General features: G+C 50.5%; 3 protein-coding genes and 1 long non-coding RNA gene across 14 annotated transcripts; 2 read left to right on the top strand and 2 right to left on the bottom strand.

Annotated features, from left to right (window-relative positions):
* Positions 1 to 19,457: 19,457 nt before the first annotated feature.
* Positions 19,458 to 53,139, bottom strand: CNPY1 (canopy FGF signaling regulator 1). Its single transcript, XM_010955587.2, has 4 exons — positions 53,041 to 53,139; positions 25,512 to 25,715; positions 23,642 to 23,738; positions 19,458 to 19,495 (listed from the first exon to the last, which is right to left on the bottom strand). The coding sequence occupies exons 1-4, from the start codon at positions 53,137 to 53,139 to the stop codon at positions 19,458 to 19,460; spliced, it is 438 nt and encodes a 145-aa protein (XP_010953889.2).
* Positions 53,140 to 99,152: 46,013 nt separating this feature from the next.
* Positions 99,153 to 202,557, top strand: RBM33 (RNA binding motif protein 33). 10 transcript variants are annotated; one of them, XM_074366675.1, is made up of 19 exons: positions 99,154 to 99,673; positions 110,061 to 110,139; positions 113,893 to 113,941; positions 117,106 to 117,182; positions 119,365 to 119,677; positions 122,880 to 123,026; positions 133,910 to 134,081; positions 139,310 to 139,518; positions 142,759 to 143,047; positions 148,658 to 148,716; positions 165,305 to 165,437; positions 165,829 to 166,172; positions 167,421 to 167,711; positions 169,019 to 169,306; positions 172,449 to 173,057; positions 185,736 to 185,942; positions 188,304 to 188,492; positions 195,886 to 195,974; positions 196,316 to 202,557. In XM_074366675.1, the coding sequence occupies exons 1-19, from the start codon at positions 99,631 to 99,633 to the stop codon at positions 196,362 to 196,364; spliced, it is 3,636 nt and encodes a 1,211-aa protein (XP_074222776.1). In that variant the 5' UTR covers positions 99,154 to 99,630; the 3' UTR covers positions 196,365 to 202,557. The 10 variants fall into 10 exon arrangements, with proteins under 10 accessions (XP_074222781.1, XP_074222776.1, XP_074222775.1 ...); XM_074366674.1 differs by having other exon boundaries at positions 185,733 to 185,942; XM_074366673.1 differs by having other exon boundaries at positions 99,155 to 99,673; positions 172,449 to 173,084.
* An 11,051-nt stretch (positions 202,558 to 213,608) lies between these two features.
* SHH (sonic hedgehog signaling molecule) lies at positions 213,609 to 225,879 on the bottom strand. The gene is made up of 3 exons (XM_074366670.1): positions 225,264 to 225,879; positions 219,873 to 220,134; positions 213,609 to 217,260 (listed from the first exon to the last, which is right to left on the bottom strand). The coding sequence occupies exons 1-3, from the start codon at positions 225,570 to 225,572 to the stop codon at positions 216,407 to 216,409; spliced, it is 1,425 nt and encodes a 474-aa protein (XP_074222771.1). The 5' UTR covers positions 225,573 to 225,879; the 3' UTR covers positions 213,609 to 216,406.
* On the top strand, positions 216,973 to 218,851 carry LOC141578097 (uncharacterized). 2 transcript variants are annotated; one of them, XR_012507976.1, is made up of 3 exons: positions 216,973 to 217,103; positions 217,205 to 217,299; positions 218,451 to 218,851. It is a non-coding gene; the product is annotated as an uncharacterized LOC141578097 (long non-coding RNA). The 2 variants fall into 2 exon arrangements; XR_012507975.1 differs by lacking the exon at positions 216,973 to 217,103 and having other exon boundaries at positions 217,163 to 217,299.
* Positions 225,880 to 283,834: the final 57,955 nt, after the last annotated feature.

Genomic DNA, 283,834 nt, shown 5'->3' with positions numbered 1-283,834 from the left:
CCACCGCATTGGCAACGACAGACTGGAGATTTATTCTCCAGCAGTCATCACACTTTAAAGCGGGTCATCGGGCAGGCGGAGGTGTGGCTACTCCAAAGGAGTGACCCCGGTGATGGTCGCCTGGCACCGGCGTGTGAGGACAGGCGTGGATAGGACTGGGGAGGCAACAGGTCACACCCTAAACATTGTGCGTGTGGAATCTGTGACGGCTCAGAGGGGAAGACTTTCTCTAGTTTGCACAAAGGCATCAGTGGCAGCCCTGGTGGAAAAGGCTGGGAGACCATGGGAAAAGAAGAGGTAAAGGAGGAACAGCTGCCAGGACTTGACTGCCAGCATCTTATGTTAATTTAAACATAAGACGAACGAAAGTCACCGTAACAGAACCTCGCCTAGGTCTCTTGATAGTTAGGGTTATTTTCCAGCAAATATTCGCTCCCCTCTCCCTCCCTCCCCTTGCATGCAGTGCACGCCCACCGCTTAGATGTTGAGCTTTGGGCAATGAAATAAATGTTGGCAGAGTACTGGCTTCCTTCAGCCGCGGGTCTCCAGGTAGCCTGGAGTCCAGGTGAACCCCCGCGATGCAGACCTGGAACCGCCCCGCAGCACAGCCACCCAGCTGAGCCCACCCCCCGTCAGCTGAACAGCAGTTGACTCGTGGGCCCGGGAGCCTCTGGGTTCTGCAGACCTCCGTGGTGCTGTGTTCCTGTGCTACACTGGGAACAGCCAAAGGAAACAGCCTCTTTCAAACTGCTTCCCTGCCCACGTCTGAGATTTGGGGGCTGACTTCTGGAGGGCTTTCATTGATCACCCCATCCCGGTTTCTATTTTAAATTCCATGCCAGGCTTACGCCCGATTCTGGTTTAAATTCTAGGCCCTGGGAGGTGTTTACAACCGGATCGTCAGATCACCTGCGCAGCTCGTCTCTGTTGCCCAGCACAGAACCCACCCCTGCTGCACCGCATGCTCTTTGCAGGGCGGCCAAGGCAGACGTGACCTCTCAGAACAGCCGTCCGGATGTGACTGAGGCTGAACGCGGCAATGACTCCCATGTCCTAAGGCTGAGCCCCGGGGGAGCCCGCTCTACAAGGCCCTTTTGTGTTTGGGTGGTGAGACTTCTTTTTGACCCTTGTTATCTGCCCCAGCCTCATGATGAGCTTTGCTAATGATGTTCCCTGAGACAAGATCAAAAGAATCCCTGAAGCTGCGCACCCAGTTTAGGACACCCCCCCCCCACATCCTGGGCACCCCTGAAGGGCCGGGCGGGCTCCAGGGCCCCGGGGAGTCATCTGGGGCCATCACTGTGACTGCGTCACAGCCCAGCATCTCCCCAGCCCCCCGCTGCCTCCTCCCTTCCCGGAAGCCGGAGCAAGCCCCTGCTGCTCGGCGCCGCCTGGGGGGCCCCACCCCGTGACAGCCTTTGAGGACAGTTTGGGTTTTCCGACTCTTCAGTCAGGCCTTTCTCGAATACAAGAATAATATCTCTCAGAAACAGTTGAAATATCCTAGAGAGGCAGAGAAAGTCCTGGAGTTTTCATAAGACCCGACAGCCGTCTGCCCAGCATGTGAAATGGGCGGCTGCAGGGAGGGCAGCCGGAGGCTCCCATGAGCGGCGAGCGGAGAAGCAGCCCCTCACAGGCCTTTGCTGAGGGTCTAGCTGGGGCAGCCCATGTGTGCACACGTGTGGCTGCGCACGCCCACACGTGTGTGTGTGAGTCTGCTCGGGTGAGTGTGCAGCCTGTGTGTGTGTACAGCCCACGTGATGCGTGCATGTACGTGGGCATGCCCATGAGTCTGTGTGTGCGCGCTCACGTGTGGCTGTACGTGACTGTGGGTGCACACCCGAGGGCGTGTTGTGAGTGTGCGGGCAGCTCCCTGCTTCTAGGACCAGAACCAGGGCTGGATGACCGTGGGCCAGCAGGGCCGGGGTGGGGGTGTTAGGACTGACAACTGGACCCAGGCATCCAAGGCAGCACCCAGGACACACTTGCCAGGCTGGTGCCCCAGGCCTGCTCCCAGCCGAGCCCACGGGGTCTCCAGCTCTGGGGAAGGAGAGAAGAAATCAAAGCTGGATACGATTCTGAAAAATGGAAGAGGGTCACTGATGTTTCCTCCTATGCAAACTCGAACTGTCTTTCTTGGTCGGGTTGACTCCCACCAGCAGCAGGAGAGCTTTTTTAAACATCCGAGAGTGAGGGCCACAGAAGGATGGTCACCATTCTTTACCGTCTGCTCACTGAGAATGTCCACAAAGGGAAACACGGCGACAAACTAAGTAATGCTTTAAAGTGCATTGATCACGGCAGCATCTCATAAATCGTTACAAACACGAGACCCTTCCTTTATCCAACCTGTTGGCATCACTTGACGTACAATGGTTTACAGCTGTGCTGGTTAGGCTGCCTTCAGTCACAAGGAACAGAAAAACGGTAAGACAGCCTGGCTTAGACAAGTCCCAAAGTCGAGCAGCAGGATGGCTTCAGGTAAGGTCTGACCAAGGCTCACCTGTACCACTAGGACCGTTCACCTTTGTCTCTCTGCCTTCCAAGGTGTTAGCTCCGTGCTAAGGCTTTCTCTCTGCACGGGTACAAGCTGGCTTCTGGCCAAAAGGGGGGCCTCAAGCTTCCTGGTTCACACCTAGAGAAGGGATCTCCACACCTGGGTCCCACCCTTTGAGAGAGAGAGGATCCTTCCCAGAGGCTCCCAGTGAACATTTCTTCATGCCTCACTGGCTCAAATTGGGTCGTGGGCTTTTCCTGAGCCAAGGACCAGGTGACATGGTGACTGGCTCACCAAATCAGGGCCCTCCCCATAGCTGGGGGTGGGCCAGCTCCTTCCAGGAGGCACTCGTGGAAAACCAGTGTCCTGGTGGGGGAGGCCTGCAGGGTGGGGATGCAGGATGGGGCCCAGCGGAGGCAGGGGGCCCGGGCAGGCTCTGTAAACAGACACAGTCCGGGCCCTTCCAGGCCCCTCCCTTCCCTCTTTCCATCCCAACCCTGGCTCCGACCTGCCGGTTCAGTGCTGGATTAGAGCTTGTTGGCTATTCCTCTCAGGACATGTTAGTGTCCTAATAACTCCTCTGGGGTTTCTGGTCTCCACTGTCCCCGCTCTGCTGTCCCACCCACCACATCCACTGCGAGCCCCACGGAGGGTCAGGACACGCCTTTTCTCCCCAAAGCAGGATGCCTCCTGCTATGAGACATGCCACAGGGTGCACTGGGGCTCCGTTGGCTCCATGCTGGTCTGTGGTGACTTTCAGGGTCTCCTGTGTCTGCTGGTCCAGCCACTGGCCCGTGGGGTCACTCCCCTTGTCACTGGTTCCCTAGGAACCCGTTTCCACCTCGGGAGAGCAAGGCCCCTTTGCCCTCTGGGCTCCAGGTCGTCACAGCCAACACCTGCCTTTAGGCACAGGTGTAGTGGAAACCGGCCAACCTGTGAGGGTCATCTGACCAGAGCTCCTCCCTCGGTGATCCACTGGGTGTCCCTTGGCCTTAGGAAGCCAGCAGTTATTTTAGCTTCCTGTGCAGCCAGCCATCCTTTACAAGCAACACATCCGGGCTCTTCTGAACTCCTCTCCCACCTGGGGTCTGATGCTTCCCCTGGGGGCCGGCCCACCCTCTCTGGAAGCCCCTTCCCCGCCTCACTCGCTCATAGCCCACCCCTCCCTGGGTTGTCTGTCTTCTAAGGTCACAATTACTCCAAGAAGTTCAGAGAACTCAGACCTGATCCGTTGGCCTCCAGCCCCCACCCGGGGGCCCCACCGCCTGCTGTGGGAGGGGCCTTCCCGGATGCCCCCTGCTTCAACCCTTCAGGTTGTTGGAACCCTGAACAAGGGGTCAAGGAGCGGGTTCTTCTGAGGCTGTCGGTCACACGCTGGGTCCTTTGACCCAAAGACACTGGCTCCTGGGGTTCCGGGCCTGCGGGCGGGGATATGGCTCAGGTGCCCCCGTCACCGAGGCACAGGGAGGGCTGGGAGTTTTCACCACTTAGCAAAAGGTGCTGGGTGACCTCAGCAAAATTAATTTCTTGGCTGTCGCTGGCAATTCCCAGGGGATGTGTTCACACATCAGAGACAACTGAGAGCACAATTGCCTGTAATTTGACCACCTGAACAGAAGCAGCAGGAGGAGAGGGAGACCCGGGGCTCCGGGAGGGTTCACTGTGCGGTGGCGAGCACATTCCCCCACCCGCTGCCTCTGTGGAGGTCAAGGTCAGGCTCTGGGTCTGAATCTGGAGTCTGCCACTGCCCAGCACGTGAGCCTGGGTCGTCTGTCTCTGCCTGGCTTTCCCCATCCACGCTGCTTTCTTTACTCTGTCATTGGACAGCTGACTGCATGCCCAGGCCGGACACCTGGACGCCCTGTTTGCCTCCCCTCCTGAGGATCATCTGCCCCGAGAGCCAGGTCTGTCCCCCGAGTTGAGGACAGGCAGCAATAGCCCCGCTGCACCCATGGACTCCTGCGCCAGCTCGTGAGAACTCACACTCCATTTCCTCCCCAGGCCTCCTCATCCTTCTGGCATGGGTCAGTGATTCCCAGCCGTGCCAGGTAAAAGGGCCTCTTCAACGTTCAAAGACTTTAGATCCATAACCCGATGGTAGTTACAGTTTTAGTACTTTCTGAGAAAACACAGACAAGAAAAAACTGCTGTCGGTTCCGTGGGGCTTCTAAATGACATTTTGTCAGTCACATCAGCACCCACATGTATTTGAGGTGTAATTTATATCTGTGTACATTATATCTGTGTGCATATATATGTACACATACACACACACACATGCACACACACACATATATACATATAAAGCAAAGTGCTACCACAAAGAAGCCCCCAAACACAGTGTGTTCTGCAAAGAACACAAAGTTAAGTCTTCCCTCATGACACGCCTCTGCAGTGAACAAGACCTGGAGGATGGGGCCGCTCTGTCCCCAGGGAGCGTTTGGAAACCCATGCCCGCCCCTCCCCAGTACTGTGCATGCGAGCTTCCCGTGGGGGTGAAGATGTCCCAGTGAGCGCCGGCCAACGTGGTCGCCACTCGCCCGTGTGGCTGCTGGACGTTTACAACATGGCCAGTGCAACTGAGGACCTGAATTTTAACCCATGTAAGGAACTGCTCCTGGGGCTGATGTGCTGGGCAGCGTGGCTCTGCTCCCGCCTGGGGGCTTCTCTCCATCTGCCTGGTCCAGGCTCTGGGTTTCCTCCCAGTGTGGCCCCTGTGCAGCTGGGAGTAGGGGACAGTGCAGCCTAGAAGTGAGCAGTCTCTCCACTCACACCCCCTTAGAGGGTTTAGCCTCAAGCCCCTCCTCAATGCACAAGCCAGGAAACGGCCTGGCCCAGCAGCCGCCCCAGCGGTAAAGGTGAAGCCATGGAATCGGGGGGGGGAGTTCTGGTGGACGGTGTCGGTCTGGGCTGGGCTGCACACCCCTGATACATGTGATTTAGTCTGTAGAACTGATTGACGAAGTAAAGATTTGTAGGTCCCTCTCAGTAACTGCAGTCCCCAGGGCTCTATGGTCAGAGGGTGGGACCACTGACCTGGCTCAGCCCCCAGTGCAAGTCCTTCGTCCTCCACAAGATGTAGCCAACCCCAGCCCTGTGCCTGGAGTAGGGACAATGCTCTCTGTCCCTGCCTTCCCATCACTGACCTTTCTCTGCTCCCCTCGGACTGGACTCCCTGACCCTTGGGGTCCAGCTGCTTTGCTGCAGCCCCAACCCAGACTCAGAACAGTGGCGAGATGTTCCCATCCGCCGGGCCTTTCACTGTCAGAGGACTTTGATGATTCTCACTGCATTTCATCCCCTCTGCAGCCCTGAGAGGGACAACGGGCACCCCCATTTCCCTGGGAAGGAAACAGAGCGGAGGGGTGCCCGAAGCAGCCCGGCCCCCAGCCCCTGCAGCACAGGGCCCCAGGCGGGGATGGGAGGAGCTGCGGGATGGCAGGCTCCTGGGGTCCAGCAACGCTGGTCCTGGGGAGGGAGGACGTGTGTGTGCACGTTCCTGCGTGGGATGCTGCCCAGGCCTCCGGCCCAGACCAGCGCTTCCCTGAGCTACGTGCCCCTGTCTCTTTCTCTGGTTTTTGTCCCGCTGCCAGGGAGCACCCAACTGCAGGGATCCTGGCAGGGTGACTGTGCATATGGAAGTGGGGGCACAGATTCTAGCGGGGCCAGCGAGGCCTGGGAGGGGGACTGCAGGCATCCCTAGGGACAGTCAGCACCGCCCTGCTGGACCAAGAAGCTGGGCATTGAAGGTGACGCTGAAGGTGGCAGAGGGGCCCTGACTTGAGTGGACCACATCCAGGAGCTGTGGTGAGAGAGGATGCTCTGGAGGCTTGTCTGCAGCACACAGGGACAGATTGGAGGGAGGTGGCCTCTGAGAGGCCAGGAGAGAAGGGCTGGGGGTCTGCACTGGGCATTAAGGCTTCGGTGTGGAATCCCAAGAAACAAGGCTGCAGAGGCAGACGGGCAGAGCGGAGCCTGGTGGCTGGTGGGACAGGCTTGCTTGTGCTCAGACCGCGACTGTCCTCCTCGGGAGGGGAGAGCGAGGCCTCACACAGGCGCCCCTGCTGCTCCTTGCACATGGCAGGGCCTGTGGTGACCGGACAGCGTTCTGCTGCTGTGAGTCACTGGCTGTTCTCATGGGCAATTCCCATCACAACCCGGGTCAGCCACCAGGAAGCCGGGAAGGAGGCTCCTTGGAACAGAGGCGTCAGTCTGGGAGCAGCCCCCCCCCCGGGGTCCCAGCCCCTGGCCCGCCCCTCACCCCCGGGGGTTGTCCTGAGCACCACTGACCAGGACTTCATGGTTCAGGAGCCACCAGAAGGCAAAGGGCGAAGGGGCCACTCCCAGGCCCCGGGCTCAGGGGCCGCCCGGCCTGCACGCCCGGCTGCCTTCTCTGTGTCTGCGTCCTGAAAGGTGGGAAGAGCTGGGGCCCAGGAAGAAAGGGGGCGCGCCCCAGGGAGTGATGGGGCATCTGCTCTCACCACAGCGGCTCTTTTAAATTTCTAATCAGGACCCGGAACCAGGACATGCCCTGCCCCTGCCCGCAGGGCCCAGTGGGGACCGTGGGTCTACAAAACGTGTGCGGGAAGTCAGGGGAAAGGCTCAGACTTCGGGGGCCTGAGCTGTTCCGAGAAGGAAGCATGTCAGAAAGTGCTAATGTGGAGGACAGACACGGCCCCCGGGCCAGGCCTGGGCCTCGCCCCGGTGCTGGGATTGCTCCAGGACTGTTTCTCTTCTGTCTTGCGTTAAGGAGTTGTTTTTCATTTGCTTACAGTTGTTTGCTAATTTTTAGCAACACAGGTCACTGAGGAGCAAAGAGCTGTTTCCCCACCACACTCCCCTCCCCCGACGGTTCCCAGAGACGGCAGCCCGCAGGGAGGGCGGCCTGAACACCTGGACTGGGGCTGGGTGTCCAGAAGCGGCTTCCTTTCCCTCTGCGAGTCCCGGGCTGCTCCTTCTGGCCCCTCCTCCAGGAAGGAGGTGAAGCTGAGGCTTGGAACGGGCTGATCCCAGGCCGTCCAGCGCTGCCCATCCCTTCGACGGTTGCCATGGCTGGCCTCAGGCATCCTCCGCGGGCTGCAGGAAACACGGCTGTGCGCCGAGATACCGCAGGACAGAAAGGGATAACGCGGAAGAAGGAAATTTTTTTTAATGTGCAAACAGTCTAGAGGACCCACAGAAACAAAAGAAAAAAGACGACCCAACAAAGGCTAGGAGAGCAGAAGGGGAGTTGGTAACAAGAAGGAGCTGATAGGATGAGAGAGGAGGGGGTGGAAGGGGAGTGGCGTGGCTGGTTAGCATCCGAGCAAGAGAGCAAGGATGAGGGCGAGGAAAGGCCATGTGAGGCTTTGGGGGCTCTGGGGACGTGGGTGTGAGCGCTGGAGGGAAGGCAGGGGTGCGCAGACAGAAACATGACTGAAGCAAGCAGACAGGACAGGGCAGAGTGGGGAGAGCGAGCTGCAGGGTTAAGGACCGCAAACAACCACGACAAGTACTTCTGTGCATCATCACGGAGAGCGGCGGCCGGAACCCCACAGGCCCGCGGAGCAATCACAGGGCCTGAGCAGCCATCCAGCGCCCTGAGAGGGTGGAAGCTGACCGCCGAGGCCGAGGGCTCCTGGGTCCCTCCGTTGCAGGCTCTTTCCAATCACCTGCCTCTTGTTTACACGTATTTATTTGTGTTGCGATATAATTGGCATGGAACATTGTATTCGTCTCAATGTACAATGTAATGATTCAACATTTGTCTGCACTGCAAAATGATGTGATGTACAGCTGATGACCATAGTTAACAGCACCATACTGCATGTGAGAAAGTTGCTAAAAGAGCAAGTCTTAAAAATGCTCATCACAAGGAAAAAAATGTGGTAACAAAGGGAGGTGACGGATTTACTAAACTTATTGTGGTGATCACTTCATAACACATTCAGCCTGCTTTTCAAATATGCAGTCACACTTGAATACTGGGATCCAGAAACTTAGAAGAAACAGGAATAACGCTGAGAGAGAGGGAAGGGTCAACAGTGAAGAGAAAAAGACATGGGACAGGAAACAAGAAAGGGCAGAACTCAGGCTGTGAGAGAAGCTGAATGGGGACAGATGCAGGGAGGACGGGGCAGGTGCAGGGTGGTTGGGGCCAAATGTAGGAAGGATGGGGCCAGTTGCAGGGAGGATGTGGGCAGGAGCAGGGAGGACGGGGCAGATGCTGGGAGGACGGAGGCAGGTGCAGGGAGGATGGGGTCAGATGCAGGAAGGACGGGGACAGCTGGAGGCAGACTAGGAGCCATCTTGTTTCATGAAGCCCAGGGCACCTGGAACAGGAGTTGGGGAGGAGATGGTAGATTTGGGGTGGGAGCAGGATGGTGAATGCCAGGGGAATGTGGGGGAGGAAGACAGCCTCCTGAGAGCTCGCCGGGACACTCAGAGCGTCTTGGGTAAAGAGGGATGACTGTGCATCGATGAGTCCCTCTGCCGTCATGGAATGTAAGAACAAGTGACAGGAAGGGAAAATTCAGGGGAATTTTGGTTCATGAAAGGGGAGTAATAGTCCAATTGCCCGCCTTTTCACTTAGACTTAGTTAGGTGAAGAAATAAGCACGTGCTGTCCCGTTCTTTTTGGTGTATGTTACTAAAAATGTCTGAGATTAGCCTATTCGGGGAGCCCACGTCCCCCAGAGCGCTTTATTTTTGTAAAGAATTCTGGCAACACAGGACCCGAGGAGGGGTCCAAAATAAGACAAGAGGAGTTTGCAGTTGACTTACCTGTGAATATTTTTTAAAAATCTAAGCACGTTTCATAGCGCCCTAACCCAAAGCAGCACTCGGGGCTGGAGTCCGAGGTGTTTGGGGCGGATGAAGCGCATCTTCTAACCCCCCTGGTGCAGCAAGGCTGGTGATGGCGCTCGGGTATTGTATTAGCCGTAAAGCTTTTCCTGTTTCCTAAAACGCCTTGGAGAACTTCTGTAGCTTCACTAGTAGTCGTACATGTAGTTGATTATCTTTTTGAAAGCATTTTAAGATGAAATCCCAGGTGAGTATTCCTTTAAGACGGGAGGCAAAGGAGGGAAGAAGTTGGGCTAGACCGACTGGAGCCCGAGTGGGGCTCTGCCCTGCCGCCCGCCCGCCGTGTGGCCCTGACCAGGGGCCTCTCTGCGTCTCATTTGTGCTCTAAGCGGGATTGCTTGTTTCTGCTGACTTTAGGGCAGGAAGGGGCTCTTCACCTGGGTTCCGTGAGTTTGGGCGGGAAAACCCGCCCTTGCTCTCCTAATGCATCTCTCGCTGGAGCTTACCAGCTCTTTCCATTGTGAAATAGACGTAGTGATGCTGCAGCGGGATTCCGTGCCCGTGACACTGCTGCCGATTTAGACCACAGGTATTTTTGTACCATGTTACAGTCGCTGCAGATAACATCACTTCTTCTCTGGGACGGGACCTGCTGCTGGACGCTGTTAAGTTTACAAATCAGTAAAGAAGCACACACCACGATTAAAACGCATTGTATAACTGTCTTAGTCTAACTGGTTTCCCGGAGCTCTCGTGTGCTTCATTTCACGCATCTAAATACCTCTGTGTAAGGAGAGCAGGCTCACAGCCTTCCCGCGGCTGCCAAAAGGCTCCATGGCGTTAAAAAGAGGTTAAGAAGCCCTGCCTAGAGGGATGTTGGGGGTGGGGGGTGAACACTTGCTGAAGGACCAGCGAGCGGCTCTGTAAGGCAAAGAGGGGGACAGGCAAGTTCAGAGAACAGTGCCACTGTTGCAAAGACGAACTCCGTGAAACGGCTCTGAGGAGCTGAAGCCTGGCCTGAGGTGGCTCCCTAACCCGTCTGTGTTCGGAGCAGCCAGTCCCTGCAGGACGGTGTCTGGGCGGCTCCCCCCGCGTCTGGCCGTGCTGGCGCACGTGGGCTCCGCGCTGGCCACCGGCACCCGGCCGCGTCTGGCCTCAGTGAGCTGAACGCCCCGCCAGCCTCCGAGGGCCGCGCGAGGTGGCGTGGCCCCGGCGGCGCTCAGCCCCCACCGCCCGCACAGCGTGCCCTGGGCTGCTTCCTTCTGCCCGTCACTGAGCGCAGTTCCCCGGCATGGACGTTACGAGAAACGCCGTCTGTGGACAAGCCCGCGGCGCTGCCCCCGAAGCCCTGCTCTTGGTAAAGCGGACCCCCGCTGCTGGCTGTGCGCGCGGGGCTGCCGGGGGCTCCTGCGGGCCTCCCCGCGTCAGAGCGCGGGGCGCCCGTGGGAGCGGCACTGGTCCTGCTGTCGGGACGCGTTGGCCTCTGACCCTGGTTACAAGTGTCTCTCCAGGCCCTGGTTTCTTCATCTGCAAGAGGAGACATAACTCTATTTCTGAACCAGGTTATCACAGGGGTGACATCAAATGGTGCCCGTGGAAGGGACCTTTAAACTGTAAAGGGCTGTGCCCACGTTCACCACCAGCACTGCCATTACTAGAGCAACGGAGTGTTCATGGGCCAGATTGGGGCCAGGATATGGCAGGGCTCCACCCACCTGTGGGTGACCGGCCCACGGCCCACAGCCCACGGCCCAGGGCTCGGGAAATGTGCCAGGTGGCGGGGGGTGTTGGTCCCAGTTCTGTTGTCCTTGGACTAAGACAAAGGAATTTGCCAAATGGGGCAGAACGTTCCTGGGCACCAAATCGCCCCCAGAGGACAGGTGCTGTTCTAGACTCAGAGCGTCGTGGGTAATCGGACCTAAGGCTCCCTAAGACCTCCCCAGAGGGCAAGGACCTTGCCCAGACTGGCAGGAGAGACGCCTGGCCCACGAGGGCCACCCTGGGACCTGGGGCTGATTCACACGCACCTGTCCCCAGCACTCCTGCTTCTAGAAATTCATCCACAGGGAATTTTCCTAAATTTGCTTAAGACTCAGCTACCAAAACTCACCTTCGCCTTGTTCACAATAATTTGAAAAAATTGAAAATAGTCTAAATAACTAACACAGGAGATTAAATAAATGTGACGTGTACACATCATGAGGCAAATCCTTGGCAGCCACTGGGTCTGTGTCATAGAACGAGACTGAGCACCATGGAAAGGACCTCACAGCACATGGAGGGAAAAGGCTGGTCCAGGACAGGGGAAGACAGGTGGAAATTTATATGCACACACACGTGGGTGTGCAAGGCTCACATGCATGCATAAATAATTAGCTGGGTGATGGAGTTGAGAAAATTTTTCTTTTCTTTATTTTTACATCTATGTTTTCTAAATGCATGTGTTTCTTTTTATAAATAAGGAAAAAAGCAGAGATTTTGTGGTCTTCATTTTGTTGGGGGGAGAGGAAATTAGGTTTGTTTGTCTGTTTTTAGAGGCATTACGGGGGATTGAACCCAGGACCTCGTGCGTGCTAAGCGTGGGCTTTAGCACTTGAGCTAACCTTTTCCCCTTTCACTTTGTTTTGTGTGGTTTTAAAGAAGGGAACCTAAGCTAAAGAGGCAGAAATGCCCTTCTCTGCAGTTTCCCTGGTCAGGGGCAGGCTGAAGCGGCCCCCCCCCCACCTAGGCCCCCCTGTTCTGATCTAGGCGGCATCTCCCGAGCGTTCAGAGGACTGAGGGCTCCCACGCGTGTTCTCCTGTGGTCCCGTGGCCCCTGCTCACCTGCCGCCTCCAGAAAGAGACAGTAGGGGGCAGGGGGCACTTAGTGGTCTTGAACGTGGTCTCCCAAGGAGAACAGGGAGAGAGACAGCAGCGTCTACTCAGGGGGCTGGAGACCAAGGAGGTGGGGCCAGCAGGGAGAGCAGCAGAGCCCGCCTGGGGGTCCGCGCGGGGAGCTCCGGGTGCAGGCCCGCCTGGCTGGGCAGGGCCCCCGCTTCCTGGCCGGTCAGCGGGAGGCTCTCCCCTGGCCGGGCTGCTGGAGCACAGGCCGGTCTGGGCACACCATCAAGTGTAGTGTAAAAGCTCTGAAGGGGTCACAGAGCACCCGGCTCCTCTGTAAGAACCTAGAGTAGCAACTAGAGATCAAGTGCTTTCTACTCCACTGAAAGTTACCAAAACTGGATAAAATCATTTTACAATCTGAGCTTCTGTGTAGCCTGACACACAAGTAATGCCAGTGTCCCTAGTCCTATAGGTGACTGGAGTTCTACGAAAGCCAGTTGGCAGGTCGCCCTGGATGTCTGGCCCTGGCGTGGCCCCGGGGTGCACAGTGGGGGTCGATGCGCCCCCCCCCCCCCAGCATTCCTGCCAGTCCTCCTGCAAAACCAAGCACTGATTGGGACCAGGCCATTCTCTGTCCCTCGGGTGAGGATCACGTCCACCTGCGGTCACTCCTCCATGAGGTGTCCACGAGAGGGGAAGGGCAAGGACACTCCAGACTCAGTGAGGGGCTCCAACCATCCTCCTCGGGGCATCTGCTTCTCCACTCTCAGAACAGGAGACTCTGGGAGTCCCCACCGTCCCCTCACCTCATCAGACTCCTCTCACTGCTCCAAAGGCCACTGACCAGAGAACGCATATTCCAAATCCGAAAGCTGTGGTTGGCAGTATTTCATTCCTTCACTGCCTCCAGCCAGGTCTTTTCCGTCCCTGAACCCACTGCTGATCTCAAAGTGAGCGGTCACAGGGAAAAGGAGGGAGGAAGACGGGGGCCCAGCCCTCGGCCAGCGCGAGGAGGCACCAGCTTTCACTCCAAAGACCCCGGCAAGGCCTCGCTCCACGCCTCCCCTTCCCGCGCCGAGTTCCCGTTAGGTGGGGCTGCGCACTGTCCCGGCACAGAGGGCGCCGCACCACGGTCACCGCCCTTTCCCCACGTCCCTCCCGGCACCCACCACGGGGCCTCGCCACACGCAGGGCCCACTGGACCACAAGGGGGAAGAGCAGGGCAAAGACGCGTGCGGAGAGGAGGTGCGTCTCAGCTCTGCGGGGCTTAACCAGGGGAGGGGACGGTCACTCAGAAGGGATCCAAGTCAGGGCAGGATGCCAGGTGTCCGGCTGACGTGGCCGCCCCAGGCCCGAGGGGCTGCCTTAGGTCCCAGGGGACTTGGAGGAGGGGTGCAGGTCTGGGCCTGTCGCCCACTCAGATCTGACTGTAAAACTCCATTTCCATGGCCAGACTAAGAGAAGGGCCGCGAGCTGTGTGGGCTCCTGAGTTCAGACCAAGGAGAAGGGACTGGAGGGGAGAAGTCAGCTCCCCGCACTGCCCATCGGGGCAGCGGCTGGCCAGCCGGCCGAGGTGTCTGCTCCTCTGGGGTCCATGACTAGCACAGCCGGGCTGAAGGGCCGGGCTCTTCAGGACAGGGACATGGGACACTGCCACAAAGGGGCTGCCCGCCCGCCCCCACCCCCGCCAGGGCACCCCCTCAGTGCCAGTGCCGGGGGTGGGGGGTGCTGCACAGGCCAGCGGGGGTGGGGGCGTGGGTCACGGGACGGCCCTCCCCGGAGGGGATTGGGGTCTCTGGTCCCACTGCCTCGGCCCTGAGCAATGGGACGGCCGTGCGGGCCCTCAGCTTCGCGTCAGTGCAGGAGGGAAAACTTCCACCCCCGGGCCTGCGTCACAGGAGCTCCAGGAACTGAGGCCCTGCTGGAAGCGAGACTCAGACATCGCCTAGAAGGAAAAGGAAAAAGGATTCCTCCTAAAAAAGAACAGAGGATTCCTTTCTTAAGGCGGGATGGATCACACCCACTCGTCTGGACAAGCAGCAGCTTTTCCTCGGCTTTGTTTGAACACAGCCACTGCTCCAGATCGCTTCTCTCTCCTCTCTTCCTCTGTCTCTCTCTGGAAGGACTGGGCAGCAGCACCAGCAGGGGGACACGAGTGGCTGAGCCTTCTGTGGTCTGACAAGAAAGAATCACAACGCACCTGCAGGCACACGGGGCCTCAGCCCGTGCATGAACACCCTTGGGGTTTTCACTCTCAGAACTGGTCCAGGTTTTGGTGCCCACAAAGCGCACAAAATGTGGCTAATTTGCACCCCCTCCTGTTCACCGTTTGGGGGTACTGCTTAAAAAAAATCACTCAAGTGGCCCTTTAATCTTAGGGCATTAATATTTAATCACGGCTTTGATTGCGTATAACGGCAGCTCGAGGGTGTATTTTCACCTGAAGGTCTAATAATTTAATAACACTTACTGAAGCTGCATTTGCATTAGCTTTCGCTCTGTTCTAATACCATGTTGCTTTAAATAGGGTCCATTTTTAATGGGGACCAAACAGTCTATTTTTTGGTTCCTTGCTTTCTTCTACAAACCACAGGGCACGGAGGTGTTTAATCAAGGCCCTGTGATGAAGGACAACAAAGCCATAAAGGTCATTTCCATCAGACAATGAAGATCACCTGATTGAAATCTCCTCTCTCCGTGGACAGTGGTGTCACCTCCAGGATTATCGTCACCTTTTATCGGCTGGTATCAGAGGATATGCAGCAGAGACATCCCCACTTGCTCAGAAAGCAGCTTTGAGGCAAACCCTTAATAAAAAATGTTAGGAGTACATTCTAGCTCGTCTGGTGCCAATCTCTCTATTCATAAAGTTTGAAACTGGTATTAATATTTTAACTTATCACTTATGGAATCTATCCGAGCCTCAGCCGTGCCTAATTAGCTGACACTCGGATTCCAACGTTCCATTATGCACCTTGCATCCCTTAGACATCAGTTTATTAACAAGCCCCAGACGAGAAGGAAGTTACTAGAAGCGTTCTCTGCTCTAAGAGAAGGCACCTGCGCCTCCGAGCTGCCCCACAGACCAGCCAAGCCCGCCGTCCCAGAACTTTGCCTGCACTGTGGCCCGTCGGAACACGGCCCCAACCTGCCTCCGTGACCGCGCGCCTCACGTGCTGGCCTTCTGCTCTGTGCCATTGTGCTTTGGGGGGTGCAGTTTTGACCCACGGTTCCTTGAAATCTGTGTTCCGTAATACCGAGCCATATTATAATAAGGCTCTAACACACTTCCCCCTTAATCTCATAGCTTTTCTGTTTTCCAGGAACTTCTTAACAGATTGACTACGTTTCAAAGAGTTTGCTCTCATGGGGTAGGATATTTTCTATGTGTGTTATTATAATGTAGGGGATTTTTTTTCTTTCTTTCTTGAAAATCAAGATGCGAGCATAGGAATGATTTTTTTTTTTTCTTTAAGGAATTAAAGAAATTTCCAGGCACTTCTCCTCTGCGATCTCTCTGGAGCAGTCCAAGCTTCAGCTGACGTCCCTGAGTCCCGAGTTCATCTGAATCTACGTACGCAGGTCTGCAGGCTGCATCTGTGTGGCTGTGTCCCCATCCACCCGCCATCGTGAGTCCCCTGAGCCTCTGGAAGGGCAGAGGGCCGTGTCTGGCGCTCAGACCCTGCTTCCACAAGCCGTCCTCAGGACGCAAACTTGACTTTTCAGGTGCTGGTCCTACAGACACATAAGCTAACACTGTATTAACTTTAGCCGCCACCTCCTTTGAGCAGGGCAGGTCCTGAACACAAAGAGTGCATCCTTCCCCATCAGCACACACACGTTCAGGGCAAGGGCAGCAGGCGTGACTCCCCGAGAAAGCCAGGCCATTTCCGGCCTCTCCTCCCAGGAATTTCAAGGGCAATGGGTTTGTAGGACTTTCATATTTCAGTTTCATTCACTGCATTTGACCTTTTGTGTATTTAGTTCCTTGCCTCCAAAAGCAAATAATTTGAGGAATTTAAGAAACTTATAAAGGGGAATTAAGTTATAGGCAGAAAATCACACTGAAAGCACACTTGTCTCTAACGGGTGCATTTCTCACTGTGACTCTGTCACATCGTTAACTGCACTTTGGTGTAAAACCGTGAGTGGGCTCCAAGACCGAAGCTTAGCGCACAGATCTGCGTCAGATTTTTAAACGGGTTGCACAAACACACCAAAGAGAGCCTTCTTCTCATGTTCCATTACAACCTGACTTTTAAGACTGATATAGAGTTGAAAATGTTTTCTTTTGATAATGCTGTTATATATATGAATTCATATCAACCCAAGCAGAGAAACAGGTATTTAAAAAATAACCAGCGATCGACTCTTTTTTTTAGGGCTTGTCTTAGTGAATCACATATTGGTCTCCCCATTTGTGGCTTTGCTCTATTCCACTCTCTACTCCTCAGTGAAATGGATCCACTGGCCTCGACTTATTCTAAGCAAACAGTAATCCACATCACAGAGTTTAAGCTGTTCATCTCTGCCAACTGGTCTTTTCTTTACAAGAATAACTTCACAGAAGTCTTCCATGGAGACCCAAAGAAAGCATCTCATAAATGTACAATGCGAAAGCATCCACCTCAAGCATGTCTTCTCTCCCTACTATTTTAATAAGTATTACAAACTGCCCCCACAACATACCCCTCTCCCTTTTTCCTCCAGGAATTTCTTCTGACCCAGAATTAGTTTGCTTTTCATGGCCTCTAAGAAACTTTTCTGTCACACCCTAGGCGTCGTTTTGTTTCTGTTTCTTTTTTTCTGGCTTTTTGCTTCTGTTTTGTTTTTGGTCAACAGAAGTCCCTAAAAGGCAGGAATGTGGCTGGAGGGATGGTCAAGTGAACAGCTATCCGCTCATCACTGTTCATCAGCAAGACCAGCACAGCCCAACCGCGACCCGGGGGGAACCCTAAGAGTCACCATGAGAAATGCAGACTTGTGTCTGGGACTCAAACATAGTTTTAATCAGCAACTCAGCACGCTACAAACATTTACATCAGCTTAACAAGTCTGATCTGGAAAGAAAAAATATGTAAGTCATAAGATATCAAAAATCTTCTAAGATACAAGATTATTTTTACTGGAAAATAAGAAAAAACTGAAAAGCTGTATTGAGCAAAACCTTAAGATATTCACCATCAGAGGCAAGGTGCATGGTTCTCTCCAGTTAAACATCCATCAGGGAAAGTAAGGCCAACCTCCCAAGCTCATTTAGGTCGGAAACAGCAACCCAAATTCTCCTAAACGCCACGACTACCATGAGTACTGTCTACGCGTGAGACTGTGTAAGGACTACCAGCGAGTGTGAAAAGACTGCAGGGAGCGTCCTCCACGACAGACGCTTCGGCTTTAGTGGGACCTTGTGCCAGCGTCTCCACCGTGTTCCCGTCAAGAAAGAGTTTAGTGCCTTTACCAAGGAAGCCTAAGTTAGGGAAATGTTTATGAGTCCCTAGTTGAAATGCTTAATTAGTCTCAAATAGGTAAGTTTATATAAAGACACAGGGACTCTGTTTTAAATCTCAATTCTTCCCTCCTGAACAAATGATGCTAATTGTTCTCAAGTTCTGTTTCCACTTTGTATCAGTCACACCCAGGGCAGGCTCACTGGGTTACAACGTGTAGGCTCTGTGCTCAACCAACGGCAGGGACGTCCAAAGTCACAGACCCTTCCAGTTTTCCCAAATAAGTGACATTGACTTAAAAATCTGACTTTTTGCAGATACACACTACTATATAAACAATAAACAAGGTCCTACTGTGGAGCACAGGGAGCTACATTCAATATCTGGCAGCAACCTATACTGAAAAAGAATATGAAAACGAATATATGTATGTACATGTCTGACTGAAATACTATGCTGCACACCAGAAATTGATACAACATTGTAAACTGACTAGACTTCAATTTTTAAAATATCTGACTTTTGGGGGAGGAGACAGCTCAGTGGTAGAGTGCCTGCCTAGCACACACAAAGTTCTGGGTTCTGGCCCCAGTGCCTCCACTTAAAAAATAAGTAAATAAATAAACCTAGTTACCTCTTCCCCTAAAAAATTTAAAAAAAAAGCTGTCTTCTCTAAAAAAAAATTAAAATAAAGGTATCCGACTTTTAGTAAGAGCTGAGGTGGCAGAGGGAGAAAAACGGAAACCTCTTTTTAAAAATTTTGGCAAATTTGTCTAAACTTCAGAATCGTCTCCTGCGGAGGAGTCAGCTGAGCAGTTAAACAGTGTGCTTTCTGGGCAGCCATGTAACTTATGGCAAATAGTTTTTGCTTTTGGGGGGCAGAACGTCACCCTACTTAGTAAATTCTCAGAGACAACAATGAGAATTTCTTCTTTAAAACAAGTGTAGAATATGCCCTGACATTTTAAATAATTAAAGTCAGATGCCAATGAACGTAAATTTAACAGAGACAATTAAACATCTGACAGTGAGATCATGACTCCACTCGTCAGTAACACGGTCCAAAGGTAACTTCCCAGAAGGCCCCACCTCTCCTCCTGCCTCCACACCTACAACAACACCCACACAGAGAACGAGAGGTTGGTGAGTGGTAACATCTACACGCCAGATGTGAGCTGAAAGTCTTTTAAAACAAAGGCACAACAGTAGAGTTTGCAGCAAAACAAAAAATAGCCAGTAGTGGCTTCCTTTAAGATTAAAGACTAAGAAATCAGCCTTCTACATCATGTGAATTCAGAAGCTACACGTAAGAAAGGCCAAAAGAGTTCTTGTTCACTATAAAAGTGTTCCCTACTTTTGGTGCATTTAAATTGTAGAAATTAGGACATTTTTACACTTAAGGTTTCTAGAAACTTAAATTTCATTCCTGATATGAAGTGAGGTCATTTCTTTAAGTGATAGCCACAGAAAACCTGGAATCTGTGGCAATACATTTCCTTAATTTCATGACCATGCAAGTATTGATGAAATCCAATCCAGTTCCTAACAAACAGAACACGATCCACGTGCGTGAAACAGACAGTACATGCTATCAGACCCTTATTTCATTTATGACATCTCTTCACTTTTCCCCTGTTACTAGAATCAAATGCTTCATGGCCGAGCTGTTTGTATCAAAATCTGCAAAGGCAATCTGTTTTATGCACTCCTCAGCTTCACCTATAGAAAGAACTGGGCTTGTTACAATGCCGAACAATAGATTTTTCAATAAATTATCAAACGTGAGACGATGTAGTAGAAACAAGAGACACAAAATTTCTTCTCAGGAAGAAACATGAAGACATAAAGGCAGACATTGACCTTTGGGCTGTGGCTTGACTCCTTTCTGCCCAGCAGCCCCGTCCTTCCTAGAGTTCAGTATGATTAGCAGAAGTTTTGCACAGACCTGGAAAGAAAAAGCATTGCATGGCATCACCATTACATTGAACACCAGCCCGTAAGTCATTTGTTTTCTGCAAAAGCACATCTCTGTGGAAGCACATTTTTAAAACTTTGTTATTATGGATGTTTCCAAATACACACAAAGGTAGAAAGAAGGACGTAATCTACTCCCCTGTAGACAGTCAGACGCTGCTACTGTTGCCCCATTTCCCGCAGTTTTTCCTGGAGTCATTTGAAACAAAGCCCAGGGACTGTGTCGCCTGCCGGTGGCAGGGGCACACTGGGCACTTAACCCGAGGGGCAGAGGTGATGACGCTTCGATGCGTCCTGCACGTCCAGCTGGCAGCCGTTCACGCCAGCTCCCCTTAGACTGGGCGATGGATTATTTTAGCTGCAGAACTTATTTAAAATTATTACCATGCTAGCCTTTGTATTATTTTATATTATTAGCCTTGAAGGTAAATGTGTTGAATATTAGCGTTTAACACCCTCATCAGTGCTTGGAAGTCTGTACAAAAAGGTAAAAATGCTTTTATTTTAAACGTAGGCTAAACGTGTCTGGATACCTGAGACCTTATTCCACGTGTGGCACTCAAAGTGGTCACGTGACAAACTCACCAGTCTGATGCTTTTCAATGTTCAGATTTGATATCAAAGCAGAAGTGATATGTATATAAAACACATTTATGTATTTGTATCTACACACCCACACACTCTATCTAGTGAATACGCCCACCAGCCCGAGGGCCCATCCATCTGCAACCCAGGGGCACACGTGCTGCCCTGAGCAGGGCAGGGCTACCTTTTAAACCGCAGCCTCCAGCCTACCGAGATCTTAGAACATCACTTTTCACTTCAGGACAAGTGATAATCCGGAGAAGCCCGGGTCAGATGCCACAAAGCATCCCAGCAGGAAGGTCTAGTGAACTCACGTTTATTTTCGGCCCAGGAAAAAAAAAGAGAGGCATGGAAGACGTAAGCCACGGCCGCGGTGCCTGCCCCGCACCCCCGGACAGGTTGTTTGATGCCTTCGATCCTGCCCAGTGAGCAGGACTGCAGCAGCGTCCACGGGTCCCTCTGCAATCCCATCCCCTTTCACTGAGCTGTTTTTCATTCGTCGAGAAGATGATATGTTTATGAAAATCTCACTAAAGTGTTATTCCTAAATCCAAACACAGTCGTCTTAAATTTAATCTACGATATGTCTCCTCCATTTATTTGTGTGTAGGGGAGGGGTGAACCTTAGAATCTTGACATTTTACAGAATCACATGTGTGTCAACTAATTAGGTGGGGGGGTCCTTTCACAAAGTACACAAATCGCCATGATGTACACTTTCCACATCTTACAATTTTCTGTGTCAGTTGAACCTCTAACGCTGACACGTGTACAAGTCTGTGGGTGTGCCCTCATCTACTCCCAGGCAATTATTAAAAATAAAGTGAAAGGTCTACATTAAATAAAAAAACGCAAAATTCTCACACACACACCCCAAGTGAGTATAAGGTATGGAAAGGGACTAGCCGTTCAATCAAACCTCTAGTATTAGAAACAATCTATTTTTGAAAACAGCATTTATCTCCCTAAAAGCAATCCGGACATTTTAGGAGCTCTCAGTGTGGCGTCCTGTAGGTCGTATACACTTGGTGAGGAGTTACCAGTTAATGTAGTTCCATAACCTCCAATACACACACACACACACACACACACACACACACACACACACACAGAGTCATTTCTTTAAAGCACCATTTAAATTGTGCAGATTGATCACAGCAAACCTGGGGTACAGCAGCACAAGATAAAGCATTGCCTTTACAAAACGAGGATGAACGTCACGCCACTGCAACAGACGTACTGCACTTGTGTTTTAGATTATGTTTAAAAGCACCTGGGGGGAGGGTACAGCTCAGTGGTAGAGTGTGTGCCTAGCGTGCATGAGGTCCTGGGTTCAATCCCTAGTGCCTCTATTTTTTAAAAAAACCTAATTACCTCCTTGCCTCGCCCAAAAGAAATTAAAAAAAAAAAAACACCTGGAGTTTTTCTACAATATAAGAGTCTCACCTTTCACAAACTATCTGCAACCAGTATGTTCAAACACGCGACCTCTTTGCTGCTGCGGTCATCAGCTGGAGTTATTCTCATCGCCGTGATGCCTTAGCTTTTTCTGGCGATAATTTTTAAGTTTGAAAACCTCTCTACTTGTTCTGTGGTTTTAACTTCTTTCAATAGCAGGGGGCTTTGGGCGGGCAGGGAGTCTGGTCTCTTCTTAGGGTTAACGCAGTCTCAGTCTTTAATTTATAAATGGCTTAGAACATGCATAAATATGTTCCAGAGAGAAATGGCCCCTGAAAAACCTCACTCCACGTGGATCTGCGGCAGCCGTGTGGCTGTTTGCTCTCTGGAGTAGTTACCTTGTATTCTCCATAGCTCTGGGGCACTGACAGTTATGTTTACAGTATCAGCTTTTTTAAAAATGCTATTAAGAATGATTGGATCATGTTATTTTGCACTAGTCATACCACACATCTTAGATTTATGCTTTATGCTTGTATAGTTTAGGATAATATTCATTTTTATTTATTTCCAATTCAAAATATGCAGAAGGAACGAAAAGAGATCGTAAATATTACTGAAATTAAGTCAAATTGCTGCACTTGGGAACAGAATCTTTCCCCAGAATCTTTTATTTGGGGCAGCTCAAAGACCAGCGTAAAGAAAAGGTGAAACGTGCTCAAGCCCTTCTGTAATATCCGAGCAGGGGCTCATGACTTGTATTTGCCATAGACGATGATGACGAACCCAAACCCTTAATGGGGGAAAAAATAGGAAAACAAGTATTTCCAATATCATTCATCACATTTTTGCTTGTATCTTAGCCCACACATACCTCTCCGCATTGCTTGAAAAACTTCAAAAACAATTTCTTTGGGAAATTGTGACTATTCCCTTATTTACGTGAATTTCACAAATTGCGACAGCCCTTACCAAATCGATGGCAAAGACTCTCCAACTCCTGAGCAAGTCATTTCACTGTAATTGTCTTCAAACTCCCAGCCAAGCCGGATTTTAAACAGAAAATAACCCCACTATCTACCCAGAGTAAGAAACCTTAGCCATGTTAACAGGAATGCATTACTTTCGTGTTCAGTAACTTTTGATGATGAATATGTATCTACCCATGTGCAGTAACTTGTTTTAAGGGCTTCAGCCCTGAATCCGACCCTGCGGACACAGGCATATTATACTTTATTATAAACAATTGCTGAAAGCTAAACGGCTCAAGCTTCCACAACTGCACGATAGTGCTTCCCCCAGATTTAAATCACTGTCTTCTGATATCTCACCCATTTTCCCAGAGGGATCTGAAAAGAGTGTACAGCTTATAGTACATTCTTGTAAATGTATTTTCAAAGCATCACAGTGGTACAGACTAGAGGGTGTGTGTTCAGCTGAACCGAGGGGCGAGCCAGGCGGGCCTGGGTTCCCCTCTGTGCACAGGAAGCAAAGTTCAGGCGATGGTTCCCACCTGCCGATTGTGTGGACGCGCGTGTGTGTTTCAGAACAGGAATCCAGGATTATTTTCCACCCTCTACCGGAAACAATTTTTTTAAGAAGCAGATATTCTGGGAGAGGAACTTGAGAAAAAAATTCAGCACCCCTCCCAAATAAACAAACAGAAAAACGCCTGGAACTTCATGCTCAGTAAAGATCCCACCTGATGCCGGTACAGGCACCAGACACGTCATAAAGAGATTCTCTTCCCTGGTCCAGGACGGGGAGCTCAGCTTTAAAAGTTTACAAAGAGAAAGTGCTTTGGATGCGTGCAATTCTGACCAAGTACGTGCTCCTTCCAGATTGGAAGTCAAGCACTTCTGAATTCACTTAAAACGACAAGGACAAGAAATGCAACCAGCAAGGCCACCGAGCCCAGAGCCCGGAGCCCAGAGCCTGGGAGCCCCGAGCCCTGCGGCTGGTTTGTTTGCTTTCCCCCACATGGTGTCTTTTCTGATTCAGTGGAGACCCCTCGCTCACTCACAGGGAGACAGAGAGGATCGGTTTGGAAAAAAAAAAAAGATGCTGCAATACAGAGTGAGAGAGAGAGAGGGGTGGGCCAGGGAGAGGGCACGTGTTCCATCAGACACAGTACCTGATTTTCCACTGCACAGCTTGTCAGCGAGGTGGTGCACCTCCTGGGCGATAAGGGAGAGTATTTCATCCTCATACTCTTCTATTATAGCTTCACACTGTGGAAACAGAAGAACAGCATATGGGGATAGATATGCACTCGAAGGACAGCTTGTTAGGAAGGACTTGTCACAATTTTATTAGCTAAAAATATAAAATCATGTTACCAAAGTGGCCCGTTTTTCTTAGCCCTTTGATTTAAGACGTCATTGCATGGGATGAACCCTCTTCCCAGAATGCTAATTGCATGGCTTTCCTGAGACTTAGCGAACTGATTAGTCGTGTTGAAAGGCGAGGGTGAGGAAGGAAAATGGCTCTTTGTATCTGTTTCTCATCCTCAGACTGGGACAGAACACAAGCAACAGGAGGGACGGAACTCCTGTTTCTGGAGCTGAAAAGTCTTCGTTTTGGGGTTTCTTTTCTTTTCTTTTTTTTTTAGAAATGTTAAAAAACATAGCTCCTTGAAATGATCAAACCACTTCCCACTAGATTTAACATAATAATCCATTTTGTGGTTTTAAAACAGGGTCTGAAGTGTGAAAATCATTAAGCTTTCTCATCAATCAAAACAAATGCATCTTCAGTTTCACTCTGGATAACAGGCTTGACAGCTACTCAGGAAAGTTTCTTTTCATACCATTTAGAGATTCATCCAGAATTTCACTTCGCTTCCCCTCCCACCCCCCAAATCTGACATTTCAGAGAAGAGGAAGCTCAGATTTGTCCATGCATCTGAAAATCTTAAATTCTGACCGGAGAAGGTGCCTGCAGTGGAGAACCACAAGGTTACACTCGTAGGAACTGTGACGCTACCGAAATGCGTTCATCCGAGACTCATGACTCGTTTTCCGAGTTCATTAAATGAGACTCGAAAAAAATTTTAAAGGCATTTAAAAGTGTTTAAATTCCACTATAATACGTTCATGTGAGACCTGTGAAATGCAAGCACACTCACTCGTTGCAACTCCCCTTCCGCAGAACTCTCAGCCTGAATCACCGCCTTTACTTTTTAGTTACAATGAAATCTTCAAAAGTCAGATGAGGTCCTTATTTCAGGGTTTTGGCCCGGCTGACATTTTGATCAATGTGAGCACTAAGGACATTTCTTAAAAAGGCTTTCCCATTACTTTGTCTGATTCAACAGCATTGAGTAAAGTGAAATCTATTGCCAAAGATTTTGCCAGGCACATCCTAGCAAGTCCGCGGTCAGCATTCTTGTAAAATGGACATTGTGATGCGAGGAAATGTGGCGTAAGGCCAACCGCCACACCTAAGCCTTTGCCTAAGGTTAGTTTGTGTTAAAATACTTGAATTAACTCAGGGGAAAATAATTCTCTCTTCTGTGAGGCTTCAGGAGGAAAAAAGATGATGTGCATCACTCTCCCTCCATCATTTGGCTCTAAATATTTGAAAATGACATTCATTTTAATTCGGATTTTAACCTCGGAACCACAGCCCCTGATTCCTTATGTGGGAACCTGTAAGAGACCTGCTTTGGCAAGGGGACCGACTGAGTCCCCGTCCTGAGCGTCCACAGGAGCCAGGCAACATGCAAAAGGTGCCTCCAAGTCACTGGGATTTGGGATGCACTTTCTGGGGAAACCATTTCAGCGTCTCCACTGAGATGAACTATCACAGCTCTTAGGTGTCTCAAAAGGCAAGTCACTCAGCGTGGGGTTAACACTGAAAAAGCAGCGGGACCACAAAGCAGATGCATCTAATTTTAATGTGCTTGTCTCCAAAGGCAACGAAACCCGAAAACAGACAGCCAAACCAGAGCCCCAGAATCTATGTGCCCTAGAGCCCAGGATTCCTCCAAGAAGAGTGCTTACCGCGAATTTCAAAGGTCTGTAAGCATCTGAATAAAAATAGAATTTTTTAAATTCTTTGTATATGTCGTCCTCCTTCCTGGGAGCAAATCTCTTGAAAGTCTTCTCCTTGGTCACGGGGTCGTCTTCAAGCTTGTAGTCATTCATCCGCTCACACACTTTGTCCAGGAGGTCTGTGAGAAATGCCTCCGACTGGGCTAAGGGAATCTGTTGAGAAAAAGAGGAGAAAAAAGGGGGAGAAAACGCCTTAATGTTAGTATTATTTTAAAAAGGCCTTCCACTGAAAGCACGTGGGAGCACCCCCACCCCGTGCAAACAGTATTCCTGCCCCGATACAGTATGTAGACAGTTAAATTATTTACCTAACTTGAGAGGTTAGCTTAAACTCTGGCTTTCAAAAAGCGCCTGGGGTTTGAACGTAGACAGAAGAAAAACTTACATTCAAACTAGAAACTATACTTGCCATAAGTTTGAAAAGTCACTGAATATGCAGAATAATTCATTAGGGCCAGAAAATTGCTGTTATGATCTATTTTCGTGCGAGAGACAGACAGACAGACAGACAGACAGACAGACAGACAGAGCCAGGGGGAGCGCCCGGGTCTGGTGTCAGAACTCTCCTCCAGCGCAGCGCAAGTTGGGCGAAGCCACGAGTTTTGCGCCCCGCGCGCCGTGGGCCCCTCCGCGGCGGCTGCAGGCCCGTAGGGCAGGAGCAGGGACAGAGCATGGACAGGGACAGGGCAGGGGCAGGGAAAAGCCAGGCTTACGGAACATCCCGGCTTACGGAACATCCCGGCTCGCGGGCGCGGCTGCGCCGTCTTTGGAACAGCTGGTGCCCGTCTCCGCGCGCCCCTCTCCCTCCGGAATCCAGCGAGGATTCAGAGGACCCTGTGGCCACCACCTCCGCCCCGCGCGGGGGTCAAAGAGCACCCCTCGCCCTTGGTAACCAGGACAAAAACTCGGGGGCCGTCTAGACAGGTCAAGGTGCAGGATGCGGCGTCCCCGCGGCTCCTTCCGGAAGGGGGCGGGGACCCGCCAAGGGCGCCGAGGACGCGCCGCGGCCCCGGCCTTTGCGGGCTTTCTCCCTCTCCACCCTCTGCTGATCAAAGTAGGAAGTTTGCATGACAACCATGGTGAAAGGGGCTGAATCACAAATGAACTCGATTTCTGCGATGTTGATCTCTCCAGCCTCCATTGTCCCCTTTCAGACGCAGTGTGAACCCTTCCGGTGCCAGCGGCCGCGCGGCATTCACATGCGCGCTCCGGGCGCACAAAGGCCTCCGCGCCGCCCTCCCCGCCATCTGGCCGCGGGTCCGCGCCCGCCGCGGTTCCCAGAGCCCGGGGTGCGGCGCGCCTCTGCGCCGTAAGCCTGCTTCCAGCAGAAACCCGCTCGAGCATCGCCACCGTCACCCCCCAGTCTCAGTAAGGAATCAACTTGGGGGGTGGGGTGGGGGGTGCGGAGAGCAAAAGGAAAACACCACTAATTAACTTTCAGCCCCCCCTCCCCCGCCACGTGCGCCGTGATAATATCCCGCCTTCTCCCCCAAAACTTGACTTGAGCTGGATTACGAACTGCTTTCAAGGCCCACGCATTCAACTTTGTGGTTTAATAGTTAATTAAGCTGGAATGTACCACAGCATTATGTATTCGCTAAAATATCGGGTTTTTTTAAACGCGAGGGTTTTAATTTTTTAAAATGTCTAAATGCCTAAAGTGAGTGGCTTAAAGCGCACACTCCAAACACAAGCTGTGCTTCATTCTCACCTTTAATTGTGCCACTTAAGCATCGTTGTAAAACCAAACCAAAAAAAAAAAAAAAAAAGGTTAACAAACTGAAAATCTGTTTTATCAACTTTCAGAAACTAACGATTAAATCTGTATTGGGACTGAAAAGCTAGAAAACAGAGGTAAATTCTTAAATTACAGCTCATCAAGCAGATCGTTAACAGGACGATTGTGGCTTTTTCCTGCCACACAAGCACCTTAGTATATTTCCTTATCTGATCCATGTAAGTTCACTCATAATACCTTCTGGATGTCAGCAAAGCGGCATTTTACCTCAAAGTGAAGAGCTGGCTCTTGCATTTAAAAAATCTAACTGTAATCAAGAATCCATTCTCTCCCCCCTTCCCTGACCCCCTCCTTCCCCAGTCGCACCGCACACACTGAGGGGGAGGAGGTGTCACAGGAGGGAGAGGCTCTGGCGGCGGGAGGGCGCGCTTGGAGCCCAGGACGCAGCCCCAGTGCACCCCAGCCTCTCGCGCTGAGCTGAGGCCGCTCTGGAAACTGGTTCCTCAAGGCTGACCTCACATCCTGAGCTGCGTGCAAAGATTTCTGAATATATAAGATCTGAGCAAGTCAGGGTGCGAATGTGTGAGACCTTTCACAGCTGACTTTCAAGAGCCATCTTATGTGTTTCCTGGGCTGGTGCGTTTTGAAAACAGCCCTCACATGTAACGTTCCGCCAGACGGGGTGCTTTTTCTTGTTTTGAAAGTGGGACATTACACGTTCGAATAGAGTCGTTTTGTACCATTTTAATGCAAGTACGTTATATCTAGGGATCAACACGTGAATTTTGCTGGTTGTATACACCTTGGAAGGCTAAGAGGCTTTTTGGTGTAATTCGCTGGCTCTTTTGAGTAAGCATTCTTTAATAGAAAGAGTAGAAAATGTTGCTGGCAGAATGCTCAGAAAAATGCCGTTTACAGTCTTCACTGAAAACAAGAAAAGAAGACACCCAACATGAGGCTATTAGTGTTTGTTTTAAAGAAAAAAAAATTAAAAACTGATTTAAAATCCCAATCTAAGCATCCGATTTGGGTAGAAAATTTCAAAGAAAATGATGCTTGCGCACTGCAGCTCTTCCCACATTTACTAAAATGCACACTGTCAGAGCTTAAAATGATTCCGCGTAGCTGAACCACCTTCAGTAAATTTAAAGACTGTTCATGGAATAATTGAGCCCTTTTCTCCCCTCAGAGTGTTTTGATTAGAAGAGTGCAATAAGTATTGGGGCAAGTGGAATAAAACGAAGTCTTTCTTTCTATACTACAAAGATTTTGAATAGTACTTGTCAACAAAGCAACTCCTGTTGTAATCTTAGGGGAGCACTGCCTCCACTCTGGAAGGAGGGTCTCCGAGATACTAACCTCATTAAAATATGAATGAAAAGGCCGCCATCGCTGTATCAGGAGAAAACTGACCCACTAACGCGGTTTTCTTATCAGCCATTACTTTTACACACGGACTCATTTGGTATAAGTTATAAATACAAAAACGATCTGTTACAATTTCGCCGCTATCTTGAAGCACGTTCATCACAGTAAATCCTGACTCTTTCCCACTTTGAAACCTAGCTACAACTCTGAACCGTGCTCAGTATACATAGCGTCTTCCCCCCACCCCTTTGGGGCTCTTCTGACCGTGTGTTTGTTATGTGAGCAATGAAATGCGGGCGGGAGGAAGTACTGGCATCCCAGCTTGAAAATGGGAAAGAGAATTTGAAAGTTTTGGCTTTGTTTTCTCGAGAAAACTGGAGTTAGGGATTTATTCCAGACCGCTATGGCAACACTTTAATAACAGTCAATTACAGGGTGCTTCTCATGTTCCTTCATTACTGTGTCTCTGTTAATCTTGTAACAAATTTCTTGCTTGATAGCTATCACAATCAGGCAGGAACACAATTATGTTACAGTGCACAGTTGGACATGGAGACTGTCCTTGTGGCATATCTGTCTTTTTCACAACAGTCTGGCGATCTCAAATAAATCTCACTTATCTTCACTGTTACTTTGGAACCTCCCTCAGATGTGAAACCAGTATTCAGCCTGTTTGGTGGCTGATAAATCGTTTCACATTGTTGCGAAGATTTTCTTTCTAGAGGTTTAGTTAATGTAAAAATTGTAATAGCGTTACAGCAAATATTTCATCTCGTTTAATCACTAACTTTTCATCCATAAAAAAATTGAAATCACTTCTGATATTAGTTAAAAGTCAATATTTAGAAGTGAAAATTCAAACCTCCTTTGCTCTAGGCTATAGCAGGGAAAGCATGAATCCAGAAACTCTAGTAAGTTGATGAGATATGTAATTAGCTTTTATGTTAATTGACTGCTATGAGTTTGTTGCATGACACTTCTTCATATAATATGCAAATAGCATTGACTGTTTAGTTTTATTAGATAATATAATTAGAAATCTAAAGAAGCTCATTTCAGTGAGGAAGAATACAGGCTGATACATTTTCCAGTGTTCTGTGTATCAGAAAAAATGAATCCCATCTGGGCTTAATCAATAAGAGATTTTCAGTAGCCTTTGTTCAGACAGCCAAAGCCAGCCAACATACAACAGAATTAATATTAGTTTTTCCAGTCACATAAATTCAATGTTAAAACAGGTGAATTTGCCCAATCAATAAAACCTTGCGGGCAAAAATACAAAGATTCCAGCACAATTTACCATAAATGACACAGTAAATTTACGAAAATAACATCGAAATTTTGCCTCCTTTAATTTGAATAATGGGAAAAAGTCATCCTTATCATTTGAAATGAAGCATTTTGTGTTTCCTATTCTTATTCATGGGCACATTATGTCAACAGAAAGTATGTGCTCAGGTTGTGAGAAAAATAAAAATAATAAAAATTAGAACAATGTGATTGGGGGGAATTTCCCCCAGGATTCAAAACTGTTAAAATTTCAATCATAGTTTTTTTATTCTGGAACCTGTTTTCAACTTAACTGTATAGAAAAGGTAAAAGTGCAGAAAAATTGCATAATGGGTCACCATTAATGAACTCCAAATTGGGGTCATCTAACTCAATTTGACTTTTTTTCCTAAAGTTAAAACAACACTTTATTTTCATTATTAAGTACAAAATTGGCATTTGCATTTGATTTCTCATTTTAAAAACTATTCTATTAGTCTTAAAAATAGTTTTCAAACATTTTAGGGGAACTGGAAAGAAATACAGCTCTCCATGTGAAAAATGTTACAATTTTTCAACCTTTGTTAAAAATCACTCTAAGGGAGGATTTAGGACGCCCTTTTCACGCCGCTTCTGAGCTTTGACCTCTGCTGGCTTACCCCGGAAGGATTTTGCAGATTAAAAAAAAAGTGATAGAAAGAAGTGACAGTGCTTAAAAGGGCAGAGGCAGGGGGACTGCGGCACTGATAGGGCTGATGTGCGTTTGTTCGTTCAGCAAATATCTATTGAACTCCATCTCCCTGTCGGACAAACACACCTCTCTAATTCAGATTTTTTAAGGAGACTTCTGTGATTCTGAATAACAATTAAAAGAAATACTTGAAAAAGCCTGTGTGCCTGGAAGAGGTCCAGTAAATATTAGTTGATGTTACTATTGACTCCTGGCCTGTCAGCTGAGCGGAAGGTCACATTAATGCAAAATCTGCGTCCTTATTCACAGGCTTTCGCCCCCCTCCCAAAACTGCGTCTTTCATCATCTTGTTACTGAAAACGTAATGGTTATCTATTTCTAACCACCTCTGCGAAACACTTCCCCAGAATAGCAAAGGTGGAAAGTCCCACTTCGGGGATCTGTTGTGGCGTTCCCCAGCTTCGCCATCTGTATACTTGTGGGCAAATGGTGCGGTTTCCTTAGAACACGTTAGAGGTCTCGGAGGAAAAGGACAAAGAATGGGAAAAGTTGAGAAACTCGGGGTGTCCCATCTCCACCACTGCGGAAACCTGCACGCACGCACTGGTTCCCGCTGGCAGAGGAAGCGCTCTCCATCTTTAAAAACATTTTTAAGTAGGAAAAGTAACACCTTGACTTGTTTTATTTTTAATCCAAAAGCGACAAAAGGTTAGAATAAAAAGTAAGGCTGCTGCCTACCCCAGACCCGAAAGCTCAGTTCTCCTTCATCCAGAAACATTCTAAGGGCACCTCTGTGTGTGTTTGCATGAATGTGGGTGTGGTGAGTGTGTGTGTGCATGTGTCCCTCTGCAAGTGTATATATACATGGGTGCGTATGTGTCCGTGTGTGCGTCTGTGAGCATCCCTCCTTCTCTTTTCCTAAAGCAAATCTCTATTTTATTTATTTAAATTTTATTTTAAAGGTTCTGAAACAATCCCTTTTTATTATTTTTTTAAAAAATTTGGAGGTGGGTAATTAAGTTTGTTTATTTATTTATTTATTTATTTATTTATTTATTTATTGAAATGGAGGTCCTGGGGATTGAACCCAGGACCTCGTGCATGCTAAGCACGCGCCCTACCACTGAGCTCTACCCTCCCTGGCTTCCTTGGTTTTTTTGCACAAGATCAGAGCACAGCACACACTGTCGGGTGCACTGTCTTTCTCACTTGGGGACAAGAGGGCTTGGTCACATCAAGGAGACTGAGGACTGTCTACTGACTGTCACTGGATGAAGGCACACTTACAATGGAGGCATCAAAACTTACATCCACTGTCACGGGAGAAGGTTTCAAAGATGCCCGCATCCCGAGGGCAGGTTTAAAAGAGGAGCTCCCGGCCATCATGAGCTATGGCAGAAGCTCTCAGAATATTTGTTAAAATTTAGTTTGGGGATACATCTTACGTTGTTCTGCCCTGAAGCAGTACTCTGAGAGGGACAGGGTGAGTGTTTTTCGTCCCCTTTCCCAGGGGAGGAGCCAGGCCCTGGAGACTTCCTGCCATGACCGTCACGTGGCAGGGCCACCTCTCCACGCTCTCCAGCTTCTGGAGCTGAGGACCCAGCGAGGCAGGCACGACAGCCAGGAAGAGCCTGTGGCCCTGCTGTAAAGCCCCCACTTGTCAGATGGGGAGGCTGAGGCACAGACAGGCCTTGCCTGGGTGTCACGGGGCAGGGCCAGAGTTGGTACCTAGCTGCTCAGTCTGCTTGTCCGTGGACATGTGGCTGTCCTCCACCAAGTGACTGGGTAGGGCCACAATTCCTAGGTAGAGGCCCTAACCCCCAGGAGCTCAGAACATGACCTTATTTGGTGATGTGGCCTTTAAAGAGGTGATTAAAGTGAAATGAGGTCACTAGGGTGGGCTCTGATCCCAGAGGACTGGCGTCCTTATAAGAAGAGGTCAGGACACAGACCTGCAAGAGGGATGACCATGCAGGGACACAGGGAGAAGACGGTGTCCACACACCAAGGAGAGAGGTCTGTGGCCCCAGGAGGAAGCAGCCTTCCCACTCCTTGCAGTGGGAGTTCCAGCCTCAGGGACCGGGGGACAGTGGGTTTCTGTTGTGAATCCACCTGGTCCGTGGGACGAACACAGTCCGAGCCTGAGCCCTAACATGGTCCCAGAGCACGAAGCCCCCGCCTGAAGCCTCCTCGCAGGCTGCCACCAAGCGCATCAAGCTGAATATGTCCAGAGAGGAGGCCAGGGGCTGCTGGAGGGCTGACACCCTGAGGGGACACGGAGCAGCGCGCGATCATGCTGGTCTGCAGCCGTGCACGTGTGCGAGGATCCCGTCTGAGCCCGGCATTCTGCCCCAGGCCCCCCAGACGCCTCCACGCTGGTCTGGCACCACCCACAACCTGCTGTGGGCTGGGCCAGACGCTGGCCTCCTGGCTCTTCCAGAGTCCTTGCCCGCGAACCTGGAAGGAAAACAACACCTATTCTCAGGTGCCCGACCAGGTCAAGTAAGGGATAGGAAAAGCCTCCAGGAGTTTGACGTGACAAATTAACGTACAGAGTGAGGACGACTTTCCCCCGGTGGGCGCCGACGGCTTTCGCTTGTCAGTGCCTTTAAAGGGATATGGATCTAAGGAGCACAGGCAGATTCCCATGATCTCCTTGCCGATGAGACGCAGGGCAGTCCGGTGACTTCGAGGCTGGGTTCCTCGGGAAATTAGCCCGGGGACCACTCTCCTTCGCTTCCCATCTTCTCAGCATCCCAGAGCTGCCGGCTCAGGCATCTAGGCGCGAGGTACTCAAAGTGTGGTCCCTGGACCGGCAGCCGTGGCACCCCAGGGCCCTGGCCAGCTCCCAGGACCTGCTGCGTCAGACTCCCTTCTCCCGAGGCCCTCAGGCAGCCGCGTGCTCAGGACAGAGCGGTGCTGCCTAGCATCCCTCTGATGGCGGTCATGGTGGTGGTGGTGAGTGCGTAACACCTGCGCTGACTTTTCTGTTTGCTGCTTCTGTGCTCTGCCTGGAAAGAGCAGAGACTGGAGGGAGGGCCGTTCAGGACACAGAGACATCGATGAAAAGGCCGGGCCTCAGAAACACATCGGGGATGACCTCCTGGAAAAGACGCCTCCATCCTCAGACCCAGCGGCACCCCTGGGAGAGCCTTGCGCCCCCATGACCTTGATGAGCGCCGAGCTCCGTGAGACGGCAGATTACGAAGGAGCAGACACAGTTCCAAGACAGAGATCTTTCATCCACATGCAGAGAAGCGGAGAGGAGCCCAGGGGGGCAGCGGGGGCACCGCAGCCGGTCCTGGGCGCCTGTCTTGAGAGAGAGCACTGTCACTGTGTCACAAGGCTGGACGTCTCCCGAAATGCTCTGTGGCTCTCTCTCCCTGGCGTTACTCTTCTCTTGTGCATGCATGTCTGACTTTCCCTCTGGCCCCAAGCCCCACGCCAGGGGTGGGTGCTGCCCGAGGGGTGACTTGTGGGGACCCTCCATCGCCGGGGAAAGCTCTGTGGGCTGGAAGCCCGCGTGAGTGCACATCCCTTCTGGCCCCGGCCCTGCGGGCCACGGGTACTTGCGTTAGAAACTGTAGGGAGAGAAAGGGGCAGTGTGTCCACTGATGCCCCGAGCTGGGGTCACCCCAGGCAGGCAGTATGGAACTGGCTCGAACACGACATTTCAGGTGCTGCATCTCCCACTGGGTCAGAAGTTTCTTTGTCTCAGAAACACTCAGTTTTGACCCAGTCAGTCCTGGGAGGTGACCAGACGTGTGACGGCCTGGGGCGGGTCACTCGTAAACTCTTGGAGCGTGTGGGGAGCCACCACTCCGCAGGGCCAGAGGAAAGGTCACCTGTCTTTGCTTTGCTGACGATTTGAGGGCCCAGGTGTACAGTCGCTCTCCCAGCCTCACGAGAACGGGCCCAAGTGTGGCCCAATCCAGACCCCGCCCAACCTCCGGCTGCAGGTGGACGGAGAGTCTGTTCACAAGTCAGCCTTGTTCCCGTCAGAGAAAACGTCTTTGTTTTGTTCTGTTTTCCTCATGGAGGGCCACGCGCGACGGTGAGTCTCCCTAAGTCAGCTGCTCACAAACTGAGCGTTCAGCGAGCGCTGTCTCCCCCCGGCAGCGGGGCTCCGACGCTAGAGGGGGTCCCCTCACCGTGTTGGCGTCCCGACCGCAGGCTCTGTCCTGTCCCGCCTTCGTCCACGGGGGACTGGGACTGAGGCCGCCTCGTGCGCCCCCCGGACGCCCTGCCCCATCACAGGCCTTTCTGGGGGCACCGGCCTCACAAGCAGCCCAGGCTGGGGCGCAAAGACCCGTGAGAATCTGTGCCTCGCGGCTCCCTCACTTCGGACGTTTAGGGGATGGCCCACGTTCAACACATGAACCGCGCCAAGTTGAAGGTGGACCGTGGGGGAACAACAGTTCAGATTTATCACGTCGGCAGGAAGCCCCATCACAGCATCACAGCCTGGAGGCGGTCCTCAGCGCCACTGGGCAGCGACCGCTGGCCTCTCCTTTGTCCTTCACAGCACGTGCTGCCCCTGTGCCCCCCGCCAGTGTCCCTTAAAAGGAGACAGACGTGAGAGCATTTGTTCCATTTGAGCCAAGTTACTTTTTCACTATTTAAAAATTAACCATCCCAAGAGGTAACATTAAATCTCTTCGTTCCTGATTCTCTGTACAGTTGGAGAAACATTGTCTTTCTGCTGGATAACACCCAGATCTTGGGGGAGGGTTACACTTCTAAGTCAGGGGTGAGAAATACTCCACCTAAAGCTCCTGAAGGGAAGGAATCCCGGCCCGCCACTCTTCCAGGGTCTTCCAGGAGCCTGGGCTGAGGATGGAGGGAAGCTTTCAGGGACGTGGCTGCTGGGCTCTGTGATCGCAGAGGCCATGAGCATCCGCTGAACCCCGGGCACTGAGCACAGGGCTGGGGGACGGATGTAAGTGAGAGCAAATGGACTGTTTCAAGGGCGAGGTCCCGTCCCGCACAGGAGGACGGTGCACGGAGAGAGCCACGCCCAGCGAGCCCAGCACAGGTCACCGCCCTGCGGTGGGAACAGTCACGTGCCTGCAGTTTCCCAAGCGCACGCGTGTGCCAGCTACTGAGTTAGCTGTGAGGAGACAGCAGCAAACAAAATTAAGGTGGTCCCTGCCCTCTCAGGACCTGTGGTCTGGGCCCCCACCTGAAATCACACAGGGGGCAGGTTGACCTTGGGGGCCCCCCAGGCCATCACCTGTTTTGTGTACAGGAGCCAACGCTGGTTTTTACATTTACAAGTGGCTGGAAAAATCCAAAGAAGAAGAGTATTTTGTGATGCATGAAAACAACGTGAAATTCAAATTTCAGTGTCTACAATACCAGTTGTCTGTCTCTTTCCAGAAGACCCTTGCCCAGCCCCACTCTGGCGAGCAGCCCCCCCATCATCGCCCAGGTGGTCTCCTGACTGCGCTTCCATCCTCAGATGCCACCTGGGCCCCGCCTGCCCACGTGAAGTGGTCCAGGCTCTGTGTCTCCCCCCCCACCCCCCGCCCCCCCCAGCATGCATCTCCCCCCCACCCCCCGCCCCCCCAGCATGCATCTCCCCTTCTCTGGATGCCAACAGCACTTCTCTCCTGGAGGCCGTGATAGGAGTGCTAGATGTGTTTGGCACGCACACGTGCACACACACATGAACGCACAGACAGCTGCATCGTCCCCAGGAGGTAGAGCTGCCTCTGCCCAGGCCCTGTCTTTACCACCGGCCTGCACGCAGTGAATCGCATTTATTGTTGACGGTGGAACGTCACACACGTGACTTGTCCAGCCTCCCACACCCTGCTGGGGTGGGGACTGTTATCTCGTGTTGCAGGCCAGGAAACCGAGGCCTTGAGAAATTCACACAGTGATTTATGGGGCCCAGGATGGGACATTTGCCCCAGGCCCGCATCTCCCCACCGGAACCACGCGGCTGGCTCCACGGTGGACACGCAGCAGCTGCCTGTGCTCCCAGCCTGCTGCCTCTTACAGGAAAATCCCCTGCTCTCCACCCAGGAGGCCCCCGGGGCTCCCGTCCCTGTCTTGTCCACCCATCGAGGTTGGGGGCTCCATGCCACTTTGCCAGATGCAGGCCCCACAAGTAGCTCTCTTGCCCAAGGTCACAGAACTAGTATCCACGTGAAGCCAGAGATAATCACGTCCACTTGATGCTGAAGCCCTTCCCTGAGTGTAGGGGTCAGAGGGAGTGACCCCGGCCCTGCCCTCGTGGCGTTGCCTGGGTGCCTGCGTGTCTACCTGCCGTGCGTGGCCCTGGGCAGCCCACTGGCCTCCTCTAGCACCAAGGAGTCACCCCCAAGCCACCGTGTCTAGAACAATTAGTGTCACAGAGCGCAACCTCTCACCTAGTCTCACCTTCTCAAAGACAATCAGTGAGTTGCTTTCCCTTCAAAGTTTCCAAGGGCAGAATCGTTCAAAACCACCAGACTCCAAGCTGCAGCACGTGAACGCCAGCTCCCTCCCGAGGACTGCGGGGCGCCCACGGCCAGTCCTGGCTCCTTTTGTCCCAGGGAAACAGCGACAATCCTCTAAATGCATCCTCTTTATCCCTCCGCTCCTCCCTGGTTTGTGGATTCAAACAATTCTTGTTCGGCGGAATAAGGAGCAATGAACAGGCTGGGGATTTATTAAGGATAAGTCATGCCAGGCGGTCCTGACAGCTTGTTTGGAGTGCAACAGAATCACAAAGTGCATTATATACTTAGACTTCGTGCTCTGTCTAATACCAGGCTTGTGAGATGACTCTTGCCGAACAGTCTGTGCCAGCCTGGGTGAGAACGGTCTCATGTACTGGGAAAAAAAGCGAAGCTCAGAGCCGTGGGGTGTCCAGCTGCAAACCCAGGTGGGGGCCGGAGGTGAGCCTCATTTCTCGAGGGCCACGGAGGTCGGTGCTGGGGTTCGTTTCCCTAACACCTTTACTATTGATCTGGACGGAGAGGGCACTGCCAGCCACCCTGCGACGTGTGGCAGGAAGCACCAGCCCCGCCAGGCCGGCCCTTGGCCCTCCCAACCTGCGGCCTTGAAGAGGCTGCAGAGCCCACCCCACCCCCACCCCCCCCCACCGTCCAGCACCCCCATCGCCTGACGCCCAGCAGGGGGGCAAGCTGGGAAGACAAGCCCACTCAGCCTCAGGGACTCAGGAAGACAGCCGGGAGGCCCCAGGGTGGCCAGGCCGGCGGGGTGTTGTGTTGATAACCCCAGTACCAGCAAACGCAGCCGGATTTGGCATCAGGGACTTCGCAGGTGTGAGCAGTTAAGACGAGGTCCTATTCAGTTAGGCTGGGTCCTACTCAACATGACCCGCGTCCTTGCAGGGCTTGGAAGAGACACACAGACACCCAGAGCGGGGGAGACCACGTGCTGACGGAGGCAGAGGTCAGGGTGGGGGGAGCATCTCCCAGCTAGAGACGCCGGGGACCGCCAGCCCCCACAGGAGCTGGGAGAGACAGGGATCCACTTCTCTGAGGCCCCAAGGAAGAACCAACCGCCAACAACACCTTGGTTTTGGACCGCTGGCCTCCTGAACATGAGGGAATCACTCCGCTTGAAGTGCCTGGTTGGTGGTTCTTTGTATGGCCGAGCGAATCTGGTTTAGAAACGAAGGACTGAGGAGTGAGTCCAGTGGCCCAGACCCCTCGGGGCAGGAGGTGCAGCTGCGAGCGGAGGCGCTGGGGAGGCCGGCTCCCACCCGGGGAGCAGGCTCATTTCCCTGCAGGACGTGAGTGGCAGAAGCGGGCGTCTGCATCCTCTTCAGGGCCCGCGGGAGCGGGAGCAGGCGCTAGCTGGTCCCGTGAGCTCCCGGCTTCTTCCATCAGGCCTTTTGTGTGTATTGATCAATGGAAACGCATGCGTGGCCAGCATTTGGTTAATTAACCTTAATTCCGTGCTAAGCTACTGTAATCTTTCATTCTCTCCCATCACTTCATACCCTCTGATAATTATTATTTTTATCTGTTCAGGGGTATTGAATCATCTGTTTTACTCCTCTCCCCGAGGATAGCATAGCATGTCATCTTCCGGTACGCCCCTAGTGCTAACGTCGCTGTTCTCTCGTGCGGCCAGAACATCTGGTCAGTCAGGACACACTGCCCCCACCCGTGTTGTGCACAGTGCCCAGCAGCCCCAGCAGAGGCCGGGAGGGGGCCGGGAGGAGGCGCGGGCGCCGGCGGTGCGCGAGGCCGCTCCAGGCGAGCCGGACCGAGGTTAACAGGTGACAAGTCCTCTTTTTTCTTGACATTGCATCATTTTCCCAGGGTCTTCACAAAATAGGGGAAATAGTCCCCAAAAGCCTCACAGATCCAAGAGAGAAGTGACACATCTATCGAGCGAACGTTTACTCTTCATTTCACAGATGTTGAGAACACCCTACGAGCACAACATTGTGCTATGTGGTGTAGGGACTGGGGGCACAAGGTAAGAGGTGGGCTTCGGGAGAGAGATGCAGTCATTCAGAGATGACTAGAATAAAAGGTAGGATCTCACAAATGCTCTAACAAAGCTACAAAAATATTTTGGATGTTCAGACCATGCAAGGGAATGTCTGTATTTCAGTTTCTGACAAATTTATCCCTGTGAAAACCTGACAGGTGTCATTCTAATTTGATGGGGAGGGGAGTATGGTTTGTTTAATGAATGGCGCTAGCGCGTGTGACTTGCTTTCAGCTGGGAGAGAAGAAATCCAGGCCTGTACCTCACACCATATCCAAAAACCTTGTTCCATACAGATTCAATGTTTAAACACAAAAGCACAAACTACTGGAAGAAAATTTTAAAAAACTATTAGTATGACAAAGGGAAGAGGCATTCTTAAACAAGATGAGACTCCCAGAGCCATCATGGGAAGAGGCTGTCTGTGCGGCAAAGGTTGCAAAGCTGCAGACAAATCCTAACCAGGAACACGCGTGGGCAGCTTGCCAGGCAGACAAGTGCTCCCGTCCCTGCATGATGACTTGGGAAATCATAACGCAAAAGACAGACAACCCAACAGAAGATGGGCAGAAGACCTCAATAGACATTTCTCCAATGAAGACACATGGATGACCAACAGGTACATGGAAAGATGCTCAACATCACTAATTATCAGGGAAACGCAAATCAAAACTGCAATGAGGTATCACCTCACACCAGTCAGAATGGCCATCATCAAAAAGTCCACAAATGATAAATGCTGGAGAGGCTGCAGAGAAAAGGGAACCCTTCTACATTGCTGGTGGGAATGCAGTTTGGTGCAGACACCATGGAAAACAGTATGGAGATTCCTCAGAAAACTGAAAATAGACTAACCCTATGATACAGTAATCCTACTCCTGGGCTACTACTCCAGAGAAAGCTCTAATTTGAAAAGATACATGCACCCCAATGTTCATAGCAGCACTATTTACAATAGCCAGGACATGGAAGCAACCTAAATGTCTATCTACAGATGACTGTATTTCTATATATACATACACACACACACAGTGGAATATTACTCAGCCATAAAAAGAATGAAATAATGCCATTTGCAGCAACATGGGTGGAACTAGAGATTCTCATACTAAGATAGAGAAAAAAGACAAATATCATATGATACGACTTGTATGTGGAATCTAAAAAAATGATACAAATGAACTATTTATAAACTGGAAATAGACTCACAGACATAGAAAACAAACTGTGGTTACCAATGGGGAAAGGGATGGAAGGGATAAGTTAGGAGTTTGGGATTAACAGATACTAACTACTATATACAAAATAGATAAACAACAAGGTCCTACTGTACAGCCCAGGGAACTGTATTCTATAGCTCTGTAATAACCTATAATGGAAAGGAATCTGAAAAAGAGTACGTATGTATAACTGAATCTCTTTGCTGTACACCTGAAACATTGTAAGTCAACTGTAATTCGATTAAAAAGGAAAGAGAAAAAAGAGAAAGAAAAAAGAAGGAAAGGGGGGAAAAAAAAGACAAACAACCCAACAAAAAGTATAAGCATCTCGATGCCCAGGAACTCTAAGCGAGCCACGTGCTTGTGAAAACACGCGTCACCTCCCTAGGCAGCCGTGAAGGGAAGCGAAGATGAGGACGAAATGCCGGCTCCGTATCAGACGACCAGAAATGAAACAGAGATATTATCCGATGCCGACAAAAAGGCCAGAAAGCACCATGCATCACCAGCAGGAACGTGAAACGTGACAACCTTTGGGGAAAGTAATCTGGCGACTTTGGCTCAAGGGCAGAAGTACACACTCTTTGAGTCCCAAAATTTACCAAAAAAATTTTTATGGAGCACTATTTGATTACAGTGAAGCTCAGTTACAAGAATATTTAGTCCAAACTTGATTATTGCTGAAATGCCGTAATATAGAGCTTACGTATAAAATGCTATAATGTACAGTTTATAGGTAATGCTGTTACTATACAAAAATTCAAGATGAAAATGTGTTTTCTATAAAAGTTCATTTTTTGGTTGTTAAAAGTGCATTAGCAAGTAAATTATATACAATGAAAAAAAAAGAAGTGCATAGTCTTTGACCCCTGCCCTCTGGAGAGTCTGTCCTCGGGCGCATGTCGTCAAGGAGGCTGGTCGCAATGTGACCACAAACTGGGAACAGCCCAGCGTCCACGTAGGACGGTGGCCTCGTGGACTAGGGCTGGGTCTCTGTCCAGTGACCTGACGTATTTCTGTTAAGTGAGTGTCTTGGCTCAGGCAATCACAACAAAACGCCACAAATTGGGTGGATTAAACAATAGAGGTTTACTTCTCACAGTTCTGGAGGCTGGGCGTCCGAGATCAAGGAGGCGCTGATTCGGTTCCTGGGGAGGCCCCTCCTCCCGGGTTGCAGACAGCCACCTCCTCTCTGTGACCTCACGTGGCGGAGAAAGACCACACTTCGGTTCTCTTTCTTTTCTTCAAAGGACACCAGTCCCATCGGGGGAGGCCCCACCCTATGACCTCATTAACCTGAAGCACCTCTTCAAAGAGGTCCCCGTCTCCATCACGGCCACACAGGGCAGCCGGGCTTCAACAAGTGAGTTGGTGCGCGCGGGAGGGAAGGGGGCAACAATTCAGTCTACAGCCTGAGGAAAGCATTTAAAATTAGTGTTTAAATTTATTTAACATTCCCACACTCCTTGGAGGAACATATATAGCACAATTTATTATGATTTTCAAATGGCAAAAAGACGAAAACTAAAAACCATCCGACGTGTACGTCGTGCGAGTCTGGGTGAGTGTGGGGGCGCTGAGGACGGTGTGGTCTTATCCTGGGTCCTCAGACGGGGAGGAAAGCCAGCGGGGCCGGGGGGGCAGGGGAATTACAAGTTTTTTCCTGTGTATCTCAAGTTAAAATTACCATGTTACTTCCGTAATTTAAGATTTTTAATGAAAAAAATTGGAAGCCCAAAGAAGAGTCATCAGACATGAGTGTCTTCCAGTCGGGTTTGTGTACGTACCACCTGGAAACTGCTCAAAGCCCGTCGGGGCTCCCGGCTCCTTCCCTGATCGTTTAGGGGTCCCTAGGGGCCCCCGGCGACCCAGCCTCTGGGTGGCATCGCCTGAGCCCTCTGTCAGGAGCTTGGCTCTCTCCCTGGGACGCGGGTCAGCCGCAGAGCTGCCTGGCGGAGCAGCCGACCCTGCTGGTGGCACCCGGCAGCCCCCTGAAGCGTTAGACGCGACTCTGAGGGCTACATTTGCACGTGGAGCTCTCCAGACGGACCAGCCTCCGACGAGCCAGGTGGCCGGAGAGGCCTCCTTTCCGCTGGTGTTCCCAGATGGCTCAGGACACAGCCGTGAGAGGAGCCCGAGAGCCTAACTACTTTTTCACGTGACTTAAACAAGGGGCAGGGGAATGAGGCCTCTCGAGACAAATTTTGAAATCTCTCAGTCAGGGCTTGGCCCACCCCAGCCCTCCCGTCCCTCCTCTCAGTTCATTTTCTCAAGAGGAGGGCCCCTGAGGGGCCTCTTCAGTCCCAAGTCACTTTTCCTTCTGTCCCATGCTGAGCTCTGCGGGGGGCCCGGGGGCTGTCCCCACCGTGGAGGTCACATGGAGTGGGGAGAAGGCATGCTCCAGCCCAGCACTTGAAAGCCGTGGATCAGGGCGCCCCACGCCCCCAGCAGGTGACTTTAGTTGCGGGAGGGCTTCATCCAGAGTCAAGCCTGAAGATGAAGTGGTCTCCAGGCCCTTCCACAGGGCACCACGTTCCCAGAGCATCGCCATCTCTGTCTCTGAAAGTGTGTCTCCGTTGTTAGAGAGCTGGTTACACACAGAGGTTCTGCACCCATCACGGAGACAGCTGCCCGAGCAGAGAACACCGGGCTTCGGAGCCCAGGGGCCCACCGGGCGGAGAGCATGCTGGGAGGAGGGCCCAGGGAGACGGGAGCCTGCGGCCGGTCGCTGGACCACGCTCTCCGGGAGGCTCTGGGAGAGCTCTCCCTCCAGACCGCGCTGTCCTTGGCTCGTTGCTGCTTTGCTCCTGGTTCTGCCTCCATCTCCCCTCTGTGTGTCTCTCTGTGTCCGCTGACCTTCTTGGAAGGACTGCAGTCACGGGATCGGGGCCCATCTTAACCTCATCTTAACTAAGACTATGTACGAAGATCTCATTTCCAAGGAGATCCAATTCTGAGGCTCTGGGTGGACGTGAAATCGGGGCGCGTGGTGCTGCGCAACCCAGTGCACGGCCTCGCCAGCTGTGGGTGTGGCTTTTTCATGCACCCTAACTCCTTTACATCCTGCTGCTGGGCCACTCTCGCCCCCCTGGATCTGAGCGCGGGCGAGGTCCAACACCGTCCACCAAGGTTTTCAGCCGTGAGACGGCGGCACAGCTCCAGGGGGGCCGTTCCTTGGAGACTTACAGCCACCACTTCTCCATCACCGGAATTCCCGATCTGAGTGAAAAAAATTCCTGACCTCCACAGAACAGGGCTTCTCAACGGTAGGGCTCCTGACATTTAAGACGAGATAGCCCATTGTGGTGGGGGCTGTCCTGCGCTTACAGTGTCCCTGGGCTCCACCCACGGACGCCAGGAACACCCCTTCCCCGTGTTGGGAAAACCAGAACTGTCTCTAGACATCGTCTAAGGTCTTCTCCCCTCTCCCCCCGCGGAGAAGCACGGAGCCAGGCTCCCTGGTAGAAATCTCTGCCCAGTAGTTCTGACGGGAAAAGGCCCTGCCCGCCGGCCTGGCTGCCTGGTCTTGCTCGTGGCCGTGTCCAGGCCGCCGCCTCTGGGCAGCACGTCGCGGCATCCTCGCCGACAAGCCCCGCCCAGCCCCCGGCCTCGCCCCGCGGGCGCACCGCCGTCCTACCGGCCGGCCTGCGTGGAGAGCGAGCGATGCTGCCAAGTGGGTGACCGCTGACACTCCGTGAGCCGGCTTCTTGTTGTAGGTGGACTCTTTAAAAGAAAAACGTTGGGTCACGCTGTGCCAAAATTCTTGACAATCAATCTTCTCTGCCTTCCACGTTGAATGTTTATTTTTTTAAATCGAAATTCAAGGAGTGTTGTCCACATTCGGCCCTAGCCTCTGTTGCTTAATATTAAGGTAAAGTAAAGAATTTCCTCCCGTCCGAGCTGTGTGAACTTGGCACGTGGGTGATTAGACTAGTCATGACACTGGGGTCTGGGAGGTTCAGATAACATTTAACAGTGTCCGGACGGCACAAGAGGCCGTCAGATCCCGGACTGAGGACTGGCCGCACGCACAGCCGGGTCCGGGAGCGCCGTCCACCTTCGCTGGCTGCTCCTGATTCTTCCCAGGCTGCTGAATCCCGCCTGTCTCGTCCTCTCCCCCAGGGGCTGGGATCCAGGCCCTGCATTCCGAGACGGGATCCCTCCTGATTTGTCTGTTTCTTCAGAGCTCCTCCGCCGAGGCTTTGGGAACTCCAGCTGCTTTCAGAGCCTCACCGTCCGGCGGGCAGGCAGCAACAGGAACTCCCAGGGAAAGCGCGGGGCCGAGAGGGTGACGGCTAGAGGGACGGAGCTCCAGGGAGATGCCTCGTCAGCAGGGAAAGGGGGCTGACCTTATTAGTTCCTTGGAGAGCTGAGCCTTGAGCCTCTGAACGCTGTCAGCCAGGGGTGTCTGGGAGCAGCAGGCAGACCTGCGGGGGCCCGCCCCCGTTCCCCGTGAACCACCCGACTCCCTCACGTGTCATGTGCTCAAGTGTGAGGACCAAGGCAGCTTGGATCTCAGGTGACCGCTCTGGCAAGTAGAACAGAACGTGTGTCAACACCTGTTCAAAATAATAAACAGGAGTTTACTCAGATCAACGTCTGGTAGGACATTCCATCACCAAAAGTGATACTGAAATTTAGGGAGGAGAAAAGAGATTGGTTCTGGAAGTTCCGCTTGCTTTTCTTTAGTAGCTGATCTGTATGTAACAAAGAAAGTTCCATCCGCTCTGCCGGCTTCTCCACGGACGGCCTGGGGCTGCTTCTTCCTCTGGGTCATTGTCTTTCCAAATGGCTCTCAGACCATTTGGGGACCAGGACACCTCCGTGTCATTGCTTTATTTTATGTCACCAACCATCTCCTCCTCAGTTAACTACACCAGTGTCTCCCTTATCACTCAACAAAACCAAAAATGTCTCCAGTGGGTACCCATCCAAGCCTACTTACGTACGGCTCAGACAGCAGGTCTTCTCCAGGGACCTTCTGCCCTGTTGGAGGAGCTAAGACTAAACCGCACAGAGACAACACACCGCGGTGCCTTGGGAACGGGCATAACCGCGTGCAGGCAACTGCAAAACTGGGTTTCCAAAACTGTCTGCCCCAAAGGCGCTAAAGCCCGGACAGCAGGTGCCTGTGACTCTCTTCCTCAGCTCCCGGCCCACCCACAGCCTGAGAGAGGGACAGGCCAGGACTGGGCAGTTCAGAACCTGACGTGTTTTCGGTTGGCAAGCAAATGGAACTGCTCTGTGTTCAACATGGGACATGCCCATCAGAGAGAGAAGGGGAAAACAGGGAAGTTTGCGCCATTTCCAAAAAAATTCTCTAAGCAAAGTTAATACTTGTTCCTTTCATTTTCAAGTCCATGCCCAAGTAAGAGGGTGTTGGGGCTGCAGAGCACCCAGGTAACGGTGGGGGAGAGGTGCCCCTTGGATGAGACCCCAGAGAAGGCCCAGCGGACCTCACCACGTCAGGACGTCCTTTAGGACACACGGGACACCCGCTTTCCACAATTCCCCTTGTCCGGTTTGAAACCCCTGGAGCGGCAGAAGTTGACATCAAGCCTGGATTCCGCTCACCCACAATGTCAAGCATCGTGAACATCTGAGCGCCTTTAACTGGAGAAGCAGTCTCTGGGATTAAAGTGACTTTCTTATTTAGGAGAGAAAAACGTGTGGTGCGTAGGTGCCTGCTCCTGGTGGCAAAGCCTGTCCTTGGCGCCTCAGTCTCACAGGACAAACTTTCAGCAGCTGGGTTCTCCCCTCACTGTTTCAACACCCACCGAGAGGATTAAAAGTAATCCCTCTCCCTTTTAATTTCACGTCGCCCCCCCCCCGCCCCACGTCCCCTGGGGACAGCCTGAATGCTTAACCCCCGTGGCCTGGCGGGGAGGGCGGGTTACCCCTTGCTGAGGCGCTGGCCTGGACGGGAAGCCCTGGGGGAAAGGGCCCCCTGCTGGCCCCGCCGGGAAGGGCAACGAGCACCGCGGACTGGCTGGCCTGACACGTGGTCTGAGCGGGTGCCGCCCCGACACTGCCAGCGCCAAGGGGGGGTTCTTTCCACACCAACAGGCGGTTCCCCGGTTCTCCCTGGACACCAGTGGGGGGTCCTAGGAGTCAATCCAGTTCTGATACTGACTCCCCGGGGTTCCTGCAGACCCCACAGGGGACGGGGACTGCCCCCATTGCGATGCCAGTCGCAGGTCCAGGTTATCACCTGCGCTTCTGACTGATGGCTAGAGCTCAGGGCTCCCATGACCCCTCTTCCCACACCCTTCAGGTGTGATAATTTGCTGGAACAACTCACAGAACTCAGGGAAGCAGTTTCTTCCCCACAACCTGTTTATTGTAAAGGATACACCTCAGGAACAGCTAGGTGAGGGGATGCTCACAGTTGTGGGCCCTCTGTGGGCGCAGCACCCTCCCAGCACCCACACTGTTCCCGAGCCCGGAAGCTCCCTGGACCCCTTCATCTGGGGGTTGCTATGGAGATTCTATTATCTAGACATGGCTGGTTAAACCCGTGGCCATTGGTGACTGACGCAGTCTAGCCCTCTCCCCTCCCTAAGGTCGGGGTGGGCCTGTCAAGGCCAGAGCCACCTTATCAGCATAAACTCAGGTCTGATTGAAAGATGCTCCCCTCAGCCCCTAACCGGGGCCATTACAAGGATTTCAAAGCTCTGTCCCAGGAACTGGGGACAAAGACCAAATATATTTCTCATTGCTACTGCATGCGGTGTTCACAGTGGATTCTTCCGTGGTCTCTGGGTCAGAACGCTACCTCCGTCAGGGTCAGAACTCCTTCTCTAGTCTACACCACACTCGGCACGGGCTGAATGTGCACCTGGTGTGCTGACTCAGGGTGGCCACGGCTCATTCCAGGACACAGCTCCTGAGCTGCCGCAGCCACGAGCCAGGAGCCAGGCTGCTGGGGCCACCATTGGCCAGGAAGACATCAGTGGTGCCCATGGTGCCCATGGTGCCCTGGTACCTCGGCCTATAGAAGGTACAGACCACCAAACCCGACGCTGTTCCTGCCATACGTCTGGCCCCAGAGGAGACATTCTGGTTGTTCCACATAGGGAGCCAGGAATTCTCGTGGCGTTGCTTGGGTACTAATGATCTTCCCAAATGCAATATCTTTAGGCCACTGTTTCATGCTGAGAACAGCCACCTGCTACGGTGGCTTTCAATTTTTTGGACATGACCCACTTTTCATGTTGCAACTCATTACACAAAGTGTCACAGGACAATAGTTCCCTTTTCTATAAGATGTACTCTGATTTTTACGTATATTTTTCCAAGCTGGTTTCACCCCACTCTACTGATTTACGGCCCCCTAGTGGGCAGCAGCTTGCAGTCTGAAAATCACTGAATTCCCCTCTGCCTCCTAGCTGGCCTAGCACAACAGCCCACCCCTCTCATCTTGTTAGCAAACAGGGTCCTATGTACAGTTGTGCAGGTTGTGTACTGCATGGTTCCAGGAGGCCACAGTCGCCCGATGTGCGTTACGTAACAGGATGTGGTGGCTCTATCGATAAATTGACTTATCTCAAATTACAGGAATACTAATTTGTCAAAACTGTCACTGACATTCTCTAAGTCTCATCTTCTGTGCTTCTGACATGAAGGTAATTAAAGTGGCCCTATTTACCCCCCAAAATTGTTAAAAGCACTTAACAAAAAAGCATCAGAGCCTGGTCTAAACCAGACAGAGGTCTCATCCTCATAGTTACTGGCTGACGGTACTTTCTCCACGGGAACTTGAAGGTGTGCCGGGAACTTGGCGTGTCTCACACTCAGTCGAGGCAAAGAATCCTTTGGGCTCTTCGTTTTTGCTTACTGCTCATCCACTTAACAAGTGTGCCCTGCGTGCCTGCCAGGGGTGTGCTGACCCCACAGCCAGCGAGCAGAGTTCGGAGCTCCCACATGTACAAGTGAGCCCCGGACCCTGCTTCTAGACGCTGGGTCTCCGTCACAAGGACAGAAATTCACTCGTACCCTCATTCGTGGAGGTCTGGCTTTCGTAACTTGTAGAAGAGGAGGATGAATACTTGCTTAAAAAGCAAACATAAAATAACCGCCTCCAAATCGCGCTGCTGTGCTGTGTTACTGCGATTTATCAAAACTGCCGTTAACCCAGTTTGGTAAAAATAAAGCAGCAACCTCGGTGCTGAAATGGGGCTGCCTTTCGCCGCACAGACGTGGCTGTGTAACAGCGCGGGGGAAGTGTCAGCGGAGGGAGTGGCCCCTCACCTGCCACCTGTCACCAGCACCCGGCGGCCTCTGCAGAGCCCCTCCCATCGCCCGCTGCGGAGAGGACCCGCAGCAGGCAGGACTGCGAGCGCTCGGGCTCACGGAACGCCGCCGAGCAAGGCCGTGCTGAGCCGAACTTCTTCCTGGGGAAAGTGGAGACGGCGCTGAGAGCCTTGCAGGGGGAGAATGTAGCCACCAAAGCCACGTAGATCCCTGGGGCTCGCGGTCTTCAGGCATCGTGTGTCACTGAGTCCCACGACCTCCATCACCTCGTTTTGTAGGCTGCCCTCAAAACGAGTAACGCAGCAGGCCTCCAGCCACCGTGAGGAGGGCGACAATGGGGCAAATGGGACTTTTCTCATCACCCCCACACCACGCGGCCCTCCCCTCTGCCCCCCCAGGTCGGGGAGCCCGAGTTCCGCAGTCCACTGAGTCTGTGAGCACTTGACATGGGCCCTGCTCGATCATGACTCTGAGAAAACGGGGGTCCTCTCCCCGAGGGTTCCGCTACCCACCCATGCCTGGTGGAGAGCCGAGGGGCTCCCTGTCCTTCCGGGGGGAGGAAGGATGCCAGGGGACAGTTTGCCTACAGGGGCCTTACAGCGACTGAGGCTGACTGAGGCTTTCGCGGGGAGGTTCTCAAAACCCGGGAGGGAGGGGGCAGCGTTGGAGGAAGGGCAGACAGTCGGGTGTCTTCTCTTGGGGTGGCTGGAGCCTAGTTCCACCGGGGACATTCCAGAAGCCGGGCAGTGCACACCTCAGAGGCTCCCCCACCCAGGAGGGTTAGAACCCCTTCCCGGGACAGCCCCCCCGGTCCCTGCCCTTCCTGCTCATCGGAGAAAACTGTCAGAGGGGGCAGGTCTCCCAAAGTCAGGGGCGCCCCAGGAAACGGCGTGGCTGCACCTGCTACAGCTTCCCCCCACAACCTGAACCTCGACCTCAACCCTGACCCCCACCCCCCCAACTCTGAGCCCAACCCTGACCCCCACCCCCCAACTCTGAGCCCAACCCTGACCCCACCCCACCCCACCCCAACTCTGAGCCCAGCCCTGACCCCCACCCCACCCTGCCCTCCAAGGGCCAGCCCCCTGCCGTTCCCCTCTCCCAGCACCCGGCAGGTGGCCAAGTGGAAGGCCACGTCTGGGAGTCTGTGGTCCAGGGAGCCACCCCAGGGGCAGGCACCCCTGCTTGTGAGTGTGTGAGCCGGGAGCGAAGACAGAACAAGGGCTCAAAGCAAGGCCGGCTCGGAGCCGGAGGGGATGAGATGGCACAGCTGAGCCACAGCAAAGTGGGCCCCGCAGGTGGCCAGGGCCCCGCAGGCCCAACCTGACCCCTACAGCCTGGGCGTGGCCTGGGCCTGACCCCTGCAGCCTGGGCGTGGCCTGAGGACAGCACTTCCAGGGGCTCCGAGCCCCCAGGCAGGGCTCAGCCAGACTTCTGGACCAGTGGCCTGGGCTTCGTTGCTGGGATGCACTTGGGAAGAGTCATGGAACGGAACAGGACGGCCCCGGCCCTCGGGCTGCGCCAGGGATCGGGGCAGCGGAGCCAGCACGCTACTTGGAGGACACGCGGCCCCGCCTTGTCCTCCGAGCCCACGTCAGCGGGGCCCAGAGCGCGCTGGGCAGTGGCCGTCTGCAGCCACCGCACGGGGCTCCCCGGCCATCCTCTGTGCAACGTCCTCTGTGCAACAGCGGTCCCCTCAACCTTCTCACCAAGCAAGACATGGCCCTAGCAGCTGGCCCACACATCCCTCCTTCCACGCTGCCCTTCCCAGAGTGGCCCCAGCGCCAGGCAGGACACACACGAATGGCCCACACCAACACCAGCCGCTTTATGTGTTAATTGTCCACACTGTACTTGAAAGATCAACTCAGGCCACTGCCCCTCAGAACGCGGACTCTTGGGGCACCCCCACCCTCCACCTGAGGCTCTCCTCGGACCCTTAGCTCGGAGGGCACAACCTGAGCGTCAGTGTCTCCCTCCATCCTTGGAGAAAAAGAACAGAAAAGGAAAGGAAAAGCAGGGGAGGGCCGGAGACGGACGCGTCGCCCTTGGCCAGCTTGTCAGGGACCCCGGGGCGGCTGGCACCTGAAGCCCCGCCGGCCCTGTCCCTTCTCTGCATGACCTGCCAGGCGCTTCTTTTGTGCTTTTTCTGTGCTTCTCAAACACCAAGCTGAGCACACGCACGCTGCGCGCTCACAGCAGAAGGACAGAGATGCCGCCACATCAGCACCACCGGCGAGAGCGCCTGGCCGGCGTCCAGGACGCAGCTGGGGCCCCAGCTTCACGCCGCGAGGCTCCTGCGTTTCAGGTTTGGCCAAGCAGCCCGCTGGCCGAGGGAGACCACCACGGGGGTCTGGAGCAGAAGAGCACTTTCTGAGAGGGAGGAAGCTCGGCGCCCAGTGGTTTTGGGGAAGACCCCTGGGCTCTGCGAAACACGGGAGCCACTGGGATCACTGGCCTCGAGGTGGCCAGAGCCAGGAAACCCAACCTCCACCCCCACCCCAAAGCCATGCAGGTCCAAAGCCCAGGGCCTTAAGGGCCAGCTTCTCCGGGCACCGCGGACCCTCCCACGTGTCTGTGACGAGAGTCCAGCTCCGGGGCCGGGGAGAAGGCTCCCGGGAGGCTGCTTTCCCCACGACCGCTGGGCGGCAGCTCCAAGCAGAGCGTGGTACAGGACGGCCCAGCTCACAGTGGCCGGGACTTTGAGGTGACCCTGGTCTAACTAATGAACACAGCAGAACGATGGCTCTCAAACTGCTCCGCAGACCCAGTGTTTGTGGCAACACTTTAAATGTGATTTCAACTCGACTGTCTCAGGGTGGAATGTCCTGGAAGGCAATGGGGGGCGGGCTGGCCTGTTTTCAGATAAATGTGAGTCCAGGTCAGGGGGCTCAGGGCACTTTGGCGTGGACCCTGGGGAAAGACCACCAAGGATGCAGCGGGAGAGCATGGAGGATGGAGGGCCCACGTGGCGCCTTCCAAGCCCCCGCAGGGCCCTCCTGGCAGGACCACGGGACAGCGCTCACCTGCAGTCAGGTGGCTGTCATGGCTGGTTCTCGACAAAGGACTGCCAGCCTCCCCCGTCTTACCTCAGGGACCCACGTCCCCATCCCTGTCCCTGTGCTCCTTCCTGACCCTCCAGGGTCTCCTGACCACTCTATTCTGCCCTTGTACCTTTTAGAGAAAGATCTCCTCCTCTCCCCTGGCCCAGCTGCACCAACAATGGGTCAACGTACCCCACATTTTAACCTCTTCCAATAGTAACACTCCATCTATTTTTGAAGCTGCTTTGGCCCTGGACACACACACCTTCCCTGGTCCTCCCTGACCGGGACAATCCTCTGTGGCTGGTGTCAGGGGCCAGGGCTGCCCCTTCCCTGCGAGTGCTGTGACCACAAGGGACCCAGGGCTACCTGGCCGCAGGGAGGAGGCCTGCGATGGAGCCAGCGTGGCTGTGCAGAAATCTGAAGTATCCCAGTCCTTCCAGTGAAATCCCCGGGTTAGCAGACTTGCCTGTGAAATTACGGGAGATGCGCTGACATGGGGAGGAATGTCCTGCGCTTCTTGGGGGGGGTCTCCTAACTCAGGCAGATGAAAACATCCCACTCAGGCCTTCCTCAGAGGCGCGTTCCACACCGTGCGACCCCCCAGGGGGCTTGCCCTGCTCTATTCCCATCTCTTTGATGGGCACACGACTCCAGAAAGAGGTGGAAAAAGCAGACAGCTCACCTCGGTCGTTTGCTCTAAAACAGGGTAGGGCTCTAGGCCGAACCAGCAAAAAATCCAAATCCAATTTCTGTGTCGCTGAGTGAGCTGGAAGAGATCCTGGAGCACCTTCTCCAAGTAGAGTTCGCTTACAACGACACTGAAATGGACTCGCTGCTCTGAGCACTGACCACCTGAGCGCTGGGTTGGGGGAGGAGGCAGTGGCCCGTGTGTGCAGTGGCCCCAGCCCATTTCTCCTGGCTTCTCAGACACCCAGCCCTGCCATCAGATGCTTCGGGCCAGGCCTCTCTGGGTTGCCTCTGTGGAGGAAGCACATCCTTCCTTCCCCTCGGACAAGCGTCTGTCCCGGAGTCTTGCATCCTGGCCCCCAGCTAGGAACCTCTGCAGGCCGTGGAGGCAGCGGGTGGGGAGCCTGGGGGAGGGTGCTCAGCCTTTGAGGTGTCTAGGCAGCCCCCACAGCGGCTCTGGGTCCCCTGCTGGCCTCACCCATGGAAGTGCTATTTTTATCCTGATGAACAACAGTGCAGAAATGTCTTCTGACTTGACAAGACACAAAATTTAGGTGCTGGGAGAGAGACTTCAATTTCAAGCTTAAAGATTACTTTGGGTCCCCCAGGACTCAGAAGCAATTTAGAGCTGATACCCTGAACAAGAGAAAGGTTAGAAGATTAAGACCAACTGCTGTTTGGATAAATGGCTGGTAATTGCCCATATCCGCAATTATACACTGGCACATAATTTCTTTTCCGCTACCTTTCTCCTCTCCTGCGTCCCATCAGGATTCACTCGGAAGGAGCCCACCTTGGTCTTCTTCTGCCGAGCCTTGGTGACGTCATACTCCACCTCGTCCATCAGGGCCCTGCATGCTAAACAAGACACAGAACGCCCGTTATCCCTGGGAGGGGAGCGAAGCTCCCCCGAGACGCTCTCCAGCTGGAGTGTCAGCAAGTCCGCGTCCCCCGGGACCTGGAAAGGGCTCTTGTCCCCTGGCTGCTTCCTTACGGGCAGAAATGTGCAGTTTTCCAAGAAGGCCAACCTGAGACTAGCTTTCTTTGTACATCCTTTTATGTTTTGTTTTTTTTAAACACATACACTTTACTTTTTCGTTTAAAACATGCTTTTTAAAAAGAATAAGGAGACCCACACTCCGAGCCTATCAGAGACCCCCGAGCTCCACTGGGCTGTATTAGTTACACCCGAGGAGCCTCTGCAAATGGGAAAGGTTTGTCCGAAACTGGGCCCTGCTCCCAGAGACCCATTTCTGCTGGATTCAGGATCTCAGGGAGCCTCTGACACTTACGGACCATACACCTGATTTCCCCTTCTTCCCAGGTAGGGCTGCCCGACTGAGAATTCTCAGCAAGTAAAAGTAAATGAAGTGATGCCTCCAATAACAGCCTCGTATGCTCTACAGGAAAGTGATTTTCTTTTTACGTTTGAATTTTTTTTATTGAGTTATAGTGAGTTTACAATGTTGTGTCAATTTCTGGTGTACAGCACAATGCTTCAGTCATACATGAATATATATATATTCATTTTCATATTCTTTTTCACCATGAGCTACAAGATATTGAATATATTTCCCTGTGCTATACAGTATAGACTTATTTATCTATTTTATATATACCAGTCAGTATCTGCAAATCTCGGACTCCCAGTTTATCCCTTCCCACTCCCCTCCCGTCTAGCACTTGTCTTTCTTTTTTAATGGTTCCACATATGAGTGATATCATACGGTATTTTTCTTTCACTTTCTGGTTTACCTCACTTAGAATGACATTCTCCAGGGACATCCATGTTGCTGCAAATGTCATGATATTGTCATTTTATGGCTGAGTAGTATTCCATTGTATAAATATAATCACAGCTTCTTTATCCAGTCATCTGTCGATGGACATTTAGGTTGCTTCCATGTCTTGGCTATTGTAAATAGTGCTGCTATGAACATTGGGATGCAAGTGTCTTTTTGAACTAGGGTTCCTTCTGGATATATGCCCAGGAGTGGGATTCCTGGGTCATATGGTAAGTCTATTCTTAGTCTTTTGAGGAATCTCCATACTGTTTTCCACAGTGGCTGCACCAAACTGCATTCCCACGAGCAGTGCAGGAGGGTTCCCTTTTCTCCACACCCTCTCCAGCATTTATTGCTTATAGACCTTTTAATGATGGCCACTCTGGCTGGTGTGAGGTGATACAGTTTTGATACAGGAAAATGATTTTGAACTTGCTGTTTGTGGCCCGACTGTGGACAAGGATGCTGGAGGAGCTCGACAAAGTCTCAACCCGTTACAGCTCCTCGCCTGCTGTTAAATGAGGCATGGGCACATTGTCTTACTCAAGCACTGTATTTCAGGGTACCTTTGGGAGAACAGCATAACCTTTAAATGCCCAAATTTGAATGCTGGCTTGGCTGACCCCGCCCTGTTTTTCATGCTGTTTCCTGGTGGTATATCAGAACATATGGCCCTTGGCTCAACCTGCATTGATGGCAGCGGAGGCCAACCACAGTCATGAGATGCCCACAGTACAGACGTTTCCTGCCTTCCACGTGCTAAGTCGTGCTCCCACGTGCCATGCATTCAACGTTCATCACAGCCCGTGAGAGGGACCCTCGGACTCACCCCACCTTGTGGTGAGGCCTAGAGAACTTGAGGGGCTTTCCCTGGTGCCCCTGCCCAGGTCACCCAGTGCACGTCTGTGAATGTACCCGGGCGAGTCAGCTGATGGAGAGCTCAGGCCATGGGGTCACACGACCCTGTCCCTTACATGCTGTGTGAGCTGTCCTTGGTCCTTACGGTAACCTACCATGAACTGTAGGCCCAATGAGTGGCACCCAGTCCTTCTTGGTCCAAGGGCTCCCCAAGAAGAGCCCATCGCTCCAAGGCCACCACCAGCAGGAGCTGGAAGGTCTTGGGCCTGTTGCCAGAGGCAGGGAGGACCCCACCCTTTGTGCAGTGTGCGGAGGGTGGGGCTGCCCCCTTCATCCCCATGAAAGGAACCCGTGGCCACACACTTGGAGAGCACACGTCCTTTCCGGTTCCCATGGCCACGTCACCGTGTGTCCTGGCACCTTCCTGAAGGCCCTTGGCCCAGCGTTGCCTTCCTGTCCCAGTGCAGCCTAGACGGACCTCGGGCCATCGGGACCAGCATCCTGGGCACTGCAGGACACACCTCCCATCAACCTGGATGGCGACTCTCCCTCCTCCATGAGATGGGCAGCTGCTGCTATTTTGAGGTCACCACTGTCCCAGCAGGTGTGACCCGATCGATGCCTCCCGGGCAGGAGTCTCCCATGGGGACGCTGACCAGCCACAGAGCCCACTGGAGGGGGCAGGGTTGGCTGGGAGAGCGTTCACCTGGGGCCCCTCTCCCAGGCCTCACAGTGGGTAGACGGCCCTGCAGCGCAGCCAGGAGGCCTCTTGGGAAGAAGGCAAAGGTAGCCATTGCAGGCGTCCTTGCGGACAGACAAGAGTGGGAAGAGGAAGGATTTCCTAGAGGTTCCTGACATCCTTTACGCCTTGCTCCCGTGAGAGGGAAGACGGGGGGTCCGCTCTCTTGGCAGCAGGGAAGGAGCCGGTCAGGGTGAAGACGCAGTGTCCCAGCCTGGGAGGGACATGGAAGCCTGTGTGAAGGGTCCTGGAGAGCAGGGCAGGTCCCGCAGGCCCCCACCAAGGGTCGGGGTGACTCTGGCAGTACCTCGGCCCTTCCTGACACAGCTGCGAGCTGGCCCGCCCCAGTCCCTCCTCCCGGCTCGAGGGCACCTGGCCTCAGAGCCTGCCCGCCTGTGCACACTTCACTCAGCCTGCTTCACCTTCAGTTCTCTCTTCAGCGGAGGGTGAGGACTAGTCTATGCAGCACCTCGCATGCATGCGCACTCAGCCAGGGCTGGCCCCTTCCCCGCCCCTCGGAGGAGTCCAGATTCTCGGAACCCCAGCTTGACCTGGTGACTCGCCCAGGAACCCGGATCCCTGAGTGGCTTTCTGCTCTGTATCTGCAGACCCGGGTTTCAGACCCCAGCAGGTTGTGACACCCTTGGCTTTCTGGAACCCACGGGGATGGACCTGGCAGGCATGCCCACCCCCTGGGCTCCTGGTCATGTGTTAATAATCTGTTCCTTCCAGCTCAGGTCTCAAGTTTTGGGAGCACCAAGATGGGCCGTGTAAAGGAGAGCTCTTAAAGAAAGGTCCCCCTGCAGGGACTGAGTTGATGGCCGAGTCACTGGTGGCCCCCAAACAGCCTGGTGGTCAGGGTTGGGGGTTCCGTTGGAAGCCCCCCTGCCCTGACTTTCTCTTCTCTGCCTGGAGTCCCAGTCCCAGGGCCATACTCACTGGTCAAATAGAGCGGCTCAGGGGCAAAGGTTAGCCCCACCCACGCGGAAGGCAGGACTTCCGGGACAGCCCAGGAAGGGCTGAGGTCCTCCAGGTCTGCCGTCCTGACCTCCCCACGGAGGGGAGGGGTGGCTGGATGCGAAAAGATCATTTTAAATTTTGCCCCAGGTCACAGAACAAGTTAACAGAGTCACATCAGCAGCCCCGGCCTCCAGATTTCTAGTCCGGCGTTAATTTAAATGTTAATCTGAAATCTACACTTAAGTCACTGGAGTTTCAGGTTTATTAGAGCAGGCGGCAGGAGTGGAGCCTCCTGGGGGGGTTGGCGGGTCACGTTGCCTGCCAGAGGGCGAGCCCTCCTCCCAGCTGGGCCCGCCAGCCTCCTCCGTCTGTCTGCTCCTCCTTTCTCCCGCCTCCTTCTCTCTTCCTAGGAGTGAGGTTTGGCAATGGGAGGAGATGGCAGTGGGGATGGTCCCTGGGGGCTGGAGCATCTGAAGGGGCTCACTTGAAAGGACAGGCTGTGGGCACAGTGCTTCCCAGCCCTGCAGGTAGAGACAGCACACAGGTAGCCTGGAACCTGCTGGGCTGTCATCGTGCCAGCATTTCCACAAGGGAATGGGCGAACGCTGCAGTCTGGGCCCCTCTCCCACCCGCACCCTACTCGGCACCCACCCTGCAGGCTGATGATCAACCATCGTTAGCATATCTGCTGTCTCCAAGGTGTGTGCAAGGTACAAGGGGGTCCCTGGGAACGAGTCACAGCAGGCCATCAAGGGACCCCGTTGCATTTGCCTGGAGGTCAGCGCTCACTGACGGCGCAGGAGCAGGTGCGAGGGGGGGCACCCGCAGATACCTCTAGGGGTGTGGGGTGCTGTCGCCTGGACCAGCCAGGGCAAGCACGGATGCCTGGGCCATGCAGACTACCAGCAGCAGTTGGTCCCCCAGCCACAAGTGCAGGTGACTGGCAGACCCACCTGGACAGATGTGAAGACATAGCTTGGAAGTTCCCGGTCAGTGGTCTGGGGAGACCCGGGTTCCACCTGCGACCTCAACAAAGTAGGATGGCCACTCAAAGGCCCACACTCTTCCTACCACACAAAATACCTGTCTCCTGCTTAGCGGGGCGCCTTTGGGGAAGGACGAAGCCCCGATCCTTCCTGGCGAGGGCAACACTGCCCACACCCCACCCGCGAAGGAACACTCGGTCTCCTGAAAGCGGAAGTGGCCAATGCTCGAGTCTTTCTTGAAAGTTTTGGCCACTAGACACAGAAAGTGCGGTGGGGGTCCACAGCGCTAAGAGGGACAGGTGAGCTGTGGGCGCCAGGCAGGCACGCTTGGGGAGCAGCCCGGGCTTGGGGAGCGAATCTCAGCTTGTAGCTCCTCCCTCCTCTCTCCCTCCCTCACTGTTATGGGCGGAGCTGTATCCCCAAGGATCTGCGCACATCCTCACCCCTGGTACCGGGATGGGGCCTCACTGAGTCAGTCTCTGCAGATGGTCACGTTAGGATGGGGTTGCTGGGGCGGGCCCTGATCTAGGGTGACTGGAGTCCACGTAAGAAGAGGAGACCATGATTGTATCTCCTTCCTTCGATCATTCAATAAGCATGGAAGCCCTGACTCTCCTCTGAGACCCCAGACGACGAGCAGAGATCAGAAGAGGTGCTATTTCACCGCCCGCCCATCTCCTCCAGCTGCCGGCGGCCTGCAGCCCGCTTTAGCAGCGGAACGTGAAGGGAGTGGTGGGTGTCAGCTCTAGGCCGGACCTCACGGGCCTCGCAGCTTTCACCGGTGCCCTCTTGCGCTGGCTGCCACATTCAGAGCCCAGAAGGACGGCTGATGGCGAGGTCACGTGGGAAGAAGGACGAGCTGAGAGCCAGCACCCATGCCCCGGAGCCTCTAGCCAGGCAGAGCCACTGCCGGACTCGGGCTGCGTGAGTGAGCGCGGGTGAGCTCTGAAGACGGCCGGCCCTCTGCCGACGTGGGGGGATAGTCAGCTCACGGTCAAGCCCCTGAGCGGGAGGGTTACACACAGACGGACACCGGTGTCAGGAAAGATGAGAGGCTTCCCTAGAAAGTGATGGGTAAGCCCTTGGGATAAGTTGGCGTTCACCCAGTAAAGAGTAGACAGGGACCTGGGGAGAGGGAACAGCGTATGCTAAACCCCAGAATGACAAATCACAATGAGTTTGAGGGACAATAAAAAAGCAGTCCACATCCCTGAAGAAGAGTCTGTGGGAAGACTGGCCCGTGATGAGGCTGCGGGGTGGGCAGGGCCAGACCAGGTGGAGCCTTGCGGACAGAGGTAAGGGAGTATGTCTTTATTCTAAGCCACACGGAACCACGGTGGTATTTCAAATGGGGTGAGACTTGGTGACCTCTGCATTTTGCAAAGGTCATTAGGCTACAGTTAGGAGAGGCTAGAGGGGATAAGGGAGTGTGCAGGCAGGCTGACAGGCTGCTGCACCAGTCCTGGCGAGACATGACTGTGGGTTGGGTTCTAGTACTAAAAGAGGGGGTGCAGAGAAGGCAGCGAACTGAGAGCTGGGGGAGCAATCAACAGCACTGGTGGTGACTGGGCGCAGCGGGAGGAAGACCCTTCCGGCTGCAACCCAACCACCACTTCTTTCCCACTGTCTCCTTCTGTATCAGCCGAGCACTGCTCGTATCTGGTCATGGGCAGCCACGTGGGACAGGAACCTGGCTTCTTCCCAGCTCAGCCCTACTACTGTCACTCCGTGCACGCTGCCCACAGTTGGTCTGGAAAGGGCATGCATTGTAGTTCTGGCCAGGGTGTGAGGAGAGGGCTCTCTTCCCTTCTCAGCACAGAGATGTGCAGGAACGTTCCAGCACCCCATTCCTGCCGCTGCACAGTGTCACCTGCCAGAGGCAGCTGGAAATGTGGCGGCCATCCCGGCCCCTCCGGGAGCCGGTCTCCCCGCCAAGCGGGCAGGGAGGTGGAGGACCTGGGTCTCTGGTGGCATTGCTGGGACCGCTGGGGGCTGCCTCGCCTCCTGCTTTGCTTCCTGACTTCGCGGGTGAGATTTAGTCAGGCCTCTCCGTATCCTGGACGTGACTCTGAGTCAGGGGTGATGGCACTTGCTGCCAAAGCCTGCCTGGGCTCCAGTGACGTATCAGTGTCCCAGGGAGGCAGTACACAGTACCCCAGGGAGGGCACAGCAGAGGTGCGAGAGCAGAGACGTGTTTTCTGACAGCTCTTGAAGCCAGGCATCCAAGGCCAAGGTGTTGGAGGGCCGCTCTCGTCCTGAGGCCTCTCTCCTTGGCGTGTCCGTGGCTGTCCTCTCCCTGTGTCTTCACGTGGCCTTTCCTCTGTGCTTACGTGTGTCCGTGTCTGAATTTCCTCTTCTTATGAGACCAATCAAGCTGGATTTCGAGCGACTGTCTGGCTGTTGGCATGACTGACAGCATCGTGGGCCTGTACAGTTTCTCCTGTCCTGCTGAGCCCACCCAGGGCTGTCCTGTGTGGTAAATCTCTCCTCTGTCATCAGGCTTCGTAGTGGGCGGATGTTATTAAACCGTCATTAGGACCAGGTGGTCTTTGTGCTGTTAGCCTCTGAAAAATCATGAAGACTTTGCCCACAAGGCTAGCTAGCCACGCGTAAATCCTGTTCATCCTGCTTCTAGGCAGCAGCCCCAGGCCCTGGGGTAGCTCTGACACCACCCAAGGGCCCCGCGGTGGTGCGGAGTGCAGCTTGGCCACGCTTCCAGAGCCTTGTCCACCTGACGCCACCCCGTGAGTGAGTCCCCCCCGGAATAAACGGACCCATCGACGAGCTGCCGGCCTCATTTTTCAGTCTCAAGATAGCGCCACAGTTCGGTGGGCGCCTTTCGTTCCCTCCTCGTCTGATGCCTACTGAGTGTGATCACTGGTTACTGACCACAGCCCGCACCTCACTAGGGCTGGGCTCCCTAAAGACCTCATTTTAATCATCTCTTTAAAGCCCTTACCTCCAAATAAGATCACACGCTGAAACACAGGGGGTAGGACTTTGACGTGCGAATTTAAGAGGAACACAGTTCGGCAACGAGATGTTTATTTCCGGGTGCCAGGACGTGCCCGGGCCGGTCCGCTCGTTGCCTCAGTGGCCTGCCAAGCCTGTTTCTGCTGCTTTGCGACACCTGTGGCTTTCCCTGTGCAGGCGCGAGGTGTCGTCTGTGCTTCTAGGCTTCGGATCCTCAGACTCGACATCCAGAGTCACAGGCGGGGGTTTCCTCACTTCCGCTCGTCAGGAGAATGTCCCCGATGCCCCCAGCACACTTCTTCCCATTCTCGCTGGCCAGGACTGTCCTGTGACCCAGCCCCACCCAGTCAGTGGCGTGGAGATAAAATTATGACATTTAGTTTAGACCCATTGAGATTGACCCTCTGGGGCTAGAAAGGGTGCAACCTGTCCTGGGAGGCACTTGGCCCTCTGCAGCTGAGCAGAATCAGGTTGTTAGAAGCGTCCCCGGGAAACGCGGTCTCCGTGACCATCCCTGCCCGGGCAGGCCCAGCGAGGCAGCAGGTGGGGCGGGGGCCGGGAAGAGGAGGCCCCCCAGCTGGTGCTAAGACAAAGCCCAGCCCAGAGGCCCCTGCAGACACCTCCGGCCACACGTCGTCCCCCCCCCCCCCACCGTCACATCACCACGGCAACCCACCCGCCTGAGCGGCTCCCCATCGAGTTTTAACCCAAATTATATTTTCCAGACCTGAAAACAGAGGCACCATGAGAAGAAGTCATTTTAACGACTTGAGGATGCTCTGGATGTGAGACCAAGATGAGAGGTGGATGGCAGAAAAGAAAAATCCGATAAATAACACTTTTTAATCGAGCAGGCAAACCCTGGTTCCTCAGAACCTAAACGACAGGCACCTTCCTTCCACATTCTTTGAAGAAAAAGGAGCCGCAGGAGGCTTTGTCGTGGTGGTGCCTGTTTCCCAGGGAACATTCTCATCGCACTGTAATTCTGTTTACCTCCAGTCCTCCTCGGTCACCCTGATGCTCAGGGTGATGGCCTGCAGTCACCAAGGGAAAAGACAAGTATGATCAGCAGATTCTGTTTACTCTGGGAGAAATGTGGGCAGGAACACGGAGAGACTGCCGGTACCAGCAACACGGCGGTCTCCAGTCGACCTCGCGGGGACCAGACGTCCAGCCAACACACCACTTAAATCTCGCTACAGTCTCTTCCTTTCATTCAGGAGACTCTCGCTTGATACCTTTTAATTCTCTGTGTCTTGAGCACTAAAACTTTCCTCTCGGAGACTTGGTAACGTTTAGAAAAGTCTGGCAAAAGCATCAAATGGGCTGCGTGTCACCGGTTCTCACAAGCGTTGTCAGAGCTGCTTGAGAGGGGTTTCCAGCCCTGGGGTCCCTGTCAGTTAAAACCACCCTGATGTGATCAAGGGTCATCAGGGAATCTGAATCCAGGCCTGGCCAAGGGGAGCAGGGGGCCCGCACGCAGGAGCGGTGGCGCCCACTGTGTGCAGACTCCTTGCGGAGCGCCCCATGTGGCATCTCACTGAAGGCTCACAGGGACGCTGGGGCAGGTGCTGGGCTGATCGTTCCATTTTACGGATGGGGAAGCTGAGGCTCGGGCAGGTGAGCATTTTGCTTCAGGTCACGCAGGGCTGCAGGGCCAAGATTCAAAGGCCAGTCCATCTCCAGAACCAGTCATCCTTCTGCCCAGGTGCCCTCTGCGCAGAAAGGCGGTGAAGCCGGCGCCTCGGGCACCTTCCACGGGCAGTGCTGAGAGCGGGCTCACATGACCAAGCCACCTTGTGAGGGCTCCCAGAGACTGTCAGTCTCTGCCATTTCCACTGAAAAAGGTTTGGTCACAGAAAGAATCTTAAATGCAAAACTCCCGTGAGATCTAACGAGCTGTTGAAGGAATAGCCCGGGCTGACTTCGCCTTGTGTAGGGTGAGCCCAGCCGCCCGGGTTGGAGAACGCGACCATCACCAGGGGCCCCTCCAGTCCCACCCAAAGGACTCCCGCAGGGGACTCAGACACCTGCTTTGCCCAGGAAGATAGCAATCTCGCGATAAAGCGTCAAAAGCTGCCGTCAGTTCCCATAAGACTAAGACCACGGCTCTCCTGCCAGCAGCAGTGGGAGGTCCCTGGCTCTGAGGTGAGGAAGCCGGAGCATCTCGGCTGCTAATCTCACTTGGCAGTGAGGATTGGTCACCTGGCCCATCAGGAAGCCGGCATGTCCAGAGCAGTGGCACAAACTGCTCTGAGAGGGCACAGGCTTGATTCCCTCTGCGGACCAGACGTACCTGCAGGACGGAGGGAGAGGGCCCTGCATTGGTGGTGACGTGGGCAGTTCATGGTTCTTGCCAGGCCTCCCCTGGGCATCGGTCGGGCTGAGCCATCTGACCCACCAGTGGTCGTGGCAGAAGTGACAGACACCAAGGCACAGGGTCCCGTGGCTGGGAAGCAGCTGGGTCTCAGACTGAAGTCAACATATGGTGGAAAAGCCCAAACAGGAAGGGCAGGGAAGCCGGTGGAAAACACTGACCACCCTCGTGCAGACAGAGGAGGAGGCTGAGGCCAGTCAAGGACAAGGACCGTCAGTGTCAGTTGCTGGGGAGGGTGGGGGAAGAGCTGGGGCCCCGAGGGCAGGACACCAGGAATCCAGGAGCCACACTGAGTATTTCCAAGTGGAAGGCCTGGCGGGGACACTGAGAGCTTTGAACTCTTCGCTGAAGACGTTCCACGGCACCAGGCTGAGCGGTGCCATGTAGATGTGGCTTTTGTCCTTCAAAGTTCCCTACGAGTCACCTCCTCCCAGGAACGTGATGCAAACAGAGTAGATCTTTGCCATCGCCTAATTCCGAATGAACTTGTTAAAGCATTTTTAGTGTAATGAAAACATTAGATCAATGCCTCCAGTGATCGCTGTCACTAAATCAATAGCGTCTGGTCCATCACGCTGGCCGCTGACACACGTGTGCGAGGGTCTGCAGAGCAGTGAGGCCGCGGGGCGCCCTCCACCAGGCGAAGGGGTCAGGCAGGGAAGGAGGGGCAGGAGAGGGGAGAATCCTCTCAGGCTGCGGTCAGAGCACAAGAGAAGGAGAAGGAGGCCATTGTCACGATGCTACCAGGGCCCCAGGAACAGCGGGGTGGTGTGGGCGGGGCAGGGCGGATGCTGGACAAGACCACCATCTTAATTGCCATGTCTGCAGCGTCTACACATGGCAAGAGTCTCACCACTTAAAAACTCCACTTTTATCCCTCCTCCAAGTGAGTCCAACTGACCAAAGAAAGGGTGAGAGTGGGGCAGAAATAACCGTACTACAGGAGCCCACGGGGAGCCCTGGGCACACGCCCTGAGGGAGAACGGGGCCCGTGGGGTCTGCTCTCCGAGGGTGGGGCCCCCGCACATCGCCAGGAAGAACGGGCCTCCGGGGTGCTGGGCTGGCCCCGAGCAGTGCGCTTCCCAGTTTTCTAGGAGGGCCTGTTGCTCAGAGAAAGGGGCCTCGGCCTCGGGAGACGAGAATTCGGTTGTTCATATGCCGATGTATCTGGGAGAGCTGTAACCAGGGTGAGGAACCCAGGTGGCAGAGCCAGGCTGTGTGGACCTCTGGTCTGAGTGACCTTGGGTGAAAAACTTAAGCTTTGCTTCAGTTTCCTCATCTGTCAAATGAAAATAATTGTTCTATCTACCCGTTTTAGGTTGAGTTCCTCTCAAAACAAAGGAGTAGGAAGGCGAGTGGAGCGGTGAGGAGGGAGGCTGCACAGATGCCCTTCAAGACCTGGAAGCCTACACTGAGCAGGGCTGAGGAGACCACGGCCCGCAGACCAAATCTGGCCCTCCGCCTGCTTTTATAAATAAAGCTTTATTGGAACACTGACACATCCAGTTGCTTGTGTATTCTCTGTGTCACAGGCGCCAGGTGAGGCAGTGGAGATGGGCAGGGTACTCACAGGGTGGTGCCGCCTCCTCAGAGGGCCGTGAGAGGCCTGAGTGAGGCCATCCACACAAAGCCCCTCACCCGTGTGATAGACGAAAGTCAGATACGACCTCCTGTGTCAGTCCTTTTGGTCTCTCCCACAGGGTCCGCCAAGAACAGCCCATCTCCACATGAGACAGGAGGGAAGGGGCAGGGCTCAGCCATTAAAGAATGACACAGCCATTGAGGATAAAACCGGTTAGAACCAACTCAGCCCAACATGGCGGAGGACCGGCCTCCGGCGGACCTTGAGCCTCGTGCCAGGCTCACTGGAACTTATTAGCTGCCAAATGACACACACACAGTCTCCATGACAGTTCCCAGGCTGGCCGTCAAAGGATGGGAGGGTGTGCTCAGCACGCACAAGTACCTCCATCAACAAGAAAGAAAGAGAGCAAGAATGACTTGACTACACATAAAACAGGTAAACAGCAAGGGCCTGCTGTGAAGCACAGGGAACTATAGTCAGTACCTCGTAACAGCCTCCAATGAAAAAGAACATGAAAAGGAACACATGTGTGTGTATAAGCGAGTCACCATGCTGTGCACCAGAAAGCAACGCAACGTTGTCAGTATAAACAAACAAACAAACAAACAAACAAATAAATACAAAAAAGGAGTGTGGTGACTCCCACAGGCTGGGTTACAGCTTGCCTTTTAGTAGAAACTTTCTGGAGATGATGCCTTAGGGTAAAGAAATGACTGTCAGGCACTGGGTCTGGGCAGAGGATGATAATGATACATTTTGGGTCAGGGAGAGCTTTTGCTTCATCTCAAGTCAGCCACCTCAGAGTGCCTGACGATTACAGGCGTGGGGTGAGGTGGGTGGGCACCAACTCTGAGGCTACAGGGAAAGGCTCAGCTGACAACATGCATGAGACCCTGGGGGCTCCGAGCAGAGCGCCTGACACGCAGGCCTCCTTGTGTCCCCCACACCCCCTGCCAGTTCTCACTCCTGGGCCTCCAGCTCAGTGTCCCTTCTCCCCGTTTGGCTCTGTGGTTCCAGCCACACCTGGCCCTCTGCACCCTGTCCCCAGCCCCTGGGCCCCACACAGGGCAGCTGTGGGACTGCTACCCCTGTCCCCTCCTCTCCCCAGCCGTCCCAGAGCCCAGCGGGGCAGTCAGCACTGGTCAGTGAAGTAGCCTCTAACTGCTGGGACACGTATGGCCAGCCTGCCTCCACCCGGAGACCCAGGGGCCAGGTGACGGGGCCACAAACGCATAGAAGCAAACTGCAGAGCGGGGCTCAACTGTGTGTCCAGAGCTGACCAGACCCATCCATATGTTTCCACCCGCATAACCTCTTGGTCCCACGTTCCGGTCCCCATTACGGTGGCCAGTTGGAACCCTGTCCTCCTTACCCAGGTCACTCAATTCTCATTCTCCTCGCCCATCACCTCAGTGGGACTGAAAGAATGCCCCTTCTGGCTTTTGTCCTCAAAATGACTAACAAAACTAAAAACCACCAACAAAGTCTAGAGTCCAAAGGGCAAATTTACAGCCAGAAAACCTGGGCATGCATCTATTTAAATCAGTTGTAACTAGCCGGTACCCAATAACCAGTAGCCCCACGAGAGGTGTCCCCACAGCTCCCCAGGGCTGATGTGCCAGCATGACCCCACAGCTGAGCCAGCACCCCGAGCCCCCCCCCCAAACAACGCTGCGACGTGGCTGAGGGCCCCGCCCAGGGCAGAGCCAGCAGAGCTCCCAGCAGCTAAAAAGCAGCTGCCGAAACTTCTGGACACGAGCCGGCCGGCGGGGCTCAGCGGGAACCCCGGGGAGCTTCTCACGCGGGTGCCCGGGGACAGGGAAGGGGGCTGCCTCGTGGCCACGCCCGTGGGGAAGCCTGGCCCTCCATGCCCACGAGCACGCACCTCCGCACAACACATCGGGGTCCTGGGCATCCGGGGAGGCTGTGAGCCAGGCCAGCAGGACCAGCAGGGCCAGCAGGGCCGCGGGCAGCAGCGACATCTCCATGCCTCGCAGTCAGTTTCCTCCTCGCACCCTCCGGTCTCTGGGTGCCCCACAGGGAGTGGCAGCAAACGCAGCCCCCACCGCCCACCCCCGTCGCCCAGGAGACCAGCGCCCTCCCTGCAGGTGCTGCACCTGTGCCTGCATCCAGGTGCACGCAGCCGCCTCCGCCAGGCTGGCCACTGCCCTGTCCCCACCCTCTCCCAGCCCCTGACACCGTCTCAGGTCCCCATCCCCGTCCAGATATCCAACCTCCTTCCCAGGTCCCCAGCTTCCATCCTTGTTCCCAGTCCCATCCCCTGGCCCCCAAGCCCACCCAGGTCCCCACACCCCCAGCCCTGAGCACCTGCTGGCCCAGCTTTCCAGGGCAGACAGCTCGCGTGAGCCGGAGCACACACCCCTGCACGCGGCCCTCACCTGCAGGTAAAGATGCGAGCTCCCACAGGTCCCTTGGCCCCAGTGGGCCTTGTTCTCAAAGCTGCTGCAACAGGCAGAAGGCATGTCCTCCTGGGAGTTCTGAGAAGGCCCTGGCAGGGGTTACTCCCCCCCTTGCTTTAGGGGGGACACTGGCCCTTTCTCCTCTCGGCCTTTCCTATCCCTCCACCCCACTCTCCACTGTCCCCAGTACCTCCCCTTAGTCCTGTTGCCCCCCCCCATATCCCCACCCACCCATAAGCTCGGTCCCGGAGAAAGGGCTTGATGGATTAAGTATCACATTTACATTTTAACAGGAACAGCCTTTAAGGATCAGCAAGGTATCCTTTTTTGCAAATGAGTCTTGTGAAAATCCCAACAGGAAAAGCAGCTGGGTACGGGCCCCTGGAGTAACCGGACCTCCTTCCGGGCACTCCTGGCCTCCGTCACCCCGCCAACCCCTCCGCAGGCAGAAGGGGCAGAGTCTGGGTGAGGAAAGAAGGACGCACATTTTGGAGCAATGGGGGAAGTGCTTTTCTAATTTCCTCCAAGTAGCCTGAATCGTTTCCTCCAAGCTCACCTGACCTCCGCTTTCTGTGAGTGTGCAGAAAGCACCAACTCTGGTTTGGCTTTGAACACCTCGTCCCTAAAACGATGCTGGCCCCCCAGGGTGAAAGTGGAGAGCATCTGGGGGAAAGGGGGGAATGGGGGAGAGGAAAGGAAAAGGAGGGGCTCGGGAGGGAAGGTGGGAGGCGGAGAGGGAGGAGTGCGACCGCATCATCTCGGATTAGCCATTCCTCTACCGCAAACCAAGTCTGCAGTCCTCACTGTGGCTGCTGGGGTGTCGCTGCTCCCAGGCTCCCTGGGAAAGGCGAGGACCCCTGTGTACACACCACTATAGGGACACACTCACCCCCACACGCACACGCACATCTCTAGGGCTGTGTCTGGATGGACGCGTTGACGCTGGGACCTCCGACTGAATCCAGCACCTCGGGTTCTTTCTAACCTCTCCCTTTCCCACAGTAATCAGTCTCTTCTCCGACAGTGAGATACCTGGCTCCCGTTTTCTGCCAAGTGTTTCTTTGCGCTCAGTCCCCCTGCAGATTCCCTGAGCCTCCAGTTACCTTTGTGGCCCTGCCACCCATCACTTGGCCCCCAGCTGTGTCATGTAGTAATTGTGTTACCAGGGCTGCTGCCCTGGAATCATAGCCCTGCCCCGCCCTCGAAGAGAAACCAGTTGCTCTCATCTAAGTTTCAAGAGAAAACTGCAAAGGAAAAAACAAGGACCAGCTAGGCCCAAGATGGCGGAGGAGTTGACTTCCGGGGGACCATGAGCCTCATTATACGCTCGTTGTAATGCATTAGCTGCTAAACGGCCCACCCACCAGCACCATGACAGTGACGACTGCCATGACAACAACCAGAAAAGCCCAAAGACTGAAAAGGAGAGCCGCACCGTTCCAGGTCCAAACCACACCCTGGTTCTCGGCATTCCTCCCACTCTTTCCAATTCCCTCTCTTTTACCTCGACCCACCTATATATGTGGTGTCTCCCCTGGAACTGGGCTGAGAAGTTGATCTGTGGACTAGGTTCCCGCTTCTCCGTTCTTTGGCGACTGAGTAAAGCTAGCGCTGTTCCAGTCTCAGCGTCAGCTTTGTTACTGGCTGCATGGATCCAACCGGAAAAAGAGCCTCCCGGGCCTGGACAGGGGTCCCAGCCACGGCTAGGACCTGACCAATCCAGGAACAGTCAGGGCTCAAGAAATGGGGACTGGTTTTGAGAAATAACAGCCTAGTATTACATTCACTGTTCCTTTGCACAGAATCCCCATTCCACAGACAGGAAACTGAGCCTAAGGGAGATTTAGCCATTTGCTCACATGCACTTGTTTGCATGCTTAGGACCATAACTTTATTTTTAATCAGGGCAGCAGTGTGCCCAGCTGAAAGATTCCAGCTCCCAGTTCCTTCCTACTAGGTCTGGAGGAGCTTCTGAAACACTCACTAAAAGCAGGAGGACAGCTGCCATGGGTCGTTGCCTTTCCTTTGTTCTTCTTGCTTCTTTCTGGAATGTGGATCTGATGGCTGGAACACCTGCAGGCCCGCTGGACCCTGAGGCAGCCTTGAGGCTGGAAAGCAGGGACCAGATGTAAAGCAAGAAAACACACAAATACTCAGATCTGTGGTGATAAGGGGGGAGGCTGTCTGGGGGGGCAGGGGGATACAGGAAATCTCTAACTCTGCTCAGAGTTGCTGTACACCTAAAATGCCTCTGAAAAATAAAGGCTACTAAAAACAAAACAAAAAATTTTGAAATCTAACAACCTAATTTACAACTGAGAAAGGATTTGAACGAAAAGACTAGCAAAATGAAAATGCCGAGTTGGTGACGGCGCGATGAAATGCCAGCCTCGCACATCACTGACAGGAGCGGACACAGGACCTCAGCAGAGGGTACCCGCCAACCTCCGAGTAGGCTTCTAAATCAGAAGCGCACACGAGGGGGTCCCCGTGATTCCAGCCCAGGAGTGCGTGCCACGGGTCCACTCACGCTGGTACAAAACGACTCCCATGTGAGGTCCTTCAGTGCAGCATTACCATAACAGCCTTGATTGGAAACAACCTGTCCATCAGTAGGAAGCAGCTCCAGCACAGGAGCAACGAACTGCAGAGTCAGGAAAAAGAGGAACCTCCTCGCCTGGAACTCTGGGATAACCCTCAAAGCACAGGTTCAAGTTTAAACAACGGTTCCAAGCCCCGTGTGTAACGTCGTGTGCGGCCCCTGGGGAAAATACAGTATTTCTGGAAGGACACTAAGATCCTCTCAGTATCTGTCTCCTCTGGGTAGGAAAGCTGGTGGCTGGGGACTCAGGTAATGAAGAATGCAGCCCCTGCAGCCCAAGTATAGTGTCGTGTTTGTGACTCAAGGTGCGTCCTGAGAGTTTATGCCAATCGGGCGACCCAGAGTCTCAGGATGAGGCTGGTCACTAGAAAACCAACCACACGATTAGAGGACTAGAGGATGGGAGCTTTGAGCCAGCTGCTCTCAGCCCCGCCTCTGAGCCCCAGGGAGGGGAGGGAGCTGCAGACGGAGTCCGGTGACGTAGCCAGTAAGCCGTCAACTCTACTGTGTAATGAAACACCAGCAAGAGCCCTGGACACAAGCTGAGTGGCGCTTCCCAGCTGAAGAACACTCTGAGGGGCTGGGAAGGTGGAGCACCCTAGTTCCACCCGGAAAGGGCCCGGAGCTCTGTGTTTGGGACCTGCCCAGACCGCTCGCCCTGTGTGTCCCTCCGTTTAGCTGGTCCTGAGTCGTGCCCTTTATTTTTAAACTGTAATCAAAACCACAGCATTTTCCTGGGTTCTGCGGATCATTCTAGCGAATAATCAAATCTGAGGGGGGGGTCATGGGGACTCCCAGATTTGTAGCTAGCTTGTCAGAAGTGTGGATGGCCAAGGGACCCCACTGCTGGCTGGGGACTGAGCCCTTAACCTGTGGGGCCTGAACCCAACCCCTTGTGGCTGGGATCAGAGTTGAAGTTGGTATCAGACTAGGGACAAAAAAAGGGGGGATGAATTTTTTCTGTAACCATTTAGTACTTTTTTTAAAGGTACATTTCCTATTTACAGCTGAACAGGCAAAATGAAAAGAAAGTATTTTTAGCTCTGGGAGAAGCGTGAAAGCCTGGTCTAAATCTGAAGCAAAGTAAAATCAGGCAGAATTTGGAGCACCTGATGGAGCTTGAGCACAAAGCCCTTTCACCGCTGATTCGTGGTGAGCCGGTCCCGTGGGAGAGGACAGAGGCTCGTGCTCTCGCTTGCTTCGAGTGGCCTTGGTAGCCTTTTTCCTTCATCCTCTGTCCGATTTCACTGCCTAGCCCGGAGCGTGTGGACCTGTAACCCTCGAAGTCAGAAACACTGTCCACCTAGTGAGACACAGGCGTCCAGGCGGAGCTGCCAGGTGGGGAAGGGATCTCCACATTTCAGAAGCTGCGTTCCCAGCCTGGAGACTCCAGCCTGGGGCATGTTTGATTTCACCAGGGAAGAAAAGCCTCGTTCAGAAGCAGCTGGGAGGAGCAGCAGCCAGGGAGGGCGGGCGAGGAGCAGGCCCTCCGGAAACCTTCTGCGCTCAGTCCTGGGCAGAACCTTCCTGGCTCCTTCTGCTCCCTGGGCTGTTTCTTCTCTGCATCCTCACTTCTCCTCCGGGCTTTTCTGCTGCACAAAACAGAAGAAGAGAAGGAAAGCATTTAGCAGGTTGTTTTTGTGTGGCCACAGGGAATCACAGGGCGTCACAGCTGGACAGAGCTCGGAGACCTTCAGGTGGCGTAGGGAAGACCGCAGAGGGATGGACCGACGACCGTGGTGGGCTGGCTTTCATTTCAGCTCCTGACTTACCAGGTTGAAGCCGGTACATCCTCTGGTCCATTACCCGTTCAGGTGGGCATCACAGTGGTTCTCCCCTGCAGGTGAGACGTGTGTAGCTGATTCTGCCCAACTGCGCACGCACCCCCACCCCCTGTGTGGCCCCCGGCCCTGCCCCTAGTCAGCTGTCCTTCACAGAAAGAGGCTTGCCCGCCGTTCTGTGTAGAGTCCACTGTGGTTGCAGCCTGCTTCAGCCGCTCAGGCAGGCTCCCAGGGAAGCAGCAGGAAGGCCCAGGCTGCTCCACTCAAGGACAGTCACATCCCATCATCACCAGAGATGGCCTCCTCTGGGCATTGCCACCGCTTCCTCTGCCACAGGCCGAGGCACAGCTGCTCTGAGGAGCAGAGGAGAGGCCAGCATCCCGGGGGGTGGGAGTGGGGGGCTGTCCTCTTCATCTCAGACCACTTACCTGGGCATCAGAGCATCATTTGTGCCAGGGATGCCCTCGTGTTTAAATAGCGGTCACCCCTTCCGTTCCATCTGTAGGGGCCTGAGGACTCAGCCTGTGGGGCTTGCGGGGACCAAGCCCTGGGAGAAGCCCTGTCCTGCCCCAGCAGCCAGGAAAGCCCGGGTCCCATCCTGCACCTGCTGCCACGGCTGCCGCGAGGCCGAGGGTCCTGGTTGTGTTTACACAGCACCAGCGCGTTCAGGTTTGATGTAAGGTGAGTCCCTTCTTCTGAACTTGATAAATGGCTTTCAAGGACATGATGGGCTTGAACTGAAGGCTTCAGAACCACGGCCCCGTCCTAGCATTCCAGGATGAGGGGGTCTAGCCAAGGGGCTTCTGTCTTGCAGCAAGCAGGGATGAACCCCGTCTGCATGCCGGGTCCTGCGATGCCCGGATGAAAAGACCCAGCTCACACACTGCCCATCCATTCAAAGTCCCATTTCCGTCAGACCTGAATCCCTGTCTGGTCCGAATGCACCCTGCCCTGTGGGTGAACACGTGACAGGAAGAGGAGTCTGTCTTGTTACCCTGGGGTGTGACGTGTGCTGGGAGAGGATGTACTCCTGTGTCCGGAGCTGCTGGGAGAGGCTGTCCGCTCCCGCATGCCCTCTCACATAACGTCTGCCAGGAAGAGGCCCTCATGTGTCCCTCGGATGCATCACCTTTGCTGGGGTTGAAGCTGCCTGTGCTGCCCCGTCTGTGTAAGTGCTTCTGGAAGGGGCAACACGGAGGGAGCGCTGGAACTCTCCAAGGCACAGCGTGTGATGCCTCAGCCTCCACTGGCCAGCTACCAGGCCTCCCCAAGTTCCGGGCACCAATGGTGGTGACCGATGCTGGGAAGGCCAGCCGGCGCCGGGGCAGGTCTGCCCTGCCTCCCACCTCGCCGCCCCCACAAGCCGCCATGAGCCTGCGATTCTGCGTCAAAACCAGCGTCCGTGCCAAGCAGCCATTTCCATTTAGAATCAGTATATTCCATCATCCACTTGTATCAAGATAGCGTTCCCCGTAGTGTTGAGAGTTAGCCCTCAAGGCAAAAAAGAATGAATCAGAGGAAAAAACCGATGGCCTCCCCCTTCTGAGCTTTAAGGCACCACCTCGTCCCTGGGACAGATGTTTCTCTTTCACTGAACCATTTTGTCTCTTTCACTTAGACTGGAAACCCCCTGGGCCGGCGGTGTGACCCCTGCCCCCAAGCAGAGCAGCAATAACCACCAGCTTTACAAAAACAGACACGAGGGGCAGGGCCCGCTGTCTGATGGAGGCGGGAGACAACTGCACCCCTTGTGGACAGGAAGGGGGCCCTCCCAGCCTGTCTGCAGGGACCCCTCCTCTGCACCGCACCTGCACAAGCTTTGGCTTCTGAAAAGCAGCATCCTTCACCTTGGCAGGGCCCCGTGGCGCCGCCATCCTGCAAAATGAACTCAGCCGGGGAGTGAGCCTTCCCCTTTGGGTGGAGGGAGAGACAGGCAGGAAAGGGCTTCTCCTCCATTTTTGTCAAGGAAATCCTAGAAAGACGAAGGAAAAGGGGCCAAGAAGCCCCTCCCTCTCCACCCTCCTTTCTTTCGTAAGTGCAATCTCCCAAGAAACTGAGATTTGGAGCTGGTCGCTATTTTCTGGGAGAAGCTCTGTTGACTCTCGAGCTTGTCCAGACGGGGCCGGGGAGCAGCGGCAGGTGGGCTGGAAACTCAAAAATGCAACTAGAGATGCAGGTGGGCCCAGAGCAAGGAGGTCATGGGGGAGCCGAGTGTGGGGCCTGCCCGAGGCATGGGGTGGGCGGCGGGTGGACAGTCCCTCCCGGCACCAGAGCTTTGACCCAGGTTCCTCAGGGTCCCGGCAGTAAACAAACAGTGATGTAAACAGGGTGACTCAAGGAAATTCAAAGTCTGGGGACGGTTTAGTCTCCGGGGTGTGAAGGCCCTGAGTCCAAGGGGCAGCTGGAACACAAAGGGGACAGTCCTAGGGAAGGCTGCACTCCAGGAACGAGACCCTCAGCGGAGGGGTGCCTGCAACCTGTGCCAGCCAGCGAGGAGTGGACCAGAGAAACACCCACCCCACGCCCCTGCCCCCAGCCTCCACTCGCTGGCAGTGGAGGGATGGAGCCTCCGGGGCCTGGAGAGGGATGCAGGGTGGTGGGGAGGGTGTGAGATGTCCTTCCTGGAGGATGCAGGCCACACTGTTCCCGGCAGCCTCTAAGCAGCCATCGAGGAGAGCATCCAGACGTCTCTTACACCCTCTTCTCCCCGGGCGCCCCTCCTCCTCTGTTACGTAGCATCTCCACCGCCCCCCTCTTCAGGCCGTCTCCAAATTGCTGCAGCTGATCGTTCTAAACACACCGCCAACTAAGGAACGTTGCCCATGGTCCACTTCCACAAAAGTCAAGTCATCAGCCACTGCGGCGGCTGAGCCCCCAAAACCCCGAAAGACATTCAGGGCGAAGAGCAGGGAGAGGCGCTCTGTGCTCTGGGAAAAGTGGCAGAACAAGTCCTCAGAGATTTTCAGGAGAAAATTTTATGAACCAAGATTCTTGCATCTTTCCCTGCTTAGAAAAGCACTAAAATCATTAACTGAGACGTCTGTTCCTTGTGGCTGACAGTAACCTTCTACCGAGATGAGTGCTTGATTGCACGTAGCCCTTTCCCCGAGTTGCATCTATTCCGACCTCCCCCCACCTCTTCAGAGCAGCTCCTCCGAGAGTCTGTCTCCCAGGCTATAGCCCTCAGTGAGCCGCCAAATAAAACTGAACTCACTTTGTGTGTGTGTGTGTGTTTCAGTTGACAATACCAACCTAAAGGTGACTCAAATTCCAAATAACCCAGTTCCACCAATGGCACCCAAATTTCCCTGAGGATACAGCCCAGCCTCCCACAGGACGGGACCCACCTGCCTCTCCTGGTGCCACTTTGTCCAGGTGCCTCACGCCGAGTTCCCCAAATGCACCTCTTTGCACAGGTTGGCCCCTGGGCCTGAGAGGCTCCCTCCCAGACCCTTCTGTATTAGCCCAACTGCTCCCGGTCCTTCCAAACTTGATTCAAGTGTTGCCTCCTCCAGGAAGCCTTCCCTGAGCACTCTCATGCTGTCTGGTCTGAGTCTGAGCCCAGCTTTGGTGCCCTCAGGGCCACACCCCTCCCTCCCTGTGCTGGGATAGCGGAGCCCCCAGGGATGCTCAGGAAAGTTTCTGACCAAGTGAGTAACTGATCGGAGCAGTTCACATATCTGCAAGACTCAGCTTCCCCACCGTAAAAGGAGGGGCTATTATTAAATGGACTCCAAGAGCATTTCCAGCTCTAACATGCCATCAATTGTCCTTGAACTAAAAAAGTCAGGAAAAACAAAGCTCGGTGTAAAAGGTCTCCCTTCCACGGACTGCTGGTCGCCCTCTGCATCCATCACCCAACGCGCCGCACCACATCCCGCGTGCCGCGGGGCCGCCGGACCTGGGATCCTGGGGGGGCAATGCTGACCGAGCCAGTGAACCACTCGGCATCTCACCCAGGTTTACGCGCCCCCGCAGCAGGCGGTGATCCTCGGAGCTCGGTTCTGATCTCAGCTGTAACAGGAGTCAGGAACCATATGTGCCTCGTAGCCTGAGGCACTGAGGGCACGTGTAACGGGCTCACACTAGGGAAATAATGTGCGAACCCACCGTAAACAACATTGCATTTGCATTGTGCACGTCTTCCCTGTTTCCTGTGGAAATAATCAAAGCCGTACGTCTTGGGACCGTCCTTCCCAGAAGCACAGTGTCACCGGAGCGCACGGGTAAGAAAACGGGCCGTGTTAATCCAAGCACCGGGGAGACTCGGGACCACACCCAGCAGGCGGGGAGGGGAGCAGGCTGGCTCCCGCCGCAGGGGCCCCCTCCCCCAGCATTCTTTGACTTTGCAGGCTGCACGGGGGAGGGGGTGCGTGTTCGTACTGCATCATTTTGTGTGTGCGGGGTGTGACACTACACATTCTTTTAGTGTTGATCAGAGTACCACGTGCAGAGAGGTTGCGCGCTTCGACGCACCAGCTGGCGCCGCTACCGCTCAGTGGGCGTGAGAGGCTCTCAGACTGGCCGAGTGGGAAGATGAGGACTTGGCTCCGCACCAGCCCCTCCCCGGCCCGCCCCCGGCTGCACACGCCCTCCCGGCGCTTCCTGCGCGGGCTCATCGCATTTTTGTTAAACCTGCGCTCAGCGCTCACATCACGACTGTGGCGGCCGCTCTCGGCCGAGCCCAGCCTGCGGCATCCCATTGCCTTTCCGGCACAGGCTTCCTACTCGTCAGTGGCGGACTTGCTTTCCGTGCAAGTGGTTTTCTAAAGCATCTCTGACTCACACCCAGAACACCCGACGGAACCCACTGCTCTGCGTGGTCACACCACCGCCACGTGGGGTCCTGGACTCCGGGCTGCCTCCCTCGCCCACTTCCCACTTTAAGTGCAACACACTCTCCAGTAGCCTCAATGAGAGGATGCTTTGGAGACACTTTTTAGGACAATGTAAATTAAAAATATCTTTATTTTACACTCATACCCAATTGATTTGACTGGGTTTCTGGGTGGGATTCCTAAGGCTTTTCCCACTGAGTTTCATCTTCAACTTTGTTGTTGAAAGTTATGGGGCCATAGGAATGCACCCTACACCTCAACACACACACCTCCATCCACCCCCACCCCGTCCACTCCCCAGGGGGGATGGGGGGTAGATGGAGGTAGGGGGTTTGGATGGAGGTGTGGGGAGAGTGGATGGAGGTGTGAGGGTAGATGGAGGTGAGGGGTGGATGGAGGTGGGGGGGTGGATGGATTGGGAGGTGGATGGAGTCGGGGGTGGATGGAGGTGGGGGTGGATGGAGGTGGGGGTGTGGATGGAGGTGGGGGTGGATGGAGGTGGGGGTGGATGGAGGTGGGGGTGGATAGAGGGGGGGTGGATGGAGGTGGGGGGTGGATGGAGGTGGGGGTGGATGGAGGTAGGGGTGGATGGAGTGGAAGGGTAACAACTAGGCCAAAGTGCCCAGAATCGATCGGCATCTGACAGCTTCCTGAATCCCCGCCCCCACTTCCCACTTAGCGCCGGCTGGGGAAACCCTAGTACGCTCCCCTCAGCAGCCACGCTGGAGCCCGGCTCCTAGTTAGCTACGCCAGCTCCTCTGCACCCGCAGCCTCCCTCAGGGCACCTGGAGCCCCCCTCCCAAGGTGAGGCTGCCCCACTCCCCTGGACACCTTCAAGTCTCTGCCAGTCACAAGCGGTGGCCGACTCCCGGGCTCCAGCCAGCTCTGAGCACACAGCCCCCACTCACTGACCTTCGGGCCACTCACTGATTCCATGGCAGTGGGCAGGACTTAGCTGCCAGGCCTCTGGGTCCTCCCCCAGCTCTCCCACAGACTCCTACTGTCCAGAAGAAAAACATGGGTGGTTTTCCCCAAATAAGTCTTGGCCACTGGTTGCCAGCTCCTAAACCTTTTGAGAATGATTTTTGAACTTGGCACTTTGGGGCTGCAAGTACCCCCACTTCACCGGTGTGTGTGGTCACATCTCTTCCCTGTTTGCACACACGTGACTTTACAGTGCTTCTCTGAAGCTGGCGGGCTCGCCCCCACCCCCGCCACCTCTCCGTCACTGGGAGGTGGCCCGGTTCCAAGAGGAGGCTCAGATGCCCAGGGCGTGTTTTTGTGTCATGGCTGGGTGCCCTCAGGTGTGAGAGGCCTCAGTGTGTAAGGGAGGCCGTAGCTCGTTCGGCTGTCTTTCCGGCACTGTGCAACTTACAACGTGAGGACCTAAAACGCAGTTCACGCGCTACCAAGTCGGATTGCTTTAGAAACCTCACACGTCACGGTCACGGGGTCTGCCTCGCGCTCCACTGGGAAAGGGTTAAGGAAATAGTATTATTCATACTCCCTAAATTCAAACTCCTCCTCCTGAAACCAAACATCTCAGTGAACAACCGCAGAGGAGGGAAAAAGAAAAGTACAAGATCCCAACATCTACTGAGAAAAAGTGTTAGTTTTGCCAGAAATAAATTATCGCTAGTTTGTGAGAAAGCCCCACACGTCGGGATTTGCCGCTTTATTATAAATGCTCCATAAATCTCAACTGTGGGAAGTAAGACATGGCTATTAATTTTTATTTCGACCAAATATTTGGCCTTTCCCTCACAGGTGATCTTGGCGCATTCACTGCCCTTACAGGGAAGCGGGGCATGGGGAGGGGTCCCCTGCTGTGCCTGGGGCTCCAGCTCCTGGGTGCCCTAACCTGCCGTCTGCAGCACGCCTCCCACTCCACACCAGGAGAGCTGGTGACCACAGGTGTGTGCAAACAGCTTTGTAAATTCAGAGAGCCACATCACCGGCTCTCAGGGGAGTCCCTGAAGGCTTGGGCAGCCTTCGCAGAGTCCAGAGGTCAGGCCTCCCCTCCCTTCGCAGGTGGGGATGTCAGGCAGCCGGAGCAGAGGGCCCTTCGGCAATACTGAGACTCACTTCCCGTCAGGAAGTGTGGGCCGGCTCACTGGCTGTTTCTCCTCCTTCTAATCGCTGGAACCAGTCAGAAGGTATGCCCTCCCCTTAAAACTAGGTGGGTGACATCAGGTGACATGAACACCCAGGACGGCCTCAAAGGGGACAGAAGTCATACAGGGGCTGGGGGGTGGGACCAAGACTGTGAGCTGCAGGATTTGCCAGGTCACTGTAGGCACCAGCTCCGGTTCCTCCCGGCAGCCAGGACCCCTCATGCCCAGCCCTTCCTGCCTCCCCTCGCCCCAGCCCTGTCTCTGCCCCTACCTGCCCTGGTCGCTCACACAACCTGAGCCCCTTTCCTTGACGCCAGGGAGGCTGGGTCCCTTGGAGCCACCGGTGCCCAGACCCCAATTAGTAGAGAACCTAGGAGGAGAGACAGGACAGACAGCTAGTTACTGGAAATAAATCATATAAATTAAAACAAAGGTTGCGAAAAAGGTAATGAGGAGAAACATCGTCAAGAATTCAGGCTTCCTTTGGATTTTAAAACCACAGTTTCTGACTCTCAAATGTGCGTTCTTGGAAACACCGGGAAAATCCCTGGGGGGGGGGGTTCCCGTGGGACCCCCTCTGTCCGGCACTGCTGTTAAACCAAAGTGATTTTATTTGTCTCCAAGTGTTTTAATCAGATTTTAAAGATGCTTTTACTGCCTGAAGATGAAAGCAGTGCTTGTCGGAGTGATTTTTCATAGCTCTGCTCTTTTGTCCAACAGGATCAATAAGCTAACCGCTGCCTGAAAAGCACCTGTGCTTTGTGTCTGCGGGAGCTTCAAACAGCAAGCGAGATGCAAAGCTCCTCCGGAATTACTCAGGCACGTTTTGCGAGTAGAAGCACGTGCCTGCTCGTTTACCGTCAGGGCCCGGAAAGGACGGTTTTGGAGGGGATCCCTGTTTCCCTGGGTTTGTGGTGTCGGTCAGCGCCTCCTCCCTTCTCGCTGCACAGAGCCCACAGGGCTCCGGAGACCGACTCCTCGGTCATAAACCCTCCTCAAATGCGAAGCTGTCCCTTAAAGGCTACATGTATCGCCTTGGTCTCTCAGGCCCCACCGGGTTAGATGTGTCACAGATGGTGAACCCACGAATGTCTGTCATCACTGAGCGGTTGGTGCGAACACCTGGGCCTCCAGGTCCCAACTTAACTGGTGGCCAGGTCCTACCAGAGGGGCACTGAAAACGCATGAACACGGCAACACTCAGCCTTATGTCGATTCTTTGGTTCTCAAAGCTCGTTTCGGTTTTGTTTTCACACCCATTTGACAGACTGGGAGCTCCTAATGAGAACAGCAGCGTTAGATGAAATAAACTATGAAGCTGAGAACTTGGGTGTTCAAACAGGCATATCTTTCTAGATTGCAAATTATTAGCTAGTTCACAGCCGTTAGCTGTGACGAGCATAATGCCTTATTTAAATGGCCTAAATGGGTTCGTTCTGTTCTTGTTGATCAGCCCTAATGCACTCCCAGCAGGAAATTCATTGCAAAAAAACCCCAAAAAAATCACTCTGACTGGAGAGGAAAAGACAAATGCTCATCTTCCACCAAATACCGAGAGAGAAATACCTGAGAAGCTGCATTTCAGGCAGCAAGTGGCTGGCAAAGCACATCCGCAGTTGCTCCACCATCTCACGTGCGCCGACGTACAGCTTGTGTGAGAAACAGAGAATTCAGGGCTGATACGATTTTGCATTTCAAAGCAGTTTTAAGGTGTTAGTACCCTGGGAAAACAAATGATATGAAAAATGGGTCAACTCAGTCATTTTAAATGAACAGAAAGAGCTGGTAGTTGAAACAGGGAATACAAAGTATATTTTTCCAAACTGAAAAAATCCTTCGCAATGCAATCAATCAAGTTCTAATTTTTAAATTGTCCACCTCACACATCTGGAGTTTTGGAAACCTTGTTTTCCGAAAGCAGAATATTCTACACAGCATAGTTTGAAGGTGCCGACTCCTTTAGGAGTTCAGATTTCTCAACATTCTCTAAAGGACTGTTCAAGGACCTTCTCAGAACATCCACAGGATCTCTAGCGCCTTCTCCTCACCGCTACCATCCCCGTCCTCACCATCAGAGTGGTTACAGTGTTTAGAAATGAGATTATAAGGGAGAGGGCATAGCTCAGTGGTAGAGTGCGTACCTAGCATGCATGAGGTCCTGGGTTCAGTCCCCACTGCCTCCACTAAAATAAATAAGTAAATAAACCCACCCCCTCCAAAAAAAACTAAAAATGAAAAAAAAAGTTAGAAATGAGACCATAGCATCAAATTGTGGATCTGGCTGGTTTGGGAGAATTTATTCAATTGTTAATCCAATTAACAGGCCATCTTTAACAATTTATGTTTATAAAATATTTATAGCATGTTACCTAGACAAATGAAACAGGCTTAAATTTTTCAAACACTGTAATTTCAGCCCATGTTCTAAAAACAGGTCCTTTCTCCAGGAGCTGCTCAGGCGCAGCGCTGACAGCCACCAGCGGGGGCCGTCACCAAGGCTCACACACGACAGTCACCAAGACGGAACTCCGGGTGGTGTTGGGTGCCTCGCGTGATAGCGTCAGGACATCTAAGAAAGGCAAATTATGTTCTCTCTTTGTTGTTTTCTTTCGAAGCATATTTGACATCCTATCTTTTATTAGCATTTGCGTTCTCTGAGCTGACTCTTTTGTACGCTGCTATGCTGCTTCAGCGCGAGGTATCAATCACGGATTAAGAGGGACAAGATCCTATATGAAGAATATCTATGTCTTAATTGTCTTGAAAGCTCAGCACAGTAATTGAAAATTCAAAGGTCAAAAATGCTACTTTGTTTTTCTTATTTTTCAAGAAATCAAGAGGCCAATAACACAAAGATTGATAGAAATACATTTTCCTTGTCTCTTCTTGCACTTTATTCTAAGCAGAAACAGGTGGCAGGCTGTCAGGACTCTGTGATGTTTCCCATGTAAAAGTGAATATGCCTTAGAATGCCTACTAACAGAGACACTGCCTTACAGGTAGAAAGACTAACGGGCAAATCATGAAAGAGGTCATTACAAAGGAGTGTGAACATCGGAAAACACGTTTAATCTCAATAGCAATCAAATACAAACGAAAGCCCAAACTGAGACGTCATAACTCTCCAGACGATCACACACATGAAAATGTGTTAATCACAGGTACTGTAGGATAAATTGATCCAAACTTCCAACCCAAGAAAAAACCCTCAAATTCAGAGACACATGGATGAGGTGGTTCATTCCAGCAGCACATATGATAGAACAATGCAAGACACACTCTAAATATCACCAACAGAACAACTAAGCAAATTATACAATAGTCATATTATTATACATATTAACCAATAAAATAATGCCTATATATACTTTCAGACGTAAGCATCAGAATAAGGGGTACAAACTACTATGCATGAGATAAATAAGTGACACAGCGCAGGGAATATAGCCAGTATTTAATAGTAACTGTAAATGGAGTAGAATTTAAAAATTGTGAACCACCAGGCTGTACACCTGAAACATACTGTAAATCAACTATACCTCAATAAAAAAACAAACAAACAATTCCTGAAAGAGGAAGCGAAAAATGAGCCTTGACCCATTACTTGCACCGTGATAAAAATTAGCTCTAAATGGATCACAGACTTCAACGGAAGACCTGACGTCCTAAAGCGTCTGCCTAGGAGAAAACAGAAGACAATCTTTGCAACTTTGGGTAGGCAGAGGTTACTTAGGACATCAAAAGCATAACCTATGAAAGAAAAACAATTGATAAATTAGACTTCGTTAGAATTTAAAGCTTCCTTTCTTTGAAAGATACTAACAGTTACAAAGACAAGCCACTGACTTGGAGAAAATATTTGCAAAACACACACGATGGAGACTTGCTTCCATCATATGAAAAGAACTCTCAAAACCTGGTAACAAGAAACAAACAACCCAATCTGAAAGTAGGCAATAAGTTTGTGCATTTTATCACTATAATAGCAAAGTTTCATAATTGCTGGCCTGTTCTTAAAATAGGCAAAAGTTTGACCAAAGTTATACGGGTGGCAAACCAGTACATGAAAGTTGCTCAACATCCTTTGTCACTCTAGGGAAATGCAAAAAAAACCACAATGAAATCCCACTGCACCTCCATTAGAAAGCTCAAAGATATTTTTAACAAACAATAACGCCACGTGTTGACAAGGATTCAGAGCGATGGCATCTCGCATACTCTGCCGATGCAAACGCAAAATGGTACAGCGCTTTGGAAGCCAGCTTGGCAGCTTCTCTCAGTTAAACATATACTTCTCGTGTTACCCAGAAATTTCACTCCTGTTGACCCATGGGGAATGAAGCTCACGTTCACACAAAAACCTGTTTGCAAATGTTGACAGTGCTTTGTTCCTAATCACCAACAACTGAGATTGGCTGGGGGCTGCGTGAAGAACTGGGGTCTGTCTTTGCAGTGGAATCCTGCCCCACGCCGATCCATTCAACACTGCACACAACCCTCAGCGCACGGTGCCGGTACAGGGCCAGACCTAAGAGACCACCTACTGACTGATTCCATTTACGTGATTCCACTTACATAGCATTCTAGAAAAGGCAAAATAAAGGCAAAAAGAAGATCAGTGGTTGCCAAGCACTGGGGTTGGGGGAGGGGTTGACCAAAAAGGAACAGGAAGGAATCTGGGGAGATTTTGAGCTATTATTCTACATCTGATTGAGGTAGTGGCTATATAACTGTACATCTGTCAGAGCGCTCAGCGTTGTCTACAAAACAGTGCATTTTGCTCTTTATTTTCATGAATGAAGCTTCATAATGTGGGGGAGATGAAAAGGTTCTGGACATGGATGGTGGTGCTACTTGCACAACAGTGTGAATGAACTTAATGCTACAGAACTGTACGTTTAAAAATGGTTAAAATGGAAAATTATGTTTTGTGTATTTTACCACTATAAAAGCAAAATTTCATAATTGCTAGCTATTAATTTTTCAATACCTTATTTTATCTTTGGGCAGCAGTTGTGGTTAAAGCACATTCATCTCTGTGGCATTATCGACCCTACACCACCCCAGTGAAGCCCACCGGGTTTCAAATGACCGCCTTTTAAACGTCAGAGAACTGGCCCAGGTAGGTGATCCAGCGACCTAAGCCGTGCAGCCTGCAGGTGGCGCCCTTCCCCTCCGCGTTATCAGCACCGATCAGGCCACTTCTCTGTAAAAGGTAAGCGCTCCTTCCTTTTCCTTGGCTGAGTGACAGCAGAGGTGTTTCCTGAAGCTACATGTGGATTTTTGGAAACAAGGCCAATTCAGTCACGAATTAATTTAAGTCAGTAGCCCAAGTAGAGATTTGAGTCAATGAGATTCAAAACTTACTTTTAACAAATGCCTCTGTTCCGTTCACTTTTCTGTTACCCAGGAAACAAAAGTTTCATGAAATAACACTCTAGCTAGATGCAGTGCCCTGCGACAGTTTTTATTCTGTTCTGTACTACTTCCTTTTTTTTTTAAGTGCGGGTCATGGCCCACTAAATTGACTTCATCACTCACTAATGAGTAGTGAGCATGATTTGCAAAACAACTCCTGTGAGTCTGGCTACACGACCCTTTAGTGTCTCCTTAACAGTGTTTGTAGGGGAAAAACTGAAGGTTACACAAACAGCCTGCTTAGCCATTTGGAAACTGAATACTTTTTAAAAGTAAAAAAAAGCCACTGAAAAAAAAAAGTCTTTCTGTCTTAGATCCTTACTTCCTACTCCTGTGACCAGCACCATGGTGGCTCCAACTGCACGATGACCTCGTTGTTCCTCACATCTCCGTGCACCGCCCTGCCTCAGGGCCTTTGCACTGGCTCTTCCTGCTGCCCAAAGGGTCTTTCCCTAGACATCCCATGACTAGGTCTTCACCTTCGCCAAGTCTCTGCTCCAGAGTCACATGCTCAGTAAGGCCCTCCCTGACCACTGATTTAAAACTGCAGCCACCTTCTCAGTGGCCTTGTCCTGCTCTTTTTGTTCAGTTTGTTGCATTTTCACCTTCACTGTTTAGTAAGTTTATTTATTGTTTATTGTCTGTTCCTCCCAGTTAGACTGACTCCGCAAGGCAGGGATCTTTGCCTTTTCTTCACTAACACATTCCAGCTGGAGTAGAGCCGCGTCTTGCGGATGCTTCACGGGGGCTGCTGGATGTGCTCGGCAGAGGAATGGACAGAGGGGCTCGTGTCTTACATATTCTCCACACGTCAGAATGAACAGGTGGTGTGTCCTACGCTGTGTCTGGTCCCGGAAGAGGAGCTGGGCACATGGTTCTGGGGCTCGCTCATCCCGCTACCCCAGGCCTGGGCCAGGATGGCGACTCTCAGCGTGCGGGCCTCAGAGACACCGGCACTCCTCGTGCTTACTACAAGTGCAGCTCCCCGACTTAGCTGGCTGACGGCAGGGCCTCCAGCCTGAAACAGACCAGGACAGCCTGCTTGTCCTCACTTCTCAGGATCACCTGGGAGCCCCGATCAACCCTGGCTCAGCCCCTTGGGCGCAGCTGTTTTAAAGTCCCCAAGTGCAAGCCTCCATCTGGGGTGGCAGAGGAGCACCCCTGCTGTGACGTGCACCTCCTGCCTCCCTCTGCTCTCCAGATACCACCCCTGGGGCCTTGGACTTCTCTGAGGGTCCTCTTCAAAGCGCTGATGACAATCGTAGTAAACATCTCCCTTCGACCCTCTTTTGAAGACTTCGTATTTAAGTAGGGCACATGGCCTGTGGGCTGAGAGCCATTAACAGCATGGAACTGTGAAAATGTGTGTCCAGATCGGGCTGAGAATGAGGACATCCCTGGCACAGCCTCAATGCCATCTGTTTCTGTCATTCTGCAGACAGCCTCCAAGATAACGGGGTTCATCCCGGAGAATTTACTGCACTGCTTGGAGCATCGATACATGAGCAGTCCAGCCAGGGAGCTGCCCACTACAGCTCTTGGGTCTTGGAGAGTTCTCTGTGCTCCCAACATGAGCTAATAGCAACAAAGGGAGAGATGAGTTTCCAACAAAAAGAGCTGAAGGAGCAGACCACAGGCCACCACCTACCCACGGAGGAGGGGTGGCATTGCTGACGGGTCCCAGTCACCAAATAACACAGGGGCCCACACACAAGAAAGAGGGAGACGACGGTGTGCGTATCTCCATGTGGAGCTCCCATTACCTAAGAAATGAGGAGAATAAGAAAATATATGCGTTGTCTGTTGCAAGAAAGAAACCTAGAAAGGGGAAATCAGAAACCACTGGAGAGGATGGTGAGCATGGGGTGCAAAAGATGGGGGAGTAGGAGAGGGTGCCAGGGCTGGGGAGGGACGCCTCTCTGATTACACCCTTTGTATGGTCTGACTTTAGAGCCAAGTCAGTGCTTCACATGCATCAGTCAATCAGGATGGAGGAAGAACTCCAACGAAATACAAACAGAAACAAAAATTGTGTAACAAAGAACATATTGACCCAGAAGAGGGTGGGCCAGGAAGGAACCATAACTGTGTTCCCCGAATCATCTGTCTTGTGAAAGTACCACCGACCTGGGCACCTTGAAAAACACATTTCTTTCTCTCAGCTCTGGAGGCTGGAAGTCCAAGAGCAAAACGCGGCAGAACGGGTTCTCGGTGAGAACCCTCCTGTGGCTTCCAGACGGCTGCCTTCTTGCTGTGTGTTCACGTGGCAGAGGGGGTGCTCTGGTTCCTCTCCCAATGCGGGGGCTGATCCTTCCTGGGGGCTCCACACTCACAACCTCACTTAACTGATCACCGCCTAAAACCCCAACTCCTAACACCATCACTTTAGATGGGGAGGTTTCAACATAGGAATTTAGAACGGGCGCAATCATTCGCCCATCTTCTAAAGCTAAAGGCAAAAGGACTTGAAAGGTTGTCTAATGGCTAAATCGGTGACAATTTGAACATAATAAATAATGATAATAATAGATTCTAATCCACAGAATAAAACAGAAATTCATGAGTCGATACTGACAGAAGGAAATAATCGAACAAATAACTAAATAAGAAGGCTCTTCCTCACAGTAGGATTGCAAGTGATAAAGGCAGAATTGTGGAGTTATAAAAGCATCATTTGGTACCCAACATCATCATAGTCAGTTCAGGCAGGAATCATCCATGAATGCTAAACTAGTGGATGATGTTTGATTAGAAACAGAATATTTACGTAATCTCAAAGCATCTCCCCACAAGACACATTGATTACAAAGGAAGTAGAACAGTCCATTGGAGAAACCTGGTAGACACTGCCTGTGGGGCGGACCGGCTGGCAGGTTTCCTGAGGTGTCAATCTACACGGGATACACATACACACACAAAACCACACTAAAAATGCACGGGGGTGGCAAAAATGATATTTACTAGGATTCCACTGGAGAAGAGTGCTATTTGTGGATTAGAAATATACTCCAAGGCACTCCCTCTACAACCCAGAAGACTAGCGAATGCTGACTGGGGGTGGGGTGGCTCTAAACCCTGGAGGAGAGGCTCAGTGGCCGCCCTGACATCTCCACTGCGCAGACCTCAGTTCCTCCCTGTAACACATTATTTTTTATTTGAGATTTTAAAAAATTGAGGTACAGTCAGTTACAATGTGTCAGTTACAATGTGTCCATTTCTGGTGTACAGCATAATAGTTCAATCATACATGTACATACATATATTCGTTTTCATATTCTTTTTCTATTTATTTATTTATTTGATGGAGGTACTGGGGGTTGAACCTAGGACCTTGTACAAGCTAAGCATGTGCTCTACCACTGAGCTATACCCTCCTCCGTCATATTCTTTTTATTATAGGTGACCATAAGATACTGAGTATAGTTCCCCGTGCTGTACAGTAGGAATTTCTTGTTTACCTACTTCATGTATAGTAGTTAGTGTTTGCTACTAATCTCCAACTCCAGTTTATCCCTTCCCACCCCCTTTCCCCTCTGGTAACTATAAGTTTGTTCTCTACACCTGTGAGTCTGTTTCTGTTTTGTAAATGAGTTCATTAGGGTCTTTTTTCTTTTTTTTTGGTTCCACATATGAGTGAAATCATATGGTATTTTTCTGTCTCTTTTTGGCTTACTTCACTTAGAATGACGATCTCCAGGTCCATCCGTGTTGCTGCAAATGACATTATTTCATTCTTTTTACGGCTGAGTAGTGTTCCATTGTACAAATATACCACAGTTTCTTTATCCAGTCATCTGTCGATGGACATTTAGGTTGTCCTATTGCAATACATGGTTTTTAAGCATTACAAATATTGGGTCACAGAAGCAAGGAATGATGACTTTGTCCCCTGCACTTGTCACTGCACTGGAACTGTCCCCCACCCCCACCCTCTGACATACCATCCTAATAAATCTGTGCAAAGTTCAGTTTCTTTCTGCCTCCCCAGCAGCCCAGCCTCGGGTTGGGTCAAAGCCCCCTCTTTCTCCCACGGAGCTCTTCACATGCCCCTCAACTTCTGACCCCTCATTTCTTCTTCTGTCTTCTATTTGTCTGTCTCCACATGAACTTGGAGTTTTGACAGCAGGACAAGTTCTTACCCGACTTCCCGCTTTCACACCTGTCCAGGTGCTCTGCACATAAGCACGTGCTCAGCAGATACACAGGTGTCACGCTCTTTTTTTTTTTTTAATGGACAGAATTTGAACCTCAGCGATTTTTTGATCAATTTTCCCCACAGGAAAAACTTAATGCCCTATTTTGGGGTTATTTTTGAGTTGAAAGGAGATTTAAGAGATCTTTAGTTTAAAAAGTAATCTGCAACAGTATAACTTTCCTACAAAACTCAAAGCAACGTAGGCAATGTTCTTAGGCAGTTTTGATTCAATAAAAATCTCTTTTTTGGATCAGATACATCTCAAATTAGCTTTAAAAACCAGCATCCTGCTGATAAGTCAACCACCCAGAGTTGTCTTCTTTCTGTTTCCACATTTAGCTAAAAAAAAACTTCTTTATGTATTTCAACGTTGGCAAGAGAGTAGATTTAAAAGTTCTCATTACAAGAAAATAATGTATAATTAAAAAAACAAAACAAAACAAAGCAAAACAAAACAAAACAAAAAAACAATTTCTAATAGAATATTACTCTTTGATTTTCAAGTGTCAAAACTTTCAGATGAATAAATCTGAAGCTTTTTACTGTTTATAATGACAAATGTTTACAAATAAAACTGCTCAATGGAAAATAAGACATTGTGATAGAAAAAAATTCACAGAATGCAGAGGATTCTGCTTCCATACAGGTGTAGGACAAACGCCTGATTTATTAGGACGTAATCTTTCAGACATACAGTATGTGTTAGACGTTCTAGAGACACGCCTGTTGTAAAGCACGTGGAATTCCCTTGTGGCCGTGCAGTCTTTCCCCCAGTACCCTGCCTAGAATATTTGTCATGCTTGTGCACGTCTGTATACCTTGGCTTTAGATGAGTTTTTGCTATATACATATTTTAATCTTGTTTGTTCAACACCCTGATCTGAGATCTTTCTACTATTGTGGCATGCAGAGCTCTGGTTCACTGCTTCCACTTTGTGAGTGTATTACAGTCTATTTAGGTGGACTTAGAGATGATCATATTAAGTGATGTAAGTCAGACAGAGATAGGCAAATATTATATGATATCACTTTTATGTGAAATCTAAAAAAAAATACACATTTTATTTACAAGCCAAAAATAGACTCACAGACTTAGAAAACAAACCATGGTTACCAAAGGGAAAGGGTAGGGGAGGGATAAATTAGGAGTTTGGGATTAACAGATACACACTACTGTATATAAAATAGATAAACAACAAGGATCTACTGTACAGCGCAGGGAACTATATTCAATTTCTTGGAATAACATATAATGGAAAGAATCTGAAAAATATATGTATGTATATCTGAATCACTTTGCTGTACACCTGAAACTAGCATTGTAAATCAACCACACTTCAATAAAAAATAAAATTTTAAAAATCTGTTTATCTGTTCTTTTTTTTATGAGCGTCTGGATGCTGTGTTTGTTTTGTTTTCACTCGTTTGGGGCTTTTGTTTGTTTTTGCTACAATCAACAGTGCTGGGGAGGGGCCTGCACATCTTACTGCGCACGTGTGAGCATTTCTTTAGGGTATGTACCGGCAAGAAGGCTGCCGGGTAGAAGAGCCTCTCCTGTTCCGCTTTACTGGATGTTGTCAGGTCTGCAAGGTGCTTGCGCTGGCTAACGCCTCTAGCTGCGCCCACACCCACCCCAGCACTTGGTATGGTCCAGCTTTTAAACTGCTAACAATCTGAGCACTGATGGGTGTGAGTTTGTTTCAATTTGTCTACGTCTCACACAGAGTGAGGCTTTGCCCCTCCTGGTGTTGGCATTAGCCATTACAGTGGCCTTATCTGTAATCTGTTTGTTTATATGCTTTGCCTATTTTTCTGTTGGGCTACTTTATTATCATTGATTGGCAAGAGATATATGTATATCCTGGGTACAAATGCTTTGTTAGTCACACATGTCGCAAACATCTTCTCCTAGTGTATGGAGTGTCTTTTCACATTTAACTGACATTTTTAGATACAGAGCAATTTCAAATTTTAATGAGCTAAAATTGATCAATTTCTGGTTTTATGCTCTATTATTTTTTTAATCCTGTTTTTTAAAAATTCTTCCCTACCCACTGAATTGATATAATTCCATGAGGCAAATATTTATGGAAGCATTTTTATTTTTTCCCCTAAGTTCCAATGTAGGTCAATGAGAGATTTTTTGGTGGCTTTTCCAGTGATTGCTGGTTATCTCCATAACCAGTGGTATAACTGTCCAAAATGTTAACACGAACTCTTTCTGGCAGCAAAACTTTTTATAAGCATATCACAGTTCAAACAAGATATCCTATCTGTAAGTGATCTTTTTAAAAAGGAAGATGTTCCAAGTGCCTAGGCACCTAGTTAGTATTGAGGACTTGAAGATTAACAATGACTTCGAGTACGCTCTTGGATGCGGATCACACCATAAACCCGGGCCCTGCCCCCGGATCTGCCCATGCTGCTGCTCCCTAAATGCTCCCCACCTCCAGCTACTTACGCGCCTTGCCGCTGTTTCACATTTATTTCTCCCTCATCTCTTTAGCCACATTAAAAACTCCTTCCAGCCAGAGGTAGCTTAAATCACTGCTTTCACTCCCAGCACTCGGTGTAGTAAACAAAAAACTGAGCAATCACTTAGTGAACCCCATTTGGACAGGGTTGTTTAGACTTTCTACAGCTGGTAAATATTTACCTACTGCTCAGAAACCAGCGATCCACATTCCTTTCACTTTCTGCTGGTGAAAAATTCGTCCCTTGGGTTGCACAATATATTAGCCTCACTCTGAAGTTGAGAGAAGTCATTTTTGGACTCTGTCTCTCATTCCTGCCTCTTTCTTCCTGTCTTCTGAGCCCCCGATTCCCCGGTGGGAAGGACATGGCCATTGGCAACTTTCAGGTCACATTCTCCCAGCCTCACTATCCCCAGCAGATTTGTGCAGGGTCCTGAGGGTCCCTGGCTTGGGTCACATACCCACCCCTGTAGGCAGACTCCATGTCAGTGGGAGGGGCATAGAGTGGTGGTGACTTCTGTTCCACAAATCTATTATTCTAGAAGGAATGGGGCAAAGGGTTTCTCCCTTTTTTAAAACCTTTGCATGACACTGATCTTTTCTCAAGTTTTAGAAGGGACAGGAACTTCATAGCACACTTTTCTGTGCTCCTGGCACAGCACTGAGTGCCTTAAAACAGTGCCTCCCTTTTGGGCATAAATGACGAAACAGAGGTCTAGACAGGTAAGTGGCTGCCGTCAGGTTAGACATCTTGAAGACACCCCCAAAAGCTCAGGGCTCCCACGGAGGTGTGGCTTCATGAGATTTGTCCTTAGTCAAAATGAGAGACAACAGTTTAACTTTTTAGTAGCAATACTCAATAACCATATTTCTTTTCTGTATCCAAGCAATAGCCAGTACTGAGGAATTAAATTTATGGGTATTAGAATGATAGTGCCAGCTTCACAGTGTGGTGTATTTATCCGGGGGGGGGGGCCCTCTAATTTCCTTCTCTAAGAACATGGTTGAGTGATTTGGTCCTGCAATTTCACTCTGTGTCAACCACACAGCACTGCTGGGACTCCCTGGGGCAGGACAGCATCTCAGCCACTTTTACGCCTCCACTGCCCAGCCCCAGCCTGGCCCGCCTCCACACGTGGTGGTGGGGTAAATAGCCACTGTTAATTGGAAGGAAATAAGCCAGAACTGTAGGTTCTTCCCCCTCTGGAAGGTAACCCTAAAGGCACACCCAAGCAACTACTTATCATTCGGCACTATGGGCGAGTGAATTTAAGGCTCATGAATATTCGCACAACACAGATAATCTGGACTTGGCAAAAATTAAACAACGTCAGCAAGGAAAGGATGGGAGCTTGAATTCACGCTGGAAGCAAATGCGTAACACAGACAAGTGGTGAAAGATCGCTATACTCATAGACAGGCAGCACATTTAATGTGGAAAGTTGGCACTTCCACTTTGGGAGCCCCATTCCTCCTTTTGCTTTGACACAACGCTCGGTGTGATGGTTTGTGGTCACGGTCATTTCATACAGTTCTCCACAACATGGGGAGTGTTCAGGCTGGGGTCATCTCCTGGGCGGACCGCATGGGCAGAGAGGGCGTCACGTGAGCTTGTCTCATTCTCTGTCCACCGGTGAGGCCTGACCGCTCCCTGCTTTCCTGGGTAAAACAACAAAGGAAGAGGGTAACGAGGTTGGGGGACCAGCCGGCGCACCTGCGATGCTCAAGAGCATTGTCTAGATTAACACTTTATTTATTTATTCAAAATTCTTATCGCCTGTTGAAGTGCAGTCAGTTTACACTGTCTGTTTCAGGTGTACAGCAAAGTGATTCAGTTATACATACACATCCATAGATGTGTATATATTTTTAGACCTTTTCCATCACAGTTCATTACAAGAAATTGAATATAGTTCCCTGTGCTCTACAGTCAGTCCTTGATGTTTATCTCTTTCATATGCAGTAATATGTGTCTGTTATTCCCCAACTCTTAGATTAAAGCTTTAAACATGCTTCTGAAACACGATTGAAAACACCAATGATGTGTGTGTGTCACATAAGTCGTCACTCGCAAAAGGGATGGTTTCAGAAACCACCCTGGTGCGAGTATAGTTTCATAGCATATTTATACTTAAGAAGCGGAACTTTCTTTGGTGAGGAGCTCGGATCTTCTACCAGAAATAAGAGTCAGACTTACCACTGCTCTGTAATCAATGATCAGTTACCATCTTAGGCTTATACTTAAATGCTACCGAAATTCAAGCAAATGTGAAACTCAAGAGCTTGGATCTGCATACACTGTGGGGTCGCTGGTTCAGCTGCAATTCATAGGGACATTTTACTTTTTACCGATAGGCACTAGGGTGATATCTTTTTAATACCTTTGTAAAGGGAATGTTCTTAATAATGAGAGAAAAACATAGGCTAAGGAAAAAAAAACCCATAAAAAGAGACTTAATCATGACTCAAATTAACACTTGAGAAGTAAAAAAAATAGGACAAAAGGATGAACGTGATGCTGCTTTCCTTGTAGTAACAGCAGTACACCCCTCCAAGGGGCACACAGCACGTATTGGTGGTTGCCACAGCCTCCTGCTCTGCACCTCAACTCCAGAGTCCCCCCGTGCTCGTGCTCGAATGAAGGCTGGGTTGCAGAGGTGTGTCCGTCCTTCCCCTGGGCGGGGCCTCTGCACTGTGCTCCCAGGAGTCAGTCTCTCTCCCACCTCTGTGCCATGGTTAGTTTTACCTGACTTCCGTCAGCCTGGAAGCAGGAGATGGGAGAGAGGAAAGCTGATGCTCTGTGTTAGCCTCGTCTTGGACCCAGCAGCACCGCATCCTGTCCCGGGTCTCCAGGTGGAGGCCAGTACTCCTGCAGTCTGTCGTCTGGGTCTCCCACCCACTCCTGCTCCTCTGTGAGCTCGGGCTTTTTATTCCTCGGGCCTGTTCCCACAGCGGAGATGCGTTTCCCCATTGCCCCAAAGCCCAAGTTTTTGTTGCTCCCCCCACCCCAAAGATTACAGCTTATTTTCCCAGGGAAGATGGGGAGGTGTGTGGGTGGTGGGGGGTGGTTCTTAAGTGGTTGCAGATTCTTTCTTCAGCCCATGCAATGAGGGGCTGCTCGGGACTCTGCCCATCTTTCGGGTCAGTGCCTGGTGGGGTTCAGGGAGAAGAAACTTGCAAGATGGTGCAGGTCTCTCTACCTCTGCAGCTCTGAGGGGCTGCATGCATAATCATTTCCAGGCTTGTTTTGATGTTTTGTTAGGAGATTCTAGAGTAATCTTTACTCTAATGCTGGTTTGTCCTGGTACTAATGCACTGGGCCTTCTTGGATCTCTCCTAAATGTGCTGGGTGTTCAGCCAGGACTGTCCACTCTGGGCGGCTGAGGATGAAGTGCCTCCCAGGCCTGTGTGAGTTCTGGGAATCGCTCTGCTTTCAGCTTTCTGGTTGTTCTGCACATTTCCCATCCTCATGGGGTTTCTCCCTGCAGCAGCACATTCAAGGTGTCCCCATGCGGCTTCCTGCAGTTCTCCCTCCGCAGGGCTCCAGCCTCTCCTCCACTCACCCCCAATGCCCCACGTTAGCCCCTCTGAACTCTGGTCTGTTCCTCAAGTCTCTAAGACAACTGGGTTTTACTTGAGTTTTCCTCCCGTCTCATGGTCCAAAAAGCGTTTCCAGGCAGAAAGCTGTATGATCGCTAAGGCCCATCTCATTGCTCTCCTTTCTCTCAGTGATCACAGGCCTGCGCTGCCTGTGGCCCGCTGTTGGAAAACAGTTTCTTTTTTTTTTTTTTTTTTTCATTTATTCTGTTTTTATTTTCATTTAGTTCCAAATTTTCTTAACTTACTTTGTGAATTTTTACTTAATTTTTATATTATTTAAAGTTTTGTAGTATAATTTCCAAACACTTGGGGATTTTCACCTTTTAGATGCTGATTCTTTTTTTTTTTCTGTTTTTAATATCATTTTTTGAGGTATAGTTGATAACAATGTTATGTTACAGAGTGCAACAGTTTCTTTTTTTAATTTGTCCAGTTTTGCAGTTACGATGTGAGGAATCTGTCCAAGTGTCTCCGTGTGCCCATCATGGCCAGAGGTGGCGGTTCCTTTCTGGTTGTCTTTAGATCTCCTTTGTGGACGCTGTTCAGTTTCACCAAGTACATCCAGGTGTGGATTTCTTTATTCTTCTCGCTTGGTTTTTCTTACGCCTCCTGTATTTGTGGGTTTATATTTTTTTATCAGTTCTTAAACGTTCTTTGGAATCATCTTTTGAAACATTGCCTGTTCTCCCTTCTTTTTATTCTGTGCTTTTTGGAACTTTACTTTGTCATGACTTTGACATTCTCATCCCAATCCTCCCAGTTTCTAAACCTCTTGTTCACATTGTCCCCCCTCCCACCTTCCCTTTGTGGGATATTCTGGGCAATCTTTTCCTATCCGTCCTTAATCCTAAAATTCTCTCAATTGTATCTCATCTGTTTAACTTTTATTTTGTGTTTTTACTTCAACAATTTTTTTTACAGTTTTATTGAGATGTAATTGATGCACAAAAACCTGCCCGTATTCAACGTATACAATTTGAAGCGGGTGGATCTGTGAATATACCTGTGACACCCTCACCACAATTCAACAATGACATTTTTCAAGTGTTCCCTTTGGTCCTTTTTTGTTTTGAAGCAATAAAAACATATAGAAAAGTTTAACGCTAAGTGAAATGAAAACCCTTTTATTCTGAACCGCTTGAGAATAAGTTCCTGATTTGATGTCCCCTCACCCGCAGGTGCTTTAGAGGGTGTTCCTGCAAAGACTGTCTTCCTACGTGTCACTTACAATCATCAAAGCAAGGAGGTTACTTTTGTGACATTACTCCCATCTTATCTTCAGATCTCATCGATTTTTGCAAATTGCCCCAATGATATTTAATACAGTGAAAGGACCCAGTTCAGAATCATGCATTGTATTCAGTTGCTAAGTCTTTTTTCTTTTTCTTTTCTTCAGTCTGAAACACTTCCTCAGTCTTTCCTTTCCATAAGTTTGACACTTTTGAAGATTAAAGGCCAATTGTTTCCTAGTATGTCCCTCACTTCTTTGGTCCCTATTTCTTAGGGTTAGATTCCTTAGGGATCTGTGACAGGATTAGCACAGAAGTGATGCTGTTTCTTCTTACTGCATCCTTTCAGGTGGCACACAATTTTGATTTATCCCATTACTGAATATGTTTACTTTCATCAGTTAAGGTGGAGTTTTCTAGGCTTTTCTGCCAGAAATTACTCTTTTCTACTACATACATACATACAAAATGAGTAAGTATTTTCTGGGGAGGAACTTTGTAGCTATGATATACTGTTTCTCTTAAATATTTCCATGTATTCATTCATTTGTATTTGCACAGACACATTGATTCCTGTTTCATTCTGTGACATAATCTATCATTATTGTTAGATTAATTGGAAGCTCATTGAATCTCTGACTTGTCCAATGGAAGCTCATTACATGGTGCAAATTCCATATTCCAATAAAACACCAAGGAGTTAATCTGTCTGTCTGTCTGTCTATCTATCTATCCATCCACCTACCTGCGTACCTATCTATTTTGGGGATCATTCTAGTTGTTTTTCCTCCATGTAAGTAACCACCTTCTCTGACAGTGAAAGTCAGCTCCATCCCCCTTCGTCCACTTGCTTGATTAGTTCCCTGCTCCCAGCCAGCACGCTGTCCCTGCTGCAGGTCTGTGCTATCCTCACCTCCCCTGCAGGTGCCCTTATTATTCCAGTTCTGAGTCTCCACGCCCCCTGCCCCCGACACGTGCAGAAGCCCTCTCACAGGGCTCGTGCTCTGGCAACCTCGTCCACTCGTCTGTGGCTCCTCCCAGCTCATCTCACTTGGGCCCATCACCCTAGGGTGATGTCCTAGCAGCCTGCTCATGTTGTGAGTCTCTGTGTTGAATTGCCCCTGTGGGTGGATGCCCTCCTCACGCTGGCCTGATGGCTCCCTGCCTGAGCTGGCTAACCTGCACCCTTCTGAGCTCTGACGGCCTGTGCTGGGCAGACCTCCTACAGGGCTTGGGGTGTGATACTCTTTCTGGGCCAGCACAGCCCCTGCTTCCCTTCTCCCGCCCCATCACCACCAGTGCCCCCGAACGGTTCAGGGCAGATGGTTAGGGAAGAGGAGGGGAGCTGGGGCTCTGGTCACGGGGAGAGTCTCTTCTTGTCTCGAACCATCATCTCTTATTTCCTTAAACATTTCACTTATTTTTGTTTTTCGTAATTCTAATATCTGAGTCCCTTAGGAGGCGAGTCTGCAGGTTGTGTTTTTTGGAATCTCAACTACAGTGGTTTCTTCTCTTGTGTATTTTGTGATCTTTGATTATAAGTTCACAGTTGGTTGATCTTAAACTGAACAATGTGGGGGTGAAATCTGAGGACACCCTTCCAGGAGCTGTGGTTCAGTCTGGGAGATTCATGTTCATATTCTCTCACCTCAGCGGAATCCGCCCAAGAACTTATCTCCTTAGGGAAATCTGCCTCTCCTATGCCCACCAGCTGGAACTCAGGCTCCCCCTGCCCCTTCTTGATCTCTTGAAGATTTAATTTCTAAAACCCAGCAATACAACAATGAAAAGTATTTTCTGTAGAGTGTTATATAGGAGAGAGGAGCCCTAGCATTTTCATTCCCTTATATTAATAGAAGACGGAGGCGTCTATATTCGCTTTTAACTAAAAACAAAGCTAAGCTTTTAAGATTTTCAGTAGGATATGCATGAAACTGTAAGCTCTCTTTAGGAGGCCGTCCTAGGTCTAACCATTTACACTCACATATGTCACACTTGGCAGCAGCTTCATTTAGGGGGACAGAGAAGAAACACGTGCTACAGCAGGGCAGCACCAGGGGCTCTTGGCTGGTCCACACGGGCACACATAAGCTCCCCGGAGAGTTGATCTTGGGCTCCTCGAATGCAGCTCAGGTGCAAGATGAGGCTGTGGGAGCTGCCCTGGCTTAGAAGCCCTTGACCATGGGAACCGACATCTCTCATACCACCTACTTGAGTTTATCTTTCAGACCCCCACAATCAATTAAGAGAGAGCAGAAGGCCCAGCTTCCTGACGGATGTTTAACAGCTATTCACTCCTCTCAAGTCATAAGCAGTGTACCAGTCAGAGGGCATTTTTAACATAAGCAATGCTGTTTTATAACATAGTTGACATTCCACCTTCATCTGGTTTCTAAGACAAGTTGGAAAGTCAGCCCAAAGTGAAATTTGTCCAAAGAGAAGAAAAAAGGGACTTGTTAAACCTTTACTTACAGTAATTTATTAAGGTCTTCAACTATTTGGTGTCCATGCTCAGAATGTTTTCCAGTGCTTGTTTGATGAAAAACTGTTAAGAGATTCTTGTCCTAGAGAAATTCAGTTTTAGGTGGTTCATAACTGAAAGGGTGTCTTTCCTCCATTATAACATGGCTTCAAAGTATCTGAGATTGTTTCATCTTTGTGAATTTGTTTTTCTCCCAAGCATCTTTCTCAAGATCACCACTGAAACCATCCTGAAAGACACCTTTTGAGTTGGGAACTCCATTATCCAGTTAAAAAAATAATGAAAGGTGATTGGAGGTTCAAGCCATTTAAAAATCTGGATATGTTGATATGCTTTCTGATGAAGAATTAGTCAAGATTTCTTACAAAGATTAGTACTATTTCTTCTCTTTTTTTTGCAGTGATTACACACAGCTAAATCAAAAAAGTTTTTTGGTTTTTATTTTTTAGATGAGTATTGCCCACATTAGTTATTAATCCAGGAATGTTTATTTTTTCAAACATTTTATATCAAAGAATTTCAAACATACATATAGTAAATATTCTTTCAGCCAGCAACATGTTACCACTAAGTTTTATGACACTTGTTTCAGCGCATGTCCATCTCTCGGTCCACCCAGAAATCCACCTCTAGCATGTGCTGTTGGCGTTGTTTACTAACTGGTGTGAGCACCTCCACTTTCACACCTGTCCATGCTGCCCTCCCTCTCCTCTCTATGGTTGTCAGGGACATCTTCTTAAAACACAAATTCTATCATGTAACTTCTGTTATTAAAACCTTTCAACACTTTCTACAGCTTCAGAAAATGCTCTGAAGTCTTTAACGCATTCTGGCCCTCGCGCACCTTTCCAGCTCATGGTTTACGGCGACCCTTCTTCATCTAATACTCAGCGCCCATGTGGACTGCTCGCAGTTCTGGAATCGCTGCAAGTCATTCGACATCTCTGAGTCTTTGCTCAGCCTTTTCTTTCTACCTAAAATGACTATCCTTTCCCCCTAGTCCCCGCTTTCACTGTTACTGAATCACCGTTGTAGCTTGTGTGTACTTAGAAACCTAATTACATTCATCCCCGCCCCCCAAACTGCCAACAGGCCAGAAGTGGCCCTCGGCCTTCTCCGACCCACTGTCTTGTCCCCCAGGACTCTCGCGCGCACGTGAGCCCGGGTCTAACTGTCTCGGGGCACCTGGCGCGGCGCTCAAGGCCCCGGCTCCGGCGCACCTGCCTCCGCCCGCAGACCCCGGCAGTGCGCATGCCCGGCGCCGCTCGGCCCGCCGGAAGGACGCGGCCCCTCGGACCGCGAGCCCGCTTCGCCCGTCAGTCCGCAGAGCAGTTACTGCCCCCGACTCCGCACCGTACAGTACAAGCGCAGAAACCAGGTTCAGACCCCATTACAGGGCGCGGGACCCACTACCTCTCACTTCCAACGGGCCATCCACCGGCCGTAAAGCCCGGCGCCAACTGCTGCAAAAGCGCCTTACGACAGAGCCCGGTGCCGAACTACGGCCGGCAACCGCCCCCACCTCTGCTTTAAACATTGGCGTTTCTGGAGCCGAGCTTGGCGGCCGCTCGCGTGTTTGCCTTCCGCACTCGGCCTGCGTCGTTCGAAGACGGCCCGGAGCCGCCGCGGCCTGAAGGGGAGGGCCCGCGCCGACGCCTCCCGGCCGCCATCATCCCGGCGTGCACCGCGGCGGCGGGCCGAGTCGGCGGCCATGTTGCGATAGTTTGTTGTTTTCTTCCTGCAGAGGAGCAGGCCGGAGGGGCCCGCGACCCGCCGGGCGCGCCCGCTCTCCGCTCCCCGGGCCTGGCCCGCCGTCCCCCGTCCCCCATCCTCCGCCGCGCATCCCCGGGCCCCGGCTGGCCCGGCGGCCCACCAGCTGGCTTGGTGGGGCGAGGCTGAAGGCCGGGCCCAGCGAGCACCATGGCCGCCGCCCTGGGAGCGGGCGGAGGAGCCGGCGCCGGAGGTACGTGAGGCGGCCCGCGCAGGAGGCCGCGGCGGTTCCTCTCCGCGCCGTCGTGGTGCCCTTCCGCGCCTCGGCCCTTGGGAGGCTCGCGGGGTCCTCTGCCCTCTGCGTGACGCCTCAGGCTCACTTGAGGGGCGGCGGGCGGGGAGCGGCGGCCCGGCCCGCCCCGGGCGCCCGTCAGGGGAGGGGGTGTCGCCGCGGGTGGGGTCGTCCTGCGAGTGGAGGTCGAGGGCAGCCCCAGTGGTCGCCCTGGCGGAAGCACGTTGTGAAGGGATGTACTTGGGTGGCAGTCCTGAAAGTGAGGGTTCTGAACAGAGAATCTCACCGAGCTCGTCAGTTTTCGCACCAGCTCCTTAGTTGTGTGACACAAATAGATCAGTGGCTCGTTATCAGCATCTTAGAGAGGGAGGCGGGACAGAAGGGGTTTGGACACGGAGGCAGTTCCTTTGGGTCGTTTCTCTCGTCCAAGCATAAACGGTTTTGACAGGGCACCTAACACACTTCAGGTAAAGTCACTAATGGTTGAAATCACATTTTGTTGGTTGAAGTTATGTTTGTTTTTTAAAAACACTTGAAAGTGACTTATGACTATCTGATGACTTTGATAAAGGAGACCCTTAAATGATAAAGCATGAACAACAGCGTTTGAGATTATTTCTCTTTGTCGAAGTGTTGGACGATTCTGCTGTGTGCTCCAGAGGTTTTCTTACTAGTGCTTACTTACGAGGACACTGCGGCGATCCTGCCCCGGAACCGCGGCCGGGAGTTAACACGTTCATTCTCATGTAAGGGGGAAGACCCGCCGCCACTGGACACAGAAGTGTCGCTTCTGGCAATGTGATTTGGTGTATGCCACTTTTCTGTCACTTAAAAGTACATTTTTTTGCGTATTAAAGCTGAGGCTTTCTAGTTAAATTTTGAAGATACATCGTTTATCTTCTTGGTTATTTTCTGGGAGTCAAAATCATGGTTTTGGATCATTCTCAAAGAGTAGTCTGGGAACTCTTGGGTCAGAACTGTTTTCATTACTGTTACTAATGTCATTTGCACGTCGCGCTCTTTGACTGTTGTCGAGTCTCCCAGAGGCTGTAGGACATGTGATGACGACGTCGTACAATGGCTGATGGAGTGTGTGCATGCATATTTTTTCAAGTTTCCCCTTTTTGAATTTCGAAAATAGCAAATATCAATTAATGTAATCCACATAAACAAAAACTTTTTAGTGTCCTCAGTACGTTTGAATCCAGAAAGTTTGAGAATTGCTATTTTAGAGGATGAAATAGGCTTTATCCTTGATGATTTGGAGTTTTTCCTTCCGTTTTATCACAGGTGCCTGGTTTCCCATTGCTCTTAGACTAAAGACAAACTCCTTTCCAAGGTTTGTGAGTTCTGCATGACTTGGTCCCCCAGCCTGTTGTGTCAGCCTGCCCCCCCACCCAAGAAGGACTGCTTCTGCCCTCACTCTGGCTCTTTGTCGCCAGGTCTCAGGCTCCTTGGGTGGCCTGTCTTGAGCATTCTTCTGTCTCAAGTATGTCATCTCTTGCTTATGTGCCTCCCCCACCTTTATTCTGTGGCGCCCTTGTTTTCTTCAGAACATTTATCCCGGTTTGTAATTGTTATTTTATTTGACTATTTGCTTTTTAAAAATATTCTCCCCCAGTAGTCTGTAAACGCCGTGAGGACAGGAATGCTGCCTATCTGTTTTGCCTGCCATGTATTCCAAGTTCCTGGCATGTATGGTCAACAAAAATATTTGACGAATGAATTAAAAGAATGAAATATTTCCATCATGAATCCCTTTACACCCTTTTCTGTGCATATGTAAGTTGCACATTTACAGCTGTGGGGACTTTTATGGTATGGGTGGAACCATGTCGTATTCTGCAGTTTGCTTTGTTCACATAATAATAGGTCCTGGAGGTCTCTCCTGTGTCGCTAGGTGAGATGGATCCACTAATATGGATCCACCATTTATTGATTAACCATTTTCATATTGATAGGCATTTCAGTTACATGTTCTTTTTCACCACTGTGGCAAATTCTGCACTAAACATCTACGGACACATCTTCTTGTGCGTTAGCAAATACTTCTGGAGGATTGATACCTCTAGAAGTGGAAGCTATGCAGGATTAAAATTTTGGTGGCTATTGTCAAGTTGTCTTCAAAAAAGTTGATACCACTTTATCCTTCCATTAGTAATGTTTGAGAGTACCCCATTTCCTGTACCCTAAGAATCTTTTTGATAATCTTGAGGCAGGAATATAGCCTCAGTGTTGTAATTTATATTTCCCTGATCGCTACTGAGATTAAGCATCTCTTCATACATTATATTTATTTATTTTTCTGTGACTTGTGTGTATCATTTGTCTTTTTTTATTGGGTAGTTGATCTCTTCTTATTTTCAGGAATTCTTTGTGTATTATGTTAGGATTATAAACCGCCCCCCCTTTTAACTTTTCGCTTATGGGAATTTTAAAATTTTGCCTTGTGAAATGTCACTTGTTTTTATAAATTTTTTTCATAATGGTGTCTCTATGCCAAGAGTTCCTCTATGCTTTTAACATTTTATGCTTCTGTGCTTTTTTATATTTAGCTGTTATTCCATATGAAATTTTATTTTGAGTGTGGTATGAATTTGGGGCTTAAACAATCCTAATATGATTTATTGAATTCTCTTTTCATCTTTATACTATATTAGATTCTCAGTTTTTAAAAATTATTGTTTCATAGTGTGTGTCTATATAAATTATAGCGTGTTTTTCAGACACTATGATTAGCTCTGCATTTTTAAAAAAAATGAACTTTAGAATCGTCAATCATATTCTATAAAGAATTCTGCTGGAATTTTTACTGAGATTGTGTTGAGTTTATTAATATAACTTGGGGATGATGGGTGTTTTTACAGTATGGGTTCTTTCATCCAGCAACAAGAATGTCTCACTCTTTTTCTGTCCACGAGTCATCCAACAAACACTTGAGTACCTGCTCTTTGCTGGCACTGGTCTAAGAGGTTGGAATATGTAGTGAAGAAACCAGACAGTGATCACTTCTATGGAGTTTCCCTTAGTAAAATTTCCTTTATATCGTTCTCACATTTCTTGTTAGTTTCTGTGTCTAGCTATTTTGTGTTTGTTACTGTGGATGGTATAGTTTTTTTTAATCCTATTATGTTCACAACCTTGTTAATGACCTATTATAGAAAAATGTTTTTAGTAACTCTGTACAACTAGCTTGCTGGAATCTCGTTTTAATAGCTTGGTGCTTTAGATTTTCTAGTTAGACAGTTTGTCTGCAGTCTCTTCTATTCCAGTATTTACTGCTCTTACTTCTTTTTCTTGTGCTTCTTGTCCTAGAAGCGTTAATCGTCAAGTCCTCCAATATAGTGTTGGCTAGATTGATGACAGGCTTCTCTATCTTGTGACCTTGTTCTGAGTTTAATGAGTATTCTCTTAATGTTTTACCATGGAGTATGGTGTTTGCTGTAGGTTTCTGATAGTTTTGTTTGTTTAGCTAAGTTTGTTTTTTTGAGTTGAGGTTTTAATTTTTATCAGGTTTTTTTTTTTTTTTGCATCATTGAGGGGCATGAGACCCCTTCTTTAATCTCTTACTGTAAAATCTTGATAGATTCCCTTTGCTGAATCAACCATGCCTTTTTGGGTTCAAAACCTTCTTGTTCTGCAGGTTTTATTCTTTTTAATGTATTGTTGCTTTTCATTTTAGGATTTATCTATGATCGTAAGAGAGGTTGGCTTACCGTTTTCTTCCCTTGTATTTGTATGTGCACATGTGCTATCCTAAGTTTTATAAGATAAGTTGGCTTCGTGGAATGAGTTGTGGATTTTCTGGGACATTGTTAAAAAAAAAACAACTCCATTTTGGTGTGTTGCCTGTTTATTTTTGGGTTTCTTCTATTATTATTGGCCTATTTGGCTGTTGTAAATCCACAGGTCAATTTTGATGATTTTTTCTGGAAAAATTATTTTTTATATTTTCAAATTAACTCATAGAGTTAAAGGCTTAAGCTTCCTCAGAATGGGTGTGTTGAAGGTAAATTTTTTGAGACCCATGCATATCCATAAATCCTTAGTTTATTTTCATACTTAATTGATGATATGATAGGGTCTGGAATACTAGATTTGAATTCATTTTCCTTAGATTTTAGTTGTATTATTGTGTTGTTTTCTGTCTTCTAGTTCTGCTTTTTGAGAAATCTGATGACATTTGGATTCCTTATCATTTGTATGTGACCTTTTTTCTCTCCCTGGAAGGTTGTAACAATTCCTCTTCATTGTTCTAAAATTTCATTAGCATAGGGTTTTTTTTTTTTTTTAATATTTATTGTGCGTTTATTTGGTGGATACTTTAGCCTGGAAATACGCATCCTTCAGTTCTGGGAAATTTTCTTATGGTGGTTTTGTTCTTTCATTTCCTCTGCTCTCACTTTCTGAAATTGTTATTGGATTTTGATGCTTTATTTATTTACAAAACGTAAGAGTAATGAGGCAGTTCATTAGCATTCTTTTGGAAGGTTAGATAATGTGGTAGTTCACAGAGTCAAGAAAAGAGCAGGGCGACTGTGAGAGAAGAGCGGCAGGAGTCAGGGCGCGCCTGGGCCTGGGCCTGGGCAGCGCACAGCTACTGTGGGGCTGCTGTCCGGCTACTTTTCTTGTAGACCTAGGAATTGGGGTCCTGTTTGGCCAGGTGCTGTTCTTTAGCTGATTTGGGTGCAGCAAAATGTGAGCCCGCTGTTCTAGATTTTTTGATTACTTTCCCCCTTTTTGAGAGAAGATGAAACCCTGGGACTTGTATATAATTCCATTTTTCAAATGTTAGCAACTAAGTTGATTAAAAGAAGACAACATAATTCAAAGAGAACGTGTGTCTTACAGGCCACCAGATCACAACCTATGCTTTAGCTTTTCAGTGATTCTGCCTTCATGATTTAGTAGATTCCATGAATTAATGATCTCCCTACCTAAACACTGAGGAAGTTATGGTTACCCTTTAATATTTTTACATTGGAAATCAGAGGGTTTGTTACTACAGTTGCTTCCTAAATAAATTCAAGAACACTGTACTTGGTTTTTGGTAGACCTGAGTTTAAATCTGGTTTTGCTGTTCAGTAACTGTGGTTAGTCGTACTTTCCACATCTGTAAAAGGAGAATTTGGGAAAGGATTAAATGAAAAACAAATATAAAAATGCTAGCTTGTTAAGGTAAAATGAGGCTCTGTTCAGCTCTCAGAAGTTCTAGGGTTATTTGAATTTTATCAATCTTGTCTAGTCAGGACAGGAGCCATGCTGTGCATTCTAAACATGAAAGGGTTTTAACACAGGAGTTAGAGATTAATCCAACCCTTAGAAAGGCTGGGGGTGCAACGGTCAGAGGAGTTTTCTGATAATCTGAGCCTGGTTGTCAGGATCTTGCCAGGAAGCCATTGTAACTCTGAAGACTATTCTGGAAGGTCCAGTGGGTCGTCTCAATCTGCAGCACTGGGGGTGTTGACTTTTGATGATACTGAGTCTCAAGAAGTCCCCACTGTCACAGCTCCTGCAAGCCCAGAGGCCACACATGATTTTCAGGGACTGACTCTGACCTCTGTGTGCACATGTGTGTGTGTGTCTCCTGCCTCAGGAGGATAACTTTGCTGACTGTGACTCACACCTACTGTGAGTGTCTTGCCTTGCATACTCTAACTCAGAACCGCACAGGGAAGGAGCTCTGGAAAGTGCATTCCTTCCATTCTCTGCCCCATCTCATAGAGCAGTAGGGACGACAGTCAGCAAAGCTGTTACTTACGTCTGTGGAAGGAAAAAGAGAAGGACTTTCTCCCTTTCTTGGGCATTTCTTCCCTTATGCTTTATCAATTTAGCAACTAATTTTCAGCAAGTTAGAAGGTTTCACTTTTTAAAAGAGGGAAGACTCTTGGGAAAAGAAATGGGATGTCATTTCCTCTAGATTCTAAGTCATGGAAACGTGTTGGCTGAGCTCAAACCCTCAGAACACGTGTCCCCTTCCAGGCTGCCCGAGCCAAGAGAGAACTCAAGGGTCTAGCTTTTTATGGCTTCCATGTTGGGAGGCAGAGCCCTGTCTTCTTTCAGGACTCATACTATGGTTGATGTCCAAACATAGGAAGGGGAAATTCAGTTGAAAGACAGCAAATAAATGGTCAATGTTCACTACACTTAATAAATAAAATACAAAGTTTTAGAGAAACCTGTCCAGGGCCCTGTAAGTAGGAGATTTTTAACACAAGACTACAAATTATTTTTCAAGCAACATGATGTCAGAGCACTTTCTGAAAAATTTGCTTGATTACTCAGAATTTGATAGTATACTATAGGGCAAGTATGTTCCCTTCGAAAATTCTTGAACATTAGGCTGATTCTTTTTTCTAGTTATTATTTAAAGGGTCTGGGTTTCCTCATACGTGAAATAAGGAATTTTGAGTCAGTGATTGAAGGTATAAGCATGTATACATGAGAATGGTGTTGAGGCAAAAGAAAGAAGGTTGAGAACCTTTGGAGTAGAGCAGAGATTGGCAAACTTTGTGAAGAGCCAAACAGTAATATTTTAGGCTTTGCAGATCACACGGTTTCTGTTGCAATACTCTGTTCTGCCCTTGTAGCTTGAAAGCAGCTATAGACAATATGTAATTGAATTAGCATGCGATGTTCCGATAAAAGCTTGTTTACATAAATCAAGCAGTAGCCAAATGACAAAAATGGGTGGCAGACCCTGTGTGGCCTGTGGACTGTAGTTTGCTGACCCTTGGACTAGACAAGTTCCCTATTCCAATCTAATAGTCTATAAGGTTTCTCATCTAAGTTCCAGATTCCTGGAAGAGATGGGGAAATAACGAGAATGCTAAATAAAGGAGTTGTATTAATTATAGCTGTCTAATTGCTATGTAACTGAAAATTGTAAGAATTTGAGTAGCTGTTTTTAGTCTTGCTAATAAGGAAAGTGGACTCCCTTAATAAAATATCATGTCTAGTCCAGGGTTTAGCCTTAGAAGAAAGTTTCTAGACAAGGGCATTGACCACTTTTATCCTGCTGATTTAATCTTCCCTTTGGTCTTCAGGGATGTGCTGTTCTTCCCTTTAAAACTCTGGGCTAACGTGGAAGTGTTTTGTTCTCTTGGTTCTACTCAGTATAACCAGAAGGGAAATGAGTGCAAAAAATGTAAGAATGAAAATAGGCACACAGGGTTCTTGTCTTGGTTAGGGTTTTGAGCTGCGGTTCTTGCCGTATCCATGTGCACATCCCGTATCACGTCTGCTTTCTGCTTCACGGAGTGTGGGTCTTGCCCTTGTTACTGTGCTTCTGTCCAAGCACAAGCTTACCCACGTTGACAGCCATTCTTAACTTCTTTCAAGAATCCTAGTTTTCCACTTCCTTTGGGTGTTTAGTTTCTCAGCAGTGTTTCACAGTCAATTTACGGGTCTCTCACTTTTTCATTATGATTATCCCTAGTATATACTTCTTATTTTTATGTTATTGCATAGATTTGTTTTTTAATTTAATTTTCAATTGTTCATTCCTTGTATGTAGAAAAATACTGGTTTTTATGTTGATCTTGTATTTTGCAACCTTACTCAAGTCACTTATATTAGTTTCAGTACCTTTTCTTCATAGCTTCTGTATGGTTTTCTACATAGCTGATCGTTTTTGCTGTGAATAATGACTGTTTTATTTTTTCGTTTTAAGTCTGAATTCTTTATTTCTTTTTCCTGCCTGGTTGCAGTAGGTAGAACTTCTCTTCCAATGCTGAATTGCAGTGGTGGGAGCAGTGACCCCAGGCTTGTTCTGGACCTAGGGGAAAGTGCCGAGTCTTGGCCTTTACCTGAGCTGTTTGCTGTAGGTTTTTCTTAAAGATGCCCTTTGATCAGGTTAAAGAGATTCCCTCCTATTCTTAACTTGGTGAGTTTTTACAAGGAATGGATATTGGGTTTTGATGAATGCTTTTTCTGCTTCTATTCAGACAGTACCTTGCTTTTCTGCTCTTAGTTTGTTAATGTGATGTATTACATGGATTTTAAAAAATACTGATTTTTGAATGTTAAATGAACCCTCCATTCCTGGGATAAACCAGGTCATGATGTGTATTATCTTTTTAATTACTGAATTTTATATGCTCATTTAAAAAAATTTGCATGTGTGTTCATGAGGAATGATGGCCTAGTTTTTTTCTTTTAATATCTTTAGTTTTGTAATGGGCTCAGAATGAATTTGAAAGTGTTTTTCTAGTCTCTGTTTCATGTATCTTTTCTAATAATTATTATTTACTTCTTTTTGCTGACTTTTGGTTTAATTTCCTCTTCTTTCTCTAATTCCTCAAGATTTAAAGTAAAGCTGTTGATTTGAGATCTTTCTTCTTTGTTAGTATAAGCAACAATAGCCATGAATTTCCCTCCAAGAACTTTTTGCTGCCTTTCGTAAGCTTTGATATGTTTCCTTTTTGGGTTCATTTGTCTGAAAGTCTATTCTTATTTCCTTAGTTATTTCTTCTTTGACCTCTTGGCTGATGAAATGTGTTGTTTAATTTCCATTTATTTATGAATTTTTCAATTTTCCTTTGATTATTGATTTCTAGTTTTATTATCCAGTCAACCCTTAAACAATGCTGGGGTTCAGGGAGCCAACCCCCTGTGCAGTCGAAAATCCACATACAACTTTGCAGTTGGCTCTCTGTAATTACAGTCTCACATCTGCGGACTCAACCAGCCACCGATTGTGTTGTATTGTAGTATATATTTATTGGAAAAAAATGCACATGTAAGTGGAACCTGTTCAGTTCACTCCAGTGTTGTTTTAGTTAAAGACTATGCTTTGTATGATTCTGACCTTTTAAAGTTACTAGGAATTGCTTTATTGCCTAACGTATGTCCTAGAGAATGTTCCACGTACACCTAAGAAGAATGTATATTCTGCTCTTGTTGGGTTGAGCGTCTTTTATTTATCTGTTAGATCTAATATCCAGTATAATCTCATCTTAATTACATCTGCACACTCTGCTTCTAAATAAGGTTGCATTCACAGGTCAGGGAATGGGGTGGTGGGACTTAAATGTGTCATTTTGGGGCACACAGGTCAGTCAACTACAGAGAATCAGCAACAGATTCCTTCTGTTTTTGTTTATCTGTGAAAGTCTTAATTTCACTCTTGTTTTTATAGTTTTGCTAGATATAGAATTCTTTTTTTGAGCACTCTGACCTCCATTGCTTCTGATGAGCATTAACTCTTACTCTTACTGTATTTTTAAGTGATGAGTCGTTTTTCTCTTACTACTGCTAAGGGTTTCTCCCTGTCTGTTGAATTATGATGTGTGAGTTTGTGGATCTCTGTGTTTTCTGCTTTGACTTTCTTGAACATTTTGCGTGTATAGATTAATATTTTCCAATACATTTGGAAAATTTTCAGCTATTCAAAAATTTTTCCTACTCCTGCTTCTCTTCCTCCTCTTACACATATTGGTGTGCTTACTGGTGTCTCGCATTTCTCTGAAGCTGTGTTCATTTTTCTTCACTGTTTTCTTACTGTCCTTTGGATTGGATCATCTCTGCTGATCTATTTTCAAGTTTACCAGTTCTTTCCTCTGCCAGTTCAAATGGATTGTTGAGCCCCTCTAGTGAAATTTTCATTTCAGTTATTTTTCAATTACAGAATTTCTTTTTGGGTTTTTGAGAATAATTTCTGTTTATTCATATTGTTTATTTGGTGCAGCATTGTCATCAGACATTCCTTTGGTTCTTTAATCGTGGTTTCATTTAGTTCTTTGAGCATATGTATAATGGCCAATTTGTCTTTTTCTGTTAAATCTGACGTCTGGTCCTTTCACAGGCAGTTAATTGCCTTATTTCTAATGGGTTGTACTTTCCTGTTTCTTTGTATGCCTTGTAACCTCTTGTTGGAAATTGGATGTTTTAGATAATATTTTGTGTCAACTCTGGGTGCTGGTCTCCCCACTTCCCCACCCTGAGCCTGTTGTTTGTTATTTGCTTGTTTACCTGTTTGGTGACTGGCTAGGTTTTAAGTAAAGTCTGTTCCCTTCCCCTACATCTGGGCAATGTGAAGCTTCTGATGTCACCCCGCAGGGGCCACAGCCTTGGGCATGCCCATGGTCATCCTGGGACAGTGGTGGTTTGGCTGGCCTCTTTCTCACTGTCTCTTGATTTGATCACACCTTCAACTGTGCCCTGGGGCATAATTTGCAAAAATTTTTAATGATTAAAAATGGCTAGAAATTTCCTTGTATATGAAACTTCAGTATTTTAAAATGTCATGTCAGGAATCCTTGAAAGAAACAAGTTGTTTCAGTATTTGAGTGTCTGTATGTGTCAGTTTTAATTTAATAAGACTAAATTCATGGCCTCTCCCTCACAGATGATGACTTTGACCAGTTTGATAAGCCTGGTGCAGAGCGGTCCTGGCGGAGAAGAGCTGCAGACGAAGACTGGGACAGGTATGGAGGGTCCATGCTGACTCCTGTCATTCTGCCACTTGGCCATGCAGAGGTCTTTACTGACAGCAGTGTGTTGCTACTGATGCTCTTTCCTGAGCAGGCCTGTCCCTCCTGGGCTAACATGGGGGCAAGGACAGGCGCTCTAGGCGGGGGGCTTTGTGGTGGGCTCCAGGTCCAGGCCTGTGCTGTGTACATGGCTGCCAGTGGAGCCCTGGGTGTCTTGTCTCTGTGCTTTTGTAGTGATGGTGTTAACTTTCTGGGCGCCCGAGCTGCCATTGGAGGAGTGTGCCTGCAACAGCAGCAGTGGGGTTTCCTTTTGCCCACGTCTTACACAGTATTTGGCTGTACCTTAACATTTTTGCTATTTTAGTACGTGTAAAACTGTATCTCACTGTGATTTAAATTTGTATTTCTCTGTTTACTAGTGAAGATGAAAATACCTGTTTAGGAATAAACACACAAACAGTATAAAAACGCCCACAGCAGTGGGAGATGTCAGTTCAGCGCAGCGACTGCTGCTGCGAGGGCTGCGGCAGGGGTGGGAGGGCCTGCGCAGGGGGTGGGGGGGCGCCAATGGCGTCACCTGCGCGTTGGGGTTCCCGGGTGACGGTTGTTCCTTCTCAGGTGACGATTATTTGGTGCATATTTCTTACCATCTTAAGTATCATGTTGAAAATGTAAACATTACCTTGGAGTTGCAGTCAGAAAGTTTAATAATAAAGGTAAGTAGATCTGAATGAGGAACAACAATGAGGAACTGCTGTAGAAAGAAAGACTACCTGATTGCTGTTTGAAAACTATAATGTCCCAGAAGTTTTACTGAAAAACCTACATTAAAAACTATGTAATTCTTACAGCCTGCATGAAGTTGCGTACTCTTCAGTGATTTTTAGGCAGTCTATAAAAAATTAGAGCTTAGAACAAGTCTCCTATAAGAGAAATGGTCCTACTGAGAAGTATTGACAACTAGTTTTGTGTAAAGGCCTCTGGCAGGGAGCTGAAAAATCTTAAGTGTATTTTCATAGTTTCTTCACCGTTTGGATTTTCTCGTCTGTCAGTCATCTGTTCGTATTAATGTCTTTTTTTCTTTTGGGTTTTTGTCTTTTCCTTATTGGTTTTAGGGATTCTTTATGGTTTCTGTTTATTCTTTTTAATTAAAATATGAAAAAAGTGTATTTGAAAATCATTTCAGACTTATTGGAAAGGTGCAGGAATAACACAAAAACTCTCACGTGCCCTCTCTCTGACAGCTGCTTTTTGTCATTCACATCCTTCTCTCACTCTTTACCCCCCAAACTTTATTTTTTGTTTCTCCACCATTTGACAGTAGTTTGCAGGTGTCATGCCACTTCTAAATCTATCCAGGGTCTGTCAGTGGTCCCAGTAATGACCTTTTTAGTCAGAAAATGAGTTTCGTGTTTTTTCTGGTTCAGGATTGAATTCAGAATCATATGTTGCATTTCCTGCTCCCCCCTTGGTTTTTTCACCTGGAAGAATTCAGTAGCCTTTGTCTTTTATGACTTCGACATTTTTGAAGTAGACACACCTCATTTGTTTTGTAGACCAACCCTCAGTCTTGGTAGTGTCTCCTCAGGACTGGAGTCAGGTTATGCATTTGGTCAGGAGTGCTCCTGGTGATGCTGTGGCCTTGCTGAGGGCATCACTTCAGGAGGCATGTGATGTTGGCCAGGCTGCTTTCTGCTTGTCCTTAAGAAGTTCTTCCCTGCCTGTATTCTGGTGTGTCCTCTATGTTCCTATGAAAGTTAGGCACATAATCCGCCTGAAATTGATTCAATTGATTGATTTTTTTAGTTTATTGAGAATTTCAAGCGTATGTGAAAGTAAAATAGTACAGTGCAGGTAATGTGCCATCCCTCATCGTCAGCAGTGTCAGTGTGTAGCCAGTCTTGTATTACCTGTAACCTCTGCAGCCCTCTTCAAATCACAGGCGTATTTCATCGGAAAATATTTCAGATTGTATCTCTGCAAAATAAAGGATTTACAAATATAGCCATAAGAGTTATATCTTAAAAAGTCCCTTAATATGAATGTCTCGTTAATGTTCACATTTCCCTTATTGTCTTGTATGTATATTACAAACAAACTCACACACACATACAGTGTGGGTATGTGTCTATGTGCTCTTTTGTAGTTTGGACTGGAGTCTGGGTAAAAGCTATACATAATTGATTGGTATATTTTTTAAGTATCATTTCATCTATATGTTCTCCCCATAGTTTTTATTAGTTCTCTGAAATTTTTGTTGAAGAAACAAGGGGTTTATCTTGGAGAATTTCTGCTTTTGCTGATTGCATCTCCTGGAGTGTGTTTAGTATGTTCCTCTTGCATTTTCTGTAAATTAATAGTTAGAGCTAGAGGTTGATTAGATTCAGGTTTGAATTTGGGCAGGAATAGGGGCTCGGCAGTGTCTTAGTTGGTGGTATGTTCCCCCACCGGGAGCTGCACAGGGTCTCGTTGACTTTTTGTGATGTTAGCCATTAGATGGTCCGAGTGGTGACATCCTGATTCTGTCGTGCCTTTTTCTGTTAGCTGTGATCCTTCTATAAACTTCTTGGTTCCGCTGAGGTACAGCGTAAGTGCTTCATTCTTTTACTTTTATTTACCAGTTTTCAAAATAGTGGGTCATTTCCTTAACATCCTCCAGAGGTGAGTTTTATTTTTGAATCATTCTGAATTCATAGATTTAAGTACTGCATGTGTTTTTTTTTTTATTATCCATTATAGTTACTATTCTTATGTTTGAATTGCCCTAGTGTTTGTTCATTGGGAATTTACTCTGGCTGTCATGACATTAGTTGGCTCTCTGCTGTGATGGAATTGGGTTTTGGTTACCTTCTGAGACAGGGTTCTAATTTTTCTTCTGTGAATAGCACTTGTCCAGTGTTGTTTATGAACGTTCTCCTTTCTTCACTCATCTTCAGTGCATGTTTGCATATGAAGATTTTGTGTCGTGGATATTTCTTTATTTGATACTCTTAAAGCATAAAACTGTCTCTTCCATGTACTGGATAATAGAGGGACCATTTTGAAAGTTGAGAAGAGTGAGTCAGGAAACTAATCAGACTGTATCTAGGTAGGAAAGAGACAGCCTATTCAGAATGTTTTAACCAAAGATCATTTGATGAAGGATTTCTGTTTTATTTGTGAGAAGACCTGCTTCTGATCACTTTATAACGTAAATACGCTGAAAAAAATTGCAGACAACTGACATGACTTCTATGTTATGTGAAGATAATTCCCTTAGTAATGATTTACTTGTATGTCTTCATCAGCATTGATTTTTCGTTTTTTAATTTTTTCAGTTTGATGAGTGTCAAATGGTCTTTCAGTGGTTTTGATTTTAAATTTTCCTAGTTAATGATGTTGGGCATCTGTCTTCTCCTATCTCATCATAGATTTTAAAACACAAGAGAAAGCATAGGTATTACTTATTATAGTTTCTTGTTTTGCTGAATAATGAACAAGTCCAAAGAAATTAAGATCTCACTGAGGTGAAAAACTAAGATTAAAAGTCTAGTGAGAGCCAACTCCTGTAGCAAAACCTCACATACTTAAAGGGCCAGATGTTCCCTAATATTTGAAAATATGTTTTTCATTATTAATAAAGATAAAGGAAGGTATAGCAAACTTAACGTGAAAGTACCCAAACCCTAAAGTCCTGGGTACATTTCCCAGTAATCTACAAACTTGCCAGTGTCGTAGGAATAATGCATTGTCTCTTTTTTTCCACAGTGAACTTGAAGACGACTTACTTGGAGAAGATTTGCTGTCTGGCAAAAAGGTAAGAAATACAGGTCTTCCTGAAATTAAATGATAGTCTTTTAATTGCACTTAAATATAGGAACGTGTCTCATGCATGGGATGTGTTACTGGAAAGTTGGGTATAGATCGAAATTTTGTGAATTGAATTACTCTTTAAATGCACAAAGAGTTGACTGTTTATTAGTAAATTCTCTGATAACTTATAATTCAGGGAATATATCCTTGAAGCAAATATTTTAGTTCCTCCTATATATGTCAAGGCATTCTAGCAGGTATTGAGCTTATGAAAACAGTTAACAAAACTACCACTTGTCCTGGAGGAACTTAATATTTGGTGGTTAATATTTTGCATACTGGATCTGGAATTCACTTTTTTGGAGTATTCAGAGATAAGCTTAAAAATAAATATACTCAAATATAACACACATTACATAAATAAGAATAAAAGTGTAAAACTTAATGTAGGAGTTTCTAAACTTTTGATCAAGTAAAAACTTTGAAGTAGTTACTTCTAGTGTGTGTATATCTATTTCTGTATTGTGTATGTATGTATATATATCATTCTACCAATATGTTTTGAATGTTATAAAATATACATTAAAAATAGAAATAAAAAGTTAAAGATTAAAGTGAAATACTGGATTTTTATTTTATTAACAGTTTAAAGGCACTTGTTATTCTCATTAAATATCAAGATAGTTTTTTATGCTTTGTTTTTAAAGACTTCAGATTGTGCTGGCTACTTTGTCAGCTGTTATACTCAAGCTCATTATACTCTTAGGTGACTGGGTCACACCAGCTGTCTGCTTTATCGCTCTTGTTAGATTCTCCTTTCAGCCTTACAGCTGATGAAGACCCAGCACTAGGAGTGCTGCTTCTGCCACTCTCCTGTAACTTTCTGTGCCACATTATTACCATTTGCTCTAATCCATGAATTTGTTGTGGCCACTCTCTTTTCTGTGTCCTGTTTCTTACTGCACCATCGACCTGCAGGTGTCCTGGCTTTGGCCTATCACAGCCTTTCCTCCCTTAAGTGGCTCTGTCATCGCCTGTATCGCTAGATAAGAATTAGTTCAGTTACCTGTAAACCCACTTGATCTCATACAAGTAAATGGGGATACATCGGAGTGACTGGAAGCAAAAAACCAGTGAGAGTCCCCCTCAGCCTGTCCGTGTTGAGCTCATGCTCTGGCCTTAGAATGCCACACACGTGCTGTGATTCAGTGTGTCAGGGCCAGTCCTTCCTGTGTCATGGTCACAGAGGAAGTGAGGAAATGTTTTCCTTCTGGCTCAGTGAATTAGTCTGCACATCCTTGAAGTGCACTCACTGCCCTTGAGCGTCTACTACCCTAATGTAGACACGTTGTTTCCTTTGTAATTATTTAAGATGCTTTAGTGAGGAGTACCAGTTAGATGTTAAAATGTTTAATTATTGTAAAATTTTTTTACATGAAGTTGGATTTCTACCTTTGGGCAAGCCTGATGTATCTAGTTTGCCCTGTGTTTCTCTCAGGGAGCCCCCATGAGCCCTACTGATTTCACGAGTCTTCATGGCCACTTGCCCTTTTTTTGCCCTGCTTCCTGCACACCACCTCAGGCAGACTCCTCCTCACTGTCCTACCCTTGCCTGCGGAAATACTTCCCACTAATTCATTGGATGTAGTCGTAGAAAGTCAGTTTTGGCCTCAGGGATTTAGTCTGACTCTGCATCCCAGCTTTATCAGTAAAGTGGGTATTTGGTCATTTTGATCATTATTTTGTGCCTCCCGTGTCTGTTACTCATCAGGTTCAGAACTGACACAGGAAGTTGAATCCTCAGAACTCAAAAAAGTAAGATTTGATTGCCATCAGGGCCACCACAACATATATCCTCTATTTTGTTTGTTTGGTGTGTTATTTATTGGTTCACTGACTTTTGACAAATATTTAAAAGTTGAACCAAAAAACTCAAGGAAGTAGCCTTTAATGAACGAAATCTGGCTTTTATTGAATTGTTAATTTTTAAAGATTTCCTGTGTTTTTATTTAATGAATTAAGCAGCTAAATTTAGATTGTCCTGTAGCAGGCCTGGCTCATCCCTGCCGATGGATAACAGATTCTGTTGGCAACTAATAAAAACTACTAATAAGATTGATATTTTTAGCTTATATCAAAACTGCTGTGATGAAGAGTGTATATAAACCTGTTTTTTGAAATTTAGTTTTATAAGCTATAGAATGCCAGGAAAAGACTGCTTATTTGTTTCTTTCATCTTTAAGTAGAAACACAAGTTTTTTTTTCTTTTTTTTCCCCTCATGTGTGTGTTGGGGGTGGGGGAGTGGTAATTTACACGTATCAGAAATAATTTTAATAGAGGAGGAAGGTGTAAAGCCCTCACCGCCCTTAAACCTGAGGTTCTGGCATGTATTTAACTTAACAGAACTTGGAACTTGTGAAATTTGACCAGTTGGCAAAATCTCCAGGCTGCCTCTGCCTACTGATGTGATGAGTGCACAAACCTGTCAGGAACAAGAGTGGGGTCTAACTTAGTCAGAGTCATTTTCATGTGTCATCTATACTGGACAAGCCAAAGTTTTATTTTAGTCCCTTACCATTTCAGTGGGGCAGTCCAGTTACCTAAAATCTGCCTCTTTCTAAAATTCCACTATTGTTTTTGTTTGTTTAAAACATCTTTAGATTTTTGAGCACTGACAGTATTAAATTTAGTCAAATCTTAAGGATACCATTTTTTTGTGTGTATGATAAGAAAAATTATTTGTTTGGTAGGAAAGCCTTTTTTTTTTCTTTTTCTTTTGTTAGGATCATTATACTTGCTGCTTCTATACTTATTTGACTGTGCATCTAAAATTTGTCTGAGGTAGTTAGCTAGCATGCCATATGTGGAATGTTTTCTTTCTTTTTATTTTTTTTTTTTTAAGTTGTTTTTGTTGTTGTTAGTGGAAGTACTGGGGATTGAACCCAGGACCTGTGCATACTAAGAACGCACTCTACCACTGAGCTATGCCCTCCCCCCATATGTGGAATCTTGACTTTTGGCTGGTTATATCAAACTGAGAAAACTTTCTGAATACATGTTCTAATAACAAGGTTAGAAAGAATCCAGTCAGCGTAATTGTGCACTTTTGTAACAAGTAACAACATGTAGAAGTGACATGCATTAATTACATTTCTTATTTTAATTAGAATCAGTCGGATTTGTCAGATGAAGAGTTGAATGATGATCTTTTACAGAGTGATAATGAAGACGAAGAAAATTTCAGGTACTCAGTATTAGCTCATTAAAATGTTCTTTAAATTGATAGTAACTATAAATTATAATTATAACGGGTATAATTGATAATGTGGTACTGTATCTTTAACATATGATTATATTCTAAACGGGGCATTAATGTAATTCTTCGGTGTGGAAGCCATATATGTTTTTCTATAGATAGATCAACTGTTTAAACTCAGTACTGGTCTTGTATTTAATGACCTCTGTGAGCTCTGTTGTGTACAGGTACATACAGCTCTTTTAAAGAGTTCCTTTGTTTGAATAGGGGGCAGTGGCCTCAGACTCGATACTGTTGGTTGCTGTTTGATGTTACTGCTTTTGTTTTCATTTTGGACAGTTTTTATTTATACATATCTGTTAAGTGAATTGTCATTTTGGAAATTCTTTTTGACTACTTTAGACTCTAGCTGACTATCTGAATATAATTGTTTTAGTCTGCTTGGGCTGCAATAACAAAATATCATAAACTGGGTAATTTACAAACAACAGAAATTTATATTTATTTCTCACAGTTCTGGAGGCTGGGAGTCCAAGGTCAAGGTGCTAGCGTGGCTGCGTTCTGGTGAAGACCCCCAGCCCTCCCACTGTGTGCTCCAGTGGTGGGAGGTGTCAGGAAGCCGTCTTGGGTCCCTTTTCTGAGGTCACTAATCCCGTTCACAAGGTTCTGCTCTCATGACCTGGGCCCCTCCCCAAATCACCTCCAGACACCGTCACATTGGGTATTAGGATTCAGTACATGAATTCTGGGGGGGACACACACATATTCAGTCCATGGCAATAATGACTGTCTTTCTGCTGTTGACACAGTAAGCTCTGTTATAGAAGAAGAGGAAGGGCTATTTCGTGTACTGTTAGGCAGAATAAGGTTTTCGGTTTTATGAGGAAGCATTTATTGTGAAAATGTCAAGAGACACTTCTTGCTTATAAATGTAATTAACAAATATATGCCATTATTGAGCTGTTGTAGATTTGTTGTAATAGGTTTTCTAACATAAAGTAACTTTTGTGGATAAAAATAAGTTTTAAATTAATTTATTCTGTCAGTTTAAGTTTCTCTGTTCCATTCTCTGACATCATTATTATACTTTGATCTTTTGACTTATTCAAATTGCCCTTGAACTATACCTTTGAAAAAAATTTTTGGGCTGTATAGTATTTTCAAGTCTATATGGCATACTCAGTTTTTTATTAGGATTAGATACTAATATGTGTAACTTAGATTTATCTACAAAACCTTGCATTTTAAGTGCTGTTATCTTGCCTCCTAATTGTTTGGCATTTAGCTGTTATTTAATAGGTGGAATATGATTTTTTTGCAGTTTTAAACCATCTTTATTTTACTCAGAAATTAACTTTTTAGAAATTTTTATTTGTTTTTTTATTTTGGGGGTTAGGTAATTAGATTTTATTTATTTATTCATTTTTTTTTTAATGGAGGTACTGGGGATTGAACCCAGGACCTTGTACATGCTAAGCATGCACTCTACCACTGAGGTATACCCCAAACTGCTTTAAAATTTTTTTTATTTTCGGGGGGAGGTAGTTAGGTTTATTTACTTATTTATTTTAACAGAGGTACTGGGGACTGAGCTCTGAGCTTCCCCCAGAAATTAACTTTTTTTTTTTTTAAAATTGTGACTAGTGCAAACTTAAGCAAACACTGGAATGTATTTTCACACAGATTTTTAATATTTTGATTTTTTAAATAGGAGTTTATAGTTTGCACCACAGATTTAAAAAAGAAAACAGATTGCTCTTAAAATTCCATCTGTGATTTTCTGTTTATAGGTTAATACTCCTATTTTTACTTTGAGATCTTAGAAAACAGGTGCCGCCCTCTTCATTCTGAAAGTCGCAGTGGGACGGCATCGGCTTGCTCTCAGTCTCGGGCCTTTCGCCGGTTAGACCTGCCTCCCGTGGCAGAGCCGGCCGTCCTGCTCAGATAGCCTGCAGCCGGCGGTGGCGGGGGTCCTGTGCGCGAGAGGAGTCCCCGGTGCTGGCTTAGCGTGCAGCGTGCTGAGCTCTGCCTTTGCGCGCTGTTGTAGTCCGTGTGCGTCGGTCGGTCTCTGGCCTACCTTTGCCAGTTTTTGCAACAGTTAATTTGTAATGATTTAGTTTGGAGCTCTACTCCAGTGGTGGGCCTTTCTTTGTATTTCTGTTCTCTCTAGTTCTCAGGGTGTCACAATTAGTCTGAACACCACATCTGGCATGGTCACATCGTTTGAACTGTCTGACAACACTAATGACCAGTCTGGAGAACAAGAATCCGAGTACGAGCAAGGAGAGGATGAACTCGTTTATCACAAGTCCGACAGGTCTGAATTGTATGCTCATGAGTACGCGGAAGAAGGACAGTATGAAGGCCACGGCGCTGAGCTGACGGAAGAGCACATGGAGTATGTGGACGAGCCGGAGGAGGGGCAACTGTACAGCGACGAGGTGTTAGACATCGAGATCAATGAGCCTTTAGATGAGTTCACAGTGAGTCTTCCTCCTTTGTGTGGCTGAAGATAACGTGGCTGCCTGGGCATAGGTTTCCAGACTGATTTGAAATCTATTTCTCTCCCCTGGGAGGGAGGGAAATTAGACCTTATTATCACTGTCTGCCAGTTTCTTTATCTGAGCTATGACAAAGTTTGTGTTGACAGCTTGTTTGGCTGGAGGTAATGCTCCTTTGTCATTCTGGAAGGCTGCACAGAATTGTGACCTTGAGGATTGCACCCTAAGGAAGAAAACAGCTTTGTGTGGTGGAGATACACTGTGAATTGTTAGAAGTACTTAATGCAGAGCTTTTATCCAGGCTTTAGACAAGATCTGATAAAGTCCTTCTAAGGTGAAAAGATTATTGACCTGCTAAAGACATCTTTAAGGTGCTAATATTCCAAAGTGATTGATGTCCTGTTCATTCATCCTTTTTTGTAACTGAGAACTGTCTAAACATGAATAAAGAGATTGGAGGTTAGTTTAGGAAATGTCACACATAATTTGTTATCTGTAATCAGGAAGCAAAGATTGTGCTGATTTTTATTTCAGAAAGGTTGTTCTGGTAGGTAGTTTTTTTTTTTTTTTTTAGGTTGAATTGTCAAGGAAAAAAGGTGCTGGTGAAATACTGCTCATCTGTCTAGATTCATTATTAAAAGACATTTGTTTTTAAAACAAGCATTTAATGAATTTATGTTGGAAGGATGTGATCTCCGTAGCTGCAGTAGAATTTTGGGGTTTTCAGGACACTGGGCTTCACTGAGGTGAAGTGTCATTGGGGCTGCTGGGATGGGGTGAGGCATGCAGAGTTAGGATTAGAGAGCTACCTTTATCTCTTAATGTTTTCATTCAGAGTAGGCTTGCATTTCAGAAAAAAATATGTGTGTATGGTTTTGAAAGGGATTAGTTGTTTATGTGGAGCCTTAGAATATTTGGTTCTAGACACAGATGTGTTTGTGCATGTCAATAGTTATTTTTAAGATTTGATTCCTTTTGAATGCTTTCTCTTCAGTAGATACAGTAATGAAAAGTGTAGCTTTGGTAAACAGAATCATGTAAAAGGCATTGTGGGTACTTGTTCTTTTGATAACTCTGTAATGGTCTGTTTTGGTAATAAATCCTTCAGTAGTGTGGACAGGTGCTGTCTGGCATACTGGTGTGTTTGTATGCTATGTTAAAATGGGACACTATAATTTAAAATGTTTCTTAAAAATTAAGCCAGAATTCTTTAAAAATGGGCCTAGTTATTCCCTGATAAGAGCATTTTATTATTTCTACCACTCATCTGAAAAGTAAGATGGTTGGTCAACATCTTGTACATTCAACAGCTCAACAGATATTTACCAGCCCAAGCGGTGGGCACGTAAATATTGCTGAAACGTGAGACATGAAGCATGGCCCCTGCTTTCTGTGAACTTGGAATTTAGTGGAACAAGTCACAGTGTGGAAAGGGCTTGATAGTGCTTGTGTGTGGTCATGTAAGAAGACCACACATGGGAAGAGATAAATGGACTTAAGCTGTGAAATACTTTTCCCCAGCTCTGCAGTGCAGGCTTCTTACTGTCCTCTTAGGCTGTCACTGATGCACACGTTATTCATTATTAGACTAACGAACATATGAGTAGATTGTATCTCCACATGTCCCAGTGGTATTTTCATTTATTAAATGGTTTATGTGGTTCGTGTCCTCATTAGGACTTGTTAACTATAAAGCTAGAGTTGAACGCTGCTCATCAGAAGTATGTTCTACCTGCTCGAGCTCACTCCTAAGGCCACAAGGAGGGATTCTGTGTATAACTGGGCATAGAATCGTAAAACCACAGAAGTTTACAATTGGAAAGGACACTTTTACATGAGAAGAAACTGAGATCCACATAAAAACTTGGTAGTATAACTCTGGTGTTCTTTCCTATCATACTCGAAAGAAGATTTTTAAGTTTTTTTGAATTTTGTTGTCCTGATCTTGAGAGTGAATTAGGATTTGATATAAAAACGTATATTCTTCTATTAGGAAGGAATGTACATCATTTATTATTTAGCAGAATCGTAGAGCATTGTTTGTCAGGTGATTTTTACTTTTGAGCACAGTCACATTTATTTAGGGCCTTTAAAGTTAACATAGATTGAGATTTCATAAAACATTGTTCTGTAAGAAAAGTTTCAGATTGCTAATTTATGGAACAGCAGATTTCTGCTTCCCAGCTGGGATTTGGTGGTGTAGACTAGGCTCTGTTGTGTACTGGCTGAAGGTTTTGATTCACATCACCTGACCTTATTTGAAATCCAACAGTTCTGCTCTCAGTGAATTATGCGTAGTGCTGGTGGTTCTTTCTGATAGGATGGTACAGTGTCTTGGGAAGTGAAACCCAGTGTGTGTGGCTACTCTGGAGGGACAGTTGTGGGAACTGAGGTGTTCTGTCACCTTAAATGCAGCTGTTTTCTTTGTAGTGAGACTGGTGTGTGTTCTCAGCAGGTCGTTCGCTCCTCCTTGCCCACCTCTTAACTGATCATTTCAGCTAGTGGCTGGGGATGCTGGGACGTTCAGCCCCCCCCCCGGGTAGCATCAGGTCCTGTCACTTGTTAGGAGTGCCCGTGGGAGCCCTTTCTCTTGCAATTGTTATTTTTAGCCCGCTTGCTTGCTTCCTTCCGTATGCCCTCAAGAGATGCCTGCCTGCTGATATGCCCCTTGCATTTCATGCATTCCTGGAATCATCCTTCTAACTGAATGGGGTGGCTAATGGAGAAGTGAATTCTAGCATGTGATTTTTAATAAAGCTCCTTCGTTGAATTGAATTGCTTGTACTTTTGTTGTCTTCCGTTGCTGTGAAAATGGTTTGATTGGGCATGATTCCAGCCCCCTTACTGCTGCTGAGCTGCTCTGGGCAAGTGTACGCACACTAGCTTTTTGAGATTATTTTCCCTTTCAGTCGATTTTAAGAAGAGCTATTTGTCAGGGCTCTTAGGGGAGCCGGAAGCCGAGTCTGTGTCGCTCACTGCAGCGACCGGGTTGGCATACTGCGCTCCGCTCTCGCGGCCACTCTGGAGGCCTCCTCCGGGGGTGTGCTTAGTGCCGTCCGCTCCGTCTGGTAATTGCCAAAGGAAAAGCTCGCTAACGTAACTAAGCATGAGTCATGAAGATGAGCAGCGCTTAAACCCCCCAAGCTCTATGAGGAAAACTTACTTTCTCTTTGATGGCTGTTAGGATGAAGAATACTTGCAGGCTTGTGGGCGGCAAGGGGTGACAGAGCAGGAAGACTGTGTTGCTGAAGCGGGATTAGATGAGAGAACTGCTTTCCAGGTTGCTCCCGAAACTGAAGAGGCATTTGTTCACCTTTTAAAGAGTCCAAAGGTTTGTGGGCTTTTTTTTTCTTCTAGGTTTAAAACGAGCCTCTTTTTAGTGTTAGTGAGAAGTTCATACATCTCTTCTTTGAAGTATGAGTGCAGTAAAAAACCAAAAACAGAAAATGCCCCTGAGCTTTCTAGTCTTTGGGCAGTGAGTTCTGCTGAGCTGTGATTTCCAGATAGCTGTTTGCCCTTTGTGTGTTAGAATGTTTTAAATGTTTTATGGGGGTGTGGCTCGAAATCTTTCAGAATGTGAAGCATATGTTAGTGCTTTGAAAGGAGTGCTGTGATTATTTTAAATTAATTATTATTAATTAATTTTGAGCATTATTTCAAAAATACTGCGAAGTTCCCTCTATTTAGGTGCTGTGTTAGGTGCTGAAGAAACAAGGATAATTGAGAAGCTTCGTTCTTATGCTCAAAGAACTTGAAGCCTAATAGAGGGGAGAGAAAATGTGGGCCAATTCCAGTGATGTGAACGTAGAAGTAGAGCCTCCCAGAAGAGAGGCTGCGGTGCATGCTGTAGGAATTCGCAGAGGCCTCTCTGGTCAGGTGTGTGTCTGGAGGCGGTGTGGGGGAGGGCGGGGGCGCTGAGGTTTTATGGAGGAGACCTCCCCCGTGAGGCAGGTCTGGGACAACGGATGCCATTGGGACGTGCAGAGCTGTGGCATGAGGTGCAGGCTCACAGGTTCTGGTCTCCAACCTTGGAGCTTGTCCCATGGGCCAGCCTGTGGCCGTAGAATCGTTCCATGGCCTTAGGACTTGCTGGTTTAATTTTTTTTCTCTTTATTTATGGTTTTTTTCTAAATTATTTTCCTTAATACTTTTTTCTTTCTTTTTCTCAAGAGATCATGAAAAGTGGTATTTCCCTGGCTTAGGTTATTTACTTTAGGTCTTACCCCAAAGTCTTAGAAACTCAGTATACAGAACACTTTATTTACCCTTGTCCCCCTAATGCAGCGCTGTGACAGCACGTGAGCACGTGTGCCATGTGCAGACACTTTCTGGGGCACATCCTTGCTCTTCCCCAACAAGCTAAATTTGGTTTTATTTTTCATGCTTTCTCTCTGTCTCGCTCTTACTCTTTGAAATAATTTGAGCTTAGAGAAAAGATAGAAGAATAGTAGAAAGATCCCTTTGCCCACATTCTCCAGTTGTAGACAAATATATTTAGCCCAAGGAACCAAGACAAAGCTGAAGAAGACTTGAATGAGAAGTGGTTTCCCTGTCGGTGACGGCTCTGTGCTGACTGAGTGGTGGGCCCCTACACCGAGGTTCGGGGAGACCGTGACCTGCTCTGCGCTCTGCCCAGTGAAAAGCCAGCACAAGCCTAGGTCAGACCTGGGAAAGGGTGATCTAGGCGAAAGGCGTCAGAGAGAGAAATCTAAGAAGCCATCAAAGGAGGGTGTGTGGGTGGGTAGAGGGGCAGCAGAGGGAGCTGTGAAGAGTGTTCTGGGGGTGAGTGGTAGAGAGGGAAATGTAGGAACCCAGCACCCGTTAATTAGTTCATGTCCTGTTAGTTTGTGGTATTTTGTAGTTGGAACATTAATTTCATTGGTTTTCCCCCCATAGTTTATTCTTTGAGTATTTCAGGTGATAATTGTCCTTACTCTGATAGTGTGTTGTGTTTGTAGCATTTTTAGAATGAGAAAAGATTCTGTAGATTTTAATCCTTAAGTGCTCTCTGGAGATACAACATTCTGTTGTAAAGCAGTTGAAGAACAGGAATGCTGGTAGGTGTGATACTGTTGCCTTGGGTGCCTTCTGGAGCTGACAGGCTGCTGCTCGCAGACCCAGGTATTTCAGACTTCGATTCCTGATCTGTATTCCTTAAAACATTGAGGCAAAAGTATGTTTTTATTTAAAAGATGGTAATTTTGCCTTCTGTTTTCAGTGTCTTCGAAGAGAGATTGAGGGGGAGAGAGCAGTATTTTTGGAGGAACGTTAATGATCATTAATGACCAGCCTTAAAGTAAATGAACTCATATCATGTGTGAGTTATATGACAATATGTCACACATACTCAGGAAGTCTTAATCATTTGGGGAAAAGTTAGATCCCTCCCTTGTACCTTATGCTAGTACGGATCTCAGATTAACTCACACCAAACTGTAAGTGTATTAGAAGAAAGTGTTTTAATAATGGTGCTGACTGCCCTTTGTTCCTGACTTCGTCTTAGCCTTCGTCTTACCTACAAAACAGAAAACTCACCAAATAGTACAAATTTATTTCTCACTAATGTAAAAAAATTCCAGAAGGCACTTCAGGTCTGGTATTGGCCTCACTAGGTAGTAGGTACCGAGGCTCCTTCCAGACTTCCATCGCACAGTTCCAGAGCTGCTGCTCTTAGCGTGGTCCATCCAAGCAGCGGATTGCAGGGAAACTGAAAAGGTCCGTGCCCACTCTTTGAAGACACGTCCCAGAGTTCTGAGACAACAGTTTGTAAGCATGTGACAGCATGTTCAGTTAAAATTGGGAGTTTTGTGATTAAGGACGTGACAGAATGAGTAAAACTGAGCACTAAGTTGTCCTGGTTTTAGTCCTTTATTGCTCTTGGTGTTAGGCCTTTCTAAGCCATAAAGGGAAAGAATGACTTACTCATATTTAAATACTCCAAAACACTGTAAACAGGTTCAGAAAAATGACAGTATGGGAAAGTGTTTACATATGAGCTTAAGAATTAAATTAATATATTTAGTAAAGTTAATATATTCAGTATGGAAGTTAATATATTCAGTACATAGTATGTTCAGTATATACAGATGAGCACTCCGATAGAAAGAAGGGCAAGTAATATGAGAAAGTAATCAACAAATAAGATAAGTAAAAGACCAATGAGTATATAAAATATGTTCAATAAAATAACAAAACAATTGAAATTCTATATTAATATTGGCAAAGAAAAATTGGTCAGATATAGTCTAATCTATTTGGGGACTATTTTGGAATTACTGTCTGCCAGGAGACATTTTTCCATGGGTCTAACATGTCTCTGCATGTTTTGGGAACAAAGTGCTGACTGCCTTTTGTTCCTGACGAGCTTTTCAAAGATGTTTCTGTAGCAACAGCATAGGAGAGATGTGTCTTCCTCTGAAGCAAGGGGCAGGCGTGCTTTATGCTCATTATTACAGACTTGGGTTCTCTAAACTCAGAGCCCCTCCTGTAATTCAGCTTCCTTAAGGAATAAATTGTCCTAGTCTGTGATGAGGAGTCTCATGCCTTCTCATAGCCTTCATGAAACAGTGGCAGGCTGCCTTATTAGCTGCAAGAAGGGTAAAATCACAGACCCTTCCTTCACTGTTCATTAACAGTATCAAAAGCTTGAAAGTAATTCCAGTTTGATGAAGGTGTCCAAAAAATTAATCTAAGATGTGTTCAAAGGTAACATGAACCAGGTATTTGTTTGCAGCCTTGAAAATAAATGGAACCAACTTAGATTTTTCTAAAGGGTTAAGTAAATGACGGCCAGAGGACTACAGGTCACCAAAGGATATCCTAGCTCTCTGTTGGACATGGAAAGGGGCTTGTGATACGTTAAGTGAAAAGAACAAGCTAATAGAATTCCTCCCCTTACGTCCCTCTATGACTTTGCATATCTAAGTGTGTGTGTGAGTAATAGTGATTACCTCTAGATTGTGGTATTATTTTATACTTTGTACACCAAATATCCTAAAATATTTTTGCCGTTAATTTAACTTGTGAACAGGGAAATATAGGGCGGTTTAAATTTGACTTTGGTAATTTGGAAGGCAAAGAACTAGATTGCATTTGTTTAACTCCTGTGATTTCTAGTTGCTGTTAACTCACATGAAACATCCTTATGGTTGTTTTCAATATGAATCCTTTTATAGATCAGAAAGTAAAATCTCACCTTATTTGCTTTTTTTTGTTTAAGCTGTATGTCCCATAATTTAATTTTAAATATAGTATTTTAAGAAGTTACTCATACATTTACTTTCTTATCCTCTGTCTCTGATTGTTGGTTTGTTTACTTTGTTCGTGTTGCTTATTTTTGAATTGACTGAAAATTCTTTGTAATGTTCTTTGCTCTCAGGAGTTTGTATTCTGAGGGGCAGGTAATTGGGTTTTTTCATTAATTTCCGCTTGGAACACGTACTGGGGATTGAACCTGGGACCTCTTGCGTGCTGAGTACGGGCTCTGCCAGTCGAGCTGTACCCTTCCCCGTGGAGCTCCCAGTCCCGGGAGGCAGGCGATGTGCTGGGCTTCTCTGCTAGCAGCAAACGCTGTGGGCTTGTTCTCTTACTTCTAGTGGAATCACTGCGTGCCAGTCAATCGGAAAGGTCGTTACTGAGAACTGGTGTGCGTGGCGCTGCTGTGGGTGCTGGGAAGCGGGTGTTGTGTACTGTTTCAGTGTCTTTTGACAGGCTTTGCCTTTGGAAGGCTGTCCTCCTATCTTTTTCAGAAGTCTGACTAAATTGCATAGTCCTTAGGGAGAGAAATAGTTTTCATTTGCCACATATTCCTGTGTCTTAGTGTCTCCCTAGTTTTTTGACCCATTTTCTTAAATTAGCTGTCTGCAGTGTGTTGATGAACCAGACCTTTGCACTCCATCTTGTGTTGCAGTGTTCATGGCTCTGGTTGCTCAAACTGTAGGTAGAAAATGTCTTGCAGTTTTTCAGACAACTTCATTCTAGGCACTGTATTTAAGTACACATTAGAATCTGAATCATGGAACTAAAAAGTTAATTTCAATTGAAAAGTCTGTTTTAGATGTCTCCTTTTATTTAACTAATATTCTTGCTTGGTTAATACAAAGAAATCAGTATACTTGAAACAAATGAGAAAGATCTAATATGAAGACTGACTCTCAGCCTTTCTAATTCTACAGCCACATCAATGCCATTTGTGCTGTTGTCTTCATACATGGTTAAAAAGGTTTGCTGTTTTAGATAGTTTTGGCTTGTGTAGAGGAACAAATGAGAAGTTGAAAAAAATCCTTGCACTATTGGCATGTAAACTGCTTTTTAGGTGGTGATAACTTTTACATTCAGCAGATTGGCGCGGATCTGAGTATACAGTTCTGTGTTTTGATTTATGTATACATCCGAGTTAGCATCCTTCTGTTGGTGAGAAACAGTTCCATTATGCCAGAAAGTTCCCTCCTGTTTCTTTCTGTTCAGTTCTGACTCCTCTCACAGGCAAGCAGTGTTCTTACTTCTGTTGACTTACATTAGTCTATCCTGTTCTAGAACTTCATGTGAATGTGATTGTACAGTATGGAATAATACAGTACTCTGTGTCTGGTTTCTTTTGCTCACTGTAATGTTTTTGAGGTTTCATCCAAGTGGTCATGTATGTCAATAGTCAACACTTCATTCTGTTTTACGGATATACCTTTATTTTCTCCTGATAATCGATATTTGGGCTGTTTCTAGTTTTTTTGTTATTATGAATAAAGTAACTATAAAGTTTATTTTACACATCTTTTTGTGGACATATCTTTTCGTTTTCTTTGGCATTAACTAGAAGTGGGGTCACTGACAGAGTAGAAGTATGTTTAATGCTGCAGGAAATAGCCAGATGGGTTTCCAGAGTGTTTACACCATTTTACACTCCCACCAGTCATGTGTGAGTCTCAGTTCTCCATCATTTGATATTTGTTAGGTTTTTTCCATTTAGTTCTTCTAATGGGTATCTCATCATGGTTTTAATTTGTATTTCTCTGGTAGCTAATTATATTGAACTTCGTCCTGTGTACTTATTTGACTTATATATCTTCTTTGTGTCCTTTTTTGAAAAAGTGAATTGTATTTTAAGCTTCTGTGTATATGCGCTAGACACAGTTTATATATTCTGCACAGAGAACATGTATTGTCTGTATAAACACATATATTGTCTGTACATTCTCTGTGTAGAGTATGTGCGTGCCTGTGTGTATTCTGGATGCAAGTCCGTGGGCAGATAAATACATATGCATGTATATATAACGAGTATTTTCTGTGAGCTTGAGGCTTGTGTTTTTAATTTTCTTAAAGGTATCTTTTCATGGCCAGAAAAATTTAATTTTGACGACGACCAAGTAATTTTGTCTTCTAAGTAATTCCAAGAAACCTTTGACTACCCTGGAGTTCCAAAGATACTACCCTGTGTTCCTTCTGGAAGCTTTATAGTACTAGCTGTGTTTAGTTTACTTAGGCCTGTGCTCTGTCTCAGCTAATACGTACATGTGGTATGAGATTCTTTTTTTCGTCTAGTTCTCGTGGAATGACTTGTTGTAAAGCTCCTTTCCCATTAAACTGCCTTAGTGCTTATATTGAGAATCAATTGACCATTCAAGTTTGGGTCTCTGGAATTTCTTTTTTGTTTCATTGCCAACATTACACTGTCTTCATTACTGTGGCATCAGGTACTGTAAATCCATCAGTTTTGTTCTCCTTTTCAAGATTGTTTTGGCCATTCTAAGTTCTTTGAATTTTGCATGAAAATTCTGTAATTGACTTGTCAATGTCTATTAAAAATCTGGTTAGGATTTTGTGAAAATTGCATTGTATTGTGAGATCAAATTGGGGGAAAACTAACATTTTGATAATGTTGCCTGTTAATAGACACAGTTTAATTCTTCATTTCCTACTTTTTCTTTCTTTCTTTTGCCTTATTGACCTGACCTCTGGTACTATGCAGAATAGAAACACTGAGGGCTTTGTTTTTGCCTTGTTCTTGATAGTAGGGGTAAAATATTCAGTACTTCATCAGCTACCTGGAGGTTTTTCAGTCAGCTTCAAAAAGTTCTTTTCTATGTCTCGTTGCTGAGATTTTTTTTTTTAATCAGAAATAGATGTTGAATTTTGTCAGTGCTTTTTCTGCATCTGAGATAGTCTTGTGACTTTTATCCCTTATTTTATTGTGAATTAAATGGACTTTAAAAACTATTAACTGTACTCCAGACTTAATTTCCATTTTGCAAGTATTCCCATTAATGTCCTCTTTCTATTCTGGGACCCAACCCAATTGTTGTCATGTCTCCTGATCTGTGATAGTTTGTTGGTCTTTCCTTGAGTTTCACGACCTCGACAGTCTGAAGAAGCCCTGAACGTACTGGCCAGCTGTCCTCTGGAATGCCTTCCGCCCTCAGCTGGTCTGCTGTTTTCCTCGTGATTAGACCAGGGTTATGCGTTTTTGGAAAGAATACCTCCCAGACCAGGTGTCTTTCTTACCCCATCATACTGCGTACCACTGGGTACAAGGCCTCCCTGATGGTGTCAGCCTTGCTCGTGTGGTGAGGTGGCCTTTGCCAGTTACAGACTAATTCTGTAAAGCCACCATCTTTCACTTCCTTTGCTCTGTTCTTTGGAAGCAAGTGGCTAAGTCTGGTCTGCACCCAAGGTAAGAGGGTAAGACTTCACTTCCACCTCTGGAGGAGGGGGCAGTATGTACATATATTTGGAATTCTTCTCCAAGTAAGATTTGTAAAATTGACTGATTGTTGGATGTTAAGTCAACCTTATGTTCCTGGCTGAACCTCACTTCGTCATGATGTATTTTCCTTTTTATGCTTTGCTAGATTCCATATGGTTTTTTTTTCTTAAGGAATTTTGTGTCTGTATTCATGAAGGATATTGGTCTATAATTTTCTTCTCTTGAAATTTTTGCACAGTTTAATTGCTCAGACTTTCCAACTTATAAATTTTCAGTGTTGGCAGAATTTGTATTTCATGATACAGTAAAGAATTGTTCTCTGTCAAATATTTTATAAGCACTAAAAACTTCTGGGAAGTTTTTTAAAGCAATGTTTTTCTACAGTTTTGTTTTGTTTTGTTTTGTTTTCATTTTCTTTTTCAACTTCAGAGAACTACCCCATTTTTTCCCCCTCAGATTTGGGGTGGAATATTGAATTTTCTTTCAAAATACTGACATCACAGTCTCATTTCAGAATTAGCTGGAGAATGTAAAACAGTATACAAGTCTGGGTCTTGTTCCCCCTTAGAATTTCTAATTATATATGTATGTATGATAAGATTTTGATAGACTTGTCTGTTTTAGTTTTTTGGAGGGGTGGGTAGGTTTATTTATCTATTTTTAGAGGAGGCACCAGGGATTGAACCCAGGACCACGTGCATGCTGAGTTTGCGCTCTACCGCTTGAGCTGTACCCTCCCCGGCTTTAGACTTGTCTGTTTTTAAAGAACTTTTGTGATGGTTTTCATATGCACTCTGTTAGGAATTACAAGTATGTCTTTCAGGTTTTCAGAATAATTAAATAGCTTAAAAAAAATCAGACCTTTGAATATTTTTGGTAGTGTTAATAATGAAATCAGAGATTTACATACATATTTAAATTCTTACAAAATATAAACTTAGGGTAATTTAACTTTTATATTGTTATCTAGCACCACTCTTCAGTGGAATTTTACTTGTGAATGGAATACTAGATAATGTTTGTTAAAAATTGCAGAGAGAGTCAACATTTTGGCAGATAGGTTAGTTAATTCTGTAAGCCACATGGCCAAAGGAGCTGCTTTTTTCTTTTTTGGAGTCCAGTGTTTGGAGTAAGAGGTAGTGACCAGTGGATGAGGGAGTGCATGTAGCTTAGGGAATGTCTCCAAGTGGCCTAGACTTGAGGCAGCCGAGACCAGGCAGCGTCTCACTTTCAGTTCAGAGCTTGTGTTATCCTTGATGTTGTTCAGGGCTGAACTGGACCCCAAGACGTGGACTGTAAGTTTGCATTCTAGGACATCCCACCTCTCAAAAAATCTACCTTGTGCTTGTGCTCTCCTGTTGTAATCAGGCCCTCCGTCCATTCCTGACCACTGGCGACTAGTGCAGTTTTGTCTCTTGGAGAGTTTCATGTAAGTGGAGGCTTTGCCGTATGTCATCTTTTGAGGTTGACTTCTCTCTCCAGCGTAATAACGCCTTTGTGATTTCACCCCAGCTGTATCAGTGGTTCATTCCTTTTTATTGCTAAAAGAGCATTCCATGGTTTGGCTGGACCGCAGTTTGTATATCCATTCACTGTTGTTTCCATTTTTGGTGATTCAAAAGAGAGCTGTAAACATTTTCCTACAGATTTTTACATGAACATAAATTTTCACTTCTCTTGGGTGAATATCTAGCAGTGGGATTGCAGGGTATACGTTGGAATTTTTTGTTGGTTTGTTTCTGGTGGCCTGTAGGATTTGTTTCAGAAGAACAGTTTTCAGCTAATCTTTGTTGTCGTTAGATTTCTTAGATGGAGATTTGGATGTAAAATGAAACTCTATTAGCTTCAGTACTGTTAAAGGTTAAATTAGAAATGACTGTTGTAGTAGAATCTTTGCTTTATTGGTATTCATTTCTTTTCTTCTTCTGTGGCCTTGCTACTTAAATGTGGTCTGTGGCTCTCCATGTTGGAGCTTGTTGGAGATGCAGAATATCAGGCCCCATCCTGGACCTGCAGAATCAGAATCTGCGTTTTAGCAGGATTCCCAGTGATCTGTATAAACCTTAAATTTGAGAAGCATTGCTCTGGAGCATTGGTTGACGTGGAGAAGAGTTTTGTGAGTAAATTTACTTGTACTCAATTTGAGTGTTGTGCAGCACAGAGAGCTGGGTCCACCTCACATGTCCCTCATTCCGATTTCAGATATTAAGACAGAAGTAATGGTATCAAACTAGCAAAATGCCAACATTTTGGTACTTTAAAATTCTGTGGGATGCTGAGAGTCAATACTTGAAAGGTGGTTTAGAATCATTAGGCTAAAAGCTGTAATTTACATTTATTATTTTATTTTTAGGCATTTGACCTCCTGAAAATGTCTCTAATTGTAGGATTTATAGCAGCGGATGTGTGTACTTTTTACACAGAAAATGTTGAGGAAAGGATTCAAAATGATTGTGTCAGTTTATTTTAATTTGTTTCTTGGACTTTTTCTAACCAAGTAGTTCATTTTTGTTTCTATTAAGAGTAAAGGACATTTATAGATGATGAATGATGAGAATAAAGAAGGAATTTCTGTTTTTTTAAATGTTACAGAAAGCATCTAAATGGACCCAGTCTTTGGTGTGTACCTGTCTTATTACCTAACAGCAGGTCACCAAGACCTAATATGAGGTGAAAGTGATTAGTGTCAAAAGAAGCATGAGTTGTACAGTAGGAATTGTTGATGAAGGAATTACTTTTAGTTTGGGACTAGATTAGGCACAATTTTTGTGGGAATCCGGATGTAATGAAATAGAAGATGAAAGCTGGTTTTATGTAAAGTGAACGAATTAAAAAAATGATTTTGCTATGTTAGTAGTCTGAGCTAGTCATGAGCAAACACTGGACAGTGAAGTGAGGAGAAATGATGCGGGAAAGTTCCGGAGGCTGAAAAAAAATCAACCCAACAGCCGATTTGGAGCTGTTGCCTGGAATTGAAAGCCCAAGTAGGTGGGGTCAGGAGTTGCAGGAAGTGTGGAGTCTGTTTAACCGGAAGGAGTATACTGCCATCTAACGTAAGTTACAGGGTGGGCTAGGCGCTAATAATGAGCTCATGGAACTCTAGCCCTGGTTTCATGAACACGCTGAACTCTGCTAGATCTGGACTGGACTGGAGTCCAGCAGGGATTTTTGGAATTCGCTGTTTGTTCTCTTAGAAGTGTAAGTAGCAGCAATGTGTAAGATTTTGCATATTAACTACCAGTAGGAATTTGACTTTTTCTAACATTGTTAATTTTTAATATTTGAGATTTTCTCCTGGAATCAATTTAGTGTTTCACATGGCCTTATAAATAGGACATTTTTCAGTATTTTTACATCTTAAATATATAGAACTTTTATGTATGTGTATATGTATGTGTGTAGGTAGGTACCTATCTTATTACCTAACTTCATTACCATTCTTCAATATTTAATTCAAAAGAATATGAACTCACCTTCCCTCCACTTTTGTTTCTTGTGTGTCTGCAATGTAGGGAGGTATGGAGACTTTGGAGTTGCAGAAGGACATAAAAGAAGAGTCAGATGAAGAGGATGATGACGATGAAGAATCAGGACGATTACGTTTCAAAACTGAAAGGAAAGAAGGAACAATTATTAGGCTCTCAGATGTAACTAGAGAAAGAAGAAACATTCCAGAAACTTTGGGTAACTTTTTTTGCCTGTCTTCCATCCTTCTCCACTCCCATTTCAACTTCCACCATAGTGCTGTTATGATTAATCAAATAGATTTAAAAAGTTGACTTTGTAGAGTATTAATGCATGGCATCCAGAGGGCGATGGTCCGTATGAGGTCAGAGCTGAGCTGTGGGGCTGTAAAAGTCATTTTATAAAATGACTATCTTCTGGATTAAAAAAACATTTGAATAAAATATTTGATTGTTTTTTAAAAATAGTTTTTCTTTTGGAGTCTGTGGCCTGGACCTACTCTCATGTATCCTGTGCAGTTCCTGGCTGGCTCTGGGAGGGTGGTGTGGGGATGGTACAGGGTCATTTCGCCTTTCCTGAGACTGTTCAAGTTGCCAGGGCTAATTCTGGATCAGACTTTTTACTTTGTACGTTTTAGTGTCATTCTAACCATCTTTTTTGTGTATTTTTTTCTGTATGCCATTCCTCTTGGTATTTAATGAGGCAAGGTGACTTGTTTGTAGACATAATCAGTTTAACATCATTCCTGTTAAAGATTACCACAGGTCATTGCTAATCAAGAGAACCTGTTTCAGTATTGACCCTGTTCCCAACTCCTCTGTTTTTTTTTTTTTGGTTCTGATTGTAAAGAATAATGCAATGATTCTTAAATTTGAGCAGCAGAATCACCCAGAAGGCTTGTTAAAATGCATATTTCTGGGTCCACCTGCCAGCTCTCTGATTCAGTAGATTTAGGGTGGGCCCAAGAAAGTTGGATTTTTGAAAAGTTTCCGGGCGATGCTATTCCTGCTGCTCTGGAACCCATACTTCGAAAACTACTGATACATTGTCCCATATTCCAAGGAGGGTGGTGAAAGGACGGAAGGACAGAGGACTGTACCTGTTCTGTGGTTTTGGTCAAAATAATAACCAAGAAACTAACCATTAGTTACTACCTTTATTACTCCTTAAAAACTGTTAATTGTATTGGTTTTCAGTCAGAAACATGAGCATGTGTCTTTAAGTGGCTGATGTGATCTCTCCGAGGACACTAAGCTCCCAAGATGTCCAGGGTACCAGGTACATCATGTTACTTTACTGAGTGCGGTTTATGGAGAAATTGTCATAGAGTCCTAGTGGTTTCCACCTCTTCCCCGTCCAGCTTCCTCCTTCTCTACCTTTGGGCCCAAGGTTTCAAAATCCTAGACTTTTCTGAAGTTACCAGTTAGTCTGAACAAGTATAACATAGGTTTCGAAGAAAATTGATCTGAAAAGTTGGCCTTGGGTGAAAGAAGATGAAGGAGAGATCTTAAAATGGGGAGACGGGAAAAAAACAAAAGTATCCTTGGCAGGAGGAGTTGGTCATGTTACAGAACAAGCTTACTGAACAGACATTTCAGTCTTGGGCTGTGATGAGATGAACAAAGGATGATGGCCCCCCTGGCTGAACACTGTAGGGCAGTGGGCAGCTTATTAAGGAAGTGGCATAGTGCCTTCCTGAGCCTGGGAGGGTGCCATGGGGAGGTCTGTTACCTAAATTGGGGAACCTGGTGTGTCCAGCCTTAATAACTGGGATAGCTACAAGTTCTAAGGATATGAAATCACTTCCCAGACACCATTATGAATGGTGGCCTTCCTCTCTGCAGCCAGCGCCTTAGGCCAAGCGGATTTCGCAAGTCATCCCCCAACCCTGAGTCCTCGGTGCCTCTGCTTCTGCCGCCCCTTCCCTGGTCCTCCGCTCCATTCATCTCGTGTCTGTTCATTTTACCCTGACTGTTGTGTTTGGAAATGTCCAACTTGCCTGTGTTCACTATGTGTACTTGTTTCATTCCTGCGTCTCTTTCTTTTCAGGATCTTTGCCTCATTTTGTTCCTTTCAGGATCATTTGTACTTCCTTTATTAAAGAATTTTTGTCAAGCCTTTTTTTTTCTTTCTTTTTTTTTTCTCTTTCTTTTTATGGCATTTGTCAGTTTTATAGTCATGTCATTCTGAGACAAGAGGCTGGAAGGGGTTAATGATGGGCAAGTTGGCCCTTTAAATATGGGAAGAGAGGGTCTAGGGTCCTTAGAAGCAGATTGACTATAAACATAAACAGTTTGACCATTTGCCATTCTTTTAAACATTAAGAAAAAAAGACTTTAAATGTATTTGTGCAGAATGTGATTGTTTGGTTAGATAGTAGGGCAAATAAAAATCATGCTTAAAAGTATCTTTCTCTGCTCCATATCTGTAAGCCCTAACTTAAGAAAACTTAGTGTTTGGAAATATGAGAAGTTAGGATTAGTCTCACTACAAAAAGGATTTTTCTGTCCATTTGAAGATGGGTTTCCTGAAGCAGCGAGCTCCCTTGTTTCCTTAATACCCGCCCCCAACCAAAAAGTTATTTTGATATAGAAGAAGAATATTCAGTGAGAAAGAGAAGCTACTATAAAATTTGGTACACAAGAAATTTGCATAAATTTCTACTCATCAGTTTATTTGTGTACTCTTGGTGATAGAAATACCAGTTTCAGGTTCTGTACAGAAATGCTTGCGTTTATTTGACTGTGTAAAGCTGTTTACCTATTGTTGTAATGGGATTAAAATATCTTGCTACCAAAATACAAATGTTGTCTCATATGATATGTATTTCTTGACAAGTGATCTTTTAACATTCTGAATACCAATAAAAAGTTATGTGATATCATTGATTAATGCTTAGAACACTTTGCTCTTTAAGAAAAGAAGAATGAAATAATGCTCTGGCATCCTCCAATTCTGACCCTTCCGTCTGCATGTGGATAGTGAATTCCCTTCAAAACCTAGAAGGACGTTTGGTCACTAGTCATTTTCACATTCAAATACATGATGTCATCCTTAAATATGAAGAGCACTACCTCGTGTTTGTGACAGTCTTGGCCAGTATAGAGCCTGTTACACAGCTGTTGATTAGTAGTTTAAATTCAGATTGGATTCAGAATAGAATTTTGGGCTTTTGCCTAGGTTATGATCTTAAGTAGAAAGCTTTTTTCCTCAACCAGGATTCTGGGAATTAAACACTTTACAGGAAATGTTTCTCAGTTTTCCCAGGGATGGAACAAAACGATATACTTAAGAGATAAATTCATTCATTACATTCAGAGAATCCCTAGGGTATAAGGGCTTAATTCCTCTCCAGAATGTGGTTGAGAAGGGTTTCTAGAACATACATGTGTAAGTAAGGGAATGATTCGTTTTAATTGGAATATCAAAAGCCATCTCTAAAACGTGGGTGTCGGTGACCAGTTAGCCTGAAGTGCCAGCACAGAAGTGTGGAGCTGCTGGTTCTTTTGCCCTGGGAGGTGGACCTAAGATTCTCTTTGAAAGCAGCACAAGCACTAAATGACTCTATTTTAGTTGGGCTTTTGAAATTTGTTGAGTTTTGCAATGTTCTGAGTTTCATTGGCACATGTAATATGTTAAATTATGTTTTGCTGTGTTAGTCTGAAGAACATTGTTACTATGCCCACAGAAAGTTCTCTTGACGTAATACCCTTGGTTAATTTTGTTTAAGACAAAGGATCTTTGGGGAAAATATTTTTATCTAGTAATAAACAGTTCAAGGTCACTAGTGCCAGCAAGAGAATAATGCCGAAAGTTTACATAATGGTCCTTGTATTTGCTAAGTTTTTACAAATTTCTTGATTCAGTTATCTTGTTCAAAAACTCAGACTATCATTTGTTGTTTGTATTTTGCACATAAACTTTATTTTATACATATTTATTCACTATATTAGTGCAACTATTATAAAATTATTTGCATGTAAGTATGTTCTTAAGTACATTTTAGAAAGGGACAGTACAGTATAAAACTGCTACACTGAGCTATATCTGTACTTTAGAATATGGACATAGTTCTGAAAACACTTAAAGGGAAATTAACATTTCAGTTGAAGTTACAAATGTCATTTCCATCCTGTCATATTTTGGTGACCTTTTGTGACAGCTTGTCTCAATTGGAGGAAAGCATTTTTACTTGCTGATTAAAGATGTCATTTGAAACCATTTTATTACTGGGGATGGTGAAATTAATCTTGACACTTAGAACCACTAGAAAAATAATTGCTGATTCACCGCATAAAATGTGTATGTGAACCAATCATGTAGTCAAGATTAGAATGAAAGTCTGTGCTTGTTAAGAAAAGATTAAATTTTCGTTTGAATGGAGTCTAGATTCATTTGAAGGGGAGGGGAGTACCATAGAAACAATTTCAAGGAAATGAAATGTGGCTTAGAGATTTTTGGAAGACTTTGGAGATGATTATGGAATTCAAGGTAGGAGATAAACTGGTGATATTTAAAATTTACCCTTCACTGTGGAAGAAGGCAAGGGAATTCTTAGTAGAAGGCAATGAAATATTTAGGTTTTCATTTATTAATGGGAAGCATTATCATCACAGCTTAGATAATATTTTAAAATAAAGGCATCATATTTGAATAAGTTAGGTTTTTCCTTCTAGAAATTCAGAATAATGTGCCAACTGAAGTTTCTTACGGGTTTTTTTGTTTGTTTTTTGTGTCCTTAAAGCATTGGTCAGAGAGGTGAGCACCTACCGGGTGTCGCAGAAGTGTATGCATTAATGGGTTTTTTCTTTTGTGACTTTGTTCTTACTTGCTGTGAGTCGTAATCTGAAAATCTGGAATGCTAGTAGTATTAAATGAGTTTCCATTCTTTGTGAAATAAATTTTAATTACGTGACTTCAGAGTGATTTCATCAATAGTTTTGCTTTTAAATTAGAACAATCAGGAATTTGTCATTTTTTATCTCTGTGCCACTGTGTATTAATAATATTTTTACTGGTTTCACTTAGAAAACTGTGCTGGTGTAGGACTGGCGGAGCCAGGTCTTGACCGGTGTCCCCTGCCGTCAGTGAGAGGGACCGCGATTGCGAAACGCCTCGGTTTGAGGGCGGTGCTTCAGTTGGGCTTTAGCTCCTTCTTTTTAGCTTCCCTTGGCGCAGCGTAGTGGTCTCAGATGAAAATACTTCAGAATTTACAGGAGAGACTTGTGCTTTTTACAAGGGGAAAGCATGTCTTCACGTAACAGGGCTCACTCGTGGGTTCTGAGTGGCTGGCTGGACCCTGCGAGCTGCTGCTAGCTCAGTTACTTGTGGGTGAGGCGCTTGCGGCTCCGGAGGGTCACGGTTACGTGTTTCTTTCCTGCTTTCTCCCTGTAAATCTGGTCCGGGCTGTTTGGAGGTCTCTAACACGTCTGCATCTTTTCAAATAGAGCTTTCAGCAGAAGCCAAAGCTGCGTTGCTTGAGTTTGAAGAGAGAGAGCGTCAACACAAGCAGGGGCGCTACGGCTCGCGGCGGGGAGGACGGCGCGGGGGCGCCTCCGTGTGCCGTGGAGTGGGAGACCAGCGGAGAGAGGGCAGCGACCGCGGTAGAGTGAAGGACCACCGGCCCGCCCTGCTCCCCACGCAGCCCCCGGTCGTGGTAAGTCTTGCAGTTCCCCTGTGGGGCCTGCAGCTTTGGAGCAAATGGAGACACGCTTTTGTGGGCAGAGTTTGCATGCATCGTAGTCTGAAGTTAAAGCTCAGTGATGGGGATAATGGCTAAAGGTTCTTTACAGCCTATGACATGATTTCATATATGGTCTTACAGGTTCAGTCCTCTGGCATTCAAGTAGTGGAAAGTAACTGATGAGGAAAGAAGTGGTGAGACCCGATGTCCTCAAGTGACAGGGGCCACAGAGGAGCCTTGCTTTTATCTTCTGCTTGTAGAAAAGTGCACCATCCTGAGAACTCTGAACCTGTTACAGAGAGAATCTAGCAGTTACTGTGTGTTTTATAAAATATTTTTTCCTTTGTACTGCCTACCGTATGTAGGTTTTTCCTTAAATGGAGCAGCGTCTCTTAGAATAACTAATATATCCTATCCATAGAAATGGGGATTGTCATAGCCATAAAAATTTTTTATAATTTAGGAATAAGTCATATATTTCTAATTTCAGCTTAATTTGAGTTTCCTCTGTATTTCAAAGATGAGGTGTCAGAAACAAAGACAGGAGTTGTAGTGACAGTTTCTTGGTTTGTTCTTTTAGTTAGCTTTAGGGCTTTATAGCTCTTTCCTTTAGAAGTCAATCTTCAGGGACACATTTATGTAATATGAATATGTGTCCGCGGTGTCTACCACATGTCCCACCTGCATTATCATCTGAACTTAGGGGAAAACCACACTTTGCCTCTGTGCGGAAATGTTGTATTTTAGGAGTCATTCATTTGTGAAATAAAGTAGAAAAGATGGCTTCCTGTTTTAGCGTGAGAATGCTGCTTTTGATGTAAAGGGAAAAGAGGTAGACGGGTTGATTACGGCATAAAGAAGTTGATGATGTTAATAACTGCCGTTTGCTCGTACAGCTGTTTTGTTCTTAAGCTTCTCTGATAGCAAGAAGACTGGCTCTTTAGTTTTTTCTGTTTCTTCCCCATCTCTTATCCTCACCCTGAGCCTCCACTTGCCGTGTGCTGAACAGCCACCTCCGTTATTTCATTTTAGCCTCTTGAGGGGAGTCAGCCACACAAGAGGCCAGATTTTGCAAAGCTGTGTCTCCATGATCCTGGAAAAGTAACCAAGCTCTCTGTTTTCTTGTCCACAGAGAGGGGAAGTGTGTGCCCAGCCTGCCTCCTTCAGGGGGGCTCAGCTGGAACGATTTGCGAGTGCTTTAAAAATGGTGCCCAAGCATAAGGCGACCTGAGTCCCTCCCGGGGTGGTGCTGTGTCCTTGGAATCCTGTGGGCCCTGGAGCTCGCTGGGAACTGGGGCTTTGGGCTGAAGCTCTCGCTCATCTTTGCTGTCAGTGGGGTTTCAAAGTTGCAGTTTACTGAAGCGATCAAGGCTGGCTGAAGTGACCTTACCCTCGCCCTTACTTGTGTCCATCCTAAATCACAGACCCCTTTGATCCTGGTCACCCCCACCCCAGACAGGTAGTCTCTGGGCTCTTCACCCCCAGAGTTCTGGGAAGAAGACCCTTGCTCGTGTCTTTGCTCGTGTCCGTCTTGTCCTCAGTCAGCCCCTTGCTGCCTGGACTTTGCTTCACTGTCCCAAATGTGCTCTCAGAACTGACACCTCACCTTTGCAGTCCATCCTTTTGGACCACACGCTGGGGCCTCGGGCATCGCCATGAGCTCCTTTGTCGGCCTAATTTTGAGTGAGATTTGGCGCGCGCTGTCTTCTCTTCCAGCAGTGGCCCTTCTCACTCTCCTGTTTCCTTAGCTGCACTGTTCTCAGTCCTCTTTTCAGTCAGGGCTCTCACTCGGCAGTGTTGTCCTTCCTGCCATCTGCCGTCTCCACACGACTCTGGGTCTCCAGCCCGAACCTCTTGCCAGCTCAGTGTCCTCATTTCCTAGCTGCCCCGACCCTTTCCGCGTGGCTGTCGCACAGGCCCTGAATCCCCCTTGCTTAAAACCCGTCTTCTTGCTCTCGCGTGAACGGCCCTGCGTGTGTGCTTTCTCAGTTCAGTTCGGGCTTGATGTGGCTGACCTCTGTCAGTGTGCTGCCCATGTGGACTCAGTGCCGAGTCAGACCGGACTCCTCTGTGTGCACAGTGCACGTTACGACTGTCGTGAGCTACAGGAGGGAACGTACTTGTTTCTGGGGCACGTATATCCCGGATTTAAGGTAGTACCAGAACCTTTAGAAAAGTCCTCCCTGAGGAAGGATAGCTAAGACAAGGTCATGTGTACTTTGGTTTCAAAATTCTCATTGTTCCCTTGGAATGTCTCCTTCCTGTTGCTCTTCATCAGGCCGAGGGGAGCAGCTCTTGATGGCTGCTCAGTCGGTAGCAGCCTGCTGCCTCTGCTGCTGTGTGTGGCCAGTTTGACGAGTGGTTACAAGCAGGACTTGGGGAGGCAGGCTCTCTGTTCTGCTTACCAGCTACTTGACCTGTGAGAGGAGGATAGTGAGTGACAAGGACCCATATCATAGGCTTCCAGTAGGTGCTGAGAACAGGGGCGGGCTTCGTCCTCTGCAGCTGCTGGTGCTGGTGCTGGCTTCCTCCACCGTGGTGACTGTTCCACGAAACAAGCCCCTTAGCCGCCTTGAGTGCGTGCTCTCCCACCCTTGCTTGCCTCCGTCTTTGTACACGGCGGTAGCCACACCCATCTCCCCTGGCGCGTACCCAGCAGGTGTGTCTTTTTTGCCCCTGCCTCTTTGGGTTCTTCCATTACTCTGGCCCAGCTCTTTCCCTCCTTCCTTCCTGGTTCAGACGCCACCTTCTCATGAGCTTTCTGCCTTGCCCTCAGCGGGGTTAAACTCCTTTTAGCCCTTGGTCCTTCTCCGAGGCTACTGCATGTCCCCATCCTTCTTACTGAGTTTTCTGGAGGAGGAGCAGGGCTGTCGGGGCAGGTCGGGCTGAGTGCGGGCAGCTTGTGCTCTGTCCCCAGCACAGTGTTTGGTCACTGTGGGCAGTTGGATGGTTGAACAGCATTTTTTCCCTTTTGGAATCCGTGGGTGGTGTTTTGGGGCTGAGAGTGACGCACACTGTTAGATGGCAGCCCTTACTGTGACCGGGCTGAGCAGCCTGTTCACCCTGCTGTTCTGTGCAGCTTGTTACTGCAGACTTACTTCCAAATTGTAACTTTCACAGTTTAATCAGTGTAAGTCTGCAAGGCCTCAGCATTTTTTTTCTTTTCTTCTAAATGTTGATTTCTGTGAATTTATGTTTTTTGGTGGTTTTTAGACGCACTCTCCAAGATTAATTCCTCCTCCACAGCCTCAGCCTCCCCCGCCGCCGCCGCCGCCGCCTCCGCCACAGCAGCCGATCAGAAGTCTGTTCCAGCAGCAGCAGCTGCAGCCTCTGCTTCCCCTGCAGCACCCGCACCACCCCTCCCCTCCTCAGGGGATGCACATGCCGCCCCAGATAGAGGCCCCGAGGGTGATGATGACTCCTCCTCCCGCGACCCCCCAGCAGCCCAAGAACATACACATAAACCCCCACTTCAAAGGGGCGGTGGTGACGCCCGTGCAAGGTAGGTGTCTCCTTACTGTCGTAAAGCTCCGGGTCCTGTGCCCTGATCGCTGCAGTGTCACTGTCGCCAGATTATTCTCACATTTGAGTCTGTAAGGACGACGTGGATTCCTTGAGTCCCTCCCCGTCCGCTCAGACACCTGCTAGCTTGATGGGCCAGGCTCATGTGCTTCACACTGTGTATCTTTTATTCTGTAGTTTAGTGGAGAGCACTGAGAAAGCACACTGAGTTCAGAGGGCGCTAGGGGTCATCGTGGAAACGTCTGGCAGGTATTCTTCGAAGTTCCCCGGTGGGAAGGTTTGCCAGGTGGGTGTTCCCGTCAGGCTCCACTTGGTGAGCTTCCCTTGAGTCCCAGGGATGCAGACTCGTCTTTTAGTTACTGAATCTGCGTGAGTGACCGCCTCTGTTGTGATCACAGACTCACGTGCCTGCAGCTGGGAAAGTAGTTTGGAGCAGGTGGCATGGAGTGCGTCTTCATGCATCTGTTCACACACGTTGATAGAGCTACTGCCCTCTCTGGCATTTGAGATACACTGGTGAATAAAGCAGGTAAAGTGTTCTGCAGTCATCTAGCTTTCCAGCAGACACAGTGAGCAATAAACATAATAAATAAGGATGTCACGGGGCGTGGTAGGGTGAAAATGCAGTGACAGAGATAGAGCAAGGTAACGGGGCGTGAGGTGGGCTGCAGCTCTCAGTGGGGTGGGGAGGACTGGCTTCACCGCGCAGGGAAGAGCTGAAGGTCAGGCAGCCAGGGGCATGGCTGTTCTAGCGGGGAGTATTCTGGGCAGAGGCTCTTACTTCAGGTGAGGCTATGCTTGTGTGTTCAAGTAGCTAAAAAGAGACCACGTGACATTAGCAGAGTGTCAGAGGCAGAAAGAAAGATGGGACCTGGGTCATGTAAGACCTGTGAGCTGTTCTAAGAGCTTTGGCTTTTGGTCTGACCGAAATGGGTTGTGACTAGAGGGATGTGAGCAGAGGAATAACATGATCTGGTTTATGCTTTATAAGGATTATTCTTGCTACTGGCTTGGGAGTGGGCTTGCTGGGGTAGCAGGGATGGAAACCAGGCATTCACAACTAGGAGCTGACTACGATAATCCAGGTGACAGGTGACAGTGGCTCAAGTCAGGGTGGTGGCAGTGATGAGTGGTCAGGTGCTGGACATAGTTCAAGACGGAGCCAGTGGATTTAGTGACGGATCGGATGAGTGTGAGAGAGAGAAGAGGCAAAATGATGCCACTGGGGCCCAAGCATTTGAGGGATGGAGTTGCCATCACCCGAGAGCACTTGTGGGTAGGAGATTTTTGAGGGGGAAGACCACAAGGTCTGTTCTGGATGTGCTGAATTTGAGATACCAACTAGACATGCAGGTGGAAGGGTCAACCGTGAAGTTAGAGTTCAGACAAGGGGTCTGGGCTCAAAGCACAAGTTGGGGGCTTGTTGGAATGTCCGTGGAGCTAGAGCCTGCATCCAGGTCTTTGCAGGGTCAGACATTTGGTGTGATGGTGGTCCTGGAGGGAGTGAGGTGCAAAGGTAGAAGGTGGTAGTAAGAAGGGGGTTGCTTAGAGGTCGTGTAAGGTTGTGGATAATGACCATGTCTTGGATGTGGTCTTTGGAGGAGCTGGGGCAGAGGATGGCAGTCAGTACCCGTGAGGCTGGGCCCTGGGAGCATCATTGGCTCTGCCAGGACTGGAGATGGGCTGGTGTTGAAGACAGTGGTGGTGAGCTCGGGACTGAGCTCTGAGATGCAGGAGTAGCGGTGTGAGCAGTCTGTGGACATGTTGCCTGATGACATGAGACCTGGATCTGAGGTCTGCGCCAGCACTGAGGACCAAGAAGGATCCCACCCCATCTCCAGAGCTGGGGGATGAAAAGGCTGAGGGAGGAAAGCAGCCTCTGCTTTGTTTCCCTGGGAGAGCTCCGGTTTCCATTAGAGCAAGAAGGGGAAGGGCTGAGGACTTCTTGGGTTCTGCTAATGGTGAACGTGGAATTCCAAAGGGTGTGGTCCAGAGGTTCCAGAAGTTGAGATAGGACTAGGAGCATGGGAGAAGGTCAGGGGCCAAGAGTCACCATGAAATGCTGTGACTCTGGAGCAGAGCGCTGTGAGGGTGGCCATCTGGTGTCTGTGTTGCTGCAGGAGATCACTCTTGTTTTACACACCCAGGAGGGTCAGTGTGGGGTTGGTGCCTGTGGGTTCCTGACCCCCCTTGACTGGCCCCTTTGCTTGTCTGCTTGTCTCCACTCTGTATTAGAACCACTCAGTGGCCTCACCCTCTCCCAGGGCTCAGCGCTCCCAAGGGCAGGCAGTATGGCTGCCACACGTATCTTTGTAATCCCTGCAGCGAGCACACCGGTGACTGGTGTCTCTTTCAGCAGCTGTGGGATGAACAAACCAGCGCACACTGTGTGAAGGGAAGGATGACTCATTCAAGTAGCCCCTTCCACCGTGGCTTCCCAAGATACGCAACTGCAGTAAATCTAATTTGTCGAAATAGTTTAACTGATGTCTGCATCCGTTATTGTGTATTTCCTTCTAAAATTGAATGGAAAACTGGCAGTTGATAAGATGCACAGATTTTCTTTAGCTTAATGAAAATAAACAGTATTACAACTACACAGTGGGAAACTACAAGGAAACCCCAAGGTGTCTTCTGGGCATGAAAACAGTGCCCTGCCAAAGTCACCAGCCAGGTGGGTGTGGAGTGCGGGCCTTGCACCCCAGTGCTCACGCATGATTCAGTAAAGATCAGATCAGCTTTCTGGCAATAGTTTGTAAACTCTTAGAACCAGCTTTCTCATGAATCAGGCACCTCAGTGCCCCACCTCCTTCTCTTTAATATACGTGTGATCTGGAGAGCGCTGACGCGAAAGAAGATGAACTTTGCCGGGTATACGCACAGGACACTTCTGAAGCAGTTGTTTATTGAGTAGTAAATGAGTGAGCTTCATTAAACAGAAAGCCACAGTTCTCCCGGAGAGCAGCTGAGTGTGTAGATGCCTCCTGTGCACAAGGGAAGGATTAACCAACCCGGTGATTCTCAGAGCCTGAAGTAAAAAGTGCACATCTTTGCCTCATGGCATGTATTTTCTTTTCTTTTCTTTTCTTTTTTTTTTTTTTTTCATGGCATGTATTTTCGAGGATGAAGAGTGTTCTATCATATTATAACTAACCAGTTTTGATGGAAATTTAACTTGTTTTCTAAATTTTCAGTATTACAACTGTTGTAATGAATTGAAAAATCAATTTCGTCTATTAATTCGTGGGACAAGATGGGATGTAAATGTTAAATATCAAATAGTCAGAGTTCAAGGTTCAACTGGAATGGTCTGTTATCATTACAGCTTTCAAATTCTCTCATGTTCATAGTGATGAAGGAGGCAGGTAGGTGGAGGTGCCTTGCTTGTAACCCCGGTGGTGGCCTACAGAACTCCTGCAAGGATGCTTTGTGAACACCTTGGCAGTCTGACCAAGGCCCCCCGGTCTGGGCTTGGCTAGATTTCTGGTCTGCTCCTGTCACAACTGTTCTCAAATGCTCCCTTTTGTCAGTTTTTGTTCTTTTTCTCTTTTATTGCTTTCTACAGTTTATTTTTTTTTTAATTAAAAATTTTTTTTGAAGGAGTGGTAATTAGGTTTATTTATTTATTTATTTATTTATTTTGTTGGAGGCACCGGAGATTGAATCCAGGACCTCATGCATGCTAGGCATGCACTGTACCCCTGAGCTATGCCCTTCCCCTACGGTTGATTTAAAAAAAATAAAATTACCAGCTCATCAGAAGGCTTCTGTGTAAGAAACCTGTTAATTATGATGGGATTTCTTGTCCTCATCCACCTGCCCCTGCCACCCCCTGAAGTTAAAGCGACTTAAAATGCTTACTCTTTCATTATATTGGAATTATGTGATGAGAATTGATATTTAAATACCAAGTTTAAAAATAAGTGGTACCTATTCTTGAAGATCTGGGTATTTTATACTTGGTACTTACTTTTAAAACCTGTATGTTGCTTTATATTGTTTAATATATACTTTTTTTTCCTGTCTTTTCGTTATAATCATTTGAGGTCAGAGATATAGTTTTTTCTAGTTTTGAGGTCAGGTCTAGTTTTTTTCTTTCTTCACTCCACAATCTGGTGTTTTGCTACAGGTATATGATCGATGAGCCCTGGTGCCTGTTAGCTAGCCGTGTAGAATTGGGGGTTGGATCCTATTTTATATCAAGCCTTGCGCGTTGATCCACTCTTACTTTGAAATTTGGACTCATTAGCCTAGACTCTCAAGAGAGGGATGGACTTCTGCCATTTTTATATTTTATCAAAGGAAGTTTCTTTCAGTCTCTCTTTGGCTTTGGTCAGTCAGTGACACAGGCCACACACTGTCACTTCCAGTTGGGCCTGTGGAAGTGTGACGTTAATTACAAGCTCAGTGTACAGAATTCTTTGAGTAATCATAAGAAATAAAAAATAGTTCATCTTAGCATTCTGTTTTTGCAGTTTTGATTGACTCTTCAGCTGTATAATTTCTGTATTTCTCATTTTCTAGAAACATTTTTAAATTAAAAATATGCTATTACTATATTGTTCTCACTGAGCCCAACATGGAGATTGCTTTGTTTGTGTTTTGAGATCTCCTCTCATGAGGACACCAGTCATGTTGGGTCAGGGCCACTCATTTTACCTTAATCACTTCTTTGAAGGCCCTGTCTCCAAATACAGTCACAGTCTGAAGTCCTGGTGGTGACCTCACCGTGTGAATTTGAGCGGGGCCACAATTCAGCCCATAACACCCGCTAATCAGAGATGTTACTGGATGTGTTCGGCAGTCATTTTAATGAGAGACGATGGCATGCCTCCATATACTAGTCTCCACTCAGGTGGTGGGTTTTGTTTTACCCCCGAAGTCAAAATCAATGTCAGGCACACGTTTTAAATAGCGTAAACATACTTGAGTTAGCCCCAGGGTGTGACACTAGCATCTGGCTGCTTCCCTATTATAAAATGTCTGTTTTGAAATTATTTGACTCCTTGTTCTTCTGGTAAGTTGGTGGGAATTCTGCTGGCTTAAACGCAAAACAAAGGCAAACTAAGAGTCTTGGCGTAGCAGCCGGTTGAGTAGGTTCTTCTTTGCCACAGCACCGTGGGGGTGTGTGTTTTCCTTTCTCTGCCTGCTTTGCCTTCTTCCTCCCTCCTCTCTCTCTCATGATTTTAGGGGATTTAGATTTAAGTTTGTATTTGATTGGAGTCAGAAGATATAACTGGGATTAGACAGCCTGGATAACCTGGGTATGGAGGTGAAAAACAAAATAGGTTTTTTATGGTAGAGGAATAATACCTTCCTTTGTTGCAAAGTATTTTAATTCTAAATAGGAATTCACTGTTGAAATTTAAGCTTCTGCTTGTGCTGTTGTATACAAAGATAGAAGTTGTCTCCCCTCACCCTTTATGGAACTGTAAAAGTATTCGGCACTTAGCTTAAGTGTAAACTGAGTATGTTATGTGTATTGTACGCATAGTATGTATTTTATATTAAGCTTGATGCACTGTATGCCTTTTACACTGGGTTTGGCTGCGAAGTAAACGTGTTGTAATGAAATGTATTTTTCTCGCAGTGCCCTTGCTGCCAGTCCCGAGCCAGCCGAGACCTGCTGTGGGACCCCAGAGATTCCCAGTGAGTAGCAGCTGCTCCTCCTGCACGGAGAGGGATGAGCACACATTCACTAGGAAATAGTAATACAGCAAATACAAGTGCTTCCAGCAAAATATAAGTTTAGGGATTTGTAAATATTGACAATAATTTTTGCAGTGGAAAATGTTTGTTAAAAGCTCAAGGTCAATGGATTTTTGAGAATGGAATTAATTTTGTTTAACTGTAAAATTGTTGAATCAGGATTATCAGTGGAATGCCTTTCATCTTTAAGAATATGAATTTTGATTTTATTATTGCCTTACGTTAAGTGAGAAAGGGCCTTGCTTTACTGTTGTGTGTGTGTAGGGGGCACATGTGCGTTTGTGTATGTGGGTGTGTGTCTGAAATTTTAGGGAAGAATAATGAGATGTCTACTTTTTTTTTAACCCTCAAAAGTCTTAATGAGCCATCAGTTTTGTATTTTAAAAGAAAGGTTTTCTTTTTAAAATAGCTTTAAAAGGAAACACCTTCTTCCCACTTTCCTGAAGTTTCCATAATTTTATCCATTTATCCATTCTTCTAACATGTTTTAACTAGAAGAAAAATGTCCATTAAATAGTTATATCTGTTTAAAAAATAAGTTTCATTTTATTTGAATTTTTGGTTTGATTTCTAGTTAGTTCACGGTTACATTAAATCAGTGAGAACATGTTCTCTCTAAAAACAATTTAAGAAAAGAAGGACCAGACCATAACATTTTAAGGCAGTTTGTACGTAAAACAGATACAGTTTTGTTGAAGCTAAACAATCCTGGTTCTGGGAAACCCCTAAATGACCTGTTTGCCCTAGTTTTGCTGCCTCAGTAGACACCATGTGCACGTGTGGCATTCAGCAGAAAGGTCTTCATGAAGGGCTTAGGCGTGTAGTCATGTGATTGTTCAGAAATAACATCAGTGTTGGGCTTCCGGTTGAGGGTGTTTTTTTAGAAACTTCTTTCATTTGCAATTGTTGATGAATTATATGGTTTCTAAAACTAGTTCTTACTGATTTCATACCCTTATGTTAGCTTATTTTTAAAAATTACTTACCAAGTTACCATTTTAAATTAGGTGATATTTGAGTACAGTTTCCTATCTGGAGCACTTATCTAAATAGCTAAGATGTAATTGAATTACCCAGGGGTAAGCAGGTATGGTTTTACTCACTAGAAGCATTTCTTTGGGTGAAGTAGTTTAACTGCTAGTTACTGTAAAGAGTGTCGACGTTTTAAGCACTTTTTGCTGTCTTCAGGATTGTGAGCATCTGTGTTGGAATCATTATTGGACTTGTTTCCATGTTTTATTTCCGATACAGGGATACAATTTGATGCAAAAAAGCAGTTGTTGTTAAGAAGCACACAAAGCAATGTTGTGTGTAAATATAAAAGTAGAATAAGCACTTGCAGCTTTCATCTACTTATAATTTTCAGTTGTACAGATACGAATGTATCTGGTACTAGGAGAAGCAAGCCTTGTGATACTGAGGATGTTACAAGAGGATAATAAAAAAGGATTTCTTTGTGAGAAATTGGACTTACTTTTAAGTTATATGGTACTCTGAGGGTAGTGAATATTGTTGAACTGCTCTTGGAAACGTTTCTGCAAGGCGTAATGTTTTGCTTTGCTGTTATTTTTAGGGTGAGATGTGTGCATGGGTGATGAGAAATAGTTGGGCTAGACATGAGTCATGCATGTGATGCCATTTGAGACATCTACACTGCCATTTAACGTGTGTATTTCCTGAAGCCCCAAATGCTGGTTCTTAAGCTGCAGTCACAGTGAACTTGTGGTCTTGCAAATGTGGTGCTCTCCTTACCTCTTATCACTCTCCCTTAGGTCAGTCAGATGTGGAATCTATTTTTTTTTTTAAATTACAGTAGCAATGTTAGCTTTTTAAAAAGTCCATCATATAATACTTTTGGGAAGGGAGGCTAACTTGAGGCCATCTCTGGTTTTACCTGCACCAGATCTTTTTTGAGTAAAATTTTTTTTTTCCTTTTCTACTAATACTAAACTTAGTTACTATCAATGTAGATGTAGTTTTGTGGCCATTTAATGAGCTTCTCCTATGCAGAGCGGTCTGCATAGTACTTGTCCTTAAACCAGAGAATGGGCAAGCATAGGTACGCAGCCCAGCTTTGCCCCCTAAAGACAGTGCTGCTGTGGCTTAGCGAAGCCCCTTCGCGATCTCTCACTGACGGCAGCGTGCCCTGTGGGCTGTTTCTTGGTACTTTTCAGTAGGGGGAGTTCAGCCAATATTCGTTAAACTGAATTTTACTTTGTAAAACGACTACACACACAAACTGATAAACCATTTGTTTGGAAACCTAACTTAGTTTCATCATAGGGTCTGTTTGAATCTGTGTGCGTCCTGGGAACACAAAAGATTTGAATTACGGAAATGTGTTGAGTAAAGCGAGGTTCGTGTTGATCTTGTCTTTCCCCAGCCGAAGCCCCTCTGCGGGTCCCCATCGTTCCTAGGATAGACAGCTTCGTACTGCCTACTCGTGCTGTGCAGGGGCCTGCCTCGTGTCTGCAGGGCCCTGGTCATCCCACGTCCCGTGGATCCAACCTGGCCCTGGGCTTGTGTGCAGAAGTCCGCATAAATAGGTGCTGGATCAGAGTCTGCAGGGGTTAATGCTGAGTTATCTTGCTGTTTGTTAGGAACCTACATAAAACTAGTAGTGCAGAGAAGTATTTTAATTTTTTACTTTTTGTTGTTTTCAAGGATACGTATATGAATTTGCACAGTAGCACTGCATCATCCACAGTGTAACCATACAAGAATTCAGCTCTACCCAGCTGACTAACGAGTGAAAAAGACAGGCAGTAGGCAGAAGGAGCACTAGATTTCCGAATTTTAAAGGAATTAGGGTCCGGTCGGTATTAATGCTAAGGTGCTCCCTTCTCTTCCCCACCAGTGGTGAACTGTACTTTCTTAAGAGTCCGTTTTGTTTAACAATTTTATGGAAACTTGAGAAATTCTTAATTTAGAACTAGCATGCCTAGAAACCGTAGTAAGTGGTAACATCTCCAGTTTTTTAATTAAAAATCACAGAGACCTCTAGGCAACCTAAAATGAAACACTTTTTTTTATAGACTTGTTTACAATTATTTTTTAAAATTCAAATCTTGGGCCCAAATATATTCTAGGCTATGCTTAATGTAGCAATACTAATATTTTTATTTCCTGTTAATGAATTTATTTAGAGAATTGAATAAACAGTGTCTAAAACAAAGATTTGAATTTCAAAGTAATAAATATAAGAAAAGGATTCCTTATTTTGGATCATTTTGGAAAATACTGCTCAGGCTCTTGGCACTGAGCCAGCACTTCTGTCATGTTCGTCTTTGCGTCTGGATGGGGGTCCGCCTTCTTCCCCCGTTTATGGAACTTAATCATGTGCTCTGTAACTGAGGTTTCCATCTGAAAACTAGACTCGTGTGTGTAATGTTAGTCAGGGACACAGCCATTAGTGCTGTCTTCTCACTTAAACGTTTATTCCCAGGGTTAGTTTTTTTTTCAAGTAAGAGTTATTAATCTTTTTTGGAAATATGCATATATCTCAATTGATAGCATAACAGAAAATGAATCTTTTTCATACTCATTTTCCTATCAGAATATGAATCTGCTGAATATAAAATGTATCTTAGAAATAGTGAACACTTAAAAGAGCTGATCACACACAGAAAGCTTGTGCCTTAGGAGTTCAAGGCACCATCTGAGTGAGTGTCCATCCTGCCTCCATGTCAACTCCTTTTCTTCTGTCCGGTCTTACCATCTAGGCACCTGCTGTTCCCCAGGCCACTTAGGAAGCACTTCCGTTCACGTCGGGACCTTTGAGTGTGATTTCACAGGCCGGTTGTGGGTCTCTTTTTTTGTTCTGGTGTTTACCAGGGAGTTGGGGTGGGGAGCCTGGTTTGCCTTTCTGCAGGTCGGCTTCTGTTCATGTGTCTGTCTGAATTCTGTTTCCACTCCCATGTTCTTTGTTTTACCATTAGTCTAATAGGTTTTTCTTTCCGCAAAGACTGTTCCTGATGTTTTTGTCGTTAATACAAAGTTTTAAGTCCTTTCCTCATCCATAGTGTTTCCCAGTTATGTGTTTGTCCTCAAATGTTTGTTGTTTTTCAAGTTTGCCCACTTAAAAAAGTAACACTTAAATGTTGATTAGTAATATTTCAAAAAGTGTTGCTTTGAGATTTTGCTAACTTAATTTGTTTTCGGGTGTGAGATAAGCATACAGATAAATTCTACGTAACTCACACTGTAAAAGTTCTTGACCTAGACTATTAAAAAAACCTATTTAGTCGTTCATTTTGCATTAGTGTGTCTGGTAAATGCTGGTATTTCAGGGGTGCCAGGTAAATACCAGGTAGTTTGGCTGCAGAATAATTTCCTAGTGATCTTTATTTAAATTAAAACTAAAAATTATGTTTAAAAAGACTACTGTCCTAAGTTTAAATGAGTCTTCTTAGTGATTCCATTATCAGGTAGACCCAGTATATGAGATTGGCTTACCGTGTGCTTACAGCACCTCACAGGTAGGTCTGGCTGCATTCTCTTTCCATGTAACGGGGTGCGTGGTGTCAGGTGGTGGTGATTGACACTTCCTGGATGTATTTTATACGGCTTTTCATGCAAATCGTGTTTGGTGAGACTGTGGCATCAAATTATGGTTCTTTATGATTTTATCCCATGCAGACGTGAAGGCAGACTTTATTCCATCTAGGAAAAAGAAGTCTTTCTTTTGAGCCCATACTGTTACAAAGCCTGCAATGCTTTGTAATTATTAGCACTTAAGATAGGGACAGAATGACGGGCATTTTCTCTTACCAGATCTGTGAGTAGTAGCAGGCGGATGTGGGAGGAGACCCTTCCAGCTGTCAAGTACTGTCAGCCTTGCGGGGAGAGAGTGCATTTTAAAATGCAGGTGACACAACACCCAACATCCTCCATTTGCTAGTGGGCTTCTGATTAATCATGATTACCATACATTATACCATCGAAGCTAATCATGTCAGGGAGTTCCATCCGTAGCAGGAGCAGGCGCGGCTAAACACTGGGTAACAGCCATTAAATATGGGTGCTATAAAATCCCATGCCCCGTTTGCTTGACTTGCTGTCTTGTCCACATACGTTGTGTGTGTCTGGGTGGAGACAGGGTGAGTGGGAGTCTGCATCAGTAACTCAGAAGGCCAGGGAGTGCTCTCTGAAATCATGTAAAATCGAACCATTAAGTCACATTGTAAAGTGTGATAAACTGTTTTATTTTTGGCTAAGTTACGTTGAATTGAATACCTTTCATAAATCCTCCCAGATACATAGGGCCAAGTATAATAGACCTAAACCTTGAACACAACTTGTCCATCTGTAATTTAATAATCCAGCAGATGAAATGCTGACAATAACAGAGTTTCAAACTCTTAGAACCCCTTCTGTGTCAAGAAAATCTCTGTCCTGTTTTTACTGATATGTCCTGCAAAAGCACACTAATTTATTTTTTAATGCTTACTTTTCCAGGATTCCTTGTTCCATAGTTCCAGAACCATAGTTCTGTTTAGATGTATTTTTAAGATGAATTTTGAAAGTAGCCCAATTTTAAAATTACAAAGTACCTGAAAGCACTTCTTCCAAAATATTAGAATTTTTTCTAATTTTAAAAATTTAATCCTTTTGATGTACAAGTCTGAATTTTATTAAATACGTACAGTTATATAATCACCACAATTAAGATAGAGAACAGTTCCATCTCCCTAGGAGACGTCTTTATGCTGCCCCTTCGTAGGCAGCCCCCTCTCCCCACCCCAGTCCCCGGCAACCACTGACCTGTTTACTGTTCCTAAAACTGTGACATATACATGGACTCGCGTGGCATGCTTCATTTTGGGTCTGGTTACTTGCACCCAGTGCAGTACATTTGAGACTCATTCATCTTTTCGCTGCACTTGTCAGTGGTTTGTCCTTTCTTCTTATTCCGTTGTGCAGGTGCCTCACAGTCTGACTACCCATTCACCATTTGGACATTTGGGTTCTTCCCTGTCTTTGGGTGTTACGGATAAAGTTGCTGTGAACATTTGTATACAGGTTTTTGTGTGAACATGGCTGTCAGGGGATAGCTAGGAGTGGAGATTGTGGGTTCTGTGGTAGGTGATTCAGAAGAGAAATTTGAAACAGACTGTGCTTTCCGTTGGTAGACTGCTGCCGCTGCTTTGCTTTGTTAATCAGTTCTGCTTTGAATGAGGAAGTCGTCTTCCTAGAGCTTACACTGGCGACGATCAGTGGGAAAGAAAGAGGTTATTGAGTGATTACGATATTCCAGATTTGGTCAAAGCTTATGTTCAGCAGCCTTATGCAGGTATCACTTTCTTCAATTACAGATAGGGAAACTGAGTCTTGGAAGAATTAAATGCTCAGGTTCACAAAACTGGGTGCAGGAGGTAGGATTGGAACCAAGGAGGTCTGAGTCTCCTCATGCTGAGCCTTCTGCCTTTCTCTTTAGATACTAAACTGCGCCTCAGTGAGCGGGGTAGGAATAATCGGGTCTGATGAGCTGAGTCATGGCTGTGTAAGTCTGACTGTCAGCAGCGCTCAAGGGGAGAGGCTTCCTGTGACAGGGCCTGTCGTTGGGTGGGGTGGTTGGGCGAAGTGTCGGAAAAAAGGGACTTCCATTTTATGAGAAAATGTAAATAAACGGTGTTAGAAGCAGTATTTTATACTACAGTAGCAGTGCTACAACTTCAGTGCGCGCTCTAGTTTCATTGCTTGATCCCACGGCCTTATCTTGACATATGTAACTTCACGTGGTGCGTCTCCCCCGGCAAGTGAAACCTCGTGCTCGCTGCTGGGTAGATGGTGCTTCAGAATGTTTAGAGAGCATCTGTAAATATGCAAGTACCTTCCAGGAAAATGAATGTTGGTATTTAAACAAGGCACAATCTCAGAAGAAAAAGAAATCTATGGAAAATACTGAAATAAGAGGATTATCATTGTGACGAAGGGCTACAGTTTTAATTATGTCAGGGGTTACTAGTGGTCTTCATTCTTTGCATGTAACCCAGTTTAATGAGAATTAACTGAGAGTCATTCTTAAGTGTCTATTGGTTTCTTATACAGTTCTTTGCATTTTAAGTGAGATTAATAAGTGAAAACGTTGTAGCAAAAGGCTCTGATTTATTGAACGATTCATGAAGTTTCAATGACGTTGTTATGGTCAATTAGTCTTATTAAAATACACCAACTGCCCCTTTTAGGGAAGCTGATAAGGCACATAACAGCTGTTAGAGCCTCTTTATTCTTTGCATTATACGGTTAACTTTGCTCAGCAATTTATGCAAAGTTCTATCTTTTTTTTTGTAACCGAAGTTATCAGTTCTTTCTGAATAGGATTAATGTAGATAACATCATATAATTAACAAGAGATGCAAAAATTGAAAGTACAATTTGTATAAGAATTATATGAGGGAGAATGATAATTTCTTACCTTGGACTTTTAAAGGGATATAAAGAAAAGCAAAATAGAGCAATTATTTGAAAGGATTAAGGTCGCCGTCTCTTTTAAAAGTTCTGTTAAATGAGGGATTTACAACCCACTGTCTTAAAATTAAAATTCTGCATTTGCTGGAGAGAATTGGTCATTTATTATCCTTTTGACCTGTGAAATGATAGACATTAGTAAATGAATGATCACATCAAGAGAGCTTCTTAGGTCCCGAATGCTGGGCTTGGGAAGCTGGGGTTTGCTCGGCGTTGCCTGAGGACAGACTGCCGCAGCAGAAGCAGTGTGCGAGGGTAGGAAGTGCACTTTACAAGCAAGAGTCTGAAAGTGTGGGTATTTATTGACAGTGTAACTTTGGATTTTTCATTTCAACTCGAAATCTGAGTTTTTTCATCCCTTAGAGGAAAAGTGATTGATTCTGCCTGTTTCTTGGTGCTGTATTTATGAAAGGTACAGTTTGTACTTGGCTTGTCAGTAAGGATGTGAATGAAGCAGCATGTAACAGAAAATTCAGTTAACAGTAAACAGCTGACTTAAAAAACCAAGTGTCTTTTTTGCATGAAAAAGAAAGCTCTTCTAGGTTGGTATAGCAGTTCTGTAATGTTACCAAAGACCACCCTGCCTTTTTTCCTACCCAAGTTCCAGGCTGAGAAAGGAGAGGGGATCAGGCAGCAAAAGGTGCCTGCCAGCTGAGGGACCCTCGTGAGCCTTCCCAGAGCCCCCGCCCCGCAAGCGTCTAGCAGTGCCAGTTCGTGTGGGCCGGAGCCTAGTCATGTGGCCCCCTGGGCACAGCGTTGTCCTTCTGTTACCAAGGAAGAAGTAAGAGTTTATGCTAGGTAAGCAATTAGCAGTCTTTTCAATGTGGCTAAAAGTTACGGCCAGGATTTTAAATTTATGTAAGTGGTGAAAAAGAAAGTGACGTCTGTGTTCAAAAAGGAACGAAGACAATGAGGAAAAATGGTATCGCGAGCTTAATGACACCGACTGTTTGTTAACCTTTGACTTTATACAGCCAGTACCAATAGCAGTAAGCCAGTTTTATTTTAAAGCTTTGTTTTAGATACTCAGGCGCTCAGGTTCTCTTCTCCGTTTGGACAAACAGAGGCGATCCCGGGCCCGCACGTCTTCCCAGGTGGTCTCTCTCGGGTCCAGCGTGCTCTGACGTCTCCAGAGAAGTGACCCACTGCTGTCAGTGGGGCTCAGTTCGTGTATCAGCCACTGCCTCTCCTTCTCAAGAATACCTGCATTGCCTGCCCCCTTCTTTCTAATCCTGCCACCGCCTGGCTCTTATGCGTGCTTTCTTCGTCTTGGGAGATGGGCGTCTTCCTGGTTGGATTTGACGCATTTGTCATTAAAGCTGTCTCTTTCCCAACGTGGCTCTCCCTCATTTGTACACCTCAGTGTGGCTTTCAGCTTCTTTGGGGCCTGTGCGTGACCTGCCGTGATCTTAACCTGGCCCCCGCTGCCCTCCGCCCGCTGTCCCAGGCTGCCACAGCTTGCCAGTGGCACTTAGAGCTTCAAGGTTAAGCCCACAGCCCCCCCCCCCCCCGCCCTGTCCATTCTTACTCCACTGAACCCGCTTCCTGAGCCGGAAGCTCCCTGTGTGCTCAGCCTGGGTCAGCTGTTTCTTTCTGACCTGCAGGCGGCGTCCCTGCTCCCGCCTCCTGTATCTGTCTCTCAGAGGTTGCTCAGATAAGAACTGCTGATTTCTTTTACTCAGTCAAGCCAGCCATGGGATTTCCACGGCTCTCTGACTTCACTTGGTGAGCACATACTGGTTTTCTTGGCTCTGAAGCGCACACACACACACAGTCTCACACCATTACATGTGCACATGTGACTGTGAAACAGACAGGTAAGGGGGTGTGAAAGTAAGTCCCTCCCACTGCTGTTCCTACCCAGCAGTGGGTAGCGTAGGGGTAAGTGTGCGTGCCCTGGGGCTGAGTCCGGGCTCCAGGGCTTTCTAACCTTGTCCCTTGTTCAGGTCATTGAGGTTCTCTAAAGACTTCCCTGAGTAGGGTTGAGTGAGACGGCAGAGAAGCTCTCTGCAGAGTCAGCCAGTAGCAGTGGTGCGGGCTGAGGGGGTCTGGGAGCTCAGGACTAGGTAAAGGCACGGGGGTGCAGCCCAGGGAGGTGGTGCGGCTGGGCTGTGCTTTGGTCTCAGGTAAGTCTCCAGCCGTGGCCTGATCCCGGGGGTAGAGCTCTGGAGCGTAAGTCCTCCCTCAGAGTTGTCCGTCCTGGGGCCGAGGGCACGGGCCGTGTCAGGCAGTCCTTGGCAAAGCAGCCCGCACCTGCCAGGACGGCCCTTGCAGCACCTGAGGATGTGGCCCAGCGCGATAAAGGAGACCTTGCGTGTCCAGCACGAGAGCGTCAGGGGGGTGAACTGACCTAACAGCCCCAAGCCCTCAGCAGTTCGGCACCATGAAGTTTATTTTTCACTCAAATAACCCTCTGGGTGTCCTCCTCTGCCCCTCAGAGGCCTCTCTCTCCATCCGTTGCAGGTGGGCAAAGAGTGGGATTATTCACAGGAGGTTGTCTTTAATTGACCAGGTCTGGAACTGGCCCCCGTCACTTCTGCTCACATGCCATTTACCAGAACTTGGTCACATGGCCAGTCAGCCTGCGGTCCTCCTGTGTGGTTTTACGATGGTCATGTGTCTTACATGTGCGTGATTCCTCAGTTAGATCCACAGCCAAGAAAGGGAAGATGGCCTGGGCTGCTGCCTTAACAGCAGTGTTGGAAGTACACCCCACCAACTCTCCACCTAGTTTCCATGCTGGGAGACAGTTGTAGGGTGAAGACGAGTGTCCACGTTCATGTCGCTTTTCCTCTCTCATTATATGACACCGTCACAGTGCAGGCTAAAATCATTCCCACCCTACAGGTAAGTCAGAGAATGAGAGTCTGTTGATCTCGGCTTCTCTTTGGTCCTGCTGCGCTACATGTGTTCCTGGTCTGCTCAGCTCAGGAGCCTTGGGGATTGATTGCCAGCATCTAGGTCAGCAGATTCTAACCTCCTTTATTTCCTTACCTCCTTTATTCAGCCACCCACTGACTGTGTGCTCCGAGGCAGCCAGCTCTGCAGCCTGCTGTGATCAGATGGGCGCTAGGCTGCCCTTGCTTACAGAGGCAGGCAGTTCATTCATCCACGACGTGTTTATACGACTCTGTGTGCCAGGGTCTGTGCTGAGCATGGAAGTTCACTGGTGAATAAAACAGACACGGTCTCACCCGCACAGCTCCGTCAGCTGAAGGGTAGAGAGAAGTGGGATTTGAGGAAGATTAAGGAGGTGAAATTACTAGTACTCAGTAGTACCTTATCTGTGAAGGCTTTCTGGTTTGAACTCGAAGGAGAGCTCAGGAAGGGGATCTGTGCTGATTTGTCTTTTACGTTGAAGGGAAACATGTAAACCGTCGGAACCCATATAGTAATATTTGCGGTCTGGAGTGCTATCTGCAGAACTGTCACGTAAGGACGACAGTGACAAGCACAGCGAGCTCTTGCTGTTGGCTGGGTGCTGTTGTAAGTACTTTGCCCGCGTTCCATCTTCTCCCACGAGGAAGGTACTGTCCGTTACCGCTATTTTACAGGTGGGGGAAACCAAGGCCCAGGGAGGTTCGATCACGTACACAAAGCTATGCCAGTGGGTGGGAGGGCTGGAAGACACAGGCTGAGAGAGCCCGCTGGTCTAGCTCTGGAGTCCACTTTCTCAGTCACTGATGGCTTTAGGACAGAGGATCATTTGGAAGTGAGAATAAAGTTCTAGTTCAGTATTACTGATGAAGAAAGAATTCTGGGGTCTGTTTTCTGTATTGCTAACATTTGAATGCCTTTGTATATGCAGTCAGCACGTGGATGATTAGTAAAAAGAAGGTTTGGGGAAGAGAAAAATCACAATATTAAAATTCAAAAGGGGGGAGATTTATGATTCCAGTATATTTTCAGTTTAATACCAAAAAATATCTTTAGAAGTTAATACTCAATATAATCTTCCAGGAAATCTGAAAGTGCTTAGCGACTTGAGAAGTAATATACCTAGTTCTCAGGGCAGCTTGAAATTTTTATTCTGAACTAACCACATCAGTCTTTTGAGTTCATTCTCATAATTCAGTAACTGCTTCCTTTTAGAAAAGGATGAAGAGGGGTGTTAAGGAGAGAACACTTCCCCTGGTCTCAACCTGTGGCTAAGTAAAAGTCAAAATTTAACAAACCTTCTGCTTACAGTCTACTTTTCCACTTACATTCTGCCTTATCTGTAATGAGAAAACCTGTCTTTATGAGGGCTTGAAATTAACTGTCTAATGGAAGGAGGAAAGAAGGTTATAAAGAGCCTGTTGCCGCTGCAGCCATGTGGCGGTGCCGTTCAGAACTTCATCAGTGGGGGGTGAGACTTGAGGCACTAAAATGCGATCATGGAATTCATACATAACCACAGCTTGCAGAAGGAACCGTGCATTTTCCAATTCTCTGTAAGCCCAGCATGATGTGAGCCTGGCAAGAAAAGCAGCAGTAAACATCGGGGCTTCACATGTTAAATAATGAAGAAAGCCCTGTTTGGTAGTCAGGTCAGAAAAGTCAGGAACCTCTTCCCAGCTTGTAACTGTGAGCAGAAATCAGGGATGCAGGATGAGGAGACTCCGTCACTCCCTGACTCCTCTGCCGCTGGCGGAGGAAGCGGCTCTGGAGCGGCGCTCCTGCACGCGGGCCTGAGTCCTGCCTGCGGCTGTGATGCTGCGGACCACGCGCGTCCCGCAGTGACCCTCCGAAGTGGGGCTGGGCTGGGCTGGGCGGAGGGAGCGCGCCGCGCCGCCGCATGGGGGGACGACGGTGTTCTCAGCGACGCGGGCTACGCTCTGCTCTACCCTCTGCTGGAATTAGTGAGATGGTTGTAAGTTGGTGAAAAGTTCCCATAGTGAGTGCTGCTGCTTCCTGGCTGTTCGTACAACCCAGTACTTAAGGGCTAAGTGGACGTAGCCCCAGTGGACTTCCCTTTCTCCCCTCCATCCTTCTTTCTGACACCGTCTCCCTGTCTGTGCTTTTCTGTCAACTCATGGCCGTAGTGGTGACTGATAGGGCTGGTGGGGCATGAGTCCTGGAGTCTCCTGCCTATGGTGCAGATGACAGCTGGTCAGCAAGTCTGCAGTGTGGAGCTTTCCACTGCTGTTATAATTCCACACACTGCTCCTATTGTTTTAGTGAAAAATCTGACCAAATGCAGTAATAGAGTGAGACAAATTTTTTTTAACGAATAGACTGCTGCTAAAAATTAGCATCGAGCACATGATTCACACTAGAAAATTCTCTGTAGCCACAGGAGAATGAAAGCGGAGGGGACAAAGAGGAAGCCAGACGCCGGGACTGCCGAGGGGAGGGGCACCCGGCAGGGGTGAGGAGCACCTTTCCTGATAGAAGGGTTAGAGGGGGCAGCTGGTGAGGGCTGAGGGGCTGGAAGCCGCTCAGAGGTGGGAGCACAGCCTGGGCAGGAGGAGGAGCTGACCGGGAAGAGGGGAGAAACCACGAGAGACGTGGAGGGCCAGGTGACGGTAACAGAGCCTTGCAGTGGTTCCGATTCTGTGTAGGGGGTTTCACCCACAGCACTCAGCAGTCTCTAGAGAAGTGGGATGCTGGGGGCTGCCTGTGGCCATGGTCTCCGGAAATGGTGAGGCAGCAACACAGGCGGTTGGTGAGAGAGTGGGGGAGGAACAGGAGGAAATGGAAGTTTCTTTACACGTTTTGGCAGAAACAGAAGCACAGAGTGAACTTGTTCCAAAGAAGTCAGTGGAACATGGCAGTTTGTACATGACGCGGTGGTCTCCAGGGTTCCCAGTTCTGTGTTGGTTGTAGATGATCCTTTTCATATCTAAGTCAAGGGGAAAAGATTGGTTTTTAGAACACCCAAATGCAGTAATTTTGATTAGATTTATATCATACGGATTGAAACTTTTCCTGCTGCATTTTAACTTGCTTTTCTTGAATATTGAAATCTGTGACTTTAAAAAAAAATGGTGTCACTTTGGACAAATTATTTAATGTCCCCAGTTGTGAAATGGGACCTAGAGCCCCGTCACCACTGTGCTATGTGCGCACGAGCTCAGGCGGTCCTACGCTTCGCCCAGGGCCTGCTGTGCAGGGTGTGAGCCGCGGGTGAAGGCCGCCGCGGGTGTGCTCAGGTCCTCACCCATCCTTACTCTTAAGTGCATGCTCGTGTTGGCCTCACTAGGGTTGTTTATTTAAATCCTGTGCAAATCACTGCAGTTGTTAGTCACCGTATGGTAGAAGTGTGTCCGGGGTATTGGCTCACATACACACACAGGCTGAGAATCCTTGTTAAATAGAAAGAATTATCACCCACTCTTGTTGCTTCAGAATAGGCCTGCCAGACCCTAGCCCTGGCTCTGACTCGATTCTCAAGTCTCCAGCCTGGCTCCCACTGGGCTGTCAGAGCAGCCTGACACTGAATCCGGGTAACTACACCACGGAAGCACACAGCGAGTCCTAGACCCTGCGTTTCACCAAACCACTCCTCAGGTCTCCCTGCCCTGGACCGTCCTGACGCTCCCCCGTGCAGATGGCAGGTGGCGCCAGCGCTGGTCCAGGTTCAAGACATAGACAGACCTGCGGCCCCTCCCTGGCGTGGCAGCCCTCCTCCGATGGGCCGCTTCCCTGCCCCAGGGGCTTTCGTGGGGCTTCTTGTGGTGCCTTTCTGTGGCTGGGGTCTACTGTTGGTAAGCTAAAACCGCATGGAAAATACATACATTTCACTTTCAAAAGATTTTTAAATTTCATTATTTCTTTTACCTTTTACACCAGCTTATTTTAGGTAGTGGTACTGTTAATGAGCCTAACCTGTCCCTTCTGTGTTTATCTGTTTGAAACTCTTCCTTGGTGTCCTCTCCTCCAGAAGAGTGACAGTCAGGTGTGCATCAGAATACTTTAAGGAACAAAGCTGTACATTTGAAAACAGGTTTTACTTAGGTGAGTGTTGCTAATTTGTGTAGTCAAGTTGCATGGATGAGAGGCAGCATGGCCAGTCACACCTTGCCACAAACCAGACGGCAGACAATTTTAAATTTTATTTTCTGGGCCACTCCAAGAAAAATGGTTTAAACTTTAAAAAAAAAAATAATGACAGGACTTTGATTGCTAGCTTATTATCATCCAGAAAGTTGTAAAGATTATTTGAGAACAGTTTTTGAAATACATGTATATGTAAGAAAAAAGGTCTGTAGGACTATAGACAGAATACTAACGCTGTATTCTAGAAAGAAATACTTTATTAATAAATCTTCTTGTAAAGTTACCTGGCAAAACATCCATGCAGATGCATACCATGTGTTTCATTGGCGTCACACAAAAATAAGAGTAGTTTTAGAACAAGAGGAAGGCCTGTGTGGTGGGAGAAGGGGCGGGCCCACTGAGCCTCCTCGTGCGGTCTGATCGGCAGCACCGTCTGCAGCTGACGCCTGGAGCTGGTTTTCTCCCTGGCATGTTACTGAGTGAAAATAGTGAATGTTGAAGAATGTCTGTTTCAAAGCGTCGTACCAGTAAAGTCTCAAATTACCATTATGAGAAACTGTGTACACTTATTGGGGATGAGAAAACCTTCATGATTCAGTATGCGTGTGTACAGCATGTATTCTCAGTATACAGCTCACGTGTCTCGGTTCCTGGTGTTCATCACTTCAGCTGATGCCTTTATCTAGAGTGAGAAGTAGCGCTCCCTACTGTCAGATGCCAGACGCTGACGCCGCGGGAATGTTCTTGATTTCAGCTGAACGAACAGACAAAGACTGCAGGAGGCATGGCTTTGGGGCTTTCTGTTCCACGTGTCTTAGGACAGTGTGTTTTTGTAAAGATGCGGTATTTGTGTTTAAACGTAATTTTGTTAATGGCATGTAGCCAATAGTCGTCTGGGTTTGTAGTGTTTATTCTAGTGTTTATTTTGCTTTATTCTTACAATGTTGTGGATAGAGCAGACCTTTAAGGAAAGAAGGAAGGGAAATGTAGTTTGCAAAAAAGCATTTTCAATATTATAATACGATGTCACGTTTAGAGAGAACAGCTAATTGTATTAGTAATAAAAATGACAGAAGTCAATAGAATTTTAGATTGATAAGAAAGAAATACGATCTTTGAAAAGTGAGAAATACTGCAAAGATCGAGGTGTTATTAAATGAAAATTATTTTGATGATACAGCATGTGTAATTAATGAATTCCTTCTGGAAAAGGAAGTAGAAAAAACTTGTGAGGCTTTCTTTAAATTTCTCATCCAAAAATATGAGGCTTTCTTAAGCAAATGTGGTGTTTAAAAAATCTCTGTAAACACTCGAAAGGCCAATTAGAAAATGAAGTAATTTTTTAAAAATTGAGGTATAGTTGATTTTCAGTATTGTATTTCAGTTGTACAGCACAGTGATTCAGAATTTTTACAGATTATACTCCATTTAAAGTTGTTATAAAATATTGGCTAAAATATGAAGTAATTTCAGTTTGTAGAGTTCTAGTAGCATGAAGTTATTTAAAAAAATGGTAATCTATAAAAGTTCAAAATTTTTTTATCCAGGAAATCTGTATATTTTTTATAGTAATGTGGTTTCTTAAACATTTCATTTTCCTGGTTCGTCAGAGATTGCCGATTTTTGTTAAGGTCCATGTTCAATTTCTTTTTCTTGTTTTGAAGTAAAGCAGCTTCATAGCTGTGGATTATGGTTGTGTTAAAAAAAGTAGCAAAGAACAGCACGTTTGAGAAGATAAATGTCAGGAGCATCAAAAGCAAACATTTAGTCTCTCAGACGAATGGGCGAGAGGTCAGTAACTGCGTGACTTCAGTGAGCTCAACAGCAGTGTTCTCCTAGTGCCGGACTGCTGCTGAAACTCTGAATTATGTTCTAGATGCTGCATTTTTGTGCTTGACGGTTTCGTTGTGTCAGAATCCCCTGTTTGGTGACATGAGGTTATGTACATGTAGGAGAAAGGGTTACAGGAGATGAGCTACTTGGATGTTTTCAGAGGAAAACTTAGAAACATGTACAGCTTTCTGAAAATTGCAGTTTCTTTGCCTGCCTTTCACCCTCTTTTCCTGTTGTCCTTTAGGGCCCTCCAGAGTTTCCACAGCACACACCTGGACCTGTTCCCAACAATTTCAGCCAACCCCCGCGGCTTCCTCTTCAGGACCAGTGGAGGGCCCCGCCCCCTCCCCAGGAGCGAGACCCCTTCTTCTTAGGAGGTAAAGAGGGCACAGAGTAACGGAACGAAGCTGTACTGGGCCGTGTGCCTGAACGTGTCTATGTTTTAAACAGTGTTTAGCTCCCAGTAGGAGATCTCTTTAATAGTGTCAGATTTCTGTGCCATGGCCCTTCTGCCTGTCATTTCAAATGCTAAAATTGGACATTATTGGTATCTGAAATGTGACAGCCTCGTACAGAGGAAGAAAGTGTCTATAGAAAATGACTAATGAAGCAATCTAGAAATAAGAGGCAAAATCTAGAATTCCTTTTAGATATCCAGCCACCACTTGTGAGTGATTTTTGTCCATAGTAGAACAGTACGTGAAAGTGACTTCTGTGAAGTGCGTGTTCTGTGCATCCAGAGGGTAACGATGTTGCCCCACCCCTCAGTTTCAGGTGAACCGAGGTTCCCAAGTCATCTCTTCCTGGAGCAACGAAGTCCCCCGCCACCACCACCACCTCCCACGCTTCTTAGCAGTGGTCACCCGGTGCCCACGCCCAGTCCCTTACCGTTCACCCAGCCCGGACCAGCGTTTAATCAGCAGGGACAGCAGCCCGTGTTCCCCAGAGAGAGGCCCGTGAGGCCAGCCCCCCCGCCACCAGGTCCGGTGGGGATTCTCCACTTCAGCCAGCCGGGGCCCGCCGCCGCACGGCCGTTCCTTCCGCCTCGACAGCCCTTCCTGCCCGGCCCCGGACAGCCCTTCCTGCCCGCCCACACACAGCCTAATCTTCAGGTATGGGTCCCGAGCTGCGTGGAGGGGGTGCCTGTGGCTGTGGGTCTTGGTGTCTCATAACTGAAGTCAAGAAGTTTCCCTTTGCTATTCTAGTCCGCTGAGACGTAGAGAGGAAGTAAGAACAAGAGGAGTAAACACTAATGTGTTCTTTATTACAAACTTTCTTGACAGTATCGTCAATCTCCTTAATCATAGGAGAAAAGGAAAAAGTGTCATTTTGGGGGAAATAAAGCATTTCCCCAGTATTAAGATTTTGTAAAGGATATACTGTATACCGCTAATAAAATTAAGGCATGTTTTGATACCGCCTGTGCTCATCACTGCAAGAGTCTTAAAAGGGCTGCCGGGAAGTAAGATTACGTTTCAGAGCATGTAGTGGTGGGAAAGGAAGTGTTGCCGCTCCCTCATTATCTGAGAGGTTGGAGCGCCCTCTGCTGACGGGCCGTGTACATCCACTGCCTGGAGTCGGCTGTATCTTTCTTACCCGGCGTGTTGCTGGCACTTTATGTTTGCTCCTGAGGTGTACAATGATGATACGCTTGAACCACAAAGAACATGTGTCTAAAGTGAAAAAAGGAAAATGATTATTATTTAAGATGTTAAAGTAGGGTAAAAAGTTTTTGTTTTTCTTTTTACTAAAAAAAAAAAATGTAACTGCTGCGTCTCCGTCGCAGGAGTAAGTGTAGATCAGCACTTTAAAGGGAGTTAGGTCATGCCGTCCGCTAGACACTGTCACTGTTAACATCTGGGTGCGCACGCTGTTCAGTCTTTTTAGTACGCGCATCGTCACCACTGTGCTTTTCTTCCCAGTTAACGTGTTGTATGATCTCATGCCAGTGCATCAGCTTCCACTGCATCATTTAAAAATACTGCACAAGTTGACATTTCATGGCTGCCACTGTGTTTCACACACATTTACTGGTTTCAGTACTGTGGTATTAGAAATAGTGCTGTAAGAAATATCCTTGAGGTTGTGTTTGCCTGCATCCTAAGTTATTTCCTTAGGATAAATTCCTGGATTTCAGGATTTAAAGGATTTAAAATGCGGGATAGTTGCTTTGGGTTTATTACTGCATTTAAGATAATACTACCTTCATCAGTAAATCTAAACTGGAATTTTAGTACCTCTTGAAGCTTTTTTCTGGTATTGGCTTTGTTTTTTTTTTTTTAAGAAAAGACTGAATTGGAACATAAACAGTATATACATCGTAAACGTTTGTTTCTCTCTCTTTTTTTTTGCCATGGAAGGGGCCCCTGCACCCGCCGCTGCCTCCTCCACACCAGCCCCAGCCGCAGCCGCAGCCCCAGCCGCCGCTCCAGCCGCAGCACCAGCCCCCGCTCCAGCCGCCCCCGCAGCACCAGCCCCCGCCCCAGCCGCAGCACCAGCCGCAGCAGCACCAGCACCACCACCACCTCTCCGTCCCGCCTCCGCCCCTGCTGCCCATGGCCCAGCCGCAGTTCAGGCCTCACATGCCGACGGCTCAGCCTCAGCCGAGCGCCAGTCGCGTGCAGTGCCCCCAGCGCCAGGGGCTGAGGCATGTGAGTGTCCACCGCCCCCGGCTGTCTTCCGGGGATGCCTTTCCCGTGTCTAGATGCTCCTGTAGTGATAGGTGATCCTATTCATTGACACATAACTTTAGAAAATATTCTTGGGTAATAGTCATTCTACCTTTGCCAGTGGCTGCTTATTTGGTACGTAGATTGTCTCCTTGGGCAGTGTATGAATTAGTAAGTGAATTCAGGAAGAATTTACTGAATACCCTTTGTTGTCGGGCACTGCTCTAGTTCCTGGGAATACAGCAGTGAACAAAAGAGACACATTTGCTGCCTTCCGGGAGCTTATGTGTAACTGTGAGGGATGACCATGTTTACTCGTGAGGTTGTGCTCTCAAGTACCATCAGCACGTGTGGGCTGTCAGGCGTTGAAGGACACTGGCCGTGGTCATTGTTACTGCCTTATCCACCATTAAATAACTACCTGTAAAGAGGCTGATGGTTCCAGGCTGTAGGGTGAGGCAGGGTTTTCCCTTTAGTCCTGTTCCTTTTGACCTTGAGTTTTAAGCATGTCACTTAGCTACTTTTAATCTCAGTTTTCTTTACACCTGCCTCTTTGTTTCTAAAGTAACACTGAGATTAAAATGATACAAGAAATAAGAAAGAATTTCTAGATCTGGGAAGAGGGTGCTCTGTTACCTGGGTTTTATCTGGTAAGAACAATGGCAGGCTGCGTCCCCAGCCTCGAGCTGAGCCGTCCTGGCTGCGGCCCTCCCCCAGCCACCTCACATGTCTGTAAGCTCCTCTAGGTGTCAGGTCTATGTGAGGAATCCTGAGGATGAACGTGACTGGGAATTTCCTCCCCGGTAAAACCTGCAAGCGTCTTTCTCCTCCAGGGAGTGGTTTTCCTTAGGACACTAACTTAATGCTTTGTTCTCTTCTGTTCTGCTTTGAATTTAAGGGACCCGTTGACCGTGGTGGCACCATGAGCCCCGCTGACTCCTTGTGTGGGAGTCCTTGTGGCTCTTTCGATTGTATTAAAAACGTCAGTCCCCGTCCTCTGAGGCATCAACTGCCATCACCTGGTGTAACACCCGTGAAGAGGAGCCTGTCTGTGGGCAGGGGTGGCACCTTTATCAGTCCCAGTCCCTGCTAGTAAGGTGTGCTGCCGCACAGAGCAGGAACATTCGTGCGTGGAAAAAATACTTGCTAGTGGGAAGATACCTGTCCCCTAAAGGAGGAGTCACTTACTCCGTTAGAGTGATTTTTTTAAGCATTTTTATCTAATGTACCTTTTTGTTTCTTCTCCCAAGTTTCTAGTTGTAATAAGAATTTCTTTCTTCTTGTTGTAGAATTCAGCTTCTCAGAATGTAACCAAACGACCAATGCAGCAGATGCAGCCAACTGCTCCAAGAAATAGTAACTTGCGTGAATTACCAATAGCACCGTCACACGTCATAGAGATGAGTAACAGTCGCTGCTCCTCCACACCCGCGGCCCAAGTAAAACCCACTGTTGGCACTTCAGCGCCCACGAGGCCCGGGGCGGGGCCCAGGAGCACGCAGGGGAAGGCTGCGGTGACGGCCAAGCCAGCCAGCCCTGTGGTTCAGCCTAAAGAAGAAGCAAAGACAGAACCGGAGGTGGGACTTTCTGAGTTAAAAGATAGTATTTGGTCTCACACAGGAGGCCTTATAATCATCCTGTACCTCTTAGTTCACTCTCAGACAGCGAGTTCTTCACAAAATCTTCCACTTTTTTTTTTTTTTTTTAACTGGGTCCTTCTTTAACCCAGCAGCGTGCTCACACAGGACACACTTTCATCCTCCCTGGTCCAGTGTTAGGTTGTATGTGCGCATTTATGCGGTCACAGTGTTCCATAGTGTTCCAGAATCTGTGTATGTCAGGGACCTTAGTAAACGATTTCTCTGAAGGGCCCAGGAAATAAATATTTTAGGTTTTACAGTCCAGATTGCTCACCTCTGCTGTGCTAGCATGAAAGCAGGTATAGACAGTTCTTAGGTCAGCGGGCGTGGCTGTGCTCTGGTAAGACTTTACGCCTGAGCCAGGTGTGGGCCCGATTTGGTGCATGGGCTGTAGTTAGCTGACCCCTGCTGTGGACTGTTAGGTTTCTGTGACTCTTTCTTCTTCTGTACCAGGAACTACAAGGAGGTAGGACCCCTTTTACTTTTGGCCTTTAAATAAGATTTTTGGGGGGTTTGTTTTGAATTGTATGTATTGCTGACTTCTAAATAGGCGTAGTATTGTAAGAATAAATAATAAATGTAAGTCAGTATTCTACATGCTTTCCTATTGACTTACTAGCTTTGGCTTCTGTGTTCTGTTTTGCTTAAAAGTGGCTCAGTATTAGTGCAGTACTAGTCATGAACGTTTAAACTGTTTCACGCTAGTAAAATTTACATCTGGGACATACCCCTTGAAGCTACTGGTCTCCTGTAAAAGAAGTGAGTGTGCTTGTTTGATGCTTCCCTGAGGTGGAGATGTAGTTCCTGGCTGCTCCCTAGAAATACAGATGTAAAAGTTGGACGGTATCTGGATAACGTAGGTTCTAACAAAGTGCAGGCGTCCAGTGCGGCGTCGGTTAGAAGCACCCTTGGCAGTAGCCCCCCACCGCTAGCAGTGTGGCCCTGAGCAAGCAGCCGCAGTGCTCACAAGTGCTGGCTTCCTTAGTTATTGGGTGTGCGAGCCTGCGATGTGGCAGAGATCAGTATGTGCAGGTTACACTAATATTGGCAAAATTTGTATAGAAGGTAATAAATATCATGTATTAACTTACTGTGTAAAAAGAATGGCACAACGAGTGTCCTTAGATAAGACTAAGCAGGTTGTTTTCGTAATCACCATAACCGGCACTTAACGCTGGGTTTACCTTTCAGTCAGTGAAACTGGGATTGGTAGTGGTCAGATTTTCTTCTAATAAATTGCTGTAGTGGCTGTAATAATGTTACCAAATCAGAAATGTAAACATAATGTGATGAAAGTATTGAGTTAACATTTAATAACATTGATTAGAAGAAGGGTGACATTTCAGTTTTAAAATCAATATATAAAAATGTAGATTTAGAAACTGGTTTGAGGTAGTTTATATAAAGAAATATTTGGTAAATATTTTGTCCTGCTTTTAGTTTATGTAGCTAGCTCCTCACTCACATGTAGGGACAGCTTTGGCTCAGGAAAATGAAGTCACATATACTTCCATAATAGCTGGCTAAATAAAATGAGAAAGGAGGCTTTTTAGGTGCACCGCTGGCCACATCTGACTGTCCCTCTCCTAACAGTTGATTTTAGTACGCCCCTGAAAAAGTCTTCTGTGGAGTCAGATGCTTTGTGCATGACATGGAACTTGCGGGTGGCCATAGTGTGCATGGAGTGTCTTAATTTGTTTGCTTTTAATTTTCTCTCTACATAGAAGGGGACCAGGAGTAAAGATTTTTTTACTTTTTAAAGTGTTCTGTTTGTTCTGCTTAGGTAAATGTGGTTTATCTTCTTGTACTCAGCCTACTGATAATGACGTAGTAAAGGATAAATCTATTTAGAAGTATGTCTACCTATATTCTTGGAACATATTTTAACTCTTTTTTGATTGCTTGGGGGAGAACCCTAGTGAATATTAATTATTCCCGTGTTTTAAACTGTCGGCCAATTTCCCTGGAATACCCTGGCCCCTGTGCTTTTTGAACTTCTTTTTTCTGTCTTCTCCTTAATATCACTTCTAGCTCTGTAACCTACCTGTGTAGCCCTCATCTACCTTCAAAATTGCTGTTTCAGATCTGTCCTCGACTTTGAAATTAGGTGACTGAGTTGGTCAGAATTGCTTCTAAAGTGACAAGGGAAGCCCCAGTGAGGGTTGGCCCCATGCCTCGTAGATCAAGGTGCCCGGGCTCTGGGGGCCCCAGCCAGCTCCTCCTGCGTTTTTGTTTCGACTCCCACCTCGTAAGGTCTCTTTGTGAGCAGCTGAATTCCGGGGAGAGTAAATCCTAGTATATTCTTACATAAAGGGTCTGTGAATGAGGATAGCTACAGTTTTTTTTAAGAAAATTATTACAAGTTTTAACAAACGGTCAACTTTCAATAAACTTTCCTCTTTGGATGCTTTTTTTTTTTTTTCAAGTTACAGACTTTTTCAAAGATTTTCTGGTAGACTTTCAGAATGCTGTGGGGCTGGCATGTTAAAGGCACTCCTTATATACCATTAATATTCCAGTACTGCAGTTGGCAGCATTTTGATTCTGAGAGTGCATGAGTTCAAGGTCACAGAGATTGACTTGTGCTGTTCATTATAAGCAATTATTCTGTGACAAATGAGTTTGAGATCAGGCTGAAAATTCTGTACGAAAAATCAATAGTTCTAATCAGGCCCTTTCAGGTCATTTATACCCCACCTTTTGTTGGTTTGTCAGAGAAGAGCCAGATAAAACCTGTGTGACAGCGAGGCCTCCTGACTGTTGCAGTTTCTATTTCAAACATATTTTGATATCTTAAATGAATAGTTTAATTGGTTTCAAACTTGTAAATGAGTGGAAATTTACATTATTTCATTTTTAATATTCTGATAAGATTTTCCAAATTAGCTTTAGCTGTGTAATTTTTTCTTCACTCCCCAGAGGAAGGAGTTGCACTTAAAGTCGATAAGCAGATTTTGAATGGCTTCTTTCAAATCCCAAATTAAAGGGTTTTTAGAAAGTGCATTTTCATGGTTTTGAAATAGACTGGAATGGTCACCCAGCCTTGTACTCCGAGTAAACCATGTGTTTTCTGTTTCAGTTTCCTGATGAAGATGAAGAGACGAGGTTATACCGCTTAAAGATAGAGGAACAGAAGCGCCTCCGGGAGGAGATCCTGAAGCAGAAGGAGCTGCGGCGGCAGCAGCAGGCGGGCGCGCGGAAGAAGGAGCTGCTCGAGCGGCTGGCGCAGCAGCAGCAGCTCTGCCCGCCCGCGGCCCCGGCCGAGCCGGAGGAGCCGACAGCTTCACCATCGCCCACCAACGGTACCCCGCTGCTCCCCTTCCCGGGGGCACAGGTCAGACAGAATGTGAAAAACAGACTTCTCATGAAAAACCAAGATGTCACTGTTTCAAACGTTCCGCCCAAAACATCCAATTTTGTGCCATCTGGTGCTCACGTGCAGTATCAAGGACAGCAGATGAAACCACTGAAACATCTGAGACCGGCCAGACCCGTACCTCAGAGCCCAGCTCAGCACAAAGCCCTGCAGGTAAAACCTGCAGACGGCGAGGGGCTGCCACCCCCTTCGCAGACTGCTCGAGTGGCGGCCCTCCAGGGCCGGCCCCCGGAGGTCAAGCCTGGCGCGAAAAGGACTGTCATGCACCGGGCCAGCAGCGGTGGCGGAGATGGGCCGCATGTCAGCTCCAAGGTCAGGGTGATTAAGTTGTCAGGCGGGGTAAGTTGACGAGGTTACCGGTACCTCTTGGCATCTGCGCTTCGCTTAGAGTGTCCTGATTCCTAGAGAAGGTTCCGAAGGAAGGCGTGTGCAGTCACCTCTCACAGTCACGTGCCACAGCCTCTGCCTGCTTGAAGCTGATGTGACAATTGTCATTCGGATTCTTCTTTCAGCTGGGACCCATGTTTCAGTGTCTCTTTGGGGTCTTAGTGAAAGACCAGTGTGACAGTTCCTAAATTAGACGTTTCTCAGTTTTAGCTTCTTTTTATAGATAATTTATGATAGAATCATCGAGTTTGTTTTAAAAGTAAAATTTCCTTTATGACAAAAACAAATAATTATGTGTAGCTTTAGATTCAGTGAGCAGCTGTGGCGGGGTGGGGGGCAGTGTGTGTGTTGTGTGTCTGCTTTTAAGCAGTACTGTTCCAAAGACTGTCCTGTCTTCCCTTTCAATCTAATTTCCCCCATTTGAGGGAAAAAGGGATTAACAGAATTCTAAAGTGAAATCATGTGTGATCTTACACGTACTTTCCAAAGTGGAGCACGTGTCATTTCTTTCTTGACTTTTAAACAGTGCTCATTTTAGACCATTTCCAGTAAAGTACAGGAATTGCAGTTTTCCACTGCAGTTTGGGTAAGTTCAGTACTTGAAGTTGCTGCAGATAGGGTCCCTTTGCAGAAGATTCTCCCATCAGCAATCTGTAGAATACTTGCTTCCTTTTCCTGCCACGTGGCCTTCACTTAACTACAGAAGACGATGCTTGTCTCTTGCCTTTATCACAGTGACTCTGCAGCAAACGCGCTGTGGCCTGAGCAGCTGCTGTGCTCTCTGACGGCGCTCCCCGCGGTGGGCACTTTGCACTATAAACTGGGGGAGGACGGGGAGAACCCTAAGGCACAGACTCTGGAGCAAACCAGCTACTGACGATTACTTTTAAGCCACAGAGTGTTTACAATAAGTAAAAGGAAAGGAGCTCTAATTCTCAGTGCATCCAGAGAAAGCAGTAGCACATAGGAGCTGGAAGGAGCATCGAGTTGTTTGCTGTGCTGGATTAAGGGCAGTTCATCGTTAGTTGTTTAATTGAGTTTTAGTTTCTAGGTTTGTAGACTAAAGATGGGAAGCATGTGCCAGGAGGAGACTTCTGGTAGACCCAGTCTGTTTTTCCTCCCCTCCATTCCTTGCGATTCAGAACGCTGATAAGCAGGCGGTCTGTATTATAGCACGTTGTTTTACATGAATTTGTTGTCTTTACCCAAAAACCTAAGCATTCATCAGTTTCCACGTGTCTTTGTGGTCTTTTGCTTTTGACCTTGTTTTAGTCGTGTCTTTTCAGTGTCTCCTTTTTCCTATTTGAGCTGTAAATGTGAAAGGACGGGCCCCGGGGCCATGGCTGGGAGTATGCCTTGCCCCTGGGGGGCCGCATGGTGCCGTGTGCCGACGTGGCTGCTGGAAGGTGGGGGCCGCGCGCTCTGGGCCCTGGTGGGCTGGGAGGTGTGGGCCGAGCTCTGCTGTCCACGAACAGCCTTCAAACTACTAAACACCTTTCCTTTAAAAGACTTTATCAATTTTAATTAGTAACAATTTTTTTTAAAGTAAATTAGTAAAGTCTTTTTTTCTGGAGGAAAAAAAATATTTTTTATGTCAGACCATATTCCAAAATCATGCTGTATAGTTTTACAAAACAGACAAGAAAGCGACAGGAATTTTACATGAAAATAGTTCTCTGCCAAACGCTGGAATAGTTTAGCTCTCTTTTTAATTCTTAAGTTAACTAATCAACAAGTTCTGTATCTTAGGATTTAGTTCAGCAACTCCTCCAGTAGCATGTTGGCAGTGCTTGACTTATCAGAAGATCAATGTCTGGAAGAAACAGTATTTCCCTCATGGCCGGCGTTTTTTGTTTTTTGTTGTTATTGTTGTTTGTTTTTTGTGGGGTGCTCGTCTGTTACGTCTTGTCTGTGGGACCCTTAACAGTCATTTCATTCCTTTGAACCCCAGTCTCCAATCTAAGAAGGGGGTGAGTAAGGTTGTAAGGAATAAGTAAATGAAACCAACCGTCTGACACATGGCCAGTACCTGATTAATGTCCGTTTTCTTTTTGGCCCCTCTCCTAAGGCCCCTTCTAGAAATACATTCCCTGATTTTATGCCAATTAGTAAGTAGTAGCTGCTATTTATCGAGTTTAGCGTGTATTCACTTCATCCTTATGAGTTATTTCCATTTTATGGGTAAATAAATTTGAGGCTCAGAGAAGTTATATTTGTAGCCCAGGACCACACAGCAGCTAATTGGTAGTGAGGCTTCTGAGTCCTGTGCTTTCTACCATTATTTGTCGTAGTAATTTTTGCTGCTTCCCTCTTCTGCTACTTAATTCTGGATTAGAGATAATATTCTACTGTTTCCAGTGAGTGTATAGCAGTCAGAATTGATTCAGAAAATTCTGACTGTGGGCTTGGAGAATAAAGGTAATGGTTAGGGTTCATTTTGCTTGCCAGTCCCACTTAGAGGTGCGGAAAGTACCCTGAGTGGTGAGTAGAGTCAGCTGTGGAATCCGGACTGGCGAGTGGCTGAGTTTCTGTATTCCCGTTCTAGAACCTGTGTGGATGACCTGTTAACAGCCCAGTAACCGCGTGGCCACTAGCCTGGTAGAGTGGGTTGAAGTGAATGGCGGTGTATCCTGGCCCAGTGGAGCTGTGATTTGCTGTGTGCTGTAAATGTATCTTTGGATGTTTCTGTATAAATCAAAGTAGGCCAGATTTTATATTTAAAATGTTGTGTTGGAATCATTAGGGGAATTTGAAATTTTAAAAGACCTTTTGTTAGAAGGCTAATCAGTTTCTGAATTTTAGTTTCTTCTGAACACTTAGATTTTATTTTCTGGATCTGTTAGGTGAGATTTAAAAGGAACAGATTAATGCTGCTTATGAAGAGTGTTAGATATTGGCAAATATGGCTTCTAAAATTCCATTTGCCTCCCCGAATGTTGTTTATATAGTAGTCTACTTAAAGAATTGTATTTGATGGAATGATTCTCTTTTTATTACTTAAAATACGGAAATATTCTCCATTTGCTCATTTCTCAGAAAGCTACTTTGAAGCATTGAATTTTCAGAAACCAAAAGAGCAACCTTGTTAACAGTTTTGTACATAACCAGTACATAATTTAGAAAAATTATTCAAGTAGTAACAGAACATATAAAAAATAGAAAATATTTACTTGCTGTAGTCATCGTCACCCATTCTTTATCATTAAACACCAGAAAAAGGAATTGGAACAAGCACGTGCCACGGGAAATTATGAAGGAATTTAATTAGGCCTGCAGCACTCTGTCTTCCAATCTGGGGAAACTTTGGAGTGTTTGCATCAGGTTACCTGGCCCGGGTGAACCTTGGCCTCCTCCTCAGGGAAGTGAGCGAAGCTTCTCCTCCCTTGGTGGCTGTGAGGGTCAAATGTCGTGGCACGTGTGAGGCGCATGGCACAGTGCCTGAGTGCTTGGTGGTAGCTCCGTAGATGCTGTTATCCTGGTCCAAGGGAGGAAAAATGGTTTATTTAGAGCGGCAGTTGATAGCGCTCTTTAAGAAAAAGCAAATTGTGAATTCAGCTGCTCCATTCCAATTGGGGTACTGAAAATTTTAAGAATTTGGCAGCAAGTTAGGTAAACAGTCCTTTGTGCTGTGGCCACACGGAGGAGGGGGAGAGGCCTGGGGCGCCTGGGCGGGAGAGCTGGCTGCCCGGCTGGGGTGCTCTTGTGCTTTGGTTTTAAAGGGCCGTCGGAGTGCTTCCCGCAGGAGGCCCCGATGTGTTTGTGCGAGCTTGCACTTGGGGCTTGGTCTGCATTTGTGGATTTCTTCTCTTTCTCAGAAGTTATTCTTAGATTCTCTCTAGAGAGGTGGCGGGAGAGGTGATACGTACACACCTGGTTTCTTTCTGTGGGTGAAGGACATTTTATTTTGATACATGTAATTTCAGTTCAAGGGATGTTACAAACATAGCATAAGGAGTTGCTTACACTGTTCATCAGATTTACTAGAGACAGAAGTGTTGGTGTTGGAGTCATCTGTCATTCTTCGGGGATGCTCATCTGAGACGGAGTCGCGGGCAGGGACAGAACTGTCACCCTCACTACCCCCTGTTCTCTGGCCGTGCCTTGTTGTTTCAGTGTGTGGCCCCCTGCTGGTGCAGACTCCCCTGCTTGTTCCCTAGGGCAGCACATCTGCACGCCCTCTGCCCCTCCTTGCCCCGCTGCGACCGCTGCTCTGCGGAGCTGTCTCCTCTGTCCTGCTGCTGGCTGAGGCTGGGTTTCCTCTTCAGTCATTCTTTGTCTCTAGGGTTTAATTTAGGCAGTTTCAAGTGTGTTACAAATATTTAAGAAAGATTTGTTGAAATAACTGAGAAAATAGATACCTTTTCCCTTAAAAAATATAGGCATTATTTATGGTTTCTTTACTAAAATATCAAAGGAGGGGTTAGCACAGTGTTTCACCCCCTATACTTCTGATTATAAAATTAATAGCTGTACATTGTAGTCATTTAGATGACACCAGTAAGCAAAATTTGGAAAAATCGAAAACAGCATTAATCCTTGTTTAATTCTTTTGGTCACCTTTTCATGCTAAAGTATATTGTCCCTCCCAAACGCCTTCTTTATTCAGTTTACAAAATGGGATTGTGTTTGGTTGCTTTTTGGTGAGTCTGTGGTGCCAACTTGTTCTGAGGGGGCCCAGGCCAAGGCAGAGCGCGTCTCACGCTGTGGTTGTCGTCCCGTGACCCTCGCGCAGCTGCCTGACCGGGGCTGGAGGATCAGCTGTCCTGCCCACTTGATTTCTGGCGGAAGCTGACTTGATGCCACCATGTGGGGCAGCACCCAGGAGCGAGGCCATGCCAGAGGGCCAGGGAAAAGGACTGAGTCAGCGATGAGGTGGCGAAGGACAGAACTGCAAGGGCTCGTGAGAGAAAGAGGGCTTCTGGGAAGACCAGACGGTGGGGGAAGCTCGGATAAGAGAAGCTGCTTTGACTCGGGGGAGGAGCCGGAGGTGGGGTGGGTAGGGCCGGGAGGCCCCTCTCGGGGAAGTGAGGGCAAGGCCCCCACCTTGCTGACCCTCTTGTCCTGCCATCCCTCCCCTCTCTGGCAGGGAGGGCGGCCGAGTGGCTGTACTTGGGCCTGGTTTGTGGGCCGAGAGGCTAATGAGCAATAAAGTGGCCAGAAAGCCAAGTAACAGGAGAAAGGAGGGAAAAGAGCGGTCACTCTTGATTAAATCGCTTATTTGATATATAGTCTAGAATCTTCTTTTACAGGAGAAACTGTTGTTTTTAAGAGCTGTGAAACACTTAAGTGGGAAGAATTGATAACTTCCAGAGATGAGACTGTTTAAGCATTCTTAAACGTATGACCTCTAAATTTGGGCAAAATAGTCTACTGTTCATTAGAAATCAGGTTTAATGAATTAGAATGTCTGCACATTAATTCATGGGTGTTTTTAGGCATATGCTGTTTGGCAGTGAACTAAGGGTTAAGTCAGGAATCACTCACTTGCAGTGAGGAGTCAGGACTTGCTGACCTGCCCTCTCCAGCAGAAAAGGAGTCTGGTTTCTCCCAATGTCTTGGGTAGCTTCCCTCTCCTGGCTTGACACAGCTGCCGAGAATAGGAGCCTCGTCATCTCCCCAGGGAAGTCGCCCAGCCCTGGGAAGCCGGTCCTTCTGAGCTGCTCACCCAGGGCAGGCTGGAAGCTTCACCCTTCCAGAGCCTGGAGCTTCACGCTCGTGTGGGGTGTGCTTGCTGGAGAAACCAGAGTTCACGAGCCCTGGCCCCACGGTCTCACTTCTAGCAGTCCTTTCCTTGTGGACTGGTGCGTTTGTGCTGTAGAAGCCGGAGGATCCTGGGGTATCACCCCTCAGAGGCTTGGGGCTTTGGGTGGTTTCTTCAAACGCTGACTAACTTTGCTTTTTAAAGATTTCCTCAAACTGAACTAACCTCAGAAAGGTAGAATGTTAAGAGAGACAGCACTCGAATAACTGCCGTATTGTCACCGTCCTGTGAAATCTAATGTTCGTGCCTCTCGGATCCTTCCCCCTCCCCCCCGGAAGCCCAGGCACTCATGACGTCCCTTTAACCCTGCGCGTTTTGTTTCAGTTCAACCTGTGTGGACCCCGAACTGGAATTGTATAGGAAGCAGTTTAGATTTAGGGTGCTGCTCACATATGTTGCATGCCTGCCTGCCGTGTGTGAGGATGATGCACTGCAGAGAATAGAGGAACACTGCAAATGTGAAATGTTCTCACCTCGTATCATACTGCAGCAATTTAATTAGGGAATTGACCTGGGGACCTGGATAAGAATGTTACTAGCCTGTTTATTTTCTTTCACCGTTTCTGCTCTAAGCAGTAGTCTCAAGACGCAATAGCGCCTTGAATGTATTTCTGTTTAGAAACTTCGTATAGCATGCATATCATTTATCGTCCGGATTCTGAGTGCGCTTTCTAAAGATCACAGGGCCAGGGCCAGCATTGTTGTCGTTAATAGAAACCTGTTCCGTGAGGTCTGTGGGCTGGAAGATCAGCAGCATTGCCGTGACAGTGAAGTGGGCCTTATCGAAAGGAGAATGCATGAGGGGCTGCCCTGGGACCCTAACCACTGTCCTTCTGTGTGTCCCGACAATGTTATCTGTCCTCTCAGTACGGAGTATCAAATGTCTGTCATGAGTACAGAAATTAATTTAATGTCACCTGAAGACATGCAATTAATCTTTTAGAGGTTTTCATAATACCTTTACAGAAAGAGTTGCCAGTTTGGCGGATTTGGATTTTGGGGTTTAGAAGAAGATAAGGAAAATTAATTTTTCATCAGGGTTAATACAAGCTAGCAGGGCCACAAAGGCTGAGAAAAATGGTTGGGGAATTTGTCAAGTGTTGTCACTCTAGAATAATGCTGCTTAACGTCTGATAGGTGTAATCAGGAGTTGAGATTTCTACAGAGAGGGATTAGTCAGTTTGCTCACTAGTGAATGCAAGTCAACGATACCACTTCTTCACGGGGTTTACGAATGAAAATGAGATTTGATCTGTCAGGTTGCAGGACGCCCTGACATTATCAATAGGCATTTTTATCTATACGTTTAAACCATTTGTTATAAATAAATTTGTCCTGCTAATGTTGGTGGCTCCAGACCTTATTTTTTGTAATGATTAAGCTGATAAAAAGTATTCCCTAAGCTTGCTTAATTCAGGAAGTGCCTCTTATATTTAAGAAAAACTACTCTCAAAGGACATTTTATAGTACTCATTAAAAGATAATCATTTGTGGAACAAAACCAACAAAATATTTCCAATTCGGCCTAAGACAGGCCAAACTTCTTTTCTCCTCATCTGTTTCAGAGGAAGTAAAAGATATTTTAAATCATATCTAAACATTCTGCTGCGTAAAGAATTTAAAAGGGAATTGTGCTACCCTAGAGAAATTCACTTTCAAAGTGGATTTCCTTTCTTTGAATGGAATGTAATCTGCGGTCCACGGATGACTCCTTATTTCCCTAAGTTAAGATAAATAGGTTTCTGAAATTCCTAATTTGAATCGACAGTGCCTTTAAATTTACATAACTAAGTACTAACAATTTTAGGATTTCTTTCAGTGCTGTGACCATAAGCACAAGCTGTAGGAGACGTCTAAGTGAATGGGTGGGTTTAGTGTGGCTTGGTTCTCGTTCACCTTTTGTCTGTTTCTCTGTGTGTGAGTGTAGGTGTGAAAATATGTTTCTGGCCACGGCCTAGTAATCAATAGATTGACTGTTTCCTGGTGCTAACTGGAATAACTCTGAGGTTTAAAATTTCCCCTAAGAATTAGCTTTTCATTGTGCTAATTTGAAGGAAAATAATTGTTCTTTTAAGTAGGAAAAGAAAACTTTGTTTCTCTTACAAAATGAAATAACTTTATATTGAAGTCTTGAGTCTTCAGCATGGTTTTCAGAAAAATGTAAAAGCAGAACATATTATCGTAACCCTTCATTTAATTAAAATGATTTAATTGATGGTCAGTCCCTTTGTTTCCACCCTTGCTGAAAATAGTTGTTAGTGTAAGCTCCTTTCCTAGGAGGCAGTGTGGAGTCCACGCTTTCGACCCGTCGGGGCAGGGAGTCCTAGCACTCACTGCGTTTCTCACTTGCAAAGTGAGAATAACGATCTTTGTGTTGAGGGAGGACTGAGAGAAAACCAGCTCTGGACGCGCAGGGCTTGCCACAGTGAGGACGTCCGACAAACGCCCGCCCGCCCGTCCTCCCGTGCGGGGGGCGTGTTGCACGCCACCCAGACCCGGGGGTGAGGAAGATCCTAGGAGTGCCTTGGAAATTTCCAGAAATAAACAAAGCTTATCATACCCTTTGCAGCTGTCCAAGGCGTGAAACATTGTCCTGAGCATAAGTGACTCCAGAGTTTACCCAGGGCCGCCCCGCCCCCACCCCACCATCAGAAAGCAGTTGATAGCAGTTTTCCTGAAGGTGGGGCCTCTGTCTTAATCCCTGCCTGAAACATCCCTCTCTCTGTGCTCAGCATTGACTCAGCGAGTGCTTGTCGTCCGCCCGCCCCGTCCACTTCTCTGTCCTGAGGATGCCATGGTGATCCATGCCTCCCATGGGGCTGCCGTTCTGGTCAGCATGACATGACTGTGGGTGGTGATGAATGCTGTGAAGGAAAGTAAAGCAGTTCTGTGGCCTGGGAAACCTTAGGATTGGAGAAGGAGCGAGTCAGGCTGGTGACTGGGGCGCTCCCTCCAAACAGGGAGGAGCCGGAGGAGCTGGTGCTGGGTGCGTGTGTGAGACAAGGCGGGGCGCGGAGGGAGGGGGGCGCCAGGAGGTGAGGTCCAGGCCCACAGACGTCCTTCTCCTGTGTCTTTTCAGGCCGTCTCTTAGAAGATCCTAAAGGCTTTTTTCTCTGAACTTTAGACAGAGATCAAGCTTACTTTAAAAATTCTCTTGAGAGGGAAAAGAAGACCTTTGTTTTTCAGTGTTTTTATCTGACGCTAATATTGTCAGGCATGAATCATTACCAGTCTCTCACTCAGGATAGCAATGAAGAGGATTTTCATTACTTGGTATGTTTATTGACTAAATGTTTATGTTCTTGATTCTCAGTTTAACAGTCATCGGATTGCCAGTGTTACATATTTATCACCCAAATACATTTACACAGGGTGTACCTTAAAATAGGCAAATATCCTACTTTTGGTGCAAGCTGTTCTTTTTAAATAAAAGCTTACTATCTAGACCATCTTATTTTTAGCTTTGGATTGCTCAAGAAAAAGCCAGGACAATACTCACTGTATTATCCATTGTGTATTTGGACATCATTCCTTTCAGGCCACATGTACTAACTGATTACCGCTTTCTGCAGCATGGCAGAGTTTTCTGATGCACACAATAGTGTTGCTGAACTGAAGGCTGGTCCTTCAGTATCATGGTGGCACTTAGCAAATACATACGTACTGATTGATGGTGGCTATAACCTAGTATCCGATGGTATAATCTTTTTTATGGCGCATTCAGAACAAGTCTGGTCTACTGTTGTCTTATTCGATAAACATTTCAGTGCCATCTATGTGCACAGGAAATTTTGACTTGGTGAACAAAATAGAATAAAGTCTATTCTATTCACTGATTTCTCTAGACACTTAAAAGATGGCATATGCTCTAGGTGTCCTCAGACTTTGACCTTGCCTGATGAGCTTCTAGGGAGTTTACTTAGATCCCTTAGTCCATAAAGTGGAAGACTTCCCAGAGAGCTAGTCATACACAGCCAGTTCATTTACCCACATTCATGAAAAAGGTAGACGTCAGAGAACCATTCATCAGACTGTTGTGTAGCTGAGCCGTGTGGAGAATTTAGATATCCAGTGCACATGCGTCTAAGACACAGCCTCTGGTGGGACCTGGGGGCTAGTGTGAAATGTCAGCTCACGTGAAAAGAAATGTTTTTAAGGACAGTAAGACTTAACATATGCGTAGTGAGTTTATGAATCTTATCCTAACAATTTCAATGGAATTTTAGATTAATTAATGATGGATTACTGGTTCTTAAGAATGTGTGGTGAGGGGGAGGGTATAGCTCAAATGGTAGAGCACATGCTTAGCACACAGGAGGTTCTGGGTTCAATCCCTGGCATCGCCTCCAAAAATAAACAAGTAAACTTAGTTACCTCCCCCTGCCAAAAAATAAAAATTAAAAAAAAAAAGTGTGGTATATAGTCTTAAATTTTTTTACTTTTTAGTATAGAAAATTTCAGGCAAGTACAACACAAGAGAGAGTTCACATAGCCTTTCAAGATAAAGACTTCTAAAAATTGTGCTCTGAGAATAGCCCATCCCTGCCTGGCTGGGTACCTGCTCACACGTTTTAGATAGATTATCTAGTGGCGAAGTCTCGAGAGGCACAAGAAGCGGTCTGTGTATGTGGGTCATAGTCCCGCACAACGGCCTGTCTTTCCATGGTGCTTCCACTGTCATTTGGGGGATATTCCTCCATCAGTAGGAGCACCTCCCAGCAGGATCACATTCCAGGTGATTGTAAAGGATATTATGGAGGCACAGAGTCACTGAATGTTAGGAGGGACCCACCTGGTTCAGCCGTCCACAGCCCTGGCTGCGCAGCATCGTCACTGGAAGAACCTTCCAGATGTGCTGATGTCTGAGTTCCAGCTCCAGAGGGTGTGACTGGATGGTTCTGGATTAAAACCCAAGATCACTAACACCTGAAAGCTGCCCGAGCGACTACGTGCAGGTCACGTGTCCTGCCTGCTGTTCCCGAGTATGATGCGAACTGTGGAGCCTTGGTAGATGCCCTTTATCAGGCTGACAGGAGGCCCTTTTCTTCCTGGTTCGTTGAGAATTTTTATTACGAATGCTTTTCCTGCGTCAGTGCAGCTGGTCGTGTGGTCCTTTCCTCTGTTAACGTGGTCTGTCACTTGAGTTGATTTGTGAGTGTTAAACCAACCTTGCGTTCGTGGGATCAGTCTTACTTGGTTATGGCGTATGTTCCTTTTTCTGTGTTGCTGAATTTAGTTTGCTGCTATTTTAGTGAGGGCTTTTTTCGTATATGTTGATGAGGGATATTCTTTTGTGACTTTCTTTTCTTTTGATGTCTTTGTTTGACTTTTGTGTCAGAGTAATACAGTCCTCAAATGACGGGTGGGAAGGTTCCTCCTCCTCTGGTTTTCTGAGCGAGATTGTGTGAGATTGGCAGTCTGTCTTTCTTAAATAGTTGATAGAATTCACCAGAGAGAAAATCCATTTGGACCTGGGTTTTCTTTGCTGGAGGTTTTTAATGGTCAATTCAGTGTCTTCTCACATTTCCAGATTTTCTCTTTCTTCTTGAATCAGTTTTAGTATCTTGCATCTTTTATGGCTTTTGTCAAAGTTGTCTTAATTTGTTGCTATAAAGTTGTTCAAAATATACTTTTAAATTTCTGTAGTGCCAGTTTTAATCCTTTTATTTCTGATTTTTGGTAATCTGTGTCTTCTCTCCTTTTCCTTAGTCGGTTTTTAAAAGATTATCAATTTTGGTCTCAGAAATCCAACTTTTGGTTTGATTGGTTTTTCCCTGTTAGTTTCCTGTTTCCTGTGTCTTTGCCTTTGCTGTGATCTTACTTCTTCCCTTCCATTTTGGGTTCAATTTCTTTTTTTCCCCACTCCTAGCTTCTTGAAATAACAGCTGAAGTTACTGATTTTAGACCTCTTTTTCTTGCTGATAGAACTGCTTTAGTTGCAACCCCTTGATTTTGACATACTGCATTTTCACTCAAAATATTTTTTGTTCAGTTTTTTATTACTTCTTAGCCTGGCGTCCTAGGAAGTCAGATCTGTTGCTGCATAGCTTAGTGGTCAGCCAGCCATTTGGGAAGAGGTTGTGCTCAGTACCTTGGCCAGCGATTTGTGTGTGGGCTGCCCACTGGCCGCCACCTCAGCTCTCACTTCTGCTGTCCACCCACGGTTCCCTTCAGTAACTTAATTTTAGAATTTCCTCATTAAATTTCTTGGACTTCTGGCTGGTCTGCTGTCGTTCCAGAACTGAGACCAGAGGCCAGCATACGTGTGGGTACATGTGACTCAGCGCGAGAAGGGTTGACTAGGGTGCTCCTGGGCCTGTGAGCGCAGTTGAGTGTCCAGTGTTGTGTCTGCAGGGGAAGGACGGTGTGGGGACGCCCCCAGGTTTATGACCATGGCCCGTGGGATGAGTCAGGGTGATGACCGAGTTTCATTAGGATTGAACAGGAGTTAAAAGTTTAAAACCACTGTTTATGCAGACTGTCAGATTTTAGCAAGAATGCTCATGAAAATGAAAAAGGTATGTCAAAAGTACGAAGTATTCTTAAAGTTCAGCAGCATTTCACTGAGCTAAACAGCACTGACTGTAATAATTATAGACCTCTTGAGTGGATACAGTAATTAAAAATCTTAGTTTCAAATTTCAGAAGTATTATTAAAACCCAAGCACCTATCAGATGAGCAATTCCTTTAGTGGCTCTAGTGAAACAGCAGGTTTGGTTTTCTGCTTGTGTGATGATTTTGCTTCTCGGTTGAACACTAACCGAGGTGGACCCCTGACGCTGGGGAGGGACATCGTGTTGTGCAGAGACTGACCAGCGTGCTGCCTTGTTGGTTTCAGCAGGGAGGAGAGAGCGATGGCTTTTTTCACCCAGAGGGCCAGCCTCAGCGGCTCCCTCAGCCCCCAGACGTGAGACAACAGCCTGCCCGCAAGGTGACGCTGACCAAGGGTGCCCTTCAGCAGCCCCAGCACCCGCCGGTGGGCGCCCACATGCACTCGGCTGGCCCTCCAGGCATCAAGAGCATCCAAGGAATTCACCCGGCCAAGAAGGTACTGCCCGCCACCTGGCCTCACCCTGGGAACATGGAGCCTGAGCACCGCCCGCGCTTCTCTGTCGGGGTGCTCCAGTTATGACTCAGTGAACCGTGACTTCCTTTGCCCTGGCTCTGAAAGCTAGCACGGCCATAAGGGCGCTTTCCTCTTGCGACTCTTAATGGTGGGGTTCTGGAAGTCACCCCCAACCCAGAGTGCGGGCGGTGCCCGCGGCTCTGAGCTGCGCCCTGGAGACGGCCCTGCACGGAACCCCAGCCCATCGGTGCTCCCTCCTTCCTGCCCTGGCCCGCGGCCTCTCCAGAGACTCTGCAGGTGGAGGACCAGGTGTCTGCTCCCCCATTTCCTCCTCATCACTCCAGTTCACAGATGGGAAACCGAGGCCTCTGGGGGTGCAGTACCCTGCCCAAGAAAGTGGTTCTGACCCTGGTTCTTCCCTCCCTCCCTCCCTCCGTTGCTCTGCGGTTTGAAGGGGTGTTTTCCTTCTCCAAGCTCAGTCTTGAGATGAGAGGCGTGGGCATCCAGCACCCCTCCTGAACTTGACCTTCCCTGGGGTAGGGTCGTCCACCTCGTCCCTCGAACTCCTAGTGGTGGAGCGCCCCCCGCCCCAGCTTGTAGTGATGGGCATCCTTACACCTTCCCCAAGGCCTTCACCGCCCTGCCTCACAGTGACGTGTCTCCTGACGCGGAAGCCAGGTGTCCCCCTGTCGATGAAGTCACACGAAGGAGGGTGGGGGCAGCAGCAGCTGCTCTGAGTTTCCTCTAGAAAGCTCTGGACTCCACTAGTTCATCCCGTCTGCTTGTCTTACTGCTGATGTTACGTGGTAGTGTCAATGTGAAGGCCATCCTAGGTCTTTCAAGCATTTAAGTTACTTTACATGTACTGTAAGTTCTTAATGATACAGGGGCAAACAGAATTGTTCCATCGTTGCTGTAGCAGACAGATGTGCAGACACAGTGAGTCATACCTTCAGGTGTACATGCTCTTTAAAGGTGGTTCCGGTCTGGACTTTCTTTAGTCAGGTGTTGTCCCTGAACGTATGAGGAAGACCTTAGAAAAGCGCCCCCTACAGAGCTGTATGCATAAATAAAGCACTTGAGTTTCTTCATCTTTAGCCTCAGTTTGCTCCCACCTAAAACGAGGACAGTCACCTTTCCTTTCTCACCTGGGCTCTTGTGAGGGTTCTGCACGGTGCTTCCTGGTGTGTGAGCCAGCACTGGGTAGAGGGGACTCCTGTTAGCGATGGAGCTTCTCGCAATTAGACGGCAGGAAGAGTTACTTTCTGCTGGCTTCTCACCAGTGTCACTTGCAGCTTTCAACCTGTTTCCCACGTGGCTTCTCTTGAGCTGCCCCTTTGCTCCTCAGGAGTGTCGCAGGAGCAGTTGCGTCACCTGCTGTGGAGTGTTGAGACATGTCGTGTTTTTCTGTTTCTCTTTGCGTGGTCCCGTTCGTGTCCTCGGGTTCCGTGCTGACGCCCACCGCCTTCCTCTCTGCCCTTCTCTGTGATGCCAGGGAGGTCGCTTCTGCCCCTCTCTACCTGGCTCTCTTGGTTTGTTCTGAAAGCTCAGCAGAGGAGTGTCGTGTGTACTGGTGCAGCCGCCCGAGGGGGTCAGAGCTCGCATTGCAGAATCTGCCTTCTGGGCTCTCAGGATGGCAAGGCACGTGCTCATGAGACGAGCAGGTGCGCAGTGCTGTGGCTCGCAGTGCCCGAGGCGGCCGTGAGTAGCAGCACCTGCTGTGCCGGCTTAGGACACAGCGAGCGTGTTTGGGCTCTGGGACCATGATCGCTGGATCCGAATCTTAAACTGTGGTCCTTGCAGCTACTTCCTGAACCTCTGCGGTCCCGCTGCTTCTGTGGAGTGATGATAACGCAGCAGGTGCCTGCTGGCTCCGTGCTTGGCACCAGGACACATGCAGACTTTGCCACTTCCTTTCCTTCCACTCCGATTTGCTGGGTACTGTCATCTTGTCTGGACATTAAACTCTTTTCTGATAGTGGATAAAAACTATAGAAAATCCTGTAGCTCATGGTATTTTAGTGGATTCTAACCTGTTTGCTCCCTTCTATATCTTAGTAACTGTGAAAGAAACTCCGAAGCTTATAACTTGAATAGCTACCTTTTAAAAAAGTTGAAGTGTAGTTGATTTACAATGTTGCGTTAGTTTCCAGTGCACAGCACAGTGATTCATTTAAAAACTATGCAAGCACACAGACACACGCACATTCTTTTCCATCACAGGGAAGCTGCTGACTGTAGTTCCCCACGCCGCTCGGGGGGCCCTGTGTCTGTCTGTGCGTGTGCGGGTGTGTTCTGCTGCCCCCAGACTCCCGGCTGAACAGTGACGCTTGTTGTTGCCAGGTCATCATGCACGGCCGAGGCCGAGGAATGGCCGGTGCGATGGGCCGGGGCCGCCTGATGCCGAATAAGCAGAACCTGCGGGTGGTGGAGTGCAAGCCTCAGCCCTGCGTCGTGTCTGTGGAAGGGCTTTCTTCCTCCACTACTGACGTCCAGCTGAAGAGCCTGCTGATGTCGGTGGGGCCCATTCAGGTGGGTCACTCGGGGCACGTTCTGTCCCTGCCCCTGTCCTTCCCAGAGTCAGTTTCATTTAAAATCCTTTTGTGTTGGTTACTTCATTTTAAAATGATACTCTTGAGAAGAAAGACAAATATTTTATCTACTGCACACACTTGATGTCAGAACTTTTGCCTTAGAGTAAGATTTTTTTGGAAATTTTCAGGTGCTCAGAAACTTTTATGAAATATTTATTTTGAACAAATTATCCTTTGAAATCCTCAAATTATCCTAAAGGTCCCAATTGCACTCGGACATGCAGTTTTTTTGTTTTATCACACCCTTGTTTTGTGTGTAGTCATTTCAAAGTATTTAGCCTTCTTGACCTTAATTTCTAGAGACAGCCCCACGTGTTAACACCTGTGGAACTTGCCTTAAACTTGACAAATGTGAAATAATGTGGACAATATTTTGGTGTCTTAATTTTAAAACTGTTTAATTCTAAATGGCGAAAGACCTCTATTGAGCTGGCTACAAGTGGATCTCCATTTGGGCTGTAAACAAAAATTCCCACTGAAATCCCTGAGGGTTCCAGCTTCTAGAGTCCTGGGGGCACCCCAGTGAAGCAGGCTGGCCTGGCTCTCCTTGAGCAGCGTGTCCCAGAGCCCTCACCTCTGGCCCCATTCACAGCTGCCAGCACCACACTCCTCCCTCTCATGCCAGGAGCCGGGGCTGCGGGGGAGCACTTTGGAAACAGGGTTGAGGCCAGTCGTGGGACGTGGAGTGTAAACGTTAGATTTCTGAGTAAAAAGTGCACAGAGAGCACACAGAGTGCTTTCTTTCAAGAATTTGTTATAGCCTCTTGCTTCCTGAGTGAATGGGGAAACCTAGAATTGATATAAGTAATTAATTTTTGTTTTAAATCTTCATCTACTGGTAGTTGTTAACAAGAGTGAGGTATAGACGAAAGCCCTTCGGAGGTGATTTCTTTATTTAAGTTAACTGTTTCTGCCTTCATCCTTGGATTCCTAGAGAGGTGGTTAGGTTTAGTGTCCATCTGTGTGTAGTAATGAAAGGTTAACCAGGCATTGTGGCTTCTGTTTGTAGTAGAGTCGGTTTCCCAGCGGTGTGGTCAGAAACAGCTTATCAGTCATCAGAAGCCTGAAGCTTATGTTCAGAGATAGCTGTTCTCACACAGTCGTAACACAGGACTGACGCTGGAGAACTTTAGATGCTTTAAAATACGGTTATCCTGAGCTGACACTCTCAAACAAATGGTTGTTGAAAATTTGGGGTCAGATCGCAGTCAGTTTAGCGGTGAGTCTCGAGGTGAAGACCCAGAGTCTCGTCTGTCCTCTGTGCAGGCTCATGCTGCAGTCCCTTCCTGGGGTCTCTGTTCAGGTGGGAAGTGATAGCACTTTGCTTTCCACACGTGACCTGCTAGTTGTCTCGGCTTTGCTTCCTCATGTGTAGTCTCGATAACTGTCTTGAGCCTCCTTGAATGTGATTGAATTTTCAAGATCGACATCTGAGTGGCAATGCTGTTTGCTTCTCAGAGTGCTGAGTGAGGCTCAGTGACCGCACTGCAAAAGTCAGCCTGGAGCCATTGCTAAACCACCTCACCTTGGTTTTATCCACCCTAAAAGTGGAATTTTGATTCTGCCTTTATTCTTCCCATTTGCCTTTTCCCTCCCCGATTTTGGAAAAGAAGGATTAGAGGTCATTGTGTTAAATCAAGTTTGAGCGCACTTAAAGCCAAGCGAAGACAACCCCAGGCGCTCAGGGTTTGTTTATTTAGAGAGGAAGATGGGAAAATGAGAGCGGTGCTCTCTGCGTTCCCTCAGGCCCCCTTCACGTGAGGGGAGGGGCGGTGCCGCTCTGGGGGACCTTGCCCGTCCAGCCGGGCGCGGAGCAGGGCCTCCTTCCTTGCCTGTCTGAGCCCCGTGGGACGGTTTTGACAGGCGTTTACGGATCTATAAACACTGCGTTCATACGATGCCGAGTGTCTTAACTGGGGAACAAACATAGAACAAGCTCCCGCCAGCGTTAGATGGCTAAGGGTGACACTGATACGTATCAGTTTTTTAAAGACATTTGTAACAAGACTCCATTATGGTTTAATGGGACGGTGCTGGAGACCCAGGCCCCCCCCCCCCATCTGAGGAAGCAGAGGGCACACTAAGCCTCCGCGTGGTCTGGGCTCTGGCACCCCCTCGTGGTCACTTAGCGTCACAGCAGTGGTGGTGTCTGCGCTGGGAGGGACTCTGGCGCCTTCGGGCCTTTTAATTTTAGGCTGTTGTGGTGACCCCGTGTCACTCTGCTGCTTCCGTTGTGGCGGCAGGCGGCAAGGAGGCGCCACGTCGCTCTCAGGTTAATACGCTCGTCCCTAAACTCGTCATAAACCTCTCCAGAGGGTCCAAAGACATTTGTCCATAGACTCATTTACAGAATAAGGAAGAATGATGAAATTTTAGCCAAAAATAATAACTAAAAGTAAACCTAGTTACCCCCCAAATTTTTTTTAAATACATTTTTTAATAAAATAATGAGATTTTGTGGAAATGTTATAACCAGAGCTAGAAATCACACAAGAAAAGATGGCAGCGTGTCCAAGAGTTTCCGGTGAGAGGGTGCAGTGAGAGTAAGACCCACCTGGTACCCGCGAGCAGAGCCGTCCGATGAGTCAGAAGGTCCCACCAAGGGTAGGTGGGTCTTGCTCTGAGGGAAGGGGGGCAGGCGGGGGCGGGGCTGCAGGAGGCTGGTTTCTGTTAGGGTGGGCACACGTTCCCACGGGTGTGGCCTCCTCCCGGGGGCAGCCCTGGCAGCTCCGCTCTGAAAGCCTGAAGCCAGGGCAGCTCCTCGGGTTAGGAGGTAAGGTAGTTGTAGCTTCCAAGCCCCTTTGCTTAATTACCTGTATTCCCCTTTGAGGGCTTTTGCCTGAGCTGTTAAGAAGAAACTTTGTTATGATAGATGAAACGCCATGGTGTAAAAACAAAAGTAGTTCCCTGCGTGATCACCGCTGAACCTGAAAGACAGGCACTAGCCTCGAGCAACAGTAGTCACGACGCCTGCTGCTTGCTCCCCAGCGTCCTCCTCCTCCTCCCGGCCGCCCCGGGGGGCGGTCGCCGCGCTGCCAGCCCGAGTGACAGGCGTGGCCCCGGCAGCTCATCTCGAAGCCACCGGCCCTTCAGCCAGACTCCAGCTGTGAGAGGAGGCTCTAGGTCAAGCCCTGAGTTTGCCGGTTCTCAGTGTGCAGCTTTCCGGCAGAACTTCACCTTCATGATTCTAGGTTTTTTCCATCAGACCCTCCTGACCGTTCGTGAAGTTAAACGTTGTCTCGTAACCATTCCATTGTTCCTGGCGTGACCCAGAAAAGAGGGGATGAAAGAAACACGAGGCCAACGAGGGAGTGGCCCGGGCAGCGTCGGCCTGTGCTCCCAGGGGTCCTCCTGGAGGTCCCTTGAGGCTGGTGATGGGAGGAGCGTGGGGCCCAGCAAGTCTGCCAGCCTCCCAACGCTGCTGTTCGCGGGGGCCGGGTGCTTGGAGAGCCCCATTCTGGAGAGTGTCTTGGGCCCAGGGAGAGGGGCCCCTAATTTAGGCAGTCATGTCAGGGAGGGTCAGGTCAGAGCTTCTGACCTTCTCTGAAGGCGAAGTGGGTCAGTGAGACTCTGCATCTGGTTCCAACCCACCAGGGATGTCTGTGGGTGCAGTGGAGAAGGTTGGAATCATGAGTGAAAGCAGTTTGGTTGTTTTGAAGTTTAGGACAGTAAGACAGAAAACACTGCGTGTGGTCATATGTAGACTTTCTGAACACTGATGTCTTGGTGTTTAAAGAAAGTCTGGGTGTGGCCACATGGTCCAGAACCATAATGGGAAAAACTGTTGTTTGGAGGATCCAACACGAATTTCTGAAAACTGCTATAAATAATCCCAAAAGAAAAAGAGGATTTTAAGGAGACTGTTTAATCACACACCGGGTATCTGCAGGGTGTTTGTACAAGAGGAAGGTTAGGGTGGCAGAGAAGCGGCCCAGGGTCTTCAAGTCGATTCAGAGCAGAAGGAGCACTGCTTCTGACTGGGGCTCGAGGAAGCCCAAACACTGGAATTCAGGAAAAATACAGAATCCGTGTCCAAAGAGGCCGCCGTGCAGCGCGATGGTCAGTGCAGACGTGAGCAGGCGCGGGAGGGGGCTGCCCCTGGGGCTGGTGCAGCTCCCCCGTTCGCTGCTTCTGGCTCCCGACGCCGGCACCGCCAGGGCCCCGGGCCGAGAAGAAGAGACCCAGCGGGGAGAGCCCCGCTGCCACCAGCACGTCCGGTGTCGTCACGTGAAGAAGGGGCCTTGTGCACATCCCTGCGTGGTGCCCAAACCGTCCCGGGAGGCCGGGCCCACGCAGGGGCCCGGCCAGGCCTGGGGTGAGGCCCGAGAGGGGGCGTTTCTAAGGGTTTGCAGCCAGTGCCGCGCAGTATCGGTACCATTTTGGCTTCAGGCAAACCTGCGGTACTGGGCACTGTCGGCCAGAGTGGGGGAGGGTTTAGTTGATTTTCAGGACTACAGGATCCTTTCTGAATCCCCATAACATTTTAATTTATCTGTATACATAAACACAGGCTCTTTCTAGAGAGAGGAAGAGCTTTTCCCAATTGCGAAAAAGAGGCCAAGATTCTGAACAGCACAGACACCTTTCTGAGATTATATCGTAGGTTGTCAGAGCTTTTCTTCTGTGTCACGCCCGGTGGCAGGCGGTCCCACCACAGCCCTGACGGGGATCGTGGAATGCGCACGCAGGGCTGTTTTAACGTGCACTTTGCTGCGGGTAGTGGCGCAGCCACTCTCAGAAGCTGTCTGGAGATGTCTTGTCTCTGAAGACTGAGAAGTCAGTCCGGCTGGGCTTGGGCGAGCTGCCTGTCTGTCCGTGTGCCTCCCTGCTGTTTGGGGGGGGGGGGCCGGGGGCTGGTGCTCACAGTGACATGCAGACTTCAGACAGATCTTAGCTCTTGGTCTGTTCTGGGTGAATTAAACTATTTAATTATTTGGAAATGTGCTCCTGACTTAGGTAGAAGTACATATTTTCAAAGTGGAAAACAGTGATGTTGGTGATCATCATAATAAGCCTTTTAGCTTTTAGTGCAAAGTATCTTTTCTCTCTTCCCAGTAAGGTGATCATCAGTACCCATCATTGAGGTAGGTCGGCAGCAGTTGAATGTTGCCAGTTTCTGCAGTTCAGTCTCGTATTTGGAAAAGAGGGTTTATTTTTGGAAAAAAGGTGCAGAGATGTCAGTCAAGGGCAGCAGAGCTCAGACTCTGAGACAGCTCTCACTCCCCGCATCGACTGCTGAGAGCCAGCGCAGCCCTGAGCTGGGAGCCTCATTGGGAGCTGGCGCTCTCCTGACTGGTACCCGAGGGGCAAACCACGTAGCAGCTCTCCCTCCGTCCAGCGGTCTGCTGTTCTGTGTGGCACGTGGCGGGAAGGGAGCTCACACCTTCACTTCATTGTGGAATCATCCAAAGGGAGTAAGAGCTAGAAGTGTCTTTTCTCAAGGAAGAGCGTGGTGTTTTCAAAATCCAGATTCCATCTGTGAATCGTAGAGTGTATGATATAAGCAATTAGTTTCTCGTTTGCTCCTAATTGAGCAGTTTTATATTTTTGGACGAAATAAGTTTAGGTGAATTCTTTTGATTCTTGAGGTAAGAGCTGCCACCGTGCTGGCCGCGTGGCGTGGCGTGGCGTGGCGTGGCGTGGCACTGTCGCGTTGGGGCGTTGCGGTGCCCCCAGTGCCCTGCGGCCCTGCAGCCGTGTGGCCAGAAGACAGAAAAGAGCACCGAGGGCCTCTGGAGGTCGGATCAGAAAGAAAGGCTGGCGCTGCGGGGGCCGCGCTTGTGCCGCGAGGCCGGCCCTCATCTGCACCTCCGCCCCGGCTGGTGGCCGAGCAGCACAGTGTTTGCTCTTGGGAAACAACCCCAAGCCCGCCAGCAGGAGGCCCTTCAGGGCTGCAGCGCAGGGGGCCTGGGCCGGAAGCTTGGAAGCTTGGGACTGAGAACAATCTCTGTCCCGTGACACAGGAGGACTCTCTGAGGCTCACTCTGTGTGCAGGAGAAGCTACCTGATAGCAGTAAGACCAGGTTACTGGGCCTTCCTTGTCCTGGCAACCTTATGATAAGTGAAATCATCAAGAAAATTCTTCTGCTTCTGGGTTTTGTATCTGACAGAAGAGGAAAAATCTGGTGTCTGCTACACCGCTTTCAGAAAACAGGCAGACGCTGCTCACTGCTGCCTGTGGTCCTGGTCCCAGTCCTGGTGGGTGATGTGCCCCGGACTGTCTGATGGGTCTGTGTTTATTAAAATGGAGAGTACTTATTTCATATGCTCTTGCTTTTCTGAACATATTTCAAGGACTGGATGTGTGGCTGTGTGCGTTCACTGTAGGCCTTTGGACAGATGCTCTAAAAGGAAGCGGCCGCATGTGTGAGCACTTTTAAAGGGCGGTGTGTTACCATCAGTAGTTTTTTCTGACTGTCCTGCTTCACTAGACAGAGGCCCACACACAGCAGACAGCTCCTGACCACTGAGTGCGCTGAGTCCTGTGCTGCTCCATCCAGCACGTCCCCGTGGTGGCAAGGCCCCACCTGCCACTTTGCTCATTGCCCCGGAAGCACATGGCAAGTCACTGAGATGCTTGAGAGAGATCGGACTCTGGAGGGTAGGAGTGACTGAGAAATCCAAGTTCTCCCGAGGCCGCAGGGAAGACAGAGCCGTCCCTCCTCCTGGGGCAAGTGTGAGGACCAGCTGTGAGTTCTCCATCCTTGCACTCTTCACTGGCTGGATCTAGCTTCTTAATGAACGCGTTTGGTTTTTACTGTACAGTGGTTAACTATTAAAGGTTTAATTTAAGATGCCACTTAGTACTCAAACTTAAGCACAAAATGTGACCAAATCGTGCTGACGGCTGCCGTAGGCACAGCGGCCCCTCACTGTGGCCCAGCTGCACGGCTGACAAGCTGAATCAGCCCCAGCGGTCAGCAGGCGGTAACTGCCCCTCCAGGCGGTGGGGTCCTTGCTAAAGGACCTCCTTTGTGAGGAGCACTGCTCTTGTGAAGAGTGAGGTGAGGGCCCCGTGGACACTCACGGGATGAGAAGACGAGAAAGTAGCGCTCCAGGGGTGCCCGCCCTGCCTCTCACAGCAGGTTTAGAGAGAAGACTGGGTGGCTGCTGGGCCAGGCTTGCAGGGCAGAAGTGCTGCTCGGGGCAGCGGCCCAGTGAAGCGCTGGTTTTGGGCAGATTACGTGGGCGGGTAAGAAAAACTGGCAGGGAGGTTGAATTAGTTTTAGTGATCCAGGTGTCAGCCTGGACCCGAATGTTACATTCAATCTGATGAACATTATTTGGTCTTTTTTTGCTTTTAACCTATTTCTCTGTTGTCTTCTCTTTAGAGTTTACAGATGCTTCCCCAGCAGCGGAAAGCCATCGCCAAGTTCAAGGAACCAGCCCATGCGTTAGCATTTCAGCAGAAATTCCACAGGTAGCCGTGCGTGCCCTGGTGCAGACGCGGGGTGGAGGCGGGAGAGCCTCTGCCTGTGGCCTGCCCTCTGCCAAAGTGCTGTTGCGTCACGCGTCTGGGTTCCTGCCTGTCACTGCGGAGACGCCGGGGTGCGGGCAGAGGGCGTGGAGACGGGCGTGCGTCCTTCTGTGACGCGGGTGGTTGCCCCTTGCTTGGATGTCGGCCTTCCCGTCAGTCTGCGTTTTATGTAATGGGTTCTGTTCGTCAGGGCCCCGTTCTGCCTTCGCTTTCTCCTGCCGTGGTGAGCTGACTGCTGTGTGCTGAGTTAGCTTAATGGTCCTTGTTTCTTTAAATTTCCACAGGCATATGATAGATTTGTCCCACATAAATGTGGCGCTGATTGTTGAGTGATTTCTGGCAGGAGAGGCTGACCTTAACGCTGCACACACATGGTGGAATTTCTTCATGGAAGCTGCCGGCGCAGAGTCCCCACGAGCCTAGGCCTCTCCGTCCTCAGTCCTGCGTGACTTGCCCGGAGCGCCCGACGGCCCAGCGCTGGTTCCAGAAGAGCTGAACTTTCGGGCCGTGGTAGACTGGAGCTGGTGTTAGATTGCTTCGAAGTCTGTTGTCACCACAAAGAACTACAGTTCTCGTTCTCTTTTGTTTTCAAAGTGCTTACAGTGCATGTCGACATTGTTCTTTGTGACCTTACTGTGTGGTCGATTTCAGTGGCTTAGGTTCAGGAACGAGCATTAACGTCACGAATTCTCAGTATTTCTCACAGCAAAGAATATTTGATAATGGTTGCACTTATCTTCAGTGCAGGCTAGACAAGCATTTTCTCAGCCAAGCTTCACTTGTGTTACCTTCTAAGAAAGCCCTCAAAGGCTCTTGTAAAAACGTAGATTAAAATTCGGGTCATTATGATTGACAGTTGCATATCCTGGAAAGCAGGGTATGAGGGTGGTTGGGAGTGGTGCCAATTGTGTGGCAGATTCTGCTTCTTGTAAATATTCCAAAAGCACCAACTTACGTTCCTAGTTCCGAAAGGAACACCCCTTTTTACACTCTTTCCGAATGAGGCGGAAGTGCTGGCAGGGCCACCACGTGCCCGGGCTTAGAGCAGGGGTGGGGGGCGCGCTTGTTTGCTGCCCTGGCCGGGCCCCCTCCTAGGCCAGCCGCGCCGCGCACCTGCCAGGTGAGGGGGGGGGACAGCCCCAAGTGCTAACGGACCTGTTGGGTTTCCCCTCTTTGCACATGCACGTCACTAGCTCTGTGACACATGGAACATTCTCTGGGGACCTGGTTAGCACTGCTTAGGTTAGCTTTCTCTTTTTTTGGAAGGCCTTTGAGCAGGGGCCGTGCTGTCCTTCAGTGGACCCAGGAGCCGGGTGGCGTTTGTGCTGGCGGGGTGCTGTCCGCAGCGTGTGGCGTGAGAGCAGCCGTAGCGAAGGGAGTCTGTATCGCGGGTGAACCTGCGTGAGCTCTGGTTAGGCGCCTCCAGGTGAGACACTCCCTCCCCGTAGAGCCATCTTAGTAAAATCCGTTCTGGGCAAACACTGGAAAAAAGTGCCTTATTGTATTTCTGCTCGTGAAAGAGTTTCACTATTTTGGATTTATTCTAAAGTGGACCTAAACTATTTGAGCAAACGATACTGGGGCATACTCAGCCTTTTAAGCTATATTTTATATCTAAGATTTCATGGCCGATTTATTAACAGAATGAAGGGAAAGACAAGCCTCTTCTCACCGAGTGCCTCTGGTGAGCCTGTTGAGGGCCGGATGTGACCAGAAGCTGTCCGCAGCAGGCGTCCCTGTCTCTCGGCCTTCTCATGGGAGCTGAGACACAGGTCTTGTGGACTCGTGTCTTATGTTCACAGTTGAAGTTTTGTGTGACTGTGTGAAATTAATTTGCCGGAGCTAGAGGAGAGTATTTTAGACCCTGTGAGACTATCTGTAGCCTTGATTCCAGAACGGCATTGTGTGCCTAGCGTGGGCCTGGCAAGTGGAGGTGGCTGTCGGTGGTTGCTCTTCTGAAGATTTCTGCCTCAGGAAGCTGTAGGCACTCGTAGAACGTGCTGGAACACCCTCCCACTGAGGTGCCTGGCCACCCGGGTTCCAGAAAGCCCCCGACTAACCCTCGGAGGACAGTGTCGTGTGCCATCCCTGCCTCCAGATGCTCAGCGAGCTGACCGATGGTCAGCGCGGGGCACCTTCCTCGGCTGCTTGGCCCGCGCGGCCGCGGTTCCCCGTTCCCATGGGTGCGTGCAGATGCCTCTAGAGTGAAAAGCGTCGTTTCTTTGGCTCCGTCCGCAGAGAGTGGCATGGAGATGCCGAGTGGAGTGGCCTGTAGGCTTTAGTTAGGAGGGACCCAGGCCACTTGCCCACTCTGGGCAGCAGCAGGGCTCGCAGTTAACGGACTTCTTTCCCCATTGAGGACTTAATGATGCGATCAAATGACTGACAAATTTTTACCACCTTCTGAAGCTGTCTGAGTGTGCTGTGGCTTTGAAATCGAAAAGTTGCACGTTGTCTCTGAGAGTAGCCATTCAGACGTGCTTCTTTCTAGTCTGTGATAAGGAGCCCGTCCTGTCTGGGCCCCGCTGCTCAAGGCAGACCTCCTGGCCACTTCCAGGTCTGCTCTTGGCATTGTCCGAGTGTGACATGGGCGCCCTGGGACGCGTGTGTTCTGTAACCGTCCACACACACGAGCAAGCTTTCTCTTGGTATGTTTTTGAAAGAGCATCGAAGTCAAACTGGGCCTTTCAGAAAGGCCTGTGTAGAAATGTCCCATGCAGTCGGCCCCCTGGTGCACGTGGCCCCTGGGCTCGGGCTCTGTGAGTGCCGGCTGCGACCGGTAACAAAGGCTTAGTTTCCTTGGAGGAACCTGTGGAAAAGGAAAGAAGCAGAATTAGAAAGTAACGTTCCTTCCATTTCTGGTGCACTTCTCGCAGTGAAGTCAGACCACCGTAAGCTGAACCCTCTTGGAAGATCTGTTGCAACCATTATCTTTGTTCTTTATTTATCATGCATTTAAAATGAGATGCAGAAGCATTTAACATACTGTGTAAATATGGACCTTTTAAAATTAAAATGTTATTGGAAATGCTTTCAATTCAGCAACATCTTAGCAATTTGTTAGTTCTTTTGTGTTGTCTTATCAGAGTTTAATGGACACAGTTCCGTAATTGTTGATGTGTTTGTGTGTATATTCGATTTTTATAAAGATGGTAGTAAGTCAATACATTTATCCTGACCTGTGTATTATTTGTTCCCAAATTCAAGAAGCCAGTAGATACCAGTCTGTCTCATGAGGCAGATACTGTAGGTGGTTATATGCAGCTGAGTTACTTTTTCTTTCTGCATTATCTTGTTTTGATTTTATGCTGTAATGTGAGTTCACCTAGCTGATTCTCTGGGCATAACCTTGCATTACCGTTGGTCTGGCCACATCTGTTAAGTCCTTACGTTGATAGTCTTCTAGGGGAAATCTCTCCTTTTTCCAGAAGAAATGTTGAGGGTCCCCCTTTGGGGACAGGCCAGCATCCTAGGGAGGTGCCTGCGCCCTCTCCCCCCGGGGAGGGTGGGGGGAGGGGCTTCATCATAACTCTTCCTCATCTGGGTTCCTTCTCATGATTGTAAAGGTCCTGGATAAACGATTATTTATGCTTCATTCTGTAGTGTGTTTGCATGGTGACAGCTTAGATCCTGCACCGAGGGGTCTTTTTTTTTTTAAAGAGCATTTTGCTGAATTATGCAAGTAGGCCTTGTTGCTAGAAGGAGGCTGGGAGAGGTGTCCAGGGTGAAGGGGAAGGAGCAGTGGAGGTGGGCGAGGAGCAGTGGTGGAGAGCGAAGGGGGTGCCAGGAGTCGGTGTCGGTAGCGAGCTGCCCTCAGCGCGCTGGCTTCGGAGGGCAGTCAGCTGCCCAGTGGAGAAGCACGCGGGCGGGTGGGCACACGGTGGCCTCGGTAGATGTCTGCGGGACGCCACTGGCAGGAGGATGGGGGCCCGGTGGAGTGTGGACCTCGGACAGAGGAGGCCCCGCAGCTGGTGCGGAGGGCGGATGAGACCCAAGGCCGGCTTTGTGTTGGGAACCGAACACTTCCTTTCTTTTTTTTTTTTCTTTTGGCTTGTGGTTTTTGTTTTGTTCTGTTTTTTGTTTTTGTTTTTTGTTTTGAATTTTATTTCTTTGTTGTTTAACTGAAGGTAAGCTCAGTGTGCTTGTGACTGACAGGGACCCTACAGAGAAGTCAGGTTTTGGTGGAGGTCGGTGTGCAGAGCTCCCGGGGCTGTTCCTGGGGGCTGTGGAGCCCTCGAGACCCCCTTGCTTCCCTCCCTTAGCTCCCCGGAAAGACAGCGTGCCCGGTGGTCCAGAACCGCGTAGGGCCTGTTGCCCTCGGCAGGTGGCTTCGGGCCAGCCGGCCGCGCCTGTCCGCAGGGTAGAGCTGCTTCACTTCAGGCAGGCGAGCGCCGCCCCCGCAGCCCCCCCCCCCCCGCAGCCCTGCGCCTCGTCCTTTGTTTGTGTAGGGGTGGGGGGCTGAAAGGTATTGCTGATTCTTCACAGGTTTTTAAGTGACATTTCTCTCAAGGGGATTAACCTTAATTAGCAGAGGGAGGGTGTTGATACCTCCCACCCCCGACAGAGGAGATGCAGGCGCTCACGTGGGTTAGAGGGAAAGTTTAGCGATTTTATTGTATTTAGTGAGCATTTCAGTTAACCTTTCAACTGTTTTTAAAACTGAGTGAAGTGTTGCTTTGGACGTTGGTGACTATGAACTCTCCAAAGGCGGTCAGCCTTGATCTACTCCTGAATCCTAAGGATTTTGTGTAAGGTTTTTTTGCAACCTACTTAATTTCCCTCATTTTAAAGTGCCCGTGGTTTTACATGCTAGAACCAAACAAGACTCACTGATTCATATTGGATCCAGGGGTACCTTCTTCTCCAGCGTGTGGCTGGGAAGGACCGTTGGTTTACACGTGTAACCTGCCCTTTCTGGAGAATGTTTAAAAAATCTAAACTCTCTTTTCTGTGCCATGTTTTGGTAGGAAATCTTTCCATTAAGATGGGCAGGCAGGACGGGTGTTTTTATTGAAAAGTTGCTACTTTCTTTTACTTCTAATAGACAAAAATGTAAAAAGGTCTTCATGTGGGTGTTTTGATGTGTTTTATTTCACTAATTTTGGAAGGTATGTAGAAGAATATAGGCCCTTTAAAAAGGAAACATCATGTAGTTTTTAACTTTTAGTATTTTCCACTGAGTGGACAGACAGCTGTCCTGCTTTAATACATTCTGTATGTAGTAGTTTAGTAGACTCTGGGACGTGGGTCTCTTAACCTTCTTTCAGCGTGATTTTCTTTTAAACTCTTTTTCATTTTAAGGGCACGTAGTGGAACGTGATTTTTGAAGGACTGTTTGAATTTTGTGCACCCGCAGCGCCGTCTCAGAGTATATAACTCTAGGTCTTAAAACAACACGTGCACAACACGCTTATACTGTTGACTGAAGAGCCAATAATCACTTGTTTTTATGATTCAGCTTTGCTTTTCACAGGCATGGGATCCAGAATTGTTTTTCCTCTGTGAGGATTTTAACTCTGAGGCTTTCATTCCACTGTTTAATTTTCAGGTTCACCAGCAACATGGTCCAAAATCTGATTTTTTTCTTTTTCATTTTGGAGCTAGTTCCCTTTGCTGGGCGTTCCCAGCCCCGTCCTGCTCCTGCTGCTGAGTGGCTGGGCCGCCAGCCCGGCTCCCACACCCTCCTTCCTTCCCTGGGCCTTCCCCACGCGCCTCCCCCCCCCCCCCCCCCGCCCCCAGAGGCCTGCCTTCTTCCCCTGTCCTTCCCTGGGGTCCCTTCTCTCCTCCCACTCCTCCTGGGGCAGTGATGGCTGCTCCAGCTGCTCTGTCCAGCGTCAACGCTCACAGCTGCACTCGGGGCTGCCGGTCACGTCTGCCGCGGCCACAGCGCGGCGACTTCTAAAGCTTTGCTTTGACAGGTTTTACTGCTGGTTTGTCCCTCCAGGCCTTTGGTTGGAGACAGTGACATCTGGACTCTGTTGTTTTGCAGTCTGCCCAGGAGTGGCGCTCCGTGGGAGCAGCGTCCCTCAGCCTCTAACCGCCCTCTGTTCTCACCTTCCTTTTGCAGGAGCTCCCTTGCATGAGTTCAGGTTAGCGCAGCGCCTTACTGCGCTGGGACGCGCCGGCCCGTTTGACCTTGTTGCGCTGGCTGACTGTGACCTTCCTAACCTTAGTGCTAGGCGCCCTGACTGGAGTCCACGCGGTTTGTGGGCGGTGCGTTGCGAGTTCAGAAGTGGGAGATGGTGAATTGCTCTCTGCTGGGTTGATCTACTTCCTGTTTTCTGCCAAACACACGCCGCGTACGTGTGCGGGAAGCGCTGTGCCTTGTGTTCCCCGCTCTTCCCTTTGCTCTAATCACTGTGACAGCGCCATCAGGAACATTTGTGAAGAGCAGTTGTGACATGTTACAGGACATGAACAAATGTACCCTTGTGTGTATCATGTGTGTGATTCCGTGCTGAAAACTGTGCTTTGAACTGTGTTGTAATTTGAAAGATGTGTTAATAAAACATCTCGTTTCCGCTTCTGTTCTGTAGCTTTTATTTTCTCCCGCCACGTCCCACCCGCGGGGGCGAGAGCGCTGGGCCCGCTCCTTGGAGGACAGGGTCATCTTTCCCCGGGACAGCGCTTCATCCCCGGGCCCCGCCCTGGTCGGCCCTTGGCCTCCCACAGCTGTCCAGTCGATGGGCACATTTGAAGGTCAGGGTGACTGCTTGTCTTCCTTGCGTTCCGTGGCCTCCTGAGTCTGAGCTGACCAAGCAGACAGCGTCACTGTGTTTTGTTGGAAGTAGGGGATTTCACATTCTCTTTTTAAATTTTTAAAGCATCACAAATAATTGTTTACGGTTTTCAAAGGGAATTTGTATGACACTGACTGTAACACCGGGCACGGAGAAGCTCAGTCGCCTGGCCTGCCTTCTGCCTTCGCCCTGGACTTCCCTGCTCTGCCGTGCACACCTGTGTCCACTTTCCATTTTAGGGGTCCTCAGGGTTCCTCGTGTTGCTGCAAATTGCTCATAATTCGTGGTCTATTTTGAAAATATTTTAAAAAATAAGGCAATGCCCCCACCCCAAACATTGTCAAAGAGGAGAAGCAGCCCAGGTGCCCCCCACCCGCTTCCCACCCGCTGCCGAGGCCGGGCTGCCCCCGGCCGGGGCCCGGGCTGTGTCTGCCCTCAGGTCCAGGCGGGCAGCACTCCCGCTTCGCCTCGGAGACCACCTTTCTCACCTGTGAGGAGGGGCTCGCCTCTGACAGCAGGTGCTCCGCCGCGGAGCCAGGCCCGCTTTCCGCGCGGCACCACTGTGCTTCCAGCCACGCTGGCAGAAGGGTCGCCTGCGGGGTGGAGGGGGCCGTCTTCTTACAGGAGCCTCGCTCCACACAGACACACCCCTGCCTCACGGACAAAAACGCGACTGACCTAGAGGTGGCCCGTATCCTTACCACTGCTCTCCCGCAGCAAGGATGCGAAGCCAGTCCTTTAAGGAAGAAAGAAGGCGAGAAAAGAGGCTGGTCTGGGGGGAAGCAGACTGAGAAGGAAGTGATGTATCAGAGGTCAGTGGGTCTGATCAGTTCCTCAGGTATAAATAAGAATCTGAAAATGCGTAGTGATTAAAGTCGAAGCTGTTTTCCTTCCATTTTAACCCAGTTTCCATGGGTAAGTCATTCTTTCTCTCAAGCCTGGCCCTTGCTCTGGGTGAGGGTTCCTGGGAGATGAACTGAGTGCACCTGCGGATGTCAGGTGGAAGGTGGCCTCCTCTGAACTGGGGAGACTCCTTGTGAACAGCTCCTTGTGCGGAGTCCCGGGTCTGCACACCTTGTGCCCACGGGCGCCCCGGGAGGGGGGTCTGGGAGTGTCTTCCCAGGGCGCCCGCAGGAACGGGTGTGTGTGAGGGGCTGGAGCCCCCTCGCAGACAGGGGTGTGGAGGTTCTGTGTGCATCTGTCACAGCCGCCGCCCTGGTCCTGCCCATCACGGGTTTGCCTGGCATCCGCCAGGCTCCTTTATCCAGAGGCTTACTTCCACATTTTGAAGAAAGTTATAGTCAAGTCTGAAGGGGAAAATAAGTCGCCAAGGAGTTCTCTAGGCGAGCACAGGGCTTCCTAACTGTGGCTCCGAGAAAGAAAAGCACAGGAACAGTGCGCCTCGAGGCGTGGCTCCTGGGTCAGGAAGCGACAGGCCAGCAGCCCCGCGGCCCCGTGCCCAGAAGTGCCGGTTCTCGCGGCCCTTCGGTGCCGCCTGCGGACGGGCGGGCAGGGCGGGAGGCCGAGAGGCCTCTGCGGTTAACCAGGAAACAGTCCTGCGCAGCGGTGCGGCCCCCTCCCCCGACCCGCTTCTCCCAGTTCTCGGACCAGGTCCCCACCAGACTTGTGTCTGGGTGATAACGGGGGCAGGACAGCATCAGGGCCCCTCGCAGGCCTGCAACCGAGGCGGATGGAGAGGTGCGGGGAGGGCCTGGGGCGTCCTGGGGGCGCAGAAGCCGGGCTCAGCCCCCTGTGTCCCACGGCCTTGAGCTGTGCTGGGTGGACCCAGCCTCAAGATTAGGGTGGGGCGGGGCAGGGGAGACCAAGAGCAGAGGTTTGGATGAAGGACAGACCCACCTGGGCTGGGGGTTCAGCGGCCCTGCTCTGCAACCCCCGTGGGGGCCCCAGCACTGGTGACCCTGAGTGGGGAGGGGTCCTCGGGTGGATGTGGCTAGTGGTGGCCGGGCAGTGGGCGCCAAGGACCCCAGGATCACGGGGAGGCCCTGCCCCTCAGCTTCGGGCTGGGAGCACCAGCCTGTAAGAGCACCTCGCAGCTGCCGCCATGATGCTGGGCTCCTGGGCCCGGCTCCAGCCTCGGTGCTATGCAGCCAGGATGGCACAGCCTCAGGGCCTGACCCGGCCTGTGCCGCAACCCAGGCCCACCCGGCTGAGTGGGCCTGCGTCCTCTGTGATGGCAGGTCTGCAGTCCTCCATCTCTCCTCAGCCCGCAGGCCTGGATAGAGGGCTAGGTTTCCACCCCATACCCGGTGCCAGGGTCTGCGTGGCCGGGGATCCCTCTCCCAGGGCTGCTTGCCTGAGACCCACATCTTTGGAAGAGCCGGAGGTGGGGCTCCACCACCCACGACCCGCCTGTGGGTCACACCCCCCCAGGGTCCCCGTCCTCCCTGTTGGCTGACCCAACACTTCTTTCTCTCCATCACTTCTGTCATTATTCTTGGGAAATGTCATTGCCACAGTATGATCTTTCTGAGATGGAGACCCTCAGTCCCTAGACTTCCTCTCCCCCTCAGCTGCCCCTCCCACTCCTTGTCCCCGGCCCAGTAGTCGCCAGGAAGTACCACCTTGGCCGGTGTGGACACCCCCTGGGCTCCAGCTCTGCCCGTCTGCACCCGTCCCGGACCTCCACGCCGCAGCCCCACCTCCTTTTACTGCTGCTCGCCCAGGGCAGACTACTTCTGGCCGGCCCTGGAGTGGTAACCCGCTCCCGGGGCACTTCCAGCGCCCTCGCTTTCTCTCCCCACCTTGACGCTCACTCGGCAGGACTCTAGCCTTGCATCCCAGCTCTGACCGGGGTTGGAAAGACGGGCAACCACGCGGGCTGGTCTACTTTGACTTCACAAAGATGAGCCCCGAAGGCTGCCGGGAAACACTCTGCGTCTCGGGAGTATTTTGTCTCCTCGCTTCACAGCGCCAACAGCCTCTTCCCGCTCCCATTTCAATACTAAAACAGAAGCACTCAGAAGAGAACATCCACACCCCCTCGTCCCCACGTCTCCCAGCCCGCCTCTTCGTGCACCTGCCTGGGCCACCCGTCCCCCTGTGACAAGAGGTGAGCATCCTGCTGCCTCCGAGCTGCCTCCCGCCCCCCCCCCCCCAACTGAGAGACCTGGCACCAGCAAGTATCTCTTCTCACTCCTGAATTTGGTCTGTGCTGGACCTTTCCCGTGAGCAACAAACATGCGGTAACAGCCTCCAGTCAAAACGTCCTCCCTTGACCCTGTAACAACTTTCAGCTATTAATGCATAATTTTCCCCACGTCTGTAAAACTCACTGAAGGAGTTCTCCTTTCTTGCTGTCTCCGTTTTCTCTTTTAGAAATCCTCTCTTGAATCCATACCAATCTGGCTTTTGACTCCCAATATTTGTCCAAAGCTTTTCTTGCCAAGAATGCTCCTGGTCTCCATGTCGCCAAATTCAAGGATCCAGCCCCAGGGCTCATCCCAGGACCATGGGTTAGCAGCCTGGTTTCCTCTGAGACCCTGAGCAAAGCAGAGTGTTTACAGGCTGCAGTGGTGGGAGTTGCCTGCCGAGATAAGCCAGATCCTGCTAGGAGGATGGCTTTGGAGGTATCTCGGCATCAGACGATGGTTCCCCTCCTGCCTCCAGTTTGCGGCTGAGAGAGGGGTGATGCTTGATGTCGACCTGAGTGCCTGGAACGGCAGGTGGACGATCTCTGCCCGAGTCCTGTCAGGGTGGAGAAATGGCCAGAGCAGACCTGTAGCGCTCCGGGGTTGGGGGCCGGGGCGCCCCGAGGCGAGAGCCCTCCCTGGTCAGGGAGAGACACAGCACTGAGGCCTGAGGGCCGACAATTGCAGACCTGGAGTCTTGAGAGCAGCCTCTGCGGTCGTTCTGGGCCAGCCCTCTCGTTTTACAGACGGAAGGGCCGCTCGGCGTTGGGAAGAGCCTGGAGGGGGATGACCGCCAGCTTCCACCCTCGCTTTCCCGGAACCACTAGGAGGGACACCAGGACGCCTGTGCTCAGCGCCGGCCCGGCCTCCCTGTGACCGACCGTGGCGGCCGGAGGGACGCCTTCCGCGTCTCCGCCCTGCGCCCCGGCATGCGGGCCGTCCTCCCAGCTGCGGCCTGTGCGCTGACTCCCTGGGTCCCTGGAGGGCGGGGGCCGCGCTCTTGCCTGCTCCAAAGCAGGAGAGTGGAGCCCACGGCATGTGCCCTGATGACCGTGCGGAGGTGGCGGTGAGAGGCGCCTCCCTGGCCCACAGGCTCCCGCACGCCGCCGGTCCGAGCTGCGCCGCCCTGGCCTGGAGACGGCGGCGGGGCCCGCGGCCTGGTGTGCAGCTGCTGCTGACCTGTGGGGCGAGGGCCGCCAAGAGCCTGGCGACATACAGACGCCGCTCAGAGTGACTTCCATGTTTTGGAAAATACCCCCCTTTTTGGTTGAGAATATAAAATTATGTTAACCTCCCCTCCGCGTCTGACATTGCCAGCTGTTTCCTTCTGTCCTCCTTGGCTTCAGGGGGCTCCTTCCTTTGTGGGGTGAGCCGCACACGCCTGCCTCTGCTGAGCGGGCCTGGGTCCAGGGTCCCTGCAGCGGGTTCTGGGTCTCATCATCCGTTCCCCGGAACGGCAGCTGGCGCTGTGGAGGGACCTCCGTGCCGGGAAGACCCTGCTGTCCCTGCTTCTTGCCCAGAGGAAGGTCAGGAAGGCCGGGTCCCAGGGGCCTGGCAGGTGGCTGCTCACTGAGGACAGGAGAGCTGAGCCCGTTGCCTGGGCCGCGGCTCCGAGAGGGACCTGTGGCTCCAGCTCCAGCGCCCACCGACGACAGCCGGAGAGTCTGCACCCCAGCCCTGGCTAAGAGCAGGCTTCCTGGGGCTGAGGCTAAGGCATCCATCCATAGGGACCCCTCTGTTTCCGTACCCACGGCGCCCAGGAGCGCCAACTCTGGTCCCCTCCCCTTCCTGTCGCCAAGAGGGAGATTCCTGCAGGGGAAGTCGGTGACCTGGGGGACGCTCTGCGTCTGTCCTAGAATTTGTCTGTTACAGGATCAGCAGGGGACCCAGCAGACTGGGAGGTGAGCCCAGGACAGGACAGGAGCACCGGCGCCCCCCCCCCCCCCGCCCAGGGAGCTCAGTCCTGGCCCCCTGCCAGGCGATGGAGTGCCTGAGCCCCCGGTTTCATCCGGGTGCCCACCACCGGGGAGTGAGCCTTCCTGGGGGCGAGTGGGGATCAGGAACTGGGCCTGGATGTGAGCTGGGGAGGCTCCGTCCCCATCAACAGAGAGGGGGATCCAGGGATGTGCAGGGTGGGCTGGGGTGGGGGTGTTGGCCCCCAGCCTCCGGGGCCTGGCCTCTCCTCTCTCCTCTGCTGCCCTAAGCTCTGTTCTGCGTCGTCAGCCCCTCTGTCCATCACCTCTTGCCTGCCCCCTTCCGGTGCCCCCGGGGTCCCCATGTGGCCTGTCCCAGGACCAGCTCCTCCCCCTGTTCCGTTCCTCTTGGAACCTGTCCTCAGAGAGGGATTTGATGCTTAAGAAGTGACTCAAACGTCATACCCCCCGAGGCTTAGCATTTACAGTCTAAGCTCGCAGTCTCCCTGCAGAAAGGCAGGCAGCTTTATCTCTTGCTCCTGAATCCCGGTGCCCTTGGAGGCTGGGATGCCGGCGCTGACGCAAAGTGAGGCTGGTCCCTGCCCTGCACCCCAGCCCTCAAGAGGACCCTCGGCGCCCCTCAGACTCCCTCCTGCCCTCCACCCTGCCCGCCCCTCCATCTCTCTCACACACACTCACAACTCAAGCAATATACTCGCACACACACACCCCACAATCCCAACTCACACGCTCAGACACACACACGCTCAGCAGTCACACCCTCAAACGCTTCACCCAGATGCGTGTGTGGTGGCCTGCGTGTCCACACCTTCTGGGGTGGGGAGGGGAAGCAGCGGGCCCTGGGGCGGACGCGGGGACTGGAGGCCACAGCAGGCAGGAGGGACAGGAGGGGCCCCTGGCCTCCGGGAGAGCCGCCGGCAGCCCGCGGGGAGTGAGGGCCCAGGGGTGTCGGTGTCCCCGGGGATTGGGGTGGGGGGAAGCTGGGCCGGGGAGCCCAGCCTGAGGTCAGAGGGTCCCCCTGGAAGAGGTTCAGGATGAGGGAGGCTGCGCCCCTCCGCCTGGCACACTCACAGGCAAAGTATTTTTAAACTCGTTTCCTGACCTAAAAAGCCTCTTTTTGGACTCAACACCTAGTCTTCGGGACAGACACTGAGCATGGCCTATAAATAGCTCCGCGCGGCGGGGGGTGCGGTGGGGGTGGGGGCTGTGGTGGCCGCTGTGGGCATCCAGGGCGCAGAGGTGGGGGCCGGCGTGGGCGGCCCGGGTGGCTGTAAATCGCAGAGCCGGGCCGCGATGAGACGGGCTCACGGGGCGGGCGCCGGGCACAGCGGCCGCGGGCAGCCCGCCGGGGCTGGGCGGCAGGCAGCGGGCGGGCCCGGCCGCCAACCTTGGGCAGGATCTTTGCTCTGCAAACTTAAAAATCAGTTCACTCTCTCCACAACGGAAGTGTGCTCCTTGCGTTGAACTAGGAAAATACAGAAAATGGAGCAAATCTATATTTATCTAAAATGTTTCTCAAACCCGGCCCTGTTTTGCGGTGTGGATGAGCTGGCCGTCACCTGTCTCAGAGAGGCTGAGACCCGATGGGGCTGCACCTCCCTGTCTCCACCTCTGACTCTGGGGGGGTGGGGGCCTCTCTGCTGGGGGGCCTTGGAGTGCCTGGGGCTGCCTGTGTCCCCCAGGTGCTCACCATCCCTGCCCCCCTTCCTTCCTGCCTCCTCAGGCTCCAGCCACTGCGAAGCCCGGGCCAGCTGGCAGCCAGCGTGGGCGTGGTCGTGAGGGGTCTGTCCTGCTCTGGGGCAGCAGTGAGACCTGGCCCACAAGGAGGGTGGCGCCAAGCCTGGTGCTGCCTGGAGGAGGCGCCTTCCCGTTCCCTCTGTGTGGTTCTTGACCGAGCCCCGGGGTGCAGGGCAGTCACTTTAAAGCTTCTCCCACAACCCTGGCCGTTATCCTGAGGCCGGTCAGCTGCCGGAGGGAGAGGGCAGAGTGCACCGCAGACAGCGAGGGGGAGGCCCTGGCCGTGGGGACGCTTGTGCGCGTGGGGCCGAGTGGGCTTCTCGCCGTGGACACGTGTGTGGGTCGGTTGTCATGCAGAACGTGCCCCAGCGTGAAAGGTGCTGTGAACGTGGGGTCAGCAGTGGTCTGCCAGGGCTTTGTTTTTCTTCAGCTTCTCCCTTGAAAGAGAGAGACGGCTGAAAGGGGGCTTGCCTAACACGGGGCCTGCGTCTGGGCGGCGCAGGGCCCTGCCCGGGGGGCCAGGGGACAGAGAGGGCTCTTTCCTCCACCCCAGTCACCCTCCGGGCAGCTCTGCTCACGCCCCAACCAGCCTGGATTCTGGGGAGAGGGGACTCCTCTTACAGCGTCTCGGGCCCCCAGGTGGAGGCGCGGAGGACGCCGTGGCTGGGCAAAAGCCACGGTCTTCCCCACTGAGAGTGGCGCCCAGCGCGGGCGCGGCCCCGGGGAAGAGCCGCCCTGCTGGTCGCTCCTGCCGCTGCTGTCGTCCCTCTGGGTTTTCTGACACCGCCCGGCCCAGGGGCCCTCAGGATAGAGCTGATGTAGGCCTCAGCCACCCCACTGGGGTGGACCCCCCCCGGAGATGGGCTCATAGAGAATCAGATGCCTTCACCTCTAGAACTCGCAAAGGCTGCCAGGCATCTCTGTTCCGGGCGAGGTTTGAGCGTGGGTCAGGGGTGCTCTGGCCTTGAGCAGGAGTATTTCTCAGCTTACAGGGACATCCCCTGTGACGGAACGGAGGCCCGGTGCGAACATCTGCCCAGCCCCCACCAGATCAGAGAGCTGGAGAGCCGTGGAGCCCAGTGGCTCCCCCCACCGGTGAGGGCTGTGTCCTTAAAGGGGAGGCGTGTGGCTTCTCAGAGGGGACCACCAGACCACTGTCCACGTGTGCAGCCCTGGCCCCTACGGACCTCCTCACAGGTCGCCCCCTCCCCTAAAGGCGTGGGAAGTCGTCTCAGGCCACGGAAGCCAAATGAGGGTCCACGTGTCCAGGAAACGGCTCCTTCCAGACGCAGCCACCATGCCCCTGGCAGGAGGATTTGCCGAGCCACACCCCTGGCCGCGTCCCTCAGCTCTGACGTGGCTCAGCTGGTCCAGACGCAGGGCCTCCCAGCCCTGGGGCCCTCGGCACCAGTTAAGCAAAGGGAAGGAATGAGGTGGTGGTCCCACAGTCCTCCCAAGCCCACACTTGCACGCTTCCCTTTCCAGCACTGTCATCTTTTTTCCCTTCTTTGACCACTGATGTCTAAGAACAAAGTTGCCCTAAGGGCACCGACCCAGGCCTGGTCCACCGAGGGCAGCCCTGGTGTCTGGGCTTTGTCTCCGCTCCGGTGGGTGGGGAGGGGTGCTGGGAAGGGCTGGCGCTGTCTGCTCCTGCATGGGGACCGCCAGGCCGCTGCCTCCTGGGGGCTCACCCCGCCTCCCTGCTCTCTTTTCGAAGGTACTTTTTTTTTTGAATTGAGGTATAGTCAGTTTGCTGTGTCAGGTGTACAGCACAATGCTTCCGTCATACATGAATATATGTACGTATGCATTTTCATGTTCTTTTCCACCGTGAGCAACTACAAGACACCGAATGTGTCTGATGCTTGTGTTCCGGTGTTTGTGTCTGGCGGTCAGGCCTGGGTCGGCCCCTGTCCTGGGAGTAAGGCCCAACTCTCCCCCTGTGGCCACCAGAGGGCGCTCGGACTCCACTCTGGGGAGTTTCTCCTTCCCACCTGGCTGCCCTCTGGTGATGCCTGATCCCGGGAATCTTCCACAGGAGCTGAGGCGGCTAAACCGGAGGCAGGGACCAGCTCCCGCCACCAGCACGTCCCCCAGCACCCGTCTGCTCCCAGCCGCCTTCTACACGGGGCCCCTCTCCTTCCAGGGGCAGCAGTGAGGAGACGGGAGGCTGCCCAGACGTCCCCGGGAGACACGGACCGGCCTGCACCCTCGGGAGGGGCAGTGGTCCTGGTGGTGCCAGCAGCCCCCTCCTCTTGCTGGCTTCTCCCGGCCGGCCGTGGGGCCCGCTGGACCCATAGCTGGAGTGCAGTCGCCTGGGGCGGGCAGTGATGGGGCACTGGACCCTCGGAGCCCCAGGCCCGGGAAGGTGACTGTGCCCTCCCACATGTCACAAAACCACTCGAACAGCAGCAGGATGCATCTGCGGGTGAGCGGGCGGGTCCAGCCCCACCTCAGCCCGTGCTGATGCTAACACGAGTCTCTTCCTGAAGCAGCACACGTCACCCCCCAACCCCTCCACCCCCACATCTCTGCCCACACTCCGGCTTCTTGGGCCCACGTGTGGCCTGCCTGTGGGGTCTGGCCGGAGGGTTTCAGCCAGGATTCTAGTGACATGGACCTGCAGGGTGACAGACACAAGGACCCGGGACTCTTTTCAAAGACGTTGGGTTTGTTTTGCTGCCGCTTGGTCTCAAGGCTCAGAAAGGGAAGCCTTGAGCCCTCCTGGGGCCTGGAGAAAGGGAATTCCTGCTGAGATGGGACGGAGCTTGGTGTCCAGCCAGAAGGGCGTCCGTTTGCCCTGGAAGCGAGCGCATCGGCGCGCCCCGGCCCACGTGGGATTTCACGCGGGAACCGAGGTCGATGTACAGGGGAGGTTTTCCCTTGGAATTTTTGGCATAGTATTTCTTCTGATTTATCTTTTTCAGATTTCTTGACCCTCTTATTTAGACTAGTTTCCCCCTTCCGGGACACAGCTGCTCGTTCTGACAGCCAGAGACGCCCATGGAAGCACATCTTTTGTACCATCCCGGCGTCTCCCTGTCGTGGGACCTGGAGTTTGTCTGGAAGGCGGAGCTTGAGCTTCTATCACTTTCTTCTTAATCTGAGAAAATCGAGCTCAGCCAAGAGGAGCCAAGCAGGTCGTCTCCCAGTGCCAACTTCCTGTCTCCCTGAGGGGACCTTCGCCAGGTGGGGGTCAAGTGCTGGGGGGTGGGCTTCTAGACCCTTCTCCTTCCTCCTTTGCAGGTGGGTCTCTCCAGTTTACCCCACACTCGATTAGCACTAAGGTTCACCTGGTACACCACCAGGTCTCCCTGGATTGGTTGCCCCAGCAAGAAGCAGGTGCCCCTTTGAATTCCAACAGAAAATGTGCTATGATGGCTGCGCCCCATGACGCTCGGCCCCCACCCCGCCCCAACCGTGGGCTTGGTTTCCATAGGAGATCCTAGAAGATCTGGTTGGCAAACTTTTTCTCTAAAGACCCAGACAGAAAATATTTCAGGCTCTGCAGGCCGTGTGGTCTCTGATGCAACTGCTCAGCCCCGCTGTGGGAATGGGAAGGCTCCTGGTCGGCAGGCAAAAGAATGAGCCGTACGGGGGGTGGGGTGGGGTGGGATGGACCGACCACTTGTCTGCGTCATCAGGGGACCCAGATGCCCCCACCCCCAGCCCAGGACCTGACTCACAGGCGGGCATTTTGTTGCTTTCTTGCCAAATCTTGCAACCGACTGGCATTCTTTGCATGTCTGCCTAGTATTTCCCACGTGGATGTGATGCTGACAGCAAAGAGACTCAGCCAGGAGAGGATGGGGCTGGGAGCTTCCTCCAATGGCAGGGACACTGTGTGCTTTGTCCCCAAGTAAAGACCCCACGGCCTGGCTTTCCCGCCCACCACAGGATTTCAACGGTGCACCCTCAATGACATTTTTTTCTTTCACATTTTCAGGACAACCTGGCGGAAGAAAATGTGACTCGTAGATGACCGTGTGGGATAGGAATTTTGCCACAGACCAGACATTGCAGAAAATCTCTGTAACTTCTTTAATTATTCAAACAATAGAGCACAAAGATAACAGTTTCAAGTACATTCTGATACGCGTGTTTGACAGGGATATGCATTTAGTCACCAGGGAGGCCGGCAGCAACACCACGCACCCACTTGGCACAAACTCATGGCCCCGTGAACTCTGAAGCGGGAGAAGTGGAGCCTCGTCTGACGGGAGCAGGCTGCACCTGCTGGATGCTTTATACTCAGTGTCTCTATGAGGTGGATGTGAAAAAGAGAGTTCTTATGGTGAAGCTGGAAAGGATCTTAAAAGGTGGGGCAGGGAGGAGGGGCGCCGCCACCTTGCCTGGCCAGGAGGGGGCGCTGCCCGGCGCCGGCTGCCTGGTGCAGTCGGGTCTGCCCACCGCCCAGCTTCTCTCTTGGACCCAACACTTCTCTCTTTAACTGATGGAGATGCCCCGCTGATTAGTCAGGCTGGTCACCACGGCCAGACCTGCTGGTGTGCCCTAGTGCTTCTGCTTTGACTAATACGCAGACCTGAACAGAAACCACCAAACTCACCAGGGATCATAACCCGTGAACCTGCTGACCACCTAGAAGACCAAAGAACAGTCTTTTACCAAGAACTGAGGACCACTCCTGCCTGAATGGCAAGCTCCGGCCTGCGTGCTGGGCCCTCTGCCCCCCGGCACCATCCATCCGAGCACATGGCCTCCAGGAAAAGCCACACCTTGCCAGACCTGCAGCCCAGAGGCCCCCCAGGGACCTCAGCCCTAGCCTCAGAAGCAGCTTCTCCAGACCCTGCCAAGGCAGGACTGAGGCCTGCCCCTGGCCGTCAGGTTCAGTTCTGCTTCCCTAAACCCAGGTCAGCCTCCAGACGTGACTGATCTGCTGAGAGGCCCCCAGGCGACACCGCCCACCCTTCCAAACCCCAGCTGGCACGGGCACTTGGACCCAGAGCACAGAGCCCCTCTGGGCTAAGCCTGCAACCCAGCTCCAGGCGCGGAGGACAGGCCCCCTGGCCCCGCTGACAGAGTGCCCACGAGGGGAGCCCCAAGGCCTGGGCCGGCCACTAAGCCCTTGCCTGACAACCACTGCAGACAGACAGCTTGGGTGTGGAGACACCAGCGCGGCCCGGGGGCCCTGAGTCTCCCTTGGCTGTGGTGGGAGAGGAGGGAAGGCTGGGGTCCACACCGAGCGGGCGGAGGAGGCGCTCTCCCAAGTAGGCCTGCAGAATATCCACACTTGGCCCTCTGCTCAGGGACCCTTCTGCAAAGGGTTTCCCAACACTTCAGAAAGCAGCTAAGGACCTCCCCCCTGCAAGGCCAGGGGACAACGCACTCCAACCTGGGGCCACCGAGTGGAGGGACTGAAGTGGGCCAACAAGTCCATGGAGCCTGGGGAGGCAGTCTGAGCTCTGGCCCCAGGGCCACCTCCTCCAGGCAGGCGGCGCTGGTTAAGTTGGGGGGAGGTGGGGGCAGAACGGAACCCAGGACAGCACCGCCATCCTTTGAGTATAGAGACTTTCACACAATAAATACAAACAGAGCTGAGGTTTTTCTCCAGTGACGGAAACAAACAAGTTGATTTGGTTCCCTACTTTGGTTCCCTATGTACGTTGATCTGAATTCACAGTATAAGCAACACATCTAAATATAATACTGGGAACTCCTGTCAGCACTAGGTTTCCCAAACAAAGAAGCCAAAAAAAAAAGGAAAGAAAACGGGGCTGCAACAGGAATTCTCAGTTATCATATACTAACCGGTCTGTGCGTGGCACATTTTATTTCTATAAAACTATTACAAAATATTCAAAAATATATTTTAGTAAATTTACAGCAGTTATTTCTCAATTTATTAATGCAAAAACATCCTTTGTTTTTCTCTGTACAAACTACAGGCTCCATCCTCGTGCGCTCTTCACTATGTGCACTTTTAAAAAATATTATTTTCTAATAAATTCTTTGAAGTTAAAAATAACAGAGGTCTTCCCGTTTGTCCAAGAAAAAAAAAAGTGTGTATGTGAGTGTGTAACAGTCTTGACTTCCAAGAATATGGCCAAAATGGTGATGACAAAGCCAATATTAAACCAAGAAGACGATATAGGAGATGACTGTTACAATGGCAACTAGTTAAATTAAAATAATATATTTTCATATTTTACACTATTTCAAAAATGAAATGTAATTCAGTTAAGTATTGAGCTCTCAAAAATCTAATTTACAATTCTGTGTATAAAAATATAATTTGTGGACCCCCACGAAGCATGTTTTAGTTTACACTTGCTGACAAGCAGGAGCGTTGCAAAGCAGAAGTGGAGAGCAGAGAATTTTGCTTTCTGAAAGTCAGGACGAGGGACGTGTAGAAAAATAGCCTCTGAGCAGGTCGCTTGGCCTCACAAAATACTCTTTCCCCTGTGAGCACAGTTCACATGGTAATAATAAATTATCCAAGAAACAAACTATTTAAGGCTCTTGAAGGTCCGGTTCATATTATTTAAAACATCTATTCATACCAAACAAATAAATAGCCAGGAGAGGTGAAAAAATAACCAAAAGTAAACAAGAATCAAAAAATTCAAAAATATATATAGATGGACTAAGCACAACGACAGGATTTCTCGGGGCTTTGATTCCTTATAGTCTACTGTGGACTGGCCTACTTTATTATTATTATTATTATTAATTATTATTATAATTAAAGTCTCATTTCGTGCGCTTTTCCGTGTGTCATTTGCGGTATCTTGCGGTTGCCCCTCCCCCCGCCCGCCCCGCCCCCTCTCGGTGCCCTCCCCGGCCGCCCCTGGCCTTCAGCTGGACTTGACCGCCATGCCGAGCGGGTGCAAGGCCTCGCTGTCCAACAGCCAGGTGCCTATTTGGTAGAGCAGCTGCGAGTACCAGTGGACGCCCACGGCGGCCGGCGCGGCGGCAGTACCTGGCGCACCCGGCGCGCCTGGGGCGGGCGGGGGGACGCGACCGCCGCCCCCGCCGCCGCCGCCGCCGCCGCCGCCGCCGCCGCCCCCGCCGTCCCCGCCGCGGTCCGTGCGCGAGGGCGCCAGCGCGGCCAGGAGCGCGTGCGCCAGGCGGAAGGGCGCGAAGGCCCGGTGCGCCCAGCCGTGCTCCTCTATGACCGCGTAGCACGACGCCAGCACCCGGTTGATGAGGATGGTGCCCTGCGCCGTCAGCGGCGCGTACGCGCCCGTGGCTTCCTCGCGCAGCGTCACGCTGTGCACGGCGGCGGGCAGCAGCCGGCGGTCCCCGCCGCGCTCGGCCACCACGTACACGTGCTGGCCCGGCCGCACGCTGCTAGCGAAGAGCGCCCGGCGCGCCGGCGCGCCCCCCGGCGGCCGCCCAGCGCCCGACAGCGCCTCGGGCTCCCAGGCGGCCGAGCCGTTGTGCGGCGCGACAAAGAGCAGGTGTGCGGCGGTGAGCAGCAGGCGCTCGCGGGGCTCCCGCGTCTCGATCACGTAGAAGACCTTCTTGGCGCCGTCGTCGCGGTCCAGGAAGGTGAGGAAGTCGCTGTAGAGCAGCTGGCCCTGGTCGTCGGCCGCCAGCACGCGGTCCCCGGGGCGCAGATCCTTCACCAGCTTGGTGCCGCCCTGTTCCAGGTGCACCGTGGCCGAGCCCGGGAAGCAGCCGCCCGATTTGGCTGCCACCGAGTTCTCTGCGGGAGAGGAGAAAGGAGAGAAGAGGAGAAAAGCTGGTGAGTCCCGAGAAGTCACGAGTTTGGAAAGGGGGGCGCAAGATTGGTGTCCAGAACGGGGATGCGCTGGGCTCCGGGGAGAGATTCCAGGCTGGTCCAGTGCAGACCTCCCTGCCCCATCCCCACCGCCTTGGTGACCAAATTGAGAGGCAGACATAGTCCTTAACGACTCTTAGGATTGGACTGGTGGTGACAAAGGTTGACTGGCGTCTCCAGCGGGAGGCCGGTTACACTGCTTTCCTTCCGCCCCCCCCCCCCACCAGCTCAGCACACACCCAACCTCGCCACGAATTCAGAGGGTTATTTGCTCTCCACTTGGATTCCTCAGGAAGCCTCCTTGAGCTCACCCGGGCGCCGGGGCGCACCCTCCCTTCCTCCCGCCTCCGGCGCGGGGCGCGGCGCCCCCTGGTGCGCTCCGCACCCGGGCCGCGCGGCGGGGACCCTAGCCCACCGGTCCCCAGCGCCCAGCGGGGGGCCTTGGTGTTGGCCTGTTGGAGGCGGAGGCGGGGGTGGGGTGACAAATAGCTGTAGTAGTTGTAGCAACTGGACAAACATTCCAGAGAACTGGCCGAGGTGTGAAATCCGGGCCTTGTGTGCATTTTCTAATTAAAATCCAATAAAAGGCTCGGCATTGTCATTGTGATTTCTGCAACAAATGGGAGGCGCTCTCGGAAGAGGGGCCACTTCCATTTTCTCCCCCTCCCCTTTCTCGGCTCCCTCTCTCTCCAGCTCTCGGCCGCCCCCTCCCTATTTGCTCAGGTGCACCCCACCCCCCTTCCCAGTGCGATTCACACGCGGGCTCTCCAGAAGCCCGGGCCTCACAAGCACTATTTGCACAGTCAGGCCTCTCTTCCAAGCACTCAAGATGTGTATTTGAATTTTAAATGGCGGGGCCTGCTCCGCGCTCTGCAAGCGCCGGGTTCTCAAGGCCCCTTGACTACCCGCTTTCTCCGGCCCTCTGTGGCTCTCTGAGGCTCACTGTCCTGAGGACAATAATCCTAGTCGGGCGGCGAGCAGGGGGCCGGGGAGGAGGGGCAGGGAGGTCCCAGTCTCCTCTGCATTCCAATCTCCGGGATCATGCTTTTTGCAAATAGAGATCGCGAGAAAGAATCTTCCCGCTGGAATTACTGAGGGTTTTAATCTTCTCATAGGTTTCCCCGGCATGAAGTGCGGGGCTGGCCTTTGGAGACCCGCCGCAGCCGCCCGGAATGCGCCCGGGGCTCAGGCGAGCCCGAGTCGTCGAGTCGCACGACCCTGCTTGACACGCACCGCACCGCGCCCGGGCCCGTGTGCGCGGAATGCCAACCATCGGCTCCCCCGGAGGGATTACCGCTGCGCGCTGGCGAGGAGACCGCCAGGGACCCCTGCCCGGGGGACCCCGCGGCCCGGAGGGGGCGGCTCGCCGCGCCTCCATTAAGGAGCCCCGCGAAGTGGGGGCGCGCCTTCCTGCCCTCCTGGCAGCTGAGACTTTCTTGGGCTGTCAGCCCGGCCCTTCTCCCCACCCTTCCACACCTTTTCTTTCTGTTGGGCCAAGAAGCCACTATTTTCCTTACCTCCAAAGTGTGTCTTGCCATTTGTAAGTGTGTTTCTACTGACATACGCTATTGAAATACAGTTTAGGAGACAAACAGGCAAAACTGGGGGATGGAGGTAGGGGAGACGGTGCCTCCTAAATTTACTGTGAACTGTTTTGCTAAATGCACCAGCTTCTGCTGAGATGAAGAGAGCTGCATCCGTAGCCCTGGGGCTGGTGCGTGCGTGTGCGCCTTCCTTCCGAAGCTGTTCCCCGCCGGCAACAGCATGTGGCGTTGCAGGCCCAGGGAAGTCCGCCTCGCGCCGCAGGGCCGCTGCTCCAGCTGCAGCCTTGGCTTTCCTGGCCCTGCCTGTGGCTCAGGGCCGCCCAGCTGGTTCCTAACAAGGACGGATGCTTCTGGGCTTGCGGCCTCCAGATGTTGGAAGTGGTAACTACTGGGTTTATTACCTCCCACCAGGCCTCTTTCCAAAGGCTGAGAGAGTGAGTGGGTGAAGTTAGTTTAGAATCCACAGGCGCTCAGTGGGGAGGGGAGTGGACAGGGGCTTCCACCCTGGGCAGAGCCTCCTGTGCTGGGGGGGGGGGACTAGTGGGGGGTTGTTCATTCTTAAGCCCTATTGAGGCAAAGGCTCTAGGCCAGAGTTGGCCAACTGGGCAGGGCTGCAGTCTCTCACCAGGAGAGTCTGCCCCTCATTTTCCCTCGATGTCTCTGCCACCTGCAGTGGGGGCTCTGGAAACAGGTGAGGGGAGGCTCAGGAAGCATATGCCCTCTGCATCTGGGCCTGGAGAACCGGGTCCTGTGTGGCCTCGACGGTAGGGACATCCTGGCTAGGGGGTGGGGCATACGCCCCAGAGACTATTTTCCCACATAGAAACACCAGTCACCACCCAATCCCCTCCCTGCCTGCACCCCGCCCTCTCTCCATTTTCTCCTTCCCCTGAGTCAGGCTGTGGAGTACACAGGGGAGCGGGGGTGGGGAGGGGGGAGTAGATCTGGCGCTGTGGGGGGGCACTGTCAGCGTGGGTGGGCCCGCTGCCTCACCTGCTTTCACGGAGCAGTGGATGTGCGCCTTGGACTCGTAGTAGACCCAGTCAAAGCCGGCCTCCACCGCTAGGCGGGCCAGCATGCCGTACTTGCTGCGGTCGCGGTCCGACGTGGTGATGTCCACTGCACGGCCCTCGTAGTGCAGGGACTCGTCTGAGTGGTGGCCATCCTCGTCCCAGCCCTCGGTCACCCGCAGCTTCACTCCTGGCCACTGGTTCATCACGGAGATGGCCAAGGCATTCAGCTTGTCCTTGCACCTCTGCGGAGAGAAGGGGGTGCCCCGCGGACGTGAGCCTCTTCCCGGTGTGGGCTGCTCTGCGCAGTCCCCCAGGATGATGGCGGTGCGGAGAAGCAGGGGTCAGGGCCTGGACCTGGGCTCAGCCAGTGCAGGAGAGAGGGCACGCGGGTGGGGGGAGGCATCTGCATGAGGCGCAAGTCGTCTGGGAGGTGACCTGAGGGCCTTTCTCCAAGTCTGCAATAGCAGAGCTCCTATCCTGGCCTAAGAAGCAGATGACATTTCTCTGGAAAAAGTAACTGCATGTTTTTGGACCAGGACTGCAGACCCCTCCAGGAGCACCCTAGGCTATGCCCACATCCTCCTCCAAGACGCCGTCCATGCCCCTGCCCTCTCTGTGGCCCCCTCTCTCTGCAACTGTGCAAGGCTCCACCCATCTCCCTGGGCAGACACCCTTGTCAGGAGGCCAGAGAGAGGCCCAGGGTGCAACTCCAAAGAAAAAAGAAAAATATACTGCTTCTAAAAGAATGAGAAGCCTGACCTTAACTGTGTGCACTCCCTCCTGCCCTGTGCCTGTCTGAGGTGAGAATTAAGCCAAAGGTGGGGGGGGGAGCTGATAGCAACCTAAGGGGTGGGGGAGCCAGCAGTGGAGGGCAGCCAGGTGAGTTATAATTTTCAATACGGCCAGGGCCGGATGACAAACATTCTTTATCTGGACAGCCACATTCCTTTTCCCCGTGGAACTCTTTTCTCCTGGCCTTTCTGTGGTCTGATTGTGTCTCTTGTTTTCCTTAACCTGTTCCCCGCCTCCCCTCTTGTTTTCTTGGCCGGCACAGAATGGTGTCCTGCAAGTTTGAAGAGCAAACTTAAGAGGTGGAGGAGGGGATGGGCTGGGAGGGGTGGGGGATGGGGAGCCAGAGAGGCCTGCAGCCTCGGAGCTCTGGCCTTGGGGAGCCTCCTTCTGGAAACTGCCCTAGTGTCCCCCCCACCCCACAACAAGGAAGCTGCCTGTAGGAGTAAAGAGACAGACTAGGCGGGACTCCCGTCAGGGTAGAGTTGTGGGAATTCCTGCGGGATTCTCGGGTCCCATTTAGAAGGGGATGTGAGAAAAAGCTGAATCGTGTGTGTGCAGATTCTGTCTCACTGGACGTTTACACTGCAGCCGATGGGGTGCGGGATTTAAAAGAGGGGAAGTGGTGACACGGTCATGATGGGGGCATCCCCCGGAGAGGCAGACCGAGGCGGGTAGGCAGCAGTCCCAAGCTGACTTCTGCAGAGGGCAGGACTGGTCTCCAGGCGGGGCGATGCTCTGCTTGGGACCCGCTTACCGCTTACCGAGATGAACAGATGGCCCCCAGCGAGGACCCTAACTGTAGAGCGGGGAAGCGCTCTTCCAACAGAGTGGGGGAGAGGCTCTGGCAGAGACTGCTGCAGGTTTTAATGGGATGTGACCGATTGCGCAACAGGAAAAGTCCTGTGCATTTGACAGCAATAAAAACCAGTATATGGTTGTAGAGTTAAACATACAAATGTGTGTGTGTGTGTTGGGGGATGGGGATGGGGAGGTGGAGCAGAGGGCTGGGGGCGGCCCTAGTTAACAGGTTAGCGCTTGCAGGTTTCTGGTCCTGCCAACAGTTTTCTTAACAAAAAAAAAAAAAAGGACAGAGTTTGAGTGAGGTCATCTTGAGGATTGAATGCGTTTTACATGAAAATCAATCAGTAAACCAGGGTCAGTTTAGAGCGGGGACGTGAAACCGGCTGCGCAGGCGCACACTACCGACGCGCACACGCAGACACTCGCATCCCGGGCCCCCATCGCACTCCAACTCCCTGCTTTGGGGGCTCAGATGAAGCTTTCCGCAGCTTCCCCCGAGGCGGCTGGCGATGGGGAGGGCAGGATAGGGAGGACCCGTACCAGCGCCCAGCGTTTTGCGCTGCGCCACTTGGGCAAGAGGTGGAGACCCCAGACGAGGAGCCCCGGGCCCAGCCAGGCCCGAGTCTGCGCCCAGCGCCCCACGCGCCCTCCCCCGGCTCCGCCAGGCGCAACGCGGCCTCGGCCCCCGGCGGCAGGGCTCCCTGCGCCCCGGCCGCGCCGGATCGTCGCAGACCAAGCCAGGAAGCCCAGGCCGGTTATCAATTCACTGGGTCGTGTGCCGCGAATCAAGCCCGCCTCTGTGCAGCCACCGTGAAGCCCAGCGGGGCCGACGGGCCCGGCTTTGTGTCGGCGGAGGCCGAGTTGTTCCCCACGCCTGAGCTCCCGCCACCTCCCCAGTCTGCGCAGCCGCTGAGCGCCCCGGAGCCGAGCGGGGACTGTCACCGCCAACGCCGACGGGCTTCCCCGGCTCGGGGGAGGGGTGTCCCAACTTCAAAAGGGTACCCCCCAGTCCCTACACACACCCTTCTCCGCTCCTCCTCCCCCACTCCGGAAAACCAGACCCCTCCCATCAACCCACACCTGAGGGCCGCTCCCCGGGGCTGCCACGCACCCGGAAATCTGGCCCAACCGGGCGCCTGAGGCTGATCGCCACTGCAGCCCGCAGGCCCGGCCCCTCGCCGCCTCCTGCCCCCTCAGAGCCCCCTGGCACCCTCGGCCTGCGGGGAGAGGTGCGTCTGTCTGCGCTCCCCCTCTCCGAGTTAATATTAACCAGGAGCTCATGCGTTCCTGAACTGCTCTGAAAGTTCCACTGGGGACGATCTTGCCATGGTTGAGGGACTTGGGCGGCAGTCACATTAGAGAGACAGAGACACACAGAGACGGGGGAGGAGGGACACGCACCTGAGAACAGAGTCTAGGCGGTTATCTTAAGTGAGGGCCGGCGGGTGAGCAGGTGCCCCAGGAGCCCGGGAGGCGTTGCCTGCTCCCCCTCCCCGGGCCCTGCCCTCGCCGCCCAGGTCCCCCGCCTTCCCCACTGCAACTCTCAGGATCAGGGACGCAGGAAGGACTCGGAAGGGATAAACCGAGGGGCACCTTTCAGGCCGCCCCTCCCCCCAGCCATCCAGGTTTTTAGGGGACACTTGTGGGGTCCGTGGTGCAGTCCTGACCCGGCCCTCCCCACCCCACCCCCACGCTGGCTGCCCCTCCCCCCTCCTTTTGTGTCGGGAACGGGAATAGCCACTGCCCAAGGAAAAAAGTATTTGTTTTCGTTTCGTTCGTCTGAGGGAAGTTGACAGAAGGTCAGAAGTTCAAACGCTGCCAGCGCACGCGGCGGCGAGAGTGGCCGGGCGCCGGGCCGCGCGGCCGTGGGTCCCGGCGGGGCGGCAGGGGGCGGCCCGGGGAGGGACCGTGCGGGGGGCTCAGGCTGGGGCGCCCCCACCCTGGAACCGGCCTTCCCCTCCCGCCTGGTCCCGCCGGTCACGCCCGCGCCGCCGCTCAATCCGGGCCGTCGGAGCGCCGCAGGGAGCCCTGGCCGAGCCCGCGCTCGGGCGCGTGGAGGGGCGGGCGGGCGGGCGGCCGCAGCCCAGCCCCGCGCGCACTGAAACCCGAGCCGCAGGATCGATAGCCCGGGAGTAAGTGGAGATGAGATGCGTCTGCCTGGGTGCGCGGCTCCGCGCGCTCGCACTTGGTGGCCGGGTCCGGGTCAGGGCGCGAGCCGGGACCCCTCTCCCGCGTGGGAGACCCGGGACCTCGGCGAACGCTGAGCCCTCTGGCTCGGGGACCGCCGGTGTTCCCGACCCCATCGCTTCCTCTGGCCTCGCCCCTCTCTCCCGGGTTCCAAGAGACCCCGGGGAGGCCCCTTCCCTCCCGCAGGGAGCGAGGGTGACCAGGGGGTCGGAGTCCGGGACGAGCTGGAGAACTGCGGCAGCCGGCCGCACGCACCCGGCACCCCGCGGCCTGCGCAGAGTTAATTGCGGCTCGCGCTGCGCTCGGGCACAGGCGCGCGCGTCCACACTCGCGGTCCAGATTTAAGGTGGTCGCGAGGAGATGAGAGAGCGAGGGATAATGACCCTCTCCTTCGCTCCGTCTCCTACCCAGTCCGTTCGCTTAAGCCGGCTACCCTGCCGGCCCCTCTCCTCTCTGGGCTCCGCAGCAAGGCCAGAATCAGAATCGGGCTGGGGAGCCGAGCGGCCCAGAGGGGGCTTCTGTCTCCCTCCCACCCCCAACCTCCCTTGCACTCGCGCCCCACCAGCGCCGCTCCGTCAGCCGCGGTGCGCTCCTAGCCCTAAAGGTAGGACTTGAATATTTTAATAGGGCAATAAAAAGGATGTTGACCTATATTTGCCAGGAAATCCATTTCCATCTTCAGTTATAGTGCATGGAGTTTCAGAAAGTCTATCATTGGCGGGGAGATTGACAGCCAGAAGTCTCAAACGGAGGCCAGGGGGAGAGAGGGGCGCCTGTTTTGCTTTGGTTCTGCTTTCCAGCCCCCCTCCCTTCCCGCTAGTATATAGTTGCTCCTAATTCCTATGCAAGCAGGTTGAAAACTAGCGTGATGCAATGCCAGTAAGTTCTAAGTCCCTCCCCTCAAGTACCGCGGGCTCGGGAGAACGAGAGGGCATCCTTAAAGAAATATCGATACATTCACACTCTGACGGGCACGAGTGCCAGCGATGGGATCGCAGGGGAGACATGCGATCCGCTCAGGGACCAGCCCAGCCGCCTCTGGAGCCCCGACCTTTTGTCAGAACTGCCTCCTGCCGTTCCCAGTTGAGGGTCTTTGGTGGGGGGCTGCAGGGCGGTGATAGTGGTGGGAAAGAGCAGCACAGAGGAGAAGGGAAACGTGTAAGCGACGAGGCTACACTGGCACGGTGACCCGGACACCACTTTATGTTTAGGGGGGACTCTTGCCCCCTCCCTCCATTTCCGCTCCCAACTTGGAGAGGACAGATGCCCCCAAAGTGAAGGTCTCCCCAAGTTACAAGCCAGAGCTGAGGCAGGATGGGAAGGCCATCCCAGCAGGACACATCAAATCAGGGCCATCTATGGACCACATCTCCTCCCGTCCCTACCCCACCCCCACCCTAAACTTCTCCAGCTAGACCCTTTACCTCCATTCCCCACAAGGAAGAGGAAGGGATGGGAGGCAGGCAGGTGGGTGGGGAAGGAGAGGGTAAAATCGCCTTTCTACCTGCCTCCAGAGCAAACAGACTGAACTGCATGGTTACACATAACCCCTTGAAAGCAACACATTCCACGCCCCGCGCTGGGTTTCTACCTGAGTCATCAGCCGGTCCGCTCCAGTGTTTTCTTCATCCTTAAATATGATGTCGGGGTTGTAATTGGGGGTGAGCTCCTTAAATCGCTCCGAGTTTCTCGTGATCTTCCCTTCGTATCTTCCACTGGCCCCTAGGGTCTTCTCAGCCACGTTGGGGATAAACTGCTTGTAGGCTAAAGGGGTCAGCTTTTTGGGGTGCCGCCTCTTCCCAAATCCCCTGCCGGGTCCGCACGCCAGCCCCGAGCACACCAGCATCGAGGAGATTAGCACCACCAGCAGACATCTCGCCAGCAGCAGCATCTTGTCCATGCAGCCAAGGACTTCAAGGCTGGCCCGAGCAGGTCCGAGTGCGCGAGTGTGCGTGCCTGTGCCCTCTCCCCGCCTCGCTCGGCTGGCTGCTGGCGCCCTCGGCTCTCTCTGCCTCGCTCTTTCTCTTCCTATATAACCTTGCCTGCCGCCGCTGCGGGGGACTCGCCACTGATCCCCACCCAGACGGGGGCTGGAACGGCAGGTTGCTGGTCGCTGATAACGGAACACATCAGAGTTGGGGCTCAAGACGGCAATCAGAAGACAAAAAGAGTCTGATTTTAAATGGTAGCAAGCCTGAGAGCTTGTGAGAGAGGCTGTCTTCAGTACTATATTATAGCTGGCAGGGGCGTATCTGATTGGCCAAAGCAGCACAAGCTTGTCTTCTGATGTTTAACCCTAAAAAAGACTAATTTTTTTTTCTGTAGCTGCTGTTGCTTTATTTTCACCTGAGGGCTTCGAGTTAAAAGGAAAAAAAAAATCTTTACTAAGACAAAGGTGGGAGGGAGGGAGGAGGCAGGTTCCTTAGGGTAACATCGGTTCCCCCCTGCTTTGTGCATATCTCCTGTACCCCCTTCCCTTCCTCCAGAATGGTAGGTGCTTCAGTTAACACCAACTTAAGTTTTTAAAGGACAGTCTAGACACCCCCCACCCCAGGTTCCATCATCAAACAAATATTCTCTCAAATGTTTGAGGGGCCAAGCTGCCCAGGTCTTATTTAAATGTTTTCCCAGAGACTTTATCCTGCAGGCCAGGTCGCTCTGCATTTTAAAGAAAGAGGGGTCTCTGCCCCCTCCGGAATATTCCAGGCACCTCAACCTGACCGGCTGGCCGTGCTATCTGAAGTGCTTTAAGCATCTTAGAAAAACTTGAAAATACTGCTCCTTATGGTGTTTCAATTAATGCATTATTTTTAACTCTCTGAAAGTGGAATGGAGGCGTGCTCAGGGGCTGGTGCAGGGTGAGCTGAGGACGGTCCAGCTGGCTGGGCCCAGCGGGTCTGAGGGCTGCACCCCAGCTCAGAGAAGGGGGCTGGTGCTGGTGCCTGTGTGGTGGGCGGAGGCCCATTGTGCCTGGGGGCAGCGGCGAGTGGGCAAGGCTGTGCACACACCACCCCCATGATTCAATCGATCGGAGCAAAGTGCAGGCCAGGGATGAGCTGAATGTGGAGCTCAGACTCCTTCCACACTATGCCGAGCTGGCTTCTCACGGCGCTCAGCAGGCCGGTCTGCAGGGGCCTGGGGGCTGGAGCCCGAGGCTGCGCAGAGCCCCAGGGAAACAGGCAGAGGAAGGGCGTCCAGGAGAGGGCACGGCACTTGGAGCTGGTGATGCTGGAGTCCCAGTTCCTGCACTTCTGTAAGAAACTAACTAAAGTCTTATTTAAACCTGAAAAAGAAAATCTGAGAGTGCCCCTCTTTGCAGAATATGCCAACCCCCTTCTCTGCCCTGGCCATCTCACTCAGACGCAGTCGCTGCTCCAGAACAGGACGAGGCACTGAGAGCTCTCCGTGTGGACTGGACCAGGTCAGACCTGGCTGTCACTCCGGGGAGCGAAGCACTCTCCCTTGGCCCCAGCCTGGCCGAGGGGAGCAGGAGAAGCCAGGTCTGAAGGCTCCATCCTTGAAACAATGGGGCATTTGCTGCAGTCCAGCAGAGGGTCCGTGCAGACAAACTTTTTGAGGGGGGGAGTGTGGAAGGGGACATCTTAGAGCCTGTGGTTGGGCCTTGCAGACACTGCGCGTCACCAGGGCTCCGCTGTCTCCCCTCCCCCACGCTTGCTTTTTCTAGTCTGTGATTTGCGAAGAATCACCCCAACTTCATCACGGCCTCCCAGTGGAGCCGGTGCAGAGAGGTCACTCCGCCACGTACCCAGAAGAGTGGGCCTGCTAGAGGTGGGCAGCGCACAGCAAGTGTGGTTGTAACGCTGTTGGGCAGGGTGGTCTTGTGAAGACCCGGGCCCTGGGGACGCCCCAGCCTCCTGAGTGCCCTCCCCCGCGTGGCATCTTGCCCCAGCCCCCTCCCTTTTGCCAGTCTTTTTCCGCTCAGGCAAAGGCGAAAGGGCCGTAGCACCCAGTCTCCACCCCACAGCCCCAGCCCGAGACACTGGACCTGGTGTGGCCACCGTGTGCACAGGGATCCCTGCCCGCAATCCCGCAGGTGCAGGGACCTCAGGCCGGCCAGGTGCCCCCGGGAGCACCGCTGGCGCTTTGGGAGCCGAAGCCTGAGCTGCAGTGAGATCCCTGCAGCTGGGCAGACTCGGGGGCTGCGTGCTCGGCTCCCTCCAGTGCACGCGCCCGGCCCCGCGCTCGCTGGCAGAGGGAGGTCCCCAGCCTGTCAGGCCTCCTTACTCCATTGCTCCAGGGTTGGGCCGAGGCCACTTCCCTGTCCATCTCACCACCAGCTTTGGACACCCCCAGAACCTGTCAGGGCCGCCTGCCCAGGAACTGGCCAATCCTTGAGAATGAAATAGGGATGGACCATAAACTGTCCCTGACACCTTAATTCTGAGGGCCGGACCCTGTTGTGTGTGTTGGGGGGGATGGGGTGGGGTGGGGTGGGGAATCTGGACAAGAATCAACCCGGTTTGTATTTATTGCCTTAGAAACAAGGACACCAGCCCAGCCACCCCGAGAAGGGACGCCAAGGCCTCCCCCTCCTCTCCTTCCTGTCATCCCACCCTCTCCCCACTGCCCAGACACCAGACTCGGGCGGCTTCCACCTCCAGACGCCAGATGGCTCCCTCTCTTTGCCTTTCCCCCTCCAGACAATTTGGGCCCCTCCCTGTGCAGGTCAGAGATTCCAAACCCTAGCCTCCACTTGACCTGGCCAGATATCCCAGGACACCCCCAGGATCCAATTCTAATTTGTCTGGGCTCTGCCCCTCTTTCCCGAGGTCCTCTGCATTCATCCCTCACCCCTCCCTCCATCCTCGCACCCCTCCATCCCTCACCAGCACCCCTGCTGAGGACAGGTGACTGCCTGTCTTCTGCCCCCGCCCCCCAGGAGGCACCTCCAGGGCCCGGCCCCTGCCTCCCCACCACCCCCGCCGCTAGATGGCCTCCTCACTCTGCCTTCAGGCTCTGGCTCTGCAGGTTTGGGAAATGCATGCAGACCAACTTGGGAAGCCCCTGGAAGCAAGGTGAGCCAACTCAGTCATCCGCCCCAACCCCCTCATTAGCTTTCCCAGTCCCCTATTTCCCTTTTCCCAGACTGGTACCCGCTGGGCCCTGCAGCTGGGGCTCTGGCCTCCCACACAGCTCCAGGGCTGTCCGGGACCCCGGGCCCTGGGTCAGAGCTCGGAGCTCAGCAGCCCTCCTCCCCAACCCCCTGCCTTTGACTTTCTTCCTGATACTTTCGCTCAGGCTCTTTCCATCCAATCATCCAGTTTCAATTCCTGTCTGATTTGGTCCCAGTTTTGGCAAATTGAATCTCTGTCATTCTCCCAGTGACTGCCAGGCAGGGCCCTGTCTGAATTTGGGATGGATGTGGCCCTTCAGCACCGCTCTCCCAAACCCGCATTCCTCGCCAGATCCCGGGGCCCGATGGAGGAGTCTCCAGCTTCCCAGAGCCCCAGGGAGCAGATGGCCCAGGAGGCCCAGGATGCACCCTCCTGCTCATGACTGGAGTCCTCACTCAGGTGACCAGCAGCTCTCCTCTCTGTCCTGACGCCGGCGAGGGCCCTGCGCATCCACAGGCCTCCCTGCATGCATCTCCCCACTGCGCTGCAAGCCCACGGTGGCAGTGGCGGCAGTGGCTGGGGAAGAGGCCACCACCCTGGCTGTGCTGGCACCAGGGGCCAGCGGGGCAACGATGTCCACTCGGGCTGCATTTCTCAGCAGAGCAGAGTGGAGAGAGGACCCTGCGAGGTGATGGGCGGGCAGGGCACCCCAGCCACTCGCTGCATCGTCCCTGGGGTCGGCCCAGGCTCCCTCCCGGCCTCAGCCATTCTCTGAAGCGAAAGCGTGCATGACATCGAGGCCCCTTGCACCCAGAGGGCCTGTGTCCCCAGCCTTTATTCTTGCTGATTCTGCTCGGCAGACCTGGGGAGCGCTAGTGGGCCGGACTGCAGCACACCCGGGGGGCTGTGTGTTTCTCGAGGGGCAGGGGGCTCTCCATGGCACACGGAGACCCCAGAGCTGCGTCACGCTTCTCCCCAGGACGGCCACATCCCAAGTCTCCTTCGCCCCGTGCTGCTCCTCCAACAGGTTGGGCTTGACACGGCCGGAGACTGACCTGCCGAGCAACCGCCCAGCTGTGAGCCAGGAGCCACGCTGGGTCCGGGGGACTTGGGGAGGCAGGCATGTTCAGCCTGATGTGCACTTTTGGGGTCTGTGCAGATCCCTCTCTCCAGCCCACTCAGCTCTGTTGAGTCACTTGACATTCACTCTGAGCCGTGGGCGTCTAATGATGCCTTAGGTGTGTGTGGCCCTGACCGTTTCAAACTGGTTTCACGGCCATCGTCAGGGACTCTCGGGCCACGTCTGTGGGTGGGACAGAAAGCACAGTGCAGGGAGCCGGCCTCATGCCCACGGAGCGAGGGAGCCATCTGGTCTCGGATCTAGTTCTTCTGATCCCGGCTCCTCGATGCTGTTCCCTGTCCCACAGCTACCTGGAAATTCCACCAGGAGACGGTCATTCCTCAACTTTCTGGACCCAGTTAAGACGCAGATGCCCCTGGGCAAGCTGATACAGTAAATGCTCATCGCATGTCAGGGTCAGCAGGGAGCTGCTCACGGAGAGGGAAACCCAGCCGGCAGTGCCGGCCGCACTCCTGCCACTCCCATGGCAGCTCAGGGGTGGGGCGGGGGAGGGGGGATGGGGCATCCTCAGGACGCCCCTGTCCTCATGGAACGTCTGTCTGTGTCTGGGTCCTTGTGGCTGCTGGACCTGGAGTGAAGCCCACAGAGCCTCACACGGTGGGGCTGGAGGACTGAACATGTGCGAGTCTCTGATCCTCTCTGGGAACTGGGGAGGACGGTGAGGGGGGAGCGTGAGTGCGTGTGAGCCCAGGAGGGGGTCCCCAGAACCGGGGGCTGACGTGTTAGCAGGGGCCCTGGAGCTGGGCTTGGGGCGTCTGGGCTGTGGGCATTCTCGGGGCAGGGCCCCCTGTCTCCGCGGGCAGGGAGTGCTTCCTCCTCCCGCCTGGGCCGGGAGCGCCCTTGGCTGGCGGTCTCCGCTCTTCCGCTGCTCCAAAGGAGGGTGGCTGAGACCCTTCTTGGCAGCCAGCAGAGTGCTTACATCATCTGAGCAACTTCAGTCCAAACGTCTTCTTCTGAATAAAGAAGGGATGCAATGCTGACTCGCAGAAACACGGAGGCCGTTTCTCTACAGGAGCGACAGACGCATAGACTCACCAGGCAGGAGCTGGTGCCCGCCAGCAGCTCTGCGGGGAGCGACCCCGTCATCACGGCTCCCGCATCCCGGCAGGCCGGTACCTCTGTGGCTCCAGGGCTGCCCTCCTCTGCTCTCGCCCTCTTGGCCAGTGCCCTGACCACTCCTGACCCTTGTTTCCTATTTGCAAAAGTGTGGGCTGAATTAACTGACGGCCTTCAGCGCTGTGAGTCCGCGATGTTGCCCTCAGGAGGATTGAGGACGCTCATTGAACAGTCTCTCTGGTGGGAGATGGAGACTCAAGCGGGCCCGGCTGCCCTGCTGTGACCCCCCCTCCTGGCCCCTTGGGTGTGTCCTGCGTCCCTTGGACGCTTCAGCCCCTCCCCGGAGATACACCTCTGGTTCACGTTGGCTTCCCAGGGAACTTTAGGCTCAGCCGCACACTTGCTCCAGCACCAGCCTCATGTGGAGTCAGGGAGGCCCTCGGGGTCCCACTTGTCTGGCCTCTGAGATAGGCCGGCAGCCCCACGCAGGCGCGTCCGCTCTTTCCCAGACCCACCCTCCCCCCAGAGAGCATTCCCTTCTCTGCTGTCTTGAAAGAGGATGACACGTCCCTCTAAGGTGCACAGCCAAGAGCTGGAAACACAGAGGCATCAGAAGGAGGGGCGGGGCTGGGGCAGAGGAGGCACCAGGAGGCGGTAGAGGGCGCAGGATGGGAGACTGAGGGTGCAAGCGCTCACCTGGGCAAAAGCCGCTGGGACATTAGTAATTCTACAGGCCCCTCCCTGGGAGTTGTCACATTACTGGAACATTTGGCGGGTGTTAACAAGAAGGCCTGGGAGAGGAATTTCTTGGGGGAAGACAGAAGCCACCCTCGGGGGCGGCGCAGGAGGGCTGAGCCTGCCTGTGTGCACCCTGAAGCCCGGAGGGAGCATTCACTGGGACAGAAGAGGACCATTCCCTGGAGGCCCCGTGGCCCCCCGCCCAGCCGAGGAACTCAGTGCAGAGTTCTTGCTTAGGGACACCATGTCAGAGTGTGGCATGCTCAATGTCCCTGCCGGGCTGATGCCAGCACATGTGTGCAGCAGGTGGCAATGCCCAAGGCCACTTACCAAAGTGGACCAGACTGACCTCAGTCTCCAAGTGCCAGGTTCTGCATACCTGTGTCCCAAGAGAGATACCCAGCAAAGTTGCATTTCCAGGCTGGCCTCTGAGCTGTGGACAGAAACCTGGGCTTCAGGTTAGGCACGCTCAAGGACATTGTTTCTATGAATCCTTGAATTATCGATCTCTCAGATGACTGTGAAAAGAAGACAGAACAGCATGAAAGAAACCTTTAAAGAAGAGCAGTCTTCCCTGGCTGGCTTCTCTGCATCTGTTTTAGGACTTGGGACCTTCACCTGGAGGGGGCCCTGGAGAGGGCCAGCACTGCTTCATAAGACAGATTTTCAGACACAGGACTTCCAAAGCCTGCCTCATCTCCAAGTCCGCTGTTACTGTTGCTCTGTGTTCTGTGCGCCACGTGACAGCATGTGGGTCTCCAGGGCCTTTGATCAGCCCCGTGGGGGAGGCAGTAGCACCCAGCTTTGGGGGCTATCCTTCTGCAGGATGGAGAGCAGAGGCGGTCAGATACGCGGCCCGTTGCTGTGGTGGGACACCGCCCCTTTCTTTCCTTCTTGCCAGATTGCAGCTCTTGCTGATTCCAGTTTTGTTTTGCAAACAGGTTATTGGTGCAAACGGCTTACGTGGTATGCAGATCCAGGCAGACAACAGGACTCCCCAGAGCCAAGTTAGCCCTGGTCCTTCCTTGGCCTCATCTCTGCCGAGGCCGGGGTCCCATCACCTGGGAAGGACAGATCGTCTGGAAGCCTCACCAACCGCTTTGGCCACATGGCCTCCGAGTGTGTTTACTTTGGCACCAGTTTGTGCCCTGTCTTGGCTCAGAGAGGCCCGAAGTTTGAGCTCAGGGTGTCGGCAGGGCTGTGTTCCCCCTGCAGGTGCCAGGGAGGGCTCTTTCCCCATCTTTCTCTTAGCCTCTGGTGTTGCCGGCAAACCTTCGTATTTTAGGGCTAAACACATCACTCCAGCCTCTGCCTCCAGCGTCATGGACCGTCTCCTCTCTGTGTGTCTGTGTGTCTCTCCTCTTCTTAGCACACCGCCAGTCACTGGGCTGGTGCCCCACCCTCATCTGAACTAATTCCATCTGCGAAGACCCTGTCTCCCAGTAAGGCCACCCTGGGAGATACCCGGCTTGGCCGTGAACTTGTCTTTTGGCCCCAGTTCAATCCACCGCACATGGATGAAGTGTTAGCTCTTCAGTAGGAAGTCAAGTTCCCCTAGCCTCTCAGGTAAACTCTTGGTCAGGATGATCTTGTTTCCTCTTGGGATGGGAGGCAGCAGCGTGGATCCTGGAGCTGGGGTTTCTGTTGCCGCATTTTGTTGTCTCTCGTTCCAAGCGCAGAAGCCATGTCCCGGTGGTGCTCTGCCCGAATCCATGGTATTGTGAAAACACTTCGTGTGTGTGCAGATCTGCCGACCACCCGTGACCTCCCCGGAGCCCCGGCAGCCCTGGGTGCTGGGCGAGGCCTGGAGGCATCGTGCTCACGTCACAGGTGAGGCCACAGAGCCCACAGGACACCCTACTGAGATCTGGGGGGTCCCTCCTTCCCCCCAGAGCTGCAGCCCATAGTCCTGGGGTCTTTAATCATAAATGGCGCTCATTTGATTAACTTAGAGACGGAAAATTCCAGATTTACTCTTCTCCTGCATTTCTGTCCCCTGCACGTAGGTCTCACGCCCCATCTTGCAGGACCCACAGTTGGCCCATGACCGAGCCCATGAACTTCTCCATCCACTTTGCTCTCTGGCTCAGCGTCCACCTTCAGGGCCAGGTGTAGCCTCTCGTCCTCCATGGAGCCTACCTATCTCCCTTCATCTCGACCTGTGGGCCCCCAGACGTCAGTGTGTCTCACCCTTGAAGTCACGCCGACAGCCTCTGTGTCACGGCTCATGAGCCTACTTAACTTTGGGTGCTGTCATCTGGCTTTCATCTTCGGGGTCACTATCTGTGTCCTCAACACATTTGCTGATTTCCAGAAGAGCCGTCAGGGTGTATGAGCTCCAGGTGAGAAGATGCATGACAAGTGTCTGTCAGTTAACAGATATTTCTTACGAATTCGTCAGTTAAACTGGTGACGTGCTGTGAAATGCTCTTTGGTAGTTGCTGCTCAAAAAGTAACAAAGGCAAAACAAAGCAAGCAAGTGACAGGAATCTCAAATGCCAGGTTCAGGGTCTGGGTAGATTGTTTCCTGCCGGAAAGGCTGGGTTTGCTGTGACCACGGAGTTGGCCCCAGAGGGCCTGCGGGGTGGAGGTTCGCCTCCAGTTCCAACACGTCGCCTTTTGGCTGTGAGCCCACGACCCCGAGAGGAGCTCCCAAAGGGCTCCGGAGTGTGGCTCGTGCCAGGGGGCTGAGCTGGGCCTGGGCCCTCTTTGACATCCGCCATCTGTGTGACCTCGGGCAGGTCTCCTCACCTCTCTGGGCACATTTCCCCGTCTGTGAAATGGAGTGAAGGCTGAGGCCAGAGGGTCGCAGGGTGAGTGATGGTGCCCGGTCTGGAGTGGGCTTCGTGTTGAACAGAAGCACCTCCCTGTTTGACCCACCCACGTGACTTGCGCCAAAGACAGCTGGGTGTTGTGTCAGGTAACGGTTTTAAACAGAGGGGGCTGGCCATGGGTCACTTCTGTGGTTGGACAGAAAGGACATTTGGTCAAATGGAGTCAATTTCAATAACCTTACTTGCTGTGCAGGGTCCTTTTCCTCACCCCAGGTCTCTTCCTCTTAAGGACAGCCTCTCGAGTCACTGCACGGAGGGCGGTCCCTCCTCAGCCCCCAGCTCTGAAGACGTGGGGCTTCTGCGAGGACAGAGGGGTCTCAGAGGGCATCCTGGGGAGGGATGTGTGCCCCCCCCAGCGACACCCTGAGGTGGAGGTAGGCCCCGTGGGATTGGCTCCATTTGACAGGTGAGGAGCCTGAGGTCTAAGGAGAGACTGGACGACTTCACCCGGAGCCACTCGGCTCTCTGACTCTCAGCTCTTCCATTTCCCGCCTGTAACTCGGGTGCTGGCTGAGTCTGTGCTCCGTCACCTGGGACTCACCTCTTACTCTTAAGAAGCTTGAGTTGCTGGAGTGTCTCAGGGCCCAGGCCTTGCACCACACTTCGAGGAATTCCCTTTTCCGTGCAGAGAATCCTCGTTGGATTTCTGCACTGACTCAGGCCTGGGGCCTGGGACGTCCCTCCACGGAGGAGGGAGGCTCCCGACTGGCATCTGCCCGGAGGGTGCTGAGTGCCCCTCGTTTCCACGGACGGGAAGGCGGGGAGGGCCCGGAGGAGGGGGAGCGCCGGGATGCCAAGAGAAACCCGAAGGCATGAGATCAAGTCGAGCCCAACGCTGCTCCTCTAGGCCTTTTCAGCGTGGGGACGGCTCACCCCAAAGTACACAAACCAACAGACTGAATCCCAGCTCTCTGTTTGAGCAGCGCCCAGACAAAGCCTGCCCTCTGGAGCCCTCCCTCTGGCCCCATCCCACCATGGTAACCGCTCAGTCCCCGTGCCCTGGGAGCAGCCCAAGTATGCGCCCGGCTGTCGTGGTGTCTCTCGCCCCTCGCCGCCGGCAGACCGTGTTGGATGCTGTGTCCGTGTGCTCTTTCTTACCCTGATGTATTTATGCCCTGATTTTGTTGTTCTTTGTTTGGTGCAGGAGGGGTGGGGTGGGAGGTGGTGGAGCGGCCGGGGGGATCTTTTGTATCAGATTGGTCAAGAATGTTCACCTTCAGGTCTTAAAATGCCACCACGGAAAGGCTGGGAGAGCTGTCCCTCCACAGGATGCAGGCGTCGATGTGCTTGGGAGCAGCTGTAAGGTTGCACGCCGGAGTGATCACGTGGCGGTTTGATCCAGAGATTAGGGAAGAAGTAGGTATGAAGTTCACAGACACCGGAGGCAGCAGTTCTGTGAAAGGGGCAGTAAGACGTGTAATGAGGCAAATCAAGTGAGGCGCGCCTACTCCGCCAGCTCTTCAGCCGCATCACTGCCCATTAACTTAGCTTGTGTTCAGGTGAGCTCTGTATTTCTATAATTCCCCGTCGAAGCAGCAGCCACAGCAGAAGCATGGCTTGCTTTTAAACACTACTGACTCACCTCTGGGTGTCATGACAGGCTGGTGTGACTTCGTCTGACGGAAGCGGGCTGGAGTATGGGGTTTTTCAAGGATGAGCTGGGAGAACCCAGCAGTGGCATCAGCATTCTATCAAGTTCCAGTTTATGGCCCCACATCCAGAGGAATCCTTGTCTTGATGTTCTCTGTTCCCATTTACCGCTGGGCAGCTCTGGCCCTTGAACAATTGTGGCAGTTTTGCCCGAATCTGCTGTAATGTGACAACGAATCCGTCGGTCACCTTTCTTTGTAGAAATAATCAATTCTAATCAGTAATTGCTTTTGGGCAGTAGTTCAATTCTGCTGTCATCTTTTGGCTTCCAGCATCATAACACCATCTGAGTAGCTCCACGGGCAATAATACATTTTACTGTGATGGTATTCAAGGCCAGACAGTATTTATTCTTGTGCTTAACTGTTAGGTTAATATGCAGAGTGTGTTCCCACATTTCATCCTCTGGCCCCACCGCACCGAAAAGAAACGTGTGTGGGTGTCTGTGTCTTCAGAACGGCAAACATCTGAGTCCCTGGAACAGACTGTCTTTCTTGGTTTTCAGAGAGAGATTTGGTGCCACGTAGACACAACCTGGGGTGATTGATTTTTCTGAGCAAGATTTTATCAGGTCTTAGATTCGGCACAAGAGGATGGATTGAGTGAAAAGAGCCGGCTTCAGGTCAGAGGTGAACCAATAATTTTATGCAAGGAGCTTTCAAACTTGGACCCACATCTTCCTGGCTGCGTTGGGCTGGGAGCTGGTGGCAGCAGGTGTGGCTGTGAGGGGTGACTTGAGGACCACAGTCCCCACCCCTCCAGGCCCCCGTTTCCACATCCTCCTGGCGCTGGACCCTCTCCCTGCCCTGGTCTCAGTGTGTTTTGCTAATATGTCTGGGTGGTTCGATCACTAAACTGCGGGATTTTCTGTTGTCTAACTTGGCTTTGTAGTTTCTCCAACTAGAGGTTTCACTATCTTGTGAGTCTTATTTACACAGTTTGATGTTCCTTAAGGAGTCAGATTAGAGCTCCTGCAGTCGGCTCAGACGGCGTGTGGACGTGGAGCTCTGGAAGGGGTGGTGGGCAGTCGGGGCCATCAGAGCAGAGGAGGGGTTAAGCCAGGTGTGACTGCCACGCACTCTTTAAAGACTTCTAAAATTGTGACCATTTTCCCGAGTCTTTTTGATCTCTCTCTCAAGATAAGTTCTGTAGAAAAAACACGGAATTTGCTCCTGGTACAAAGGTTTCTAAGATATTTGTTATGAAGAAATAAAAATCCTATTAAAATATTTATAAATCTAAGTGACCCCAGAAGCCACACACACAATTAGGCCTTTCAGCCTTCTATTCTGAAAGCCAGATAAATCATCATTCAGAGAGCAAGAATGAAAAATCAAAACACACAGAGAGTGCTCAGACGGCTACCATAAAAGAAGGCACGGAATGTGGTCTAGAAAATGATCCCTGTCTCTGAGCCATGCCCCATCCACAGACATCCCAGGAAACCTTTGAGTTTCTGACTCATCAAAAAAAAAAAAAAAAAAAAAAAAGCTCATGTGATGTCATCTCTGGAGAGCATCATTGAAGTTCAAGAACTTCAGAAGGAAAATGAGAAATCTGGCCCAACCCCTGATTTTTACAGGTGAGGAAACCGAGGCTGGTCTAACCCAAGTTGCTTGCTTATGTCAGAGGTCGCAGAGCTGGGCACAGCCTGAACCAGAACACACACCTCCACCCTCAGATCAGAGCTCTCCCTTCATGTTACTTTCATCCCACCGATTCAGGGTCCAGTCTGTGGACCAGCCCAGAATTCCAGGACCACACATGCCGGCGTTTTCTGGGTGCTGGAGGCACTGCGACAAGCTTGTTCGCTGGTTTATTTCCTATCGTGTATTCATACGTCCCCTCATTCATTCATTTCACAGACGTGCCGTTGACTCCTAAGATGCGCTAAGACCACGTGAGGTATGTCCTCAATACAAACGTGAGACCCGACTCCTGGCCTCTCCATGTTCATTCTAGGCAAGAGATGTGATCGAAGAAATCACTAAGGCGATGGGTCCCTACTGTGCGCCAAGGTCAAGGGCTGAGACCCCAGCAGAGGAGGGTTTTACACTTGCTTCTGCACCTGAGGGACTGGAGCTAATTTCTCAGCTGGGGCACCATGCGGTGTGCCCGTGGTGAGATTTGGAGACCACACCCACCTGTGGCCCGGCTGGGATCTCCAGTTTCTCCCGAGGAGGGTGCATTCCTGACCCTGCGTCCTGGGTAGAGTCGGGTTTCTTTCTTGCTTCTCCGAGGTTATGGGTGGGGCTTCCCCAGCTCCCTTCCGGCTTCTTCATTGCAGGAGAGGCCCTTCCAGGAGTCAGCACCAGGGCCTCGCAGCAGTGAAGGCCAGCTCTCTTCGCTATGAAAACCCAGCCCCTGGGCCTGCAGCTGGCCCGATGACCACGGGCTGTCTCAGCATCAGTCTGTAAGAGTAAGGACCTGACTCCAGGATGACTTTCACAGTCGCCTGAGGCTTTCTCTTTATTCCCTTCCCAGGTATGTTTCAAACGTTCCTCAGCACGTGGTGTGTTCGCCGCAGCAGGTGCCTGTGGTCCCAGCTGAGCTCCGTCTGCTGTGTTGTTACAACCCCACTGACTTCCTCAGCAGGCAGCTCTCCGTCTGGTGGCAGCTTCTGCTCGCATGGCCCTCAGCACTCCTGGAGCCCCCCTGAAAGGCTGGCGTCCGGCTTCCCTGGCTGGCCGCCCTCCCCCGGGACCATGTCTGAGGGCAGGATGAGGCGCTCCGGACCCCCATGGGCAGGATGCTCATGCCCAGGACCCCTTCGATTGACAGCCCCCAGGTGAGTATGAGGCAAAGGGACTTGACAGCAGGAGGAGGGGTGGCGCTTGGGATAAGTTAGAGCACTTCTCTTACTTACTCATGATTGAGGCTGTTTTGACTCACCAGGAAGGGTGTCACCTGGAGGCCTCGAGAGCACACCGTACCAGGTGCCACCCCTCCTCGGGGTAAGGAGGGACCCATGCTCCATCCTCGTCCAGTCTGCCACACCCCCTGCAGCCTCCACCTGACGCGGTCGCCCTGGGGCAGCGCTGGAGGTGGCCTCCTTCACAGCAGCGCCGAGAGGTCAGAGGTAAGCGGGTCCCTCTGCCCTCCCGCGACGACCGAGGTGGGGCATCAGGCAGAGGATGCTGCAGTGGGCCTCCGGTGTGGGTCACAGCAGGCCTGGCCCTCCCTCCTGGGTGTTCATCACTTGAGAGGACTGACTCACAGCAGGACAGAGAGAATCGCCACCAAGGAGAGGTGCCCGGGATGGTGAGTACCGGCTCAGCCCCGCCCCCAGCCCCGCCCCCTCTTCCCAGCTGGCCAGAGCCCTGGAGCTTTGCTGCCAGGAGCAGGTGGGGATGGCCAGCCGTGAGGAGGGAGGCGGCTGGCCTTGTCCCCTGCCTCACGGTTCGGGGTAGCTGTCCATGGTTCTGTAACCCAGCTTTCTCGGCCGGCTCCCCGAGTGCTGCTGTGATGGGCCTCTATGGATGAGAAGTTGGAGGTTTCTCAGAGGGGGGCTGTGCTCATCAGATAAAGTTGGGAGCTCCATGAGTGGGACCCAGATCTGGAGCTGGGTCAGAGTAGAGGGCCTGAGAGAGCCGGGGACCTGAGGGAGGAGGTGGGCGACCCTGGGCCTCTCAGTCACATGGCTGGGGAGGGGCCCACTGCTCCCGGACCTCGCGTGGGGGCTGCAGCCTGTGTCTGCTATGTGTGCAGGAGGCACAGGGAATGGGGTGTGAGGTGAACCCCGGCCCGTGGAGCCAGGAGCCAAGGCCAGGAAGCTTCTAGAAGGTGCTGGATGGAAAGCCTTTTTCCTCAAGTGCCTCTTGGGTTCCAGGCACTAAGGGAGAGGGAGGAGAGGAGCTGCTGGGCCGAGAGGCTCTGCGCTGAGCCGGTTTGGCTGCCCGATTTGCTCCGAGTCACAGCCAAAGCAATACCCCAGATGCTAAGTGCTGTGTGTGCAGAGAAGAGGGCACCCCCTGCTCTAGAGGGGACAGGCTCCCCAGCTTCTCAGAGCTCCTCCTTTTCCTAATGGAAGCTTTCTGGCAGTTTTCAGGGGAGGCACTGACAGTCCCATTTCACTGAGAAGCAAACTGAGCCAGCCTGGAGGTGAGGGCTGGAGGGAGCCGATGGAAGCAGGGCAGAGGCGCATGCCTTCTGCTCCCCAGGCTGGCTCTCGGCCCCTGAAGATGGCGCACCTGGTTTAGGAGGTGTCCTACGATGCCAGGCATGGTGGGGTGTCGCCTCGCATACTGGCACGGTCACCAGCCTTGCTGCCCCTGAGCCTCCGAGAGACCTCACGAGATCCCAGCCCTCAGCCAGCAACCCCCAGACGTCCACCCTCAGGAAGACGGGACCAGCTGTCTGAGTGCTCCTCCCGCTTCCTCTGATGAATTAGGAGACCCCTGGGCCCCTTTGTCGTAGCTCACGTCATCCAGGACCGGTGACACCAGGGGACAGCCCCGCAAGGCCTTTCGCAGATACACCGGCTGTCCATATATGGGGAGCCCACCTGACACGGCGGCTTCGTTTATTTAGAACACACCCGGTTCCAGAAGGAGGGTGAGAGGGACTCTGGTCCTCAAACAGATGTCACAGGTCCACTCTCAGCCCTACCCAGAAAATGGACTTCCAGACCCTCATCTGTGGTCCCTTTGCCCTTGGAAAATTTCTAACTGACTTACTCGTCTAGTTGCAAGCATCCAACAGTTTTAGAAATAAAACATCAAAAGACAGGGGAAAGATTCCAAGAGACTGGCCTCCGGAGGAGCCAGGCGTCGGGGAAGCGAGGGAAGACATGGGACAACGGCCAGGCGCAGGGGCTCGGGGAGCCGCGGCGGGGCGTCCAGGGCGGGCGGTGGCTGGAAGTGCGGGGCGAGGCTCAGCTGCTGTGAAAAGCGATGATTTGAGCTCACGGAGGAGGTAGATTTTGTTCAGTCTGAACTTTAATGGAGCAGAGAAATGTAGCACTTTTCCAGAAACATCTCCATCCAACATGGAGAACAGAGAAGTGAGTTTGACATGGGGATGAAGGTTAGCCCTGAGTTCCCTGGAAGGCGGGCTCCCCCGAAGGTGCACACCTGTGTCTCAGCCAAGGGGTGACCACCCTCTCAGCCTGAGGTGGGCGGGGCTCCCCCCCCCAGGACCTGTGCAGGGAGGGTGTCTCTGGGGGGCCCTCTCCTCCCACAGGTCAACCAGAAGCAGGGCCTGCTCGGGTCTAGGCTGGTCTTTGCCTGGTGACACTCAGGGCTTCCAAGGTCTCATTTAAATCTTTGCTCATCATGTGAGCACTTCTCACAAAAGCACAGGTTATTTTATCAGTGTGACCACCCTGCGTCCCCTCCCTCTGGCCCACCAGTGACCCTCTTGTGGACACAGCCATCTCGGTCCCACTGACAACTGCCGGGAGCCTGCACCACCTCTCCCTCCATGGTCAGAATTCCTCGGCTGTGCCCTGGGGAACATGACCGCCCCCAAGGACCGGGAGGTGACAGCTGGGGGACTGACCTGCCAGTGTGGAGAGCTGCTCCCGAGACACCCAGCCACCGGAGCCACTTGGGAGCTCTTTTGCCCAGAGATGTCAAGGGCTCACGGGTACTACCCTTCCCCTGAAGGGCCAGACAGTCAGAGTCCCTGCAGATAAGGGACTCACACAGCTGGGGCGCTCCTGGGAAGTCTGGGGTGGTGCAGGGCCCTGGCAGCGGGCATGCTGAATGCTGGAGGTTTGCGAGCGCACTGCGGCGTCTCCGACTGGCTCTTTACAGAGGGCTTGGTTTTCAGACAAGTGCCGTCTGCTGGATGATCCTCAATTAGTGTGTGAAGGATGGAGGATGGGTCCCTGGGACGCAGCTGTTGGGGGTGGGGGACAGTGTGCTCCACCAGGCTGGTGGCTGAGGGTGTCACAAGCCCGTGCCGAGAATTTCCTGGAGATTTTTCTGGCTCCATGAGACTTGTTTTCAACAGCTTTGTTGAGCTGTAATTCACATGCCATACAGTTTACCCACTTGGGGTGTCTAGTCAATGGTTTTAGCACATTCACGGATTTGGGCGCAGCCATCACCAGTTTTAGAATATTTTCATGACCATAAAAATAACTATAGCTGTAACTTTCCTATGTCTTCATTCGTCGTCCCTGCACCCCATCCCATCTCCTCTGTAGCTGTCCCTGGTCTGGACTTCACATGAACAGGACGGTGGGACAGGTGGCCTTTGGGACTGGCTTGTTCGTGTTGCATAAGCTCATCCATGTTGTTATCCCATGTTAGAACTTCATTTTATTTTACAGTCAAATAATGTATCATTGTATGAATAGACCTTGGGTGTTTAGCCCTTCATTCACCGTTTTTCCTCCCCAAATATACAATACAGTATTGTTACCTATGGTCATCATGGGTACATCGCATCCCCAGGACTCACTTATCTTATAACTAAAAGTTTGTACCTTTTGACCCCCTTGACCCCCTTCACCCCCCGCTCCCCTCCCCCTCCCTGCCTCTGGCCACCACCAATCTGTCCTCTGTATCTGTGAGTTTGGGTGTGTGTGTGTGTGTGTGTGTGTGTGTTTAAAGACTGCACATATAAGTGAGATCATATAGTATTTGTTTTTCTCTGTCTGACTTATTTAACTTAGGATAAGGCCCTCAAGGTCCATCCACGCTGCTGCAAATGGCAGGATCTTCTGTTTTTGAAGGGCCGAGCAACCTGATAATATGATACATACATGTGACACATACGCCACATTTCTTTATCCCTTCACCTCTCAGTGGACAAGGCTGTTTCCATGTCTTGTCTGTTGTGTAAATAACGCCCCAGTGAACACGAAGATGCAGATGCCTTCTTGAGACAGTGACTTTTCTTCAGATAAATACCCAGAAGGAGAATTTGGTAGTTCTGTTTTAACTTTTGGAGAAACTTCCATTCTGTTTTCCACAGCAGCTGCACCAGCGTCCACTCCCCCAGCAGCACGTCAGGCTTCCCTTTTCTCCACATCCCCGCCAACACTTGCTGCTTCTTGTCTTTTTGATAATAGCTATTCTAACAGGTGTGAGGTGAATTTTTTTTCACATTTTTTATTGAGTTATAGTCATTTTACAATGTTGTGTCAAATTCCAGTGTAGAGCACAATTTTTCAGTTATACATGAACATACCTACATTCATTGTCACATTTTTTTCGCTGTGAGCCACCACAAGATCTTGTATATACTTCCCTGTGCTACACAGTATGATCTTGTTTATCTACTCTGCATATGCCTGTCAGCGTCTACACATTTTGAGCTCCCAGTCTGTCCTGCCCCACTCCCTGCCCCCTTGGTGAGGTGATATCTTTTTGTGGTTTTGATTTGCATTTTCTTGATGATTAGTGATATTGAACATCTTTTCATGTACTTGTTGGCCATCTGTATGTCTTCTTTGGAGAAATGTCCATTCAGGTCCTCTGTCCACCTTTTAATCAGACTGTTTATTTGACATTGACTTGTATGGGTTCCTTATATATTTTGGATATTAATCTTTATGAGATATATGATTTGCACAATTTTTTTTCCCATTCAGTAGGTTGCCTTTTCATTTTGTTGATGGTTTCCTTTGCAGTGGAGATTTTTGGTTTGATGTCATCCCATTTGTTTATTTTTGCATTTGTTGCCTTTGCTGTTGGTGTCGAGTCCAAAAAAATCATTGCCAAGACCAATGTCAAGGAGTTTACCCCCTATGTTTTCTTCTAAGAGTTTTATGGTTTCAGGTCTTACTTTCAAGTCTTTAATCCATTTTGAGTTGATTTTTGTGTATGGCGTGACATAGTGGTCCAGTTTTGCTATTTTGCTTGTGGCTGTCCAGTTTTCCCAACACCATTTATTGAAGAGACTGTCCTTTGACCATTGGGTGTTCCTGCCTCTCATCAAATGTTACTTGAACATGAATGCAGGGACGTACTTCTGGGCTCTGTGTGATATTCTGTTGGCCTGTTGTGTCTGTTTAGCTGCCAGCACCATACTGGTTTGATTACGAAAGCCTTATAATACACGTGGAAACCAAGAGGCAAGATGCCTCCAATTTTGTTCTTCTTTCTCAGTGTTGCTCTGGCTGTTCAGGATCTTTTGTGGATTCGTACAAATTCTAGAATTATTATTCCTACTTCTGTAAAAAATGCCATTGGAATTTTGATAGAGGTTGCATTGAATCTATAGACAGCCTTGGGTAGTATAGACATTTTAACGATATGAGTTCCTCAAATCCATGAACCTGGGATATCTTTCTGTTTACCTGTGTCTTCTTCAGTTTCTTTCATCAATGTCTTACGTGTATCAGTGTGCTGGTCTTTTCCCTCCTGGTTAAATTCATTCCTAGATATTTTATCCTTTTTGATGAAATTGTAAATAGGACTGTTTTCTTAATTTCTCTTTTTAATAGTATATTGCGTATAGAAATAGAACAGATTTTTGTACATTGATTTTGTATCCTACAACTTTACTGAATTCATTTATTAGTTCTAGCAGGTTTTTTTTCTTTTGTGGAATCTTTAGGATTTTCTATGTATAATATCATGTCATCTACAAACAGGCACAGTTTTATTTCCTCCTTTCTGACTGGAGGCCTTTGTCTCTTTCTGTTGGCTAATTGCTCGAGCTGGGACTTCTAGTGTTATTCCTGAACAAAAGTAGTGAGTGGGCGCCCTGTTTTGTTCCTGATCTTAGAGGGGAGTGGGGAGTTTTCCACCAGTAAGTGTGATGTCAGCTGTGGGCTTGTCATATACAGCCTTTATCATGTTGATGGACAAAAGATATTTGAGAAACACTTGTAAAGTGCTTGAAGAATTGTAAATGATGTTCTCAAAGCCTCCTGAACAGGACATCGGTGGAAAGCAGTGTAAGTGATTAATCCGTCCCGGTACAGGATCTTGGACAGGATGGCCAAGACACCGGGTCAGCATCTACTGTTTACACTGGAGCACACACTTCCCTCTTCATGCTGGCTACCTGAGCCTCCCCTGGCCTTGGGCTTTGGGTCATTGCATGTACGTGACCAAGAGAAACCCAATTACAGAGCTAGATTTTTTGCAGGAATCTTCGTTAGCTAATCATCCATGTAACAGCTCTCCTCAATTCTGCTTTTCATCAAAGGTGACAGGCCAGAACTCCTCCAGCACGTCCTCTAGGGCTGTTACAGGGCACTAGGGACGCCCTGCTCACCCAGTCCTCTGTTTTGGAAAGAGGTCTGTTCTGGATCCTCTTGAGCTGGGACTCAGGAAAGCCACCTCTCTGGGTGAGATTTTCTGAAAGAGGGAAGATGCGCCGGTGCTCTCCCACGAGTCTGCGTGGGGCCACGTCACGTGTGGGGGTACGGGTGTAAGCGACCTAAGAATTGCGAGATTTGGCCAGAAGAGAGGACAGAGCTGAGGCTGCCCTCGCTATCATCCTGGTGTTCGGGGCCGGCTGGCTTCCTTCTGAGGGGTGTCGTCTCGGCACTCACACAAATACAACCAGAACTCCCTCTGCCCGTCTTCTGTGGCCCACGGTGGAGTGGATTTTATTTCAAAGCCAGCGTCAAGGGCTTCCAATTGCTAGGAGGCAAGACGGTAAGCTGTAGTTCTGGAAGCTTCTGCAAAACCACTGTCGTCCTATGAACTGAACTGGGCTCCCAGAGGAAGGGAGAATAGCTTTGGGTGTTTGCTGAAGTGTTAGCTGTAATAAAGGCTTAAAGTAAGCCAGGCAGAGAAAGAAAAACGCCATATGACATCACTTGTACGTGGAATCAAAAAAAGACAACAACACAAATGAACTTACTCACAAAACAGAAACAGACTCACAGACCTAGAAAACAAACTTACAGTTACCAGTGGGGAGAGGGGGTGGGAAGGGATAAATTTGGAGTCTGAGATTTGCAGATACCAACTACTAGATATACAATAGATAAACAACAAGGTCCTACTGTGTAGCGCAGGGAACTGTATTCAATATCTGATAGTAACCTATGATGAAAAAGAATATGGGAAGGATGTACGCATGTACAGGTGTGACGGAAGCACTATGCTGTCCACCAGAAACTGACACGTTATAAACCAACTAGACTTCAGTTAAAAAAAGTTCAATGAACTGAATTAGAAAAAAGTGTGAGTTAATAGATACAACTTCCTCGATGTTAAGCTGATGTCCCACGAAATTTTCTTATGCCTCTGGTGCCCCCTCGAACGTGCACTTAGATGGCAAAAATTGGTGACCACGTGGAGTGGAAGTTTTGCATAAGAACCTTTTCAAGAGTAATTACATTCGGTTCAACGCCTTGTTTTTTTGTGGACATGGTTGCTTATGGTTGTGATTGTAGAGCTAGACACTTAGGCAAATTTTCAATGAATGAAACGTACTTTTTGTGATTGCACTGGAAAGGTAAATGCTTCGTGGTAGTCTTAAAAAAACTGCCACGTCTTTACAGAAAAAGCCTGGAGACTCAGCTCTTCTGTGGGGAGGCCACGAGACGGGGCGGGGAGACTCCACCTTGAATCTCAGCGTCACTGAGAAGCAGAGTTGATTGATTCTGTGGCTCCAACTGATTCTGTAGCTAAAGATTTAGGGTCGGATACATGGGCTCATTTCACTGGGACTCTGGGAGTCAAATTTTGAGACACATGTGGATGGTTTCTTTTAAAATTACAGCAGATATGGGAAACCAAGAGTGTGACTCAGGCCTCTCTGAGGTCAGCAGTTCTTTGCTCTCTGTATCTAGGTGTCAGTAATCTGGACGAAGCTTTGCAAATATGCTAAAGCAGGCCATTAATTTTGATGGGAGGAGCTCCGGCAGTCTCAGAACCACTGACTTTGGGGAGAAGTCCTGGCTCTCAGGCCCTGGAAGCCTCAGAAGGGCGGACCTGCCAGGTGCTGGGCTGCAGCGCTGGGCGCTCCGCGGGCACCTGCTCTCAGCACAGCAGGCCTGTTCCACGTCTGTATCCGTCATGTTGTCAAAGAGGAAATCTTATCTTCACTCGTTTACTAAATATACAAGGGCTGGGATTTCCACTTGGCAAATGCGCCTGTTTACCTGAAGGCGACTTTCCCCTGAACTCAGATAAAGTTCAGCTGCAGTGATTTGCAGAGACAGACTGCCTCCTGATCCCTAGAACGCGTTAATGCTCACAGACCACATTCCGCTCGCAGCGGGCGGGACGCGCCCCGGCCCGGCAGCTCGGGTGAGGAGACCCCGGTCCCCGGGGGGGGTCTTCAGGACGCCTCTCTCCCTGGGGGTGGGGCCACCGCCCCACCTCTGGGCTTGTAAATCCTGGTGCCTGTTTCCTTGCTGGCTTTGTAAAGCGGGATGTTTATTTGGAATTTTTGACCAGTTTTCTCCTTAGAGGTCATAGACCCTTTAAGTGTGTTTTATATGCATGTGCATTTCAACCAAGTTCAGGTAGGTTCTGTATTGAAGTAGCGCTGAGATAAATAATCCAGATTTAGAAGACATACCCATTTGCAGGTTTATTTGCTCTTCGAGAAGACTGGCTACGAAGTGCCTTTAAACAGTGAGACTCCCCAGGGCATTTACTTGTGAGTCTGTTAACTCGATGGGTCCTCAAAACAGGGTGTGGCACACCTCCCGTGTCCACACACGCACACACGCAAACCTCTGGCAAGGAAAAACACACTTTGCTCACGCGACGCACGCGGCACACACATCCCCGTCAGTGCTCATCCCTGGAGGCTGAGCCCTGACCCCATCGGACAGCCCACCTCACTCGCTGGGTTTGTCTTCTCCCACCTCGGGTTGTTTTGAAAGGTGAAGCTCACCCTTAGAGGACAAGCACTGGTCACTTCTGAGTACATATGGAAAGTGTGTTTACCTGCTGAGCAACGGTGTTGTGCATGTATGGTGGGGGTGGGGCGGGGGTACACGGTGGGGGGCAGGGCAGCGGGACATGGTGGGGGCGGGGTGGGGGCCCACCTCTTTAGGAGCCCTGGCCATGTGGCTTAAAACCGACGGCCATGTTTTGTCCGCCTTTCTCCACGTGGCACCATCCCTATTTGATGCAAGGAGGCCGGGGCCTCAGGAATGGGCTGAGTCACATGGTCACTTGCTGGCCCAAGAATTATCCCTGGGCTTCCGCTGGACTACTCTCGTGCTGAAACCATCTGCCCCTGTTGAACAGCTTCTGCACAGCCTGATCTGCCTTTCAGTCTCCTGTACGTCAGATCTGCAAGGGGGCTTCTGGGTGAAATCACTTGGGCTTTTCGCCTGCTCGTCTTTGCTTCATTTTGGATAATTCCTGGCTTTGGAGCCCGGGCCCCTTCCCTCCCTGCCAGGTTCGTGATGTGCCACCTCCCCCTGCTTTGCCAACAAGGGACGGGATGGAGGCTGGCAGGGCCTTGTGCTGGTGGACCCGCGTCCCACCCCGGTGTGCAGGTGATTCCATGCACCCTGACTGCACTGCATCCCCTTGGCAGAGGCCAATTTTGTTTGTTTGTTTGGACAAGGAATTAAACTGTGCTGGTCTGCACTCTTCTGTCTCTAAGGCCAGCTATTGCTTTGCATGGCCTGCTGGTTCCATGGCAGCCCCAGGGCCGGTGACGAACGAGCCCTGGAGAGAAGCCACACTCGCTCCCATCTGCCGGGGAGACATTGGCTTGGCGGGCATACCCCCTCACAGGCATCTTTACCTGTGCCATCCCTCCAATTTTGGGAAAAGGCATTTGTTTTTATCCCTTGAGGAACTTCACCTTGAAAGCGGAAGCGTGAGCTCCGATCCCCAACCACGGCTTTCTCCCATCCCATCCCTGCTCTGTCTTGAGGCGATGACAACCGGCCGGAACGATTTATTACCGTCATTTCTACCTCCATTCTACTTTCCATTTTGTATTAAATTATCTGCAATAAAACAGGAGACATTATGGTCTACGGGCCTTTCCCCATCTCCCTTGTTTTGTGTGTACAAGCTGCTTTGAGCGATGTCCCTTCTCCACCAGATGACTCAGGGTCAGGAAGTCAGTGGGTTACACCTCGGAGCCATTTCCTTCTCTGTCAGCAAGCCTTTGCCGAAGGCCGGCTGTGGTCCGCAGGAGGAGGCGGGTGGGGTGGATGTGAAGAGAATGCAGGTTCTTTGTTTGGGCCACACGAAGCTTCCGCTCGACTCCAGGAACAGAGAGAACGCAGGGTGGTGGGCTGCGATGCCGTCAGAGGGGGAAGGTCCTCTGGGGGCTGGGATGTGAGGAGAGGTGTCCGGGGCCCCAGGCAGGAATTTCCCCAGCAGGATGGTTGGCGCTGAGCTGGGTGGAGGCCAGAAGGGAGAAGATGCTGGAAGGGCAGAAAACAGGAATGCATTTTGGACCCCTGGCCAGACGCCTTTCTGTGTTGAACGAGCCACGACTGGCCGACGGGAAGAGGAGGACCGGGGTCCCCACTCCTTGCTCCTTGAGAGGCCATTGTTTGGAATGTCACTCCAGAGATAACGGTGACAATGCGCCTTCCTTGGAGGAAATGTGCGCCTGCCTTGGAAGTGAAGCCATTTGAGCTTATCTAGAGAGTGTGCTCACTGCCATCCCCGGAGAGGGCTGAGCACTCACGTCCCCCTCTCCAGGGCACAGCTGGGCTGTGCAGTGCAGGGGCTGGACCTCGGGGTCCTTGGAGATCAGGGGACCATGGTGGGCTGTTCTTCTTGCTTTGCAAGTAGGCTTGGTCTTACGTGTGTATGGGTCGTAGGTCTGTGTCACGTCCCTGTTCCCAAGGGCAGAGCAAGGGCAGGCTGGCTTCATCTCTCAGCCTTCAAATCAGTGCCGTGATTAGAGGGCAGGTAACAAGGCTGTCACACCTGCCATGGAAGGCGGTGCTCCAGTGGGTGTAACTCAACCAGCAGCACCAGCTGTTAATTTTCCCAGGAGAGGAAACCTAGGAGGGCAGGTTGCCATGGAGAAGGTGAGGCGAGAGGCAAGGTCCAGAGCAAGGGCAGCTCCCGTGGCGTCATGAGGAAGAGCTCTGCCTGTCCATCCCCTGCTCCCTCTGGACACTCAGTCTTCAAATCAGAAAAGCTGGGGGATGTCAAAATCAGAATCATCTCAGCACTCACAGTGTGGGGTTTGCCACCTGAGTGGCATTGGCCACATTTTGGGGATGACTCAGGGTGACTCTTGAAGGTGTGGGCTGGAGGGTTTCCCTAGGAGACCTGGCTGGCCCTGGCTGCTGGTGGCTCGGGCCTCATGTGGCCAGTGGCCCCTGCACGGTCAGCCCGCATCCGTCTCCCTCCCTGACATCCACTTCTGGTCCCTGGCAGCTGCTGGCCAGGGCTCAGCTCAGCCAGGATGAGGAATGCGCACTGCCGCTCACCCCGGCTGCCCTACGTGGGGAAGAATGAAAAATATTTTTGAGTTCCCACTACACCTCTTCCCTGGGGCTGCGGGCGCCTCGTGCTACTTCCTTGAAAACGCTGGGCTGGGCCCTCCCCAGGCCGCATGGTCCCTGTCAATGATTAACCTCCCGCTTGTGGGCGTCCCTCGCCCAGATCCTGGGCCGCGTCCCCGCACCCGCTCCTGAACTGGAGCCAGGAGGGCGTCGGGGAGGCGCCGGGGCCCGGAAGGACACAGAGCTCGGTCTAATTCCAGTTTCTCCACTTTTCAAGACGGAGAACCCCTGAAGGAAGCCAGTTAACTCAGTGTCCCCAGCCAGACTGCGGGTCTGAGGCTCACACTCGGAGGGAACCCGCTGAGCTCTGAAACGCCGCAGCCCGCCCGCGGGGTCTCCCTGGGACCCCGGGCCTGTCCCGCTCCGCTGGCGCGTGCTTCTGCCTTCCCCGGGCTCGGGCTCCGTCCGGCCCCTGCGCACGCCGTCCCCTCCTCTCTTCACGCCCCTCTGCCTGCGCCTCGGGACACACGCCTGGGGAGACGCGGGCTGCCCGCTCCACGGGCAGGAAGTCCCGGCCGGGTCCCGGCTTCACACCAGGCCCCGTCTCTGCTTGAACTCGGACGCCGCTCTTCGCGAGGGGCCGTGCCCGCGCCCAGGGCGCGCGTCCGCAGCCCGCCGTCTCGGACACAGCCTTCCTCTTAGGCCGGGACGCACGCTCAGGGCCAAGGCCAGGTCAGGCTGGGCGCCCCCGCCCCACGTCCAGGCACCAGCCCCCCTAATTTAAATCCTGGGGCAAATTGAGGGCATCCAAAAGTCACCAGTCTGGGGAAAGGGGACGGCCGTCTTCCAAGACCTTCCTGCTGTGTTAGCTTCACGGCGCCCCTGTTTGGTCTTCCTTCTATTTATTTTTTGACCGAGGACACTGAGCCCAAGGGACCCCGTGACTGCCCATGGTCTCTCAGAGTGAGTTCCCTGGGGCTCAGACCTGGGCCCCCCAGGCACAAAGACCAGGCTGCTTTCCCGGGATGGTGCGATCACTCTCCCGACCCTGTGGCGTCTCCTACCAGGCCAGGCTGCTCCCAGCCTCCCCACGGTGATGAGGCCACCAGACTCACTGTCGGCCTGGCTCCCTGGTGCTGAGAAATGTCACACCTAGCCCCCTGCCCTGCCCCTCTCCCACACCCCCCACGAGAGTTGTCCCAGTGCCTTGTCCCTTGAGTCTCCACCTTGCTGGCTAGGACCCCCGCTGGGGGACCCAACCCTCCTCCTCCTCCTCTCTGCCCAGTGCTGCAGCCTCCTCCTCGCCCGGGCACCCATCCTTTCCCAAGCTCCTCTTCCCTGGCAGTTCTGGGGACTGGTGAGTTTGGGTGGGAGGCTGGTCTTCACTGTCTTTGACAGGAGGCAGGAGTGGCTGGGGGTGTCAAGCCATTGACATCGCAAGCTCCCCACCAGCAGATTAGGGAAGTGGGCGGGTGGCTCTCGGCTGGGCGCTGAGAGCATAACGCCCACGGCCTAGGGACCGAGGAGGACCTGTGTGGACTTCACGGGAGCAGCACCCCTCCTGACTTGGCCCTGGGGGGGGGCTGTGGTGGGGGACACCCAACCATCCCACAGAGCAACGGCTTTTTGTAAGATTGCAGGGGATTCCAGAGTATCGGGTGTGGCTGTCCAGAGAGCAGAGATGTCTTTGGCTCTACTTCTAGGAAGATGTGCCCTGAAAGGTGATAAGACTTCAGCCGTGGTTCTGTCCTGCCTTCGATGAGCTGTGACCTGGAGGCAGGCATGTTCAGAGCCTGGGGACTCTGGGTAGGAAGAGCTTTCCCCTTCAGTGAAGACACAGACTTCGTTTTCTGCCGCAAACTGTAGGTCATTTTCCTGGCTGCAGCCGTGCAGCCCTGCCTGTGCACCGTTCTGGGATGCCACCGGCCGACCTGGCGCCCTGGAGGGCCCCTCCCCATCTTGAGTCCAGACGACCCTCACCTTCAGCTGGGGCGGGCACGCAGGACCCCTCCCAGTCCCTGGGCCCTGCGGCACCGCACTCACATCCTCTTGTAGCACCGATTGTCTCTGCTGCTGAGAGCCAGTTACTTCAACCCTCTGCTTAAATTTCCCCAGTACCAGAGGGAGAGGCCCTGTGAGGGTTAAACAAAGTGCTGCCTGAAAACCTCTTAGGGCCCCGCACGTTAGGAAGCCCTCAGTAGGTATTAGTTATAATTCTTCCATCCTGAAAGCAATTCGGAAGTCGTTGTATTGTCTTTATTTTATAGATGAGGCCAGTGAGGCTCAGAAAGGTTAAGCGATTTATCCAAGGTCACACAGCTGAGGATTTGAACTCGGGTTCCTGACGCTTGTCTGTCTTGTTTCCAGGCTTCCCTCTGGGTACCATAGGATTTGAGCCGCAGCCCCCGCGCCCAGCCCCGTAGTAGCCCTCTCCTCTCCCCTGGGACCACTGACGTGTGTGGTTCGAAGTCTTGCTGCTGACTCTGAGTGTGGGTCACTCCTTTCTCGTTTTCTCCCAGGTGAACTGGGAGTGACGGCAGGGGGTGGTCCCCAGGTCACCGAATGGTTACGGGACACAGCAACGAAGCACGGAGCCCATGGGCTTTCGGACGCCTCCTTGCAGGCGCTCAGACTAGGGAGGGTCCGGCTGTGGAAACACTGGTGATCGGAAGGCTCTCTGTCTGGGCGGCACTGCCGGGTGAGGTCTAACGTGGTCCGTGTGCTCCCGGGGCAGCACCTCGCTGTCCCAGATCCCAGAGCCTGGGAGCCACGCTGCACACGGGGTCGGCAGGGACCTGGGGCTGGAGTCCTGAGATGTAGGGTCCGTCCTGAGTTGTAGAGAAGGGAGGGGGTCAAGAGGAGGAGGAGACAGAGCGCTTTGCCTCGTGCTGCCAACGTTCAGGCCCAAAGACAAAGCTGACGTCAGCTCATCTTTGCAATCATTTTTCCTCTTTCCTGCAAAACGGCCCCTTCTGCTGGGAGAGCATTTGGCAGCCAGCCCTGTCGTGGGCTTGCCAAAGCACAGTTTTATCCCTGAGAAGATTTCTCAAGCACCCATTGAGGGGGCAGCGAGGGCGTGGCTCCCGGCAAGTCCCCCCGCCCCCGCCCCTCGCCGCCCGGGGTGATTCTGATGTGCGCTGGGGCCTCTCCAGCCCCGGGTCTGAGGGGGCACCTGGCGCTCTTGCCCCAAAGGCCTGGAGAAGCAGCAAAGAGCTGGGTCTTCTCCAGCCATGGGAAGGGCCCTCCGAGGAATTGCCGCCAGGCTTGTAGATGGTGGTCGAGCCGTCTGAGCCGATGTGCCCTGGCAGGGACCCCAGGGAGGAGGCTGGGCAGGCTGGGGACAGGAGACAAAGGGGCCACCCCAGGTGTGGCCCTCGGAGCTCTGGGTCTTCCAGCCAGGAGGGCCGGGCAGAGGGGCAAGGTGGGATGTCTCCATGACGGTCCGGCGTGGCCCCGCGGGGAATTTGGAAACTGCAGGCTCTGAGCAACCAATCCAGGTTCCTACGTGCATGTCCACTGCGGGTCACGCCTCCAGAGCAGCCCCTCTGCAGGCTCATAAATAGTGATTTAAACGTCACCTCGCTGCCTGCCTGCGTGTCCCCAGTGCACACGGTGAAGAGGCGTCCAGGCCTGTCCACGTATCCGAAGCCACCAGCCCCGCAGGCAGCGTCAGTAATCACCTCTCAGCCTCACTGAGCTCCTCATCCCCGCCCAGTCCAGGCCACCCCTCCCTGTTCTCCTGACTTCGCCCAACGCAGGCGCCACACGCAGGCGCCACACGCAGGCTTTCAGTTTACATGTTCAAGTTCGGGCATTCTTAAAGGAAAGACAGTTATCAGCTAACCCACGGGTGCGTATTGAACGTCGAATACTTCAGATACTGGCTCGCGAGGAAACAGGATGTTCACGTATTTGCAATTGTACATCTCATCTTCGTTCAGAACCTACAGGAAGACACCCCCCCCCACACCTGTCACCATCGCTGGGATGTGGAAACCCTGGGGGCATGCATTCACCTCGTGAAAGGGATATAGAATGTCCTTACCTGGCCACCTGTCCTCAGGCCAGGGGAGCGGGCCCCACCCCGCTGCCGCCGCGCTCCAGCCGTATCGATTTGATTACTCACACTTTATAGGTGAGAATGCTGTTCTGAAGGCGTGCAAACGTTTGCTTTGTTGTGCCAGCCTCAGCCCCGCATAAACTTCTCACTCGACATGAGTCCCCCCGCCAGCCGTGGCCCGCTTGTCACTGTCCCTTCATCACACGGATGACACTTTATGGGGCTGCCTACTGCTGGACTGCTGACTTCTGTTTGCAGTTTAAAAAAGTTAAATGCAGACTTCCACTTGAACATGGCTCTTGGGTTTAGTGAGATGATAAAATACCAAGGTGGCCGCCCTGCCCTTCTGGAAGGACAGGCAGCCCAGAGCTGGCCCAGCGAGAGTCCTGCGCCTCGGCGCTGCCCCCGGTCCTCTGAACAGCGCTGTCCCTCCCAGGGCTCGCGGTTTTCCCAGGTCAGGTGGCAGGGACCCCTCATTCCATCACTGTCCATCCTCCCCTTGGCTCTGCATGAGTCCGAGGCTTAGTAGATGCAGGCAAGTTGGCAGGGACGTGAGCTCAGCCCCGGGCCACACGCCGAGTCCCTGTCGAGACACTTAGGTCCTCCCCACCTTGGGGTCCTCGTCTGGGGCCGGGATGCCAGTGCCTGCCTCGCGGGGTCATGTGACATGGCTGTGAGCCGTGCGGGTGAGCCCAGGTACCCGACAGGCACCCCTGGAGCGAAGCCCGGACACCTGGGATGCGGCATTTGTCGCTGACTGTCCTCCATCCATGCCGGCTTCTGGAAACTTCAGCCTTCCCGGAAGCCCTGGCGAGGCCGCCGCCGAGGCCAGGCTCCCAGGCTCCTGGCTTCGGGCTGGGCTGCCCGACCTGCCCGCTTCATCTCACCTGTCTTCTTTTTCTGACCTGCTGGCTGTTCCCATCACTCCTTTGAGTTTTTGATGTGCTTCACTTGTACCCTGGGGCTTTTTGAGGAGAGAAAACACTTTCCAATAGTTTTTTAGGGTAAAAAACCTGAGATACATCGATGTCAGTCCTCAGTTTCTTTATCTGAAACTGCCAGGCCCCGGGCTCCTCGGAGAGACATGCAGGGCAACGCCTTCCTGGTGGGACGGTGGCTGCAGGCCCACCCTGCCGCTGCGAGCTTCCTAAATTTGGCCACAGGCTGTGTCCAAAGGCCTCGCCACACGTCCACACATTTTGGTGGGAGGCCATTGGTGTCCCTTTCTGCCACCTGTGTGCCTGGGCCCTCAGGCTGCCCACCGTCTACTACGGGACACGGCCAGCTCCTGCACCAGCCGCCCTGCTTTCCTCAGGAAGTCCCTCCAGGGTCCTCTTGAGGAAGAGAGGTCCTTTCTGCTGTGCAGCTCCGGGTCCCCTCAGTGCATCTTCCTTCCTCCTCTGCCCCCCTTTGGCTCCGACACCAAGGCCTGCCCGTCACAGACAGCGCGGGGGCTTGGGCACGGTCTGCCTTCACCTCTACTGGCCTCTGGCTCCACAGGCGCGTCCCTCTCTTGCCCCAATTCATCAGGTTTTATTTATTCGGCTGCAGCCTGAGGTGCTGGAGCAGAGACCCCCAAACACGGAAGTTATCTCATCTTGCTCGCACGTGATGGCCCAAGGGCTCTGCCCCGTGAGGACACGTGGGGCCCCGGGACTGACGTGCGGCCTCTGTCTGGTCCAGGGCTCGTTTGCATAACTTCCTGGCCACAGAGAAGGGGGCAGGAGAAGACGAAGTCGGTGACCGGGTTGCAACGTCATTTCCCTTCACATTCTGGTGGTGTGAGTCCTTGGGGATCAGACCGAGCTCCAGAGGAGGCAGGGACGTGGCTCCCACCAGGGCCGGAGGTGGGGGAGACCCGGTCATTAGACGGAAAGCGAGGGGGATGCTGAGCACGACCAGGGCTCCAGCGCCTCAGTTCTCTGCACCGCGCTTTCCTGCTCACGCACTGTGGCCTGGAGGGTTTACAAGCGCGTCTTCTGCGGCGGGGGTGCCCCAGGAGGCCGTTTTCGCTCTCCCTTAGGCTGGGGCTCTGGCGACAGGATCTGGCCGAATCTCCCAGGAGAAGGCCGGTTGCTGAGGCTTCTCGTGGCTGTGGCCGTGGCCGGGCTCCAGGCTTCCTTCTGGTAGTGTGGGAGCCACCTCCCTGCCCGGCTCCTGGCTGCCTGTGGGCCGGAGGAGCTCACGGCGCGCGTCCCTCTAGGGCCGTGTCTCCGACATTCGGCCACTGGTGACTGCAGCGGGTCCCAGCCAGCGCCCGGAGCAGGTGGTGGCCGGCCGTGTCCTGGCCTTTGTGACTAGGCCCTCGCTCCACCACCCAGCCCCCTCATCACTGTTCACTGCTTCCTCCCTCTCCCACCACGGGGGTCGGCCCTGGGGGCCCACGGCCAGTGTCCTGACTGCTTCCACCCACACCCGCCCGCCCAGACCCAGCTCCTGAGGCCGTCCGCCCTCTGGCCCTCACTATCGGAAGTGTCACCACCTTCCCGTAAGCATCGAAAACAAAACCTCATCCCCCGAGCGCCCAACCCCCTCTGCCTGGGAGAGCGAAGCCTGGGGGAGGACTGTGGGGGCAGTGCTCCCTCGGAAGGTGGTCCCAGGCCTCTGGAGCGAGTGAGGAGGAAGGGACTGTGGGCAGCCTGGCTACGCTCTGTAGGGTAGGAGTGACTGCGGAGCTACAAGTTCTTGGGGAGGGAGACGGGCATTTGCCCACAGCCGGCTTCCCCAGCAGGACAGCAGGATGGATGGCCCCTGGGGCTGTCCGCACCCTCCAGGGAGAGGAGGGGCAGAGGGAGCCCGTGGAAGGCGGGCAGGGCGGAAGTGCCAGGAGCTGTCCAGCGTTCTGGGAGGGAGTCGGGGGTGGGGGGTGGAGGGCGGAGGACCAGGCTCACCCCCAAAGTGGGCCCGTGAGAGGCGTCATCGAGAAACTCACGCCAGTCAGGGTGATCTGCCAAGCTGCGCTTTCCATGTTTTCTGTCACCCCAGAGATCCTGTGTTTAATTGTCCATTCGTGTGTTTTATTCTCCACTCAGTCCTGGGAAGACTCGCAATCCTACCGTCTGTGTGTCTCCCTCCTGCCTGTCGACACCTGCTCCAGCCCCGGGGGAGCCCAGGCAGCAAGCTTACAAGATCAAGGGCTCTTTACAACCCCGGGGACTTCTCACAGAAATTCAGGATGAGGCCATTTCGCTCTGGCATGCAGCCTCAACGATGGGAACACCTCCCCCGGTCGGAGGAAGACCCAAACATTGGATGTACAGAGAACAAAACCACTTGTCCAAAGGGAACGATCTTTACACAGTCATAATCATATAAATGCACTTAACGTTTTAAAAACTTTTATTTATCTTTGATAATCAAGCTAGGAATAAAGCCCAGAAGACTTAATTATGGCTTCAGGACTGAATGCCAATGTTAATACTCCTGACAGTATAAAAATAAAATGATAATCGGTAAGAGTAGTCCAGAGAGCAGGGGAAACGGGGGGAGAGAGAGATTTATTTGCCTCCCCCTGACTTGTAGAGTGGAAAAATCAAGAGATGCCTTTAAAGTTGGTAGGAGAAATAAAGTGTATCACCTAACTTTACAGTTGTAAGCAAGAGGAGAATTAAAACTAATAATGTAGCTATTGTACGTTGTTTAGGGTGTCGTGAGAAGGAGTGTCGGTGAGGCGACCCTCACTATTCTCCACGTGTGATAGTTTCTAAAGCTGAAAACTTGAAATCACAGAGGCTGTTATCAGCCAGGATAAACAGCTGTGCTGTGTAACAAGCAACCTCAAACATGGCAGTAATGGAACTTCAAGTGAAACTTATTTCTAGCTCATGTTACCTGAGGGAGTGGTGGCAGGTGGAGGGGAAGCCCTGGCTGTGGTGTTTGGCTGCAGGAGGCAGCTTCCAACTGGTTTTTATGGTCTGTGTTCCTAAGAGGACCTTTGTGGCTGTAAAGTGTGACTTGAACTCCCACCTCCTGCAGGACCCCTTGGATTGTGTGGTATCTTGTTCAGCCATATCTTGGATGAGAAGTCAGCCACGCCAGCTGGCCATTTGTTTTTGTGTGACTGCTGAGCTGAGCAGTTTTTGCATTTTTAAACAGTGGGAAAGAACCCCAAAAGGAAAAAAATATTCTGCGACATGTGAAAACTACATGAAATTCAAATTTCAGTCCCTGAATGACGTTTTATTGGAACGTGGCCTCGCTCCTCAGTTTCCCTACCAGCTGTGGCTGTCTTTGCACTTAAGGTGAATCTACAACTGAGACTCAGTGACCACTAAGCCTGGAATACAGTCGCTCTCTGTATCCCCGAGTTCTGCATTTGAGGATTCAACCAACCTCAGATAGAAAATACTCAGAAAAAACTCAGCAATTTCTGAAAAACAAAATTTGAATTTGCCACAGGCTGCCAGCTATTTATGCAACATTTACCTTGTATTAGGTGTTATAAATAATCCAGAGACAAGGTACAGTACACAGGGGACGTGCAAAGGCTACATGCGAACGCCACACCATTGTACATAAGGGACCGAAGCATCCTTGGATCCCGGTACCAGCGGGGGTCCTGGAACCCACCCTCCAACGGATACCGAGGGGCAACTACTTGCCGCCTGCCCTTCACGGAACAAGTCTGCCCTACGTGCATGTTAGGGGTTTGCATCTGCTCTCTCCTCCCCCTTCACAAGGATCCCTACCTTCCTTCGCTCGTTCATCCAGTGATGCTTAAGGAGGACTTACTTCGTGGGAGATTACACTCCCTGGGCCTTTTGGGGACACAAAGGGAGGAAAGACGTGTTTCCCACCGTCGGTAACAGTGAGTGGGGCCTCGCCGCTCAAGCCCCCTCTGACTCAGGCTGGGGCCCTTTCTGCGGCTCCCCCACTGCCTGTCCTGGCCAAGGCAAGGTGGCCTGGGGGTGTCAGTTTTGACTTCTAGCATGAATTCAGTTTGAATTCAGTTTTTCCAAAGAGAGGCATCACCCCTGGTGTGGAGTGGGTCACATTTTCCTCTGAGATCCTCAGATTTTGCTGGACGGGGCAGCACTGGGGGTCCCAGGCTGTGTCTTACCTCCTGCGGGGCCCCCTGGGCTCATGAAGTGGACCAGCCTCAGGCCCCCAGAACCTCAGCCCCTCTTCAAAGCGCAGGTCTCACTCGGTTTATAAATATTCTGTGGAACTGCTCTCACTCAGCCCAGAGAATAGATGGCCACTGTCGGCCTCTGCCCCTTGGCCCTGAATTAATTAACTGACTTTGCAGGGAAAGTTCCCAGGAAGGCACACCCAAGGGCTGCGATCTCATCGAGGTTTGGTGATCTCACAGGATGGGTGGGCCAGGCTGGGGGGTGGACACAGGTGTCCAGCTGCTGCAGGCTGTCCTCCCACAGCCTGGAGTTGGGGGCAGCTTTAAAGATGTCCCGTCCCACCTCTGCTCACGGGCCAGAGGTCACCTGGGGGCAGGGTCCTCTTCCTGAATGCCAGCCTCCCCAGATTGGCACAGCCTCAATCACTCTTCTTTCCCATGAAAGAACTTTGAGGACCCATAGGCATTTTTTTTTTAAATTGATGAGAAATGTGCGTGGGTTCTCTGCGTCCTCTCGTGGTGGGGCTGCCAGGAGCAGAGTCGGTCCTCATGCAGGCAGCACGGCTCTGTGCAGACATGACCCCCCTTTAGGAGGAGCCCAGGGCCGGGTACCAGCGCTGTCTCTGACCCCCTTCCTCACACTGGCCCCCTTCCCTGTGGCTGACCAGGCACCCCCTCTGCTCCAGACGAGCCTCCTCTTTGCCCCTGAACGTGGCCGATGTGTCCCGCGGCCTGGGCTGCTGTTTCCTCCCACCCCTCACCTGCTCGCCCAGGACCCGGCACAGCATCACCTTCCTCACCTGCTGTCCTCCCCTTGGAGTTTCTGGGTCTCCAAGCACGTCTCCGCTGAGCGGCACAGTGAGCATCTGGGGGGCGTGCTTCCCGGGGCCGTAGAGGCTGCCGGCCGGGGTGGGCTGAGGGGCTGGCTCCTACGCGCTCGGTGACCTGCCACCACCTCACTTCATTCTCCAGCCACTCACGGCTTTTCCTCTTCCCTGGGTGTTTGGGTTTTATTCGTTTGCTCGGTACTCGTTTCCTGGGGCAACTTAAACAACAGAAATATATTCTCTGATGGTCCTGGAGGCTGGAAGTCCAAGATCCAGGTATCAGCAGGGCAGGTTCCTCCCGAGGCCTCTCTCCTTGGCTGTCTTCTCCCCATGTCCTCACGTGGCCGTCCCTCTCTGCCTGCCTGTGTCCTGATGGCCATATGACATCACTTTACCTTCATCACCTCTTTTAAGGCCCTATGTTCAAAAACAGTCACATTCTGAGGTCCTGGGGGTTTAGGATTCCAACTTGTGACACATCCTAAAGAGAAAAGTGAAATTCAAGCTATTATTTGAAAAACCATCCTTAAAGACAGTAAGTTAAAAGAATCACTCAGATGGATACTGAGCATCTCATCAGTCGCAGCATGCTGCATTGTTGAGAATTATTAGACGTGTAACATCGAGTCACGTGTGCCCACGGACAGCGTGATCTAGAAGGCCTCAAATGCCAGAAAGATTTAAAAAGAAGAATGGACGCAAGAGTATCTGAGGCAAATCGGCCTACGGGGAGGCGGCCTCCCAGCACCCTTTCTGGGTCTCTGGCCTCCAGTACCTGGGGAGCGGGCGGGCACACCTGCTACCTGGGGAGCGGGCGAGGACACCTGCTTCCTGGGAGGAGCCAGGCTCAGAGGCTGCAGCTTTCGCCTCAGGTCTTAAAATATGGGGACTCTGGCTGTGGGAAGAGGCGCCTGGGGCTACCGTCTTTCCTCCCACCTCTACCTCCTGCGTGGGTGGATGTGGAACCCTGACCACCTCGCGTCACAGATGTCCCAGCTGGGGGAGGCCTATCGCATCGCCCTCGGGGCTTCCTGCCGGCCTTCGCCTCTCCTCTGCCGCGAGGAAGGCTAGCGTGTGAGAGCAGCATGCTCTTCCTCGCCACCTCACAGACAGGTGCTCATGTCAATCTGTTTTCAGGATTTCTGGACAGTCAGCCCAGGTTTCATGTCGCCGAATTACAACCGTCCCACCCCCCAGACTGGAATCCAGGAGCATTTTTGGCCAGAACAGTCCCCGAGCCCAGAGGACCAACGTCGTTTGAAGAGCCAGACCGGATATGCTCCTCTCTCCGCTGGTGACTGCCTGTGTTTTATTTACAGCTTCACATTTCCTTGGTTCAGAGGATAATGTTATTTTTGTCCTGAAAATTCAGCCGTCCTATTAATAACAAATGCAGACTCACGGCCATATCCTGCCGCTGTTCAGATGGATGGCAGGATGCAGCTTATGCTGTGTGTGTTTTTTCTTGACAAGAAAACACTCCGTTTAGGTGTGTTTAATGTTATTCAGGTATGATTTGCCCAGAGAGCCTGAAAAATGTCCTGACATCTTTTCATCACCCTGGTTTGGCTGTGACCAAGCAAAAATGACTCACAGGAATTTTGGTCCAGTTTTTATAGAATGAGAATTTTTGGAGGTTAAAAAAGATGTTAAGACCATCGGCCTCTGCAGCCTCATCACAGAGAAAAAAGAGCAGAGGCCCGGAGAGCCTTAGAGAGCTTGAGGTCCCAGCTAGTCAGCAGCAGGACCAGCGCTGGGGCCCAGGGACCCTCCTCCCTGTTTGACGTTTTCCCTTTGCTGACATGTCCTTGGCTAAAACACGGATTCCTTGAGTCTGCTGTCCTGCAGCTTCGGAATCCACTCCGTGGACCCTGGTCCGCCCGTGTTGAGTGACGCAGCGTGTCGAGGGGGAATCGTCGGCACGACCTGGGTTTCCGGCAGCCTGGCCATCGCAGAGCGAATAGCCACCCGGAGTGGCTTCCGTCGGGCGGTCGCCCCGCTGCCCCTGCTGTTGTTGGCACTGGCGCCGCCCAGGTGCACGGGGCCGGAACCGATGGGCCGCGCGGCTGGACCCAGTGAGAAGCGTGCGCCCATACCTGCAGAGTCTAATTCGACATTTAGGAAAATAGCCGCTCCCCCACCCTCTCCCCGCAAAGTCTTTCTTTGTCCAGTCCGCAGAGGAAGCAATCTCGGAACCGCCTGAAACGCGCAGCGGCCCACCGCTGCTCCGCGGAGCGGAGGAGTATCGATCGCACCCTGCTCTATTGATTTAATGTCACCTCTGTGATTTAATCATGTTTTCTTTCCTATCTGTTTGCAGTCTTTCTTCTATTGTCTGCCACAAAGAAGCCAAGGCCTTGCAGCCGCTGAGCTGGTCAAAATAACTTTGTTTTCCATTTGCATTGTTTTCCAGAAATGATTAAACCGCCCAGGCTAGGACGCTGGTGGCTGGTGTTAAGGTGCAGCGCATGACGTCACTCGAACACCCGAGGCTCAGCCTTGGAGTCCCGGCCGCGGTGCTGGTGTGGGTCATGGCCAGGCAGCCCGAGCGTCTTCCTTTTTGGCAACGAGGGGTGGGCGAGGCCCTTGACTCCCCTCCTCCGCGCCACGTCAGAGACTCGAGTTCACCCACAAAGCACATCCACACGACACTCATCTGGAATGAGAAGCAGTCTGAAGGAAGAGACTGTGAGATGCACGTTGTTTCAAAATGACTCTAATTCCTAGGGTGACTTTTACGTGCGGTGCCAGCCTGTCAGCCACCAGCAGTGGGGGGCGGGTGGTGACGATGGCAGACTTGGAGGGACAGCGGCTGGCAGCTTGGAGGCCCGGGGCATCCATCAGCTCTGGCCCGGGGTCACTGCATCTGTGCTGTCTGCCCGGGTCTGGGCAGAGAAAATGACTCTGGGACCCACGGGGGCTTGTCTGTGTGGGTGGTGATGGGGTTCTTACCTGGAGTCTCCACGGCTTGCGAGCTGTGCTCTCGGGTTTTAAGCCTGTGTTTTTTTCTTTTTTAAAGAAAGCTTTTCTTTTTTTTTTTATGGTTTCATTTTTTTTATTGAGTTATAGTCATTTTACATTGTGTCAAATTCCAGTGTAGAGCACAATTTTTCAGTTATACATGAACATACATATATTCATTGTCACATTTTTTTCTCTGTGAGCTACCATAAGATCTTGTATATATTTCCCTGTGCTATACAGTATAATCTTGTTTATCTATTCTACATTTTGAAATCCCAGTCTGTCCCTTCCCACCCTTTGCCCCCTTGGCAACCACAAGTTTGTATTCTGTGTCTATGAATCTATTTCTGTTTTGTATTTATGTTCATCTTTTTTTTTTAGATTCCATTTATGAGCAATCTCATATGGTATTTTTCTTTCTCTTTCTGGCTTACTTCACTTAGAATGACATTCTCCAGGGACATCCATGGTGCTGCAAATGGCATTATGTTGTCATTTTTATGGCTGAATAGTATTCCATTGTATAAATATACCACATCTTCTTTATCCAGTCATCTGTCGATGGACATTTAGGCTGTCTCCATGTCTTGGCTATTGTAAATAGTGCTGCTATGAACATTGAGGTGCAGGTGTCTTTTTGAAGTAGGGTTCCTTCTGGATATATGCCCAGGAGCGGGATTCCTGGGTCATATGGTAAGTCTATTCCTAGTCTTTTGAGGAATCTCCATACTGTTTTCCACAGTGGCTGCACCAAAATGTAGGTGCAATGTAGGAGGGTTCGCTTTTCTCCACAGCATCTCTGACATTTGTTATTTGTGGACTTTTGAATGATGGCCATTCTGACTGGTATGAGGTGATACCACTTTGTAGTTTTGACTTGCATTTCTCTGATAATTAGTGATATGGAGCATTTTTTCATGTGCCTATTGATCATTTGTATTTCTTCCTTGGAGAATTGCTTGTTTAGGTCTTCTGCCCATTTTTGGATTGGGTTGTTTGTTTTTTTCTTATTAAGTCATATGAGCTGCTTATATATTCTGGAGATCAAGCCTTTGTCAGTTTCATCTTTTGCAAAAATTTTCTCCCATTCCATAGGCTGTCATTTTGTTTTGCTTATGGTTTCAGAACTAGAACAAATCATAATAAAATTTATATGGAACCACAAAAGACCTAGAATTGCCAAACCAATACTGAAGAAAAAGAAAGAGGCTGGAGGAATAACTCTCCCAGACTTCAGACAATACTATAGAGCTACAGTGATCAAGACAGCATGGTATTGGTACAAAAACAGACATATGGACCAATGGAACAGAATAGAGAGCCCAGAAATGAACCCACAAACTTTTGGTCAACTCATCTTCTACAAAGGAGGCAAGAATATACATTAGAGTAAAGACAGTCTCTTCAGCAAATGGTGCTGGGAAAACTGGACAGCAGCATGTAAAGCAATGAAGCTAGAACACTCCCTTACACCATACACAAAAGTAAATCAAAATGGATCAAAGACTTAAACGTAAGACAAGATACAATAAACCTCCTAGAAGAAAACATAGGCAAAACATTATCTCACATACATCTCAAAAATGTTCTCCTAGGGCAGCCTACCCAAGCAATAGAAGTAAAAGCAAGAATAAACAAATGGGACCTCATGAAACTTACAAGCTTCTGCACAGCAAAGCTTTTCTTTTCTTTTCCTTTTTTTTTTTTTTTTCCAGAAGGGATATCTATAGAGAGGGAGGGAGGAGGAGAGGGAAGGGGAGAGAGACCCACCCTGTTCTAATAAGTTCTCCATGAGCCTTGGTGAGGACTGGCCCGGGAGTGAAGACCCTCAGACACTTAGTTGGCGCCCGCGTCCTGGCAGTACCTTCCTCGTGGCCGAGGCTCCATGTCCCTGGGCTGTGTGCCCGCTCTGACAGCGCTCACGTCTGTGTCTCCGTTCATACTGTGCCCTCTGCCTTTTCCCGCAACTTCATACACTGAGATCAGGACTGAATGCTACTTCTAACCTGACCAAAAGTTTTAGCCCCAACCTTAAACCTTCTGGAAGTTAAGACTCACTGAATGAAATAAGTTGCCTTAAAGAGGGAATAAAAATGGTCCTTACTATTCAATCAGTATGGATGGAATCCTGCATATAAAGTCTATGGGAGTGGTCTGAGCAGGATGAGTAAAAATGGATAGTGTTCAATGCATTCATTACTATACAGGAAAAAGTAAATAAATGTGCTAGATACTCAAAAAGTTGAGATGGGGCAAAAACAATAAGCACAAATACAAAGCCAGAAAAGCAGGGAAAGCAAATGACATATGCAGAACGAATGAGTTAGAAAACAGAGGAATAGCCCAAGGGATTGTAAAGCCATAAACTGGCTGTTTGGGAAGAAATGATAAAATAACAATATCCAAAAAGCCAAATGAAAGAGAGAAAACACAGACACATAATACTAGAAATGGAAAAGCATGGAGATGAAGGGTAAACACCAAAATGAATGCGACTGTGACATAATACGCTGTTTGTAAATTAGTAGATTTTTCATACGTTGCATTATTTTCTGGGAAGATAAAGATGATTAAATAAAAGGAACTATAAGATGTTTAAAGCATGGATAGACTGATGTCCTTGGGCTAAATTGTTCATGTTGTCAAAGAATTACTCTAAATCGTAAGAAACGTAAGTAGGATACAGGAGTTTTAGTGGCAAATTCTTTTAAATTTTCAAGGAAGAGGTAATTTTTTAAAACAGACATCTTTTTAAGAGCAGTTTTAGGTCACAGCAAAATTGAGGGGAAGATGCAGAGATTTCCCATATACCCCCAGCCCCACTCATCCATAGCCTCCCCTATTGTCAACATCGCCCACAGGAATGGTGGTACCTTTTCTTTTTAAACCAAGGATGAACCTACATCGACACGCCATTATCATCGAAGTCCATAGTTTCCCTCAGGGTTCCCTCTCAGTGCTGCACACTCTGTGGGTCTGGACACACGTAGGATGACACGTGTCCACCACTACGGTGTCACACGGGGTACATTCACTGCACTAGAAATCCTCCTCCCCGAATGCCTGGCAACCACTGATCTCTTTGCTGTGTCCATAGTTTTATCTTTTCCAGAATGTCAGAGTTGGAATCATACAGGGTGTAGCCTTTTCAGGTTGGTTTCTTTTACTTTAGTAATACACATTTAAGGTTCCTCCATGTCTTTTTATAGCTTGATAGCTCATTTGTATTTAATGCTGAATAACATTCCATCATCTGGGTGCACCACAGTTTACTCATCCGTTCCCTTACTGAAGGACATTTTGGTTGTGTCCAGGTTTGGGCAAGTAAGCATAAAGCTGCTATAAACATTCATGTGCAAGTTTTCATGGGGACATAACTTTTCATCTCCTTTGGGTAAATACCAAGTAGCATGATTGCTGGGTTGTATGTTAAGAGTATGTTTTGTTTTGTAAGAAACTGCCAAATGGTTTTCCAAAGTCACTGCACCATTTTGCATTCCCACCAGCACTGAATGAGAGTTCCTACTGCTCCACACCCTCACCAGCATCCGGTGTTGTCTGTGTTCTGGATTTCGGCTGTTCTTATAGGTGTGTGGTGGTCCCTCACTGTTGTTTTGGAGTAGATGGTTTTCATGTTGTTTCATGTTTGTTCACCCACACACAAAATTAAGAAACCTCCCCAATTACTTTTACTAAGTTGCATAATTCTTATATAAATCTTGACCAAAGCAGCATGAACAATTGCAGACCAATCTCACTGGCACATATAGATGCATTAAATTGTAAAGAAAATACTACCTAATCAAACCCAGCAGAACGCTGAGAGAATAATACACCTTGACGTCAGAAGTGGGAGGAAGGCTTAATACAGGACACTGTTAACGTTCTTCGTGATGTCAATAGGCCTAAGGGTAGACGGGAAAGTTTATCTTGATAAACTGCAAAGGGAACCTATTCATGACTGAAGGCAAGCTTTAGCAGATTAGGAGTAGAATGATTCTTCCTTAACTTGGCGAATATTCTGTCTTTTAAATTAAAACCTAACATTAGATACCAGGGTACAACAATTGCTGTGTCTCCACTGAACTTAAGAATGAGGCAAGAGCGAGCTGATTCCCAATCTCACACTGACCTGCAGGCTTTAGACAGCGCAGTAAGACGAGAAAGACCTGAGGCGCAACACATGTGTCTCCAAAAGAGGAAGAAGGAATTAGTGCGATTTGTAGACAATTTGGTTGTCCATCTAAAAGACTCAAGAGAATAAATTGAAAATGCTGTTGGAGATATTAAAATAGTTCGTACTAAGTGGCTAGTCACAGTGCAAAAACATTAACCAACAGGCGTTCTACCTGTTGGCAACAACTAGTTCGAAAATTTGAGGGGAGAAAAGGGTGTTTTAATCTCCCTTAATTCCCCCAACTAGAGCCAAACAATAACTATTTCATGTACTTAATATACACAAAACATTTACTTTCACAGTGTTGGACTTGTAAGATCTCTTTCTCACTATTTATGTTATCTCCAGCCTTCTGGTATAATATACAACGTTGAAGTAAAAATTATTGTATGTAGCCTTTTTATTGTATTTTAGGATAAATTACTAGGAGAGGTTTATTGCTAGGTCAGATGGTTTAAGCATTAAGAATCTTGATAAACAATAATAAAAGTACTTCCAGAAAATTGTACCAATTTAATCATACATGGATATGAGAGTATTTGTAGCAGGGGATAAGGTATAGCTCAGTGGTAGAGCGCATGCTTAGCATGCACAAGGTCCTAGGCTCAATTCCCAGTACCTCCATTAAAAAATAAAAGAAAAATTTTTTTTAAAGAGAATATTTGTATTACTCAGCCTTTTGCCAACCCTGGGCTGGCTGTTGTCTTGTTATTTTATCTTTACCAATCTGATCACCAAAATTCATTTTTAAATTTTATTGTGAATTATTTGATTATTCATGGGGTTGAACACTTTCCGTACTGTCACTGGCCATTTGTCTTGCTTAAGCGAATTGTCTGTTGGTGATTTTTGCTCATTTTTCTCCCTGGATGTTCAGTTCAACTTTTTCTGACAGATCCTTAGAAGCATTTTTATATTCAAGAATCTTAACTCTTTGTCTGTCATATGTGAATTTTACCCCGTATATTTTGTGTTCATTTTAAGGGACTATCATGAGGCTGGAAGAAGGACTTTGCAGACTGAAGGGGAGAGAGGACACTGTGTGAGAGGGTACCTGGTACCTGACATGAGACCAGTCACTTGGTCTCTAGGACACACATTCCGATCAGAGAAGCAAATTCACAGGGGTTTCCTTGACACCAAAGCTGAGAGTCCTGGGAGAGGGGTACCCACCCCCACCAGAAGCCCGGGGCCGGGCACGCATCGTTCCGTGAACTCACACCCAGCGCCGTGCAGGTGCGGGCCGCCGCCCGCCTTGGGAAGAGGGGCTGCTGGTGTGTAGGAGGTTGGGAGGGGCCTCCCTTCCCCTCCGGCTCTTCCCGGCCCTGGCGGGGCTGGCCCTGGGCTCAGGGGAGCTGGCTAGTGCTTCCAGAGGGTCAGAGGATTCCCCAGAGAGCGTGTCACAGGCTTGGGTATTGGGACGGTGTGAGACGTCGGCACCGACGCCGCAGAGAGTGAGAGGAAGAGCTTGCACCCCGGAGTCGGGGTGCCGGGGGCCGTGCGGTCAAATCCCTGCGGCGCAGCGTTTGGTCCGTGCCACCCGAACGCATGTTGGTCCGCTCTGCGGCTGCACGCCTGGAACGGAAGCTCCACATTTCAGAGCCGTGGTGCTCAGCAGGGGGTCCAGAAACTCTGCATCAGAGCCTGACCATCTGGAGGTGGGGAAGTCTCTTCTCTGGCAGTGCCCCCTCATCCCTGGTCCCTTCCCCGCACCTCCCACCTCGAGCCCCAGCCCGACCTCTAGCACGGCGGTCCTATTCCAGATCTCATACAGCGCGTCTGAAGACAGCTAGCCTGTTCATTTGGCTGCGATGTTTTTTTAAGCACAATGATAATAATAATTTAATGAATTTTCTGAGTTCTTACTTTGAGATGGTTGTTATGATTTATATAATTATCTCAGAGAAAGCATCTAAATTATTCTTACTTTTCAGGCGAGAAAACAGAGGTTCAGAGAGGTAAAGTAGCTGTTCAAAGTAATATAGCCAGCGAACAGCAGAGCACCGCAGTGCCCGCCTTCCCTGGTCAGCTCTCTGCATTCTTCTTGGACCCAGGCTAGCTTGCTCCAGGGTTGGTCTCTGAAGTGTCCAGTTCTGGACTCAGTATGCTGGATTTGGTTCCCGCTGGGGTCTGAATATTAAATTCTGCCAATGTTGCCCAAACTTGGGTTATTTTTATTTTATTGTATTTTTCAGACCCGTCACATTGGCCGTTACATCCACTGGGTCTTTTCCACAAGCACGAAGTTGTGTCTTTCTAGCTCCCTGCACACACTTAGCTTGAGTTTAGGATTTCACATTCACGCTGAATAAATTCCATTGTGGTAGTTTTGCTGTGTATCTGGACTGTTTATATTAAAAAAGTTTTTGATCTAGTCATTGGAATATTAGCTGCATCTTAAGGTTTGTATCAGCCTTGAATTTTACCAGCAGGTTAACATCATCTGTGTGGATAAAATGTGGGGGAACACAGCTCAAGGGCGGAGCTGGAAGCCACAGAGGCCTCCCTCCCCGGGACCTGGCCCCACCACCACCCTTCCTCCTGGAGCATCGCGAGCCGTGGCTGCGTCCGGGATATCCTGGAAGTTGTGCGACTGAAGGCACACCACCATTTGGGTTTGTTTAAATGATGTTTCTCAGCCTCTCCTAACAGTAGGGTGAAGAAAGTGTGTGAGGGAAGTCCTGGTCCGTGAGCTTTGTGGCTGCAGTTTCCTGGACCGAAGGCGCTTCCTCCTGGACCAAGGCCTTCTTGAGGCCGCCCGCCCACCACTCGGGGAGTCTCCGTGACTTTTTGTCAACTTGTCATCATTCTTCTGGTGCTCTCCATGTGCTGCCAGCGCCGCAGACATCCGGTGGCTCGTAGGGACAACACTCACCCTCAGGAGACGGTGCCGCCCCCAGAGGCCCGCATCACGCTCTTCTCCCCACAACAGACTCCACACTGTATGTGCGAGTTACCCGTCCGCCAGTCACGCGCCGGCGGCGTGACGGTGGGACAAGGTGGGTTCCAGAGGCCACACAAAAACCGTCCCCACAATGTGATCGTGAAGTCTCACATGCACTTGGGTTTACCTGTTGACAAAGTTGATACTTTGGGATAATTTCTAAACAGTGACTCGAGCGCACAGTGCATTTGAAGTGCTCAGTTAAATGCCGGTGTCCGTTAGCCCCACTCTGTCTTCCTGACCCCAGAAGCTCAATGACCCACTTGTAGAGCAGAAGCACCTGAAGGGCTAGCATTTGGCCTTTTTCAGGAGCTGGGTCGCCTTAGAACGTGACTTCGCACTGTTCTTCCCGGGCCCCAACTTGCCTACGACTTCTCAGAGCTCCTCATCCTGGACATGTCCCGGCGGGGGCGGGGGTGGGGAGATCAGGGGGACACCCACGAGGGCCGTGTGTCTGTGTCTCACTTTGAGATGTGTCGATGTAAACCCTTTGGGAGCATTGTCACCGTCGGGGATGGGAACCCAGGCGCGAAGGAGTGTCCTCCACGGACTTTGGGGAAGTCGGGTGGCTGGGAGGAGTCTCAGTTCAGCCACGCGCTGTGTCAGGACTCCGTGGCCAGGCGCTCAGAGAGCATGCGGCTCCCCCAGGGTGTGGCTTAGCTCTGCACCCGCCCGTGCACGTGGGAGACGGGGGTCTCCCCTGGCTCACCTCAGCGCCTGTCTTCTCAAATCCAGGACCTGGGAGCATTGAAAGGAGGCGTCCTTCAGGTGCCAAAGTGCCCCACGTGCTGCCCGTGTCTAGGTGACTCCCGTCACTACAGGTGGCCCTGCACCCCACACACCCAGGCGTGCCGTGCTGGCGTCTGCAAATCCTCTCCTTGGCACCCGACAGGCTCCCTCCCCTTTGAGAAAGCATCATTATGGAAATTACAAATTCACATGAGGTCAGATCCAATTACATTAAAAAGATCAGCGCTGTCATTATCGCAACGTCCCCCCCGCCCCCAGGCCTGGAGAAGGGACAAATACCCTTTCCAGCTGCGTCATGGGTGCTGGCCGCACACCCACAGGAGGCAGGAGCCGGGCCTTTGTCCCGGAAGGCGGGCTGCGCCATCCGCACGCGGTCCCTCCTGAGCCATGGTCCTGGTCTCCACGGCGCCTCCCTTCCAGCTCCAGTTGGGAGGACGTAGGGCCACTGAGGTGAGTGCCAGGCGGGGCCACGGGGCAGCGTTGGGGACTCGCAGCCGAGGGACACAGGGATCCGGCAGGGCTTCCTGGAGGAGGGGACGTAAGCTAGTTTAGAGTGCTCTTCCAGGCGGAAATTCCAGAAATTCCGGGCGCCAGTGCCCTAGGGCCAGCACTCCTCTCAGCAGGTGAGACTTGCTCCCCTCGTGTCCCTGTTTCGAGAGCTGAGCGTGAGTCCTGGCTTTACGGCTGCCAGGCCCCGTGGCCTCGCCAGCCCGCTGACCTCCCCAGGCTTCCTCCTCTCTGCCTGTGGGCCCAGGGGCGCGGCGGCCCCATCGCACCTGGTGGTGGTTGTGGTAAACAGGGTAAGAGGTGACACGGGAAACTCGGAGCGAATGGTAGCCACCTGCCGTCTGTCAGAGCCACGCATCGGGTGAGGCTGTCTTCACGTCCCTTTCAGGGTCAGAGGTGGTGGCTCCTGTCAGCCCTAGAGGGTCTGCTGGTGAGTAGCCAGAAGCTCTCCCACATCAGTGACGGTGCCCCGGGTGGAGCCCTGGCGGCAGCAGCCTGGTCCGACCCCTCCCCCGGTGGCACGATGAGCTGGCTCCTGTGTGGGAAGCCCAGGCAGGTCTCAGAATAAAGGCTCCTAACAAGCTGTTCATAGTCCTAACGCAAGTCAGAGCCACAGGAGGATGAAGACGAGGCCTGGAAGCCGGTTTTCCTGGGACGACTTTGTCACCACGCGGGGGACCTGGGGCCTGAGGTCTTGAGCGGGTGGGGGCTGCGGCAGGGGGTCCCCATCGACCTCATTCTGTGTGTGACAGCCCTAAATGCACCGTTCACAGCGCTTCCACTCTGCGTGGAAACGTTTCACGTGACGTGTAGGACCTGCAGGCGAGGGCATGGTCTTTAACGGGCAGGGAGATGAATGATGGGGAACAGCAGTCGGATCCCCAATAAACTCAAGAATAGGGCAGCTGTCTCCCCAGGGGTTCCCTGCCCTCCTCCTGTGGCTGGGCGAGTTTCCAGCTACGCAGGCATCTTCAGCAGTGTGTCCCTTCCTGTTGTCGTGTGATATTCCATTCATACGGCAACAAGGATGGACAAATTAGGGCTACATGCAGTAACGTGGGTTAGCCTCAAAAACATGATGTTGAGCAAAAGAATTAAGATTCAGAAGGACAAAGGCAGTGGAGTCCCACTGGTACGACGTTCAGAAGCAGACTGCATTTCCCACCATGGTCCCCACCTTCTCGAGGCTCCAGCTAAAGATGCTTGGCGCCCTCGGGTCCCGAGTCTCCTCCTGGGTCACAGAACCATCCCAGGAAAGCTGGGCTTTAAAGTCTCTCCCTTGAGCTCACTGTGGGACCAGGCTGTGGAACCAACACGCCACTGGCTGGGAGAGGGCTCTAAATGGGGCTGGGCCCCACTTAAGCAATCGGCGCTCCCACAAGACTTCCTGGCTTAGCGACACTTCGTGGTGCCAGGCGGCCGCAGCTGGGGTGAGCTGAGGCTGCTGGGCCGAGTGGCGGCCGCAGGTGGGAGGGCGGCAGGCCGCTCAGAGGGCCTCTGGGAGCCATCCAGGCAGCAGGCGGACTTCTCTCGGGACAGATTCAGTCCTGGCTCCCCGGGCCCACAAAGCTGTGTCAGACCCCTGGCCCTTGATGGGCCAAGTGCCACGCTCCTGGGGTGTGCCCGGTGCAGGAGCCTGGATGGACGTTGTAGTGTCCTGCAGAGGCGTGGATGTGGGGCTGGACCGGTGCCTGCCAACCACCCGGAGGCAGGACGGGCACCTCTCTTGGAACCTCGTTGGGGAGCAGCTGTCAGGGAGGCAGTGGGGACACAGGAGGCTGTCCCTGCTCTCCCAGTCCCCAGTGGCCCCAGGGAAGGAGGGTGCCCATTGCCTGAGGCGCCAAGAGAGAAAGGGGAGGGGGCTGGATGTGGAGCCCATCCTGCCCAGAGCCCTGACCGCAGGATGCAGGCGGAGCCCAGCCTCCTCTCCCACCTGGTGCCCCGCGCAGGGCTGCTTCCCCTTCCTCTGTGCTCTGCCCTGCAGCTCCCACTTGCCTCTGGGGAGACCCTAGATGATTCTGCACTTCCGGGCGGCCCCCAGCCCACGCTTAATGGGTTCTCTTTCTTTTCTGAGTGTTCACTCCCTGGCGCTTCCCTCTGTTTGGTGCTGCTCCATAGACCCTCTTTGTTCTGCATCGAGCCCGTCCACTGTCCAGCACTGTGGACCATGAACAAAGAGTAGCCGCCTGAGTCACCGCTGACCGCGCGGCCCTGCCCTCCTGCCAGAAGCTGTGAGCTCATCGCCCCCGGTCTCCGGTCTCCACGTCCAAGGACACTGGGCTGTGAGATTGTTGTTCTCCTTCTGACCCCTCTTCCCCCTTCTCTCCCCTTCTCCCACCACCAGACAACTCTTTGGCATTGGGGGAGGTGACTAAGGAGGTGAGGCTTGTCCTCTGAACACCCCTGAAAAAGTGCCCCTGATCCTGAAGAGAAAAACGGACCAGCGAGGGCACAGCGGGCAGACGAGGGGGATCCTAAGAAGATGGGCATTTAGGTCGGCCAGCAGACCCTGCTCCCGCCAGGCCCGGTCCCTCCTTGGAGGTGGTGGGGTGGGCACCCTGCTGGGCTAGGGTTGGAGCTGGGTGGCCAGCGAGGGGCTTTTGGTTCTGGGGAGGAGGCTAGATTGAGTGACCGCTAAGCTTCCTTCCCTGATTTAGATGCCAAGAATCTTGTTTCGTGGTGAAGATTCTCTGGGTAGGAATAACATCAAATTCCTCCCTCCTTTCTCCCCTCCCCTCCCTCCCTCCCTCCCTTACTCCCTTTCTTCCTCCCTCCCTTCCTCCCTCCCTTCCTTCCTTTCTTCCTTCCTCCCTCCCTCCCTTCCTTCCATAAGTATTTATGGGGTAGCATCACCTAAGACACTGTGCCGGGCACTGGGATGCACTGTGAGTAAACACGCCCGTCCTCCCCACGCTTACTGCCTGCAGGGACACAGACACCAGAGATACACAAATAAACATGGAAGAGGCTCTGGAGGAACATCACATGGCTTTGAGCCACATCCCTGGGAGGACCACTCAGAGGGAAGGCTCAGGCTCAGGTAGAAACCCATTCACTGGTGGGAGAGGGGTCTGCTGGTGCATTTCCCTGGCCTGGGGTGACCAGGAAGAGTCGTTGGGCCCCTGGGGAGAGAGGGTGGATGGAGAAGTGAAGGGCCTGAGAAAGACCTGCCTTCCTCATGGCTTTTCCAGCCAAAGCTTTCGATGAGTCTGACACCCTCCAGGTCTAGTACCCCCGTCGGAGCTGACGTTCAGCCCCAGGGAGCTGCATCTTGGGCGTCCTGATGGTGCCCTGCACCATGTGAGCGTGGCTGAAGGGAGTCTCTGCTGAGACTCTGCTCCGCCTCCGGTCCCCCTGGGCCTGCAGACTGGCTGGGCCCACTCAGAGATCTGGGTGGGCTTCACCGAGCGTGGGGGAGAGCGTGCCGCTGGCTGGAGCAGGGCCCTGCCAGGAGCACGCGGCCACTCCGACTGTCTCGGGGAGCGCGAGTGTGATTCCAGGGCCCTTGAGTTTCTGACCGTTGCGAAGTGCCACGGAGCTTCCAGACCTGCCCTGGCCTCCACTCACTGGCGCCCAGGCTGGCTCGCTGGACGGAGTGTGGCCGTCCACGTGCGCTGCCTTGAGGGCCAGAATCCCAGGTGCTGGGGGCCGTTTGGCTGCACCCAGGGTGCCTTGACCTCTTCTCACTTCTCACTTTTTCTCTCAACAGCTGTCTAGATGTCTCATGCCCTTTTCTCAGTCTATTCAATTCTTTATCCATTTTTAAATTAAGTCATTGGCCGTTTTGTTGTTGAGTTGTAGGAGCCCTTTATGTACTCTGGGTAGCAGACCCTTGTTAGATGTGCAGTCTGCAAATATTTTCTCTCATCCTCCGCTTCCATCCAGAAGAAAGTGGGTTCTCTCTCCACGTTCTTCAGTGCTCTTTGCTGCACAAACGTTTTTAATCTGGGTGAACTCCAGTGGTTCTGCTGTTTCTTTGGCTCCTGGTGCTGCTGGCGTCATAGCTAAGGAAGCACTGCCTGGTCACGGTTTGTACCTAGGTACCCCGAGAGCCTCCTAGCCTCAGCTCTCACATTCTGAGTTAATTTTTCTATATGGTGTGAGGAAGGGGACCCGAATTTATTCTTTTGCACGTAGTGATTCAGTGTTCCCAGCACCATTGTTGAAAACGCTGTTCTTTCCCTGGTGAACTGTCCTGTCACCCTTGTCGAAATCGATTGACCACAGATGTGGGGGTTTACTTCTGGGTTCTCAGCTCTGTCCCTTTGCTCTGTGTGTATGTCCCTATGATCTCGCTGCCTGGCACTCCCCCTGCCCGCCCCCACCCCCACCTGAGGTTGACCGGAAGTCTTTTCTCCTGGAGCATGGCTGTGGGTCCCTCTGCCAGCTGGCTGGGTTTCTCATGGCCTCAGAGCTGCTCCAGAGGGAGCTCCACCTGCCAGCGACCTCAGAGGACCTGGCTTCGACTCTGCAGTGCCAGCAGCACCCTCCGAGAAGCAACGTAGCTGAAATTCACACTGGGACACTCAGGGCTGTGCTCTTTGGAGTCTTTCGAAGCAACTCTTTGTATGTCACTTCTACTGAAAGGAGAAGGCCTTGCTACATTTTTGTTTTCTGCCTTAAAGCCTGTATCTGAAAAGCATGCACTTTATGCCGGACTCCTCTGCACCCAATTAACCAGAATATCCAGAGGATGCATGTTCTGGTTATCCCATATTTTTGTTTTCTTTTGTTTGTTTTGTTTTGTTCGGTAGAAGGTAATTAGTTTTATTTATTTATTTAGTGGAGGTCCTGGGGATTGAACCCAGGACCTCATGCATGCTAAGCGTGTGCTCTACCACTGAGCTATACCCTCCCCCATATTCCATATTTTAAGTAAGACTCTTAGCTGACCTATTGAGGACCATGACTCTATGGGGCCATGTTCTTCTCACTCTCCTTCTGCCAGCACTGTTTGCTCACTCACTTAGGTCCCTCTGTGCCTCCAAGTTCTAGCTCACATGCTACCGCATCCAGGCAGCCTTCCTCAGTGGCTGGTGGCCCTCCTTGTCCTCTGAAATCAGCATGTGTCCCTGAATCTTGAGTGATGGGAGCCTGGTCTCCCCATCCTGACTATGAATAGAGCTCGCTGGGCCAATTCCTGCTGCTCTTTGTCTGTAGGGTCTAATAATAAAACAATTGTCAAATGTTCTGGCAGCATCAAAGAACACCAGTTTGCACTGTTTGGGCTGTAACAGGAGCTGGAAGGGCAGAGGGAGTCAGAAGAGGAGACTGGGCTGAGGAGTTCCTGACTCTGAGCCGATTAAGTGACTTCCTTGAGGTTCCATTGCTAGTAAGTGGCATGTCTGGATTTCATAACCACACTTGAGCCCAGGTTGGACTCATTAATACTTGGGTTGGGGACAGCTCAGAGAAGGTGTCCTCATCTCCCAGCGAAGGATTCTGGACTCCATTGGCTGAGCAGTAGGGTCACTAGCAGGAGGGTGGAGCAGAGCCTGATTGACAGATTGACATGGCAGCAGTGAGAACAGAGGATGTAGAGGGAGGCTGATTGAGAGGCACTGTGGTGGGGGGAGCAGGGCAGCTACAGCCAGAGAGATGGTGGAGCTGAGCCAGAAGGGGGAACTGGGAAATCTGGGTGGAGAGGCAGGTGTGAAAGGCAGCATCCAGGTAGGCTGGTGTCACCTGGGCACTTGTTAGACTCAAGCATCCTGGGGGAAGATGGGCATCTGCTTTCTCCCTGGGGCCCTTTGTCTGGGTTTGTCTGTAAGTTCCTGGGGATGCCCTTGAGGGTGTGACCAATGCCCAGGGGATGTCAGTCCTCAGTACATCTCAAACAGTCCAGTGGCATTCAGGGTGCAGACCAGAGGGCCTGTCCGCACAGTGCCATGCACCCCTCATTTCAGGTCATCCTCGCCCACGCCAGTTGAGCTGCATCAGTCAATACCTAGTTACTCCAAAAGTCAGGTTTCTACCCCAGCCCCAGCTCCAAACCTTAGAAGTGTTGAGCTTTTGTTTTCAGTCAGCTCTGCTATTCACTTAATCTAGTGAAGCTGGTGGTTTAAGAACACTCCTTTGCCAAAGATTTTCATGAAGGTCACTCATTTTGACAACTTTTAAAATATGTGAACCTATATGTCCATGTACATCATCCAATGTCACGTTTTTGGTGATTGGTTCTTATTTGTTACCACCCGGTAACTCACACCCTGTCCCTCCTCTATGTGGGACCCACACGTGCCAATATTGGGGTGACTTTCCATAAGATCTTGTGGTCAAAAGTACACATAAAAGTGGTGGTGGGGACCCTGCCTGACCGCAGGGTGTCACAGCGGAAGACCCTGGGTGCCAGCGGGCAGTGTGGCACAGGCTGGCTACAGCACAGGAGGAAAAACAGGCAGCGCTGGGGGGACAGGAGGGAACTCAGATGCTCCGAATCAGACGGCATCACCTCCACTTTACAGGGATGAGATGGGAAAGTTAAATGGGACGGCCAACTCGTCCCAGTTTGCCCAACATTCCCGGCTTTGGCACTGGAAGTTCCATTTGGGGGGAACCCTTCAATCCAGGGCTGACTAGCCACAGGCCTTCGAAGGACAGCCTGAGGCATGAACTTGAATCTCTGAGCTTGAAACCTGTTCAGGCGGAGCCTCTGTCCTTGGTGCTGTTAACTGAGCCCCTGCCAGGAGCCCTCTGTGCTAACCCCTTGTTCTGAACTGTCACATTTTTAATCCTAGGAGATGTAGGTAATGCCCTTTCTGTTTAATAGAAGAGGACTCCAGGTGCAGACTTGTTGGGTTTGAATCCAGCTGGGACCCCAGGCCCCATCTTAAGGGCACATTAGCGAGTTCTGGCCACATTGTGTGCACGTGGTCTGTGGGCTGCCATGTGCTCCCCAGCGGGGGACAGCAGGTGGGGTGATGGCATCTAAAGCTCACTGTGAGCCCCCACAGGTGATGGGGAAGAGGATGGGAGGAAAGTGCCCGCCTCCTTCACTCGGTGTCTTGTGTCACATGGCCCCCTCCCAGGAGTGGGTCTGAATGGCTGGATGCCGTCACCAATTCCAGCACACATCTGGCTCCTGGAGGCTGGCCCTGGGCTGGCCCCTCCCTCAGGGGACTGGAGGGACCCCAGCATCACCCCTGACCACATGGTGTCAGCTCCCATCACTCAGGCTGCCGTGCAGCTGCCCCGGCCAGTAGACAGACGTTCCCTCTCCTCACCAGTCTGTCTACTCCTGGTCCTGGCCCAGCCCACACGAAGGCCTCAGGCCAGAGCAGCAGAGACGAGAAGGAAAGAAACCCACTCCCTGTATGACCTTGGAAGACTGGCCACTCCTGGTTTATTCTGCGGGCTGAGGAGCATTTCCCCAGCTTTACTGCAGCCCTGCGCCTCAATAAAGTGGCTGTGTGAGGCCCCTGGGAGACAGAGGGACCCCGTGCAGCGGGGAGCCTGGTGTCCCAGGCGGGATCTCACTCCCCCTCACCTCCTGTCTCAGGAAGTCCCTCCGAGAGCAGCGGGTCTCCAGCCTCTTGGGAACATGGGAACAGCACTGTGTTGGGCGGAGAAAGCCTGCTGCTTTTTGCCCTCTGAGCCATCCTGGCAGAGCAGGGCTGCTTCATCGGCAAATGCTGCCCTGAAGGCGGAGGTCCTCCTTCTACCTTGTGCGGGAGCGGTGGACGGAGTGGGCAGGCTGATGGGGAGCTGACCTCCCAGGGGCCCTGAAGACAGAGCCGAGGGGCGGAGGAGAAAGGCCTTGAGGCGAAGGCAAGCAGGGAGCACACGTGCACACATCCCAGGATGCTCAGAGGCTGGGACCAGAGCTGCCGTGCCCCCGCGCACCCTGGGGAGGACGGAGGTCCAGGTGGAGCTTTCTGGTGTGTTCTGATACCAGCTTCTCGAGTCGGAGTTGCCCAGGGCCCGCTAGGCCTGAGGACCCAGGCACGGCACTGAGTCCTTCTAGAAGCTTCCTCCAGAATCGCTGCTCCAGACCCTCCTCCACCTGGCTCCGCTGGAGACCCCGAGGCTGCAGAACCAGCTGTGCTTCCGAGGGGAACGTTTTCCAGCCCTGAAGTTTCTCCCCCGAGGGGCCCCAAAGCAGATGCATTTGGCAGCGTGCTCCCCTCCACGCCATGAAGAGCCGAGCATCTTGGCTTTTGAGAGGGTCTCTGTTTGGGCACTTACATTTTGTCAAAAAGCCAGAAAATCCTCCGGGGCCGTTACGAAGGCTGCTTTTCTGCTTTTCTTCCTAAGACCTCTCGTGGGCTTTTTGCTTCTGCCCGAGTGGGAGGAGGAGTCATTTCCTGTGGCCCCTGTGACACGTGTGTTCCTGGCTACAGTGGCCCTGGGCAACGCTCCCCTGGCTTCAACTCACTCTGTGAACACATGTCCCCCTCGTGGTCTGCAGTGCCCTGTTGTCCCCGTCTTCGCACATTCTGTTGGTGTTTTCTCTGTTTAGAACGGCCCCCCCGGTGTAGCACTGAAGGGCTGTCCAGGGTTCCCGCGTGCAGGACACCGTACTGGGCCTCATGGCCAAACATCTTGCTGAACAGGGATTATTCAGGTGTGATTCCAGGACTGCTGGCTGCTCGCTCACTGTTAATGAATCAAGGGCATATACTAGGTATGGCGACTTTACACAGAAATGCACAAAGTAAGAGCCTCTGATCCTGAGACTCACAGGAACCCAGCCCTGGGTTTCTGCCGGGAGTGGCGGACCGGCAGTGTTTGTGGCCTTTTAGAGAGCGATGCAAGAGCTGGCTGGGTGGTACCTCGGCTGAGATGCAGGGTGGGCTTGGAGCCGAGCGCCTGGCCCCGGGCTGTGGCCACCTCTCCTTCCAGGACCGGCTTGGTCAGTGGCCTTTCAAACAAGCACCTCTTTATTGCCACTGTGTCTGGACCACAACGGCGCTTGTCCTGAAGGGAGAATGGGCCCTTGCTCTGCGTGGCCCTGCTGGTTGATGCCGCGATGCTGACTTCTGCCCCAGGGGCTGCCACCTTGACGGGGGAGGGCTCCCGCTGTCTAGGCAGTCTCAAATGGCAACGTTTGACTTTCAGGCTGGACAACAAAAGGATTTTCATCTCGCAGGGCCTGGCTCGCCCATGGCTGCCCCGGCTTGGTCACATTGTTGGTGACCTTCAGGAGAGGACTGCTTGGAAGTCCGGGCCTGGGAGCCCACTTGTACCGGGACAATGGAACACCAAGTGCCAGCTGTTCTCAATACTCGGCTTTGCTCTCTGTCCTGTCGGAAGCCCGTGGGAGTCTGAAATAGATGGCATCGCGACCAGCCGGCCTTCAAGCCGCTGCTGAATGGTGGTGTGGGGCGGCAGCCCACGGCTCTCGGGGGCCCAGGCCCCAGCCCTGCTGACCCCGCAAGGCCGCGCTCCAGCTCGTTCCCGCAGACGTGCCGGGAGGGCGTGGGCAGCCGGGAGGCTCCTGGCCCGGCGGGCAGCGCCCCCCCGGTTCCAGAAGCCCCAGCGGATCTCGGATCCGGCCTGACATCTCCGGGCCGCAGTCGACGCCCTGAAGTAAATGGCAAGGCAGTGAGTAAAGTCTCACCCCTGTGTGACAGGACACAGCGGGCGGGTGGCTGGAATGTCACACGGTCGAGAAGAATGTGGCAGACCCCGGCCCCCAGACCCGCACAGACGGGAGCTTGTGTGCACAGAGCAAGCAGCTGGCCTTGAGAGGACGGCGGAGAGACAAGAGGCAGGGCTCTCTCCCTCTAAAAAGAAGCAACAAATATCTCCACTTCTCAGTTAGCCAGTGTCCCCCAGCTGTCTCCTGAGTGACCGCGAGAAGAACGACCTTCATTCACAAGTAACCGAGGTAACTGCCATTATCTGCCAAGTCGAACTTCAGGGACAAATGACACACGACACTTGGATTTAAACCCCAGCTCCGCTGCGGTCTCAGGGACGGTGTTTCACCTCTCAGCCTTAGTTTCCTGGTCTGTGAAATGGGCTGCTGGATGCCGCCCTCACAGAGCAGTGGGGCCTGTCGAGCAGCCTGGACCGAGCTCCCCCCGGCACCCTGAGGGGCTGTGTGCCACGGCGCTGTCTCCGCTGACAGATGCTGAAGGGATCTGAGCTCGGCTAACACTGCCAGTTCCTGGGAGAGGGCGGCGTCCAGAGGACCTCCTTCCAGGCACTGAAGCATCCCATGCGACATGTAGTAACCGCAGGGGAAGTAGCGATGAGGTGCTGGGGGACAGGTCAGCCGAGCGGCCAGCAGGGAGGACCACACTTGCTTCTCAGCGTTGCCCTGCTGGTCTGTCCCAAGAGGGAAACCGAGGAGACTGACCTTTCCAGGCAGCTTGTTAGCAGCAGGATGGAGCGGAGGGCCAGCTGCCCCAGGGCTCGGCCCAGGGCTCCTGCAGGGGGCTTTGTGCTGGGGCAGCTTCTTGCAGTCCCTGCAGGGAGAACTGGGTGCCTCTGGGAGGCGGGGAGGAGGCAGGGCCCCTAGGGAGGCGGGCATCCAGCCATCTGTGGGGCCCTGAAGGCTGAGTGGCCGCACTGAACCCATGGCCGAGGACAGGACCAGATGGGGGGGCCACAGCTGGCTGGACCCTCTTAGAGCAGACCAGAGGCTGGCTGCGGTGGGGGCGGCAAGCAGGCAGCAGGTAAGGAAGGAAGGAGGAGTGGGAAGACAAGTGCTTCCACCTGGCACCAAGGTGCTCAAAAAGCCTCTTCCCTCAAACAAAATGAAGGTGGAGGGCTGGGAAGCTTTCTCTGCTGGGTTGGCTGATCCGCTCACTCATCCCTGAAATATCTGTGAGCATCAGCGCGCCGGGCACAGGGGCAGGCGACAGGGATCCGGGAAGCCAACAGAATGGACACAAGTCCTTCCCCGCCGGAGCTCACACTTCGTGCAGGAGACACAGGAAACAAGTCCGTAAGTGCACGTGGCATTTTCCCGGGGACGCCTGCGTGGAGAGACACGAAGCAGGTGGCCGGATGACGGATGGGGGTTGGGTAGGCGTTGCCATCCTCGGTCACCCTGGGTGCCAGAGCAGCCGGACCTGAGGGCACCCCAGGGGGCTGGTGGAGGAAGGGGCCTTGGAGGAAGAACCACCATGGCTCTGGGTGCAGGAGGCCCACCCCTTAGGCAGGCAGCCCGGGCTGTGCATTTTGTCACTTAGGTAGAACTCAGGGTCACATGGTGGTGGGGGTGCTGCTGGAGTGATGGCTGCCCACGGGGCTGGTCCCACAGTGACCTGGGGTGCGGGGGCCAGCCCTCCTTGGGCTTGGCCTCGGACACGCGGTGACCGTGACCTGTCGGTGAGGAAGGCTCTGCCCGCTGGGCACTCAGCGGCGCCCCCGGGAGTGGGCGTGCTTGCCTCAGTCCCTCAGACAGGGAAACTGAAGCTCAGAGCGCAGTAAGGACACGGTCATACAAACGGTGACCACGAAGCTGGGACTGGGAGGCAGCCCTGCTGTCGGGAGGGCCAGGCTCTTTGGCTCCAGCGGCCTCCCTGCTCTGTGTCCTTCAGCCAAGGTCTCGGAGGCCCAGCGCTCTCCTGCCCGAGCCTCGCTGGTGGACCCGGCGCGGGTGCCCCGCTCTGCGGTCAGAGGCCGGGTGCTGGGGAGTTTGCCCGGGGAGGGCGCTCAGCATCCCAGCCCCTCCGCCCGGGATTCGGTCAGTTTTAAAAATACCCGGAACTGGCGTTGGGCGGTTTCAGGAACAGAAGCGTCTTCTCGCCCTGTTCTTGCAGTATTGGATTGTGCCGCTACAGCTCTTTCGATGTCTCCTAATGCGCCCAGATGTCAAGCAGCAGCACCAAGATTAATGCCTTCCTTAGTGACCAATTCTGGCTTTGACCTTGCGGGGGGGAAGTGGTCTGAGGCACGTCCTCTCCGGTCGGCTCGGTCCTCCTGAATTTTGAGAGATATTAACTCCTTGTTCTCACCCAGATAGTCTGCCAAAGGCGTTGTACTTGCTGCTTCTACCTCAAGCTAAAGGGCTTTGAAGAGCGGGAAGGAGGGGACGGGGGAGGGGAGGGGGCGCCACGCCTTCATTCCAGTTCCTCGCCCTGTTCCCAGGTGTCTACCCTGCTCCTCGCA

This window comes from Camelus bactrianus, chromosome 7 (assembly GCF_048773025.1).
Source record: "Camelus bactrianus isolate YW-2024 breed Bactrian camel chromosome 7, ASM4877302v1, whole genome shotgun sequence".
Classification (NCBI taxonomy): domain Eukaryota; kingdom Metazoa; phylum Chordata; class Mammalia; order Artiodactyla; family Camelidae; genus Camelus; species Camelus bactrianus.
The sequence above is the reverse complement of the archived record's forward strand: the minus strand, read 5'-3'. Positions and strand labels throughout refer to the sequence as shown.

Bases quoted from the DNA above. Each gene is read 5' to 3' on its own strand.
- SHH (XM_074366670.1), bottom strand. From the start codon at position 225,572: ATGGACAAGATGCTGCTGCTGGCGAGATGTCTGCTGGTGGTGCTAATC. The intron at 220,135-225,263 runs GTAGAAACCCAG...TTCTCTCCGCAG, and splicing joins CGGACCGGCTGATGACTCAG to AGGTGCAAGGACAAGCTGAA. The intron at 217,261-219,872 runs GTGAGGCAGCGG...CCTCTCCCGCAG, and splicing joins CCACTGCTCCGTGAAAGCAG to AGAACTCGGTGGCAGCCAAA.
- CNPY1 (XM_010955587.2), bottom strand. From the start codon at position 53,139: ATGGACGAGGTGGAGTATGACGTCACCAAGGCTCGGCAGAAGAAGACC. The intron at 23,739-25,511 runs GTAAGCACTCTT...CTGTTTCCACAG, and splicing joins ACAGACCTTTGAAATTCGCG to TGTGAAGCTATAATAGAAGA. The intron at 19,496-23,641 runs GTACTGTGTCTG...TTTTCTTTCCAG, and splicing joins GCTGTGCAGTGGAAAATCAG to GTCTGTGCAAAACTTCTGCT.
- RBM33 (XM_074366672.1), top strand. From the start codon at position 99,631: ATGGCCGCCGCCCTGGGAGCGGGCGGAGGAGCCGGCGCCGGAG. The intron at 134,082-139,309 runs GTAACTTTTTTT...CTTTTCAAATAG, and splicing joins AAACATTCCAGAAACTTTGG to AGCTTTCAGCAGAAGCCAAA. The intron at 185,943-188,303 runs GTACTGCCCGCC...TGTTGTTGCCAG, and splicing joins GAATTCACCCGGCCAAGAAG to GTCATCATGCACGGCCGAGG.